General features: G+C 36.7%; 3 protein-coding genes across 10 annotated transcripts; 2 read left to right on the top strand and 1 right to left on the bottom strand.

Moving 5' to 3' along the window:
* Positions 1 to 57,251: 57,251 nt before the first annotated feature.
* Positions 57,252 to 205,806, top strand: PPFIA2 (PTPRF interacting protein alpha 2). 5 transcript variants are annotated; one of them, XM_068999746.1, is made up of 29 exons: positions 57,252 to 57,294; positions 84,396 to 84,497; positions 93,853 to 94,017; positions 103,654 to 103,728; positions 122,363 to 122,479; positions 133,051 to 133,272; positions 137,457 to 137,603; positions 139,394 to 139,528; positions 148,411 to 148,494; positions 148,852 to 148,983; positions 149,910 to 149,972; positions 151,915 to 152,006; positions 154,413 to 154,548; positions 155,027 to 155,247; positions 157,988 to 158,225; positions 160,809 to 160,838; positions 161,729 to 161,859; positions 162,384 to 162,538; positions 166,794 to 166,887; positions 182,831 to 182,912; positions 186,644 to 186,844; positions 188,952 to 189,014; positions 190,388 to 190,417; positions 191,857 to 192,032; positions 192,878 to 192,975; positions 194,730 to 194,905; positions 195,000 to 195,068; positions 196,010 to 196,169; positions 197,716 to 205,806. In XM_068999746.1, the coding sequence occupies exons 3-29, from the start codon at positions 93,907 to 93,909 to the stop codon at positions 197,772 to 197,774; spliced, it is 3,297 nt and encodes a 1,098-aa protein (XP_068855847.1). In that variant the 5' UTR covers positions 57,252 to 57,294; positions 84,396 to 84,497; positions 93,853 to 93,906; the 3' UTR covers positions 197,775 to 205,806. The 5 variants fall into 5 exon arrangements, with proteins under 5 accessions (XP_068855847.1, XP_068855839.1, XP_068855830.1 ...); XM_068999738.1 differs by lacking the exons at positions 57,252 to 57,294; positions 84,396 to 84,497; positions 93,853 to 94,017; positions 103,654 to 103,728; positions 122,363 to 122,479 and adding an exon at positions 125,921 to 126,028 and having other exon boundaries at positions 197,716 to 197,808; positions 201,506 to 205,806; XM_068999729.1 differs by lacking the exons at positions 57,252 to 57,294; positions 84,396 to 84,497; positions 93,853 to 94,017; positions 103,654 to 103,728; positions 122,363 to 122,479 and adding an exon at positions 125,921 to 126,028.
* A 300-nt stretch (positions 205,807 to 206,106) lies between these two features.
* ACSS3 (acyl-CoA synthetase short chain family member 3) lies at positions 206,107 to 277,652 on the bottom strand. Of its 3 annotated transcripts, XM_068999757.1 has the most exons (16): positions 277,222 to 277,651; positions 269,308 to 269,452; positions 264,093 to 264,281; positions 258,464 to 258,598; positions 258,019 to 258,159; positions 255,620 to 255,700; positions 255,441 to 255,536; positions 247,427 to 247,578; positions 241,523 to 241,626; positions 222,966 to 223,061; positions 220,278 to 220,341; positions 213,168 to 213,249; positions 212,056 to 212,178; positions 207,197 to 207,296; positions 206,938 to 207,113; positions 206,107 to 206,664 (listed from the first exon to the last, which is right to left on the bottom strand). In XM_068999757.1, the coding sequence occupies exons 1-16, from the start codon at positions 277,530 to 277,532 to the stop codon at positions 206,599 to 206,601; spliced, it is 2,061 nt and encodes a 686-aa protein (XP_068855858.1). In that variant the 5' UTR covers positions 277,533 to 277,651; the 3' UTR covers positions 206,107 to 206,598. The 3 variants fall into 3 exon arrangements, with proteins under 3 accessions (XP_068855858.1, XP_068855874.1, XP_068855866.1); XM_068999765.1 differs by lacking the exon at positions 206,107 to 206,664 and having other exon boundaries at positions 207,022 to 207,113; positions 212,070 to 212,178; positions 277,222 to 277,652; XM_068999773.1 differs by lacking the exons at positions 258,019 to 258,159; positions 258,464 to 258,598; positions 264,093 to 264,281; positions 269,308 to 269,452; positions 277,222 to 277,651 and adding an exon at positions 257,505 to 257,525.
* A 632-nt stretch (positions 277,653 to 278,284) lies between these two features.
* Positions 278,285 to 286,528, top strand: LOC138101951 (uncharacterized). 2 transcript variants are annotated; one of them, XM_068999697.1, is made up of 2 exons: positions 278,285 to 279,181; positions 284,444 to 286,528. In XM_068999697.1, exon 2 carries the CDS (start codon positions 284,784 to 284,786, stop codon positions 285,684 to 285,686), a length of 903 nt encoding a protein of 300 aa, XP_068855798.1. In that variant the 5' UTR covers positions 278,285 to 279,181; positions 284,444 to 284,783; the 3' UTR covers positions 285,687 to 286,528. The 2 variants fall into 2 exon arrangements, with proteins under 2 accessions (XP_068855798.1, XP_068855806.1); XM_068999705.1 differs by having other exon boundaries at positions 278,285 to 279,325.
* The last annotated feature ends 1,830 nt before the right edge of the window (positions 286,529 to 288,358 follow it).

Here is a 288,358-nt window from a genome sequence, read left to right as displayed (position 1 = left end):
CTATTTTGAGTATTAAACCAAAATGACTTTCTGATTCCATGAGGATCCTACAAGAACATGATGTTACCTGTATTGCAGTGTGGTAGAAAAAAGTCATAGTCGTTACCTTTCCCCACAAGGTTGAAGTTAGTGGAGAATTAGAACAACAGTTACAATGCTATGTCTTCTCTCCAGATCTATACTTCTTAGATAGGTTTTTACTGATTCAATATGTTTGACGTAAATGCAGGAGTGGTGGGGCTATTGGGTTTTTTTGTGGTGGCATTGTTGGTAGGTTTTTAAAGTGCAAATTTCTTCACCTAGGCAGGAAAGCCAAAACAACAGATAAAAGATCAGGAACAATATTTTCAAAAGCATTTTTATAATAAGAGGCAGCCAAGTTATGGTGAACAGTGATCCCAGTAAGAGCTCCCAGTAGAAGGCTACAGCTAAAAGATGTGCAGTCCTAGAGGAGCAAATAGGGAACTAGCAAGTCTAAATACAGCAATAACATTATGATCATGAAAGGCATTATTGCAACTGTTACTAGGGCAGTTAGATTTAAGTGTGAGTGTACTAGCTTAAGATTTAGCACATGCCAGTATGAGAAAATGAACTGAGTCTTCTATATTCCTGGTAGAAACAAGGTTTGAAAGCTATGAAAGTTGAAGCAAGAGAAGTTCAAGCTAATAGGTACAGTTACTGAGTAGTGAAAGTACTTAACTATTGGAGGAATGTATGTGGGATTTTGCACATGAATTCTTCAAATTATGCATTTGGTGAGGAAACTCTGATGTAAATTTCTTTAATCTTTCAGGGCAAACCATTTTAAATGTCCATAAAAGAAACTTTATTCATTGCACTGTGGAGAAACAACACATGTTTGGTAGGCATATTATAAAGAAGAAAGTATCTGCTCATAACAAAAGATTCTGAGATTATCAACAAACTGGTATCTTTCACTTGACCAGTTGAGGGGCCTCTTTGCTAATGCAAACATCTAGATCTTCTGGAAGAGAAATCAAAGAGGGGAGAATACACTGAAATCTAGATCTTAAGAAAATGTTCCAGACAGTAGTTTTGCTTTCATTCTGTAAATGTTATAGAAGCCATATCATGGTAATTATAAGAAATTGTTAGATATGAATAGGATCTAAGAAGATTTTTTTCACTTTGGCTTACAAAATATGATTATTGCAGTATGTACCACTCTGACATACACATTTAAACAGGCAGACATCTCTGCATCTTTCCCAACTCCTTTCATAGTCATTTTACTTTAGAAGCTGCATTATCTCCTATTGCTAAAAGCATTAAGATAAAACAGAATAAAAAAACATAGCCTGGCAACTCACCAGGCTTTTAGAATTTTGACAAGTTCCTTTTGAAAGTACCATTTCTTAAGTGGTTTTTCTGCCTCTTTTAAACCTTGTGAATAAAATAAAAGTGCTTGACAGAATATGCAAAGTTAGTTTTGCAACCACTTCACAATTTTACCCTTTTCTGAAACCCTGGTTTTCAATTTTTGTAAATTGAACACTTATTTTTTGTTGCTAAAAGGTGTCAAGTTCTTAGAATATTACTTTCTTTATCGTCTTAATGTAGTTCAAATTATCTGCGTTTGATGAAAAAGATGTGATGAATGCTTTTTGAATGTGCAGTGCAGTTGTTCACAAGTATTATCACCCTTAAAGAATAACTTCTTTAAAACATTTTGTGTATAACTAATGAACTAAGCTGTAGGTCTGTAGCTTTGCTAAGCACAGTAGGGCTCAGAATAAAATTCCAACCTTATACTTAGCAATGTTAGGTAAACCTTTCTTCAATAGAGATTCAGACTGAAGATGAGAAAAAGAGTTAGAAAAAAATAAGAAAAGAGAAGCTTATAATGTGTATTATATTTAAACTGACTATAGCTCTGTAAACAGACTCACAAACATTTCTTTCTCCCCAAAAGTAACACCAAAAATTAAGAAATGTAAAAAATACTAATTTGGAGAGCAATACACAGCTTCTTTCTTTTTCTAGACAAGACAGTCAAAACGACAAAAAATGCCACCTTTGTGTTATTTAAAGCAAGTTCTATGTGTTAGCACAGCTGTCAGAAACTGAAATGATAAAATTATCATTGTTATCAAGTACAGCTATAAACTGAACATGAGGCATGCTTCAGGTTAGTCAGAAGAGGTCCTCTGTTTTTCACTGTGCATGCTTGCTTGAAATGAAACTGTGTTTTATTGGTTAACTGGGATGCTTAGCATAATCACTTTGCAAGGCTGTGGTGGAGGGAGGTGATTATCACTGAGAACAGATGGGCAGGTCCAAAGCGTTGCCAGAATCTGCACAAGCTCCATGTATTGTAGGTTCTGGCTCTCTTTTCTTTGGCATTTCTAATTTTTATTCATCGTGCATATTACAACGGACTAGCTGAGCTAGAGGTCAGGGAGCAATGACCTTACAGTTTAGCTCACAGATGCAGGAGTGAGGAATTCAAAACGCTGTCACTGTACATCTGAACGGATGGGGCAGACTGAATTTTGTCCAATTGCCTCCCTAAATGTATAAAAGGATTTGTCTCCGAGCTTAGCACTCTGCTCTGCATCTGTAGCTCTCTGTGGATTGTATTGTGTGTGACCAGAAATGATATTCTCGGATATGAACACTGTCTCTGCCTCTCCTAAAGTGCATCCTCCTAATGGGACCCGGTTTTATACTTTTCAGGTAAGTGAACTTTAATGAAGCTGAAAGGATTTTAAATGATAGGTAAACTTTGAGTAAGAGTAGCTAATATGTTAAGAAGCTTATGTATTCATTAGTTTTGTATAGGTAGGAGAAAAAATGTAAGAAATCAATATCATCAGAGTAAGTTTGCTGCCTTAAAAAGATCATCATGTAACTGCCCCTATGCTAACACAAAATTACATTCATTATGATTTTGCTATTGTTTGTGTTTTCCAATAATAGTATAATCTTGTAATTAGATTTATAGTTTCTTACATGGACCCACACTGTCTTTCTGTTTAGCTCAGATAAACACTCTGTTGAAATTACCAGAAATTCCAAACTCATGTTATACAAAATATATTTTAAAAACTTTGTATGTTGTACCTGTCTGGATTTTTTAATATTAATCCTGAATGTAATTTCATGCTATCTGATGCTAATTTGATTCCTGTGAATAGTAATCATACATATGCAATCGATAGAACAGCAGAATCTATTGGTAGGATTATTAAGGGTCTTGATTTTAAGCCAAGTTTTGCCTCATCCAGGTAAATAAACTGGTGCTTAGCTAAAGGTAAGAATGTATTACATGCTCTGTATCTTAATTGCAAGCCAATCTAATTACAACCATCTTTCAGTAGCATTTCATTATAACTGATCTTCAGTACCTTAGCTCTGAAAAACTATGTAATCCTACATTAAGATTTAACAATAATAAAAAATCCCTTACACACACCCTTACCCCAGATGGTCCTTACAGCACTTTGGCCCTGCAGGGCAAATCAAACACTCCACTACTTAAAGTGGCAACAGATTTTTCAGCTCAGCCTCTGATAGAGTTAGGATTTAAATATCCTTCCTGTTCCTAATTGCCTAGCAGGTTTGTCTTTCTCATTACTTCTGCGATTGTAGAGGGATTCTTTAATATGTAATAAACCCTGTGTATACAACCAGAACAAGCAATCTGAAGCAAAGATGATCATAAAAGTTGCTTATAAAATGCGTGGCAAACTTCTGTCACAAAATCCAGGTACAGCATTCTTTTGGTCCAGTAACTGCATTTCATTCTATTCTTCTTTTAAATCCATTGGTTTTAATTATACTGTCTTGCCCTTCTTACAGTGATCTCAAATAATAGTTGAGGGCTGTGCAGAAAGAATGGCATCCTCCTAGCAGTGACGATCTGCTGATCCTGGCAGTGATTCAGAGACATGAGTGCCCCAGGCCTGTTCCTCTACAGCATGACTACTTTTTTCACACACTGACATCTAAATATTCTGTACAGACTCCTGTAACTATGCTCTTAAACACAGTTCCTGATGGCAGGTATTCTTTCTGAGTATGTCAAGTTGAAAAAGTCAGGAAAATTAGGATGCTTGGTTGTGATATCAAACTGAATATCTTATTTTGTGGTAATTTATGAAAGTGCTGGTGATTAAGTATATATATTTTTGACAATATGTATTATTGCTACTGGCCATCTCTGTGATTACAGTAGACATTATCCCACACACAAAAAATTCTCTTTTCAAAATTATTTCTTCCTCAGATTTTTGAATTAATGGGTCACTAAATAAAAGGAACTTAGAACTAAATTTCCTGTTACATCCTGGATACTTTAATGAAAAATGTAGGGTTAAACGACCTTGGAATGTAAAGCTGATAATTCTGGACAGTATGTGTTTGTGTTCTAGAACAGCTTGGTGTTATCAGTGCTAAAAGAATCCCTGAAAAAAAAAAAATCAACCAAAGAGAGCCTGTATTGCCCTGTGCTTTCCTTTTTCAAATTTTCACCCATTTATTTAATTATATATGTGCAACATAAAGTGATGTGAAGCAACTTTCCAGTTCTTGCCTTGGCTTCATTGTTCTTTGTTTCCTAGCTTTTGACCACGTTTGCACTACCTTCTCTTTCCCTCTTGAGTTACTTCAGTCTTTGCTTACAAATGTAATAATTGCTGAGAAGGACTTCATATGATTCTTGTTACTTATTTTGATCTGTTTTAAGGTACTTTCATCATCATCAATAGGTACATTTCCTACCTATTTTATTGTTTCTATGTGTTACATTGAATCTCTTTGAGACAGAGAATCTCTTTTGTTTAAATAGCTTGCAAAGTTTTGAGACGGGTTAATGGTTCTTAATTTGAAATATGTACACTGGTATTTAACCTAAATGTGTGAAAATAATCTTAGCAAAAGCAATGTCTAGCATGTCCAAACCTGAACAACTACAAAAATTGTGAGATGAGGGACTGAATGTGGATTGATGGAGAACAATGAGTGATTAAGCTACTGATTTCATTGAACACTGATGTAATGATTAAATAGTTGATTTAACTGTACATTGATTCAATAACAGAACATATTAATTCTTTCAGCAATGGAAATGGTACTGAAAGAAGCAAAAAGCTTGTGTGCAAGTTGTAAGTTCATTATCAGCATTTCACTGATTTCTGAGGAAATAAGACCAAGTTGGATTCTACTGGGCAAGGAATCAGACTGGCCATACAGGGATGCACCTAGCAGAGCACTTGGGCTAGGGATAATCATAGTTAATGTTTGACAGACCAACTGTCTGAAGATTCTTGATGCTCCAGTGTCTGCCCTTAATTACATCAATATCTGTGACTATCTAGAAGCTATGATATTCCAGTACCATGGTTCTGCTCAGGAAGATTGTCCTGAAACTCTGCAAATGTTAAAAACATTATTTGGTTCAGTGTATTTCCTGAACCAGCTGCTATAATTCAAAGCTTAAGCTTTGGTTCTTAGACTGTACTTCATTACAAGTAATGAAAAGTAATTAAAATAGAAAACTATATGAGAGGAGCTTTTATAAAGAAGTTATATATTGTCTGAAAGGGAGGAGTTATAATGCTGTTATGAGCAAGGTTTAATTTTAAAATAACGAGGGCAATACCAAAATTTAGTGCTTTGTATTTCAATATCTGAGTTTCATCTCCATTTGCTTGTGCAAGCCTTGACAGAATTCTGCAGTAATATAACAGAAAGCACTGATTTTCTTTAGTTTTGCATTCAAGCTTGATAAAAAGATAGTATTTCTGCTTCTTGAGGTGGATAATTTAGTTTCTCAGCAGTACTATAGTGAACATCTTTCATGAACATTGTAAAACAACAAAATTAAAGTAGCAACATTGCCTTGCTCTCTGCTTGGTCATGTATTTTGCTGTATTTAATGGCTATTTGTGTATAATAATGATACAGGTGGAAAATTTTGGCTTAGAAAGGAGATGTGTTTAAATTGATTATTGGTTGTGATACTGGAAACATTAGTTCACTGGAAGAGTATTTTTATTCAGTCTGTTTTTACTGGGGCCTTGAGGGTTGTTCCTTTTTTTATGAAAGCACAAAGGAACTTAATTTTGGAATTTCAGATTTTGTTTCTGGATGTTGTCTAATACTGCTTTGGTCATTTAAAAGAAACTTAAGTTTATGTTGGTCTTTAACAGATGCAGTAAATATTTTTTGTTTTCTTAAATTGGTTGTATACAGTAACACGTGAACATGCACAACTTCTGAACATACAAAGTATCTTCACATTGTACATGATGTTTATTTCAACAGAATTTGAATTGGAAAGGTCTTTTTTCTCTTTCAGTATCTATGAACAGTATTTTAGCTCTTGCAAATTTCAGTTGTTAGCTAAGCACACATCTTAAGCCCAGAGCTAAGCACAGACCTAAACGGAAAGTAAAAGGAGTTGCCAATAGGTTCCAACTTAGGAACTAGGCATGTGCAGTAGAGAGAGAAAAAACATCCTCAAATTGCTGCAGTACATGAGGTGTCATGGATCCAGCTGAATCTTTAGCTTTGAAATCAGCAGTATATAGTAACAGTTTCTGTAAATTTTAACCACAAACTTTTAAAGACTTGGAAGCAATACTAACCCATTTTATAGTCAGATGAGATTTCTGGTTTATAAATGCTCTCCTAGGACAACTAGAGTGTACTCCTTTTTGCTAAGGAGTAGTGAAGTAAGGGCTGGTCTTTTCTAAAAACTTGGGAGATTAAAGCAATTTTTTAAAGTTATCTGATGATCAGAAGTTCCATAAAGAAATAGAATTACCTTCTTACAAAACCTGCAGAAAAATCCTAAAATATTCATGTGACATAAAATTGTAAATATGCTATGAAGTACTGTAAAAGTGCATTGCTGATCAAAGGTGTGCAGCTGGTTTACTGGGAAACTGGGAACATTTCTATACATACATATCTATTAACATTATACTGATTTCTGCTGGCTCATTTCTTAGCAACTAAAAATTACTAAGTGACAGTGAATTAACAGAATGCAAGTAAAAATGTTACTTTTTGGTACCCAATGTGCTTTGAGCTCTGTGGAAAAAGCCCCCCATATTCTATAAGAAATGCTGCATATACTCATTAATTTTCCTATTATTATCTATATTAATAATTTAAATCATCTTTATACCTACCCAGAACTTCTGTTTTATACTGTCTGTTTTAGTAATTCTATTTTCTTTTATGTATCTTATATGAAAATAGTAAATGAAAGAAAAAGCCACTTCTATAAGAGATAATATCTTGTCAGAATTTGTAGTTGTACTTGTTAGCATACAGTTAGTAGGTACGCCATGCCACTCTTGTTTAGTAGGCCATAACTTTTCAACTATTTTGTTACTTCACATATTTCAGTGCAATATCATGTAGTATCAAAGAAAACACCTTTTAAATTTCTTTGCAGAAATTACCCAGTGCTATGAAAAAAATATGTTTATTCCAGGTGATGGAGAGTGGTTAGTAGTCACCTTGTATCTCACTACTCATACCACAACAAAATTCTTGTAAAATTGGATGTGTCTGTTCCTACTCTATGCAGACTTTAACCACACATGTAGAAAATACGCCACATATAACATGCAGAAGAGAGCCAAAAACTTGTGTATACTTTCAGACCTGTGTCACCTCATCCATGGGAGAACTGTGGAATCTGATCTTACCTTGACCTTCAGCTGACTGAGTATGTGGGCAGCTCCTTCCACCAACCCTCTGCCAGGCGTGAGATTTCTCCCATAGTTTTGCCTAAATAAAGATTTTCTGTTCTTATTTATGGCACGAGCACAGTACATTTTTTTCAGAATCATCACGTAAAAGTCCTAAGGGCATCATCTTTGTGAAAGTTGCAAGTCCACAGCCAGTTGGTAACTTGCATCAGTAATGATAGTGAGCATCACTGGAAGGCCAGCTATGACAGGTGTCCACTGAGTAACTGGGTTGGTGTGGAAGAAGTTGTGGTGCAGATCGTGTGGGTTGCTGTGGACTTCAGCAGTTTTGAAAGCTATGTTAGTGAATATAAATAACAGTGGCAGAAAGGCTGACAGTGAAATAGTTTTGAGAGACCTCTGACATGTTAACAGTAGCAGAAAATAGTAATGCTGGACCAGGGCTTTACTGTGTAGCAAAAAAAAATCTTTAAAAAATATGGGCAGTGTCAAAGGCAGGAGACAATAATAAAGTGATTTAAATTGCAAGTACCTCGGAAATATTAATAGCTGTATAAGTGGGTTTTATATAATTTTGGAATTTAGGAATTTCAGAGGAGTGCTGTGAGAAATATGCTTACAGGCTCTTTTATTCAGAAATAAATGACTAATGGCAATAAAGGTTGGTCTCACATTATAAGTTAGTGTTATTTCCTTTTATTTACTTCTATTATTCTGTGATACATATTTTTATTTTTTTATTTGCTGTTTGGTGAGAACAAACTTAGAGCTTTTCTGCTCAAATACTGACATGTTGATGTGATGTTATTCTGACAGTAACCAAAAATATGAATTTCTCAGTACATAACTATAAAATTTCGAAGGAGAAATATTTGAAAATTTTATACATGAAAACATGCTATGCCAAATAAATTTACAATAATTTTAATCTGGTAGAATTATTTTTAGAATGGAGACTGTGAGTGTTTGTTAATTAGTTTAGCTACATTGACAATTAATAGGTTTATTCATTTTACTAAGTTGGTGAGAATGTGGCAGTTGGACTCCAAAAGTGGAACAGAATTATTCAGTCTGACAGGAAAATAAGACCATTGTCGAAGTGTTCATCTAAAACGCATTAAAACTGTGTTACTGTGAAGTATTTAATGTGCCTTGGGTATCTGGAGAAATAATTTTGTTTGCACAAGAAACAGGTTTTTCTTTTTGCATAATTCTGTTGTGCCAGAGAATTTTAATTTGGGCCACCAGAGATCATGAAAGACAATGTTTTAACCACAATCCACACATATGTCACACAGACCACCTCTGAAAAGCTCCTTGTTTTCTGGTTGGCTTCTGATTTTTAGCTGGAATTGGGCTGAGAGCTGCCCCATCTGTGTGGCTGCACCGCCGCATACCTTCTTCCTGCTTAAAAATCAGTAGTGTTGCATGGCTCCATATTTTCCGTATTTTGTTTTTCCAGCTGGTCAATAAAATGGTCTGATAGTTTTTATGAATCTGCTCTGCAGGCAGTGAACTGGGAAGGGTGACTTGACTGAATATTAACTGATAGATTTGATCTATAGGTAACTTTTGCATCCTCCTCTGGGTAGAAACACAGGTTGCTTAAGGAAAAAGTTAGAACCATTATGGTTCTAAGATAAGCCTAATTACCATGAATTTGGTAGTGAAAATCAGGAAAACTAATCCTTCTTGCCAAAAGCCTCCAGTCAAAACTGACTGTATGCACATACATATACACATGCTTTCAAATATAAACCCAAACCAATTAAGAAAGTACTTGAGCACAGAACTGTCTATAGTATTTTTCAGTTGTAGAGACTTAGTAAATTATGTTGCTTACTTAAAAATATGATAATTAGAGTAAGTGAAGAATAAGAATACAGGATCTTTAAATACATACATACAACAAAATAGAAAGATAGAGCTTAAAGTCTTCATGTCTTAAGTAAATATTCATGTAGATTTTGCTTTTGCTTGCTATAAAAACAATTTTTTTCCACATAATACTATTTTTTCATTTGTTGAAACTAAACATTAACCAAACAGAGCAGTCAATGCAACTTTCCTATGTGGAATTCCTATCATGCAGAGTGTGGCCACTTCTACTTTGCAGTGTAATGAGGTAGAGTCAGAAAGTAGCTTTCCTTTTCCTTCCAGAAGCACTGGAGCTAAACCAGAGCTGCTGCTTCTTTTGCAGCTGAGTGGATGCGACCAATAAAAGCAGGGGACCAGTAGGAGGAATAGCAATAGGAGTGCTTTCCTCCTATTCCAGAAATAGGATCATGGTATGGTTTCTGAATCATAGCTAGAAACCATGTTTCTGGCTCAATTTCAGAAGAGCTTTCAGTGTTGGATTATTTTACCATAATTTGCATGGAAAATAAAGAAATGTACTGGTGCTTTCCAGACTAGTAAGGATACTAAGGGTGATTACACATCAGTGTGTGTTGGTTTGATATTGGTTGGTCCAACTGAATACAAGCTGTATAGAGTTTCAGATAATAAGCTTTCTTTATAAGGAAAACCAGAACAATATAGGCATAGCCTGTTCTGAGACAGCACAGACTGTTTTGATATGGATGAATATCCTGAACATCCTGTATAAATTGTGATGATAATCTTTTGGGAATGGTGTGGTTTTTCCCTTGATGAATATTACCAATCTTGCTATGCAGCACTGATGAAACATTCCCATCCCTGCCTGAGAGGAGAATGTAAGTAATTGGCTGATTTCATTGTACATTTCAAATATATTCCTAGTAGTTGTTTCAGATCTAGATCATACTGCCTTCTTCTTCTTGATTTGCTACACATTGGACCAAGTAAGGGACACTACCATCCTAGCACAGTATTAATTTTATTTATATAAAGCACTTTGTCCTCAAGATTCTTTTATACATTGTTTAGAAATTTGTAAGGCAAGAAGATTTGTGGCCTGCCTGATGCTCATAATCTATTCACTATCAACAGCATCAGCTGATGATGTTGAAAAGTGAGTGATCTACCTGAAAATTTCTTCTTTTACTTACATCTGTCTTAAAGCAAGGAAAGAAAGCAGGCGAAGGCAGAAAACACAAAATACTTGGCATGTTGAACTGTCCTATGATCAAAGACAAGCAACAAAGTGCTTAAGTGATTTTAATGGTTTTAAATACTTTGAGATGGGAATAAAGTTTTTGCTGAGGAACTTATGAGGAACTATGCCTGTAGGTATGTCTGTTTTGGGGAAATTACTGTGATAGAAGCATTAAAGTAAATAATTTTACCTTTATTTATAGGTTGTATTTTCATTTTGAATGCAATAGTGTTAGTACATGTCATAAGATTTTTAATCGTAATTTTTTTAGTAGTGATTTTAGTAAATAAATTTTATTTTGCCTTGTCTATTCTCATCTAGTTCAATATTCAGTTGGCAGTTATGCTTAGCAGAATATTTATGGAGGACTATGAGGCTAGGATTGTTTTAAAATGACAGCTGGCATAATTTAGTTGAATTGTGATTCACTCAAAGATGTAAACTAATGAGAAGAATATGGATTCAGTGTTTTCACTGAAAGAATTAGAATTAATGATTCATGGAAACTTAAGTGTTCTGTGATATTTTTACACTAGGAGGAATTTTACAGTTCTGCATGACTAAGAGTGTTTATTCCTATGAAATGTGTTACTCCTACTGATAGGTCTAACAAAGTATGAATTAATTTTTATTTATATTTTTAATTAAGTATTCTGCATAGATGGTGGTGGCACAGTGTGAGGAATGACTTTGTCTACACCATCAACCTCAACAGGACTGGCACTGAGCAAAGCTTTGCGAAGAGTGGTGAGCAGATGTCAGTAGCACTGAAAACGTGTTGAGGGTGAGCTTATATGTAGGGATATGTTGGTGCTGTGAGCCAAACCAAGGAGTAAGGGAAGAAACTTGATCTGGATTCTGGAGTTTATGTCTCCATTAGTATGTAGTGTGGCAGAGTAAAAGTCAATCTGTAGAGCAAAAGAGGAGGATCATGCGTCTGTGTCATTCACAGGGAAGTTGTTTTGGAATAGGTCATCAGGTCCTCAGGCTGTACATCCACAATGGGATGGAAAGCATCAGATTCACTCTCACAGGTCATCTTTCAATTTAATTTTATCCAAGAGGTACCCTGTGCAGGCACTATGAAATCACAATGCAAACCAAAGTGAGTTGAGACAATGGGGAATCTTGCTTCAGATTGCCTGATAGAAAATGAAGCATTAATGTAGACTTGATTTCTCTAATGGCAGGACCTGATAAACAGCATTTCAGAATAAGGGCCAAGATTTGTCAGTCCCAAATCATGTTCTGAGAGAGCATATTTCTCTGAAGGAGCCCAGGAACATAAGCTGCCCTCTGCTGAGCTAACCTTTGTCAATACAACTATATTGATAAAGACTATGTTGACTCTCTAATGTCATACACTCACTTTAGATGAATCTCTTCAATGCATGCTATTTGCAGTGTTTTATTGTTTTCTTAGGACTCTATTATAAAAATAAATATTATGTGGAGAAAACTATTATTAGCATCTCACATTTCTCAGGGAATGAAAAACTATTAATGAATGGTTTTGATAAAAGAAAGAAAACTATTTCTTTTGCATTGTTATGGAAACTGCTTTTCTTTGCCATACTTTTATGTTAGTAGTAGACACAGAAAATTATTTCAGGTTAGTAACTGAACCTCTGTTTCGTGTGGTTGGGAACATGAGTTTCAGATTGGCTCAGTGGACGGCTTTGATGTATCATCTTGAGTGCGATCACACAGCACCAACAGGACGTCCAGGGGATCGGACCCAGCCAGAATAGATTTAGGAGGGCAGGTCCTGCCTGATCAACCTGATCTCCTTTTATGATGAGGTGGCCCACCTGGTGGATGAGGGGAAGGCTGTGGGTGTTGTCTACCTGGACTTCAGGAAAGTCTTAGACACCATCTCCTATAATATACTCCTGGAAAAGCTGGAAGCCCGTGGCTAGGACAAGTGCACCCTTTGCTGGGTTAAGAACTGGCTGGATGGCTGGGCCCAAGGAACGGTGAATGGTGCCACATCCAGTTGGTGGACAGTCCCTGGTGGCCTCTCCCAGGGATCAGCGTTGGGCCTCGTCCTATTTAATGTCTTTATTGATGATCTGCATGAGGGAATTGAGTCTACCATTAGGAAATTCACAGACGATGCCAAGTTGTGTGTGAGTGTCGATCTGCTGCAAGGTAGGAGGGCTCTTCAGGAGGACTTGGACAGGCTGGATCCATGGGCTGAATCCAATGATATGAGGTTCAACAAGACCAAGTGCTGGGTCCTGCACTTGGGCCACAACAACCCCATGCAGCACTACAGGCTGGGGACAGAGTGGCTGGACACCAGCCAGGCAGAAAGGGACGTGGGGGTGCTGACTGACAGCAGCTGACAGCCAGCTGTGCCCATGTGGCCAGGAAGGCAAATTCTGTGGCCAGCAGGACCAGGGAAGTGATTCTTCCCCTGTCCTCAGCACTGGTGAGGTCACACCTTGAGTGCTGTGCCCAGTGCTGGGCTCCTCAGTTTAGGAAGAGCATCGAGATGCTGGAGCATGTCCAGAAAAGGGCAACAAGGCTGGTGGAGGGTCTGGAACACAAGTCCTAAGAGGAGCAGCTGAAGGAGCTGGGGATGTTTAGCCTGGAGAAAAGCCTCAGGGGAGACCCCATCCCTCTCTACAACCACCTGAAAGGAGGCTGTAGCCAGGTGAGGGTTGGTCTCTTCTCCCAGGCAACCAGCAACAGGACAAGAGGACACAGACTTAAGCTGTGCCACGGGAGGTTCAGATTGGACCTGAAGGTTAGGAAGAAGTTCCTCACAGAAAGGGTGAGTGGGCATTGGAATGGGCTGCCCAGGGAAGTGGTGGAGTCACTGTCCCTGGAGGTGTTTATGGGAAGACTGGATGTGGCACTTAGCACCGTGGTCTGGTTGACAAGGTCATAGGTTGGACTTGATGATGTCAAAGGTTTTTTCCAACCTAGTTGATTCTGTGATTCTGTATCTTGCAATGTTTGAAAAAAATAGTGTGGCCTCTGTTGGCCTGAAACCTTGGATAAATTGGCTAGCACTGTAATGAGCAGTGAAGCATAAAGCTAAATATCTGCTAAACTGTGCTCAGCAAAAGAGTGAAATTAGTAACTTACACTAAAAACACATATACAGACATCTGTTGCTTGAAGTAAAGTTGTCAACATTGACCTTTGTGTCTCAAATAAATCACATCAGTACATCTGATGACAGTAGTGTGTATGTTCATCTCCTGAGACTGGGAACATGGTAGAATTCCCTCTTTTGAGCAGCCCACCTCCACTGCAAGTTTGAGGTTCAGGCAAAGTTTCATCCTCTCTTTCACTTTTGGCTTGTGAGGAGATTCATAACAGGTCTCTGAAACCAACTCTCCTTCCATTATTTATGATTTTTTATCACTCAAAGGCAATTTTTAGAGGGAAGCTTAAACCTCTGGAAGTATGAAACCATCAGTAATGTATTTGTGTCAAATTTAATCTCTAATCTTTGTAAAATAACAATCTTTTTTATTCCACAAGTGGAAGATTTCATTCAATTATCTAGTTTTTAGATGTCCTTCCCTCTTCATATAGGCATCTTCTATTCAAATGCAATGTTTATCTGTAAGAATTTTTACATGTGATTGCTAGAAATAGAAAATAAAGGGAAAAGATATATTCCACCAATAGTCTATATTTTGCTGCAATTTGCATCAGATCTTTGCTTTCCTGTATAAAGAGGAAAATCTGATGTACACTACAGCTTTTAACACCAGCTCCTGATCCTGGTTGCATTTGATGTTCAGTGGGCTGTAGTGAGAATTTATCTCTTCAAAAAGCTTTCTGGTGAAAGAGCAGTTTGCACTCTTTCAGTCAATCAGAATTACTAAATTAAATCATCATTACTCCAGTGTGGTCTGTGATTCTGTCTCTAGACTAATTATGATGGGATTTATTAGAGCAATATTATACTTGGTGTATTTTAAGCATTTAAGGAGAAAAGGCAGCTCAGAAGTTTAAAAAAAAATGCTCATGGAAAAATTCACATTCTTATTTGTCACTTTTAAAATAAAAATTAAAAGGATGAGTTAGCTGTCCATTTCTGTTGTAAAATAATTTATTTTACTAACTCAGTAAAGACCCTGACACTGAAAAAGAAAAAAATCCCCTGTCTCTATGACAGACCATTGATTTCCAGGTATTTATTCCTAATCCTTTACTATAAGCATCCATGTATCTTCACAGGACTAAAGTCTGATTGTAAATTTGATATCTGCCTAGTTTATGCTAAAAATTTTCTGTCCAGTTAAAGGAAATCAGTAAAGTTGTTATTCCATCAAGTGTCAGATACTTTTTCAGAGAAGTGGCATTTGCAGGTACGCCTGTAGCTCCATTTGCAGTGTCACTAGGCTTAGTAGCATAGAGAAACATTGCTGCTCTCAAATATTTTCTGCCTTCACTGCAAGAATGGTCTATTTTAATTGTTTGATTGGTTTGGGGTTTTTTTCCATGAAGTGCCATAAAGACGTTGTGACACTTCAACAGAAGTGTTTTGGAACAGTTTCTATGTCAATGGTAAATTAATCCATTTATGCCTTCAAGAGCTCTGAATTTCTTTAAATAATACATGTTTTGTATTTTATGGTAAAGCACATGAAGTAGGTCAGTATTTCCAGCACGTTTGTGAGATGATACTACAAAAGATTGCTTTTTATTTAGAAATATCTTGATAAAGCTTTATCCTGCAAAATTTGAGAAATTCACTTGAGAAATCTTTCTCACAGTACCTATGCAGTCACTTTTTCACTGGATTATTTTTTGCCCTGTAAATACATATAAATCAAGTATATATACATGGATTTGAATATGTGCTTGTGTGCATATGCATGTATTTGACTATGAAAATGTTACAAATTGCAGGGCATCAGAAATCTTTGGAGCACTGAAGAATTTTTAAAAGTAGGAGGGATTTTTTTGTAATTTTGAGGGATTTCAGCAGCCAGAGTTTAAAAATATCTCTGAGAAAGCATGAGCTCTTACATCTATGCAGCTGTCATTAGCTGTCACAGACCACTTAAATATGGTGTTATTATTTAATAACTGACACTATTCATAAAATATTTTGTGTTTCTCCAGACAAATTGGAGGGTATGGCAATTTAGTCTTGCTTTGCATACGTACAATCAGCCAAAGGCTGATTATTTTGTGGCATCTGAGTAAAATAATAAACTCATGAAATTCAAATGTCAGGGTGGAGCTACAGCTGAAGTGCTTGATATGTCACTGAAATAGAGTCCAGGAAGGAGTCCAGCCTTGTGTGCTGGTCTTTTATCACACCTCTAATCCTGTAGGTAGGAATATGATTTATGTGAAATGCTTGCATATTTCAGGATCTGTTTCCCATGCTATCTGACTAGTTGGGAGCTCTATAAATAGAACTTTTTTATTCCTCAGCTTTTCTACTGCTTTTAGAATATCACTGAGTATGGTAATAGAAATCTGATCAGAGAGAGAGCTTACCTTCCTTTCTCCAGAAAATAATGGACTGTCCAGGCAATTCTTTCTCATCATTCTCATTTATTATCTAAGTGAAGCAAACTTCACTTAAAGACTTTTACCTCTTAAAGACCTCTGACCTTAAAGAAGCTGGGGAATGTCAGCATATGGTAGGAGATGATAGGTTTGCTTGCATGTTTCCTCTCTGTGATTCATTCTGAGAATGCCAGATTTCAGAAAACTGCTTTTGAATACTTGATTTCAGTTTCAGGAAAAAAATCTATTAGGTGATCACCCATGAATGAAGAAGGATTACAGAGCTGTAAGGTGAAAAGCCAAGGGTCAGATGCACAAGGAGATACTGTTGAGACTTTTATTTTGGGTCACATCTCTCACTAGAAAAGTAGGAATGCCACTGTATCTAAGTCTAAATCTGCAATTAAGCAACAGATACTAATTTGGATTAGTATGCAATTAAGCACTTGTAACACTTGAAAACCACATTTAGTGCATCTATTTTTCCCCAGAGGTAACCAGAACAAGGGAATGAGGTGCGTTGACCAATAATTAAGACCAAATGTGTTTGCTTCTGGCAAGTCAGCACTTATGAAAGAATTTCTGGTAATTTCCTCTTCACCAAACAAAAATGTAGCAAATCTCCTAGATCTCTGCAACTGGGCAAGGGGCTGGAATTAGCTCTTTCAAAGATCACCAGTCTTGTAAAAGGAAGAATTTAGAGAAATTTGTTTTAATTAAAGAGAGGATTTTACCAACAGGACAATTAGCATTCATTTCTAACTTGAGAAGCTAAAGTGCAGAGTAGTGTGGTTGAAGAATATGCTGGAAGCTTTCCTATGGCAGCTGTAGCATCAGAGATCCAAGTAACAAATTGGATTATGTTTCTCTGACACACAAAAAGGATATGGATATTTTCAAATTTAAGTCCCACTCATTCTGTGTACCAGCTGCTTTATCACCATTTAGTCTGCTGTTATTCCACTTACAGTTCTGATATAGTTACAGTAATTTTATCATCTCATAGAACATGACAAAAAAATATATTCAGATAGCAGCTGAATATACAGTATGGTATGACTGGATCATATAATCTACAGAAGAAATAATAAGAACGTTTTCATTCCATATGTACTCCATATTTGGGAAAACCAGTCATGTTAGCTCTGATTTTCACCTCACATTTGCACAAAACCAGTGTAAGAATGGAGAGTCAAACCCATTATTTTCTTCCACCTAATTTCTTCTAAATAACAGTGTTATATTACTTCCTGACAGGGTTTAATTAACAGCTCTGAAGATTTTACAATAACTAAGATTTGAGGTTCCTCAGAGAATTCAGCAGTGAATTTATCTGGCCAAGAGAAACCTAGCAGGCTTGTTGACGTTATTATTTTATTTACTGTGCATACCTGTATTTGTGTGTGATGTGTGAGAGTTAAAATTATTTTGGTTATACAAATTTTATAAATGGGTGAGCACAGCTAAGACACATTTTTTTGCTAAGTGAAGGCACAATTCTATTTTTTCTCTTTTCAAAAACAACTTTGGATTAAAGATCAAGGGAAATACAGATTTCCTTCATTTTTCAGTGTTTTGGGATCCTCTGAGCACTCATCTTCCCAACATAAGTTTTACCTTCACTTTCAGGGCAATCTTCATCTCACTTGATATTCTTATCTGTACTGTGAAGCTCTGCCAGACTTCTAAACCTACTTTCAGATCCACCAGCCTTTTTTGTGTACAATTAAAGGATATAAACTACAGTAAAAGTACCTTTCCAAAGATTATATGAGCAGCTGACGACGCTTATCTCCAATTTTTTATGGGCTGATTTTTGGTCAAATCAGATTTACTTACAGTAATTATTTAGTTTGTTAGCCAATATTTTTTAGTTATATATAGTAATTATTTAGTTGTATATAAAATTATTTGGTTATATATAGTAATTATTTAGTTATATATAGTAATTTTTATATGAAGGGTTGTGCATATAACCATAGTAAGACTGTAATTTCCAATGAAGAACAGAGGTAGTTTTGGTTTTTATATCCATCTTCCATTAACTAATACATGTAAAAATACTGTTTATTTATAGTTGTAGTAGAATTGCTTTCAAATTTGAATACTGTCTCTATGCTATGTTTATTTTACTTACATTGCTGAAGGAATTTCTGTCTGCTTAATTTTCAAAATAGTTTTGATGTAATCCTATCTGTCAAGAATTGAGAGAGCACAACAAAATTAATTATGTCAAAGTTTACATATCAAGAGCTCAATCTTGACTTAATAAAAAATGGTATTGTATGCTTGAAAAACCCCATGTATTACAATTTCCAGCCCTATAAGTGCTCTATGATCCTTTTTTTTGGATAAAAAGAAGTGCTATATGGGTCAATTTCAAGAAGACATTTTGCAGGAAAACTTCAATTTTTGTACATCTTGTCTAATCTTGACATATTAAAATCAAAGATTTCTGCTTTGTTTAAGGAATTCAGTCAAGTTTGTAAGAACAAAAATTAGACATACTATTTCTGAAATTCAGTGTAATTTTTCACTTTTCTAAAGTGATAAGGGGAGATATATCTGCAGATTTCAAGTAACAATGTTTTGAACAAACAATATTTAAGGAGCAGTTTGGTTATGAAAAATGAACATTACCTCTCTTATTAAAGCCTAATTGTAAAAGTAATTATAGACTTCACCATGCAGTACATCTGAAAGTTAAAATCCATCCTAGTTTTCTCTTTTCTGCAATGCTGTTTGATTCCTTACTGAAGAAGATGCTAAATTCTACAAGTCCAGCCATGGAATAAAATTACAATAACTAATAGTATATATCAGGTCTAACAGATTGAGAGGCAACTTACCTTTTGTCCTCTGTCTCTGAAAAGTATGTTTTTTCCTCCAGTAGAACTAGGAAGAGCAGATAACTGAAGCTTTTTTTCACTATTTCACACCATCTGTGATGGTTATAGTACTGATCTACAGCAACTTACAAGTGCTATGACCTGCACAATGAGGTAATATAGGTATAGATCTACTAGGTTCTTAAAGTCTTTAATGATGTGGTTCAAGACTAGTGGAGTTGGGCAGTTTGTAGCAAACAAATGCAATGGCTTTAGATAAGCAGCTGTCTGGAAAATATTTCCCCAGGTCTGAGAAACAATGACTGCTTTTTCTAAAGATACCAAGTGTGTGCAACTGCAGGATCCAAGGACTTCTAGTAAAGAAGTTAGGAAGTTACTTTCTAGAAAGAGAAGAAGAACTGGTCAGTGTCTGTCACAGAGTAAAATACACTGACCCCAGATTTTCAAAGTCTGAGTTTATACTGGCCTGCTGATACTTTAGATTTGTGGGATGGTTTTTTCTTAGTAATGTTGAACCTTTTCTCAATATCTCAGATATTTCAAAAGTCCTTTTTTGAAGTGAGCTGCTTGGAATAGAATTCTTTGGGATCTCCTCCTTGACTGTCTGATGCAGAAGGTGCCACAGTCGGTTAGCCAAGGATGACTTACAGACGGGCAGAAAATGCAACTCATTGTCAAAAGCTTGTGTGGAATTTATCTTTCCAAATATCAGCTGGTTCCAAACTTCCCTTGCTTAAAGCAAAAGCTCTCTGGAACCCATATAAGACAGTAGGATGTGCAGGGGGGTTTTTTTAGGTCAAAATATAGTCTTTGGCATTTAGGTGGATATTGCAGTAGAATGAGTGAATTTGTTGGTAGACCCACAATTCCAAGAAGCAGTATTTATTGCAGACCCTAGCAGAACAGATGGAACTCCATGCTTCTCAACTTGCTAATTAAACAAAAATTAAAGCTTATTTCATATAAGCTACTGTTTGTCTTTAGTTGTTCAGAGCAGTGATAAGAAGGCATATAATTCTCTTTATATCCCTCTTCTCCTTTCTTGCTTCTGCCTTCTTTAAGAAAAGCTAAAATTTCATGCATAATCTTGAGTTTTTAAGAGATAGAAGGGTAAAATACTTTAAGAAATTTAAGCTTCCTTCACGGCCTGAAAATTGGCATTCTTGGGCTTTGTGGTGTACAGAGGACATTTCAATTTTAAGTTCTGCTGTGGTAGTAATAATGAGAGTTTTACCCCTTACACTGTAAGGTAGCACTGTTGCAAGTATTCAGAATGAACAACTGCTGAGCCAACCTTTTCCATCTCTTAAAGGAAGGATTAATGATAAAGGATGACATGTCTTGTAGTATCACTATCCTTTTTATGAAAATAAATGTTATATTTTGGTGTCACTATCTTTCTGATTTAAAAATATAAGGCATTAAGGTTAACTCTGTCAGTCTTAGAAATGCTGGAATTTGATAGCAGTATTGTATCTAAATTATAAAATGTATGACATGCCTAGGCTAACATTGACCATAGCTACATAGGTCCACAAATATATTTTTCTGTACCTAATTTCTATGATACATTTACTTTAAAAAATATCTCTGTTGTCCTGATATTTGTAGTTGTTGGAAATTAACAATACTAAAGGTATGATATTACAAAACATAATGGTTTTCTAACTTCCCTACAATTATGCAGAATCTTCATTGCCAATATTCTTACAACACTAAACACATACTTAGTCAGAAGTATTAGAATTTATTTACCCTTATTATTTGCCCTTGCTATGGTGCATTCTTTTTGAGTATCAGATTAAATATCTAATATCCATCTTTCTAGATTGAAAAATTGCAACTGACTTTAAGTGGTTCTTGAAGAGCTCCAAAAGATAGGAAGGATAAAAATCTTTCTGTTTATTGCCAAGGAGCAGAGCCACAACAATAAACAGGCATCTATGACCTGTACTTTATTTTCAGTGTTGTTGGGAGCTTACTGGTAATTAAAGCACGCTGGAACTACTGCAAGCAAAAGAGCTAGTTTTCTTTTTCCAGGGGAGGGAGAATAAATGCAGAATAATGTCAGGGAAAAAAGGCAGAAAAAAGTAGTCAGCATGGATCCGTGATTTCGTGACTTAGTTACCTCTTCTGACTTGCAGTTTCACTCTGCCAAAGGGTACCTAGGTCTAGAAAAAGAAATAGAAAATAGCCACAGCTAGTTTTGTATAAAGAACAGTATACACAGCAAGCTGAAGAATTTACAAACCTCTATCATCTTTTCTTAGGAATTAGAAACATCTTCCAGTGATTTCAACTGTCAGTTTTTTCCCTTCTTTGAAACTTGTTTCAAGAACAGACTTGTTCTGTTAGGTTGCTTCTCCTTAGAGGGCCTTTGTGACCCAGGAGTAATGAGAGGGTTTTGTTGTTCTGCATGCCATAAATACAAACCAAAATATTAAACGATAGGCTATGGGTTTCTTTATGTCTACTGAACCCAAAAAAAATAAAGTCCAAGGTCTCAATTTCTTTTCATAATCCTATTAATAACAACATAGGACTACAGAACAAATCCATGAAATTTTTCAGGTTACTGAATATCTCTCTTGCTATTTTTTTCTCCTCAGAGCTTATGTCCACTTTCCTTCAGCCCTCATGAAAAGTATTTTAGATGAATGACCTAGAAAGACCAAATGTTTTTTCCCCTGTCTGCAAATAGCTTGTGCATGTTGTGTTTGCCTCATTTTAGAGTGCGTTCAAAGTATATTTCTTAAACAATAGAGTTAAGAAACTGGTTTTTTCTTTGTAATAAATATACACTTGTAATTGCACACAGAATGTAGCATTAATACATAAATAAAACAGTGTAAAACCTTTTCTCAGTACATGGTTTTTACCTGTGTAAAATGGTTTTACGTTTACCTGTGTAGATGGTTTTACACTGTGTGAGCAGGCAGATTGATTTAAACAGTAAAAAGCTTTCCAACAACTTTTGTGGGAAGTTTGCTAGCACTACTCCAAGCATGTTTTTTCACGTAATTCAGAGCATGCAACAAAACTGCCCAGAACAATCAATAAAGATTTTTATCTCACTTTTGATCACTCTCATGTATTTTAATTTAGTCTTGAAAATTCTAATTCATTGCATATTATCAGACTTGGAATTCAAAAGTAAAAAATCTACCAGAAAAATAAACACTTTGATCTGTGAGAGCACTTTGAATCTTTTTGGAAGAAAACCAACTCACCAGTTCCTCTCTATCTAAGCCTTCTTGCTATGTTAATATCAATAAAGTTTGTGTTGATGGAATAGTATGAAGCTATACAGATCTCCTCTATCTTTCTCTATTCATCTTACCACTTTTTCCCACTACACTCCTTACATGCTGTCCTGAGAACATATATTATTTTGGAAAGGACATTATCTTTAGATTTATCTAATGAACCTTTCTCTGTCCGAGCATGAAAGGGCATGGAAATGCGAGAAGTTTTTAGACTTGGGATATTGTAGCACCTGCTTAACAGGACATTTTATTGCCAGGCACTGATGTTACAGCTAAGTTAGCGTGAAGCAACCATGAGACTGATGAGACAAAGCTAATGGTTTGAAGAAACTGAATTTATTATACATTTGCAGCCTTGCTCTAGGTAGAAAGCATTTTCTTGTATTAGAGTAGAAAAACAGAACCATTTAAAAAAAATCCTACTTTTCAATCACTTTTCCATTTTCTTAATTTAGATCACAATGCAATTTGGCTTGTAGTTATTTTCTAAATTTTACTATACAACCTTTTCCAGAAGAAAGTAATACACATCAGATGCACAGTTGTTCCTCTCTCTCCCATCTTTTTCCCCCTACTCCAGACTCCTCCCCTTTTAGAAGCAGATATCTGCTGTAGACAAACTACTATACTTTTATGCTTCTCTCATGTGCATGAGCTGGTCTGTCTGTGTTCTCAGCAGCTTCTCGGCCCTTCTTCTGCAGTTTTCAATTGTTGGAATAAGGGACATGCAGAAAACAGGGGAGACATTTCAGAAAAATGAGCTGTGCATTGTGCTCCTCTCTTGAATGTGCTGTGGTTGATATGCAAGACCTGCAGGAAGAAAGCTCCATGGTGTAGGAAATAGAGAGCCTCTGGATTTTGCAGAGCTGTGCACAGCATCCCATTGAACTCTGGCTGAGGTGATTTCTGTTCACGCTATCTTGTGTTGTTAGGCCTGAAGAATGTCCTACAAGACAAGATAGCTGTGTTACCTTGGAAACATCCAGCTGCCCATGGATAATCTGCCCAGCACTTTTGCCATTTTTCAGAGCTTTTAGCCACTCTGGACTTTTTATTCCACTTCAGCAGCCTGATTGGAAAATATGAGTTTGTTATGCAAGAGCAGGTCTTGCTGTCTGTCCATAACCTGAATGTTTCTCATTTACTCCTCCTTCCATCTCACTGTTCATCCACAGAAACTGCCATTACTGCAATAGCTTGAAAAAAATATTCTTTCCTGCTTCTTGAGGTTGGCATCAAAGTGGGGCACCATTTTGCTGGGACAAGAATCAGGCACTAATTATTGTTTCAGGTGATTACTTTCAACTTACTGTTGAGATATGGAGTTGTGTGTCTCAACTGTAACACGATAAAGAACACAAAGATTCTGTCTGCTGCTGCTGGTCTCAGTTGTAATATGCACACAAATTATATTGAGGGACATCAGACAGTACATTGTTCTCTATTTTTGAGATAGTGTCAAAGGTATCTGAGGTAAAGGGTTGAACTTCATGTTTCACTTAAACAGACTGGCTTCTTGAGTCAGTTCAACTGAGCCACTGAACTGTGATCCTGAAAAACTGTTACGAATTTCTCATACAGACTCAGGCAATTTACTTGACCTTCCTTTTCCATCATTCTTCGAGGTAAAATGAGGTTAAAATGCTGTTGTCCCCATCCTTTAGTTATCTGATGTGTTTAGATTGAAGATGTGAAGGGAAGGGAGTAGGGCCATTGACTACATGACTTTTTGCACTGCTTTAAATGTCACAATTTTAATTTAGAAATTACTTGCAGTTAGTGTTCCTGAGACATTTTTCCCCTGTGTACTGGTACCAAAGATGGAGTTAGCAGAGCTGCAGCAACTACATGTCCATCAGCCTGAGAAATAGAGGGAGGGAGTTATTGATGAGGGCTGTGCTGCTTCAGAAAGACCTGTAAGAGCAATGATCCCTCTGAAACTGAAGTAGCACTTGGTCAGTTACAACCTAGTGTTTTTATTAATGGACTGCTAGTAAAGTCAGGGATATAAATAATCCAGTGTGATTAGGACTGTCAGAAGGACTCCATCAATTCTTTTAAGTCTATAAAACCATTTCATAAAATGTGGTCCTCATTCTGTTTCGCATTTAAAGCTGATAACATTGTTTTCCTTTTCAAGTTTTATGCAAAACTAATCCTACTTAAAGGCATTTTCCTTGTAGAAAAACTTAGAGAAAAAGGTCTGAAATAAAATTCTCCACCATAGAGCCTTTTCTGGGGACATGAGACAGATTGGCAAAACCCAGCACAGAAAAAGAACTGCAACAGTCTTATTTTTAAAGTGACTTTCCAACTTTGTGGAGAGAGGAGTCATTTTTGTAGATGCCCTTTAGATTGAAGTACACAAGGACTTATCAAAGAGAATGTTTTCATCCTCTGGATGGACTTGAAGATATGTTTCATATTGCTCTGAGTATCAATAGATGCTGGGAAAAGCACACTAGCCTCTAGAGCCTGTGCTTTAGAAATGAAATGAGAGAGACAAATATCTAGGGAACAGTCAATTCTAAGGCATATTTGTGAGGTGATAAAGGCATCAAAATGTAGAGAAGCAGTGAGACATAATGATGTGGGATAATCTGGCATCATGGAGTGATATCTAGTATGTAATACCTAATAGTTATTTAAAAACATATTAACAAAATGGGAGGGAACTTGATTGCAAACAGGTAAAGCCAGATTGAATCCTGTGCATATAAAGAATGTTCCCATTTCCAAAGATATTGCAGCAGAATGCTGATAAAGTTACTGTTTGTCTCCAAAATGTCTTTGCCATGTTTTAGACTATGATTAGTTTCTAAAAAATCTGAAATATATTAATTCAAATACAAAGACTTTTCCTTTGTGTGATTATACTGAGATTATTTTTTTCAGAGATCTACATCCTCTGATTAAAAAATCACGGAATTATAGAATATCTGAAGTTGGAAGGGACTCACTAAGATCATTGAAGTCCAACTCCTGACCCTGCACAGGACACCCCAAGAGTCACACCATGTGCCAGAGAGCATTGTCCCAGTGCCCAACCACCCTCTGGGTGAAAAATCTTTTCCTAATATCTCACCTAAACCTCCCCTGACACAGCTTCATGCCATTCCCTCAGGTCCTCTCACTGGTCACCATAGCTTATTAGCAGTCGCTTATTTTTTAAAAAAAATCTATAGGAAAAGTTTTATTGATCGGATTTTGAAATATGATGAACTATGCTTTCATATAAAACAGAGGTCTCAGAGCATCATGGTCCTGTATATGTATATAGTGAAATAGCTGAGTAGATCAAGGGGTGTCTGGCTTGCACGGCATCTCGTGTATAGTGATCAGACCTTGTAAATTTGTTATAATTAAGGTCTGTGATTCTTTTGAATGGTAGAAGTACATGAATAAATCCAATTGTGTTTCTATCACAAGAATTAGATTCAAAGTCCATTGTAGGCCAAATGGAACTAAATGCAAAGCATGTCTAATACTAAGTGGCTAACAGGAACATAATTGCCATGGATAATGAGAAATAACAAGATTAGAAATTAAAAGTTGCACATTGTAATTCTGATTCTCAATTTACTGTGCATTAATTCAGTTGTGAATCCATGCATGGCAAATACCAGGACTGTGAGTTAAATAGGAATGGATCAACTTTCGTCATATTTTGAGGAAGTGGGAAAATATAGGAATAGCAGGAACATACAAATTTACCCTCTTTCTAATGCTTAGACCAACACAGACCCACACTTTAGTATTGTCTAATTCACAGATATGTCTTTTCTGACAGCTGCAGCTGTGGGAAATCTTTTTATTGCTCTGTAGGATTCTTAGGGAGTGTTATAGAGTGTATTATGAAACTGCTTCTCATACAAAACAAGGACTGGGTGAACAAAAACTGGTTGAAAAACATATTTTATGAAAAACATAAAGTATGTTTTAAGTTGAACAAAATATTTCATTATACAGGTACTTTATTTCACTTCCCAGCATGAAATATGGTCCTATATAAATTAAATACATAGATTTTTTCAGTATGTGAATTAGTATTTTGATATAAAAAGTCAGTTATTTTTGAAGACATCAAGATTTAGTAAAAATATCAGTTAAATCTATCATCTAATGAAAGTAAACTTGTAAATTGTTTTATTTACATGAATTTCTGCCTTTTTTTGTGTTACTGTTAGAATGAAAAAATACTCCCATTAATTCCATTATTTTTCCCATGACATGGTAAAATTATTTTTATTGGCGGTTTTCATGAACCTATGGCTTTAAAAGTTACTTCACTGAAATATTTACATGATAGTATTTGAAAGAGTGACCAATATAGTGGAATACTGACCAATAAAGTGTATAGATACTTACATTAGAAAAATGTTTGTGTATTTTGTATCATACAAGGTAGATTTTAATCACTCAGCTAAACATTTTCATTTTTGCCCATCTCTTTTTTTCACGTCTGCATATCCTCTCTTTGGCTTTAATCTGGTTCAGAAAAAAACACTGTAGCCTGTACATAAGTGCTTGCCATATCTGATAAAAGATGAATCAAGTTGTCTTTCTTAGCTGAAGTCTCTGTGTTTAGCTGCCCACAAGTAGTATAGATCAGCTTTTGGGCCATATCGGTGCCTTTTCAAGAAAGAAAATATCAGAAACTTTAATCTTGCAATCCACTGGACCCATCTTTCCTTTCTGCATGTGGTTCACATCTTTTGTGAACCCATATTAGAACCTCAGTGATGTTTGATTTTTTAATTTTGTTTTATCCTGTTGGTAAGACGGCTATCAGCTGTGTCCAAAAGCTTGCAGGCTTACAGGAGTCTAAGGAGCACCATTCCAGGCATCCAGTGAGTAAGGTTGCTACCCTGAATTAGTGCCACTTTTTATCTTGTTCTGCCTTTTTTTTTTTTTTAATGATATTGTTAGTACTTCAGATCAGGCTGTCTATTCTGATTTATTTCCAGATGTAACATGGCAAGTTTTTCAGACATTTTGGAGGAAGTCATAGTGATTACTACTACCAGAAGCCTTATATGTGGGAAAGCTCTCTGAAATCTGTCTAATACACTCTTCCAACCCACAGTACTCCTTTGACAGTGGAAGCTAAAACAATATAAAAAATAATGTAAAACCTGACTACATGTCTAGAAATCTTTTTGGGTTGGCTTGGGTTTTTTTGTTGTTTTGGGTTTTTTTTTGGTTGTTTTGTTTTGTTTTGTTTGGTGTTTTTTTTTTGTTTTGTTTTGTTTTTTGTTTTTTTTCCCAACCATGTTGTAGCCTCCAGGGCAGGCTGTTTGATGTCCAAAAGCTGCCAAGCTCTTGTGCAGCCACATGAAAAAATACCAACAGACAAAGGTAAAAATTGGCTGGCAGACCAGAAGCTTAGGAAACAAGGTTAAGGAGGTCCAACAAATGAAAGATCTTACAGCCAGTGTGATCCCTGAGGGAATAAATGTTACTTTCCTCATGATTCTGCTATACAAACAGTGCTTTTGATACCAGGATCTGGGTAAACACGCCTTCTGCCTGGTTCTTATTTCATGGGTGTATTCCAGAGAGCTGTGGCCGGCCATTTAAGCCTCGCCCTGTGTTTATGTCAAGCTGCTTTTGTGCACCTAGGCCGGTTTGGCATTTGAGTCCTTAAGTATTCAACTGAAATCTGAGTGAAGCCCTCTGGAGCTGTAATTTATGGGTTTGCTCTGGTATTCTGTCATGGTTCTGTGCATGTTTATTTAGTTGTATGAAATGCAAAACTCTTTGTTTACTTTCTGACAAGGGATTAGTTTCACCTAGAGTAAAAGAATGCTTTGAATGAGCTTCTGCTGCTAACAGTGAGGAGGATCCTAAGCTCCAAGTCCTTAAACCTTTTATGTGGAGAGATCAGTGGGGATTGTTAAGTTGACTAAACTGATGGAAATTACTGTATGAACAACCCTCACACAGCTGAAAAGGTTGGACATATGTTTCAGGCAAATGTACTTTAGCAGAGTAATTGGAAAGCAATGCAGTGTCAAAGAGTTACATAATATGATGAAGAAAATGACAGCAAAATTAATTAGGGGCTTTTGCATAGAACTCTCACAGAATTTAATGTGCTAAATATAATGTAGCTGTTATGTATGATAACCAACATTTTTCCTAATGATTACAGAATGTCTCTGTTTAATTATAAATAATATAAAGATGTTACCCATTAGGTAATTGGATTAAGCTGTAATTAAAAAAACTGCCCCTAAATTATCTAGGTACTTTAACTAAATAACAAGATAATGTTATGTGTTCATATAGTAAAACCAATCTCAGATTGATTTGAGAAAGACTGTTATTATGGTATCCAGACTTACCTCTTTTTGTAATATATTCATATGGAAGTTACTGTGATTACTTCTGTACTATCACAGGGTTTAACTGCCAGTGATAACTTACTCAGACTTTAAGGTGAAATGACCAATGGAAATTCTCAATAATGAAAAAGATTACATTTACATTATTAAAGTTACTTAAAAGCCTGTTAAAATGATAATCTACTCCTGCCCATACACTAATAATTTGCCCAAACTTGCACATTTTTTTTCATCAAAGAATGCAAAATACATACTGTAAAGTTTTTATTGTGTTTTAAGAAGCTGAAATGCGTTTTGCTACACACCATCAGAAATCCCAGAACTACTAGGACAGGCATGTTGGCGTATAGACTTCCACCCGGGGGACCCAAGGCTGCCCTCTATAGCACCTTCTCCTGTAGCACAGCCCTCAAAAAGTGCCCCGTAGAACAGCTGACCAGAACGCCTGGTCATTACCCTGCTGCTGGTTGCACAAACCAGTTGCAGTATTTACAGCTCTTCTTTATTCCTGCAGAACAGGTGTATGTGCTTTTCCTCAAGTGAGGAAGCAGTTGCAAATGTCTGGGGCAATTTCAGTGTTGCAGCGTTCACACAGGGGAGAATGGTTTTCAGGGTTCATAAATCACTTCTGTATGAAAAACAGAAGAAAAAGACAATGGTGCCTAATTTATGAAGCAGTAGGCTCTGCTGTTTGCTGAAATGAATTTCACTTTGTCAGCGCAGCACAATTAGAGATTATTAGGAAAATGATTTTGACTGTGCTTTTTTATGCATCTTGATGTATGTTCAAGATTCACTTTTGTCAGCTGGATATCATCCCAAACAAAGGAAAAAGCATATTCTGCCAGGACTTCAGATGTACACTGCCAATTGGTGCACCTGTGTTCTGGTGTGAGCTTTACAAAGGGTCCAGAAAGCAAATGAGAACCTAATGCAAGGTAATTTTGGAGGGGATTTTTTTTTTTTTTTGGTTGCTTTTTTGAGTTTTATTTTGAGCCTTGTGAGAAAGAAATTGCCTTTTGATGGCAAATGTACCTGTGATATTAAATAAGAGGGCTGTGTTCTACCTCAAAATGAGAAAAACAGGGGGGTTTTTTTGGCATTATTGCTCAAAATAAAAAAGGGAGCGATTGGTGAGACAGGATTGTAAAGAGCATTTTCACTGCTTTTGAGTACTTAAATAATGTATTTTATACACACTTTTGGGGTGTTTTTAGGTCCTGTTGTTTGACTCTAAAAAGTAATTTCTGCTCATACACAAACATATTCCTATGCTTTTAAATAGCTATGTCTTTGCAGAGTATATTGATTTGATCAAATATTATTTCTTAAAGAATCATACTGATGCTTAGCAATAACATAGTTTTGTTTTTTACTTTGTAGAACTTTCAGTGTTACCTAAGAAAAGTTTCAAGTATATTACTCTCACCAAATCTGTCCGCTAGTCTGGAAGCGATATGCCATGTAGAGTCAAAGCTTAAACTCAGGAGCATCTGTAAAATGTCACATGCTTCCTCAGAGAATTAGCAGTATTTCTAATGAAAAGCTGCACTAAAATTTAGGTAATTGACTTCTTCATTTTTCCAGGCAAACAAGGGGTGCACAGTAATGGAGTGGCAAGAGCTGTGTTTACACCTACGCCTACTGCAGAAGCAGTAAGATGACACAAAGTGTATAGCTTGGAGATGCAGAGCCTCTCAGGAGTAACCCTATAATTTTGTAGGCTTAAGAGAACCTTTCCTATAAGCACTTAATCCTGTGTGGTGTTTTCATGCTTTTTCTACGCAGCATCTGGAAGATTATAAACCTTGTAATTATTAGGAGAGTGAAAACTGCCAACTCCCTAAACTCAAAATCATGATTTGTGAGTAATTCTCAAAACTTTCCCAGTGTGAGCATATGACCTAAGTGTTGAAAACAGGCAAAAGAACAGGTAGAAGGTAGGTAGATACATAGATAAGAAAATAAAGAGTGTTTTTATGTACTGAGATGATAGCAACTATCTTGGATCTCTCTGTTTTCCTATATTCGCCTCCAGTCCATTCTAAAAGGCAAAATTATTTCAAAGGATGTTTTACTGTACAAACCTTCTTTCAAGTTAATATTTCTTACAAAGCTAGGTAAATGCCCAATTTGTGTCCCACCAGGTGGACACACAGGATAATAGAAGTTAAAAAGAAACTCTCAATTATGTCTAAAAAAATTTATGTTAAAACAGAAGCAAAATAGAATTTTCTGAAACAAAGGCATAACAGCAAGAACCTTGCAAGACCATAAGCTGAATTTATTTATCATTGAAAGAACAGTTTTACAAAAATATTGTCGGAGTAGGAGTTAATTCTGAGTTCATGAAGGCATAGTCTGACCACTGGTCTGTCAAGTGCATTAGAGCTGAGAAGGGAAATTTTAGAACTCACTATGAATATTTTATGTCTGTGAAAGTTAGGTACTAAGTTTGATTTCTATAAATACTAGGCAGCTTTGAGGATCTCCAGTTCTGGTGGTGGAGGAGTTTGTTTGATTCACTCAATACTTCATGCTGATAGTGTTTCAGTGCAACAGTGGGGAAGGTATTTACACTGCTTATGCCGGGTGTTTAAAGTAGCTTTCCGGATCAGGGAGAGAGGGTCTTCCACAAGATCATACTTATGGTTTCCCTACCCTCAGGCTGTGATTACAGACCCCTGATGTGATACACCATCTGCTGTCCATGGAGTCCTCATGGATCTCTGGTCTCTCCTTCCAGGTTGTGGCTTCAAGGTTCTGTGCATAGCTAGGACTTTTGCTGGATGTTATAAATCACCTCCGTGGCAGCTGGGGGCTTGCTGGGTTTTTTTGTTGGTTGCGCTTTTTTTCCCCGTGAAAATTTCTAGTTTTATTAGGTTGAGTAATCTAACAGAGGAGTCAAGTAGGCTGCAGAGGTCAGCATATGGAAATGGGACCTATCCTTTCCGAACCTGTAAACTCTTGTGTCGGCTTGTTATGTCTCCTGGAAGTGTACTCCAAATCACCCTGGCAGAACTCCCCCCTGCCTGCCCTCTGCTGGGGATGCTGCTGGGGCAGTTTGGCTTCCAATCTCCATGCCTTAGTTAGGCAGGATTACTATTCCCCCCTCTTCCCCCCAAAAAATCAGCAAACAAGTTGCTTTGATTTTCTCTTTGACAGAATTGCGCTCTGACACTCTCTGGAGCTGATGACCTCTTTCTAATCTATGTAAAGTCTTGGACTGCTAAACTTGTGTAATTTATCATGTCATTGCAGCTGCCCTCTGGGATGTTGTACAGGAATTTTGATTATTTTAATCATATCATTTTAATTGGCTTTATGAATGATACTCTTTAAAAGTGAAAAATAATTACAGAGTGCAATTTACATTTAGAAAAAGCACATAGCTCATAATAGTGAATGAATAATACATTTACTTGATCTTAAGCTTCTTCAGTGATGGTGCACTGATACAGACAGTTTCTAATATGTTTTATACTCTTAATTCTTAGAACAGTGGGTTTGGAGGGAGTTGAAATTTGGGTTTTTTTCAAATACCAAGTCTCCCTAGAAAATAAAGATTACAAAGAAGAGTCTCTGAGGCATGTCTGTAAAATAATGAAACTATCTCTTTGCCTAATGCAGACCCTCAGGTCTGCAGTTAATATGATAATATTCTGTTGTTCTTTCCCATATAGGAGTTAATTTATTTGTTCCTATCTGTTTATCAGTATTTTGTAGAATAAGATAAGCTGCTAACACTTTTCTAGTTTGCAACTTTACTTGAATAGATGCATTTTAGTGTCAAGCCAAATTATAAATGCTGTCTCCTATATTAAAAATATAACTGGAAATTGGAAGTTGTAAGGAAAAAAAGTATAAGAAAAGCTTCCTATAATTAAATACTATGCTTTTCTGTTGACATTCCATATGTAGTGAGACCAAAGAAAATCGGTAACTTCTCTTCCCAAATCAAAACACCCTCAAATCGGCATGTGGATATTGTACAGTATAAAGCCTGGAGGCCCTGTATTCTCATATTGAGTATTTAAATAGTAGAATATTGTTCTAATACTTTTTTAGCCTGCTAGGAGTCAGTTACACCTATGTATAGAATCTAATCAATTATTCATAATTATGAATTCATGTTATGCCTAAAGTATTGTAAATATTGGTTATGGTGATACTTCAGGGGCACAGGGAAATGTTAAATTAATCCTAGAAATTTTTTTAAATGAGAAATTAACTAATTTTTTAATGTCAATTTTTCTATTGACTGAATATGTAGAGTTACATGCACTTCTCTTAATTTTGTTTTGGAATAATTGAGTCTACTGTAGTGGTTTTAAGGGAAACTTATAATTGGTGAGCACAAAGTCAGAGTTTATTTTTTTTTTCAGAATAAATCCTGTCCTAAACTATTAATACATGGAGTATTTATGCAGTAACATAATAATCTGCCACTTTTTAAAAAACATATATATTCTTAGGTAAGGAAACAGCCCTACGAGATTGGTACTATTAAATTTTAGGTCAAATTATATTTCAGGAGAAAGCTGAGGGGCTGATCTTTCTCTGCCCATCACTTAATAAAAGTGATCGTTTTGTTGGTTATTTTCTGGATGCCATGAGGGTTTCTCTCAGAGGCGGGGCGTGCTCACTGTACCTGCCCAGCGCATTGGCACAGCTGCACTGAGCTACTGCTACTCAGGGACTACGTGAGACACTGTGCACTTACAGTGCAAGCTGCTCTCCAGCAAGCTTCCTTGCATTTCAAAGTCATAGTATTTCTGACTTAAAAAAGAAGTTTATTTATCTCTGAAAAAACTGACCTGTGCAACTGTAAGGAAAAATGAAAGCTGACTTTTTATATACTAACGCGATTTACCTGATGAAGTGACACGCTTGTATATCCTGCTCTGCAGCAATGCAGTGCTTCCATACTAAGCAACTAGTGTTCAGTTTTCATTACTCTGATTCCATTTTCTCCTTGTATTTGGTATATTTTTAGTTCTTAATCATTAGATACAGCCTCCTTTCACAATAATATCCCCCACTTCTGCCCCTAAGGTTCTTCATATTCTGAACTTGTATTTTTTTTATATGTTGGTAAAATTAACTGATAGGAAGTAGGTGTTGCTGTAGGTTAGCTGTCAAGACAATGGGAGGACAGACATAAATTTATATAATATCTTTTCTCTTGATGCTATTCTGTAGTTAAAGTTAGGCTAAAAATTCTGACATTTCCACTGTTTCAGTGTCTGTAACTTTAATATACTATTGGCCTTTCTATTAATTCCAAATGTTCTAATAAGCAAATAATAGGTAGGAGCAAGTGCATATGAAACTTGTTTATAAAACAGCAAATGAAAGCAAATAAATGTGTTTTTAAATTAATAATTGCCTCAGCTTTATTTTATTTTATTTTATTTTATTTTATTTTATTTTATTTTATTTTATTTTATTTATTTGTGGCTAGAGTGAGAACAAATAAATGGTGTGCACTACTTCTTCATAGAAGGTCTAAGGTAGACTGTAGTCATTATTAACTTCAGGGGACATAGTTTGGCCATCCTGTTCTTTCCATCACCACCTTGTCCAGACCTATAAGAATTAAAAATCAGTCTGATGGCATGTAGGAATGAAATAGAACTTGGCTATTGAGACTAAACTAAACCAGTGTACCTATGAGAACATTAATATGGCCGTTATTACACTTTTCCTGCTAGAGTGGTTTTGTCTATATTTATAGTTTATACCTCCCAAATGGATATATCTGTTTTGAGACAGATGGGAGAGTGGGCACTCTGTGCCAGCTGTAGGGAGATAGACATTGAGCAGTCTCAACTTGGCTCCACTGTTATTTGCACATCTTTCCTTCTCCTAGAAGTTGCCTTTGTTAACACAATATTTATATTTGCTATCTGTGCAATATAGCTGTTTTCCTAAAAATCAGTTTTACACTTTTATTGTGAAGCATTTCTTGTAAAAGACAATTGTTCACATGCATTCACAGCAATAGGTTTTACTAGATATTAAAAATAATATATTGAATGAGGCTAGAAGTTCCATACAGAATTCAGTAATGCCTGTGTACAAAGACATAGCAGGATACAGGATGATCTCTCACAGCTTAATATAACAATTAGAGAATGCCATTCATATGATGCATGAAGTGCTAATTCTTCTAATTATATTTAGATACTGCTGTTAATGTCTTTACATTGTGTGTATGTTCAGCATCAACATGATGTTACTTGAATAACTCATTGCACTATGGCAGTGACTTCTGTACAGACTTTTTTTTGCTTTCAGCTGTGAAGGTGGGAATAGCACCAAGTAGTGTGAGTCTGCCAAAATGTCCCCTCGCAATTCTAAGTAAGAGTGTGAGCATGCTTTAAGTTAAGTACTGTTTCTCCAAGCTACACATCCATCTGCTTGATCAGGTAGCCTTCAAAATGTTCTGCTGAATCCACTATTGTAATATGCTGCATATATTCCACTGCTTCCTCGGGAAGGAAGTAAACTGTGCTTAGGGAAGGGGTATGTGTATGGATTCACAGTGCATACATTAAGTCAGTGATCCATTCTATTCCACTTGCAGTATTTGTTTTACTGCAAGAAAAATTTCTGAGTACTAGCTGTGTCCCTGGACTTACAAAATACTGTAAAAGTGGTAAAATTTCTTCCTTAGCACATTTCTTAAATGAGACATTCCAAAATTTCCTGCCCAAACACATCCTATTTCCTGCACAGCATGTGCTTAAGGCTAAATTTAGGAAATTGGTGTTCAGTATAACTATCAGCTTTGCTACTGTGAATTTGAGTGTCATCTGCTGAAAGTTGCCTCTGCTAAACTCAATGCAGGAATGTGTTTAGGACTTGGGCTGTCAGAATCCCCTGATGAGTACAGGTGCCAACCTTTTTTGTAAGGAAAAAGCTGTTTTAGTTTTAATAATCAGAAAGAGTGCTTTAAAGTGTAACAATGTTTACAGAAAGCAAGAATTGATAACTAAGAGGCCAGGAATTGTTCCATTAATCCAGCTATGTCCTAAATTTCATGGGAAGATCTTTGCCAATGGTATTCCTGTCCTCATCATTGTCAGCAGCAAATTGCAGTTTCAGTCAAAGTATTTCTTTGAAAAGGGAACTGGAGCATGAGTCATCTTCATTTTGAAATGGACTTTAACTGGTCTTGTGGTGCAGTGAAAGTCAAGAACAGATTAAAAAACCTTGTGATTTTTTGGGAGCTTTTTCAAGTATTTCTGAAAACCAGTTTAAATATCGTGTACTGGGGATGGTGCTCTAGTTAATAGGACCTTTCTGTGATGAGGCACTTGCTCTTGAACAAAATTGGTTTCCTTCTTGCCAGAGAAAATCCAATAGCTAGAAGCAGATAAGAAACAGCCTCAGGAGTTCACTTGCTACAATAAAAGGGCAACAGTGATAAGGAAGCCAGCAGCAGATGTGAAAAAAATAATAAAATAACCAAGTGCTGATCTATAGCTCCTAATCATACCTCCATCATATATTGTTACCTATGTAGTTAACAGTCTAGTAACTTTAGAATTCCTCTAACATTCCTAGTGACCTTAGGAATCCTCTGACACTGCAGAAAATTGACCAATTCTTTGGTCTGACTTGAGCTGGCAAGTTTGGGTCAACTTTGCAGACAATGACTGGAAAACCAAATAAATTCTATCCTGCATATTCTTACTGCATATTTAAATGCAACAATTGAACTCAGAGCATCTTGGATGTGTCGAAGAACAGTGTTCTGCCCACTCTGTAATCTATGAGTTTTCACTGTTGTAGGCCAACCTGGGATTGCAGAACAAGGATGTAAGACATGTTCAACCTTCCTCTGATTGTAAGATTACCTTCATCTGTCTGAATAGGAAGGAACAAGTTTCCAGCTTTGCTCCTCCCTGATGTGTATGTGCATGTATTTTGAAGAAACTTCTACATAAATATTGCAGACTTTCTGTGTGTGCCAGCTATGACACTTTTTCACAAAGCCCAACAGCCTGGCTTCCTCTGCTGCACTATCTCTATTACTACAGTAGCTGACTCTCCATGGTAGTAAAAATCTGCAGATAGAATATGAATATGAAGCTTAAAGCTGGATACTAGTGTGGAATAAAACTAATGGAAAAACTAGTACAAATTACATTTTTTCTGTTTCAAGAGCTGATGATGGGTGCTGTGGCAAGGCCAACAAGGGATGGGTAAGTGCTCCAGAGGGAGAATAACACTGTCTGAAATTTGATCTGATGTTCAATACATCAAGTCAGATGTCCTCAGATTCTTCTATTTGGCTCAGTTCAGATGATAAAAATTTGCCAAACCAAAAAGGCAGATAAGAACTATGAGGAAAATTATATAACTTCAGACTTGCAATAGCAAATCAAGCCCTTCCAGCTTCACAATTTATACATAACAGAATTCCATATGCACCAACAGTATGTCCTAATGAATACTCCTGAGATAAAAGCAATTTTTATTAAGACAACAAAAAAATTGATTGCAATCTGCTATTAAATAAAAATTCCTTGCTTAACAGCCTTTTGAACACTATTGGTAGTTATTTTCTTTTTGTTTTCCTCTGTTGGTACTTCTGACTACCAGTATCTTCTAGCTGATAGAGTGGAGTGCATCTAAAACCAATTACTCATTTAAAGAATAACTTATGCTCTTGTTGAAACAAGAGAAAAAGTTGAGCCTGGAAGAAATTCTGCAAACAATGCAAAAATGTGATCAGCTACTTTTGCAGCATTATTTCCTCTGGTTCTTCAAATTATAGTTCTCAAGGGTCTTCCATGTGAAGGTGGGAGCAAGAAAAGTGCAATACAGCTCCTCAAGGGAAAATACTATGGGCCAACTAATGTAGAGGGAATGATGGAGTTCTAGAAATAGACTCAGACTTATAATTACCATCATAAATTTCCAACTATGTTGTCAGGCACCTGATACTGAGAGACCAAGAGATTACACCAAAAGCTTTATATGTTAAAATCACACTGAATATTGCACTGAATGCTTGCACATTTATAATTAGGGAGTATTACTGCATGTTTCAGATGGAGGAAGCTCAAATGAGTACACACCTACTTATGCAGAAAAGTAAAGGCAAATTCTTCATTTAAATCTTGAGGAAATAAAAGGGACAGCTAAAACCAAAATCATCAGTTAAATCTGGCCTCTTGTTCTCACAGTATTACAGTTGCCTCATTTTTTTTAATGTATATAATAATATATGTTTGAAAATACTCGTGAAGCATCTGTTCTCTGTAAAGGAGCTGGGTATAAACAGCACCTTCACACTTCACTGGTCTGTCTCTTGCACACACTGTGAGTCACACACATGCACTTCAGGGACAACTATTTTCTCTCTGTTTTTTTCTCCTCTGTAGAACTCTAATACCAACAGCACAGGTGCAATATATTCTACCCAGCATATCATCCCCATTAGCACTGACTTAATTTTGATTCCAAAATGTTAATTATTCTCAGTGACCAAGACAAATATAAACTCTCCTAATTCAGATTCTGATGTCAACCAGCATGTAGTGGATTTCTCTATGCCTTTAAACTGAAGTATATTTTTCATATTAGAATTACTTTTTCAGTAATTTTTAATAGTAGTCCTAATATCTACTGTAGTACCTCTAGGAACAATTTTTTTGTTACTTTTCTTTGTGGGCTGTTTTTTCAGAAACCAGTGCAGAGAAAAAGCCCCAATCCAGCATTTAATAGATTAGCCTTTTGAGTATCTTTCATCATCTTCTCCTTCTTTGTCAAAATAATTTTTGATAATTTGTTCTTTATGCAGTTTTCATAAGAAATGTGTGATATATATCAAGTTGTAAAGGTTTTTAACTGCTCATATGTATATATTTCTTATAGTTTAATTGATATGAGTAGTTTTGAGTATTTATGGACTTTCCCACAAGGTTTGAATTATTTTTTGTAGCGTTGATACAGTTCCATGTTGTTAGACACCAGGTATTCTAAAGAAATATTTAGAAAGAGAAAAATTGAAGAATTTTCATATTCAAACACAAAAATTCAAAAGCAGTCACCAAACTGAAGATATTTTGTGTTTGCTTTTCAGGATGCATGCTGTTTTACTAGAATACCTGAACTGAATATGCAGCTTGTTTCTCATTTTCATGTTTTGATGCTATCTGCATTAATCCCAAAATAAAAATGGTTAAGAAGTTAAAACACAAAAATAGTTTCCTGGGGAATTGCTGTAACTATATTCCTACTTACTTATTTCTGTGTTTAAATTAAATAGGTAAAAAACTGCATTTATTAGTAGCTTATCCCTTCAAAATCTGATGGAATTGAAAGACTTAAAAGGTTAAAAAAGGAGGGTGTCTGGGAAAGAAATTGTTATTAAATGCAAAATCTAAATCTATGTCATTTTGTTCTAAACATAAGAGGGTTAAGTATGCTGCCAGTAGCAATGTTCAATTAAAAATGGCTTATATGGCATAGTTCTGTTAAGGTCTGTCTCTTTGACTTAATTCCACAATAAAATTGTTCTGTTAAAAATTCTTGCAACAACGTATGGACAAATTTTTGTTAGGCAAGCAGATGCACACAGAATTCTAATATGTACTTAAGGAGATACCCTTTTAAAAATATAAAGACTTAACCTATATTTACAGCTGGGATTTGCATGAGTGTTTATTCAGTGAGGTATTAGTGGCCACTATCATGCTACATATACAAGTTTTTTGAGGGTATATTCAAATAACAACTGAAATCAGTGTGATGAAGATTATGTCAAAAATAGCTTTTGCTTTCAACTTATATACATATATTTATATATTTATATGTGTGTATTTATATATAAAACCCTAAATCAAACACAGGCTGTGAACAAGTACTAAGTGTTCTTTCTGCCTAATTCAGCACACTGCCAGCTGTGAAAAAGCCTTTAGTCTGAAGAATTTTCCCAGTACTACACTAACAAAAAAATCTAAATAAGGAGTGGTGTGGTTTTTAAAAGTGGCCGAGATGCCTAAACATCTGGTAGCTTGAAGTTGTCAAACAGAGTGACATTCTTGAAGCTTGTGAGAAGGGGACACAAAGGTGGTCACAGAACACGTGACATCTGTATGTTGCTTCTCCTTGACTTGAACCTTAAATGTAGCTGTGGCCCTCAGCCAAGTATTTGGTTGTGCTGTACTACACATTGCACACAAAGTGTGTGCAAGCCAAAAGCATAAGCAAGCCAGGTTAGACACTTTATTGTGGGTTGGTTAACACAGAGTCCTTAGGAAAGGCAAGAGGCAGTAAGAACAGCATAAGGGGAAGTGGGCAGGGTGCACTGCCTTCCAGGCCATTGCTAAATGACTTTCCAGGTAGCAAGAGAATATGAGCTGGAAAAAGCACCAGTTCATAAGGGCTACGAATCTAAGTGGGAGACTTCTAAGGTGTTTAAATTGTTCCTGGGCAAAATGATTTGGAGTCTTTGAGGAAAAGGTGGGCTGTTACACGACAGAACAGTAACTGCTGGTGGATTAAAATGAGCAAAAAAAAAAAGATTAAAAGTCTCTAATACAAAAAATGTGAAATGAAACAAAAACATAGCTACCTATCCCTCCTCTATGTGAGGAAAAAAGAAAAATCACCATTTTTATTATTGCTCTCTGTTCCTGTAGATAAATCTGGTGAAGAGAAATTCTGGACATAATATTGTGGCTTTAATTTATAAAATTAAGTAGAATTCAAGCTTTATTTTACATTGTTTATGATTTTTTAGTTTAGATTGAGCTCCTCTGAGCTTTATGTGAGCCCAGAGAAGGTACAGGATATAATGGATATAGTAGAGGCATAAGATATATAACTAAGTGGATATTTTTATTCATGTACTTGAGAAACACTCCTAGAACCACTGCCTGTCACAATGTTTGGTTTTGTTTGGTTGGTTGGCTTTTTTTATTTTATAAAAATCGTTGTGTTTAAAAATTTGTGCTGTGAAGTAAAATGAAACCAACCAGTCTATATTTTCAGGCTTAGCCAAACTGGGCAAAGGCTGCAGTTCAATACATTTTGATTTTCAGTGTTAGAAACTCTTATCTCCAAGCCGAACACCTATAAAAAGGACTCTTCCTCTTTTTGCATGTATCCAAACTCAATATGCAGCCTTGCAGTTGTTTAACTTCTGCAGAAACACAGAAGTGAAGCTCTCTATGATGGGTGGCTGTCCAGCAATAATCAGCCCTGTCCAGAAATGCCGCCTGCTGCTCCGCTTCTGCCTCATGATTTTACTGATCCCTAATCTGCAGGATCCCTCTTAATCCATCCCTGCTGGCTTTAATTTTTAAGGTTTTATTATGAGGTTATACCTCATGTAAAGACCTTGAACTAACTGTAATATTTTCAAAGAATATTTTTATACTTCCATCATTGTGACCTACACATTTGTTCTCTTCTGAAATATTGCACCAGTTGTTAAACATTGGGACTGTTTGGGGCTCTATGCAGTGTATATACTCTTCAATATTGGTGATACTACTGAAAAAGTCTAATTAAGCATGGGATCCCATTGTTCCAGGCAGGGTAGAAATGTAATCCTGGCTACAAAGACTGCACAGTGTAAAAATTTGACACATCAAATTAAGGGAAGGATGGAACAGATGTGGAAACATAGAAAAGAGTACATTACTATGTGAGACATGTAATGTTTATTGTACTTGGAAAAAATGGTTGGAACTTCCAGGTTTTTAGGGAATTGTGCATGTTTCATAATTGAGTTTATCATCAGTGGATGTCTCTTGTCTCTAGAACTATAATTTATACTCTAAAATCTCGCTACTCAGAAGTAATTTAGGAAAGACAAGATCCTGTTAGACAGCAGTGATAGTACTGTGTCATTTGGAAGATAAAGAACAATGAAATGAATGGTTTAAGTATTTAAAACCACGATAAAACGTGAGCAGGTGAAGATACGACACTTCATTCCCATGCAAATAGCACTCTATCTTGCTTTCAAAGTGTAAGTGGATTTTTCATGCAAGTTCTTTCATATAGTGTCAGGAAGTGACATGGAAAAAAGTACACATACAAATTCCTGAAAATCACAAAGGGCTAATTGATTTCTTTTTATTAGTAGTAGCAGTATTAATATTAGTATTTCACTTTTAAGGGAGTGATTTAGTTGTTGTAAACCAGCCCTTTCTCCTAAGTGGAGTTTTAGAATGCTCATGCACCAAGTACAGCTAAGTATCCTTGTGTGTTTGGAAAATTATCAGACCCAAATGTAACATGGTTTGGGTTTTTTTATCATTACCTCATGCTTTGGAGCTTTTGGAGGTCTATAAATGATTGTGTATTAACTCCACAGAAATTATATATTGGTTACAGTTCTTGGGGTGACAGATCTGTATTTTTTCTCTCTTAAAAACAAGTATTTGAGTTGGCAGCAGTACTGATTGTTCTGACAACAAGGTAGTTATCTATTAAATAATCTTGAGCACTAAAAGACTATGAAATCAACCATTTGGAAGGTATTTTTTAACAGCTTTCCTGAAAGCAGCAGCACTGAATATATCTATTCTATAGACATTTAATGGCAATAATGTTCTCAGCAAAAGTGATTCTTTTAATCAGCAAGATATCTTGGATAGTTGACAAAGCTCTATTTTGGAAATTTTGGAGAAAGGTTAAATATTTTTTTTATCTGGGATTACCTTAAAATGATGCCCAACCATTGAAAGATTTTAAGAACATCTCTTATGATTTATATTGCCATAAACCTGGAAATCAGGTTTCAGAATGTATATATAAGTAACCTGGAATCACACTTACCAAGAAGTAAAAATTGCAGTTTGTTTGTCTCTTACATCATTGCAAGTAAGTAAATATCTGAGGCAGGAGCTCTGATAATTCATAAATTCATTCATAATATTCCTGAAGTTAGTATGAGTTTCTTATTTCACTTCTCCAGAACTGATAAACCTGCTTCTTCTGATCTTGAAAGTAAAAAATGAATGAGCTTCAGTCATGTTTTTCCATTATTTTGCACTTCCGTTGACACAACAGACAAATCCAAAGGGAATTCTTCATCCATAAGCAACATGGTTTTGAGAAGTTGCAGTCTTCATCTTCCTCTTTGCCAAAGGTCAAGTGCTCAAATCACATACTTAGAAAAAGTTGGTTTGATTGTCTTACCTGCCTTTTGAATTTAGCACATTTGGAGAGGCTTTCTCATGTGATTTTATTCTGCACAGCATCCAAGGTTTTAGTGTTCATGTTCCATATGACTTAAACTTCAGCAGAGCTGCTTCAGAGTAGTAGATTCTTTTGCTCTTCTTCTGGCAGCTGCCAGCTGTAGGGATTATTTCTTATCTGCATCATTATACACAAACAGAACATTTATTTGCAATGTGGGATGATATTATTATTGAAATGACATGGTTAAAACTAAAACCCTATACATAAAAACATATATTATCCTACATACGTGGGTAAAAACCACCACTGCATTTGATTTCTCACTGGATTAGTTGATAGTATTTTTGCTAATAATCTCAAGGATAATATGAGTTGTAGTGTATTTTCTAATATTATATCTGATATACAGTCCTAAGAAGCAATGCTGGAAATCTGATAAGTCAAATATTAAGAATATAAGAATTTGGTGTGTACTGTGTTCTCAGTGGTGACATCTTTTTTAACAAGCTCTACTTAAGAATCTCTGTCTACACATTTTAAATGCAGGTTTCTGACTTTTTTTAGTTTTGAAGGTTATCATAAGAGTCAATTGAGTCATCCAAGATCTTAGAAACAACTATTATGGGGTATGAACCATTTCATCTTCTCTGTTGGAGCCCCATGAATTTATACAGCTGACTGCAGTCCCAAGGAAGCTAACACTTCAGCAGAGCATGGCACAGAGCACTAAAGAAACTCCTGCTTTGTATCCAAAATCAGGTTAGTCTGTGGTCATTCCTGGTGAGTGCTCCTTCTTCATAGGCATCATACACCATTGGTACAGCTATGCTGCTTTCCCTTCTGGAGTTAGGTAATTCAGGATAAATTCAGGGTCTTCTATAGCACAACACAGCCATTCTCATGGCTGGCATATTTTGTTTGGTTTCTGTGTCTGGTCGGTACAGTCTGGACTGGGCTTCTTTTTACTCTTTTTACTCTTTGCCTGCTTATATATATAAGAGGAATAAGTCATAAAATGTAATTTTTGTTCTGTGTGCGACTCACACACGCACTGAGGGAGCAGGAGGCTGCAGCTGAGCACACCAAAATGTGTTCAGCCTGGAGACAAGAGCAGCACTTGAAGCTTGGGGACTCCTGGCACTGACTGCAGATTCATACCTTTACTAGTACATTCTATTGCCAGGCTACCTCATGATAAAACCAGATCAGAACCAGATCATTTTCCTGTCTAAAGCCTGCTGATGAATACTGCTGTATGTGAGCATGGTATTCTTGTTTTTCTGCTGTGAGAGTTAAAAAAAAATTCATCATTGTGTAAACACTGTGAAAGAAAAATTAGCTATCCCATCTGCTTTCCTCTGACTAACATTTCTTCCATCACATGTTTAACACTAAGCCTCTCTGATGGAATTAAAAATAGATGGCTATAGAGGAGCCCACATCTATTAATTGACAGTCTTTGAAACTTACAACCATAAAATCACTGGAGTAGCAGACCCAACCAGGCATTTATATGAGTGAGATTTTTGTTAAAGGCACCAGTTGCACTCTTTTTATATTTTATTGTTTTGGCAAAATTCTGTTGCAAAGTTCAAATATGAAGATAAATTGCTGAGTCTTACATAAACTGGGAAAGAGGAAAGGGTTGATTTTAATCCTTCAGAAAAGTGAAAAGTGGAAGGTTTCATTTTTCCTGAGTCTCTTACCAGCCCATCACTGCAGTATCTGATCACCCCAGAATCACTGTTATAGTGACAGTGAGTAATTGATCTGTTTGTTTGGCACCATGATACAAAAGTGGAAGAGGAAAACCATTCCATTCTGAGCTTGTCACAGCCTAAAGGATTATCTAGCCTGTGGATGTACAGAGATCACAACTGTGGCTTCTTAAGACATGGCATGGAGGCTTTATCCTTTAAATATTGACTTGTAGTCTTGTAGTGGAAATGCTTTTAGTAATTAAGACAGAAGTAAAAGAGACATGATCTTGCAGGGTCACAGTGGAGGACAGGAGACAGACAGCTTTAATGCTTGAGTGATAACTAAACTTGCACTGTCATGTCATTCACTTTTTTTTTTTTTTTTTTTTTAATAACAATTCAGTAGTTTCTAGCAGGTTTTTAAGTGTATCAAAACTCTTGAACAGCAAACCCAAGCTATGGGCACAGCTCTTTGTTTCTATGGAACTGAAGAAGCTCCATAAGCACATAAACTCTCTTAAACAAATTTGCATGTAAAATGTTTTATTTTCAGTTTTACTGAGATGATGGTTGAAACAGAGTATGTTTGCAAAACAAATTGACATGAAATCATAACTATTATTCCTTAAAATTCCTGTATTATTGTAGAAGCACTGGGGCATTTCTCTCACTATAAACTCTTGAACTACTCAGTATCACATAAGGTTGCAAAATGTATTGAATTTTTTTTCTTATAGATGTTTATCATTAAACTCATCATTGTATTTGAATGAGTAAAACAATAAAGCTCTTAAAATTGCATCAGAAGAGGCAGAATTGTTGACAAAAAGAGTGGGATTCTGAACTAAAAAAAGACAGTTCTTCTGTTAAGTATGATTCCGTGAAAGTCATAGCTAAGACTATCAAAGGAATGCATGTATTGACATAATGATGGATCTTTGTTCCACAACTAATGTCGTGTTAATCTTTAAAACCATTACCCTTCTGACTCATATATTATTAACCATGTCTTTTGCCAGTGTTAATCATGTATTCCTTTGATGCACACAAGTACATAAGCCAAGCCATTGTCTGGAGACAGTTAATACACATATGGTGAAATTCTTCATAGCTTTGCTTTTCCCTATTGTTGAAAAATAATATAGTGTATTCAAAACATGACTTACTCAATTGCAATATTAAGTTGAAATATAAAGTAGTGACTAAATGTCATCGTTTTGGTAACCAACTCTTCCTTAGCTTATTTCCTGTGAATACTGCTGCAATTTTAAGTAATGTTTCAAAATCCAAAAATTGTAGTGTTCCATTTTAATTAATGTCATGAACGCTCACGAACCAAAATGAAAGCAACAAATAAATGGAAAAGAGTCAGGAATTAATCATACTTTGAAGTCGGAAGGAAGGAAGGAAGGAAGGAAGGAAGGAAGGAAGGAAGGAAGGAAGGAAGGAAGGAAGGAAGGAAGGAAGGAAGGAAGGAAGGAAGGAAGGAAGGAAGGAAGGAAGGAGGGAAGGAAGGAAATTTCACAGTGCATTCTAACAAAACACCTCTTCCAAATCCATAAAAACTGTAATGATTAGAGAAATACGCCTTAAAATCAGTGAAGTAACAGCTAACATAAGATAGTTTTTAGTTACAAGACATACTTCATTGCACTGTACCTTTCCTGTTGATACCAGTAAGATTAACTTCAAAAGTCAGCTCTTCAGGCCTATAGAGAACTGTCACCCATGGAGATATTTTCTTACAATTGGAGGCACCTTGCCAGGGAAACACTTTCATTTGCATATGCAAATTTTGGAATGTGACTGTCCCTTTGGCACTTCTGGCTTTCCACTGTTGGGAATGTCATGTTATGGGTTTCCCATTGCATCCATTGCAAACTGAAACTGGAAGAGAATTGTCTCTGATTCCCTTCCTCCTTTCCCCTATCAAGTACATGAGCTGTCTTCACTGCTTGCAAGATACTCCTTTAAGACATTCCTGTGAGTTTGCTTAACCAGGGCAACATTGCACATTGTTAACTGCTGGTATGTGCAAGCTGATGCAACCTAGTTTAGATCACAGTGAAATAAAAATATTGAATTATTTCCAATTGTATGAAGTTGAATTACTTTCTGTTTTCCAGAGGCTAGGAGCTGGCAGTCAATCTGCAATATCTCTTTTGATGAATTTACTGCCACCTGCATATTTGCAATTATAACTGCTTTTGGCAGTATCTTAATACCTACGAGACATATTTCCTTTTGTGCTTTCTGTGGAATTGTGATATTGCAGATTACATTAAAATTAGCCTTTAAATTTCATTTGCAACTGAAATACAGAACATCTTGGTGGAAGGATTTATTATTGAGAGGAACTCGGGGGGTGGTTGAGTGTTTCCAAGCAGGAATAAATTTGCTACAGTTAAAACCTGTAACATATTCCTTACACACTTTAAGGAAAATATTGCAGTCACTGGTCCTTTGGAGAAGGTTTAGACGTTCTCTTGGTATCTGAATGTGTCCTTTTAGTTACCAACGCATTTTTATTTTGAAATGGAAACTCAGTTAAGCTTCCCTCTGTTGGGGATGTGGTGGGTCTCCAGCACAGGAAGGACATTGACCTGTTCGAGTGAGTTCAGAGGAAGCCACCACATGATTAAAGGTGTGCAGCACCTCTCCTATGCTGAAAGGCTAAAAGAATTGGGATTCTTAAGGCTGGAGAAGAGAAGGCTTCAGGGTGACCTAATTGAGGCCTTCCAGTACCTGAAGGGAGCCTACAGGAAGGATGGAGAAAGACTTTGTACAAGAGCTTGTACAGGAAAGCACAAGGGGAAGTGGCTTCCAACTGAAAGACAGTAGGTTAAGACTGGATATTAGGAAGAAATTCTTTACTGTGAGGGTGGTGAGGCACTGGAACAGATTGCACGGAGAATTTGTGGATGCCTCCTTCCTTGAAGTGTTGAAGGCCAGATGGAGTTCTGAGCAACACGGTCCAGTGGAAGGTGTCCTTGCCCATTGAGGGGTGTTGAAATTAGATGATCTTTAAAGTCCCTTCCAACCCAAGCCATTACTTGATTCTATGATCTTCAGCACCAACCAGAAAGTCCACTGTATTTAGCACCTGCTAAAGTTTTCTTTCCCCATGCTTGCCAGTGAGCAGTGACGATGCTACAATGGTGAGGAAACAGCTTTTCAAAGCAAAGTATTGGGTTTTGCCAAGAAAAAATACAATTAAAAAACAAAATACCTTGTCTATGCTTGTCATTCCTTAGGAAGAAAGGCTAGTGGTTTTTTAGCTAAGAGAGATGACAATGGTACATTCAAACCATCTAATTTCAGGAAATCTACTCAGATATTGAGTCACCTTTGAAGGAACCTGTCTTTCTCCCTCAAGGGTCAGGAATCTTGAGCTTTTAACTTCAAGTACTCTGAATTACACTTGAATTAGATAAGGTGTGCAAATCATCCAATTTCATCATTCTTGGTACAGATTCTCTATCATGGTGGGTAGTTACTAATCTGTGCTCTCTCCATTTCTTCTCTGTAGGACTGGTCTTCTAACTGATCAGGGTTCTTTGATCTGCCCTTTCTCAGCTGTTAGAAAACTTGCCCTACTAACAAAGCTAACATCTTCCTTGCATCATGATGGCTGGCTGTATGCTTTATGGGGATTCTTCTGGGACCTACTAGCTCATATCACTCTTCTCCCTTTCTCGCTATATTTTATGAACACTTTCTAGATTATAAAAATAATACTTGAAGGACACATAACATACAGATGTAATCACATGACAGGTTGTTACACTTGCCGACTTTTCCGTGATGATAAGATGTAAAATTTTGATTTTTAAAAAATAAACATTGGAAAGCTGTATTCTTTTATTTTTAAGGCCCCAGATAACATTAAACAATTCTATTTTTCATTAAATTATAAAATGTTATTAGTAGTGTTGTCAGATCCTCATGGTTTAAATCTGGATTTTTTACACTAATGAAAAAAATACCTCTATTTTGAAAACTAGATTCTGTATTTTTTATATATGCATTTGTCTATATCTGCAGTTTGATGTACTCAAAAAGATTGCTTCTCTCTGGATCTGGAGTCTTTCATGTTGTTGTAGAGGTGAGACAGAAAAAAATATAGCCAATATTTATCCAGTGATGCTTTGATGTTAATTCTTTGGCTCTTTGAATAAGTGTTGCCATGGTAGTATTTTACTCCTTTTATTACATTCTTTTCACTGTAGTTAGTGAAGTCTGTGCTCTTGAATTTAATGTTTTAAGCTGTGCTGTTGTCTCAGTTTTATATGGGTATGATAATTATTGTTATACTTGAAAATCGTGTTCTTGGCTAGGTAAAATATCTGTATGCAGAGAAGCAAGGTCGTAGGTGTCAGGAAACCTTTTCTTTCCTGGACCACTCCATGGTCCCTGCTGCAGCATCAGGGACTAGTAGCAGCACAGCAAAGAAGTCTGGGGTCAAGGATGTACTCAACCGTCTTGCTCATTTTCCTCAAGTTGTCTAGTATACACAACTTTAAGCACCTTTGTCATTATTTTCAACAGATTTTCAACATCAATTTCTGTTTATTTTCATTAAAAAGACCTAACTCTTCCAGTATACTCTCTTAGGAAATTTGTTCTGATTTATGCTTCAAGTGGCTGAAGAGAATGTTGCATATGGAGAAAATAAACAAAAAAAAAGAAGTTCCCAAAGCTTATTTTCTTCTTGGAGCATTTTAAATTCAGGCTTTCAGTCAGAGTGGTATTGAGTTTTAAACCAGTGTCAAAAGTGATAGTTTAATAGAGTTTTAAAAAGCTTTTGTGGATAAAAATGCTGGTTTAATACATAAAGACAAAGAGTCTGCTTTCTTCACTTGCAAAGTTTTATGTTTAATTTAAATCAAAATTATTTCAGTTCTTCCTTTTACAACTAGAATTTCATTTCAGTTTTGAATGCACACTTCTTAACAGTGTTTCTCATGAAAAATTTTGTGGAAAGACTGGTTTGTCTACCTCTCGAACTTAGGCAAGTTGTCAAATGTAGAAATCTATATTTGAACTATTTACTGGAGAGGAATAACCAGTTTTATTTGCATTTCATCCCAAGATAGTGTTGAGGAATACATTCAGAGCAGATAGCTCATTGTTCAGGTGCAGTGTGAGCTGCAGGTTGGGTTCTGAGTGCATGGAGCCCAAGGAAAGGAGCTGTGAACTGCCAACCCCTTGCGTCACAAAGGGCCTTGGGGACCTGTGGGCCAAGGGATGGACACTCAGAGACAAGGCAGGAACCCACAACTCCCATACTTTGCCCCACTTGTACTGCAAGGGTATAAAATCAAAGGGGATCCTTTCCTCAGGGTCCTTCTTCAGAGGTACCAGGTCAAAAAGTTATTTTGTTATTTAGTTATTGCACCAAGATTAAATTATTTAAAGGATCCAGACGTGATTTCCCCGTCCTGATGCAAGGCAAAGAGGTGAAATTATATCTAAGGTCTAATGCAAATCATAGTTTTCAATCCCACAGATGCACAGATGCTCAGATTTTCTCAGGAGATGGTAAAAAAAGAGGCTTCTGTTTAGGTTCTTCCTCATTTACAGCTTCTCTATTTTCTGTGTAAGTGCCTCCACCTCTTCTCCACTGATATCCTCCACCTTTGGGCTGTCTTTCCAAGGTGTAGTTTCACTGCCTGCATCTGCCACTGCTCACTTTTCAAATGACATTAATGTGAAGCTGATTTCTGACATCTGTCTGTTGCCCAAAGCGTTATGAACAGCCAAGAAAAAGACCACAATCTTGTTAATTTTTGTTTTCTGCTGCTTGGCAGCATCCTAATCACTCTCAGTTCCTGAAACTGCATGTAAATTGTGTATGTATCACTGTACTGCTGTACATTTGTTTGGTATTTGGGTATCTTTTGGTATCTCAAAAAACTGGGAAGGAGATATTTAAATGCAAAGAAACATACTGCTCCTGAAGTCTGTGAATTAGTCTTCTATACTCACATGAAAAAGCAAATGAAGCAGAACCAGGGAAATGCTTGGAAACAATGGACATATATCCCAGCTTGTTCATAGAAGAAATATTCTCAGAGCTGTACTTGCACAGTGCCGAGCAAAGCTAGTGGCAAACTACAATATAGATTATTTTAAATGATAATTGTTTTAAGTCAGCAGGACTTCATGTGATAGCCCTGACAGGTTCAGGACCTGCAAAGTACTGTACAGTGAGACAGATTGCTTGGAAGCTGACCCAACAGAGTAGTATTAAATCCCCGAGGAATTAGCACTATTTGGGCCTGTCCCACTTGTACCTTCAAGAGCAAGCTGATTTTTTTCAGCAACGTCTTGTCAAGAAGGGTAAACACTTAAAAGAAAAAATCAAACTAAGAGAAGTTCCACCAAATGCTTTGCAGACTGCAGATATCTATGTATCTGTACATGTTTTTCTCTGAGGGGACAGATTATTAAAAAACTGTGTGTAACAGTGTTAGCCATATTTGCTGGGCTTGTAGAATGAGATTATAGTTATGTATGAGGTACCAGTTTCTCCTTTTAATTTGCTCACAGTCCTACAGAATATCTGTGTTCCGGAGTCCTCCACAGCCCAGGTAGAGCAGAATGGCTCTCAGGTGCTGCATTCTGCAGTCACCCAAGGGCGTGTTTCCTTCTCCTCACCTGCTTCCAGGTGATCAGAGGGCAAACTGTCCCTCTGAAAGAAACTGGACATGCCAGCTCATTCCTTCAGGAAAATGAGGGAAATGTGCGTTACTGCAAAATAAGTTATTCACTGTCTTTTTTTTTCCCTTATGTAGAAATCTGAGGAGTGGAACAGGAACAGATTTTGAATAGGTTTCACCTGGTCTTTATGGGGCCATCAAAGTTGTATGCGGCTGTAGAGAATTATTTAGGCATACTTTTGGCTTTGCTGTCTGCTGTAGTCACACAGTAAGAATGAGACTACAGGACACAAAGTTTTCAAATTAGAGCAAGTATGATTCACTGTGTTTTGAATGTGTTTTCAGAATTTCAACTTAGTTTTGTCTTTAACAAAATTCTGATAGTCCCTGTGATCCATGTTCTAGTTTTGAGATTTCTCTCTTTCACAAGATCTGTGAGATTTCTGAGACGTGTATAGGCTCCTCAGGTGTGCTCAAGTTCCATCAAACCCAGATCTGTCAGCAGGTCCATTCTCCAGGGATCATGTGCACAGTTTAGCATCAGTCTTGACACACCTTCCTAAACCATACTTGTCTTTTTGCAGGGCAGCATGTACATGTGTGTGAACTGCTGTATCTTCCTTCCCCACAGCCTGGAGAAGAGAGATTAGTACTGTAGGCTGGGAGCAGGTCTGGTAGCTGGTTTATTATAGGTGCAGGATTTCAGGGAGTGCAGGAAAACACTGTAGGTGTCTTTGGTTGTTGGTTTATTTTTACTTTTATTTCCTTCCTTCCTTCCTTCCTTCCTTCCTTCCTTCCTTCCTTCCTTCCTTCCTTCCTTCCTTCCTTCCTTCCTTCCTTCCTTCCTTCCTTCCTTCCTTCTTCATTTCCATGCCAGTCATCAATAAAATGACTTGGAATTAAACCTGGAATGTAAATATCAGACAGAACAAAAGAGTAGTCAGCATGATTCCCACAGACCTAGTTCGAAAACCAATCACTGTAACATTGTCCAGGATAATCCAGAAAAATGTGTATTGTATTCCATATTTGTGCAATGTTCATATAGCTTCATATTTTTATACAATATTGAATTTCAAAAAGGACACTGAGGTGCTGGAGCATTTTCAAAGAAGGACAACAAAGCTGTCGAAGATTCTGAAGCACAAGTCCAATGGGGGAGCTGCAGTTGTTTAGCTTAGGCAAAAGGAGGCTCAGGGGGTAATTTACTGCTCTCTACCACTATCTGAAGGGAGGTTATAGCCAGGTGGGGGTCCATCTGTTCTGCCATGACTCAAGTGAAAGGGTGAGAGAAAATGGCCTTAAGTTGCCATTCCTGGGGAGGGTCAGATTAGATATTAGAAGAATTTTTTTCGCTGAAAGAGTGGTTAGGCATTGGAATAATTTGCCCAGGAATGTGGTGGAGTCACTGTCTCTGGAAGTGCTCAAGAGATGTCTGGATGTGGCATTTGGGGATATGGTTTAGGGGTGATTGCGGTGGTGATGGATTGATTTTGAAGGTGTCTTTCAACCTTGATGATAGTGTGATACTGTGAAATGAGCATGTCCTTAGTTTTCTGCACTAGTAAGAGAAAAAACCCCAAACTTGTAGTCTGAAAAGACTTTATGTGGAGGAAATTCTGACAATTGGGAAGGAAAGGCAAGGAAATGTTTTTCTTTTTTGAGTAAGAACTATTCAGACAGTTCTTTTTTAGGGTCTTCTTATTAACTAAATTTTTAATGATGGAATACATGCCTGAATTATTTCTGTGCCTTGGTACAGCACAAAGGCATGATCTCGAGGTGTTTTAATGGCTATATGAACTCAAACTCTACTTCTGTGATCACTGTTCTGAATTTTTATTCACTGTAATAAGCATCTCCTATGAGAATAGTGTAATTATTTTATAGTGTAAATGCAAGATTTTATTTTAACTGTGGTGATTTTATTGAAATATTTTTTAAAGGGATTGATCAAAGAATAATTAGAAATTTCAGTTCGTTTGATACAGGTAAACAAATATATTTGAATCTTATTTTCTCTTTAAAATGCTCACTTAATTAGGTATTAGCTTATCTTGTTTTGTCATATAACAATACTGTGGCAAGACTACTATACAGACTTCAAGGTCTATCTTTATACATATTAGGTTTTAAGAGATAGATGTTGCCAATTTTTGCATGTAGATTTCACTATGCAGTGATAGGAAGTTCCCTGTAGTTCAGTGGGAGTGCTCCCATGGACAAAGTGTGTACAGGTCAACATAAGTACCAGAGAGCTAAGTTGATATAGATGGCTTATAGGTGGGTTTCATTATTTCTTTTTTATTTTTTTTTCTGTATCATAAAACATATTTATTTACGTATAGTGTGTGTGCATACATATGTACAAATATTGCTCTGAGGGAGACTATTTTATTCCTGAGAGCAGGATTATCATTATTTTCTAGTAAGTAGGTTCCAGTTGTCAAAAATCTACATTACAGAAGTCAAAAAGAGCTGGGAAAGAGTCTGCCCTGGTTTATTCAATATAGTAACAAATTAAGTTTATTCAGTGAGTATCTTTGAACTTTTCAGCAGCTTTCAATACCACTGATTATAAAACATGACTTTCTTGTGTATTCTCTGTCCCTATTTTGGACATGGCCTTGAAATTAGAGCAGTACTGCTCGTATCATAACTGAGTGCAGGATTTCCTACTTTACAGAGCTTTGACTGGGGACTTGCTAAGAAGGTTTGGATTATAATGATGTTGGTGCTTAGGAAAATATGTTCTGTTTCATGTGACCTGGGTAGCAAGATCACTTGTAAGCCCAGTGTAACTAGCTAGTTAAAAATGCAGTTATTACATATTGTAAGGTTAGGAATATCAGTGTTGGAATTAATGAATTTTCACCTACTTCTCATAGGTTAATTTAGAGAATTAGCTAAAACTCCATTTAATTGTATTGCTTCCATAGAAACTTGAAATTATAGTCTCATATGTCTTTTGTCACTATTTCCATCTGGTTGTGGAAGAAAGGCCAATTTGGTGTATATGTATGCCATTATTTGTGATTATTGTCTCACATGGTCTTGGGAACTCCAGGAGGTGTAGGATGGCTGTGTGTGCACCTAGAGGGTATTTCCTGGGTGATGCATTTTCTGAATATGTTTTCAGATGTGTCACAGCCTCAGACAAGGCTCTTGTATGTGGACACCCAAGAAAAAGATGGAAAGGAGACTGGAAATATTTCTGAGTCCATCAGTAGGATACAGCTTGAGGATCTGTCCCCCTGACTGTGGTTTACAGCAAATAGTAGCTGAAGTGCTCATCCCAAACAAGAACATAGGCATATTCTAGAGATTCATTTCCAGAATTTTGTCTCCCTGTTAACCCTATTTTCTCCTCTGATAAACCTTTTCCAAAGGAGAAAGCCCAAACTGTAATAGAAAGTGTAATTAATATTAGTTCTAATAGGTTGTAGTTACTAAGGTACAAAGTACTAAGTTGATCCTATACTATTAGATGCATTCCTGAATGAAATAAATATTTTATTAACATGCATGAATGGGAATTGCTGCATTACTTACAATGTGTAACTCTTTCATAGATTTTTGTGTCTCAAATGGTTGCCAGTAAAATCTTCATGACAATATGATGCATTTGCCTCAATATACATTGTTTGAAGAAAAACAATTTTAGAATAAATGCACAAATTTTATACTTTTTATTGAATATTTTTCTTTCATTTTTCTTATACTTGACACTTTAGATATTAGAAGTCCAGTTGGATAGGAAATTACTGCAGCTATAAGGAAATAGCCTTACAGCATTGAAGTACCAGGGATCACTCATTCCCAACTATGTTAAGTTTCCCATAGTAGGCCTGAAGAGTCAAAATACTGGACTTTAACCCCATCAGCTGCTAGAATTGAATTCAGCTGAACTCATTTTATACCTTTTGTCACTAGGTCTTTCATCACAGTTTTACAAGGGGAAAGAGGGGGAAAACTGTTTACAAGATAGTTTGAAAAATTATGATAAAGTTACTCAGAGAATATTGCTGTTAGCAGTGATGAATAGCAAGAATAACTTAGTTAACAGAGCTCAGATGCAGCAGTCAAAAGTATACAGTAGATCTACCTTTTTAAACATAAGTGCAAAATTATCAGAAAAAATCAGATATCAGACACATGGAAATTAAAATGTGCAAAAATTTGTGAATTGCTTACACATGAATCCAGATGCATTTGTTTCAGCATTTTTTAGTAGTTGTGTGTACATATATATATATATGTATATATATATACACCAAGATGTAATTTATGAACCATTGAATCATGATGCATGAGACTGAATGGATAAAATTTATAATGTGTGTATTTACTTGTGCTGAAGTATTGTTTATTTAAAACAGTGCCATGCTGACATAATATGTACTTAAAAAGTTCTGGAGCAACAGTGGTGGTATAGATACATCTGAACATGATACATGAATTGAACATGAAGTTGCTTTGCATGGAAATTAACTTTTAAAAAGTAGCTGCTCTGTATGAAGTGAAATATCCTTTAAGTAAAAAGAATAGCATTGTAAAAATGTTTTCAAATATTTAAGGCTGTAAATATAAAGAAGTGAAATCTGACAGAAACAAGTTAAGAACTTGTCAGCATACAGGGAGAGTTTTGTTTAAAATTCAAGATTTTTTTTTATTACTGCATAATTCTGCTTTAAGAGACTGAAAGTTTAAAATTATTTCAAGTATTTAAAAACTGTTATAAATCAAAATGTGAAGATCATTGGAAAGATGTGACTTGTAGATAGATGGACATAGACACATGCCTGTGGCTGTTGTTAAATATATTGATAATGTGTACATTTTTTTTACTGCAAAAGTAAGCTGTAATATACAGTCAGGTTTGACTTCCTCAAATTATAATAGTAAATTTGTAATAAAACACATCTTGCAATATGTTATGTTTTCCATATATTATGATCTACTATTAAAAATACTTGAATCCAAAAATAGTGTATTTTTGTCTAAATACTAGGTTTACTCTATTGAGTTGGTAAACAGTCAAAGAAATAAAGCTGAGGTCAATATTTACTTTGAGAAATGATAAAGCTCAACTATAATTAGCATGGACATTGTATGTATTGTTACATATGCTCTCAGCAGTGGAAAGAAATTGTTTCAAGGTTTAGTCTAGAACTGTTGGGTTTTTTACATCTAGAACTTTTTGAAATTTTCTGCTGATAATTTCTTCTGAAGTAAATTTTGAAGTCTGAATAAATACAGTCTGGTCAGATTGCCTACTAGTCAAGGTCTGTCTAAAAAAAAATGTTATATGTTGGGCTCTGCAGAAATAAATTAGAAAGTAATAAAAAGGAGGAAAAATAGCATTCTATGCTAAAATACATTCTTCAGAAGCTGAAGGGACTTCCAGATTTTTTAAATGCACATAGCTTCTTTCCTACTATTTTTCTATTCCTATGATTGTTTGAAGCAAGAAGGAAGTCTGAAACAGCATGAAAAAATTATCAATTTACTAGGTAAATTGTACCTAATAATTTAATAGGTTTATTTAGTTTGATTTCTTTCCATAAGATGTTTTAATATGGGGGAGAACATCCTACTTTATTCAAACCTCATAAGCAGGTAAACATCTTGCTTTTTGTAGAGACTTCAGGTAAAAGGCAGCCATGGAGCTGTGATTATTTCTCCATAGTTATCAGACTGTTTGACAGTGCTTCAGAGACCACTTCTGTGAACACAGTGCAGAACACCGAAGTGATTTACTATTGGGTTGTTCTCAGTACCTCATGAGCCAGGAGATGTAACAATACCTTCAATTTCTTTATGTGAATTTCAGTTGAGCCGCATTAGTGTTCTCTAGATAAGCTTGTTTGAATGATAGCATTCATCTGTTAGTATGGTGTATTTTAAATATACTGTAGTACTGTACAAAATTCTGTTCCATTCAGCAGAATCTCTGTTGCCCCCTTTTGCAGATGACGGTTGCTGCTGGTACGAGCATTGAGAATAACATTCAAAGGACCATATCCTGCCCTAATGTATGTTCAAAATATCTTGGTTTTTTGCATAATTTAAATGTGAAGCCTCCTTATGTGAATTTGATATTTTGTTGCCCACAGAAGCTTGTGCATCTCGAGGTTACTTCACATTATATATTCCAGGGTCAATGAATATTGTACTACAAGTGAGGTTTCAGCCTATCAAAATTCCCAAATTGCTGTAATTTCTTTCTACACGGGTTGATGGTGCAGCTAAATAAAGATGATGATAATATATTCATAGTTCCTTCTGCATTTACCTTGCTTCCCATCCAGCTCAATGCTCCTGTCAGTTGAAATCAGTAGAACAGCAATAGACAAAATGAGGATAGCAATGAGAGGCTATATTTATTCTACTTAACCTTGTTCTAAATTGCATTTTGATACGAAGATGTGTAATAATAAATGTGGAAGGAAGGTAATTTCATTTTTCCTTCTTAGGCAAATGTATACCATGACTTAAAATAGAAGGAGGAAGAGTTATTATTGCTTATGAAAGGTAGAACAAGTGATATATCTGGTTAAGAAAAGAAGCAAATTATTCACTTGTAGTATAATAGGTCATTTGTCTTTTTAGACCAAAATTATTCAGATAATGGAAAGTTGTTGGGCCAAACTTGAACTCTTACACATTAATGAGGAAACATTAATGAAAATTGGGATGTACTCTCGAGAAAAGACTGGGCCTCTGCATTTTATAGAAGCTATTTTTTATCGTGTAATGTGTTTTATAATTTATTTTTCAGTTAAAGGTTATCATACTTATAGGGGAGCTGGCAGACAGAATTCTGAATCAACATTTCCAACTCCTTGGGTTCTTTGAAGATATAGCAAATATTCAAAGAACAAGCACAATCTAATTAAAGTAACTAATATCTAAAAGAGAAAATACTGTGATTTAATATTGGTAAGAAGTGAATTTGTCCTCCCTGTCTGGGAAAATAATCTAAAGCCAGTCCTTTTTTCTGGAAAGTTTGTGCTCTTAAGGGAACACAGAGAAATTCTTTACATTGCATTCTTAGAAAATACTGCATCTGACCATCTCAATCATTGTGGATTTCTGCATACATTCCTGGAATAGATCAATATTATAAATTCTTGGCTATGATTTGTACTGTTTGATTCTATTTTCAGACTTGCTTCTATGCAAAGGAAAAACACTTCCTCAATACAAAGTGTATGATTAATCTCCAATCTCTTCTGGATTTTCAACATGACTTTTAACTTCTCCAGTGAAATTTTAGTATTCCAGTCTGCAAATAGTACCATTTGTAATGGAAGCTAGTAATATGAAAGATAACAATATGGCAGAAATTATAAACATGGAAAAATGCACTATTTCCAATTTAGTTATGCAAGTCCATGGTATTACTTCAAAATCGTTTGTGATCTTTTAGTTTTCTTTGAGAAACCTGGTCTAATGGAAAGTGCCCCTGCCCATGGCAGGAGGTTGGAACTAGATGATCTTTAAGGTCCTTTCCAACTCAAAACGTTATATTATTCTATGATTTTTGAATTTATAACTAATAATGACAAAAATTTCTGTTAAATCCTGTTCAGAGATAGAATATAATCCCTATCAACATCTACATGTCATCCAAATGCACTTGAACAAGAGCAAAAAGCGGAAGTCTGCACTCAGCCTTTCACCCAGAATCTTGCAGGGAGGACAGGAAGCCAGTTCTACTTTATAAGTACAAAATTAAGCAAATAATTTATTTTTTTCTGCTCAATGCCAACACACAATTACCTGTGTGAACCATCATGTTAATGGTGGGCATTAAGGCTGTCAAATCTGCAGCTGAAACTGTTTGAATGCATGGTAAATTTTCATTTATTGGGCTACATTACTCTGAAATGTTTCTTGTAATTACTGTGAATTGCACAACTTTGTATTTCTCCCTATTGTAAAAGGGATAACTACAGGGGATGGCCTCAAAGCCATAAAATTTTACAGTCAGTTTATATTGCACTGGTTCAACATTTTAAATACATGGTGTTAGTAATAAGTTGTAATTAATCATAAACCTCAGTTATTTAGTCAAAAAGGCATAATACATTTGGTTTGGCTTTTCTGGCTCTTAATCTCAGACTGAAAATATATTTCTAGAACTACTCACCTACAAGCAGTGTTTGAAATGCTAAAACCATAAAGAAAACATAGAATAGATTGTTCATGAGACATACATGCTAAAATATTTTAAAAGCCTTTCTTAAGCCTGAGTAACATCTCTTAATGAGATTAATAACAAATGTAAGCAGGTTTTTAGATGTAAAGTTTGTATAGTATGTCATTTTGCTTGATGGAAACACACTACAAGGCTTGCAATAAAGCTGAAACTCAGGAAGAAATTGCTATATATTCAAAATTGAGAATTAAGCATTACGGTGATTTTCACTGTACAACTTTGTGAAGAGGTTGCCACATATGAAAAGTTCTAATTTGTATGCTGTTGCCCTGTGAAGTTTACACTTTCATAATTATGGGCTTCAATTTACCTTTATTCCACATAAACTTTCTGTTTTCTACTTCTCATTATTATCAAGTGTTCACACAGCAGAAGCTGAGGGAAGAAATGGATAATATATACAAATAATAAGAACGCTTTGCAGATTATTTTTCTCTGTATTGTTTAGTAGGATATTAACTGCTAGGTTTGCTGTCTTTCATGCAAGATATCCCAAATCATGATTCTATTTATGTATGTATGTATGTATGTATGTATCTATCTATCTATCTATCTATCTATCTATCTATCTATCTGTGTTTTTGAATAGATCAGTCTTTAAACAACCACTCCAATTGCTGTATACTTTGTAAACACCATTGCTTGATAAGAATATCTGTAGATGTAAGCTTAAATGGCTGGATGAACATTACTGATGGATGTAGAGTCACTTAGACAGGACAGTCTATCATGCTGCTATATCTCAGTGCCATTACATGATGACAGGAAGCAGTGCAAAGACAAAGACAGGGCACTTTGTATACAGATCCAGTTGTGGCTGCATGACCTTGAGCTTCTGCAAAATTGCAGCATTAATGCTTCTTTTCTTTACTGCTCTTTAAGGTCCACAGTGAAAATGTAAACAGCATAATACAAAAGAAAATGGTGACAGATATTAGACATGCTGGCTTTCTTCATTCAAAACAGAACTTGGATTTGTGTTCTTTTAAAACAAAATTGAGCTATATAGTAAATGAAAACATACTTCACTGCATATAACTGAAAAGAAAACTACTTAATTTTAATCAAGTGCAAACACAATGTATTTGTTATTGAACCATCAGCTGTAACAATCCTCTTTTGTGGAAAAGCCACATTTTTTTGTCTAAAGGGATACATACCTTCAGGAATTCTTTGAGCTAGTCAGAAGTTTCAAAGTAAGTAGTCTGCAATTGCAGGTCATTTTAATTCCAGCATATGTGATTCAGACTGTTTTCTTTGGGTAGAAGCTTTTATTAATTATGAAGCTTAATGTGCTTAAATTTTTAACATCAATTTTTTATTATTATTTTATGGCTTTAGACAAGATATAGAGCACATCTATAGACATTTTCTAAAGGAGCTCTGGAGGAAAACAGCAATTTGTTTATATTTTGTCAGATTCGGCAGTTATGCAGCATCTTATAAAATTGCTGGTTTTCATTCATCAGCAATCTTAGTTCTTTACACTATTTCAAAAGATGTTTTGAGAGGGTTATGGTAAGGAGGGGGCAGAGGGTGAAAGCTTTGGTAATATACAGATGCCTTAAAATATCAGCATATTTATTTTTCTCCTATATGAAAATAAAACTGTACTTCTAAGGTTTTTTTAATCGGAGATTAAATCCTGCTTTTTTTCATAAGTTTGTTCATGCGAATAAGATGAGCATGTCTTTTCCTTAAATTGAAGCCAAATGCTTTTATTCTGAAGCAGAGATAATTTATTTCTGTGTTGGGACCATTTCTGCGATCAAGAGGAAAAAATACTCCAGAAGTGCTACAGATAGGAAGAAAAAGTCAGAAGCCAAAACATAATTACAGGCCTCTAACCTTTCTCAGGTTGTTATGAAAGCACCGTTAGCTTTCAGCTCATTTTCAAGCTTTATAGAAATGAGGGATTTACCAAACAGTGACCTACCACTCGAAGCTACAAAACCATTTTATGTTATCACCTCACACTTTGAAGCCTCAGACCCTCTTGACATGTAGATGTCTTGCTTATGTCTGTGGAAGGAAAAAAATTGCAGGGAGGTTTCTTTTCTCAAGCTTTTCACAAACTCTGTGGTTTAAAGTCTTCAGGGGTTACTTCAGTCACAAACAAACTTGCAAAAAGAAAAGTGATGTCGATTTGTTCTCAGTGCCAATGACTCTGCAGTTCTGTATTGATCTTTGGCCCTCATCTCTCACTTCCTGCCCCAGGGCCAGCAAATCTCACTGTGCAGCCCAACATTTCTGCCTCTGCTTCAGATCTGTGACAGGCAATGACCTGGCAGACCTGCTGCCAAGCCAGCTGTGCCAAGTGAGTTAAATCATGAGGTGGAATGAGATAGCAGCAATGCTTTGCAACTGGGGAGATGTATCACTGGCACATGTATGCCTTGGCAACAGTGATGTCCTGGTCCTTGAGTATGTGGCAGCACACTCCTGGTAATGCTGTTACATGCATGCCACCACGGTCCTGGCATAGCTTTGCAAGCACTCCAACACTTTCCCATGGCGTTTGGACTGACACAGGCCCAATGCATTGATTTGAGAGGATGAAAATTGCAAAATGGAAATCAGGAATTTGGAATTGTAGCAGCATTTGCAAGGAATTGCAAGAAGAAATTCTCAGATGATATCTCAGTTAATCCGCACCTTTTTAATTTTATTTTTTCATCTTGTGCTTTCTTGTAGAATTCGCCACTGGTTTTCTCTTTTTTGTTTGTTTGTTTTGTTTCCCTCCCTACTTCTGACACACATCTTATGTAGAGAGCCATAGCTACCTTCAGCCACAGAAGCAAGATCTAGATATGGAAAGAACTATGCTTTGGGGAGAAGAGCAGGTTTTCATTGTTTTGATAACACTTTTTCCTTTGGATTATTACTGAGAAAAATCCTATCCCTATCACCAGAAAACAGGTGGGACAAAATCTTTTCAGGCAGAGATTTAATATAAAGGAAACAATTTTCTAGATAACAATGATGCTTCTAGATACTTTCCTTTACTACTCTCCTCTAATTTGCTTTTGTCTCACAAAAGAGGGATACAGAAGAGCTATCAGCTGTTAATGGCTGGGAAATAATTCATTTGGCAAAAGGCAGTTGGCCAACTCCTTTGAAAGAATAAAAGAGCACCATCCATCCCAGGGCATGTGAAAAATAAATCAGCTCAGATTCAGATTATTTCTGTGTTTAGAAATATGCAATGTTTATGGTGTACAGCTTTTGCTTAGTGAAGCTGGGAACCTTTCTTGCTGCTGTGATGATGTTGCTGGAACCAAGGGGAGGCAGGGAGGAAGCTCTCCTAGGGGAAAAGTTCCTGGACTAGAATAAAGTAACAATTAAATTGAAAAGCCATGGACTGGAAGGGGGAAAATAATTATGAGTCATTAAGCATGGAGTCTGGAAGCAGGTGGGGGATCAGAGACACCAGTGGGAACAGGGGCTGGTGGCTGTGGGGATGAACACGATCTGAGATGGAGGAGAAGTAAGAGTGGAGAAGGATGTTTCAATGGCATGGTTCTCCAAACTGAAAAGGCAGATCTTTTTATGGAAATGTGGAGTTTCATAGGAAAGATGTCTCAGGAAGGCTTAAAGTTGGAGAGAGGTACCCCCTCATAAGGTATCTTGAGTTCCAGCAGACGAAACTATGTATGGTGGTATAACAGGTGGCACTTGTGATGTGGTCTGGGAATTTCTACTTCTAGTTCACTGTTCAGCCCAGATTTGATGCTGTATCAGACCTATCTAACATGTTAATGAGAAATGATTCATTCCACTTTGGGAATTTATAGAGGATGTATTACCAAATATACTTGTGAGCTCCTTAGACTTATGAATTAGTTCCAAGTCAGTGAAATAATCCGTGGCACCAAGCTATATATTGCACTTAATTAAATATTTGAAGAGAAAGGCCCGAACTGCTAGTTCAACCACTCAACTTGGTAAGAACTCAGCTTCTAGACAACAGTAATCCTGGTACTGGCACTTAAATAACACTCTTACATTCTTCTAATATAGCCGTTTTACTGTAATTATGTGTGGATGTCAATGTATTACATTTTGAGTAGTGAGATGGAAATTTTGTTGTAATTGTTTCCCTAGCCAATAGTTCTGGTTTATTAAATTGCTAATAGTTGTCTTCTAGAGGGAGAAACAAACATGCCCTGAGAAAGAAAAGGAATTATTTCAAAGGTCAGCATTACTTAAGCACTTGTTTCATGCTTACAGCAGACTGGAGTTAGAAGTAATTGGAAAACCTACTGATATTGCAAGTGACATCAGAGGAAAAAGCTTGCACCAGAGGTTGTGTCCTGACTCTCCTTGGTGCCTCAAGGAAGTGACTGGCTTGAAAATACACTAATGCCTGATGCAATAATTATGGAATGCAATACAAAGACAAGGATTAAGCTTGATTTTAGTTTCACTAAGGAAATGCCTGGGAAAAAATCTGTACCGTGAGAACTCTACAGACAGTATGTGTAAAATACAACATATTTATTTTCCTTGAGAATTACTGACAGCCTATTAAAAGAAATTAAGAGAAACTCTCCTTCCAATGGTACATTTATATTCTCATGCTGCTACAATGTGAAGTAGTTTATGTTTGCAAAAAACAGAAATGGGAACATGATCCTTTTGTAGAGTTCGAATTTCACCCGACCTTTGAATTGCACCATTGTTATTTCATTCATATGTAGTAACCCTAGTAAAGGTTACCTAAGTAGTGATACCATGAATTTTGCAACTTTCTTCTTTTTCTGGTTAAATTATAGATGCTTTTTAATCAAGGTAAAGAAAGCAAGCCCTAGAAGAAAAAAAACAAAACAAAACAAAAATTTAGGAAAGTTTATCATCCATCAGTTATTTTTGTCTGATCGTTCTTCTATCTAATTATTGTATTTATTATGTAAAATATTTTTTTGATCTAGATATCTCCGTTCATCACATTACACAAATTTAGGCACCAAACAATATCAAATTATTAGCATAAACTAGCTTCTTATTCCATTACTCCCTGTCTTGTATTTTATATAGGAAAAGGCATAATTGCACAGTAAAGCATAATTATAGGGTAAGAGAGAAGTGTGAAGAGGCAGATTATTTGAAATAAGATAAACATTTAATAGTGAAACAGAAAGAACAAAAAGAAACATGTCTTGGGACAAGTGAGCAGAAAAAAACCTAATAAAGATACTTCTAGCAAGGCATCCTGTGATCTGCTAAACTTTCTCTCTCTTAAATATATACTTTTCTGTATGAATAGATTATTCCCGAGACAAATAATGCATAAATTTTACTACCATGACTTCTTCATTTTGATGCATATTCAGCTACTTCTTGCCTGTATTATTTTGGAAATATTGAAAATTCAAATGGAAAATTCAAATGGAAAAATAATCCTTTTCAGATCTTAGTTTTCAAAACTTCTCAGGATTAGTCTGTCTCTGTCTAAATTTCTGGTTTCAAGTAGTATTAATATAATTCTGAAAACTGGATAGTAAGAAATCTTAAGAAATTTTGCATGAAGTAATTAGTGTCTCCATTTGAAAAATATCTTTGAAGAAATAACCTTATTTCATTTCTTCTGTCCTATCCATGGCCACATCCTCCAGGGGAAGATCAAAAACAGTTTTTTAATTTTTCCATGGTTTGTGGATTCAGCCAGTACTGCACTTGAGGAATAGATAGATCGTTTTTGAAGAATTGAATTAGTTAAGATACTTCAAAGCATGGATGCCAACTTAGATTTAGATGCAGAGCATGTGCTGGGAGGCTGGTTTCCTCTCATGAGTCCTTGATATTTCTTGTCATGACATCATTCTGTGCCTCCCCTTGAAGGGCATGATCCCTGCTAGGGAGAGAGGGAAGGGAAGCAAGAATGTGCCAAGATTATAAGCATACAAGCAGAACTGTTTCCATTTCGCAAAATTATCAAAGAAATAAAAATAGCTTGTGCGCATTGCCAAAAAGTCTTACTGGATTTCAGAAGTGAGAGAAGTAGCTCTAAAATGGTCTAATTTCTCCGGTGAATTATATAAGTACTTTAGTATATTTGATTTCAGTATATTTTGCTCATTTTCATCGGATGAAAATTTAGCCCTGAGTCTCTTTGACCTGCAATTTTGATAAAGCAAAATAATTAGAAAATTAATTTAATGTTATTAGTTTAAGCTTATACTTAATTCCTAATTCCTCTTGCAGTCATGTAAAAGGAGTTTTACATTTCCATTTAGTTTCAGAAGAATTTTGACCTATTTTTCTAGAAGATATCATTACTGAAGGTTTGTTAGGAACTATAACCTTTGAAACAGTTTTCTTTTTAAAATATCATCCTCAAATTTCATAATGCATTTTGATTGTTCCATAAACAATGCCTTTGATATTTCTCATAAAGCAGATCAAGACAGATACAGAAGCAGCTACTTCTTCAACTCAATTTATTTTAAAATATTAGGTAAACATCAATATTTGTCTTGGAAAGGAATCAATTTTTATTGATAACTGTATTTGAGAAGATGCAATTTTTCAGTATGTATTTTTTGCTATTAGATCCAGTTAATCAATATGTGAATTACCTTCCTGGCTGTTTAAAAGAACAAGAATTTGTCATAAATTACATGGACTGTAGCTGGAAAGTCTGTCACACGTCTGTGCAGCAACGTGGTAATCTTTTCTCATTTTTCTTTTCTCACACATTTACGTCTGTTTTAACTCAGAACACAAATCCAAATGTAATTGATAAAAGCAGATGAAGGGTGAAATTAAGAGGTCAGAATCTGTTTAGTATTTCTGAATTGAGATTTATGATGTGATCTCTTTGGGCCAGTCTGCCAGTCTGGTCTCCTGACCTCCTGGCCTAAAGTAGAGTAACACCTCTATTAATTTTCCTGTTCTTACATCCCTTTGAGGACAAGACCAAGCTGTTACAGTGGTAGACTTTGAAGATCTCATTTAACTACAACTCCAGGACCAGCTGTCTGAGTGACATACACATAAGGGCAGTTCCATTATTCAATAGATTTAGTTACTTCTGCAAAGAAAATATGCCTTACAGGGTAAGGAGACAGGTTTTCAGGAACTATTTGTGGCATAATTCCTTTTTAGTAACTGTAGATGTGTGAACTGTATTTATACCTTGTAGCTAGTCCAGAATACTCCAAAGGTATCTCAGAGGGCATGTCATTCTCTGCTCTTTGTGGTCACTCCTTGAAATATTCTAATCCCACATGACAAAAATTGTGATATTTTTGTGGTTATTAATTTATTAGCATATCTGAAGAACAGAAAAGGTTTATACAGAGTTCTATGGAAAATTAAATTTTTATGGAGAACTGGCCTCTAGCAAACTGTACTTTCATTCTTCACTCTAGAGAGGAAACTAAAGGTGGGATCTTCTTTAGACTATCCCTTTCACAGCCTCATGTTACCATGCACTCTCCAGCTGTAAGCAGAGCGGATGAAGTTGTTCTGATTGTGTGAATGAACTTATTTGGCCTGAGCAGAAGCATTTGCCCAGGATCAGGACAAGGAAGGCAAGCTAAGGGGCAATGCTATGGCAAAAACTTGGGATTTCCTAGCACAGTCAGGGAGCCAGGGACTGGAAGACACTGGAGGACATCTTAAGTCAAATATCAACCAGATGTTACAACAGCCATCTGCAGAATTGTTTTTTATTCTGCCAATCGTATGGACAGCTCCTGCTGCAACTTGGGAATTACAGGCTGTTACCTACTGTTTGCGTATTTTAGTTTTATTCCCATTGGTTTCAGTTCCTGTTCATATCTCTGCCATTATTTTGTTCTCTTGCTTTCCTGCTTGCAGTTCAATGCACTTTTCAAAGCTGCTTCATTTTGCTGGAAAGAGGACCTTACTGTTTCCCAGAAAATGGAGGAATGCATTTCCTGTGATTATACTCACAATGTTATTTTGACATAAAGACAGGCATGGCCCATGTTGCTGGTCCAAAACTCTGTAAAGGAGTTGGTAGCAATCAAAGCACTGAAGGAGAGCACTCACAGAATACAGACCCAGGAAACTCTAGATTTTACTGTATGAAAGTGTATCATTCAGCTCTCCACAGGGATTGCTGTTTGTTTGTCAACCCAGGTGGCTGTGATGTCTGTCTTTTCCCATTCCAGTTGATTTATCAGGAAAACAGATTATGCATTATGTAGCTGAGGCCAATTATCTGTCGTGTTGTCATGTTGTCTCTGACTTGTCCCTCTCAATTTACTGCTTCTTTTTTTATACTTAATTTGTAACTTCCTTTGGAAAGAAAACATATATTTTTGCGCTTTCACAAAGTAGGATGAAATATTAGGCCTTGAGTTACGGTTACTAGTGCAAATTTATAAAAATTATTTAATATATAATAAATTTTTTCTTTACATGAAGAAAGCATAAGCACATAGCATAAGGACTGAAGGGAAAGTTTTATTATTTTCACTTGTATCAGCCAAAGACAATGCTCACTACATTTGACCTGAATGAGAAAGTATTTCCAAGTATTGTACTGCTGATGGCAAAACTTTCCAAAGCTCCGTAGGTATGGGATGACATATTTGGGTTTATTAATATTTTAAAACTACATGAAACTTTCTGTGTCAAGTTTTGATAGTTTAGGTTTTTTTCCCTTCAAAATAAGTTTACTAGTGGACTTCTAAGCCTGACTGACTTTTGAAACAGACATCTGAAGTCAGACACCAAAGTCAGGAGAGAGGAATCCCAGCTATATAAATTGTTAATTTATCCTGGATGAGGAATCTCCTTGTATTTAGGTATCATGATGCAGATTACTTACTGGAATTAAAGTTCCTAAAATTGTAAGCCTTCTTGGTATCTACTTTAGCAAAATTTACTGCAAGGGGCTGACTTTTTGACATGGTTAGCCTTGCCACATAACAGGTCTGTTGGAAAGTATGATGATGCACATTTCTCATGTGTGTCTCAATGTGAATTTTTTTCTTGATTGAAAATAGTGCAGTAGGTGCTAGAGGTGTGGCCACCCCGGCCTTTTGAGCTATGGGCAATCATTTATGACACTTCTGCTACCATAGAAGCATATTTCAACTTAACAGAAATTGAGCTCATGGAAAAAAGCTATTGAACCATTCATATGTTGTTACTCCTAAGAGATTTGCCAATGCAGTTGAGACTTCTGGGAACATTTTTCAGTCCCTCAGAGCAGTAGTTTTATTCACATACTTTGAAACCCTGACTGCATCCACAATGTGATCCCATTGTCTGTACTTTTAATAGAGCCCCAGCGTAAACTAACATTTTCCACACCACGTCTACATATTATCATAAGTGAAGAAACCAGAGAGCTGTTGAATTTCTACTGCTGTTTTCAGAATATCCGAATCAGGTTCTTTTAGATAGAGCATATGAGGAAGGTTAAATGTTTAGTACCAAATTTACTTTTCTGACGATATTTTACATTATCTGGGATTTTAATTTAGAAAAGTGACAGAGCAATATTCTGAAACCACAATGCAAGTACAATATAGTGATCACACTGTACAGGGAAATCACATAATGAACATAATTCCCTTACCATTCTCTGTATGCAAACTGTCATCACACTGGACATTCCTGGTTGCTGGAAGAGAATGCATAGGTTGAGGAAAGCATAAACCTGTTGGTCTCTTCAAAATCACTTTTGCTATTTGTTCAGTATCTATAATTGTTGGGTTGAGCCATGTATACAGCTGCCCCATGCTGATCCGTCTGGCTCAGGAAGTTAAGGCTTTCTGTTATTTTAGGGAAGTCCATTTACATGACCAGTTGACCCTCAACTGACACAGCCATTTATGTACAATAAAGGCCACCCACTGGTCCCCTTGGTGTTGAGGTAAATTCAGCTTCCTATATGATAGCTGTGGCTACTTCAAGAATTCTTTTTTAAGCTTCATGGCTTTTTCATCCTTGTCTGTTATTTCATGGTAGAAGTTCATTGATCGATCACACAGATTCGGCAATATTGCAAATTACAGAAAATATTCTTGAAAGAACAAAAACGACATGTTAAGCAATTTCTAAATGCATTTCTCCCTTTCTCCTTAACAAGTGCAGTTAGCCACATTCAGATTATAAAGATGAAGCTTCTAAAATTCACGGCTTTGGTCAAGTCTTCTGGAATACAGAAGTCCTAAATGAAAATTTCATCAACCAATAAAAAAAATTATAATACTGCACAGAGCAAAGGTGAAGAAGGCATCAGTCATATGAATAATTCCATCAATAACCTCATTAGTTCTCTGATAAACAAAACAAAGATTTGTTTTTAAATGTTTTATAAGGATATCCATGAAATACTATCGAGTTATTACAGACGGGGTCTTCAGGGAATAATTTAAAAGAAATTAAACTTCTAATTTATATTCAAAAATTAAGATACGTGTAAGTTCTTAGGCATAATATTATCTGAAGATCTAGTGAAGACTGCGTGCACATATGTTCATACAGTTTTACATAAGCTATGCAATAACAGACAATTTTTTTTTTAAATTTCCACATGATTTGTAGAAAAAATTAAAATCAAGTTGAATAGCTCCCTAAGGCAAAAGAGAAGATAAAACTTTGAAACTCAGCATGATCAGAGGGCAAGGATGTTTTCATGTATTTCTATTTCAGCAGTTATGGGCTTGCTTGTCTGTGTATATAAAGTGCAAAGATGGGTAGCTTTTTTATCCTCTATTTTTGCAAAATTTCCTCATTCGGTTCTCATGCCTTATTTTTCTTCCATCTGAGAAAGTGTTTTGATATGATTACAATGCTTGGGGGTTTGGTTTGTTTGAAGTTCAGGGGCATTTTTTTTACTTTTTTTTCCATAAAGGTCTAAAAGGGGGTAATGAACACTGAAATGCTGTCACTGAATTTCAATTATTTTAGCCTTTTTTTTTTTTTTTTTTTCTGCTGAATGCAACTGAAAAATAACCCCAAAATTTAAGAATTTAAATACATAAATACACATTGCTTTCTTAGGACATAAGGCATAGATATTTCACTTTAAATAAAAATTACTTACTCATAGCATTGGTAATAAAATTTTAAATAATAAAGACTGGAAATGGAAATTTTAGGCAAGACACAGCTTTACAGAATAGTGAAAACCCATTGATTCAAAAAAGATGAGCAGGATGAGGTGCTACAAGGTGTTATCTTCAGTTCTGTGAACTGATTTTCTTGCATGCCAGTAGTGCTAAAATAGATAATTACCTACATAAATATCTTTAGGACTTTTAGTAATATGATGGTTATATGCTAAATATAGTGCAGGCAGCAAGCCTTTTGGTGCACCAACTCAGATTTCCAGTTCATCAAGCAGAGACACTACAGGGTGCTCTGCCAAAGTTTATTGAAGCATTCATTGCCTCTCCAAACTGGTTTAGCACCCAGTGAGGGATTTTTCCTGCCGGATTACCCACAGACTGTTTATAGACAAACTGTGAGGTAGCTGTGGTACATTTGAGAGAGCTGAAGCTGGGCTGAGCTGTAGGTGCATGGCTACAACCAAGACAGAGCTTTATGGGCAGCTAGGATGTAGGTGTCGGGTGGTAACAATATTCTCTGCAGAAGACCCTCTCACTACTTTGTTTCTTATTCCTGGGATTCTTTAATTTCTCCTTGTCACAGCCTTTGTCAAACAATATAAATTTACAAGTACTAAGCTAGCTGTCTGCCTGAAACAGATATATCCCACATATTTTTTGTGATGCCTGTGTACTAAATACATTCTAGACAATTATCTTTTTGTGCAGACATGGATTTTAAGGCTTCAGACTGAGAGGATTGTGTCTCTAAATCAAAGTTTGTGCAGTTCAGCATGATTGCTGTAATTAGCAGTTTTCTTCACTACACTTAACTAAGTCCCACTGCTTTTGTTACAAGTGGAAAAGGGCATGCATTCCCTAGAGAATGGAGAACTAAGGAGGTCTTTTCTGCAGGATTTATGTGACTGTTATAGTCTGAGTCTGGCTTTTTATGGGGTGTAAACATATCTGGTGAGAGTATTTAAGTCTGTATGTGTGCATTTCCAATTGTGTATGAATTTCACTAAAATACTGCCTTAGAAAGATAACTTTTATTTTCTCTCCCCTTCATGTGACTCCATCATATCTTGTGGTGGTAGCTTTAATCCTAGCTTTCCTGGACAGAAGAGCTCGAAGTTATCACGTACACTCTGTCCTGAACATTGTCATGTCTGTTTATTTAGTTATCAGTAGACACAGTGTCGTAAAAGGGGACAGATGTAACATTGAATTGGTAGTAATGTAGTAGGATAATGAACTTCAAACAGAAACAGGAGCTCTGCAGCACCTCAAAGGCAACTAGAGTTGTTTGAAGTGTAACTTGTGTCTGAAACGCTGGACCTGGGTTGGCAAATATGATTCAGTTTTCAAAGTGGCAGTCAGTCACACTTCAAATAAGCCCAACTGTTTCTGATGTGTCTGAACATTAGGTAGCAAACCTTCCTCTGACACAGCCCTGTAGTAAATATCTTAAATAGAACTTTAAAAAATAAATAAATCTCTGTGTTTGTCAATTTCTGATTTCTGCTTTTTCTGGAGAAACATGGATAGTGTTCAGTGGAGTAATCTGAATTACCTGAAAAACGAACAAAACTTACCTGTAGTTCATATATTGTGTAGTGTTTATGTGAGGTGATCATACACCTATGTGGATAGGTCTGGCAAAACATGCAACAAAACTCATGGATGTGCATGCATTCGTCATCAGAACAGATAACTCACCCCTTCTTAGAAGTCATGGACTAGGTCCCAATTTTGAGGTACTGTTCTTCTGGAAGTCAAGCTGTTCTCCTGCACTGCACAGCCACTGTCAGTGCCTGAAGGACTAAATAAAAAATGTGGACAAAGATCCATGAATTTCCCAGGCTCTGAGCAGAATCTGCCTCTGGACCACCTACCTGTCCAGTGGGCAGCTAAAGAATGTATTGCTAATGAGGCTGTATTTTGATGTAAATGTAGTACTTATTGAACACAATCACTGGAGTTCTACAGAGCCCTTGATTAGCAGCATTTTTTCTTATGTGTTGAACCACTGCTTTGTTTATGATCTGGTTATTAAGAGATACCTCTGCTCAAATTAAAGTGCAAACAAGATCATGTGCCAAAGTCAATAGTATGGATTTTATTTAACAGTAAATGTGAGTGACAGAGATAGACAGAAATAGGAGGGGGAGAGGGGAGAGCAGAGAGAGAAAGAGATTTCAAAAACCTCAAAGTGTTTTATATCAACTACCCTGTAGTCTTAAAAAAAAAAAAAAAAAATAGATGCCAGTGTCTGAATGCTAACGTAATTTTAAGATGTTTTACTATTTCTTTATTTTCAATAAAGGCACAGAGGTTAATAAGTTCTTTGTTAATAAAATCTGTGCAATTTCTAATACAGAATACACCCTTCCTTAATTTGGTTTTCTTGGCATCTGTAACTACATTGTATATTTTTCCTCAGGACAAAGTCTATGTCAGTAATTACCAATTCATCATATTTCTTCTGATAAAGAACATCTGTGACTAATTAGCTTGTTTTCACCGCTGAAATTTTTAAATTTCATTGCAATAGTATAGACAAAATGAAAGATTGATGTTAAAAACTTCAGTATCTGAAACAAGGTTCAGTATATATCCCAAGCAAAATTGGGATTCCTTCATGAGGTACACATTTGTACTTTGCAAATATTAGCTAACTCTTAGTTGGACTAACTGGAAAGAGAGCAAGTCAACATATGAAGAAAAAGTCCCATGTTTTCAGTTATCAAACAGAAAGCAAATTCGTGAAATCCATGGCTTAAATTATCTGCAGCACACACATCAAGAAAGCTCTGTGTATGCAGTATCATCACAATTTACACTCTAGTCATCTAAGTTAAAGGATCTGCAATTCACACAGTGAAGCCATATATATAGATTCCTTGTCATGGACTTAAAAAATGGAAATATCTTCCAAATGTCACTTATCCCACCTTTTTCCATTAAAACAATACCATAAGCCCCCACAGGCACTTGCCTCAGTTGTCAGTGAAAGTGTGTCACCACAATTCCTGCACAGCCAGGCTTGTTGCTTAATTATTCTTACAGAGGGTTTTCCTAACACTGCTCTGAACTGCTTTGGCAGCAGTTTAACCTTGCTGTGACTCAGGACACCTGTCTTGTTGCCTTCCCCAAGAGCCAAACCCCCATACAGCTGCAGCTGAACACTAGCACCTAAAAGAATGAGATAATTATGACCAATTTATATTTTATATTTTCAACAAATTTTTGGAGGGGCAAGGGGGACGGCAAGATTATTGCCACCAGGGTTACCAATTATGAAGTGATTCCTGATTTAGGGATTAGTTTTATTTAGCAGTTTTATTTACTTGTTACAGTGAAGCTTTAGTTCTGCTGGGACAGGCCAGACCATAAGCAGCCATCTACAGTGCAGAAGAGGTCACTTTCCCAATTGTCTTTATAGAAACCCTATAGAGAAAAACAAAAAAGCATTTCAAAGGTGCAGTTCCTTTCAACCCAAAAGATACAAATGGAGCCATGATGGATCAATCACATCCTAAAAGTACATTTTTTCACTTTTGCTGCTCTTGGGTGACCAGCTTGGATATAGAAAATCTAATATTTGCATCCTCAATGATCCATTAGAATTATTCTTGCCAGGAAAAGATCAAATATAGTTTATGGAAAGAGATCAGTTGGTGGATAAAGTCAATTAGTAGACTAGATTCTGTACAAATCTTCCTCTGAAAAAAAAGAAAAAGAAAAACTCCAACTTTTTAACTTGATGATTTTTTGGTTAGAATCTAAAATGATTAATATTTTGAAGTTTGGAAGTTATTAAAAATAGTAGAATTAAGCATGTTTGCATCTTTTTCATCCTTCTCTTTTTCTGTAGGTTTATACTGAGTAAATTAATGAAAAAAATTGGAAACTGGAAAAGAGCAAAAATCTGGAAAAAAAGAAAAATTTAAAATACTAAATTATTTGATGTTAGTTATTTGGTATAAATTGTGAAAGGGTAAAAAATATTGTTATACTGTGGAAGGAAGGTTGGTTTCTGAATCAGAACAGGGGACTTGTTGACCTATTAATAATAACTGAATGTGTGATCATGGATAAAATTTACCCAGAGACAATGCTGAGAAAGCAGAGAAGGAGACAAGTGTCAGGACAGTTACACAAAATGAGGGAGAAGAAAAGGTCATGCTGTATTTTGTCAGGTTTGCCTGGGAGAAAACAAGTTGTTCTGTGGAGAAGCAAGGAAAGTAAAGAGTTTGGAAAGTGAGTCAGGGATGCTAAAATTCAGCTAGACTAGGAAACTGGAATTGGTACCAAAATAAGCTGCACATTCCTTATCCAACATTATAATGGAAGACCTATTCTGTTTACTGGTAAGTATGTGTTGCTTCTTATAGCCACCCTTCATATATCCTCTCTGTCAGGATTTATTTTAGGTTATTTCTTAGGGCCATGTACTGACCTCAATCTGCCTTATAATGAGGGCTGTATGTGTGCATTGATGTGCTGAAGCCATTGTACAGTCTGTAAAGCACTTCAATAATTTGCATATTGTCCAGGCTTATTCTTTTTATAACTTTGTGTTTATTTTAAATTTGTGAGGAAAAAAAAAAAAAAGAAGTAGGATGGTAAGCATGAATTCAGACTGTGCTGACTGTGGGAGGTTGTAGTCTTGTACTTCAATGCAGGAATTTATTCTGTGCTATGCTACTGCTCTGTGACCATATCCCATCTTTAGTAATATTAATAATTAAATATCTGGGAAAATATATAACTGATTAAGTGGAATAAAATCAATCCCATTTTCCATAAAATTATTTTTTAAATTAGTCATAATCTGTCATTTTAGACCGTATTTTACTCTTTTTACTTCTCAATAGATGAAAAATTTTCTAAGTGGAGGAGTAAATTGTTGTCAGTTTTTATGCAGTACAATATTTGATCAATCAAGGCATATTGGTACAAATATCTTTTATGTTAAAAGATGTCACTTGATTATATGCTGTAGTCTGCAACATAGCTGTATGTGCAATTTATTTATGTACTTTAAGAAAAAGTGAACATGAATATCTATAAAACAAAGGCATTAATTTTTAAACAGACAAAAAGTGGATGGTATAATTCCCCTTATTATGTAGCTGACTCACTTCCATACTACAGTAGTATGATTTAAGGAAAAAAATCCCTACAGTCGCAACTAACAACACTTTCATCCCACTTCTGGAAACTGTGCTGCCATAGTATTGCACATGAGTAATACTTCTACAAAAAACAGTCCAGTGTGTGTAGTAAAACATTCTGAATACACATTGTAAGCCAGCCTGCAGTTTCATCCTATACTGTATATAATATTATGAGCTTTTTTAAACTCCCACACCTGAACTACAAATTCAGCTTTATTGTGTTTACAGATGTTTGTATGAGTGATGTTTTGTCCCATCCCTTTTCAGTACTAGTCTGACAGATGTTTAATTTTCTTGTAGACCCACCCTCTGTGCCTCAGTGTTCCCATCAGTCAGGAGCAAAGCACTAAAGACACAACTAGGGTTATTTGAGAGTATCAGAGTGTGTTACTGTCATTCACTGTGATATCTGTTCCAAACCAAACCAATCTAGTTTACATGATCTGCAAGACAAGAGACCTTTAAATTTTCAATCTGCCTTTTTTATGGGGAAAGAAAAAAGACTTTAAGTTCATTCTTGTTCATAAATATGGGAGAATGACTCATTTGGTATAATTGGATTGGCTACATTATAATAAAAATATTAAAAAGTATTAAAGAGCTACATTTTAGAATTATTAAAATTTCTGCCTTTTTTAAGGGAAGGAGGCTATCAAGTCCTTTGAAGCCTCAAGCTTTATAGCCTGATACTAAGGATTACAAATAAATAACATTGAATTTTTTCATCTACTATCTTGTGCTTGAGATCATTTTTTTAAGCTTTTGTCAACTCACATCTCTTATCATAATCTGAAGAGTCTCACAGAACACAAGAGATTCTAGATTAAAAAAGAAGAAAAATGTTATTAATTCTATTATGCCTTTTTCCCCCCCTTTTTCTTCTGTTTTATTGCTACTGTAAGTGTTTTAACTGACCGATACCTGCTGGCTGGACATTATTCTTCAGAAAGCATAAATTTTAGTGATAAGTACACAATAGATAATACAGAACACCAAATTCAAATTATTTAAATAGAGGACATGGGAAATATTAATAAGTCAGCAGATTGCACACTTTATTCAGCAGTTTTCCATTAAGAATAATTTAACTGTGAAAAAGCCAACTGGGCACGTTTTAGCTGGTGGTCATGTACAATTTAAACTTTTACATGACAATTTTCAAGCTAATTTGGGAAATAATGGAAAAGAGATTAATGTTTGGCTGTTTGGTACTCATTAGGGAGTTATACATGGATTGTTGCTTCTGGTTATATTGCCAAAATCAAATGAATTATCGTCCTATTATTATTGCCCTAGATTCAGGTGAAAACTACCATGGCATATTTGTGCCATAACTTCTGTCTGTAGTGTCAGATTTCTCCCTGAAGTAATCCTGTGTGAGAAAATCATTGCCAGAAACTGAGCCATTGCCATAATGCTCATGTTGCTGTGGTGATCCTCTTTGACTTCGAAAATCTGGGGGAATTAATCTTTACATGGCAAATGTGTACTAGCAAAATCAGGCAGATTACATCACGAGTCCTGACAGTGGTTGTTCTTTGTTATCTTTGAATTTATCTAGACTGGCTGTCGCATCAACTAGCATGTAAACAGGTGCATTTAAAGCTTCTTTTTGACTGAATTTTGAAATATAATTTTGAATATTGTGGTACTCTTGTTCTAAAAAATCATGAAAATAACATGATATAGCTAGTGAATTTAGGTGATATTTCTATAAAATTCAGTTTACAGAGATCACAAAGCTACACCAAAATATTTCTATGTATATCCATTCAATATGTTTGAATTATCTTAATCAGATGTATGAATTCTATCTAGAATAATCCTCAGTCTATTATTATTTTGGGTTCTTTTCTAGAAGCAAGTTTTGGGGGCTTTTTTTTGTGTGAATTTTTAATTTTTTTCAGATACTGAAATGGTAATTGAGTGTTTTTCTATTTGCTCAAAAAAGCAGTTATATCTCTCTTACTCTGGGACCCCAGTCATCATAGTAAATTACTCATTCATAGTATCAGGCCATGCACAGAGAGACTTGAGATGATTTCTTCTACCCAGAAGGGGATGGCTGGATAAGTAAATATTTGTAAGGCTTAGTTCAAAATCTGATATAGATTCAACTGATTATTTAAGGGAGGAAATCTTGATGGAAAGCCATATAATAGTTCTCCATTTGTCTGATTTTTGTGTTCAGTGAATGTATTGGAAATATCAATTCTTATAGATATTTCCATGGGCTCTGAGCCTCTGAAATGTTTTTCTTTTCTTCTAAGGAGCATTGACTGTGTGCTTCTGTGTGGGTAGATGTTTACACATTTCAAAATTTCAGTCCCTGCCCACATTTCTGAAAAAAAAAAAATTTAAAATGGGGTCTCAAGTCCACTGTGCTACTGAATGACATGGTTTTAGCTGGAGATGAAACACCACAGAGCCATTCGCTCAACCTCCCCTCTGTTATCTCCTCTTCTGGTGGAATGGGGAGGGGAATTGAAGTAAAATTTGTTTGCTGAGATAAAAACAGTTTAATAAGGGAAAATAAAGTAAAATAGAATAATAATGGTGAATAATAAGAATGGGAAAAAAACAAGTGATGCACAATGCAGTCGCTCACCACATGCTGACCAATACCAGAACCCCCCCTTCCTGAACCCAGATCAGCTGCTCTTCCAGCAACTCCCCCCAGTTTACATACTGGGCATGACATTCTGTGGTGTCCCTTTGGTCATTTCAGGTCACCCGTCCCAGCTATGCTCCTCCCCAGTTTCTTTTGTGTGCCTCCTCACTGACAGAGCATGAGAAAAGATAAAAAATTGGTCCTTGGCTTAGGATAAACACAACTTAGCCAAAAACCAAAACATCAGTGTGTTATCAACACCATTCTCATTCCAAATCCAAAACACAGCACTGTAACAGCTACTGGGAAGAAATTAACTCTACCCTAGCTGAAACCAGGACACTCAGTTCTCTCTCTTACATAACAGAAATCTTGTCATTATCTTAGAATCACTGAACAGTGAAGGTTGGAAAAGACCTCTAAAATCATTGAGGCCAATCGTTAACCCAGCACTGCCACATCCACCACTAAATCATGTCCCTAAGTGCCACATCCACACATTTTTCCAATGCTTCCAGCGATGGTGATTCCACCACTTCCCTGCTTAGCCTGTTTCCTAATATCCAGTCTATTCCTCCCCTGGTGCAACTCTTCGTCTTGCTTTGTCAGTTAATGGAACTCTCACATTGTGATGCTCAATCCCACTTCCCACATTCTAGATGTCTTGCAGACCACTAGGCAACCCAAACCAGTGTTGGTAAATCCTTGATAGTTTGAAACACAATTGATGTCTCTGTCAGAACCACTGGAAGAGCCACTCTCTTTAAAGAAGAATTATTCCCTATCTGTGCAAGTGTGGTGCGAGTCAAAGTAACATTCAGTTCATATTAGAGCCACAGTAGTTCGACATGATGTGGCCAACCCACATCAGACGTTTCTTTGTATAATATACTACTGGTGGCCAATTTTTTTGAATGGGTGTTAAAAAATAAATTCCAGTGCCTAAAAAATGTGGAAAACAGAGACTAGATCAATTTTGCTTGAATTACTTTGTGGAGAAGTACAGAAAACACTGTATAAAAACAACATCATAGTGCAAACTGATATTTTTAAGAGAGTAATTCAGAGACTATTCTACAATTTTGAAAGTTTTGCTTTTATGTATGAAGAGATCAAAATTTTAGTCCTGAGATCCAAAAAGATTTCCATTTTTTTACCCAGGTCCTGTTATAATACATTATTTCAGGGTACATGTCAAACCTAAAACCTGTGTACAAATGAATTCTTATTTTGAGCAGTAATGTAACAATGAATGTTTTAGATGACTGACGCCAAACCCATGTGTTTAAATCATAGAATCATGGAATCACAGAATGACCTGAATTGGAAGGGACCTTAAAGATCATTTAGTTCTGACCCCCCTATCATGGGCAGGACACCGCTCACTAGACCAGGTTGCTCTAAGCCCCATCCAGCCTGGCCATGAACACTACCAGGGATGGGGAAAATCTGGCATTCTACTTAGTTTAGAATCAAGGAGTATTTATTATGACTTCTCTGTAGAAGGAAAATAAATAGTGAATTCCATTCAGAGTTTTTTTGTATTTTGACCTGTTAATAAGAGTCAGCAAGAATGAAGTCTGTGTTCTGAAAAAATTGCTAAAATAAATCCTTGGTCATTTAAAAGGCATGGAGAATTTCCAAGAAAATTTCCAATAAAGGAATAACAAGAAAAGAAAGAAGATACCTTTTATTTTTTCTGACCACACACAAATGAATCGGATGAAAACATAACAAATAAAAGGTTAAAACTCTGAGTGAATTGTGGTAGATAGTGATTTCCTGTGTTAAATTTATTACATCTAAATTTGTAGGAAAGCGACTTGGTTGACGTAGCTTGTGTTGAATGTAAAATAGAAATTATAAGCCTCTACCTTTTTTTTTTTCCATTCAGAGATTAGTCCACGCACTCATTCCTGAAATGAAATTGTGGTTTAATGATGGAAAATCCAGAGGAGGAGATTTTAAGCTGAATCTCCTCAGTGTCTCCAAAACTGAATTTTACGTGTTTTTCATTTGTTTTTATTATTGCTATTATAAAATTTCTACTTTATTTCAGTATTTTTTGGGGGGATGACGAGAGACTGCATTCATTTCAGCTCAATTTAGACTGGATCGTATTCTGAACAGATGAGCATCAGAGATATGAGATCTCGATTTCTGTGGCATACCCTCAACTTGGAGACTAGTTATCTATGTTTTATGCATATTTGGTCATAAAACATTAATCTTGCCAGGCCTTTCCTGGGAACAAAAAACAATGAAAGCAGGATTTCTTGAGCCAGCCCCTAGAGGCGGAAATTTAATGGTAAGAGAGCTGTAGTATGCCTCCCCTGCCCAGTCCTGCTGCCAGCACATCTGTCAGCGCTGCCAGCCTTCGTCTCCCAATGGCATCCCATTCTCTCAGGCACCCTCCAGCCTCTGCTCCAGCTGTATTTCAGCTGCTTCACTGGGAAGGTCCTTGAATTTTTTTATTGGGAACTCTTAGTGGTCCTTTTAGTGGCTACAAATTTCTGTTGAATTGCTTTTCAAGGCTTAATTTCATAGGCCAAGTAGTAAGACAAAAAGAGAAGCAGCAGTTAAGATAGGCTCTGAGATAATGTTTATTCAGTTTATTCAAACAATGCTCTTTCTCAGGTTGTTTATCTTGAAAAAAATTGCAAACATCTTGACGTCGTGGTATAGTATAAAACCAGTGTAATCAGCTGAATAATTTTCATAGAGTTCTAATTCACTTCAGTTCTTAATTAGCTTTACTGCCACATAACTTCTACATGAGTTTTAAAACTGCAGTTGTGCCTGTCAACTCCTATTAGTTATGCAACAGATACTACCTTCAGGGCTCCCAAAGTATGACCGACTGTCGTGGTCACTGACCATGCAAGATTTCTGCTGCAAACAGCAATTCCAAATGACAGTATTCCCTTGATCCCTGTATATACATATGAGGCAATTGCATGAGCAGAGGTCATTATTATCACATTATTTATTACATAACTGGGTGTTATGTTAAGACAAAAATATGCTTTGCTTAGTGTAGAACCTGTGGGAAAAAAAATGTTTCCTAGAGCACTGGTCACAGGGATATCTTGGATGAATTGGTTATTTTTAAAATAAGTTTTACATTTAGTTTTGGAAGTATTATTTGGAAGTTGTGAGCTGTTATTCTAGTTATTAATTTATCAAAACAGATGTGACAGAAATAATAATTTGTAAAGCTCTAGGGAAAACTCCATTTACTTTGAGACTTTCCCTGTAAAAGGCTCATTATATAAACACAAGGAATAAGGCCCTCTTTCTGCCATCATTCAATTTGGAGAACTCCAAGCTCTTGATGAATGAGCAGTCTCTAGTACTTCAGATGAAGTTGGCCACTTGAGCTACAGACACATGAAGAGGTGACTGCTTGTTGTAAATGCTTGCACTGCAGGTATGTCAAAAGCACAGAGAAATTTCAGAGAGCAGCAGCAACTGAATAATTAATAGGCTTGAAAGGACAATGTTGGCCACTCAAGTAACAAGGTGTAAAACACTGGACACAGGTAGCCCAGCTAAGTTAAATGCTAATAGATATTATGAATATAAGCTGAAAGTATTTGGAGGCTGAAAAAACATTACATTAGACATGGGACTCTCTGGGAGCAGAAATTTGAGTAATGATTTGCTTAAAAGTAAGGGAAAACAAGCTGATGACCAGACAAAATTACCCTAAGAATAAATTGTGCTGCTCAACAAGTTAGTAGGAGCTTCATTACTTTGTTATGTGAGATTATATTGTCCAAGGCATTAGGGACTGTACTGGTAGTAGTCTTGCCTTGGCACAGCAAAGATGTGCAATTTGATAAATGTATCTTTTTCTGTTTCCAAGGAAAGGAGAAAATGCATGTCACCAGACTGGTTTGCCTTACTGTAGTTCAGAACTTGAATTGTAAGTCACCAGATGACATTTTTTATCCTTTCCACCACCTGTCACCCATCCGGATGCCCAAGCATATGCCAAAATGTCTATTTTAATTCCCATTGAAACAATACAAAGAAATGAGAAAACAAACAGCAACAACATATTCCATAGATTACACTGAAAGTTTATTCTGTGAGACTCTGAAAGTATTACAGATACTAATCCATGTGTATGTACATTAGTAACAAGGGCTCCACCCTGAAGGGATATAGAGAAATATGTGTTTATGTGTGGTTTTGTGCTTCAAAATCCATATTCAATGTGAGTTGAGACCATTAGCTTTCTATTAACAATGATTTTTCATTCAGTATGTAATATGACATAACCTTAAGGACAGGAGATTTTAAAAAAATATCTGAACAGAATAACACTGCTGAACTGGCGTTTCTGCATCCTAGCTTAAGACCTACAGGCAGAAGTTTTAATGATACTTTTGAAAAGCAAGGGAGTAGTGTTATGATATAAATCTCATTTTCAAAGCTAAGGTAAGGGTTTTAACGTCAAAATATACTGTGTAGTCTTAAATGTACCTGAGCACTAGGATGTAAAAAGCCAAGACTGATTAGGAGGTATGACACAAAACATCATGATATGGTTCATGTGATCAATAGCCAGTGTCTAAATCTGTTGTGGATATCAGAACAATGCTTTCTTTCTTTCTTACCATGCAATTTGAATGGAGGTTTACTGTGCCTCCAGTTCCAGCTGCAGAAAAATGAAAAAAAATGCACTCTTAGTTACATGTTGTCAGAATATCACTTGAAATTTATTTTAATAATGTTTAATATATAATAACATATACTGTTAACTATTTAAAAACTTGACTAAAACAGAATAAGACAAGGAATACCCACCAAACTTCTGTTGAACAGTTATTTAGTTCAGATAAAAGCTGCATTCTGCAGCTTGAGGAGAAGCAGAAAACCAAGCCCTTTTGACATCATTGCTAGCTTTTGTCTTAAATAAATAGATTTAGCGCCAGCTTCATCCTTCTGACTGATAAGCTAAACCACCTGGATATGTTTCTCTATTGGGCTGCTTTCTCTTGGAGCGCAGTTTAACTGCCTGATGGGCTGGTGGGCTCTTAAGCCCTGACTGTTTTGGTCAAACTGAAATTAACCTAGTATTTTAAAATATGTATACATCTTTGTTAACATCAGTGCTGTTCAAGACATTTTTTTTTCTCAATACATGATCACAAATTTAAAGGTTTTTCATCCTTTACCTTACTGTTCTTGTGAGACATGTAGAATCTTTTTTCTGTAAAGGATAGACTTAACCACTACAATTTAGTATATCTTATGCCTGTCAAAAGTAAACACATATGAAGTGAAGCCTTTTCCTTATTGAAATTAATGACAACTCTATGACTGCCCTTTGTATAGACAAAAATTTATGTGTATTGTTGAAGAGTTACAGCAATGGTAAAGTCAAGACATTGTAATAGAAATTTTGACAACTAAAAGATGTTTTTCAGAATACCTATTAGTTGCATGCATAAAACTTAATATCAGGAGCAGCTTAAAATCCAGTTTCATTTTATGTTGTTAATTCATAGGAAACTCATTCCAACTACAAAATATTGTTCTGAGTCATCACAGCCTTTCACTACAACGACCAAATACATTTTAATAGTTAAGTTCAATATCGAGTATTTTTTTCACAACTCATGTATTACTTATGTTAATCTGATATTAGATAGATTTTAACTTTTTTCTCACATGCTATATTGCAAAGGCTGCCTTACAGAGTGGCAAGAACGCTCCTAAGTGGGTATGTTGAGTTGGACCTCCTTATGTGTGAAATGTGGTGTCTCTGTTGCTATGAAATTGGCCAGTTCTGTTCTTCTTCTGGTGTGGTTCTGATAGCTTATGTATGGGAGATGTTGCCATCATTTTGACTCTTCTTTTTTTCTAACCTTAAATCGGTAGTCACTTTTTATTAGCTATGTCTACACTTGAAATTATTTTGGTAGATGCTGAAGCTTACATATGCTATTTTAGTTTGTGTTGATGATTTCTAAATATTATTTAAATCCACAAACTCTAGAATGCATATGGATTTGATTGTCCTAGTGCTTACATCTTGAGTAACTTCATATATAATTTTATTCTACAGGAATTTGCTGCATTGACAAAAGAATTAAATGCATGCAGGGAACAGCTGCTTGAAAAAGAGGAAGAGATTTCAGAACTAAAAGCTGAAAGAAACAACACAAGAGTAAGTATACAGCAGACATTTTCTAGATATCATGTATGTGTAAACTTACATATAAATCTAGATCTTCATTTGTATGAATAAGAAGACAAAAAAATCCAGCATTTTCATGAGTGAAGGAGGTTCTAAGTAGCAGGATGTATCTACTATGCTACAGTCCTGGAGGAAATTAGTGTATTAGCCAGATATATTACAAACAATTACAGTTACAGGAGATTTAGTATGTAACATGGTAAGGTCATTCAGTTTAAATGTCTTCTAAAGCAAGGGACTCATGCAGCCTTCCAAGCCTGAGTAGCCTGCACATATCTGCATCTCCTATCAAGGCAAAAGGCAGGGTTACAATAGACCCAGTTTTGCCTTGTACCTTGGATTTGATCTGAATAAGGATGAGATGAAGCGTGCTGCACATACCACAGGCAGTCTGTTATTTAGTCTACATGCAGCCATGTGACCCTTGAAGTAAATGTCATTTGCCATACAGCTGAAGGGGGACAAGATTCAGTCCTGAAATTTATCATGTCCTGCTTCAATCAGAAGATATTATTCTGTCTGGGAACAAGAATATATGTGACAGCACCTTCTGAAAATTCTCAAATGATGTACAGAATCATTTTCAGAATAAAATAATTTGCACATAAAAGTGTCTGGGCAAAGGCAGAATTGATCAAGAAACACAAGAGGGTAGCAGAGGAGACTTTATGGTGTTGTGGTAAGGTGGGAGAAAAGAGATAGTGTAGTCTCAGATCAGGCAGGAGTCAGGGTGGTAATGAACATACAAAATAGATCTCAGAGGTTGAACACCAAGGATGATTTCTCCTATCCATATTTCATTCTTCTGTGAACTGTGTAACTTTTCCTGTTTCCCTCCTCTGCTCAGATAACATCTCTTTGTCAGATAACTTACATTCTGAAGGGAATCTAACAATATATATGACAGAAGACCTGAGAAAGGGCCTTTCTCCCTGCTTTCTTCTTTCCATCTATAGCACCAGGGTGCCATAGAGTTCAGAAATTCAAGGGAGGACAGATGAAACAGATGCCTACAAAGAGGCAAAGCTGACCCATCTACCTCTATGCTTTCCTGGATGTTCAGGAAATGATCACATTTAGCACAAAATTCTTAGAAGTGATGGGTTTGGAAAACCTTACAGGAGGTACAGGTGAGACCTACTTTTTCTCCCATTAATTGATTCATTAATTAATTACAAGAAACATGTAGGAATTGCACTGCATTTTCCAGGTTTAGCAAATCATTTCAGCTGAAGAAAAGACTTTCTATAGCTACTTAAATTATCATTAACTTCTACATGTGTATTACTTTAGTATTTAATTAAAAAACCAAGTCCACTGAACACCATCTTTAGTGTATTAAAACTGCAGTGCATCAATACCTAGTGTGGGCCTGATATAAGCAGTGCAGACAAGCAAAATTTCTAAGACAGCCTAGTAGCCAAAGATAGTCACTCGCCAAAGAACTGTGAGAGAGAAGGAAGATGACTCAACTGTAAGTCATCTCCTAAGTCAGACTAATCTCTGTCATAGGCAGTTTCTTTACAGAGCAAGAAGCTTAAAGATCATGGATTCTTATGTTTCTTGTGCTACAGAAAACAGAAATCGATAAGAGGTTTTCCAGGAGACCTAATATCAACAAATGGGAGTTATAGTGTGATAATCCTTGCAAGTCCTTGCAGTTAAAATTAGTAAATGCTAAAAGTGTGTTTTCAAAATGAAGATGAAGTTAGGTATTGGAGTTCAAAATGTTTAGGCTATGAAAAAATATATGGAATGCAGGAGATGGTACAGCAAACAAGGGTAAGATACAGTCCAAGTATTAATGGAGAAGGAGAGAGAAAAATTCAGAGACATGCCTTACCCAGACCCCTAGCATTTTCATTAATAAGTTATCACCCCCTCATGTCATATTTGTGTTCTTGCCAGGCTTTAAGCTACCATATACTACAATATGTCCCAGAGCTGGCTGTATATTCATACTGCCTTCTATAGGGACTCTCCTTTGATAGGGGAAGATGAGTATTTTGGATGCAAAACTGTTGTTTTCAACATACAGTGTTGATTATGTGCTAGTGATGAGATTTCTAGCAGCATTCATTGTGAAGGCATTGCCTATAAAGAGGCCCTTTTGCAAACTGAGATTTATGGTGTTATTAATGCAAAACAGCATTAATATTTTGTAAGAGAAAAAATTGCTCCAAAATTTTTCTGTTAATTTAGAAGAAGGATTCTAATAAAATAATATTTGGAGGACCACTGATACACTTTCACAGTGAGAAAATTAAATGTCTTTTCTCACATATAAAGTTAGTCCAAATAATGCATCTTTTGTCCATCCCTCCAATGCTCACACTTGAGCCAGCCCTAGAAGGCTAGCTCTAGCCCTTGGCTACATTAATGAGGCTCACCTGAGCCCCGAGGACACACTCATGCATAACCACCCATAGTGGTGGAACTGCTCACAGACACCACTATGTCCTAAGTAAGACTTCCTACTGCTTTTAAATGAAAAGGCTAAGTTCTGAATTACAACATCTGAATTTTTTAATCCATTGTCTTTTCGTTCCCTGGGGTAACAGCAAAAAAGATATTGTTTGATTTGTTTTGCTTCAAACTGAATATCAGCAGAAAGGCATGAAAGCGGCAATTCTGTCAGGTCCTGAGTACACACCAGCCTTCCAGGTTCCCTTTGCATTTCAATTATGCCTAACTGGCAGTATTTACTTTACTCTAGACCCACAGCTATGTTTTTCTTTATTACCTGGCAACAGCCTCAGAGAATTTTTGCTAATCACGTAAATAAACAAACAAAACACAAAACTGATTTCCCATCCTGATTTCCCGCTCTGCGCCAAGCTAGACCCTGATGGTAACATGCATTAGAGAGAGACCATGATGGAATTACATTTTTTGGGACACATACACTTCAGATCTCAGCCAAAATGACAGAAATTAAACCTTACCCCAATATTTAATCAAATCCCTACTCAATCCTTCTAGCAGCATTCTTAAGCATTTGCTGTTGAATCTGTATTTTTACTCCATATGATAATTAACTTTTTCTGACGTATTACAGTAGAAATATATCCAAGTTATGAACGTAGCTGGCAACTTAATCTATCAGTACACGACACTCTGCTGTTTTGATAGAAAGTGTGGGAGCACTGATTGTGAGGCATTGCTGACAGGAAGACAGACAGGTTCTCTCTGGAAGACCATTGTATGGGACCTTTAAAACATACAAAAATATTTTAATAAAAACTCTTACAGTTATTTCTCTGGATATTCTCTACATAGAATGATCACCTATAGCATGTGGAAAGATAGCATCTTTTGCAAAGCTGGAAGAGTCAGTGTGATCTAGCATATTATTTAATGGAAATTATAAAATAACACTACCTTGGCTGTTTAAATTAAAATGGAAAGATTTTTTTTGTCTCAGTCTGTATTCCTTAGAAGTGGAAAAACTCCATAGGTTTAACTTATTAGATCAGGATATTATTATGAGAAAATTTGGGGGTTGGTTTGGTAGGTGAAAAAATGTTACAATACTGATATGGATTAATCTGATTGTGGATTTTTCCCTACAACAACAAAAAAGGACCAGACCCATACATATGCTTTTTGAATATAGAATAATTTTTTTTTACTTAAATTAATCTGAAATATTCTAGTTCTAACAGTTTAGAAACAAAAAAATTAAACCTGTGTTCACAAATGAAACAGCAGTACCAGTGTCATCAACTCTATTTTGCTTCATGCCTTAGGAGATAAAGCACTTATTAAAGTGAACAAGGATGACTTGTATCTAATTTTATTCATATCTTTCTGTCTCAATTCCTTATGGAATGGTTTATGAAACATCTTCAATTATCCACTGCAGTCTCATAATACCTATAGATCAGAACTTAACCCTATATTCTATGATTTAAATTCTCTTCTACTCTGTTGGGAAACTCTGAGAATATATTTTAAAGCAAGGTTTTACCTACTTTAGCTCATTTTCTCATAGGGCCTTTTAATTAAATCCACTTAATAGGTGCTGAAAATGAATCAGGTACTCTATTTTTTTTTTAAACATGAGGAGTTCTTACAGTCAAAAAATGCTATACACATGAAAATAAATATATCTGTCTCCTAAAGTTCTGCAAATGGAAAAACATTATTTCGCTAATATAAATCACAGTATATATCATTGCCTCAATATTATTAACTATCTTGTAGATTCATGTGTCTCTTCTTTCAAGAAAAAGAGCTCCTGTCAGTAAGTAGTGTGACAACAGATAGTAAATGTAATATATAGTTATTTAATACCTGCGTTTTCAGGTAATCTGTGTAGTCTAATAGTTATTATATTTGTATTCATTATTCTTATAAAACCCCTTTTCTTCCTATTACTTTGTATCATTATCCTGATCATTACATTTTCTTTCATACCTTGGTTTCCCATATGGGGGATTTCATTAAGGTTTTAGGCTGCTTGCGTTTTGGTTTCTGTACAGAAGGACAGACATGGACATACTGCAGCAGTTGGGCTCTAACTTTGTTTTTCCAGAGAAAGATTTTCACTGTTAATTTACCAGTGTAGCTGTTGGAGGTCACATCAGCTGACCACAGGTGAAAAGTGGTTTCCATCACTGTGGAACAACGACGAAGAAAATCACTGATTTTGTAACTGATTTTAGAGATAGTCCTCAACCCCATGTCTGCTTATTTTACTTGTCTTCTCTGCTCACACCAGAGATGAAGATTCACTGAACAATGTGAGTTCTAAATACAGACTGAAAGAAAATTCAGTTTTTCCTGTGTTGGTGACAAATTCTAAGCTGGACCTCAAAAGAGAATTGTCTTTTTAGTGGGTTACCCCATTCCTCCAAGGAATACCTTAAGGCTGTCTCATTTTACTAAAAGCCTTTTATGTTTTTTTCCCTGTATTCATTATTCATTGATCTCCTTTTCTCTCCATCACCATCTGCTGATTCTTTAATTTCTCCATTTGTTATCCTGCTGTGAACTTTCTTTACAAACAAGTTTTTTGAAAATAATGTAAGTTAAGATAAAATATTTTATACTGATTAAAATCGAGGTCCTGTAGTAGCAAACTCTATTGAGTCACACTAATTTCAACTTATTGAGCCATCATTCCTAAAAATGAATGTTTTAACTTCTTTAATTTTCTATATGTAAATCAGTGTCCATGTAGTCACGATGGTGTAGTATAATGGAGTAGGTGATAACCTACACTGATGTAGTTTATACCATTAAATCTAACCATGCGTTTCCATTTCAAAGAAATCCATCTCTTCCACTAGTGCTTTGTAAGTGATTTGTGAAATACAGGAAGCTGGGTATATTCTAAATATTTTCTCTCTTCTTTTTCATTTAGTTATAATTAGCACTTTAAAGATGCTACATTCATTCAAAAAATATGCACCAGAGCACTTTTCAGTCTTTAAATTATTATTTTTATACTTTTTTTATGCTTATAAAAAGTCCAGAGCTCCAGAAACAATCTTATTTACATAAGATACAATCATCAGCACGGCATCTTGAGCATCCTAAAATTTGCCCAGCATAAAACTCCCTTGTCAGATCATTTCATCATTCATTGTCAAGCTTATGCTTTCCAGTAGGAAAAGCATAGCAATGATGCGTGGGTGATTCTGTCCTACCTGCTGCTGTTGATCTTCATCTTCTTTTCTCTGCAAGATGCCTGTCCCTCTGAGTACTTGACAACTGTAACAGCTTGACACAGTGTGAGGGAGCAGAAAATGCTCAGCAGCCCATGATCACTATTAATGCCAGAGTTTAATTGCAGCTTACTGAAATTCCCTAAACCTGTTTCTAACAAATTTTTGTAGTTTAAATGAAGTACCAGCATTGTTGCAATGTTATTTCATCATAAAATCTTGTGATGTTCTCACAACCATTTGCAATATTAATTCTTGAACTACATATGGGGAGGAAAGTCCTCAGCATGCCCACAAGTTATTGTGATTTCCTTCAGATGTTAAACATTTGTTGGAAACATCATCATCTTCAATGTCAATTTTTTATGTTTATATTCCCTTCCCCTGTCATTGTAGCCTTGAGACACTTCATAATTCTGTCAGTGTTGTTGACATTTGCTCTTCCCAGAGAAGCAGGGAAGATCTATTATCCCTTTTTAAAATATAATTTTAATTGGGGAAAAGTTGAATAAAACAGCAGCTATTGTTACATATCCAACATAGAGCAACAAAAATGGTGAAAGGTCTGAAGCACAAGTCTTACAAGGAGCAGCTGAGGGAGCTGAATCCTCACAGAATTTGTGAAGAAATAGAGATGATTTTTGTTGAAAAGCAAAAATAAGAAATTCTTACAAACCAGAAACCTATGTTAACATGCCTTCTTGAGCATTCCGAGAGCTGATGGCAAGGAAAATTCCAGTGTTCAGAGGTATTTTCCAGAAGAATGAGTGACTGCTAGCAGCTTGAGTCAAAAAGAACAGAAAGAAAATGTATGAAATGTCCACAAGCAGTGGTTTAGTTCTCCATGGGTCTTTTGACACTTAGCTGTGATATCTGTATACAGTAAAATAGGCAACACAGCACTTGGCGCTTGATTTATTGAGTAACTATGAAATGTATGCAGACATTGGCATATGTTTTTTTCTCCTCTGAAATGGTAGTTCTAAGCTAAAAGCAAACTTAGCTTTTGTGTATATTAGATGGGTCATTGTCCTTGGTTTAGTATTATACATGTTTCTAACATGGCAGTAACATAACCTAAAGTTTAATATGTTATCTGCAGCTCTGCAAAAAGCTTGAGTGCTGTACTGTTCCTCCACAATCACCCCATTAGAAATTCTGAGTGCCCACCATTCTGCTCTCTTATACTTGAAAACCTTGTTTAACTTAGTTGTGTCTCTTCATGACTCTTCAGTCCCCATTCTGCCTTTGCTCTAGCAAGTTTCTTGTCTTTCTTCTGTCCGTGCTGACTTCTGATTCCCTTTTGGGATCATCCGTCTGCACCAGTTCAAAATGAGGGTCTGGATGCATGTTAAGGGCTTTTTGTGTGTTCCTTATTTATCGCTCTGCTGTAGGTTATGTGTAATTCCTTCTCTCATGAATATTCTTCCATGTGACCATCACTTTTCTTCTCTCCTAAACCAGATTTTCCCATTTGCTCTTCCAACTAAGACTTGCATACAGGATCTCAGAAGTCCCTGGTCATCACAGCATTTGTCTGGGAGAGAAGTCATTCAGAGCAAATATGAGAAATTTGCTCAGAGTCAGGCTGAAAAAACGTTTGCCAAGGTTTTGTTATTCTGGACTGCTTTAGTGGCTATCAGTTTGAGCATTAGACAACTACAGACCTTTGGAAGGAATAGCCATATTAAAAGTCAACTGTGGATCAATGTTTTCCCTTTTATCCCAATTTCTTCAGAAATCTGTAGCTTTTTGGCTGGATTTAGACTGATCCAGATGCAGCTATGATGCATTGAAAAGTTTCTGCATAAAGAGAGCAGATCAGGATGAGCCAGGCTCTAATAGAATCATCCAGGACATGGGAATGACTGTGGGAAAATCTAAGTGCACAGTATGGATTAGAGTCAGATTCTGGCTACCCCGGGGCTATGAAGTGGGGCAGAGTCAGGCTGCACAGAGAAGGAAATGTCCTCACAGACTCTTTGAAGAGACAGGGCAGAGAGTAGGTTGCAGTTAGAAATCAGCTATTGACTTGCTTTCCTCCAGCTCTCTCCCAGATAAACTAGATGGCCTAGAAAAACCATGAAGATACACAAATTTAGACCAAAACACAGCAATTCGGTTCTATTCATCATAGCAATTAACTATTTATTTAAGAGCTACTATGAACAGAAATACTCTGTAAATATTTGGAAAATATTCCGTTCTCATTTACTTTGCAAACTTCCCACAGCCCCATACTGAATGCTTGATGGCTCTATATCATTAAGAGGTCTCTTCAGACTTTTGTGCTACTTTGGACTGCCTCAAATAATTAAAAATCCACCTATATCTGCTGTCAGCCCTCCAGGGATGAGAAATCTTCTTGTTCATTTTCTTTTTGTAAATACAGGCCACCACTTGGATTCAGAAATTATAGGGAGACCCTCCTTTCTTGAATTGCAGGGAGTAGTTACAAATCTCATTGTACTAACATTGTTCACATGTGCATTTACTACTTTTTGTGAAGAATATAGTTATTGTAACATAGTAACCAGGTGCAAACCTAAACATGAGAACCATGTTTGATGCAAAAATGACACCGAACAATAATCATTCCTGACTTAATATAATATCAACATACTATGTCTCTAATGCAATTGCCCTCTGCTTTTGCTCTTCTATGTCTATTAATTCATGTAAGAATAAAAACCATTATGTGACTGAGAATATTTGTGGATATTTACAAATAGTAGCTATATTAAGAACCACATCAAAAGAGAAATAATAAGCAATTATCTAAGTAACTTTCAGATTTCCAGTTCAATGACTTAGATATAATTGTTTGTTGTAATTACAATGCATTTAACATGCATTCTGATTCATGAATTTAGCTACCCTGATTTAACCTTACAGCTAACCAAGTCTCTTTAATGTTCAGCTTCTAAGAACAGCAGGGTAGCCCTATGAATGTATAGACAAATGGGGAATTGTCTATAAAACATCAACATACCATTTTAATTTTTCCTTTAACCTCAGAGTAATAATGAAAACTAATTATATTATGTTTTTAGAGTATGTTATTTATAGTCTCTTTTACAGATATTTATGGACTTCTCTGATTTCCATTGTGTTTGTAATACAAGAGACAATGAACATTTCAAAGCATGTGCTCTGACAGTTCTAATGAGTAGTCTTATAAATCTAGTAAAATGTACTGTTCACTTTTACATATTTTGTTGAGTTAGTTTCAAGAGAAATTGAAAATATGTTAAAGTTAGGCTGAATTAATTGTAAACTTATTTAATATTTTTGCATGATTCTTTAGACTGTCTTTGGTGGTTACTTGGTTGTCAATGCTCATCAACTACCATCACAAATAATACTGTAAATATGTGATTAATTTAGTTAAATTTAGTGATTCTATGCTTAGTGATCTGTTGTTCTTGCTTTTCATAGCAGAGTTTTAAGTGAAATCATGAGTAGATTTTCTACTTTTTCACTTACTCCATCTGATTTAGAAACATGAAATAATATTGCTAATACTTCCAGCAATCTCTCCTACAATGAGGTTGCCAAGAAAATTGCTGTTTGGTATCATCCACTTTGTAGTTAGAATTTCTGTGGCATTTAGGTGCACAGAAATTAATAACTTTTTATTTCAAATCCAATAGCTGTTACTGGAGCATTTGGAGTGCCTTGTCTCGAGACACGAAAGGTCCCTGAGGATGACAGTGGTGAAACGGCAAGCACAGTCTCCCTCAGGAGTTTCCAGTGAAGTTGAGGTCCTCAAAGCTCTGAAATCTCTGTTTGAGCACCACAAGGCTTTGGATGAAAAGGTACAGTATGAGAGAAAAGCTTACTAAATACACTCTTTAACTTGCTTAATTGTGCTTTATGATGCAGCAGAACAACAGCATTGTTTGTTTACTCCTTGAAATAAATCCTGCACTTAGAGCATTTACAGGTATCCAGAGAAATCTGTAAGAATGTCTGGCCAATAGCTGTAGTGCACTTGAGGTCACTTCAGCTATCCTTTGTAGACAATAGAAGTGACTTTTCAAAATAAGCAAATCTCACCCCTACCAGACATGCTTCTCCTATTTAGCACTAAATAAAGATGACCCTGTGGAATTTATTGGGTGTAAAATGTGCTTCTAAGTTATGGCCATGAAAATGTAGGTATATCTCAAATTTTGAAAACACACAGAGAGGCAGAATGAGATGTTCCTGACTACATAAGGGAACTTGGCTCTTAGATATTTTTAGGAGGAAAATCTCCTAAATTTCAAAGATCTTTTTTAGCCTTTGCTACATGAGGACAGTGTTCCCTTTACAAGTAACGTAACCTAAGTATTACGTTCTTCATTATCAGAGGTAATGAGGGGCCTGCAGAATCAAGATAAAAACCACTGATAACTGCATCGTCATGCTAATTAAGAGGGTCTTTCCACTGCATTCCTCATGTATCCTGTGCTGGAAAGACTATTTCGTGTGAAACAAGCTTTGTACAACTATCAATTATCACCTTGAGTATTGCATACATGAATTCAGAATCTAGTTCATGTCTAGAAACAATATGCTCAGAAGGTGATGTGTCTGAATTAGTAAGTGCCTCAAAACTACATATGCAGGGAGCATGTGAGAAACGGCTCATGAGCAAAGAACCTCGTTCCTTATGGGGTCTGTTTTGGCTGATTTGCTCATTGCTGCTGCTGAGTTGCTTCTCTGTTTGAGATGGTTAGGTAAGCAGGGATGACATTGTGCAGCACAGCATCTGAAACCATTGACTGCACAGATGAGCTGCATTGTATAGAACCAGTTTAATGGTCTCACAGTAATAAATTCACCTTTTTTAAACTCAGAAATATGCTCAGAATGTTGAATATGTTTAAGGAACTGATTTAACTGGAGATATACAGTAATATATATATCATTGGTAATGGAGGGATGAGACACTGTGGGTTATGAGTCATGCTGGGTTAGCTATCAGGTTCAAAGTTAAATAAATTTAAGGAACTTAGACTAAATCAAAAATTGTTATGTGCTTAAGTATATCTTTTGGGTTATATGGTCTACTCAGATATCATGAAAGCATCTTTAAAGAAAATCTAGAAAAGGAAATATAATGACTTATAGCCACTGTAATAAGCTTTTGGATGTCATTAAGACTTTAAAAATCCTGTATTATTAAAAGGATCTTTTGAGGATTGATGGGGTTTATGGTCTGAGCTTTGATCTTTCATCCAGCTTTAAACATCGATAAACTAGGGTAGGGAACTCTCCAGCTTTTATACTTTTTGACATTGTGTTGGAAAAGTATGAGAAATAATAAGAACTAAACCTGAAATAGATTCTGATTATTCAACAGCTGTGTACCTCTTACATATCTTCCTTTTTGATCGTTTAGTGTTTTGGTACTACGCAATTTGTTTTACATCCCATTTTGAAAAACATTGTACAGAATTAGATTGAAGCTACCTGTAATATTTTGGCTTATATTATAGAAAACTTTTATTTACATTGTTGAAAATCTATTTTTACATTATTTTGAATGTAACTGGTAAAATCAGTATTCAGCACATTAAAAAATTTTGGAATGATACAGGTAGACATTTTATGCATCTAATTGATGCCTGTCCCAGTGGTAATGACAATTATCACTGTAGAAAAGTCAATCATCTGCAATCATGTTAACAGAAGATGTGCTCCATTATAAAACAAGTTAAAAAATTGATTGGTCAAAATTACTTTTTCCTACATGCTGTTTACCTATGTGTGGAACCTTTTTTATTTTGATGCAATGAATCATACTTTTACTATAAAACATTCTGAGATGAGTCAATAAAACAGTTTAATAAATTATTTTAAAATTATTTGTTATAAATCCAGCACATATTATTTTCAAGTACAGATCCTATATAAAAATACCTGGTTTTGTTACAGTGTCTCTGGAAGGATTGGATCAAAGACATTGCATATATTGCCCAGATACTTGATAATATAATGCTTTCACAAATTGTCAGCAGTATGGTGATTTTTATTTAAAAATAATGAAAGTAAAAAAGGCTGCATGCGCCCAAATGTGCTAAAAAATTTTTATGGCATGTGAGTCATATATTCTGCATGGTGACAGAAAAATTATGTAAGTTAGATTTGTTTCAGACCCTTCAGAAATAAGATATCAATCCACCTATAAAAATGCATTGAAGATTTTCAGGGATTAGTAGAACAATGTGGGTTGGACCTCCTCAGAGACATCTGGCCCAACCTCCTGCTCAAAGCATGGCCAACTGTTTCAGGTTGTTTAGGGTCCTGTCCCATTACTTCTGAATATTTCTAGGCAGAAAACATATTTCAGTGTTTCACCACCCTCACTGTAATTTTTTCCCATAATAGCTATCTGGAGTTTCTGTTGTTGAGTGTTGTACCTGTTCCCTCTTGTCCTGCCACTCTGCATCTGCAAGAAGAAGCTGGCTTTATTTCTTGCACAGCTTCTGGTTAGCTGGTTGTAGACAGCAATGAGATCTCCCACAAACCTTTCCTTCTTCATTTTGACCAGACCCAGCTCTCTCAGCCTGTCTCATATGCTATGACCAGCCCATGGCCAACTTTGTGGGCCTTCATTGAAATCTGCCAATATCTTTCTTCTACCAGGAAGCCTGAAACCAAATGCAGCCTCAAAAGTCTGGAGGAAAATAATAATTTCCTCCAACCCATTGGCCAAACTGTGTGCTGGCCTTTTTCACCATTATGTCTCTTCTGCGAAACTGCTTTCTCTTCCCAAAGCCTGCCTCATTCCCTAGGGTTATGCCTTTTGTGGCAATGGGATGCCACACGGACTTTGTGTCATTGATCACAAACCTCTGAACCTTGCAGTCCAGTCAATTTTCTATGCACCATGGAATCCATTTCACCAACTCTTATCTCTCAATTTTCTCTAGGGATAAATGGGAGATCTTGCAGAAAACCTCAGTAAGGCAAAGTAAAACACATTCACTGTTCTCTCCTTATCCATGGAGCCAGTCCTCTCATCATGCAAGGCAGTAAGGTTGGCCAGATATCATTTGGTTTTGACAAAGCCACACTGGCTCTCCCCAGTCACCATCTTGTCCTTTTATGTGCCCAAAAATGGGAAGATTTGCTCTATAACCTTACCTGCATTGGCCAGCTTGTACTTTCCTGGATCTTCCCAGAATAACTCCTCTATTTCATGATGATGGACACAACATTTTTGAGTTTTCCACTCATGAGGAATCTCCCTGACTTTCACTACTTTCAAAGTTGAAAAAGGCCTTAACTATTATGAACTGATCAAGTCTCTTGGCGTCCTTGCATGGCGTCAATCTACTGTCTTTGACTTATGTATGTCTTGTCTTCCTCTATTGTGGGTAATGCTTCACTCACACAGACTCTGCTGCTGTGCTCAGGGAAGCCTGCAGGCAGAACCTCACAGTAAAACTGAGGCAAAAAAACACAATATATGATACACTGATGTCACAGCAAAAGAAATCAGAAAATGCACACAAAGCTGAAGTAGGTTAATGGATAAAGAGTAACAAAAACTGTCAAAAGTGCACTGGAAATGTATCATGATTCTTTGCAAATGAATAATGAAAACTTTAATTTTTTTCTTCACAAAAAAATTTTGACACTGAAACTATTAATGTAGCTGTTACATTCTTGGAAAAGCATAACAAAATATTTTCATAAAAAGTTTTGCCCTTTAAACTGACAAAAATATGAAGAAAATCTTAAAATTCTTCCTAAATGCAAATTTTCTTTCATGTTTTCACTTCCTACACTAAAACATCCTGAAGGGTAACAAGCTCTGCCACAAAACTTGACTGATCATGAAAGGATTGCTACATGCACAGTACAAAAACTACAAAACCATCCTCATTACTATAACAAAATGCAATGAAACCTACTAACAGATTGGAAAGTGAGAAATAAAATATATCCATTTCTAGGCAGGCCTCCTTAAGTATGGAAAGAATCTGGAATGATGCCTTAACCTTTTTCAAAGCCTATTGGCTTTCTATATATTACGTGAAATCTGGGCTTTGCCTTTACCTTTTGTCCAAAAGATAGATCACCACAGAGAAATCACAGCTGTGATTGCATTATTCTGAGAAAACATGGCTATCATTGCAGTTATTTCAGTGTCTGACAGCTCCTTCAGCATCCCTCTCATTATCCCCATGCCCCAACCCTGGAGAATGAAAGCTTGTCATGACCTTCCTGTGTGAGAGACAGTCCTGTTTGGCTGAACCCAGTAGGTACCTCCTAGTAAGTAGGAAGTAGCAAGAATATGCTTTTAGTCTTACCCCATTATCTGTATGAGATCTTAGCAGCGCCAAACAAAAGTCTTTAGAGACTATTTTTGCAGTTTTTGTGTATTTTGGGAGAATTTTCGCTTTAGGGCATGAGGATAATCATAGACTGAATTTAGTTTAGAAATATTTACCATTTTATGTGTCCCTCAGAGAAATTTCATTGTGTCTTCTTGGGTAAGCTGTGTCACAGCAAATGAAATTGATACCACACTAACCGTATTTATTATTATTATTATTATTATTATTATTATTATTATTATTATTTAGAAATGTAATTTGACAGAAACTATACATATTTTAAAAAAAATTTTGTATATCTAATTATTCTAACATTTTCAGAAATACAATAAAAAAGCACATGGGCAGTTCTGCTAGCAATTTTACATTTTCAGCATGTCAGAAGTTAAATTCAGCAGCTGTTATACCTAAGTATAAGGTTAGGTTATATCTCACAAACAACAAGCATTGTTAAAAAAATGTGAAGTTTTAAACACTAGAACTCAGGAGTGATTGGGACTAGGACCAATGTGAAATTCTGACTTAACATTTCTTATAGCCTTTGCTATTGCACAAGTCAGTTGAAATTCGCAGCAGTATTTGTAAAGTGGAAACCTCCCTTCAGTTATTCACCCTGTCCTTCTTAATGCTACAGTACTCAAATACTTCTCTTACCACTGCTAAGTAGCTGATATCTTTCTTTGTTGTGTTTTTTTTAATGCAATGAAAAGTTGTGGAACTAATGTAAGACAGCACTATGAAATATTTTGTGATACTATATATGAATATACATGGAATTGTTTATAAAAGAGCAAGTGATAACAATATTTCCTAGAAATCATTACAGCTGAATAAAAAACAGAACCTCATGTTAACTTCATGGTTAGAATAGACATTTAGTATACAGTAGGTCAGGAAGTACATCGTCCCTATGTGCAATTCAGGAAGAACAAAAGATAGAAAAATTATTACCTTACTTGTGCCATTCTATAATTATAGTTAACTTCTAATATCTGTCCAAACATGTTTGTTGTTCTGCAGACGTTTTTTCTATTTTGGGTTCAACATTTAAAATGTGCATTTGGAAAGAAAAAACTGAAGCAACTTCTCCAAACCCAGTTTTTTGGTCAGTGTTATGAGAAAAATATCCAGTTGATCTTCCCAGTGGAAAGCAGCTACCTGATGTTACTGTCTTAGCTAAGAATCAAAACCCCACTGGTTCTCTTAAGATTAATTAATGGCAGAAAAGTATACTTAATATTCTTGCAAATAAAATTAGCCTGTTCATGTCAGCATTGTCACTATCTTTTTGTTTATGAAAAGGTAACAAGGAGAACTTTTATTCAATAGACTGCTCATGGAAAAAAGTGATAAAATTCTAGTGTGCAAGTGTTTTTTTTAAAAGCTCTTTATGGGCTGTAGATCTGAAGAGAATGAAGAAAAAATTTGACAGCAAGCAAAAAAGTGGGAAGCTGTTGCTAGGAGACAGAGAAAGATGGGTGATATTTTGCACTGACAGCAGTGCTATCATGACATTGACTATGTTACATTTAAAGATAATGTGGTTGAATTTAAAAGCCAGAAGAATACCCAGTCATCTGGGCATATGTTGGATACACCCTCTAACATGGAGAGAGCAACCCTTTTCTGCTGTGTCTGTGACACTACAATCATAAAATCACAAAACAGTTTTGACTGAAAGAAATAATGAAAAATCACCTAGTTTGAACTCTCTGCCGTGTTAGGGACACCATTCACTGGACCATGTTGCTCTAGGCCCCATCCAAACTGGCCTTGAACACTTCCAGGGATGGGGCATTCATAGCTTATCTGGGCAACATCTTCCAGTATCTCACCACCTTCACAGTAAATAATTTCTTCCCAATATCTAATCTAAATCTGTCCTCTTTCAGTTTGAATCCATTGCACCTTGTTCTGTCACTACCTGCCCTTGTAAAAAGTCCCTCTTCAGCTTTCATTTAAGCCCTTTTAGAAACTGGAAGTTCTCCCCAGAGCCTTCTATTCTCCAGGTATTTGTCCTTTAAAAATGCTTATGATAGCATTTCTGTTAGGTCAGTTGACATCTGATTAGTCTTACTTGGTGAAACCTTTTTTTAGTAAAGCTCTATCATGTGCCCAAGAAAATAGAAATACACTGAAGAATCATATGAAATTTAAGCAGTGTAACTTCTGAAGTGATACACATGATCTCACTAATTCTTATGAACTATAGTTACTCACTTGCTGTCACTTCCAGAAAATAGAAAACAGTATAATATACTAATCACGAATTTGTATTCATAATATTAAAAAAAAAAAAAATTGTCGGATAAAAATAGTTGGCATTTATTCCAGTTCCTTTTCTTTAACAAGATAGTGATCTAGAATTATACTCTTTCCCACATCTTTCAGAATGAGGATGGTTCTATTTGGGACTGTTTTGCTCTAAACATAAATTTGAAGAGGGAATCCAATAAAAAATCCTTTGCAATACATTTGTGTATGACTGCGAAAGAAATGTAAAATGAGAAATAAAGTTACTGCTTCTGGATTGTAAAGCAGAGCAGATTTCTCCTTCTGATTGGCGTGCTGATGTAATTATTTTTTTTCTAATAGAATCAAAGATTTCTCTCAATTTTAATAGCTGTTATTTATGTTTGAAAATGAAGAATTAGTTGCAACATTTCCAATGTCACAGTGGCAAACGTGAATTAGAATTTGTTGTTCATTGGTCAGATGAAAGGAAAAAATATATTTTCTGTGCCAAGGCAGAGTTGGTTTCAGTTCCTTTAACAACTGTCAGATTCAGAGAACAAATAAGAGCCATCAGACTGCAATTTTGGTTAAGTCATTATTAAAAAAGGCAGTGTATTAACTGTGTACGTGGAAGGGAGGTGAGGTAAGGTAAGGCAAGGCAGGACAAAGGAAACAGTTTCCAACTGTTGCTCGGTGTTACACTGGTACTGTTCAGTGTTGTCACTGACAATAGGCCAAGAATGAAAATAAATGTATTTGAATATAACAGCTTGATAGTCAGAATAGAAGCATTAATTCTCTACCTAGTTTTGCTGAAGTGCCATATAAAAATTGTGTCTCTGGAGCTGTCTGTTGTTTACAGGGAGTGTTGTTTTCAAGCTCTAAAATGGCTGTATAAAACCCACTAGGATTCAGTTCTACAGTGCCAGAGTGTGTAAAGTTTAAGGATAATTCTTCCGGTTCCAGCTTCTCGTAGAGCTGTGACATCCTCAGTAATGTGGCCTAGTTGGTTTGCAAATTCTAACACCCTTCAAAGTGAATGTCAGTGTTAGACATATTATAACGTATTTTTTAAAATACATGCTCCTTTATAAAACACTTGGGCTTGAATACAGAGATGTTTCAGAAAAAATTTCAAGTTGCCAACTCATTGTATTTCATTTTGACTGTTTACAACTGCCTGGTTGTGAATTTTCTCTCAATCATCCTGTCCCAAAGCAGTGCTTACAGCCAAAGAGATTGAAGCCAGAAACATGATTGTAATTTTTCCGTGTTTTTTTTTATCTAATCTGATATTTTCCTTAAGAAGTTGCTCTCTACCAGCTCCCACAGTGATTAGAGAGGTTGAAATTGGGCTTCTCTACACCCCTCACTGGTTGTTTTTAATAAAGTATGTAAAAAGGAACAAAAGCCTCAAAGTACTGCATAAGAACTATATTTGCATTTGTTAGAAAGGCTGAATAGTTTTATTTTTAAGTGTTCATTTCCTGAATATGTATTTCATCTTTAAATTTAGTCACTTTTAAAGTCAAGTGAATATGCTATGTTATAGTTTTGCTAAATAATTTTCATCTACTAAAATCTAATCCATTCTTGGGATATAGTGAATCTGTTTGCAAAATCTCACTTCTATCAGTAGTAAAGGAAAATGAAGTATGTAAGGAAATGTATTATTTATTAGACTAAGAGCTGTCACCAGAAAAAATACTAAAGTGTTAAGACACATAAAACCGTCCTAGGGATCTCCTGTATTTATCAAGGATGTGAAAACAATGAAAACATGTTCTGTTGCTTTGTGCATGAAAGACTGATTTTGTTTTGCTTTGTTTTCCAGCTACATCCCTTGGTCTAATAGATTATGCTACCTTACCCTACAAACATTACTAATAGCCTTAAACATCCATGGATCAGCAGCTGGAGCAGCATTGCTGTGGTGTAGCTGGATCATGAAAAGAAGTACACCTTAAGTGTTGATTGATTAGCCAGGTTATAAAGTTGTTTCTTGTGAGGCACCTAGTGAAGTTATGTAGCTTCAGAGGGTCCCTGAACAGTCAGGAGAGAGAGTCACACACAGCACTGGAGGTCACTTCAGGTCTGATTTGCCTTTGATTGTACTGGGAGACTGTAACTGCATTGCCAGCTTAGGTTACATGAGCTACATGAGCTGACAATGAGGCAGAGCACTCAAATCAGCTATGAATATGTCTTCAGACATATTTAGTATTAAGTTAGTATTAACTATTAATGATCAATATTTAGCGAAAATTAAAATACTAGTAATAATAATAATTGAGATCATAATAATCCTTAGAACAGAAGAGGTTATTGATGAAAATGGTGCAAACACAGAGGAACTTTCCACTTACGAGAGTGTACATTGTTTATGACTTTTTGCAAAATTGAAACAAATGCATGATGATATAAAAATCTCTAGTATATACGCCTGAAGGCAATGCTGAAAGTTATTTTTCAATGAATTTATTACGTTCAGTTACTATAAACAGTTTAGTTATCTTCCACGGAGTGAACTTAAAACATCTGCAAATGTTTTTTTCCTTATCCTTTGTAAAAGATGTTTCTGAAAGTCTTATTTTTATGCCAAATGTGGTCTTAAAATATTTTCATTTGCTGTGTATTCTATAAAATTACAGGCAGACTGTGGAACAGCAGTGTGGCATTTTAAGTTTGACACCTCTTTTAATGGGTTAAGTTTTCCTGTAGTTAGGTCTAAATGTTTACTACACAGTATGTCTCATGAAAGGGTTCGACACACATGCCTGCAAATGGAGTGGCAGGGCATACAGTAGAGCATATGGCAGATTATATAATCTTTAAAGACTAATAGAAATTACGTTACTGCACATATTTTGATTTTTCTTCTAGGTAAGGGAACGACTGAGGGTTTCTTTAGAAAGAGTCTCTGCACTGGAAGAAGAACTAGCTGCTGCTAACCAGGAGGTAACATGAAACAATTTCTCCCCTTTTGAGGTTAAATTTCTCTAATACTCTGTCCCATGTGTTCCCTGTCACTTTCCTCAAAACTGTCAGAAAAAAACCCCAATAAAACAAACGAACAAACAAAACAAAACAAAGCCAAAGAAAAATTACATTCTGAGTAAGCTTCTCAGTGAGGTTTGTTTAAGGTGGTTGTAAAATTAATACAACCTTCTGTTTAGTTCTTTATTCCCTTCTTCTCTTCCCTTGTGAGCAAGCTAAAATCCAAGAGCTAGTGACAGATTCCCACATTTCTTATTGGACTTGCAAAAGGAGTGAACCAACAAATATGTCAGATACTATAAACAATTCAATAACCTGAATTTCCATTTTACTATAAATAAAACACACACACACGTATATATACTCATTATATAAATGTTAACATTGATGAAGGAAGGATTATGGATAACTGTGAAATGTAGGTTTGTCTCTTCCCTTATAACTGCAGTGTATCATGGTGTACTGTGGTGCCATGTAACTATTGTGAACTTGGACAGGAAATTTTTTCCTGTTTGCAGACTGTTCTCTTTTGTTTGAAAGGGTGAACAGCAAAACATGTTGTTGTATTGAATAAACAGCTGTACACTACACACATATAGAAAGGAATTCTGCACCCTGGAAAGGTGATTTTGAGGCCACAAACTTTAAAAAATGAAGTCTTCTGATCACTTTACCATTCCTATCATGTTCTGAATCCACCTGACATGTGCTTTTAACACCATTAAAAATAAACCAGATAAGCAAGTTGGATTAAAACTATTTTGGGTTATGGCCATTTTCTGGTGTCATTTTATTCAGGCTTAAAACAGAAATTGAAAGAAGCCACAGACAATCTCAAATGCTACCAAATGATTCTTGAAAAGTAGAATACCCATAATTCAGATTAATGTGTGACAATGTAAAGTAAAATGTAAAAAATACTCCCAAAGTATTTTTTTACTAATTTAAACTGGAAAAGGTGCTTTCTTAAAGTTATTTCTTAAAAACAGGATCTTCAATTGATATTAGTACTTCACTTTTTATAAGTATGATAAACTATAAACCTATTAATGTGATATTTTGATTCATCCCTTTGCTCTCTGAAGTAAGTGCACTTCATCTGTTCAAAAATAAGAGTCTTCTTTCAGAAGGATCCAGAAAAGTTGTGTTCAAATTATATAGTTACACCATGCTGCATAATCTGTTATTCGCTCTAGTGTTTGTTAAATAGCAAGCAGTCCTTTTGGTCAGTCAAACCAATGAGACTCATCACACTCCTCCAGTCCCTCCTGCCCATGATCCAATTAAATCTAAGTTTACTTCACTGGGCATAGGATCAGGTCTTTAGAGCATTGCCTTGCTATTTGGAATTTTAAAAATTTAGTGAAACTTTTTTTGACAGTAAGGAATAAAAGCATGCACAATGAAGTTAAATTGAAATAGGACTTCCATACCTTTTCTTGCCCCAAATCATTAGAAATATTATACCAAGTTTGTGTCTACGTGACATTAAAGACATATAGAAGGACACTGAATCAATGAAGCATAACATAACCAATAACACAATCTAAATATTGTTCCAGTTTCCTTTGAGGGACTTTTGAAGCTGAAATTCATTTAAATAATAATGAAAAAAGAATGAAATTGGAAGAGATGTGGAAGAGAACAAGTGGATTATTTTCAAACAGTTATGCATTTGAGCAAGAGTTCAGATAATTTTCACACAATTAGTTATTTGAGTAAGACAAAATTAATTAGAACACTGCAGTATTTAAGTCTAGTTTTATGCTAAATTCCACAGTGAATACACAGGCAATAAAGCACTTTAAAAAATTATTGCATTATATATGAAAATAAATGGGCTAAGTTTCTAGGGGAATTGAATAGATGGTTTTCAGTAATTTCTGTATTCCTGTCTCAGTGTCTGTTCTCCCAGGAGAATTAATATTTTCTTTCATATCCATTTTCTCATACTTATTCTTAGAGTGTACTATATTAAGGACTATATATAAACATAAACTGATAACAGTAAATTGGTTTCCCGATTTTACAAATTATGTTTAGGTATATGACAAGTATCAGATAAAAAGCAGTATAAATGTATGTGTTAAGATGTTATCTCTCCCTGAAAGCTTGTGGCTGTGGCTCCAACACAACACAGCAACAGTGAGAAACTGCAGAAATTTATTGGAAATAAAAATTTAAAAAATAAAAAAAATCGGGAGAGAACTGTAGCTTTCCACCATTAGGTGGTAACTAAGCTTTCATTTAACAGGCTTTGTGGCATATTACAGACATAACAAAGGGAGTGAAATCATCTGTAAATGGCAGAGCTGATTTCAGCTCTAGGTGCTAACACAATCTTAAAAAAGCACTTAATATTAGACAGGCAATAGAAACACACCTTGGCTCTAAACTCCAGAGCAATTCAGATGGACATTTGGACCTGTTGGAGGAACTCAGCTTGTGTAGCTAATGTTTACATGTAGTTACACAAGGGTAATAGAGAAGGGTTTTCATCTTCTGGGCTTATATTTTATTAAAGAGTGGATTAAAAATTCTTTAAATATATGTTTTCCTGGGGAAAAGGTTATTTGACTATATTTTATTTTGCTGCAGCTGATTAGTGACTGTGGAAGGGGCCATTGTACATAGCAGCAAACTGAATTGCTGTTAGTGAGTTTTTGTGCAGACAAGGGCAAGGTAACTGTCTACAGTAATAAAATTGCATGTTCATCCTGCATTTTTTTTTTTTTTCATTTCTGCTTACACTCAAGGCCATTACTAGTTCACAACTGGTAGATATCCTGTTCATTATGTCTGTTGTAGGTAAGATGAATAGAAGATACTGTTAACAATTTTTTGAGAAATTTACCTCCTGTTTTTAATTAAAATTACTGTAAAACATAGCTACATTTTCTTACCCCGTAGGTGCTTTTAAAATTATGCTGGTTCTCATCTTCTTTGACGTAACCCATGGTCTCTCCAAGTCATTTTATTGCTGAGGGTTATAATTCGCAGTTAGCAATTAGACAAGCTGCAAGTGGGACATCCAATAACAAAGCTCAGTGATATAATAGTGTTCTTCAAGGGAAATGTGATGCTTTTCAGTGAGTGTATGAATATTTTCAAAGCTGAACAACAATCTGCTAACTAACTTCCTTTTTACATACTAATTTGAGATGAGTCCCCTTGGCAAGAGAAGTGGGATGTGGGTTTATCTTCAGTTTTGTGATTCATGATCTTAATGGGAGTTAACTTTAATGTTGAAAATACTGACAAGATAACGACTTTTGTTCCACAGCTTTAGAAATACTCTTATTACCATTACAAATGTGAATCTTCATTAAAAGTATGCTAAACTACACACATGCAAACAACACGCTGAGGTTAGTCATTAATGCCATGTATTCCCAGAAACCCAAGTGCTAGCAGCTTTCACAGTTCAAGAACATATAGATTATAGACCATTACCCTTTTAGTGACACTTTTAAATCCATTTCTGCAGCAATGTGCAGCGTTAAATGACAACTATTGCAATTTCCATTAACAGATTTCCCTGTTTCCCAGAGCCTTCAACAAATAGTTCCAAAAAACAAAAAAACCTTTAAAGTTTTTTCCAAGGTTTTTTTGTAAAATCATGCTTTATACATAGTTAATACTATAATGGAATTATTATTTTTTTAATGGCTGTGTTTAATTTGCACATAAATTTTCTTCTGTTAATTTTAAACAATCATTGATCCCTTGCAACATCCTTTTGTGTTAATAAGAATCATATGATAAGTGGCATTCCAAAACCCTATTTTCTTTCTGATTAATACACTGGTTTTTCCATCTTTCCTCATCTTTCCACAGCAGAAACTGTGGCATGAAAAATACAGCTTTACTTACATTTATTACCACAAAGATACTCTTTAGGAACCTGGTAAACATTGGGACTGTAGAATATTAAATTAGAGAAACAACTGGTTTGACTATATATATCACTGTACTGTATGCTTTTCCTCAGCATTTGTTCCAATTGCCAATGCTGTTTCCAAATGCCTATAATCTCTGACACATAGATTATATTTTAAAACACTCAAGCTTCTTTTTAAAGCCTTTTTGTTACAATTGTTTCTGCAGAGGTTTAGTTGACTTTGAGGCTAAATTTAACTCCTGGAGCTCTCAGAGATCTTGCAGGAGTTTTCGATCACAGCTCACTGTTTCATGTAACTCATTACGTTCTCCTGTTTAGGCAGTGGGTTTCTTCCTGACAGTGGGTTAGTTTATTCATTACAGTGCCCTAATGTTAATTTTATGGCATTTATGAAAGCACTCATCACTGAAGGGAGAGGGTGGTTTGCAATTTCTGATTCCTTATGTTCCATACCAGAGACAGCAGAAAATGTATCCACTTATTCGGCAAAGAACTTCCAAATACCATGTTAATTGCCAAACTTCTGCTATACAGGGCAAGTCAAGAAAACAGAAAAAAATGCAGTAAAACTTGTTACAGATAAGGACAGTTTTGACTCTGACCATGAGGGATGCTGCAGACATGACTGTGGTATCATAACTGCTAATGAAATATTCTGTAGTATTTAATATACATATATGTATTTCAAAGTGAAATCTTAGCTAAATGTGGCATGTCATTTTTACCCATGGTTGCATGTGAAAACATATTTGTATGCTTAGCTTCTTCATTTCCAGTTAGGTTAAAGCATTTTTTTTGCAGGGGTTTCTTGTTGGCCTTAGGCTTGCTGTGTAAATACAGTTCAAAGTTATTTTTGAAGTAGAAGTTTTGTAAAAAGACTGGTTTGCTGGGAGAAATAGCATGTGCATTTCTTGAACATATAATTTACACAAAATTTCATCAATCCAGAATTCAGAAATTATGGATATCCAAACTTTGGATGAAACTGGGTTGAATTCAGGGGCTTTTTTTTTCTGAAGGCCAGGCAAATGACTTATATCTATTTCTGGTGACTTGAGACATGACATACATTTTTTTGCAAAGAATCTGAAACACCCTTCCTCTATAGTATCTCCTTTCACCATATTTTCTCAGAATCATGCCACTGCAAGTTACTGCTTTCTGAACTCTCCCCTACATGTTAATTTTTTTAAATGTCTTTTTAAGCTATAGATTTGCAGAGGTCTGACTCTAAAGAAATATTCTTTGTGGTCTGAACTTTAATTTTAAATGTCTGCGTAAATGTAGCAAAATATATCTTTTCTGCAAAGTTGCACATAATTAAAAAAATCTTGATTTCAAATGTAATTTTATATGCTATACATAATTGCTTTTTATTCTGCCTTTAACCTCAGCCATCTAGTTAAATGTTACCTCTGCAGAAAGTTATTGTTGCCCTTAAGTTTTAAACATGGCAGTAATGCAAAATGATGGGGTTTTTTGATGGTTATTTCTTATACTACAGGCTTTACAACATTTATTTATTTCTCTGCACATTGGAATTGGTATGTGCAGAACGGCAACTGAAGAGGTTGAAAATACAGCAGCACTATATCCTTCATTGCCTAATTTTTTTACAATGTGAAAAAGAACTAAGCACGAGAAATAGTCAGTTAAGTTGCCATAACTATTTCATTTTGTTCTCAATTAACTCTTATCTGAGTTCTCAGAGGAAAAAAAACCCACTAAAATCCTTTGTGGATATTCAGGGCAGCAGGACTGATTTTGCATTTCCCATCTCTTTTTTTCACTAATTTCATGTTTCACTAAAATACAGAGCAGAATAGCTCTAAAATTCAACACATTTTCCAGATAGCAACTGAAGAACAATAATTTCTATTGATGTATTTGAGGTGAACATGACTACTGCATTTGCAAGAGTGGTTTCTTAGTACAACTTCCATGATCTTCTACCACAGAGAAAAATATTCATACTTTGGCTACTAAAAAAACATATATTTTCTACCGTGAAAGCAGACAATGATTTTGCAGATAACAGTAGTTTTGTACAAAAATCATGGTGACTTAAGCCTATTTATGTGTTTACCACAGTGTAGTGTGTGCAATGCAGAAATATCTATTAAATATGTTCACCAGCTTTGGTCTTCTTCACTGAAATATTTTTGCAGAGCAGAAATGTGTTGCTGCCTAAATGTCTTAAGAGTGTTTTCAAAAGACATCCTGAAATGCTGTGTTCTTTTTCCCCTCCATTTAGCATGTAGTCACCTGTCATAAATCCTAAAATACTGATGTCATGTTCTCATTTTGCACTGTCATTTTGTCTAAGTTGAATGCTTCCCATGTGTTCTTTAGAAGACACCAGTTTGTAAGACAGGATTCATGGTCTGTGCTCACGGGTTCATGGAGCACTTAAGGAAAAATGTAGCTGAAGAATGAAGATTTTTATTCCTTAACAAAGCCAGTGTGATTAATAGTTTTAATAAAATGTTTGATATTGAATAGTTGCTAGCTTGTATATAGTTTTTCTATGTATTTTTTATATTCTTTTGAATATTATGTCATAAATACAATTGTTATTTCTGGTTATATTTTCTAACTATTCTAAGATCCCAAGTATGAATGGATTCAGCTGCTTCAGAGTTTTACTGCTGTTAGGGAAGGATTCAGACTCTTGAACTGAGATGAAAAATTCTGGCTGCTAAGTATCTCCACTGCAATTTTGATTTTTTTCTCAGAACCTTGTGTCATGGCTAATTAGTTCTTCTTCTTTTTATTTACTTGTTAAATTTTTATGGCATTTGTTATATAAGGATTTGTGACTAGAGTAAATCCCAGTGTCACAGATTTATCATTGAAGAGTAGAGTCTTGTTCTGCTCAATTTATTCATAAAATAACCTGAGATTGTTTGCAGTCTCTCCATTTTTTGCTATGACACATGGCTGTGTACCAATAAGAACATGCAAAAATTAGTCTTAAACTTCTGTAAGCTGTTATTTGCATTAAAAGAAAAAAAAAATAATTTTACTAAAATAATGCTTAAGGGAGCATGACAAAAGGCAAAAAGCAATGTCAAACTGACTTGCTACTTTCACATTCTTTACTCTTCTCCCAAAACCTGCTGTGCAGCTATGATGCAATTGTTTAAATATACATTAAAAGAGCAGTGAGATCAATATTTGAAATATTTTTTTGCAAATCTCTTCAAATCTACTTCATTTTTATGTCTGACAGAAATATTTGATTTAATGAAAACTTAGTCCCCAAGGATTAGAAACTTGGGTGATTTAATGCCTTGTTTTACTGAATAAATGATGACTGGAGATTAAAAATTCCCAATTTCCTTTAGACCTTGAAGCACAAACTTTCCATAAAATTAGCATCTTCATCAAAATGAGTATAAACCTAATCCAGTATATTCTTTCACTTGTGTGTGTCTGTGTTTTAAAAGCATTTATTTTATAGGTTGCTCATTGTGAAAACAAATTAGGTGCTACTGCTGTAATGTAAAAATAAGAAATAGAGCCACAAATTGTATTACAAATACTTATACTATTCTTCTCTTCAAATGTTATATTCTCATTTTTTTAATACCTGTGGCCTAAGTCTTCAGACTTTTGCCTTTGGGGAGATTGTATTTTCCTATGCATTAACAATTGTGCATGAACCTTAACTGCAATTTAGATTGCTGCAGGAATATAAATATATAGTCATTTATTTAGTAGTAATATATTCCGTCTTCACTTCCATATTGAAGTGCTTCTATTGCACATTTTTGCTACGATTATTACTGCACTACAATGCTCCCAACAGACCTCCGGTAAAGGACCAGGATGCCATTTTGTGGGAAAAAAATACTGTAACATGGTTCCTGCTCTATAGCACTTAAGAGTATAAATTTGTCTCATGGTGCCCACTGCTCATACAGATGTTGAATGGACAGCATTACTGTAAAGCCCAGGTAGCACAGTGACCTGTGCAATAGATGTGGTGAGCAACAATTACTCTTTTTGCTACCATAGGAGCTCTGTAAATGTCTCACAGGGCTCAGGCTCATCCGATACTCTTTGAATATTCTTGCTCCTAAAAGCATAGAGATTAATTCAGCTGGGGTGAGTGGTTAGTTGTTTCTACAGCAGAAAATGTAGGATGCAATCCAATAGAGTTAATGGGTTCATAAGTATTGATAAATAGACTTGGCTAAATGGCATAGCTTGATTTTTAACAGCTGATGGCTGTAGTGGCATCTATTCAGGTGCACAGTCTGTCACACAGTTGTTGTTCTGGGACCCTGCACAGTTCCTGGTATGTTGTATGAATCCTATCACGCTCGCTGTATTGTAACTCCATGCGTGGGAGTTAAATACTGGGTACATGTGCCCTCTCCCCAGCTCCAAGCCTGGTTTCTTAGTGGAACAGAGGTTGGGTCTGCAGGCAGGAAGGAAGTGGCAGTGCTCCCCATGAGGTCCTGCAGCTAAATAACTGTAGGACACAGTATTCATCATGAAATAACACTACTGCTCTGCAGTAAATCAGCATGTATGGGTAGTTTTCTGGATCTCATGAGGTTGAGTTATTTGAGTTATTTTGGGGGTCTGTACAGTGTTTTATATTAATCAGTAAAGAGGGATCACAGAGCATGCCTGGCATTTCTGCACAGCAGCAAACAAATATATTAATATATGACAGAGCTCTGTGAAGCTGAAGAAGCTGCCTCAGAGACAGAAGATAAACAGATCTTCTGGTATCTCCTTTATTCCAGAGAATTACAGAATAGGAAAGCTCTGTGTTTCCAGCACAGATTTTATGGATTTCTAATTTACCACACATTTGCACCCAAAGTAGAAAAAAGGGAGAAAGAGGAAATAGCAGCCAAGGAAATACAAGCTGAGAAAACACAGGGATCACATGAGCCAGATGTGTGATTGAGCATTTTTCACAGTTTGCCAACACACCTGAAAACTCCAGGAGATTAATGCAATTGGAAGGTTACTTGTATATTGTTAGTTTAGGGATTGTTCATAGTCAGCATGAGATTAGACACCTGGATAATTCCAGTTTGGATTTAATGCCATCTATTTGGCAATCTGCTTAGGGAGCTTAACAAATCAATGGAATTCAGCTCTCACCGGACCTGATTTCAGAAGGTCTCGTTAGCAAATGCCTTACTTTAAACACACTGACTTGCTAAAGTAAAAAACATAGCATGTAGGTAAAGGTGTGCTTAGCTGACATGCATTGGGGAGCTCACTATGACTTGTATAAAGTATATCCATGAAGATTTTTATATCTAATATTTAATTTGCTCACAGTATTCACAGAGTGCCTTTCATGAGACATCAGAAAGAATATATAATTTCTCTTTGATCTGTTATTTTGGGAATCATAAACTTTGAGATGGATGCCATTTTATCCTGCACTGGAGGTATGAATTCAGGTCCCAGAGCATAGCTGCTTATCTTTCTGTCTTTGTCAGCTTTGGGGTAATTTGTCATTTGACATTTGTCAAATGAGATGTTCAAGCGGATGAAGATAGTTTCATGGCAAGAATTAGGCTTGCAATAAAGGATTGCAAGACAAAATGACTCTTTACCATTAATTATCTTTTTGCAGATCCATCTTGATGATTACCCTTTTTTTTAATCAGCTGGAATAATATATTGTTTTAACATTTCCTCAATGTTCTTCTTTGGAATGATTATTCAATTTTCTCCTTATATGTTAAATATTAAATGATTTGTTAAAATCATCTACTAACTCTCAAACCAGATTTTAAATAGTATAACAAGATCATAGTATCTTTTATGCTTATTACTCTCCATAATAATTTTTTAAAGTATGAATAGACCTTGCATGCTGAATTTGAATAAAATATTTAAATCTATTACATGAGTGAATCAATAAAATCAACTTTAAGCTTCACTATGTTTATATTTATTAATCAATATTCCCATTAACATATGAACCAGAAAATGTGTCATTTGTGTTTTCAGATTGGATCATCTCAACCCTACAGTGCACATGCAGCTCTAAGAGTATTCTGCAAATTCGTAATTTGGTTAAATAGCAAGATGTTTTGCATATTTTTTCTTTTAATTTAGTGCAAACAACTACTCATCATCTATGCCTGTAATAGAAATAAATATAGGAGTAATTTTACTTAGAATTCAAAAATGTGAAAGATATTGTGGGTTGGGTTAGGAAATGTCAACATCAGTAAATAATAAATAATCTTCATTGATACTAATGGACACCATCAGTGTATAGGTGAAATTATTATAAAAGGAGCTGTAGAGGACTTGACTTGGTTCAATCTATGGAAAATGAGCCTGCGTGCTTAACTTGGCACCTGGAGAGTGTGGTTTGAACACCTTTAATGTTGTAGAATATGTGGTTACGTACAAATAGAAGGAGAAAAAAAAAACCATATGTATAATTCCACTACATTAGAAAAAAATGTCATATTAGATTCCACTCTGCAATAATCCTAGGATAAAGGCATTATTTTAGAAGTTCCATGTACAAGGAATGTCCTTTGTAATTAAAAAAATTGAGAAAATTTGTATCAGTGGAGCTCATATCTTCGATCTTCACTGGAGAAACCTGGGGAAAAAATTACTACCAGTAAGAATGTCATTGAAAAGTATTGAGATCTTGACTAAAATTAAATGAGTACCTTTGGCTTAATACTTGAAATACAGACTGTAATTCACTCTACTGAGCTTCAATTTCAACCGAGTGGGAATGAAATTTGAGATTTTTTCCACTTGTACATACAGATCATAGCTTTGATAGTATTTATTGTATTTCTAGGATAAGGTTCATTTCCTTTCTGAATATTTCTCATATCCTATCTATCTGTTGTATATTTTCATGTTTTCTACAGTCAGAAGCAGAGATGGTGATTTTAATACAGATACACTGTATAGGAAAATGTGATAAAACTGAATATACATGCAGAATAGTGGTTTTCATAACAGACGTATCCAGTCAAAATAAATCTAAGCAATCTCAAATCTCTAGGTGACAATATGCAGACAAAGAATACAAAATTTCATTTGGGGAAGACTGTTTTTACTCATAGGGACATATATTGATAAAACCAAAAGAGGAAAACATATTTGCAGTGCAAATAGCTAAGCACTCTTTTTCAAACTGAGCAGGATTTTTCAAACTGAATTATATTTGTTAAACAGGGGTACTTTTCAAGTAAATGCTTTATGTACTAAGAGCAACTGCATAAAGCCCTAGAGGCACAAATATTTGTGTATATATTATCATATATATTAATTATAGACATGCACACTATGTATACATGTTCAATAACTCATATATTGTTGAAAAGAATGAACATTATAATGTTTCTGCCAAATCCACCCTCAGCTCTGACAAGCTGGAAATCAGACCCTACCAATGAACTCTGGAGATTTTGAATACTGGTCTTTGTTAGAATAATAATGAAAGAACAGTAGTTTCACTACTGTTTTGTTGAGCTTGGTAAGCAAAAAAAAAAAGCAAGAGAAATTAGTCAGCAGGCATCAAATACACACTATAATGCAACCATGTAATTGATGTTTGTTATTATTTTCCTATTGTGCTACTCTCTGTAAAAGTTCTCTCCCTGTGTTGTATTTCATACAAATTTTGTGACAAATTAAAAATAGTACATTTTTGTTTACTTAGATAAGGGCTTCTGAAGAAAATGTACTGAAATGCACCTGGTAATCTCTGAAAAATCTTGACAGATTTTTCATAATAGCACCTGCACCATTGCTTTCAATTCTTCTGTTTCCTAAGTGCTGCTATAGAAACAAATGGTGCATGCTCTAGAGTACATGTAGTAGCACAAGACAGGTATTTACACAGTAACAATTTGCAATGAAGCAAAGACTAATAAACCCTACTGCATTATTACCAGCCTAAAATGTATTATTACTTTTAAAGTACAGAAATGACTGCTGCCCCAGACATTTAGAGTTCAGATGGAGTCAGGGCTGATGGTGCAGACAGGTGCAGGAGGCTCTGCAGTCAGTCAGTCCCCCTGCTGCAGCCAGCTGAGTGCCACAGCTGTACGGTGCCCCTGGACCACAGCGCCCTTGTCACCAACACAAGTGACCTCCACAGGCGTGTCAGTAAAACACTGATAGCTAGGACCTTGTCAATAGTTATCACAAGCACAGGCTGTCAACAGTAAAGGACCATGGGGTTAGTATTTTCACGTTTTCCATTTAAAATTAGGAATCTGCCACAGGTTCAGAGCATTTCCAGTCGTTTTTTGCATGTTGTCATTCATTATGTGTGCTTCCACAACATGAAAGTGGAGTCTGGATGTGCTGTCCACCATACAAGCAGGATTGCAGTGAGCAGTGCCAACACCAAGATTGTAGAAATAGAATAATCAAGAGAGAAGCTGCAGAAGCAAGAGGTGTTAGCTTTCTTTGAGAGAATTTGAAGCATAGGAGGTAAAGACTTACTTAAACCATAAAAGACGTGTAACTGAGGGCTGGAGCCCAGCATACTAGCTGCTCACAAACATACAAGATTTGTTTTCATTACTCTCTGATTTTCTGCTACTGTGTGATCTCCAAGGCTCCCTCACGAGGATGATTTCACTTTAATTAGTATTTCTATGTAACAATGAAAGCTAAACAGCAATATTAATTAAAGGTCAGCAATCTCAAAAAGGGGGAATTCATTATGTAAATATGTTGAAAATATATATTACCCATAATTTCTGCAGTTTTTTATTTGAATAAAGTAGTATTTTTCTTGACGTGTCAGGACAGGTTTTAAAGGACTCAATTGTGTAAAGTTTCTAGAAAGGTCACCACTAAATAGCAATAAAATACACCAAAGTTCCAAGCTAATAGAAAATAAACCTAGCTGAGGTTGTCAGTCAGACACAAACATTTAGGTTACAAGTGAAATTGGTAATAAAAAAGCCTCACTTGAAAATTTGACTGATTCTTTTTTGGTTTACATCATTGAATGGGAGAGAAGACAAAGTGCTAATTTTAAAAAAAATAAAAAATGTTTTTTTCTTCCCCCAAAGTGCAGTGTTAGGACTGATGGTTTCATTGCCTGCCTACCAAAGTTTTTTTTTTTCAGTCAAAAAAGACTTTTTCCTTTATTTCCTTTATTATTTTTTCCCTTGAACTATGGCTAATCTTGATTACTATGCTGTATGTTCCATATATATTTTAATTCCTAGGTATTCTGAAAGTAAAGCCCAAAGTCTGTATTTGCCCTTTCAAATGCACCTGGTTGTAAAACTCAGAACCTCCATTGCTGAATGGGAAAACTAAAGCATTTCAAAACTAAAGTCATTTTTATGGAGATGCATTTTTATTATTTCAAAAGACTTTATATGGATCTATGAGTTTTGTTCATGAAATCAGAATGTGCTATTTATGATAGCCTGAAGAGCATCTTGTGGTCTCTCTCTCTCAAATGCTACGTATATAGCCAGTCATCAGTCCTGTGCAGTTCATTTGACTATGATACTGAACCATACTGAGATTTATTTCTGTGTTGGAAGATGATGTAAACAAATTCAGTGGTTTAAGGTAGGATAACTTTATGAAAAACAGCTTTTCAAAAGCTTAAAATAATTTCATTGCTTTTATAGAATCACAGAATCATAGAAAGGTTTCAGTTGGAAGGGACCTTAAAGATCATCTAGTTCCAACTCTCCTGCCACAGGCAGGAATGCCTTCTACTACACGAGGTCTCTCAGAGGCTCATCCAACCTGCCCTTGAATGCCTCCAGGGATGGAGAGTCCACAATCTCAATCTCAACCTGTTCATAAAGTGATGAGGCACTGGAACCTTATAAGAAGTAAAGAATTTCTTCCTGAGATCTAAGCTAAGCCTGCCCTCCTTCAGTTTAAGGGCATCCTGCTTTGTCCTGTCACTATATAGAGAAGTATATTAAGTATTCCTAGTACAGTTAATTGCCTGAAGACTGAAACTGTAATGAGATAAAACATGGCCACTCAAACAAGTTTCAGCAGCAGAGGTACCTGGTCATTTAGGATTTTTTATATTTAGAAATGGATTCTGATCTCACACCTCTCAAATAATTTTAAATTAATTAATTTGCAATATACCCAAAGTAAACATGTAGAGTAGTGCTTTCCCTGCTTCATTTTGTGTCTAATGAGAGACTTTGTGCTGTAAATAAATGCACTTCAGGTATAGTTTGTGGGTTCCAGTATGTTTTCATTTTGTCTAACAAGCCTAGTTCCTATTTTGCCAGGTTTTGTGTCCTGGTTTTTCCTTTCCTTTTTAGTTATCCTTCACAGTTTTGTAGTTTTTCAACTACATGTGAATCTTTTATTTCTTTCATTTTTATATTTTAGTGTCCTACTAAGGTTAGTAATCAGACTGTTTCCCTTGTTAAATAGAAGGAACTTATGCTGTTGCTCACTGATTTATAATCTCACGTTATCTTTATTAATTATCAAAATTGTCTTATTACATTGTCCTTTTCCAAGGACATGGCTGATGGGTGTGGCTCTATCAGGTACTTCTCCAGATCAGTACAGCATTTATCTTCTGTTCTATGGTGTATTTTATATTTGAAATCAATATTCCCTTAACACCTGGATTCAGACTATTAGATTCGGCCATTTATGGAAATGGAGACCAGCTCAAATTTTGAGCCTGAATTGCTGAATCCTAGCTTCATTAAAAAGTATGTGATTCAACAGTATCTGTAGATAACAGACACAAATTCTGCTAAGATTTTAGAGAGAATTTATGTGGGTAGTAGAGTGGAGGTATTTACCAAAACTTTAAATTCAAAAAGCTGGGCTTTAGGAATGTTGAAATTATTTTATAGTTGAGACAGAAAGGCAGAAGTTGTGTAAGGTTATGTTCAGAATCATCATGACAGAGTAGGGCTTTAGAAATTGTCCCATTTGTTTCTAAGTACTTTTGACATCTGGAAGACAGAATCTAAATAATTGGAAATTCTTTAAAATTTTGATGTCCCTTGTCAGTCATAAAACTAACAGGCAAAAGTGAGAAGAATGTTGAGGATCAGTATGCCGGTGAGAAGAGAAGAAGCTGAAGGAATATTTCTTCAGACTAGAGGGTATTTTCATGGACTTAAGCTACAAAAGTTAGAAAGGTCCAACTAGAAAAGTAATACTCTACATTTTATTCTTAAACTGACAACAATCACTTCACTTTTCTGAATCAAAAAAAAAAAAAAAAGAATGTATCAGTTCTGCTGAATGCGCTTGGCAGAGAAAGCAGAGAGCCACATTTAGGCTTTCTTTAGACTCAACTATGGAGAGACTCAAAATTTTACTTGTTTAGAGTCACATTGAAAAGCATTACTGTGGTCCAGATCAAGTGTGCTAAATAGGAAAATAATGTCTGTGATTTTAGAAATGGAATATAATAATTTGAGGTCCACAAGCAGAAGCTGATAAAGACAAAAATATGGGATATATGTGATATATTTGTTCATATTTTAGAAGGTATAATTTTGACTTCAGTGTTTGGGTTAACTGTCCAGCTTTGGGTATACAACAGTCCTAAATAGAATGATGATATTTATCCACATTTATTTTCTATTAATCTGTCTTGGAGCAGGGGGGAGGGGTAGAATTTTGATTTGTTTTCAGCCACTATGATGCCATCCTCAAGAATATTACCTTTTGCTTTCCAAAACAAAGAACATAGAATGGAAATCATCAGGAATTAATGTTAGAGGTTAGATAATATGTAGGTACTTAGAAAGCTGTTTGTGGGCATGTTTTGTAGTAGATATTTTAAGCTGGATATAATAAACATAAAAATATTAATAGAACAGATAGGCATTTCACAAAAATAATATTACAAAATTTTATCTGCTTTGAACGATCATTTCCTTACCTAGATCTCTGCTATTATTGATGTCTCCTGTTGTAAGATCATTAGAATTTAAGAAATTTTGGAGTCTACCTAGGAAAACTTTAGAGTAATCTGTGTCTTCACCCAGGTCATCAACCCTTCTTCCATGTTTTGGAAACCTTTTTTAAAAGTTACACAAATAGTTCAGTGATTAAATTAACACTTAAATTTGCAAATAATTTGCACATTATTGAAAGTTAAATCAGAAATAAGTAAGTAATAAAAAGGGATTATGATAGCTATTAAAAACTTTTGCTTCAACAAAATGAAAAGCAAAAATTTATGTTTATTTGTAAGACACTGGAGAATTTCCATTCTTCCTTAGGAGCACTAATTCTGCTTTAATATATTCATTGAATCAAGAATAGAATAAGAATGAGAACAATTTAGCTGTGTGGTTCTTCACAGTTTAGATCTGTTATCTGATGACTATCCGAGAGCTGAAACTTCTACGATGTGCCAGACTTCAAACTGTTTTCTGTTCCTGTATAGATTTGCTCTGCATTCATTACAGTAATAAAATCATTGAAACTGTAATGTTTAACAATGATGGATTTTTGGCAATGTGATTGTTCCCAAACATTAAAAAATCAAGAAAATGCCTCCAAATAATGATACACAATATTCCATTCTTTTATTTGCTTGTCATCTAAAAGGAACAATTGATTTTTTTTCTTTATATTTATTTACTTGCTTGGAAAGTGGGGGTTCTATGGTACCTAAAAACCCCTAGAGTCTAAGAAAACTTAAACTCTTTTGAATACGTGCTGAAATGACAGCATTTGGCACTAGTGTTTAAAGAGTATTCTTATTAAGCTAAAGGGCTGTTAAGGATGTGTTTTAGATACAGGTGATAATTCAAAATGAAGGCATAGTGATGTCTGCTTTTTAATGGATCAACAAAAGATTATCATATGGAAAATCCAGATCTATTGTTGCCTGTCAATTAATATATCCTATGATTTTACATTTTTTTTACATTAAGTGTAATTGCTCTATATCAATCAGGATTTTATAATATGTGTGTTGTAGTATCTCAATCTACCTGAAAGTCACTTTAAGCGCTAATTGATGGCTAATTTCATTTGGTGGAAGCCATAATTTCACTAGTTTTGATTTGAGAAATATTTAAACCATAAAGAAAAAGAAGTGAGTGAAGCTATTCAGAAAACAGGCCACGAATATTAAATTACTGATTAATGTGCACAAAGTAAGACTATGCTAATGAGGTTACACCAGTCCTTCTTCTGTTATTTGAGACAGATGTAATTCTCTTATTTAGGCAAAATGTTTTAAAGTTCAGTGTATTTGTACAACCCCTAAAGACACAGATTGCATCAGACAGTTTTAGTTCCTGTACTTGTAGTTTCCTATAATTGCTTGGATGAAATGCTGCCTTCAAGTCTTGGTCTTGGCAGTGAAATCAGTGGGAGTATATGACTTCTACAAGGGCTATAACTTGGAATTTTAGTGAGCAGTGAATTAGCCTGCTCATCAGAATCTCATATTACAGCAATTTTCAACATTTATATTAAGGAAGAGCTGTTTAAAGTGGTGTGTCTCTTACATCTCAAATCTTGGTCAGAGTGATTCAAATGGTTAATGATTTAAATATAATTTTAAAAAAACATATTGGAAAAAAGTTTCAAATTAAAATTAAATTATTCACATCAAAGTAAGTTTATCTTTATGTCAATTAGAACTAAATTAAACTATATTTAATTTAATTAAATATCCCACAAAATCTTGGCTGTAGCACATGTATGCCAGGTAGTACTACCTTATATTCTCCCTCCTACCCTGCGCTTTTGTATTCTAGGACAGGACAGTCTTTTAGGGTGTTTCTGACTCAGGACCTGTGCAGACAAAATACAGTGACAGAAGCCTTTAAACTTACACCAGCTTTCCAAAAACAGCATCTATACATCCTACCGGTGTTCTGCTGTGTTTAATACATAATGTTATTCATCAGGTAAATCATTTACTGTATGTGCTCATGAAAGCAGAACAATACAGAGATATCTAACTGTGCAATTTAATGAAATAAATTGTTCATATTAGCCAGATCTTCCAGCTTATCATAGTATACAATGTAAAAAAATTAGGACCTAAATCTTTCTATCCTGTGTATTGCCTGAGAGTAAGCCACAAAGTCAGAGAGAAAGCAGTAGCTATTTTCCAGTAGCTGCATGGGATTTTTAGTGGCATTACCAATACATAATCAATATTTTAAATACAATAAAACCTACTTGTATGTGTGCTAAAATGGTTAATGAATAGTAGAGCATGTTAATGTACATGCTTTTCTTAACGAAAACCACGTGAAAAGTATGTTGCTGTTACTAACAGGTGGGAGGCTGACAGAAAACCAGCACTTTGTTTTACATCACTTGGGTTTGATTCATAGCTTCGTGGTACTGTTTTCCTATAGCACAAGTTTGGCATTCATTGAATTCTATATAGAAAAGTAAGTCTTGTTCTCACAAAAAAATCAATGGCTAAGTGCTGTTTCATCTTTCAGGCTAAAAAAAACTGTCCTACCACAAAATTAGGATAGAAGACAAGCCAGTGTTGACTATTGTGTCATTTATGGATTCCTTTGTATCCTTAATTGCCTTTAGACATCATTAATATGTTTGGGTTTTAAACCTCTCTGCATATAATGACCAAATTTTGCAAATACTACAAAGGCCAACATAGGATTGAATTGTTAATAGATTTTAAAAATCACCTGCTCAGTATTTTTCTGGTTGTTTTATATACATTTACCACTTATTTTCTTTCTTTTGCAGATTGTAGCTTTGCGTGAACAAAATGCGCACATTCAAAGGAAAATGGCAGCTGGGGAAGGGTCGGCTGAATCAGAGCATATTGAAGGAATGGAGCCAGGGCAAAAGGTTCATGAAAAGGTATAAAATGTTTGTTGTCATTTAATCTAACAATCAATGTGGTAAATAATCATGCTTTAGATTTTAGTAACGTGAATATTTTATGGGATGTCTGCCTACTGAAACCCATATGAAAAAATTAGTTTGTTTAAATGTAGAACAAATGCAAATGGACAAAATTGAGTTAGACCCATAGCTTATAACAAATTTTCTTGGAATTTTTGCATAATGCTACAATTTTGAGTACTATATGCTGCTGAGTGATCCTTTGTAGGTTGCATACAGAAGAGCAAGGTGTAGTGGCACGTGTGTGTGGAAGGCTGTATGTGCAAACATTCCTGCAAAAATAGACCCTAAGGGGATGACAGAGACCTAAAAACTAGAAAAAGTAATTTTTCTCTGTGCTGCCTGTGGCTGTTCTTCAAATTCATGTCCATGCTCATATAGAGAGAAGCTGCTTGCGTAGCACTCCTTCAGTCAGAAATAGGTGTATAGACTTCAGGCCAAGTATTTGCTGCTTAATGCTGAAAGATGACAAAATGTAGAGACTGATTTAGAAAAAAAGGTTTTTTCCTAAGCCTTAGATTTCCGTATTGACAAAAACCAAGCTGAGCATCTTCCTCTTTTGCTTCAGAATTGTTAAATTAAAATGATAGCATAACATAACATTTGGCAGACAGCTGAAATGAGTAGAGCTGCTGCTTGGAATTGTGCATTTTTGTGTAATGCTGTATGATGAACAGCGGCATAAATCTTACTTAGAAAACATAGCTGTCATCATTACTTATTTTATAGGCAATCCAATTTCCAATGGTGCACTTGCAGTGCAAGCATTAATTTTACACATTTTGCAGTTTGTGTGTATTTTCCTTTGAGTAATCTATGTGTTTGAGAAACACACAGTAAACAAGCACTGTTCAGCTACATTCCCCTTTTTGAAAGATCTTACTCAGAGACACATCTGTGGAATTTTGATAAACAGTGTACACCCCACTCGCTTGTGCTTTTAAATACAAACACACTGTTTAGCTGAAAATCTCTGATTTTCCACTTTCTTTCCAAGCTGTATCTTCTGATTTGAGCCACTGGGTTCACTGCTTGTAAGCAGAACTAAGTGGAAATAAGACTATCCATCCTTTAAGAAAACTTCATGTTTAGACACTAATGAGAGGAATGAAATCCAACATATTATTATCAATTTTTAATTGAATTTTTTTACAGCATTATGTCCACAAAACTCCTATGCTTCCTAATAAGTACACTTTGGGTTTGTCATGTTAGCTGAAATAAAGGTTTGTGCTTGCTAGTTTTTGAAATGCATACTGGATATGGCATTAAGAGGAAGCTGTATTGACACCAGATCAACCAGTGAACTCTAATTCACATCCTCTGCACTAGCTGCTCTCTACCTTTCTACATTTACCTTAGTGGCCATCATCAATCCCTTATTATTTAGGCAAGAGAAACTTAAAAGCTTGCAAATATAGAAACTTGCAAAGAGGCCAACTTGCACAAAAAGAGCTTTAAAGGACCTTGAAAAATTGTTTCAAAGAACACCTGACAAAGATCACTTGCTGTGAAAATTAAGATGCAACCATTTAAGTTATCAGATAGTCTCCTACTTAGATCTGTGACCACGTGCTGCCACTCAGATCTTTCACTTAATCTCTAAGGACAATAGCCTGATTTCCCCACAAGCAAAAGCCAGGAAAGAGAGAACTCCCAGCGAACAATGTGGCCATTGTGAAGTCTATTGAGAAGCAACTTGGGATGCAGCAACAGTGGAAGTGAACAGCCAGAAATAAGATACTGTGAATAAGTAGTTTATTTTCAAATAAACTCATTATTTCCTACTGATATTTATTTCAGCTTCCATAAGAACCATGAAAGTTGAATTATTCAGTAAAACAGTATTTTCAGAAATGATCATATGCAAATTAGGGAGTATTGAAATTGTTTTGGAAAAGAGAGGATCTTATGATGTTTGTACACCTTTAATGCCCACCATTACAGTTGTAATTATATTTTGCTTATTTCTCTTTCATAATGGAGAATATTCCTAAATTCTGTGCCACGTATTTTAATTCAAATATATAAAAAATCATTGCAATAATTCTTCTGAAGTTAATGGAATTTTATCAGAGACTAATTAGCCTGAGGAATGACTATTTTATCCTCAAAGATGCCATGGATGTATCAAAAGTGTCCTGCTTGACAAATCCAGTTCAGCATGGATTTCTATTACACTGAAGGTACATAAGCTAACTATTTGAGTGCAGTGTAAATCTGGGTGTTTCTCCTTGGAAGCACACTGGTCCTACCCATAGTAATCGTAGTTTTACCAACAGAAATTGGTAATTCCCTTCAGAACAATACCAGAATCAAATGGAAACAGATACCTATACCAGGAGAGGTAAAAGAGCCTGATACTTCTGGTGCAATGAAGACCAGGTGTTACATTTTATGAGGAACTCGGAGCCATATATAATTACTTTTTGCAAGAACCAAACAGTTGGGTCTATTTTGCTTTATAATATACCTCAGACTGTCACATTAAGCTTATTTAAGAATCACGTTATCTCTTCTTATTCATAGCACTAACATATTACAATAATTAAATAAAACTTTCAAAATTAAATCAGTAGGTTATGAATACAAAAATCTGTGAAAATACTGACAACAATTGTAGACATTGTATCATGTGGGAGTAAAAGGTGTTTTGCCAAGGCAAATATAGTGGGCTAAAATGTTCAGAGTGCAAATCAAATACTATTAATAAAAGTAGCAAGTGTCTTTCAGAGCAATCATCAGAATCTGTTCTGGTTTTTGGACTTGATTATTTTTGGATTTTCTGATGTATGTTTTTGTACGATTAATAGAACACTGTGGAAAACTTCCAGTTTCAGTTTTTACTGAAAAAAGTTTATATCACATGCACTCTTTTGTTTTGAATGAATAAATTTAAAAAATCTTTCATTTCAACTGGTTGCTTAGTGAAATGGCAGAGAAAGGAGTGAAGGAAGGACATATGGAGCCCTCATCAGAAGCATCATTTAAAACTAGGACTTAGTAATGAAAGAACACCAACTGTCAAAGGGGTTTCTGGAACTTAGAGAAAAGTTTGCTGTAAGGACACTTTGTTTACCTGTTTTCTGAGTGTAGTCAGAATGCAAGATGTATAAAATGTAGTGGGAGTGATGTATAAAATGTAGTGGGAGATGTGAATCATGCCCCAAAGCATGTACATTCTAAATTAGAGAAATAATACACTTCAGACACAAAATAGATTTGATAAGCAGATGATGGGTTTGCTTACAAGCAGTGCAGATATCTTTCTGGTTTTCTAATCATCTCTTTCCAAACTGATATTGATAAAGCTAATTAAAGAATCATGTGCTGAGGGGGACTTAATGAAGACTAATGGCTTGATGCACCTGGCAAGGTGAGGAGTATTGAGTGAAAGGAATCATGGATATAAGCTGCAGTTGTCTTAGAAGCCTTCATGAGTCTAAGGAGTAAGTCTAGGAGCGTATGCAGTGTTCTTTCAGAAAGAGTCCAGGCAAATATTTTGTAAGTACTGTTCTGCTTAATAGTTTAGTATGTCTGCATGACTATGAATACTTAGTGCTCACCACTATAGCATAAAGAGCTGCATTACTTATGCATGGCTTAAATGATAAGTCAACAGACTTCTCAAATCTTTGTCAAGAAATCAGTTCTTTGCTTGTTTCATATAAATTAATTTGCCTTCCAATCATATAAGTTTCTTTTCCTTTTTACCTAGTAGAAACCCCTATATTCTACTACATATTAAGCCAGTTAAAACACAGCTTTAAAGGGGAAATTTTGCAGGGGAATTTCACATTTCAAGTACTCTGATAACTGACAGCGTTGGCTGACAGACCTTTGCTGGATGATTTACTGCAAGGAGTTGCCAGGACATAATTTCTAATGGTGGAATGGGGAGGCTACTAAGAAAAACGTGCTAGTCAGGGCAAATGAGGACAGAGGTTGTGTGTATAGTTTGGTTTGAACAGCTAGATAGCCTTTATAATAAAGGAGCAGCAACTGATTGCTCTCTCCTGTGTGAGAGCTCAGGAAGTCATCTGATAGTGTAAAAGAGAAACAGGCAGGCATTTTGGAAGAGACCGGCAACATGAAAAAAAATTCCCACCCATCAAGTGAATACCCTCCCTCCCTCATTTTGCAAAAGGACTAAAGTGGGACAGATGATCACAGGCATCAGAAGATGAATAAGAGCTGAAAGCTGATCAGGAAACAGACATTCTAGATCTTCAAATTAGTAATAAAACTAGGAATCTTTTGATGGCTCAGTAGAAAGTGCAAGAGAGTGAGGATGTTTAGAGAGAAAAGTGCCAGAGAAGGTGGCTGTTTTTACATCAGTAGTGGGGTAGGGGGGAAAAAAAATTCCAGTTGAGAGGAATATTGTATTTGATAACTGGTTAGAGGTTGGAGACAGTTCAGAGTAACTGAAGAGGAGACCTCTAATGATCAGGAGATTACTGCCTGACACAGACCAAAATGTGTGAAACAACCTAGAGAAGTAGAATAATTTTCAAACACAGAGGCAGTCAAACACTTAGCAATTACTGTGACAGCTTAGGTGCAATGCTAGTGGTTTTGGCATAGCTTTACACACTGGTTTGTGTACTGGTTATGTGGATGATGATCAGGCTGCATTTGCTTGTTTAATTGTCCTTTGGGATTGGTCTATCACATAGCAATGTAACTCTGTTAGTACCAGTTTCTTTTTAATGTTTTGTATGAGGCATTTGAATGGAATGGGGTAAAAGAATGCTACACTGTAGCAAAAAGCATCCTCTGGTAACTTATTTATTCTAACATCTCAAACAGCATCAGTAAGTATTACTCTTCGCAGCATTGATTTTCACTCTTGCTCTCCTAAAAGTGACCTGTATAGTTTAGCTTCCTTTGGTGGTTATTTTACTTACTTTTTGATATTTCCATGCTATAGAATTCAGACAAGTTTATTTGACCTGTGAAGTAAACTGTATTTCTGTCTCTTCTCTGACAATGGGGCCTTCACGATCAGATTTTCTAAGTTGAAAGGAACATCTCCACCATTATAGAGCTAAAAATAAATCTTTTTTTTTTTTTTTTTTTTTTTTTTCCCTTGGGATTTGGGACCAATTTTTCCAAATTTCTATGTGAGGACCATGGTGCAATGGGGATTTATGGTGCAGTGAACTTGCCAGTGCTCCTTTAAAAAAGAATTTAGAGAGTGTCTTAGTAAAGACTAGACATAGGGCACACAATTTTAGGGTTTAAATAAACAAAACCAAAACCAAAAAGAGAATATACATACACACAAAAGCCCCACCCACACAACCCACGTGCTTATACCATAAAAATACTTGTCTGTTCTAGGAATTCTAAAAGACCAGACTTTTAGATGATTTTCAGTTATTCAAAGGTACCTTATGGTTAGACAGAGCTTAATTTAGTTCTCTGATGTGCAAATGCTTATGCTTATGGGCATCCTGTGAATCAGCTGTGCTCGTACTACCAAAACTAAGAGGCACAAATTAGGAGCTCTGTCAGGTTAATGGGTCCTGTCTCTGCTGCAGGTTTTTCAGAGATAACCCCATGAGATATTATTGGTTTCCTTCTCACCACTCTCTGAGGTTAAATTCTAGCACAAAATACATAATTAATTACTGGTGGATAGTATTTAAAGCAAATATTTTGTGTCAAATTTTACACAAGTGGAGGAAAAAATATCATGTGGAGGTGCTTTTTACTGTTCTTGGGATTTGCTTTTAAAAAATTAGGTTTTCATGTGTATTTTACCATGTATGTAGTTGAATGTAAGTTCTTTCTACAAAATAAAATGGTAAAGAACTTTACTATATAACCTGGTACAATTTTACCATTCCTTTTGCTAACTTCTGTAGACTGGTGTCCCTACTTTTTTTTTTATTTTATCTTACTTTATGTGTAGCTCCAATCAGTTTGCCTCCAGTGTTATTTATTGCTAGGGTTTAATTGAAAGGGCAGTATGAATTAGATTAACAGAGACTCCAATATTCTGGATTAGCCTTATTTTACAATTTCTCATAGTGTTCCTTTACCATTATTCTTGGTTTTTACTAGTAAACTAGTCTGCAGCTGGTTTTCCTTTTATTATCTCATGGTGGAAAGAAGCAGCAATATAGGGGGAGTGGAATTTCTGGTTATTTGTAATGCTCCAGTCTGCTGTCCTTCTCCCTGCTGACACTCCTATACAAGCAGCAGATTGCCTTACTGGAGTGTTTTTTGGATCTTGAAAGGAAGAAAACCAGATTCTTGGAGTTATTTTCCTTTTCACACTGTTCAGTGGTAGGGAACATTTGCTTTCCTCCTCCATTTCCATAGACCTTAAGAAATTAAAACTTTACCTCTCCCCTTTCCACCCCAAACTTTTCTTGTTTCATCCCTATTGTCCCCTCATTCCTGTCTCTGCAGTGTCACCTGTTAGAGTTAGTACCATCACTGTCATCAGATTTATTTGATGATTATTCCATCCTTTCTGTTTCTCTTCCTATCTTGTTTCACTATATTTGGGTGAGACTAAAGGCTTTCTTTATGAAGGAAGGGTATCTCTAAAACCCTTGGTAACAACCGCTTTATTTATGTTATATCAGTTATTTATCTGGTGTGGTGATATGGTGATATAAGAGAAACAACAAAGCAAAAAAAACCCTCAGCTTACAAAAACCCACAACAGGCATCCTCTTGCTGTTGCTCTTTCCCTCATTTTTCCCAGGAGAGGAGGAATGTAAGTGCTGCATTGCTGGGTAGAGATGTCATTGCTCATGTACCTTTGTTTCCTCTGACCTAGCTCAAGACAAGATGTCTTAAGGTTCTGTTGGGCCTTTCAGTCTGATGCCAGCCAGATTTCTCATGTGGCTGAGAAACCTGTAGAAAGGGGCAGGATTAGAGGCCAGAGGCCCTTACAGTGTGTGTAGCAGGCGAGCACACACTGCAGCTGTGTGTACCTGCCATGTTTGTAGAAAGCAAAAACAATGAGGGGGAAAATATTTGATGGTGCTGCTGCCTCTGCAGCACTGAAGTCTAACTAAGTAAATGTGATTAGAAACAGATGGACTATCTGCATTGGGTAAACTAGTTAGCAAAAAAACCCTCAAAGCACTGAAGCATGTGAGCTATCTGCCACATTTCTTTTTTTGAGCAAAAAAATAGCCATTGGTAGTAGATTCTTTTGTGTGAGCTAATTGAGCTTAAGGAGTGTGTCCATATATGGTTTCTTCATGACCCCTTTTGATAGACAGCATCATAAAATTTGTTGAAGACTTCATCTGGATGATTAACTTCTAAGACAGGTCTAAGGACCAGGTACATTTTTTGTTTTCTCTGCTAGATCATTTTGACCAGGTCAAACGTTTTCTTTAACATTCCCTTTTAAATACTTCCTAATTGTTTTGGATTACTTTCAGTACTTTCTTTTCCACCACCACAACTAATTTGACACTATTTCTTCCATTTTTGGGGGATTTGGGGTAGTATAGGGCTGCGATACTTAAGAACATCTACTTTGAAAGCTTTTTTTTGAGCATGCTCTTCTGAAAAGGTTTCCTTTAGTTCTTCAGGTAATAATTAGCAGAGATCTATTAAATTTCATTGTTTTAAACATTCAACTAATTGTTTATTTACAAAGAATTGTAATTAATATAGAGCAACAACATTGTAATTGATATATTAATTGCAATGGATTGCAATTAATATACAGCATCAGCAACAAGAAGTTCCTTGAATACCAGGAAAAAAAAAAATTCAGCAAGACAAAATAAATTCAGCCAGAGAAAGAACAAGAAAAGAATCAAACAAACAATTACAAATCAGGGGACATGGACATTATTCACAAACCCAGTAATAGAGAAGATGCTGCAGTTCTGTCACTCCAGCTTATTCCATAGGAAATTTCTCTGGAGCATGGGAGGTTCCTGCTCCTATCACTAAATCAGAAAATTAATTCAAATCATCATCTACAGAATGTCTTTTGCTTCTACTGACATTGCATATTTTCACATTCTTGTTCAAGCTATTTTTGTGTGGGAGAGAGGGGAAATTATTACCATAACTGTTGATAAAAGCCCTCCTTAAAACCTGAGGAATGTTATATCAGTTAATCCTTGAATTAATTCTTAATAACTTTCTACCTGTTGTCTTTTGAAGTGATTGCTGTATATGATGTACTCATATAATAATATATCATAATAGCAAGGCATAAAAGTGATAAAATATCAGTTGAAATCACTTGGTAAACTTTTAAAGTATGCTTCAAAATTCTAAAAATACCAGATTTTAAACTGAGTGTTTAAAATTTTATTTGTGTCTTTACAGAAAGCTTTTTTTTATCTTGATCTTACTCAGGAAAATTAAAATGTTGACATTTTTAGCAAGTTGGGAATTTTAAATACCAACTAGCTCTATGTATGATTACAAGAAAAATGTGAAGTAAAGGTGAACAATGATTAGAATTAAAGCACTTTGTAAAAAGAGTTCATCAAAGAATTATGAGTGTGATCATGTGCATAGATCAAAATACATGCATGCATAATTGTCAGTCACAGCAGTGGTTTAGTGGTGAGAGACAAGTTCTAACTGCAGTATCACTTTCCTTTCCAGAATTCTCAGATACTAAGTAAATTAGTAGAAAAAGATTGGTTTTCAGGTTTAATTTATATGTAGTTTAGTTATTAATGTCTTAAGGAAAAAAGCTTCATTAATGAAAAGAGAATACTTCTCTTGCAGTGGGCATACTCTTAGATATCACAGGTTGCCATTTCATAATTACCAGGGTTTATGTCACATAAGGTACATGAACACATGCTATTTATTGCATTTGAGATTTAGTATTTGGCTTATTATAACCTTGCAGCATTCCTGGACTGCTCTTCAGAGAGCTGCAGGGCAAATTCCATGCAAGTTAAAATTTCCCAATCTGTGAAAGCTGCTAAAATTGCTGTATGAGATTAAAACAGTAAAACAGATTATAATTTTCATAGATAAAAACTTTATCTTAAATTTTCAAAATGGAAGAAAATATGATGGTTTGGCTGTCTTATCCTGTTTGAGTATTTGAGTACTATTTTGTTTTTGACTGTTGCATATTAATAGCATTTTGATTCAAGCAGACAAATTGAACACTTTCCAAACATCAAACTGAGAGTAAATAAGTTTTTAATTTGCTATGGTCATCTTACCATGGTGTCCTGAAAGTAGATGAATGATGGTTCAGCAGCTAACATGAGATACCTAAAATATAATTAGCTAGTGTAAGGAATACAGCTTTGGAATTGAGTTATTTGATGTAATGAATTTTTAGAGTAATTTTATTCAGTGATCAACAGCAGGGCAGGTAGTCTTAATCTGGCTCATTTTACAGCTGATTGAGAAAAGAATGTTGTTAAAGCCATTAAATGATGTTTTTAGAGGCGTTAGAAGATTTCTTTAAAAATATACTTTGACAATAATAATACAAAGTGTTAATGAAAGAAATGCTGGTTTCCCCTCAGATCTTGCTAGGAATTTTTCATATATACATTGTTATATACATTATCACCTGAAGGACAATAAGCATCTCTTAGGGCCAATATTTCTCTATGATGTTTAAAATTATAGTTACAGAAAAATACTTTGTTCCTGTGCTCCATAATATAAATCTAATCAATAAAATTGTACCTAATCAAGAAAGCTAATGACAGGCTGGGCACTTTGGTTTTATTTTTTCATGTTGCAGGTCAAATCAAATATTTCTGGTTTTGTTTGTTGTTTTTGCCTATTTTTTTTGGAATGAGAGAATTAAATTTATATGAAACCATAGGCTTAGCCTATGCTGGAAAAGGTTAATATGAATATCTGTTGTAATGAGGCAATACCAGCAAGTCCTGCTGGTGAATGCACTTCTATCCTGCAATCTTTTATTTGCAATATAAATCATATTGCTGAGATCATATCCCAAATGCACTGCGTGTAATGGAATCTTGATTTTTTTTTTCTTTATAACTGTATTCATACCAAGGCTTTCAGCAGTACATAAATTACTTCATCAGAACTTGTTTTTAATGCAAATCTAACCAGTGTGTTGTCCAGAGTGAAAGCACTTTCTGGTACAGTGAGTTTGTGATTTATTAATGTTGTTTCCTGTCTGCAGCATGGTGTATTTTGCAAATGACATTAACTTTGTTTCATTTAAAATGCTGTGTAAATTTAGTTAAGATCAATGAAATGAATTTGGTGATTTTTCAGAAGTATGTTGCAATCTGGACTCAAATAGTCATAATGCCAAACTAAACCTTTTTTATGTATAGTATTCTGCTCTTAATGCCATTGTTTACATCTCTCTGTGATGCTACATTCTGGAATCCATTGATATAAATTAATCTTTTGCTATTTTTCTTATAACTATACCTGTCTTATGTACCATGAAAATGGTTTTTTCCTTTCTAGTTGCTTTGGTAATTTTTAAAATAATCTTTGCTTTAGAAATTCTTTAGCTAGAGCCCACATTAAAAGATAATTAATCAATGTCACTTCTCCATTAACAGCGCCTATCAAATGGCTCAATAGACTCAAATGATGAAGCCAGTCAAGTTGTTGAACTTCAGGAGCTACTGGAAAAGCAAAACTATGAAATGGCACAAATGAAGGAGCGTTTGGCTGCACTGTCTTCCCGGGTGGGAGAGGTAGAGCAGGAAGCAGAGACCACAAGAAAGGAGCTCATTAAAACAGAGGAAATGAACAATAAATATCAGAGAGACATTAGAGAGGTAAGGAATTCACCACACTCACCTTGTATTTCTTTATTGTTTTTTCTATGATATCTGCTACAAACTGATAGAGGCCAATGTATATGGGCAGCAAAAGTTGAGCACCGATGAAAGCCCTTAAACATAGGAGACAGAAAATTTAAATTAAGAAACAGTACTAGAAATTTATTTCTTTCTCTCAATAAATGAAAGTATAATTTAATTTTCCATCTCTTTCCTCCTCTTAAATTTGTGGTGTTTCTCAGTGTTCTCCGACATATCGTCTCTTAGGCAGATGTTCTCAGTATGTGTGGATTGTTGGCTTCTAGAATCTATTTTAGTATGTGTTAGTTACCTTTCTGTTACACTGCTTCCTACAATATAGTTATTTCATATGCATTTATGTATGCGTGTGTGTGTATATGCATTTATATGCATATATTTAACCTATTATTTCTAGTTTTCTGGAAGAGATGTTCCTTCACAGTTTCTGATGCTTGGCATAGGCTCAAAGTCTCTTCACAATACTTTTTAAGTACTTAAAATACTTTTAAGTATTTTATCATTTTTATCTAGTTACAAAGACTAGTTTTCACTGATCCAGGGAACTACAGGCCTGTCAGACTGACCTCGGTGCCCAGGAAGGTCATGGAGCAGATCATCCTGAGTGCCATCACACTGCATGTGCAGGACAACCAGGGGCTCAGGCTCAACCAGCACAGGAGTATGAAAGGCAGGTCCTGCTTGGCCAACCTGATCTCCTTCTGTGACAAATTAACCTGTGCAGTGGATGAAGGAAAGGCTGTGGATGTTACCTACATGAACTTAAGTAAAGCCTTTGACACCATCTCCCACTACATTCCTCTGGAGAAACTGGCTGCTCATGACTTGGACAGGTGCACTCTTCACTGGGTGAAAAACTGGCAGGATGGCCAGGCCCAGCATGGGGTGGTGAATAGTGACATATCCAGCTGGTGACAATAGTGACATATCACTAGTGGTGTTCTGCAGGGCTCATTACTGCGGCCAGTCCTGTTCAATATCTTTATTGATGATCCAGATGAGGGAATCAAAGGCACTCTCAGTAAGTTTACAGATGACACCAAGTTAGGCAGGAGTGTCGATCTGCTGGAGCGCAGTAAGGCTCTGCAGAGGGACTGGAGAGGTTGGATTGATGGGCCAAGGCCAATTGCATGAGGTTCAAGAAGGTGAAGTGCCAGGTTCTGCGCTTGGGTCACAACAACCCCGTGCAGTGCTACAGGCTTGGGGAAGAGTGGCTGGAAAGTGACCCAAAGGAAAAGGACCTGGGGGGTGCTGGTGAACAGCGGCTGAACATGAGCCAGCGTGTGCCCAGGTGGCCAAGAAGGCCAAGGGCATCTGCAGTAGTGTGGCCAGCAGGACCAGGGAAGTGATTGTCCCCCTGTACTTGATGCTGGTAAGGCCACACCTCAAGTTCTGGGCCCCTCACTACAAGAAAGATGTTGAGGTGCAGGAGCATGTCCAGAGAGAGGCAACAAAGCTGGTCAAGGGTCTGGAGCACGAGTCTGATGAGGAGCTGCTGAGGGAGCTGGGGTTGTTTAGTCTGGAGGAAAGGAGGCTCAGGAGAGACCTTATTTCTCTCTGCACCTACCTGAAAGGAGGTTGTAGCAAGGTGAGTGATCTGTTCTCCCAAGTAAGAAGTGACAAGACAGGAGGAAGTGGCTTCAAGTTGTGGCAGGGATGTTTCATTTGGATATAAGGAAAAATTTCTCCACTGAAAGGGTGGTCAAGCATAGGATCAGGTTGCCAAGGGAAGCGTTAGAGTTGCCATCCCTGGAAGTGTTCGTGAAATATGTTAATATGGCATTTGAGGACATGGTGATGCTACATTTATTGTGTGACTTGATGTTCTTAGAGGAGTTTTCCAACATGAACAATTCTATGATGCTATGATGTGTTTCTCCTTCTCCACTACTGGTACATTAAGTCACAAGGGGATTCTAATATCTCCACTGTATTTAACTTTTGGCAAATATTGCTGAATCTCAGACACTTGATTGCCACTTGCTGTTTATCTTTTGAATACCACATTACACTGGCTGTGGGCTTAATTGCTTTCATTTCATTTCTTCCTAAGAAAAGCTGCCACTAATACGTTTGCATTTAGAATTACCAAATGCCAGTGCAAAATCTGCTGCAAAACATATTTGTAAAAGTGGAAGTACCTTTGATTATTTCATACTGCCACAAAAGATTGTCATCCCAGTGCAGAAAATTAAACACATGCAAGAAGAAAGGGGTAGTTTGGTATAGTATAACTTGTACAAATTATTGAAGTTTTTTCTTGTGTAATTTAACAAATTACATATGTAATAACTATATTTATGCTGTTGGTTTTTCCAGCAATACTCAAAAAGATCAGCTGGATGTGGTCCACTTCAGGAGTAGCTATTCAGATTCATTTGTATGATCACTATTGTAGGAACCCAGAGTGCCGAGAATATTTCTCTGCCTGTTTTTAAGGGTTCTTACCCCCTGAACAACACTGTTTTGGCTTCAAACCTTGGAAAAAATTACCAACAGTCAGACAAGAACTAGAAAATACAGTGGTGTGAATTAGGTGATAGACTACTATGTAAGATTGTCACAGGGTGAAAAATTTAGAGGTTTTGGGCTTCTCTTTGTAGTACATAGATAAGAGTAAAAAATATCAAAATGGAGGATTGTTGTTGTTCTCTAAACCTTCTTCTCCTTCTTCTACTACTCCATATTCTGCAGTTAAAGTAGTTTGGAATGATTGGATAGAAAATTCTGGAGTTCCTGCCTGTGTTACTGAATAATTGGTAGGAAAGTGAAAATAATGTACGTTTTTAGTAACTATTGCTTAAATTATCTTTAAAAGGCCATGTAAATCTTGATAATTAGACTTCTCTCCTGCTTTCTGTGCTCTATGCTGTACCTGGGTCACACTAGTGGTTCTGTTCCTCTGATAAGACTTAATAAACAACTATCTGGAAACACTGAAACTCAAGGAAAAGTCTTAGTTCGTCTTTTGAAACTCCTTGCAAGGACTTTTAGAAAATTCTCTCCTATCAGGAGGGATTTGATTTATGGCACAGTTCAGTGTCAACTATGTCTTGAAAAATACTCTCACTTACTTCAACACTGCTTTCATAATGTAATAAAGCAAAATCAGTAAGGCATACCTACTATATAAAGCAAAATCAGTAAGGCATGCCAATATTTTCATTGTGAAAGGTTATGTGGCAACATGTAACTCTTCTCAAGAGCCAGACACAACTTTAAAACTAATAAAATTTTATAATTTCATTAAAATTTATTGAAGAAAAAGAAAAAAATATAATAGAGAGAGTAATGAATAACCTAGCTAAATTATAGCAATTGATTTCAGTGAGACCAGCTTTTAAAACATAAGAAAACCTCAAGATCTTAGAGAAGCATATATGTGTAGCATACCCATATGTAATGGTTATGGTTATGTATCCAACATTATGGTCACTTGTTTTCCTGAAATTTCAGGACATGTCACGGGATGCCTGCTACATGTTCTTCAGAAGAAATTTTTAGCAGAACCCAGGAATAAGTATAGGAATGTGCATGTATTTTTTTTTCCCATGTCACTGTAGTTATGTTTCTACTATTATGTAACTGTATCAATTTTTATAAATTTTGATCAAGCTGTTGTTTAAAAAAAAAGCAAGTAAATGTGAGCTTTGTTTGCTATGATTTTTGCATTGAAAAATATAGAAACTAGAAACATATACAAAAGGTGAAGTTTGTTTCTGTTTGCTGTATTCAACTGCTGCTACTGCACCAGGGGAGGTTCAGGTTGGACATGAGGAAGTTCTTAATGGAAAGGGTAACTGCCCATTGGAATGGGCAGCCCAGGGAAGTGGCGGAGTCACCATGCCTGGATGTGTTTAAGAAAAGACTGGGTGTATGATCAGTGCCATGGTTTAATTGACAAGGTGGAATTGTGTCATAGGTTGGACCTGATGATCTCAAAGGTCTTTTCCAACCTGGTTGATTCTGTCATTCTGTATCACAGCTACAAGAAATCCCAAAGAATTCTCTTTAAAACTGAAGATTTACTTCTGAGCATACCTTACACTCCTGTCTACTATTAGCATGAAAATTAAACCGTTATAAAATTATGTAGTATTTTAATTGTGCGATTCCTGGTGGGGGTTTTTGTGTCACATTAGGCAATGGCACAAAAGGAAGATATGGAAGAAAGAATAACTACGCTGGAGAAGCGCTACCTCAGTGCTCAGAGAGAATCCACCTCCATACACGACATGAACGATAAGCTGGAAAATGAACTGGCAAACAAGGAAGCCATCCTGCGTCAGGTGCTGTACCTGCCTTAGTCAGTTGTTTTCTCCATACACAATGAAAATTAATGTCTATTTACTATAAGAGGTTTCCATTAGGTGAAGCTGTTCAGTTTCAATCAACAGATTCAGTTAATCTAAAAAGTCCTAAATTGTTCAGCACCTTTAAATGTTGTATCAGATACTACAGCTGTGAACAAAAATTTCAATGTGTACGTTCAATGTTGGAAAATAACTGTGTTTTCTGATAGTCTTGCATAAGTGCACACAGTCTTATTCCCTAAGTAGTGGAATATATTTGCTTCTTATGTAACAATTTTGGAATTTTATTTTCTAAAAAATAGTCTGAGCTAAAAAAATTCCTTTCTTCAGGAGAGAAAAATTTGTATGTAATATATTCTAATGATTTTAAAGATTAGTAGAGTGCAAATAAAATTTTAAAAAGATAAATGAACTGTGAATATATTTTAAGAAAGCTTATAACATGACTATGCAGCTTTCTCTCATGGTACTTTGTTTCCATGGTGATTCCAAATCTGGAATGTAAACCGAACATAAAACACTGCTTTGTACTTTGAGGAATATAATATAAACTGAAAGCAAACATGAAATGAATATAATTCATAATGTATAATTCAAACCCAGCCTCAGTATCAGACTTCCTTTTTGCCTAGCATGTTTTTAAACAATTTGAAGTGTTATTTGGGAAATTAGCATGTGTGATGTGACGTGATAATCTCTGCTTCTATAATTGTATGAAGATATATTTGCACACACATGCATGCATCCCTCTGTGTGTGTGTGTGTATATATGTATTTGACTACCTCTTCAGGGAAATTAAACCATCAGAACTCAAACTCTCTAGCTTTTGCCAGCTTCCTTAGACTATTTTAAGAGGTGTCTTCAATTGTCAGAGAAAAAAACCACTCAATGATGGGAAAGGAAGGTACTTGTATCAGAGTTCTTATTATTGCCAATGTAAATCATGCTGTGCTGCAGACTTCTTCCTACTCAGGGCAGGAATCAAAACAACTAGGTTCAGAGTATATACAGTCAGGCCTAAAGTTGATTTGCAGCATTGAGATGGTAAAAGCCTATGTTTTCATGCTTTATTAAAGATTAAAAAAGAATCTACAATCACATGCCATTTTCATTTTGTCTTGTATTACCTGGATTGAACAAGACAGCAGTAACCATTAAAAGATCTTAATTGTGTGGTGCATCTCAGTAGGCCAGAAAATGCTGCAGTTATAAAAAGTCCTCTTATTTCTCTTTAATAGTTATCACAGATTAATCAATTTCACCTCTGTAAAATGAGATTTAATTGTAATGAATGAAATGTCAGTTTTAACTTGTCATAATATGTGATTGGATTCATTCATAAAATTTTTTGGCAATTTACTCATGGAATTCCATCCTTTCAGAATTGTACTTCTTTCCCATTTTAGCTCATATGTAAACTTTTCTGTAAGATGGACCATTTCCATTTAGAAAATTCTTGTTTAACTGGTACGAGTACTATTATTTTGCTCAGATAAATACCACATCCCTCCGTGGAGCTTTTTCATCTTAATTAGTGCCATTTTACAACTTTTAGTCACCTTCCTTGATCCTTGAGCCTCAAATCAGTAGTAAGATGGGCAGCCTACATTGTTCCATGCAATACCTCTCTGATAAACTCTCCCACACTGAGGGGTGACTTGCCTGTTAGTTTAGCTATCATTTCACTGATACTTTAGAAAGGGAAGGAAAATTCCTAATGTTGATTTTTATTTTTTATTCTTGTTTATCTATCTTTGGCCTTCAGTTGGAAGACAAAAACAGACAGCTGCAAGAGCGTCTCGAGCTGGCTGAGCAGAAGCTGCAGCAGACGATGAGGAAAGCTGAAACCTTACCTGAAGTGGAGGCTGAACTGGCTCAGAGAATTGCAGCTTTGACTAAGGTACTGAGAAATAGGCTCACTTCAGAAGCCCCATTGTTTAACACTGATTTGCAACCTGATTCCTCACCTCAAGGACAAAACAAAGGTAGCATCCAGCCGATTTGGAAGAAGAAAATGTTTCCAGATAAGTATGGGCACAGGACTGGTTTAAGTGCCATGTTTGTAATTCTTAGTATTTTGGTGACAGGAAAAGTAGCTATCTGTAAGTTAGCCTAGGCCATATTTACAAAGGAGTAATGTATTTCCAATACATTTGAGCATTACTTGCTCTAGGAGGACTTACTTTACTGTATAAGAGTTTCTAATTTAAGGGTAGGCAGTGAGGGAAGTCCCTTTCCTACAGGTACTTAGTTCTTCTGGATGTTTTCATATAACACGTATAGAAACAACATCTAGTTTTATTGCAATAAGTGCTATAAATCAAATCCTGGTGGCAGGTGGGATCATTTGTGCAACACAAATGAAGACAACTTGCAGTACATGCTACAAGGTTTGCTGTGAATGATTCTTTGTATCATATATATGCAAAGAAAAATGTGAAACCTTGAGCAGATTTCAAACTGTTTTTTTCTGATAAATTTATTATGTGGCTGCTATCTTGCAGAGAAATAAGAAGAAAAAGATAAATTTTCCATAGCGTGTTTTTTATATTTGGCCTCTAATGCTTTCAGGTGTGCATGTAGTTAATAGTACAGCTCAAGTTTTACCAGCTTCATAAAGACATATAATGAGGTTTATTCTTCATCTCTTAAAATCAGACAAAGGAAAATGCATTTAAGAGGCTGTATTATATTTAATTCTGATTTATCTAAATTTTCCTTTTTCTATTGCCAAGGAATGTTTCTAACTATTTATGTGCTGAGCTATTTTTAAATTTGATGGACTTTTTCAGTTTTTATGATTTTCCATTTTTAGTGAAGCCTTAAATGCTGAGCAGCACATTAATAAAGTCTGATTTTTTAAGTAATTTAGTCAAGTAGAAACAGAGAAAGGAAGGTTTGGGGGGGGGGATGCGTGTGGGGTTTTCTTTAATTAAGGCAAGATTATTATTCAGTAATCAAGGGTTTGTGCTGTCACTTTAGGTTTGTATGAATGGGTGCAAATCTAAAAGAAAGACTGAAAACTGGGGGAGGTGGTGGGGGGAAGAAGGTAAGAAGAATCAGCAAGAAGAGCTACATGAAATACCAAATAAATTTCATTGGATTTTAATAAAAACTCAGGTGCACATAACAGCAATCCCTTGGCATTTTAACTTTTTTTTTCCCAATTGTTTCTGATTCAGCATATAATCATATATTCTAATGCCCTCAGTAGCTTAAAAATACTGTTTTCTATTTTAAGAGGATTTTTCCTGAATAAGTTCTCCAGCAATTAGCCACCAGTAAGTATTTGGCAGTCTCAAGCATGCCTTTTTTTGCAACTGCATTTTTCCTTGAACATATATTAATGACAAACATTGTAAGAAGAAATCCCATTTCAACCATGCAGAACACTCAGGGACTTCCATGAGATACCGTTGTTATTGTGACCATAAAGCTGCAATATACATCTCCGTTTGTCTTCTTACATTATTTCATGGGATGTGGTTAGAGAGCTGTGAACAGAGCTGATGCTCCGCCCCATTTCACTTGGATATATTTGATCAAAGTTTTTGCCAAGTGGGAAACTCTGAGAAGTATGTGAGGTTATAATGCTGGTTCTGTTCATTTCTCAGTGATTACATGAAAAACTGAAGACCTACATTTCAGTTAAAATTGCGCTGCCTTGGAATACGTGACATGAAGAAGAATGTCATAGTTTGGCCAATAGGTTAAATAAGCCTGTGGCTTATGTATCTTGTATATAATGTCTTTGCAAACTGTAGTGCTTATTAAAGTGCTGGTTTGACAGCTCTGAAGTTTAAAGTCCATTACTTTTCATGGATCAGATAAATGTGGCTCTGAACCAAGGACAACACAGTAATCATTGCAGCTTACTTAAGTAGTTTTAAGTTAGCTAGTTGGTGTGGTCAGCTCTTCACTGACAGCTGCAAGACCTACCTAAGGGGCTGAATAATGTTTTAATTTTGCCTTGGTTGGACTTTATGCCAACATACATGCTGTCTGTAGGACTCAAATTATCTGGCTGCAGAATCCCCGGAGTCTGCCTGACTGAGCTATGTGATCACTGCAGTGTCTATGTATATTAAGTAAAAGATGAGCCTGCAAATCAGCTACTACTGTGCTAAAAAAAAGTCGAAACTGATTTGCCTTCCTTTAGTACTATCTCAATGAAAGTGGCTTCTCTGAGATTAATGGGGTTACAATCGTATGGAAGAGGTGAGTTAAGCCTAACATGCTTTATATGTGTTTTAAAGGAAACTAATATGGGTTATGTGCTTCACTATGGGTAAAATATAAGACTGATTGTGGAGATAAAGACATATGGAGATAAACCAGAACAAATATGTTCTGGATTTGGCTGTGATTATTTCCCTACCACCACCACCTCCATAGATTTAAAAGATGCATGTTGCAGTTCTGCATTCAATTTTTTATATTCTTGCTCATAATAAATCTGGGTTGGGATTCTGCAAAAGATTATAGATTGTGATCCTTCTATGGTGTCAGTTTTTTAAATTAGTTGGTTTTCCTTTTTTATGTATATAAGCTAGTGATATGTCTTTCTGCTACTTTTCCATGCCCAAATTAGTTCATAAGGAGTGAACTTCCAAAAATTTGGACTATGCAGTGATCTTGGATAAGTACCTGTACATTTACCTGAATCATTTGAACTTTGGCTTTGTTTTCACTGTGTTCTGCCCATTGGGTGAACAACTGGAGGGTTAGTCAGCCTGTGGCAGACTAACCTGGAACAGCATGATCCCATATTCTGTGCTGTCCTGCCTGGCCATCACACTGGTATCTGTCTGGTCATGACAAGTAGCACAGCTCTCAGCATGTATCCCAAGATTCAGATTCCCATGACTCATTGAGCCACCTTCTACTCACTCTCACAGTATTGATCTGTTTGCCTGCCCTGGAGAAGAGGCAGTTCCTAGTAGAAAGAACCTCCCTCCTGTATTAACCTTTCTTTGTCCCACAAAATGTTTATTTTCCTCAGAAGGGACAGACATTGGAGCATCCAGAATCTTCAGATGGTTAGTCTGTCAAACACAGGTTCTCCTTGCATGTGTTCAAGGAGGGGTCTAGTAGAGCCAGCCAGCATCCACCTACTTCCATTCACTCACTCCTGCTAGTAGTCCTTCACCCCTGGGTGCTTGTGCAGCAGAGGTACCAAGTCACTTCTCTGATCACAAGACAGCAGTGAGCATTTCACTCCATCCTTCCTGTATGCAGGTCACCAGAAATACCAGCCATGCTTTCCAGCTGCATAAGAGAAGCACTGAGATGGAGAAGAGGAAGCCATATCATAATAAACTACATTTAGCGTAGTAACACCTTCAGTTAATTTTAAAGGTGATAAAAAATGACTTGAGAGTTGGAGGAAAGTGGGACATAATGCTTGTTTTGTGCCAGTGTGGGGATGTGGTTTGCTTTAAGCAGGGAAGAATTTGCAAAACAAGTAAAAGGAGAATATCTGCCATGAAAAGAATGCAAAGAGAAGGAAGTTCCCCTGCGAGGAGCGGATGTGGTTCATACAGAAAGCTCTCTGAGAACAAGAGAGAGAGACAAGATGTTGTGTTATGTGGAGAAGGAAGTTGATAAATTCTCTTACAGGCTAATAAAAATATAAATCTTCGAAGGGGAGGGAAGCCAAAGAAAATTTCACACTTACAACACATTCCTGTCTTCTCAAAACACCCCTCTTATTATGCTTCCTTTTTTCTTGGGAGATTTGCCCCGATAGGAGGAAGAAATGAAAGAAGCAAATTTGACAAAGCTAAATTGAAGGAGTTGCATACTAAACTTAGGAGGTACAGAAGGTAGTGGGAAAATGAAGGAGGGGAAAGAATGCGTGACTATCTAGTGACTGAAATGTTGGGGTTTAGAAAAAGGGGAAACCTAGGCCAATTCATTTTTTCACATTGGTAAGATGTTAGATGTGAGTATGTGAGCAAGTAACTGATAACTTTGTGAGCTGTTGCAGCTCTGTCACCATGACCACCTATTTTCACCTTCAACTTCATAGCTCAGTTCAATAATGCATTCTTTCTTTGTGAATAACTCCCTTATTCCAAGGATAGACTAAAGAATGTGTACCATAAGTTGCCAGTAGAAAATCTGGATAGTGCAGGTATTCAAAAGTCAAAGTCTCAAAGCTGGGGAAATTGCTTTTACCACTAGAAAAGTTCAGATTTGTTCCTGCAGCTCAGCACAAGGAAAAAAACTCTGCCACCTATATTATACAAGTGATTTATGCATCTGAAATTGGATTCTTTTCAGCTAAGATACAAAGACCTAGAAAATGTGCAGTGCCATCAGTAACAGATGATGTGTAAGCAACACCTTTTTTTGTGGGTGCATTAGCAGCCGGAGCACCAGCAGAATTTTAACAGGGTTAGAGGTCACACAAGCTGCTTTGGTATTCCCTCAATGCAGAGTTTTCCTGCCTGTTGCTACCTTGTGCTGGCTACTCCATGGCATGCAGAGTGCAAAGTGAACATTTAGACTCATGCTGGTTTCTCATAGGGGTCAGACATCATTAGTTTTTGTCCATATATTTTTAATACAGTTTAAGATGCATGATTTCCTGAATCTATTTATAACTGAATGTTCTGGATAAATGCTTTAAATGCTAGTTGCTGAATAGCACACAAGGTGTCCTATTACTCCTCCTGTACTGAGTAGGAGCAAACAGGCATGCAAGTCTTATATTGAAGAAAGAATGTAGGGTCTGCCAAGCAAGTAGCTCTACTTTACAGTTTTTACCTCAGTTAACTCTTAGTAAAACAATTTGGAAGAAATCCAGCTTTTCTTTAAGAACCTCAGAGTCTACAGTTGTCTGTTCTGTCTCATGTGTGCCAAAATTCTGCTACAGAAACATGACAAGCACTGGTGTCTCAACCTCTGCCTTGTGCATCAAACTACAAGGCTGAGATGGAGACATTCATTATTTTTATGGGAGGTTGCCAGTTCTCTCAAAGACCTTATTCCAGTGATAATCTCTGGGTCTGACTAAGATGCATGAACAACAAAAAAGTGTAACTGCCACAGGTATACCAATCCTAAGAACATGGCCTTGGGAAGTCCTTAAGGTAGGACTTGAAAAGCTCTTAGCTAACAGCTGACTTGCTACAGGTTTTTTTTGTTTGGAGGGGTCTCTTTGAGACCTAGGTTGGGGGCCTTCCTCAATGTAAAGGGCAATGGAAGATGTTGAAACCCTCATTTTGGGAGTGTGTTCTAGCTGGGGCCACTGGTTACTGGAGCTCTTTGTCCGCAGGTGGGCTTCTGCAAGTCAGAGAAGATAGAAGTACATACATGTGTTTCTGTCTGCCCTTTTGATCCCCATCCCTGCTGCAGGGGGCTGCTCCTGCAGTTGGCACGTAATAACCAGTGGTTAAAAATCCCTAAGCAGCATTAGAGCCTAGAGTAGGTACTAAGTCTGTGCACCTGTGCTTGCTCTCTCCCAGACAAGCCCTTGAGCCTAACTATTGATTATCTTGGCTATAAAATAATTTGGTCCTTTTAGAGTAATACAGAATAACACTTTCAGAACAAATAATACATAAAGGAAATATAAAATATTCTAACACATTTGCAGTGTTTAGAATAATGACATTTGTTTTGATTCTAAGGCATATTGAATTTTAATTAAGTTTCAAGTTTCTCTGTTCTACCAAAGAGATGTAAAGGTAGATGTTTCCTTTTGTGATGAAATGGAAAGTACAGGTACTCTGAGACACATTCAGGAAGACTTTTTTATCTAGGATTTACATATGAAAATTTTAGTATTCTAATGAAATAACTGAAAACTATAACGTAATATTTACATATAGCTTAAAAATGTACCTCGCTGAATTATTAAAGCAGCAAGAAGTTATGAAGTAACGTGTACCTATAAGAATCTTAAGAGAACATCATGTTCTTTAAAGAGTATTTATATAAGAATTCAGATAACATACATAATTCTGACAATAATTTCATTCCTTCTCTTCTCCCCAACAATTGTTAGACCTAATACCACAATTATTTTCTGCATTGAAAAGATCTGCTAGAGGGATAAGGTGCTATGGCATGGTTTGGACTGAAAAATTTACATTTTTGTTTGAAAAAAAAAAAGGTAAATTATACAGCTAACTAAACAGACTGTCTTTTCAAGGACAGGTTATGACTGACAGCACCACATTTCAGAGGACTTGAATGAGATCCTTTTGAACCTAGAGGTTTTGCTTTGGTTATCTTCATATTTTTGCATTAAGCTTCAATTAAGTGTATGGAAGCAGGGAAGTTTAAGTAACTTGCTTTTAAGTCTCACAGTCAGCTAATGAAGCTTCTAAGGATTTTAATTTTGTAGGAAGGTGCCCCCTGTGGGTACTATATCTCCCTCTACAAAAATGGCTTCAAAAGAGGTAGAATTACTTAAATCTTCTCAGAGCTTTGATGATTTCAAGTCATCTCATGACCCTTGGAAATGCATTAAGAGAAGGCCTTGAACCAGTAGGTTCAGCCAGGACTCAAAAAGGGGAAAATTCTATATTCTACAGAGCAGGATAAAACTTGGTCACTCTGTGGAATGGTGTCTGTTGTGCAGTCACAGGGACTTAACTTTTTCAACCCTATTTTCTAATTACCCAGTTGGGAGAGGAAGCCATGCATTAGCACTTGTATGCTGGAACCAACTGATACATAAAACTGAGAGATAAGTTTAAAAACATCATAGAAGTGTTGTTGCTGGTCGAAGTTGTACTAAATAGACAAAAGAGTTTCAGCTAATAAATAAGTTCAAGTACATCACAATATGCCTGCTTCATGATCAGAAACAAGAACTGCACTTATTATATGAGTATAATTACAAAGACTTTCTCTTAAATTTTGCAAGAATCTGAGTTTTATGAATGTACTATGGAAAGAATACCACTGGTCTTCAAAATTAAGCAGTATTCTCATATTTATACAAAACAGAATTTTTTTATGTGAATGTCTTCATATCAAAAGCTGCAGTTTATATTTATAAATGACTAGATCACAGGATTGCTTTCTGTATGATCTTTTGGTCCTGATAATGCTACTGAGTTTAAGTTATGGGTAATTTTAAGTTATTATGAACATCTGTCATTACTTTGATATCTATTCCTAATTAATCTGATAAATCATTAGTAGATAAGCATATGAAAAATAGTCTCTAAAAATACAGCTGTAAAATTAGTATTTCTTGTGTATAGTAAAGTTTGCTCATCTGGAGTTCAGATGTCTTTTTGAGAGAGAGTAAATCTGACAGAGTGAAATAGCATTTGACAAGCGCGAGCTCACAACTCAGTCATCAGTAGCACTCTCCATACGCCTTATGCACATTCCTGTTTCCATAGCAACAAAACCAATATAGCCTTTCCATTTTTTAAAGGGCTTTTAAAATTTTTGAATAATAACATAGACTTGTTTGATATGACAATAGCATGAATATTCATGTTTTGCCTCAAATGACCTAATTAAGGTCAACTTCTGTCAGAAATAGTAGTGTCTTTGGTTGGATTACCATTTCTATACTCAGTAATAACTTTCCATTATTATTAATGAATTTTTATTTATAGGTTCTTCTTTTATCTGATGACCTTGATCTTACAAAGAGGTCCACCAGGGTGGATCTTTTCAAAGGGATGAAAATTATATTGTTTATTTGAATGAAAGGCCTTATGTAGTGTATTCTAAAATGGCATATGAAAGCTTGAGCCTTGTCTCTTTTGACATTCTATCTCTTTTCTAGAAATTAGGGAATGTACCATGGCACTGCATAGTGGTGTAACTGACCGAATCCATTACTTAGTATTTATGCATTGTAATCATTCCTAGAAAATGGTAGAAGACTTATACAGGAATTTCTGATGTTGGCTTCTGAGAGTCTGGTTCTGGTGTTCAGTTTACAAGTTAAAAAAAAAAAAAAAAAAAAAAAAGAGAGAAACAACATTAGATTAGACAGTATCGCTTTGAATCCACTCTGTAGTAATGTGTCATCAGCCAGCCATCACTAACCTTGAACTTCCATGTGTAGGTTGATAGCTTCTTTAGCATTCCATTATTTTCAGTTTCTCCACATCAACTGCATCTTATTCACCAAGTATCAGTGTAGTTTATTCCATGTAAAAATCTGTCAGTTAAAAGAATTAAACTTTCAGTCACACTTTTCTTTTAAGCATTCTGTGCTGTGTTCTGTTCAGTGTCAGTGTCTTTAGTTCTGATTTTTCAATTTTGTCCCTCTCCTTTTCCTTGACTTGTTAGTCTGATCCAACCTCTTCTACCTCATCTGATGATTATCAATATGTTATGGAAGCTAAACTACAAGAAATGATCTCCATACGTAGGAAGGTAGTCCTACTGGACTTTACTTTCTATTGCTAAATAGAATCCATCTGATTTGTTTTCATTTTCTTTAACTTTTTTTTTTTTTTAATTGATAATCAACCATCGTGCAGTTCAGTGCTTCAGGAGCTTACAATTTTACGATGGCAGGTTTGTGTTCAAACCATGCACAGTCTGCATGTTACATTTGGCTGATTTCATTGCTCATAAATAACTCCAATGTTTTGCTGATGCTTGGATGTAACAGGCCTTTGTAGCTGACACATTTCAAGCAATGCTGTTCAGCTGCCTGTTTAAATAAAGTTTATTTTTGGAAAACTAAGTTTGCAGTTAGTAGTAGCTTGCTTTATGTTTTGTTTAAACTTTACTGAGAAAAAAACTTCTAAAGCCACCTAAATTATAGAAAGGCTTTCTATTTTTTTACAGGCAGAAGAAAGGCATGGAAACATTGAGGAACGTATGAGACACTTAGAAGCTCAACTTGAAGAGAAGAATCAGGAACTTCAAAGAGTATGTGTATTGCAAACAGCTTTTGTGAACTTTCCGTTTGCCAGTACAGTGCTACATTATGTACTCCAGCACCCAAACCTACCTAACTGTAAATGTTTTATTTGTAGCAGTGATGGCAGCATTTTCCTTCTTTACTTCACCATCTTAATATACTAGTTTACATCTAGTTGCAGAGTTGAAAACATTCTGCTGTTACAAAAATGGATGTACATTAATCAGTAACTGTAATTATATTTCCTACGGAATTCTTTTAGATTGTTACAGTTACCTTTTTTAAAAAAAAATTTTTTAATGATACAAGTCTGTACTAGTTAATTTTGGACGCTACCAATCTGTCTCTTCTATTCTACATTAAAGGCAAGGCAAAGAGAAAAAATGAATGAGGAGCACAACAAAAGATTATCGGACACTGTAGACAGACTTTTGACAGAATCCAATGAGCGTCTGCAACTACACTTAAAAGAGAGAATGGCAGCACTTGAAGAAAAGGTACAGTACAAACAGAAGTAAAAAGTTTAACTTAATAAAGATTTCCCTGTATGTTCTACTTCTATCAGGATGGAGATATCGTGCTGATTTTGTATTACCACAAATGTGGTCCAGCTTACACATTCGACTCTTAATTCAAGAGTGGGCTCAAGTGTCTTTCCAGAAGAGCTGTGAATATGCTGAATATTTTTAGTCATGGATTTATCAGCCAAGAGCCTGCTGAAGAGCTTGTAAAGGACCATTGTGTAATGGGGTGCATGAGGCAGTGAGGAAAAGTGGATGAGAACTGAGGAATTACCGGTTTTAGATGTGCTGTCATTTCTGTGCTTTAACCTGCTGATTTCACCTCACTTCTCTGGGAAGAATAAAATTCTGTCACCACAGGAGAAGGAGCATCTAGCCTTGGAGAGAGAATGTCATTTACAGGTTTTCCATGACATGAGACAATGTGGGCCTGCAAAATTTAAAGCCACTGACCTTTGTATTTTCCCTCCTTAATCCCTCCCTCTTTTACTTATTCACCTTTGTCTGATCTGAGGGGAATCTTTCAGTGTATTTCAGAAGGGTATTTCAGGACTTCTCAGATGATGTATTTCTGGTTTATATCATTGAAACAAAATGTGGAATGGAGCGAGAAATAGCCTTGCCAAAAGAAGAAATTGGGAGAATTGGTTGTGTAAGAATGAGGCAGTTGCTTAGTTGAACCAAGATGCAAAGTTTTTGCTGATCTAGAAAACACATGGTCCTACATGTTTGAATTCTTGCCAGCATTTAAAATTTCATATATAATCCAACTGAAGCATTAAAGAATTTTAAGTCCAACATATATGAACTTTGTAAAATTGCACATGTATATAGTGATATCTGATCTATTAACATATGTCTAATTTCTTTTCTGATTTTTTTTTTCTTCTTTTTATTTCTAGAATGTTTTGATTCAAGAATCTGAAAGTTTCAGGAAAAATCTGGAAGAGTCCTTACATGACAAGGTACTGTAAAATACTGTGATTTTATCTGTTTTTATCAAAAGACGTATAATTATTATTTGGAAATATGCTTATGGTATATTAATTCTCCAGCTATCATGAAAAATCTTCCTGACACAAATGAGAATTTCTTTAATCACCCAGATGCCATAAATAGCCTTAGAAGGTCTCTGACAGTTGTTCTGAGCTAAGTTCATGGTTGATATCCTAGCCTCAGGAATTAAATACCAAAATTCATATTGATTTCATTGGCTCTGGAGTTTTTCTTCTATCAGTTTTAATTCTGAAAAAGTCTTGTTTAACAGAGATGTATGCGTAACTGGTTGCACTTTCATAGTGAAGAATGTAATTTTTTTATTTGATGCAATTCTTCTTAACAGGTGCAGTGGCATTATGCTAAATATAGCTGAAAGTGACCTTTCTTCATTTCTTGCAAATTAACTCCTAATGCTGTTTAGTGAATCAGTCAAATTGATTATAAATATTGCTTCCAATCCCAGATACCAGGATTTTGGTTTGAAGTTATTCCTGCCTTGAGCACAGTAGGATACACAAATGTATTTGCATTCAGATTCACAGGTTTTTACAATGTATTAAATCCATTTGAAAGCAATTGTATAGAATTTTAAAAATACATCTCCTTTCTATGATAATATAAATATATCATATGGCATCCAAAGTCAAGACCTTTGAGAAAAATAACAGAAGAGGTATCTGTTCAGAAATTTTTTATTTTCATCTACATTTAGATAACCTGTAGAAAGGCAGCAAGATTCAAGTACCCAAAAGGACAACCTGCTCCAGTGCCTCACCACTGTCATCGTAAAGAATTTCTGCCTGATATCTAAAACCTATCCTCTTTCAGTTTAAAGCCATTATCCTTTGTCCTGCCACTGCAGGTTCTGACAACGGATCTTCTTAGTGTCCCACTTTTGAAGGGATTACTTGTTTCATTTTGATGAAGAAACTGATGAAGCCATTTTAAATAGATGGACATAACACCAGATACCAATAATCGCTAAGTAACTGGCAAGTGTTACAAACAGAGTATCAGTCATCTCAGTAATTCTGTTCAGTCAAGAAATATTTTAAAAGTATTATAATGCTATTTCAGTAATTATATAATTCAGTAATAATATAATTCAGTAATAATACTCACTGAAACTGATACTACTTAAGCTCAGATCCTTATCCTTCCTAGTATTTTGTAATACTGAACATTTTAAACTCTAAGAATAGCAGTGTTACATCTTCATCCCATATTCGTTCTTAGTTTGTTTTAAAATTCTTTGATTTCACTTTACTAGTAGATAACAATTATATGTAGAATTTGGGAATAGTGCTGTTTTCTCTAGTGGTAGCTGTAAATAATAGTGGTTTTTTAGTTAGTTCCAAAAATCCAGTTTTTGTGGCAAACTGTCATTTTTTACCAGCAGCCCATCATACTAGAGTTCCATCAAATCAACAAGAGCAAGACATTTAGCTGCAGTTCAAGTCATCTAAAATGCAGTTCTCTCTAAGGCTATGTCTCTGTCAGTAAATATAAAGGCCAATATGCCATCTCATAGTATCTAAAAAAATGTAGGTTGGAAAAGATGATCTTGGAGATCATTGAGTCCAACTGTTAATCTTGCTCTCCAAAGGGCAAATGGTGTGTCACAGGATGAACTGTGCCTGGCTTTATAGGAGGAAAAATATAAGTTTCAAGGACAAACTTGTCCTGCCAACACTTCCAGGCAGTAAAACAGCAGAGTGGTATACCACCTCCTCTTGATGTGTACATCTCATTAACAGTAATGAGAGTTAAATGAACTTCCTTTTCTTATTATAGTCAGTGTTACGTTCAGTGTATCTTTCCTTACTTGTTTAACTTTATGAGAACAATATCTCATAAAGTAAATGCATTTTGTATCACAAGCAAGTATATCTTACTCTTTATTTCCAGGAAAGACTTGCCGAAGAAATTGAGAAACTGAGGTCTGAACTGGATCAAATGAAACTGAGGACTGGTTCTTTAATCGAGCCCACCTTGTCAAGGTAATATTTTGTGACAAAAGTTTTATCGCTTTAAGTTGAAATAGAACATAAATGTAAGTGGCAAGAATTTACAGCAGGGATGTGTTCAAACCACACATAAATGTAATCGTGTATGTCTTTAAAAATGTAAAATCTGTGCAGTTATTATTACTGTTGCATTTCACTTCTTTCATCAGTAAACAGGGCCTTATATCAGTGACTATGCACCAAAATATTACAGAGATTAAAGAAAGTCTTTCAAATTATGAAATGTTTTGAAAATTGTACCCAAATATACAACTTTTTTCCCAGACTTTAAAAATAAATTTGAAATTATCTTCTTTAATACTGAAACTGACTGCCATATTTATGATTATATTTATTCTACAAATAATATCTTTTCTTTTTCTTTATTAGTAAGGCATAACTCAGCTGTACTTAGTGTGTAGCAAAAGACCACAGAACTTCAGCTAAATGTGAAGACATTATTCAGAGAGATCTGAAAACATCATAACCAGACTTTAAATATTGTGCCTCTTTTGATGGAAAATCAATTATGGGAAGAATAGTGAGACAAATGCCATAAAAATAACCACTAACAGCTGAAAAGAATTTATCATTCTAGAAAGTCCTTCTTGCTTAAAAGTGTCCCTTGAGATTAAATTATTGCTCTATTGATAATTGTGTGCCATGTGCTGTTTTCATAACAAGCAACATGTTAATTTTTAAAACCTGCCAGCATACCTTCCAGACAGAGCTCATGGACCAAGACTAAATTGGGAGCACTGTATTTATCTAAAGTTACCCTTGTTCAATAGGTTTTTTTCTTCCATCAGCTATTGCCTGCCCACTGATGTCCTCATACATCTTGCTCAGTACCTGGACATGGTTTCTCCCTCAACCTTTTATTATTTCTTGGAATAATATTTTTCTACATGTAGAGAAGTGTAAGCCCATGAAATTCAGAATGTGATGCTTGTAACTTTTTGAATTTTTGCTCCCTTGGCAATGTGACTACAGGCACACAACATTTTTTTTTTTTTTAAGTGCTTGCAGGGACACAGACTACTGAACTGCTGGAACAAGCAGCAGCTTTGGTTTTGGAGCAGCTGTTCTTCAGGAACTGCAGCTTTTCTTGCAGGGTAGATGAGTATCATTAGCTTGTGCTCTGTAAACAGGAGCTGATTAGTCCTTGTCAAAGGGCTGTTTGAACCTGATAAGCTATCTAAATATCTTGGGAATTCAGCAGGTTCCACTAAACAATATACTTTCCCTTCTGTAACATCACCTCATGAAGCTCCCAGCTCTCTCAGGCACAGCAAGCTCTAAGCATTAAATACTTCCTATTCTCAGCCTATATTCAATTCTGCATTGGCTGCAGTTTGTGCTTTCTGGAAGATAATGAAGCTGGTCAGCAGATGAATATCTACAGCTAGAGACTGGAACCTGGACTATTTCTTTTTTCCTGCCAACTTGCTTCACAACTGCCAAATATTATTGATTATCAGAACAAAGTTCTATTGAGACAATTACTGTGCACGAAGATAAAAACAGTCACTGACCTATGGGGATTTTTTGTTACATTTCTTTTTTGACTGTGATCATGCTATTCATATATTGTTATGTGGAAATTGCTGTTAATGTGTGTTAAGAAACAGAAGCTGTTGAGGTCTCTGCTTCTGTGGTTGAATTTTCAAATGGTGCATGGAGCCTTTGCTCTTCTGACTTGGTTCCACAGCCCATGGTTAGGATGCTTTTATTGCACCATGCAGTGTACTTTTGGTGCTGCTGTTTGACTAAGGACAGAGAGGTCAGGGGCCACTGTTTGTAAACCAGAAAAGATGTGCTGGAGTTATCCTGTATATGCCTCACTGCAATATCCCAGGACTTACCAGGTCTATAGGAAAAGTTGGGGGTTAAATCTCTGAAAAGTGTCATCAAATAAAGATTAGTAATACCTAACCAATGTTAAATATCACAGGTCAGTTCACTAATATTTTCATAATGTAGAGCACAGACTTACAGCAGGAAAGAATTATTGATATGCTCACTCATGAACATGTAACATGCTTAGAGTAATCTCAGGCATATTTCTGAATATACAGGGTAGTACATTCAGCTGCCAGTTCTAATTATCCTGAAATGTGCTTTTTCTTTTTAAAGTTTTGGATGATAAGTATTTCTATGTACAGCTTTCATTTTAAAAAATAAGAGGTTTTATTGTTTGGTTTCTCCCTTAATTTTCTCACACAAGGATTTCACTTTTTCACTGTTAAATTATGTTTTGTGATGTGGTTTTCTCATTTATTATGTGATAGCTAAAAATTTGTTTAAAAAAAGAAATCAGTGTTTCTAGACTGAAAGTCATTGGATTGTTGTTGTTATTCCTATTACTCTCTCAGTCCACTTATGTAATTCTGTTTATAGACCTCACCTGGATACATCAACAGAGCTGAGGTACTCAGTGGGCTCACTGGTGGATAGCCAGTCTGACTATCGATCAACTAAAGTGATAAGGCGACCTAGAAGAGGCCGGATGGGAGTACGCAGAGATGAACCAAAGGTTAACCCCCAACTTCTTCTGATATATTCCCTGAAAAGAGAATGCATTTGAGGCTGTTAAGCTTACAGTTTGTGGGGTTTTCTTCCAGGAAAAAAAACCAGCAGCAGAAAAAGCAACCCACCGAACAAGAAAACCCAACCCAGAGAGCAGGGTTTCTTCTATATCTGCTCAGAGTACTGTTGTACTAAAATGAAGGCAGAAAATGTTGAAGTTCAGACATCAAAGTTCAAACATACTTGATTATTTGTCTTTCCAGAGTGTCTTTTTCTATAAATTTTCCTGATAGTAATTTTATACCTAATTTACAGTTATGTGAAAATATTTTATGCTATTTACAGTAATATTGTGAGCATTAATGGAGTGCTAATAATTGAATAAGTATTTTGAAATGTTAGTTGCTTTCCTTTCCCATTTTTCCTGAAGTTTGGCTTTTCAGTTTTCCCTGACATAAGCAATACATGTCCTAATTCCTGCTCAGGTAAAATCACTTGGTGATCACGAGTGGAATAGGACGCAGCAGATCGGTGTTCTGAGCAGTCATCCATTTGAGAGCGACACTGAGATGTCTGACATCGACGATGATGATAGAGAAACACTTTTCAGCTCCATGGACCTGCTGTCACCAAGTGGCCATTCTGATGCCCAGACTCTGGCCATGATGCTTCAGGAGCAGCTAGATGCAATCAATAAAGAAATTAGGTAGGTAGCCTGAACTAGCTGGGATTCACTTATGATTACAGCTTCAAGCTTCCTTTAGTGCTTGAGTTCAGGTACAACTTATGACAGTTAGGAAACAACTTGTTCATTTAGAGGACTGATGGTGTGTCTGCTTTCCAGAGGAGGGTATTGATTATGTGCAGGTAACAACTGAGTCTTTCTTTCCTAATCATAGAAATTTCTTTCAAAAAACGTTTCAAGTGAAGAACTGTTGGCCATTTGCAGAGAAGTTAGAGGAGGCTAATACATGGAAGATTTCACAGATTGCTGTTCACAGTCCTCTTTTCAAGGTCTTTTTCACTGTTATGCATGACTCCACTTATTCAGTAACAACCTCCTATGAGAAATATTTTGTTTCAGTGCTCTTCATGCTTTCTTCTGGTAATTATCCCTATGTTAAATCTAATGTAAGCCATGTTTTGTAAGACATAGTTTTGATTTTCTCTGTAGACACAGAATATGATTTTTCATGCTCCAAGTTGGATTATATGTTTGGAAATAGGTAATTAATAGATGGTATCTTAATAATATCTGTGCAAATTTAATGGAGTGGTAGAGAATCAAATGACGTGTTTAAGTGATTTTTATAAATGAAACCATATTTTAAGCTTGAAGCATTCTGACACATTTTTCAGGAAGGGCAACTTTAAAAAGAGCTTGCTGTATGAAAAACATCCTCTCATTAGTGACTGTTTTTCTAGAAGGAGATGAAGGAAATGTTAGTAACTGTGTTAGGGACTTTCTGGTAATTCTACAAACAGAAATACTGTGGTTAGAAATATAATCAAAGCAAGACAGACTGATTTGGCAAAAGATAATCATTCTCTGATCAAGGTAACTTTAAAGGAAGAACTCTATTGGAATATATTGAATTTGAGTAACTTTTCAGGGAAAAATTTTTGTTATAAATCTAGAGCTTTGCATTTTTTGCTGTCCCAGAATGTGTTCTTTCAGATAGGATTACACTCCTGTTTTCTCAAACCTTTTCCCACACTTGTCAAGATACAGTCAAAGAAATATTCTGGTGTTGGGAAGGTAAATCTCCTTAAAACAGTGTACATAAAAGAGAGAACCTTATCCATATTTTCTGTTGTTATAAAGAAGTCAGCACTGTGGTCAGTTCAGGAAGCTATAGATGCAACATTTATATTTGTTTTTAAACAATACTAGTCTTTTTTCAGTTTAACAAAAATACAGTAAAGGGTTTTCACAAGGAACTGTACGTGTAGATGACATAGTGGGATATTATTTGTGCCACAGTGATCAGATCACTGTTTTACTTTACCCACGATCTTGACTCAGAAGTTGGGTAGAGTTTTACCTCAAAAGGGAAGCAAGGATGCACTTTTTATACAGCCATTTTTACTGCAAATCTACTGAGAGTAGTTTATTTCCTCAACTGCTAATCTTATACTGAAGTATAGGCTTTAACTGTAATAGCAACTATTATAAAAGGACCAGGTATGTAATTTTGTATTTTTTTAATATGGTTCAGCAAAAATCATTCTACAAGGATAGTCTTATAAACTGTACTGCATTTCATGTTTTCTTGGTTTGTTTTGGGTTTTTTCACTGACAAACACTATAAGGGTTTATCAAATTTTTTAAGGTATCAAAGAGATTAAAAATGTATTTTTCCTTAGATTTGTTTTATTATACAAGATAATTCAGGATAAAGATTACTAAAATGAAAAAAAAAAAGGTTTTTATAATTCCCTTTCAAAATATTATTGGCCTTTAAGTTTCTGCCCTGCATTATTTTAAAAAGAATTGTAGGTGTTTTATACAAATTCTGAAATGGATGTTAGGGAAGAAGATTTATCACAGCACAGGAATTTTTAGATTTTTATTTTCAATGTATTTTGGTTTTATTTATTGTACTTGCTTCATTTCACTCAGAAAAGTCTGGTTCACAGTTTCAGCCTCCCCAAACTTTTTATTCTCTCATTTAACATTGATCCCTCATAATTTTTCCTTCTCTTTGCAAAAAAAGACTACTCCTAACATGGGTTTATGGGCAAAAGACTTATAAACAAATATTTTATTTTAAAGACATTTTTCCATTCTAGGTGCAATCACAATTAAAAAACAAAGCTAAAGAACCCAATGGAAGCATACTGTTGAGATGATAGATGTTTAAGAAGCTTATATTGGTTGCTAAGAAGAAAGCTATTTTAACGAAATTCACTTAAAAACACAGTGCTTTAGAAGCAGCTATCATTTTTTCATCAAACTGTAGGGGTAAAACAGACAATTTGTTTTGCATGTTCTCTTTTTTTATTAATATGGATTATTTTAGCAATTCCCTTCTTAAAGGTCCAATTTCGTTTGACCCTTAACTTTGTGATTTAGCAAAAGATAATCAGATGAAGCCAGCCTAAGCTTGGAATTAGTTATCCATGGTAAATTGGATTGTAAACCCCCCTGCCCTATTCTGGCTCCTTTGCATAGGAACCAATATTCCTGAAATGTCATACACCAAGTCTTACTGCTGGACGCATTCTTCAAACAGTCTTCGTGAATGGAGGAATTGAGAAAAATAATTTGGTTGCTCTGGTGATTAGGAAAATAATGTTGGAAAGGGTATTTTTTAATTATCTATGATATTCATCTTTGTTTTCTCTTACTTTCAAATCTCATTTAAAAGGAAATGGTTTTTAGTTTTTCTGTGGGGATATGAAGAGACAAATACAACAAGAGCATTCTTCTTTTATTGAATAAGGTTAATCCAAGAAGAGAAGGAGTCGACAGAATTGCGTGCTGAAGAGATAGAGAACAGAGTGGCCAGTGTGAGTCTGGAAGGCTTAAATCTAGCCAGAGTCCACCAAGGTACCTCCATTACTGGCTCCGTGACAGCATCATCACTTGCAAGCTCATCTCCTCCCAGCGGACACTCAACTCCCAAACTCACCCCTCGCAGTCCAGCCAGGGAGATGGACAGAATGGGGGTTATGACGCTGGTAAGACACCTTGTGATGACAGTATTCGATGTGATATTTCTTGTATCAAGTACTTAATCTTTTCACTGTATAGCTGGCTCATCTCTCTAATTCTGCATTCACATCTTCATCATCCATACAGATAGCAAATTCTCTAGAATATGGACATTAAGTGTCTTTGGCCTTTGTTATAGTGGTTTTGAGCATTGCGTGGTTCACCAGGGACACAGTGATAGGATTACCAAGGGCCTTCAGCACACAGGCCATGGAATTAATAAGAAACAGAATTTATCACTGGAATTACTTATATATAAAAAATGTTTACTAATGGAAAATTCTTAAGTGATACAGTTATTACACAATAGTCTGTGGACCTATTTCTGAATTTAAACTTCCAGGAAATGTCTAGAAGGTATTAAGACATTCCACTACTTATTATATGTGATCGTTTGGATATACTTTTATATTTGGTATACTCTTTTATACTTGCAGCATTTTTGTCCATTCTTCATGACCATATATCATGCACTTGAAATAAGTTCTTTGGTTTCCAGTAATTCATTTAACTGATATATTTCAACATTACAAGCAGCTCACACATAGACATCAAGCCACCATGAAATTACCATGCAAAGCATTTCTAACATTGCTGTGCCTTTGAGGACACATTCAAAAATGTCTGGTTCGATTTGGAAAAGGATTTACAAGGAATTTAATTTTGATCCTAGACAAAAAGAAACAGTACATCTGTCAAATATCTGAAGATGGTTTGTGTCAAAATATTTAAGAAGTACGACTCTGATACTGATCTGTGTAGAGATGCAGGGTTCAGTGTTAGCTACAAACCAGTTTGGAGCTAGGGTGAATTAATCCCTTTAAGTACTAGGAGAGAATCAAAGCAGCCCACTCTGCTGATCTCATACAGGGAATAGAATAGACTAAAGGTAAGCCCATTTTTTATTTGCTTTTTCTCTGATAATCATGGTGTCACCAATGTCCCCTTGTGGTCCATTCCTGGGAAGCAGCAGCAGCACTGATTCCTTGTGGAGCCGCTCCTAACAGAAAAGATGGCTAAGAGCAGCTTGGAATGAAGCGTGGCTGTTAATTCATCTCAGCTGGGAGTAGGGACTTTTGTTGATAGCCATCTAGCCAAGTACTCCCTTTTCCTGGGAAATGACAGCTACTCATAGCCACCTCTACTCCTCCTGGTTTAGTATGGTGTTTGCTGCCTTCTTGGGATCTGAGGACAGCAGAGAGAGGAGGTCCAGGCAGGCAGTCATGACTTATTCTTTGCTGCCCCCAGTTCCCACTGCTGAACAGCAGAAACAAAAATACTGGTTGTACAGGTCACTGTGGAGGAGGTAAGTGTGCAGGCTGCTGTGCTGCCACCTACTTCACCAAAGCAGCACCTTCCCAAATACACAGTCTTTCCCCAGCCGTTTGAACTAAGCAGTCTGGCTGCAGGTAAATAGCAATGGTTAAACTGCCCCGTCAGCAGACAGCAGACACCTGCACTGCCTGGTTGCCTGCATTTCAAAACTGTAGCTTTTTAGGTCAGTAGGTTCATCAGATTCAAACACAAAATGACAGCATAGCCTCTGCAGTTCAGGTTGCCATGGTCTCACTGGCATCCAGCTCTAACTGTGCTAAAACTCAGATGGATTTGTCTGTCTGACTTGCAGTTGAACTCTTACCATAAGCAATAGAAGCATCCCCCCACAATGTGCTCAGCAGCACAGCCCACAGCTTTCCTCTCCTTCTTCCACCATTTCAGGAGGCTTCTGCCCTGCACTGTTTCAGCAGAAGTTCAGTGTTGAATATCACTTCCTTGCTGGTTGGGAACAGACACAAGTCTGTTCAACATCCTCTAAGTGAAACTTTGAGTTGGGAAGAGTTTTGTACAAGCCTGGTCTCTAGAGCTCAAATTGCAAAATGACCCTGTATTGGCTGGCTGGAGAAGCAGTACTGCAGGAATTCCCACAGCCCAGGTCCTTGCAGTAAATAAGTTCTGCAGAGTATCTTCAGCTTTCCTTAAATGAATGAGACATCTACCAAAAATAAAAATGTAAAGGGGGTTGAACAAGACCCATTCTAGCAGTCTTCTACTGCCAAGTAATACTGCAGAAGATCAGTGAATATGTATTCATTTCCTGAAAATGCCAGTCACTTTTTCGGGCATGGTATTTGGTGATGATATTTTGGTGTTTTACTTGGCGGGACACCAATACATTTGTAATACTCGATAAAACTTGGGAAAAAAAAAACTATTGGGGGCAACGTAAGTACTTATATGAAAACTCAAAAATAGAAACTGCTACCATAGGCTTGAAATGTCCAATTCTTAGCTAAGTTTATGGAATTGAAGGAGAGCATAACTTTAGGAAAAAAAAACCCAAACTACTTTACCAGAATGACATATTTTTCGGGGGTAATCTTACATTATTACATCAAGTGTATAATTAGTGTATAATATGGAAAGTATTAAATTAATCTTTGCTTCCCACTTCATGAATGTGAGAACAAATGTGAGGCATTTTTTTATGCTTCAATAATATTTATTAATCATTATTTTTTTGTCGTTGCTGCTTTTGTTACCAATCTAAGCCAAGCGACCTAAGGAAGCATCGGAGAAAGGTATGATACTGGGGCTTTTCTAAAATTTGGGAGACCACATTTATCATATTCCTCTGCTATTTAGATAACTGCGTCCCTTGCCAGCAACTGCATTCCCTCCTCTCCTTTTCATTCAATGCTTGAACATAACCATTTTAATCCTACCTGGAAAGGCTTCAAGGGGTCACAGCTAAGCCACAGAATCAAGGCCCACGAGTGATATCTTGGAGTAGTAGCCTCGACAGCACAAACTTAAAGGAATACTTATTTTTAAAAAGTATGGACACAAAAGAATTACCTTCAAATGTATTTTGGCCATTCTTCCTGCTGGAGAAACTACAGACAGATTCCTTGAAATCTTCTGGAGCAATATAAAGTTGTTTACAGAACTGGCACTGATTACGAGGTTACATGACAGATAATGGTATTTAAGATCAATCCTTATATGCTCTGACAAAATTCCTCTTTGTCTATGCCTATTGTCAAGCATACTGACTATTCTGGTAACACGCTGTGAAGAGAGTGGTCATGTTTATTTACTTACCATCTCTCTTACATCCCTGAGAAACTTACTTAACCTGAATAATCCTGTCTGAATAATGCAAGAAACCTACTTACACCTAAGATTGCCTTCATGTTTCAACCTTCACTGTACCAACCTTTTCAGCATAAAGCGAATGAGCTTCTTCTACAAGCATAATCTCATTTCTTTCAAATATGTGCTTTAAGCTGCCATATTTGGGCAATTGTTTTTCCCAATAGCATATTTCAAAAAAAAGAACTCTTACAATTGGCTCAACAAACTGCACTTGAAACCTTACATGCTTCAGTCCACTTGACAATATCATGCAGCATATGTTGAAACATTCTTGAAAAGCTAATATGCTCTCATCAGAGTCTGTCTCCCCCAGATTGCAGTAGTTGAAGAAGATGGGCGTGAAGATAAAGCCACAATCAAATGTGAAACTTCTCCTCCTCCAACACCCAGAGCTATCAGGATGACTCATACCCTTCCTTCTTCATACCACAATGATGCCAGAAGGTAAGATGTTTGTAACATGAATTGGTACCTCACAGTTTACCACATGTTATTGTTTTCAAATCATGTTGTTTAACTATTCCAAAATGACCTGATTTCTTCCCTGTTTCCCATGTCATTAGAGGAGAACCTTACCCATTGTCTGTTGCATGACCCTGGAAATATTTATCAGTGCTAAAGTACATGCTGGGTATTTCTGTTTTGAGGTACAGTTTTGATGACTACTGGAAGTAGCAATGCTACAAATCCTAGAAATAAAATCAGAATGCTGACTACTGTATTTTTCATAAATTGGTCTTAGCAAAGGAAAAATATTTATTTTCAGCCTTGCCTGACAGAGAAAATGTGATCTTGTGTTGTTTTATATGTTGCCAAATAATTTAAAGATGTGATTGTTTCACTTTTTGGGAGATCATTACTAAATTATAATCAATTAATTTTTTTACAGAGCTGCTCAGAAGAAAATAAAAAATTACCTAAAAATCTTGACATGTTATCTATTCTATTTCTTTATTATCATTTTGCAGTAGTTTGCCTGCTTCATTGGAGCCAGAAAGCATTGGTCTTGGCAGTGTCAGCAGCAGTCAGGACTCCCTGCACAAAGCTCCCAAGAAGAAGGGAATCAAGTCTTCAATAGGACGATTGTTTGGTAAAAAAGAGAAGGCTCGACTTGGACAGCTCAGTAAGGAATTAGTGGTAACAAGCTAAGGTCACCATTTCACTGCCATTTTTCCATTTTTAATTTTGCTTTTTTTTTCAGTTTCCAATTTGCTTTCTTCTGTTTTCTCTGACACAACTTTCCCATTAAATTTCATTGTTATCAGCAATTACATTTGTCAAGACTTTTCCATGACTAGTGCAAATGAAAGGAGAGTTCTGGCACAAATTACTGGGGTCATCTTCTTCACTCAACCTGGTGCTTCAATAGTCTGTTGAACTAGGGTAGAAATGGTAGCACTTTTTGCTCGAATAAACACATAAAGAGAAGGTGAGAAGTTAGTAAGAAATAAATGGCTATAAGAGGTGTACCTGTGTGAGACAGAAGATCCTTCCAAGTAAGAGTAGCTGCTTTTCAGATTTCAGTGTGTCAGTACATGTCCTCTAGTTCCTATTGCTGAATGTCCTCAGGATAACTTTCTTTTTACAGTTATGCTGCTCACAGTAGTGCTTAGTTTTCTTCCTGATTCTTCTGCCCTTTTCCCTTGCCAAGACTATTTCATTCTATTTCATTCATGGCAGAAATTTTCCTCTGCCTATTTCTATAGGATATGTCTATGTGGACACATGCCAACACAAGTATCAAATTGGAACAAATGTCCCAATAAAATTGAAATACTGGCTCTTGCATAGTCATGCAGATGTCAGATAGTACAAGTTTGTGAGGCACTAAATCTTACTGCCATGGTGACCATGTAACACTTGTAAAAGGATTTTAAGACCTTGCAGTAATTGTAAATGCTTAAGCAGCAAGCATAAGCCTGAAATTAAAACCCTACATTTATATTACAATGTGTCTTAATCACAGCTAACAAACCTGTTGCTAAAATAGGTAAAAAATGTAGTACTAAGGTCAAAGCATCAGAGTAAAATTGAAAAACTGAGTATTCTTTATTTATACTCCAAACTTCTCCTCTCTGCCTATGAAAACCATGTATTCTTGAAAAAAAAACCAACCTAATTTCTAGTTGCAATCTGAATTCCCTTTTTTTTTTACTCATTATGGAAAGAAAAAATCTGACTTTTTCAATCTTTTAAATGAGAATCTATAAATGAGTCTTTCAAATACCTTCTGCATTGATGGATTATTTTATTACTTTAGACTGCATCTCAAGTTAGACTTTATTAATTCACATTTACATTCCACATAACCCTTTTTATCAATACTGGTGGTTTATGCATATTAATCTACAGTTTCTCAGAAAGTCAGGAACATAGAGGACAAAGATGTAATAAATGTGTTGGTCTTCCCTGCAGTTCTTTGGAATGTGGAACGAAAATGAAATAACAGCTTTAAAGGCTATCTCAGGAGCAATGTAATCTGACAATAGATTAATTTCTTAATACTCACCATGATTAATAATACATACCTAAAATTTGATAAAGTCCATTTGTAATTCCCCATACTAGGTCATGAAATATTAGTGATTTGCAATTATATGGATTTTTTTGGGAGTTCCATCCTTTAACTCAACAGCAAAGATTTCAGTATAATGTGCATTTTAACTAAGCAAACTAGGTTTACTGGCATGTATAAAATGAACAGTAAGACTGTTACCTAATCAAAAAAGTAGGAGCAAAATATTTTTCAGAAATTAAAAAGACATTGAGTTTTTCTCATCTTAATTTTTAACATATCAAAAGAAAGGCATTCATTGAGTGGCCATTTCCATTCAATGGTGGCATCATAGAATATGATTGCAGGGGACAATGAAATTTAAAAAACAACAGTCATGGTAGTACTTGACTCAGTTTCACAACAAGAATATTATCTGTGCAGCTATATAATTAGGAGTTCTATTTGTGGTAAGATACTACGTCACAGAAATTTATATAGCAAGTCCTATCGCTACGGCACTGCATAATATTTGTAAGGTTTCATAACCTAAATTTATATAGCAAAATCAATAAAAGAATGTAATTTATTTCCTTGCTTAAACACTCTAATTTAAAATAGACATATCCTTCTTATATTTTTTAATGTGGAAAATACATCTTCTTCAAAAGCTCATTTTATATACTCTTATTTAAGAAACAATACTGAAACTGAGTTGTATCACTAAGTTCAACAGAGACGTGCTATTACCCAGAATATTTCCTTGCTCTGTGTTCCTTGCAAAACTCTGAAATTATTAGTATTCAACCCCTAACCCTGACAGAATTTTGTTGTTTTATTATTTGATAATTTTGCCATCTCTGCTAAACCATTAGCATTACTGTTCAAAGCCAAATTCATGCCTTAGGAGATCTTTCTTAGAATCAATATTCAAGATTTCTAGATTCTTCAAGTTTTCTTTAAGTTTTTGGAGAAGGAAAAAGGAATGCTACAGGCAGCACGAGTACTCTTTCTTTCCTTCTTTTCTTTCTTCCTTCTTTTCCAGTCTTCTCTCACTTGACAAACACCACATTAGGCACTTACGTGTTCTTCTCCTGTTACATTTTAAATATTCTAGACCCTAAACCAAACAATGAATTTCAGGCATTTTTAAATTTGCCCAAGCAAGCTGATTTGCTTGGCATATGGAAAGGTCAGCTTGTTAGGTAACATTTATTGTGGCCACATCCAGTACAAGGTACCCTCAGTTATTCAAAGCCCAGATGTACTTGAAGAATGGAGAAATGCCTTATGCCCAAACTACTCTCCAACTTCTAATAACCCCTCATTGCACTGCACTCATACCATCTCTATCCAACATACTGAGAGCTGCCCTCTCCAGGAAGGTGTGATGTATTGATTGCTTGCTGAATGAAAAATGTAATCCAGAGGCAGCAAGAAGCATTTAATAAGATTTTGTAAGACTTGGACAGGCAGATGAAGTATAGAAAAGTGTATGTTCATGTTTTCTTCATTTGTGAGATGCATTTGCATCATTCGCATTGTGAGATTTGCAGAAGTAGTGTCCTCTTTTAATAAAGAAAAATCTGTCTAGACAAACAGGAGTGTTAAAACAGCACCTGTTTAAAAAAAACAGCTTAAACCCAAGCTTTTCTAATTTTATATCATAGACATGATGCAGTAGGTTTTGTTCTCACTTGATTGAGGCGCATGTAAATCTGACTTGTAAAAGGCTGTAAAGCTATTTCACTACATAACATTTATGCATTAATTTTTTATTAAAATCAACAAATCAGAACAGAAATATTTTAATTTATTTTGTGCTTTTTAATTATGCCAGTGTCCACTCCACAATTGTTCACTATCCATTAGCTCTGAAATAAGAAATTGCCATTTTTGAACAGAGTCAAGCATCAACATTTTACCATACTGTTGTCTTCTTTCTTGTGCCAGTTACACACCTTCTGAGCTGGAGCACAGGAGGAAGGCAACCTTCAAAGGAGTGATGCAGTGCCTCTGTCTGTACACATACATGTGGGAATGAGAGGACAGTGTGAAGCCCGAGCCAGGAGACTGTACTGTGCTCCATGAGCAGGTCCCCTCTTTTTGAATCAGGGCAGCAATAAGAAAAGTCAGGCCATTTTCCACTTCTGCACTAGGAAACTCATGTCAGTGGCCATATGGATCATACCAGTCATGTCCTTAGCTTGTAATACAATTTTACTTTTGTCCATGTGTCCTTGCTTACTGCAAGCTTCCTTTGTCACTCCCTGTAAGTTATTCAAGTTCCCTTGACTCTGACAGGATTTAGGTGCCTATGAAACACCTCCAGGGAGATGCAGAAGGCTTTTTTTATTTCTCTGACAGATTCTTTGTGTCACCTCTGGGAGTTTGTAGGGATAATGACATCTAAGACTCTCTATGAAAGCAAAATGAAGACTTTAGCACTACTACATTAGGTGATGCTGTATTATGGCGACAGTAGAGAGACAGTTCTAGAGAATGCACTTTCATTTGTACATTTCTCAACTAAGATTAAAAAATGGTGAGAGCATTGCTTACTTAGCACCACGAGACTGAGCCTTAGGAGCCAAAGAAAAATAGGCAAAGGAGATCAGGGTGCTCTTGTCATATACTTCTGCTAAACATAAGGAGGAGACAACATTTTTTTATTCCTCTACTACTCTTTCCTATGTAGTAAATGCTTGTCAGAATTTTCTTCTGCAGGTGATAGATTTTCTCCACAAACACCAGATGTTACAGCTAAAGGAAGCAAACATAGATGATGATGGTGGGTGGGAGGGGGATTGAAGGGTTGAGGAGGGGAACAACAGAGAGAGATAAGGGAAAATATGGTGGGGGTTTGATTTGTTTTATTTTCCAGGAGGTTACATGGAAACAGAGGCAGCAGCTCAGGAATCTCTGGGATTAGGCAAACTTGGAACACAAGCAGAAAAGGACAGAAGACTAAAGAAAAAGTGAGTACCATTTTTATGTGACTTTTTGGCTGAAACTTGATTCAAATATCAGGATTTTTATTGTTTTACTCAAAGTGTAATGAGAAGTAAGACCATCTAATATGGAATTTTAGCAGTGATGTTTCTTTCTAGTGTAAAAGTTTTTAAAGCTGCAAATAAAATATAGAGAAAGATATTCAGAGTCTGTCAATTGTACAATATTATTTCATTTGTGAAAGAACACAGGTTTATGAGAGAGACATTTTTCTATTTCGCATTGTCATTAATCCTGTGCTTTTTGCCTTCGGTACAATTATTAAAAAATAGACATGTATTTAATGACTACCTATGTAGATTTTGTTTTTCAAAAGGGTTTCAAACGCTTTTTTGTATTATCTAGTGAACAGAATGTTATTTCTATTTCTAGATGTCACAGGTTCCCCATAAACCCTAGCAGCTTCACTTTCTTTTTGCCTGTCAGCAAATGCAGGCAAAAAGCAACCTAGCTTTTTGTTTGCATCAATTATATGATTATTTAATGCTGTCTTTCATGCACCTCCTTGTAAAAACAATACATTGACTCACAGCAGCTGCCAGGAGCTATGAAGAACTAATAAAATAAGGCTACAAACACAAAAGAAACTTCTTGGCAGCGTTGCATTTCCAGTGTAATTAGAGCGTGTCAGAGAAAAAGATGGTACTTAAAAATGACTTTGCAAATTCATTCGGTAAACAAATAGGTTTATTTTTCATCCATAACCATTAACTTTACCGCTATTATTTGGATACTGAAAGCCTCATTTTTTAAAATTTTCTGGGTTTTCAGGTTTGTTTCAGTCTTTTAATATTCCTTTGCAGAATTTCAAGAGAATTTGCAATTCTAATCCAAAGAATCTAGGGAAAATGTTTGAGCTTCTCTTTAGATTTTTATGTTGAATATTTTTAATACTTTCTTATCAAGCGCTTGATGAAATACGACTTTAAATGTACACATCCATGTAATGTCCAAATGCAAGCATTCTGTTTAAATCAGCCTCAATTTAGCAATTAAAGATAGAGAAATAGTCATTGTGCTAGCTGAAAGAGAAGAAAATTCAATTAAGAAACTCGCAATAGCATTCAAAGGGATGTTACAGTCAATGAGTCTTGTCCCTATATTTCTTATCTATACATTTCTATCACTAATCAGTAATTTTAGAAATATATAGATGTAGATTATGTTACCATGCTCATTTTACTAAATCTAGAAAGCATCTTTGAGGCCATCATTATCGTTCATAGAGAATATAATTTAATTCTCAGCAGCATTTTTTTTTGAAGTCCCAATGTTCCTTCCAGTTCTGAGGGCTGAATGTACCACAATATTCAAATCACTTTGAAGAGACTAATGTGTTCATTTTGTACACTTTCTTATGTGTTAGTTCTTTAAACTGGGTAGAATAACATAAGACTTGACACACACAACTGAAAACATGACATGACTATTTCATATACAGATTGCCTGCAAAGTTTTGGGTCTGTACATAATGGGTCTGCAGGTAATCTGTTATTAAAGTTCTGTCCAATCTCACAATCAGAACTTTCCCATGCTTTCTGCTTTTCAAGTCTTTCCTTTTTTTCTCCTGTGTCTGTCTGTCCTTGGTTCTTTATGAATTAGATGTAATCAAAATGTTCTCTGCTGGAAGGAATATTTCCTTTGTGACTATGATTATTCTGTTAATCTGAATTGTGTATTATTTATCGTAAGTGTATGTTCTACAACTATGTCATGAATAAATTAAATTTTTTCCCCTGTTCCTTTTAGGGTTACCTGTCTTCATAGTTTCTCACTTAAGAATCCTCAGAACTGCATTTGAGATTCCCCTTAATGTACTATCAGAGAAAGGTTAACATGCATTACTAGTTTATGATATATGCTAGATATGTTATATCATTTTAGAGGAACCATAATATAGGAAAAAAATATAACATATTGTGTTAGAGATATACATGAGATTCTACTGAATTATGGGAGTCATTAGGGTGCTAGACTATCAACAGATTGTAAGAGAATTTAACACCTGCTTGTAAGAAATGCAGTCACAGAATCCCAGAATGGGTCAGGTGGGAACAGACCACAGTGGGTCATCTGGTCCAACCTCCCTGCTCAAGCAGGGTCACTCTAGAGCACATGGCACAGGACTGTGTCCAGATGATTCTTGAATATCAGTAAGATATTTACATGTCTTACCTTAGAAAATACTAGATTGAGACAGTCCAGAAAGTAACTTAAGTGAATAGTTTGTTGCAGTAGGTCACATTCCTTTGTACCAATACTTAACAATGCCTAATTCCCTCTGGAAGTAGCCTTGCCATACATACAGTAGGTGCAAGGTTACTGAGCTGTGTAGTGCAAATGAGGATACTGTACTGTGCAACATTAATGGTGGTGGGGATGTGTGTGAGGTCTTTAAAAGACATAATAAGAGAAGGCTGAGAATCATTTCCTAGCTCATGATGTAGCAGTAAGATTTATAGCAGTATGATTAAAGTCTAAATGGTTGATTCCTTTTTTACTGCTAAACAAAATGACTCTCAAACCTTGCAGAGACCATGAGCACAGTTGCTGGAACACAGAGCATTTCTAACTAACTTGGATTAGGATGAAAAAGCCCAAGAGAACCAAACCCACCAACATGATAGGAAAAGGGTAGGCTGAAGCTGGGAAGTACTACTTTGTGTTACATTTCAGGTCTGAGAGAGCTTTACTTATGCTGGCTTTGTCAATTCCTTTAAAAAAATAAAAACCAAAGCAGACAAAACAAAAAAATCTATTAAAAAAACCCAAAAACCTGCAATAAAACAAACCAACAATACAAAAAACCTTGAAACAGTGATGCCAGAGCCAATTCTCTTTTCTATAAAACAGGTATAATACCACATACTGAAATTATGTTTCTCTTTGACACATGCAAGTTAGATGAAATGGCTTTAAGCCCTATTAACAGCTCAGCAAACATCTCAATTCAGTGGTGGTTCTGGTGCAAGAAAGCAAGGATTCTCCCCTTGATGTGAAACAGAGGTCAGATTCATCACTGTAATCAACATATTAGTACTGTGATAGTAGTCATGATCTCCACCAGACTCTGCTATTAGCTTTGGTTTATTTTGGATAGAAGTCATTATAAAAGGACAATTTCCTGTTAAAATTATATCCATGGTATCTATTAACTGAGAAATAATTAAAATGTTAAATTTCTGATTTTGCATTTTTGAATGCATTTAATTTCATCAGTAATTTCACAAGGATAACCCTACCCCAGGGATGAAGATGCATGGCATTTCAAATTGCCAGGTGCTGCAGCAGTAGGTTCTAATGGTCCATTAGGTGTCCTGGGCTCCCTCAAGCAAGCATTGCACTGACGCTGGCCCCCACGGAGTTAGGAACACACTGGAGTGTGTTACAGTGTTTTAGCCCAATTTCTTTGCATGGAGTCAGGTACTGAATAATACATTTCACTCTGAAAAGTTTAATGAGTATGGTAATTCTGGAGACCAATTCTCTTTCTGGTGATTATAGTGCCATTAACCTAAATTTCAAGGTTTCCCTGCTTCTTGTTTAGAAGATGCTATTTAGATGTAAAATTTCTTTCAGTTTCGGTTGACTACTTAGACATCATTAAAATGTAATTAACAGTTTGTCTCAGTGATATGCTAGACATTTATAAACCTCCAACAAGAGTCTCTATTCATCCAAAATTCAGTCATTACAGTAGGTTTATTAGGAGTAAGTCTTACTCCTAAGGCATCAAAGAAAAATTAAGGAAGCTGTGAAGAATTTTTAAATTATACCCAACATCTCTTATTAGCTGAGAAGATGAATTTAAGTTGCCTGGCTCATCCATAGATGTTTGCTCTCAGACATTAAATAAATGACAGTTCTACTTAATATTGAAACTTTTTATGTCTTACTATTTGTAAATTGAGCATGCAGTCCTAGGAAACAAAAGATCAAAGAAAGGGGTATTTAAAGTATTTCAGGTGTTATTCATTGTTTAGTGAAATAAAATGATGTTGGGGTGTGACAAAGAATAATACACTTAATTTTTATTATTTAAACTAGACTTTATATTTCACTTCACTTGTTCTATATAAAAGATGGTGATATTTTGTATATAGGTTCTTCTGCCTTTTGCTTGAACTTTCAGAGCCTGTTTGCCTAAGGAGTAAACTCTTCAAGAAAATTCAGGGCTTAGGACTAGAAGTGTTAATGGCACAGATACTGTCACTGTTACATTCATTTGCATCCCCCCATGACTTAAATAGTTTGCACTCCTCTAAACCACGCCTTTTAAATAAGATAAACTCTCCAGAAGGCACCCATCACCAAATGAAGAATGGAGTTTTCTCTTAGTATATTTTTTTCTAGTGATTAACAAGTCTCCCTTTGGAAAATGGTTACCTAATTTCCAGTTCTGAATTTTGTAGTTGACTCCAGCTGCCAATTCTCTGTGATTGTGTATAGTCTATCTCAGATGTTCATGACTTCATCCTTCATGGGTGTTGTGCAAATGGTGCACAAAGACTTGGCCTTGGCGTTCACACAGGGTTGTCATGATAGCCCAAGCCAGGACCCAGCACAGGAAGTTCGTGTCTGTCCAGTTTCTATTGCAACTTGTAAAGGTTCCTGAAAGGTTCATGTAGAGTCTTAGTGTCCTCTGAAACAGCAGAAGTTGATCAGTGTGTGTCCCACAAGACAATTCATACCTCAAAAAATGAGTAGATGGCACGGTGCCTAAAATAAAATAAACTTTAAAAATGCATATCTCCACTGACCTCATCTCAGGTAACAAATGAAGGCACTTTAGAGAAGCTGTATAAATGTTTTACTGTCTTCTTCACTAAAATTCCATACAATGCACCCTTTATGAAAATATTCTAAAACAATGAACACAGCCAAACTTGAAATATTATCAACAAATAGAGTTGTGTTTGCTTCCCTTTTCGCTATAACTATCCAAGTGAACATCAGTGATTTTCTCCTTACTCACCGTTTTGCTCAGGAGTGATGTCAAATTGCTCTTACCCAAAAGCCTCTCTGGTGGCAAATACAGCTCTAAAGAGTTTGGCTTTGTACAGTGTACTATAGCTCTGAGGGCCAGGAACACTTCTTAAATGTAATGTTTGATTTGATCTGAAACAACATGCAAACTAGCAGCAAATAAGTGTCTCTCTGAAGAAATACAAGGTATATATATAGCATGTGTTGTATGAAAGTGTGTAATAATTGGTCATAGTCACTGACATTTCACAGGATGTGTTTATTTTATCCCGTGTAAAGCACCACCATAAGGCAAGGTTTGAGAGACATTTCAGTGCAATGTAGTCCTAGATTGCCACTCACAGGTGGATTTGACCTTGTGCTTGCTGCTGGTACAGTGGGAGATTGGCTTATGGCCATCCCTTCTGCAGCAATCCCAAATGCAAATTATTTTATAATTGTATATTTTGTATATCTTATTGCAGAAATTCCTGAGAAAGAATGCACGTGCAAGCCAGCTATTCTGGATCATGCAGTCCAGAAGCTGATAGATCCCCCACTTCATTAATATGAGTCAAGAGCAGAGCTTTAGCCTCTTTAGCCTCACTTTTTTCTTTAGTTTTGTTTGATTTGACTCTGGACAAGAATCTATTAATTCCATATTTACAAAACAAGCTTAAGATGTGATGTTTATACTTTCTAAGGAAAATTAAAGTAAACCTTCTTTTCCCAAGAATCTGTTTTTGGAGGCATTTACTCCACAACTACAGCTTTTTTTTGCCAGATACAGCTTTCTGCCTTCAAGTGCATCGCAGAAGAGCCTTGATGTGCCAGGACATGTACATGTGCTTACATACATGAATAAACACTTGTAAAATCAAGACCTAAGTAATTCTCATATGTAAAATTACGGTGTAGAAAAGGTATTCTTAGTATTCATAGCCTTATAATTAACTTTGCAGAATTGCAATGCTGTTAAGTCTTAGCTGACTGCTGTGATGTGCATGTTAAACAGCAGGAATGTCCATATGCACAGGAGAGCATGTTGGATTGACTCTTCTTTCTTTCTATTTAGGGGAAAAAAGAGAATGGTAAATGTTGATAAGTTCATTTGATAAACAGACTTTCATATTTTTTATGTGCAAATCCAAGTTTTAGATTTCTGTCAACAGGCAACTTGAAAAAATCTCCAGGTAGACTATTTTGTGGAATAAGAGTCTGAGACAGTGTCATTATCATGTAGTTGCTTTTGAATCCACATGATGCCCCTTTAATTAGGTTAATTAATTAGGTTTCATGTGTGCAACTGCAATTAGAATTTGATGTAGTACATTTGTGACTACGAATAATTTCTGTCCTCTGCAGTATGCAAATAGCTGTTTCTAATGATTTTCTTAATTGCACACATTTTAAAAAAATGAATCCAATTGAATTAATTAGGGTGTTTTTCTGTGCCATCCACCTAATGTTCCTATATACTTAATGCTTAATAAACACCATTGTATCCTAAACACATGCTATTTATTTTTTTGCTGTAGATCTTAGGAATACATCTTTCTTGCCCCCAACCTTTTATTTTCTGAATCTTCAGGAAAATTCAAGTTTTGCGTTTAATTTCATTCCTTCCTGCCTCATCTATGAAAAACGCCCTGATGTTGTTAGTAGCTTTTAGACTGATCTTTAGTTTTTCTTCCCTTTTTAGCAAAAGGGAAGCAGCTGTTATTTTCTATTTTCTCCTTCTGGTGAAGGAAGGAGAGGTGTTCATTGTTCTGATATGCACTTTAGGATTGTCTTCTGTGTGCAGCGTGGTTTTCTCTTGGCTGGATCTATGTGTTGTCTTTGAAACATACATAAAGATGTATTTTCTTTTTAAACTTAATTCCTTTAGCAAATATTTTAACTGGAACACTTACTTTCAAATCGTTAGTCAGTGAAAGCTTTTGCAATATTAAAAACATGTTTTGCTCTTACATTGATACTTGGAGTCTTTTAAGCATTACAAATGTAAAGATAAATGGGTATTTATTTTGCAGAGGATTGTTAAACCTTAATTAGATTATTCTGATGATGGAAAATGATACAATATATTCTATATCTAACTCATATTTTTAAAATATTTTATTTTTAAAAAATAATATTTTTATCCTTTGCCAAGTTTTTAAAATTCTTTTCCTCATAAAATGTAAGAGTATTTTTATTGGAAAATTCCAAGTTTTTAATAAAACAAAAAGCCCCAAGGCTCTAGTCCCTATCTTATCTACATGCATAAGCCTATCCATTGCAATTTGGAACTTCTGGGTAAATATAAGCTTATACCCTGATGCATGCAGCTGTTTCTCGAAACAACTCTCTCCAGCAGAGGTAAATATCCTATCGGATTAACTGTAGAATTAGGATTTAAAAGAAGAATGGGTAAAACACAGCAGAGTAAAAAAATTATACAAAACTTTTATGTTAATATATGTCTAAGGAAAAGGTAATGACGTGGTCGTACGGCAAAAAAACCCCAAAACTATAAAAATATCCTAAAGAATTAAAGGTCCATTTTTCCCTGCTGTATTTTATTGTTCTTCAACAAGCTGCTCAGGAAGTGACAGAATGTCCCTTGCTCCTCTGCTCCTATCATGGCCTTCAAGTCCCGTAAATTATCCCTGAGTGACTGCAAACTTTCAGGTCATTAAAACTGCAAGAGAATTACTTGCATTCCAGTCAATCTCCTTGTTTCTCTCTAGGCATACTCAAAGGTGTACTCAGTGGAAAATGTAACAAATAGCAGTTCTGGTTCAATTTACTCCAGAAGGCTCAAAATTAAAAGCTTTTTAAGCAAAGGTGATCACATCAGTCTTTACAATTAGCTCAGAAAATGAGCATGAATCATGAATGCATATTCAATTCTTGCACTACTTCCATCAGATTTGGTAATTTTATAATAGTTCTCTAGTACTTTACTTATATTACATACTTTTGTTGTCTTTCCCTTCCTTAATCTTCCTGTCTTAAACTTTCTGTGTATAAATTTGTCATTTGTTTCCATCTCCTTTTCTCTATTGCACTTTCTCTCCTCTCTCTCAGCTGTTCTGCTGATCTTGCACACATGAAAACAAAATTTAAGTCCTCAAAAACAGTGCCCTTCTGAACTGACTGAAATGTCTGCAACCTCTTCTTAGTTAATCAGAGCAAAGGCTTTTCACCTCACATTTTCTACCAAGCCTTTGTAGATCTGTAAATCATTTGTTAATAGAAATGTAATATTTTGAATTGTCTGGGTTTCATTCAGGCCTATAATTTTCTTTTTTATGATGGCAATTAATGGATGGTGTAGAAAGTTTATTAGCAGCAATGACATCCTACTTTCTCCTCCATATACTGTACCCATTATATTGGCAATAATAGGTTACCTAGAGGGTAAATCATTCATACCAATGTTGCTACTGATCTAGTGTTAGTATGAATGCTGAAATTAAAATACTGCCAGGCATAAATACAGCCATTGAAAATGTTACTCACCTATGTACATGAAATCTGCATTTTAAAAACAAGCAAACAAAAACCAAAACAAATTTTACAAGCAAGTCTAGGTCATTTATGATTACTATGAGATACTTTGCTAAAATATTATTAAAGTGCACATGGAAAAGTAAACCTTGGTTTGTAGTCCACTCAATTTTACTGTGTATCTGTGGGTAATTTGGTTAAATCCACAGGTTTAGGGTTTTCAAGATTTTTGAGGTTACACAATAAATCCTTAAGAAATTATTCAAATCTAAGCAAAAAGCTTTGATTTGAAAGCCTACTCCACATTTGCTATTGATCTTTGGCATGAATATGTATTGTAGATGGAAGATGTGCTGTGCTGAGTGGTACCTAATAAATAGCCAACATGAGTTTAATGAAAATCTCATTTTGACAATTTCATCTGTTCTTCACAAGAGTACTTAAGTTTTTTAAATTATTGAAAGACCAATTACAAAGGTTTCTGTAGTTATAATGGTGATATTATTTTATCTATCATACTATTTTTTTTTTATGGACTACTATATGTTCATTAACATTTATGTGCTTTTTTTTTCCATTCATCTCTCTTCATCTCATGAAAAGCATATCTGGGTAAGTTAAAATGCCATGGCTGCTGAACATATTAATCTTCAGCACCATGTTTATTTTCTGTGTTTTATTCCTACTTTTTTGTTTTTCCGTGAATCTTATGTAACAAATCCATGCAGAAAACTGAAACTGAATCCATGCAAAAAAAATGAAAGCTTTCAAAGTATTCAGAACAATGGTAAACCTTGAAAGCGTACACAAATTCAGGTCAGGACTTCCTCCTGAAGTGCTTAACAGAATGAATTAACTACTTGAAGATAATTTCTATCTCTTTTTTAAAAAGTAAACACATTTTGGGAGGTCTAAAGTCCAGAATCACAAAGAAATTTGAGAGTTGAAGTCAGGGGAAAAATTTTGAGTTTAACAAATGATGTTAAGGCATAAATTCTGTTTAATTAAATCACAGAAGACTCACAAAGCACACAGTTTATTATTTTTATTCCATTTGAGCCCTTATACTGTTTCAAAGCAAACATATATGCAAAAATGTTTTATTTGTGCATATAATTTTACTATTTTCTTTTTCACCAGTTCATTTTCTTGTTTGTTTTGGTTTTTGTAATTGTTAACCCAATATCAAGTTTAAAATCTTCATATCTTTGATCTATTGTAGAAATGCTATTTCTTCTTGAATAAGAATTTGCAGACTTAAGGAGGAAATTTCAGGAGGTGAAATGGTACAAAACTTAGAGAACAAGGGTTACCACATTAATTTAGAATATGTGATTATGAAATGGCTTTATAAAAATAGATCTGGTAACATATGATCAGCCTGGGAACACTGAGTGTCTCTAATGTAGTACAATGCACACAAGATTCCAAGACTATGTATTATGCAAGTCTGCTTATTTCACAGCTACTTTATTTGGTTTTTAATCCTAGTCCTCTCAAGCTGTATTTGTCAGGGTCTGTCTTAAGCATTCCTGAATGTGCTTCACTTAGCTTAAGAAATAGCTTCAGAAAAAAAGAATACTGCCCTTCAGTTTGCATACAGCTTAAATGTACACCTAACATAGAGTATTCACAGTACTGTTATTCTGTGTTATCTGGGATACTGTGGAATTTATACTTCCTTATTTTATAGATTTAAAAACCTTCTGTCTATTAGTTGCATCTTGATTTCTGTATTTCAGTCACTTTTTTCTGAAAACTCCTCAAAGTTGAATACAAATATTTTGTGAAACATTGGAAACTGTATTTTGTTCATTGTTTCCAGTATGACCTGATATTGGGTATCAAAAAGGAGAATGAGGATTTCAAATCATTTAAAATCCAGATCACTTAAGAGTCAAAGTTCAAACAGGATCTGGCATAGTTTTTAATTAGTGCAGCCTTTAAGTCAGTTGGATCCTTTCAGATTAAATAAAATCTGCATTGTGTGGCAATATAAAGTCTTGAGTCTCTCCCCAACCTCCCACTCCACTTCCTACTTTAAATCCATTTATAGTCTTGCAAAAAATACATATATAAAATGTAATTTGCTATTTTATTATATATTATTAACTTATACAAATTCAACTCTTATTTTTTCATACAGTATCCTGAGTTACAGGATTCTAGCATGTTTTAATATTTAGCAAATAACAATAGAAAGGATAAAATCCAAATCCAGCTTAATTCATTAGAAATCCTGTCTCCTGATTTTTTCAGTCTTTGAATGTATGTTGGATTTCAAGCGGCAGATGTGTTTAATCTTACCTTGAAATCATAGGATTACTCAGATTAATAGATCATAATTGATCTATCTTTTCTGTCTGGTTCTCTTCTAGAAACCTATCATGTGCAGTACTTTGTTCTAAATGAAACATTTTAATATTGGTGATAATAATAATCATAATAATGTCAGTTAATAATCAGAGGACCTGCTAGGTAACAACTTCAATCTGTTTTCTATTTGAGAAAATGTCTGTGACTAAAGGCCATTTCACAGTCTAAATTACCCGTTAGCCAAATTTTTAAATCAATTCTGCCTGTGTTTTACAAACATGATCTGGCTCTTGACTTCACTGTGCCTCCTTTTTAATTTATCTCACCTTTATGATTATGTTTCAACTAAAAGACGTATGTATGTGCAGTATAATATTTCTGAGGTCTTTTCACGTGGATCCTTATTAGATATCAGAGTAAATCCTATTACTTGCAGAAATGTGAAGATCTGTGTTGAAATATTGTTTACGTTTCATCAAGACAATGTCTGGACATCGTGTATTGCACAGAGTGTTTGCATTATGTGTGTTAGAAATCCTAAGCTGTCATTGCTTGTTTGCTTCATGGGGGGCAGCCTTATCTTCCTGAAGAAAATTGAATGACACACTTTAAGTCAGGATATCGTTAACTTCCTACACAAATTCTATTTAATGATTATTAATGTTTTTAATGAAGTTCGTTGGGTTTTATGCAATGAATTGATGACGGCTGCTGATACAGAGCTAGAATTTCCCTGGTGCAGGAGAAGAATACATATCAGGTAGATTGGCACGATAGTAACATAGTCTCACTCATCATTTCTGCCTTCCTATTGCTTCCATGTACTCCTGGCCAAAGGATTATTGAAGCTTTCTTAAGTCCCCACGTTGTGAGACAGTTGTGCTCTCAGGTTTTTAGGTTGATCTGGGCAGTTAGTGGTACCTGGCTCTTAGATGAGTGGTGCTGAGGCAAATGGCCCAGAGTTACCAGTGTCTTTAGGAAGTCATTTTGGGGAGGATTAAACATCAGAAGTCAGTGCTAGGGAGGAAGCCCTGCTTCTCCAACACACAACTCCGCAACACAACTTGACATTATGTGATTTTTCTTTACTGTCTTTGATAAAAATGTGAAAACAGCCCACTTTATGAGGCACTCCCTAAAACACACAAATCAAAGGATTTATCAGATTTTGGATGGATGTTAAAGAGTTGATGTTCATGAAATTTCCAGACTTTACAAAACCAGGCTCTGGGTAATGATATATTTTAAATAGCATATTCCAGTTACTCCTGTAATATCTCCAGGAAGAGGATTTTGTTCTTTAGCAGTAATAATGTTATCTTTAAAAATATGGCTTTAATTTGGAATTCATTCCAGTGGTAGTAAGTGGTTTAAAGCCCTATCTGCAAAATAATGGCATTTCTAGTAATGCCTAATTAATGTCAATTTTTCCTTATCAGCTTGTTTTCATACATTGCCAAAAACCTAAGCAAGCATGGAAATAATTGCCTTTTAATTCCCTTCCTCCAGGCCAATGCAACATGGACACATTGTAATATGTCATACTCTTCTAAGAAAGTCTGAGGAGGGGAAAATCCCCCCTTTCCCTGAAAAGCACCTTCTAAATTAGACAGGCTGTTTAATGCTTTTCATGATCCCCAAACCCTGTATTTGTAATGAAGGGAAGAGGGAGTGATAAGCTCTAGGGTATTTGTCTCTTCTTCCTCCTGTGATCAATTGCATTTTTTTACAAGGATAATTGAACTGCAGTTACCAATATTTTGCTTTGGGGTTCTTCTGCTTTCAGGAAGCCCCAGTGACAATCCCATAAGGACAACTTTAGACAACATTCTGTCCATTCTAAAATATTGTTTTATGTTCCAAAACAGGCAGGTCACTGGATTCATTTTTCAGGTGATTTGCACAATTGATCAAAACAGTGCATATTATTTCCTACATGGTACTTTTAACTTGATGAAAGAGTGGAAGTTTTTTTCCTGTAGTGCTAGTACATATTACAAAAAAAACCAAAACACACCATTAGAGTTTTCACTGACTGCCAACTAAAGAATATCTCTCTTAGTCAAGAAATAGAAATTCTGGGTTTAATTTGGCTTGTAAATTGAAGGTTCAGGTTTTACAGATCTCTTAGTTTGTATTAAGAAGTAGTCAAAGACTAATATTCCAAAAGTAAATTATAATTTCAATAAACTTTAATATTGCAGTGCTGTTTATAAGAATCATCTGAGGAAGGAATTATAAATTTTGAAGCATTAAATTCTTTTTAAGGGAACAAAATATCATAAAAGTCCTTTTACTATTTTTCTGCATCAGTGAGTGAGGCACATCCCTTCTGATGGCTATATTTCATGTGCATGTCTAACTACAGGATTTTTAACTTTATGCTAAAAATATTTTCAGCTCAGAGCAATTTCCTTCTACATGCAAAGACCATTTGGATTATGTTTATCAAACTGTAGGCTTTGGCTACAGCGCGTATGTATATACACACATATATGGCATCTCATTTCTGTCTTGGCCCATTTCTTTCAGCCTAAATCGATAACCACAGCTCTGTTTTCCTTTAACTCTGTGAGCCAGATTGCCTCTGAAGTAACAGAAGTGCTTTCCCACTCTGGGAGAATGTATTGGTTTGAGAATCACTGGAATACTACTAAGCCTCCACACTTGGGCTGGTACAAATTTTGCAGTCACAGAAGACTCCCTAGAAATATGTGCTTTGTAATTCCAGTGTGAAGGAACTAAGTTTTTCATGGAAGTGAGACCTTAAAGTGCCAATGGCTCCTCAGCAGGCATCTCAGTTCTTGAGGCCATGCAGAGGTTTAACACCAAATCAAAGAGGCCAAGACTTCCTTCCCATCTCCTTGTAGTCCAGGTGCTGCTGCTCTTCTGCTTGGAGAGCACAAGCAAGGAAGGCCAGGGACCCTCAAAGCCATTATCTCCTTTTCTCCATAGCATGTTAGCCAGCCCTGCTCTTTCAGCTGGGATAATTGAAGAGAATAGCCCAGAAAAGGAAATTCTGGGATCATGTTCCTCCAGGGGTGGTGTCTCCATGAGACTCCTAGCTGCAGAAGGGGCTGCTCCCTGGGCTTGGGCTGGCTGCAGGGAAGGAACACATTGTACAGGGTTTTGTGCAGTCCATGCTCTGCCGTGGGGCACCAAAAGTGGCCAGGTGAGGCAGGGGCATTCCTGAAAGCATGTCTCTCCCTAAGGGTGGCCATGCCAGCTCTCAGAGCCAGTAGCCTCAGGAGTCCTGCAGCCCCGTTGTAGCATCTGAGGGAGGTACAGCATCACTGTAGCACCCGCAGAACCAACCCTGAGGGAAGGCTGCAACCCAAACACCTCATCCACAGGTAGCTGGGATGGGGCCAAGTCTGGACCTGCCTTAATTCTGCTCTCCTAAGCAGGCAGATGAATACCTTTCATAGGCATTCACTACTTGGCTCCCTGGGAATATGGGGTTCCTGCGTCCCTATCGGCTGCTGAAGGTAACATGGTGTTTGTGTACCCAGAGAGCAACTTCTTGTTTTACTGGGGGTTATGCTTTCACAGAAATCAGGGATAGCTCTACAGTGGCTTGGGATATCTGAGTGACAAAGGAAAGGTATGCTGCAAAGGCTGTGTGGGAGGAGAAGCTACATCAACTTCAGTAATGCTGTCAAGTATTTGTAATGTTACGTATTATTACAGCATAAACACAGAAAATAAAGCAGCTTTCTTTCTATAAATATTCAGAGCCAGGGATTTAAACCTGTATGCAAAATCTCTTATTTGAGTTCCATATTCTGCTAAAGCCAAATTCTCTCAGTGTGGCCCCTTGGCAATGCAAAAATCCCTAAAGGACTACTCCTTACAAGTAAGATCACTCAATCTGCTGTGATTTTGTAGAACATGTATTCGAAAGGCTGCTAAGGCAGTGAAGAATTGTCAAGGGATAACTGAACCACAAAGGCTATAGTAATAAAGGAAGACAGAACAAAATTGAAGCCATAATTCCAAGATTTTCTTGTTATTTGGGAAAGTAAGCAAATTTTAATACTACATTAGCATAGTCCTTCTCTAATTTTTTTTACTACAGCTTGTTGCTGGGAGCATTCTTTTGTGTTTTGCTCATTAGGAGGCAGCTGAAAACATGTTGTTAAATACCAGAAAAAAAAGATATTTGAAGGACTGCTTTTTCTATGCCATCACCACAGTGGAAATGTCTGGTGAAATAGCTGAATGTTTTTAATATAGAGCATTTTCATGATAGTCTAGCTGACTGGTTTATATGTAACTATACCAAATATTTAACACCGCCATGTTAAAAGTATAAATTAAGCTTTGAGAATGGTGTTTTACATATACACCACCTGTAGTCCAGAAAAAACTGTTGATACAGATCTGGACTGTTATTCAATCAACTCAATAGAGATATGTATATGTATATGTATATGTATATGTATATGTATATGTATATGTATAAAACTGAGAAATCACATCGATTCTATAATTATAAAAATATATACATCAGTAAACCATGTAGAATTCTTTTATATATAATCAGTAATTAAAAAGATGCAAACATGGAACTACTAAAGATGCAATCAACTCTTAAATAGCCACAGATGGCATATTTAAGGTACAGAATAGCTGTACTCCACAGGCCCTAGCATTGTGCATAGCTGGTACAGCTGTCTTAGTGTTTCAAACACAGACACCTCTCAGATCCATCTGCATTATATCCATGCTTAGTTCATGTCTAGAAGTTGCCAGTTCTGGGCCTTTCTGAGTTATTAGCAGAGTTAGTCTCAGGGGTAGTACCTCAGTTTTCTCTTTACCAGTGTCTGTTTTGATACCCCTTTATTATAGGGTATACAGATTTTTTTATTGCTTTGGCTAAAGAAGAGACAGAAACCTCACCTTTTGTATGTTAGATGTTTAAAAGGATGTCAGAAAAAAATGAAGAATTTGGAATAGATTGAGAGTACATTCAACGGGAGAAAGAGCTGTATTGTTAACTGGTGTGTTCTGTGCTTTTTCTATGCCTGTCATTGTGCTTCACTGTTATTACCCTTCACAAAAAGGCAGAGTTGCATCTTTTTGTCCCAACAGATACCTCCATGTATTTACCATTTCTTGATCCATTTTTAGACATGAGCTTCTGGAAGAGGCTCGGAGAAAAGGTTTGCCTTTTGCGCAGTGGGATGGACCAACGGTGGTTGCCTGGCTGGAGGTAAGTGTTGGACATAACTTGGAAAAGTGAGTCACATTTGTAGACTGCTTATGTGTGCTTATCCTTAAAAATCTTAAAAGAGACTGTTACAGCCTCTTCCCCTCTCTGTGTGCACTGTGCTGTCAGCACTACATAGATTTTGACACTGGATGGTGTAAATTAGAGACTAGAGCTAAAACAAGACAGAGTTACAAAGTGGGATGAGGACCAGAAATTTGATTGAATCTCAAATTTTTGAAATTTTTGCATTTCTCAGTCTCTAAATGTCTAGGAACTCCACAGACAGTTTATGTAGAATGATGTGTTAATTTAAAATAAATTTAAGGAATTTGTAACTTTCTGTATTTTAAAAACATATTGGGGAAAAAAAGTGTTCCTCTCACCCTTTTCACCTGCAGTGTAAGAGTTCCAGGTTGAAATCTCTCTGATTTGACAGGCAGTGCATTCATATCTGAAATCCAGTGTGATTGGATTTCACAGGCAGAGAGAGCTGTCCTTTATTTGGAGGACCTAAATGAATGAGTTTTGGAAATCAAGAAGAAAAAACATTCAGCAGAGCTGTCATCAATTATGACAAAAATATCAGTGAATATTTTAGGTGAAGGAACTACTCAAAAAATACACAAATGCTGAGGGGAGAAGAAGGCAGAGAAAGTAAGAATGTTCTTATACAAATACACTTTTACTTGGCAAGGCTCTAACACTTCAGTGCAGATACAAGCTCTTTGTTGGCTCAAAGAACAAGTGTCTATTCCTTACTATACCAAGCATTGCTACCTATTCACAACTTTCCTCCTTCCTGCTGTAGCTATAACTCACTGATCATCAGTTAAGACTTTGTAAAGTTTTTCCCTTCAATAGGAAAAAAAGATCCCTCTCCAAAGCTTTGGCAGATATGTGCTAGTGAATAAATGAAAGATGAGAAATGAAAGCAGCTAATGTTTACAAAATTTCTGCTTCACATTGGAGTTGCTGAAGGTACCTAATGAAAAAGACAAAATGAAAACTGCAGAAAGTCAGTATAAGCATTTGCATATGACCTTGGAAAACGGGATTATATCTTCCTTCCCAAAAAATCTCTGTTAATATGGAACAATCCCTAATTTGGCCACTACTTGACTTTTTCATATGACTTTAGGAGGTCTGTAACCAGATTTATACCAGTCATAAATATTAATTATTACAGTAAATGATTTGCTGAAAACATGAACATACAAAAGTCTGTAATTTCTGATACCAATACCCTCCTCTTTCAGGGTGATCCACAATTTCAAGCAGTTTTTGACAAGTTAAGCCCTAATTCCTTTCCCCTTGATTCTTTTCTGAAAAATAGGGTATGTTTCCCACTGTCTGAGAGGGGCGGTAAAGAGAAATCAGGGTCTATGAAGTTCTTGGGGAATATGATGGCAGGAGCACAGGAGAGCTCACGAGGAAGTTAGTGTTGCAGTAGTAAATGCAGATTGAATACTGATGATAAAAATATATGAGGATAGGAGTAGTGTGCTTATTCAGTGAGCATCAGTGCATTCAGTCAGCAGATGGACACCGTGTGCATTTCATACTCTCCTGAAGAAAAATATAACATATGCATTCATCTTCAGCTAAAGAATAAAATAATACTAAAGGAGACAAACGCTGAAATTTAAGACGTATATTGTGAAATTTTCAAACTTTTCAGGGCTTTTCAGCCTTAGCACTTATTCTTATTGTTTGTATGTAGCACAGACACAGTTGAGAAATATTTTTAAGAATTTTTTTTTTTCCTAATTAATTATGGAAAAGCATATCCATCTTGATATCTGAGTTCTCTCTCTGGAATGATTACTGTGTTCCCTTTTTAGAGACTGTTTATCTAACATCATTTTCTTCTAGACAGCTATTTATTGAAGAATTTACTTATTTTGTTAAATAAATTATTTGCCTAATAAGCAGCAACCATTTATTTCTACTCACAGTGTTTGCACTTTTCTGTTTTTCAAGTGTATGTGTGAAAAAAATTAATGTCAAAATAAATGAGGTGATGAAACCCATTTTAAAGCTATGCATAGTTTTCTCATGTCCCTTTGTTTAAGTGCAGCTGGGTGTTATCGGCATAATTTTTGGTTTGGTTTTTTTTTTCTTTCATGAAACTTTGTATTTTGTAATAGTTTGTTGGAATTAGATCATGTTTTTAAGATTTAGACTAGCATTGGATAGAGGGTAGTGGCTAATCCCATCAGTGGGAAGGATGTCTTCAAACACTATGCAGTCATTTCTCAACCTTTGTGATACTTCAGGACTCAAAGTCTGACTGAGCCTTTTGCAACCTGACAGTCAAGTCTGTTTTCTGTTGACATAAAAGTGACCTAACAACTGTCTTTTATGGAAATATTTCCCAGATAATGTATACACTTCTTAATAACCACACAGGTCTTCCCCCTACTGTGTCAAATGAAATGAAAATCCTTGCAATTCATCATTGCTTTCCAGATTTGTTGGTGAATTTCCTCATTTCCTTGACCTTGTGTCCTGTTTTAGTAAGCCTGTATTAAGAAAGAAAACCCAACAATGGAATCAGCTAATTCTGGTGGCCTATTTGAGATGCACCTAGCTAGGTCTTTGTTTTCCATTGTGCTATCCCTAAAATCTCAGTGATTATGGCATTCAGTGCTTATGTTCTTCTCACAGGCTTTCCTAAGTATAGTGTACTTCATACCATGATCAGAAACCTCACATAAATGTATCCCTGATATGAATTTACCTCCTTAGGGAAAAGAAGAGCTGTAGACACTGTAGTCATATAAATGAGGCAGCATAAAATGAGAAAGCTGAGAAAAACAAAAATAATTCACACTCAGTAAGTCCTCTTACAAGGGAAGACTAAGTGGTGAAGCAAGGCTGGCCTGGGCTAGTAAGACTAACATAAGGAGAGGAAAAGCATGTAAGTACATATCTTCGAAATCCATAGGTGATGGAGCTGTGCTGCACCTTCTAACCAGTATTCCTAGCTGGGATGTGACACCATACCAGCCTGTTCCCAAATTTATTCTGAAGTCTGTCCCTGATAGGTTGGTTGTTTGAGCTGGGCTTGGTTAACTTCTACTAAGAAAATAAAAGCTGAGAAATGCAAGATTGTGTCCCTTGAGTGCACCGTGTTAAAAACAGAGAAAGCCGTTCCAGTAAAAAAGTGAAGAAATTACTTCATTCCTCCCAGAAGATTTTCTGTACATAAGATTATCAGATGGGCAGTAACACTGACTTGTGCCAGTACTTGCTCATTAAAAACCTGGGAAAGGAGTAGCCCAGGGGATGGAGGCACACAGCTCTAAAAAAAATTCAAAGCATGCCTTTCTTTAAAGTTCTGATTACAGTAAAAGCAAAAAGAATTCACATGAAATCAGGGCAATTTCAAAGGTTCTGAAACAATGTTGTTTTATTAAAGACTATGATGTTCATATTCCTTTGTGTGTGTTACCATGCTTATTCAGACTGATAGGTGTCCTGACAGTTATTTAATATTGGTCATTAATTAATTGTTTATTAGTGGTCATGACACCGAGTCTGACAGAGTTTAAGAAGCTTTTGGACAATGCTCTTGGCACATGATGTGATCCTTGAGGCTGCTCTGTGCAGAGCCAAGAGCTGGACTCGATGATGCCAATGAGTTCCTTCCAACTCAGGGTATTCTATGACTGTAATTTCATTCAAGAAATGGAGCAGTGCTTTGGATGAAATGTCCTTTCTCTTCACAGCTCTGGCTAGGGATGCCAGCCTGGTACGTCGCCGCCTGCCGTGCCAACGTGAAGAGTGGAGCTATCATGTCTGCTTTGTCTGATACTGAGATTCAAAGAGAAATTGGAATCAGCAATCCTCTTCATCGCCTAAAACTCCGATTAGCAATCCAGGAGATGGTATCACTGACAAGTCCATCAGCACCTCCAACATCCAGAACAGTGAGTCCTGTTCAGCTAACTTTTTCTTCCCGACTTCACCCTACAGGAGTCTGCAAAAAAACTTTTGTAGTAACAGAGTGGCTCTGTGATAGCACATACTTCACAATCAGTGGGGACTGTCTAATAGAGACTCAGAACTACCTGTTCATCACTTGCTTGATTGTTGATTGCTGATGTTTTTCTTTCATCAGATATTCGTATTTTTAAGCCATTGTTTGGATTATCCTTGATGTTATCTAAATCAGTATTGAGCATCTTATTTGTAATTTTGCCTGTATTTTTGCCTTTCTCTTCCTTCAAATCATCTGTACCAGCCTAATCAGATTGTTTTTCTCTTTTTGTTTGTTTGTTCTCTTTCTTTATTTCTTTTGTTGGGATGGAGGGGAGGTAGGTGTTGGGAGAGGTTATGTAGGAACACAGCTCTTTTGAGTATTTTCCCATTCCCGGTTTTTGCACCCTTTCAAATGTTATCTAATATGAGTAAGCTTTAGGTTCTTCATGCTCTTAAGAGAAGCAGTGATTGGAGGTGTGAGGGGAGCATCTGGAAGGCTGCAGTGGAGCCTGTGCATTCAGTGAGGAAGGAAGAAAAAGTGGCGGCAGACAGGAGGGAAGCAAGTAAAGACACACAGCCACACAAGTCTAAAAGGAAAAGGGGAATATATCAAAAAGAGCAAGGAAATAGATCAGATCAGGGGAGAGTAAGAATTAATATGCTATAGATAAAAAGCAGGAAAAATAGGCCAAAAAAACTGATGAGGACAAAAAGAAACAAGATCACAAAAGGGGAGTTTTTAACACTGCGATATGCTGACAGTAATGGCTATGAAAGAAGCAATGGAGACTAACAGAAAAGAGGCTGGATCAGATGGAAAACATGGCATAGAAGTGAAGGACAAAGACTACTACTCAAGTAGTAGTTTATATTACACTACTTCTGTAGTGTAGTTCAGATTTCTAATAGCAAGTTGATAATAATGATAATGTTAATTATAATATTTATATTCTGTAATATATCATCTTCATTAAATTTATGGAGAATCTTTTTAGATTCAGAATTAGAATTAGATTTCAGATACTTTGGAGAGGTACCTGATCCACTGACCTACATAAGCAACTGGGCAACAGCACTAATATTGCTATTGATTGCCATTTTATCTTCATGTTGCTAATATTCTTTAAATATTGTAGTTCACCATCTGATACTTTCTTCCCTGAGAACAGTTTTGTGTGTCATTACCATGGTAATATTATGAATTGTAATGGATTTTAACAAAGTAAAGCAGTAAAGACTTGATACGATGTTTGAATTACTACACAAAATTGAATTTTATTTTAAAAGCATAACAGGATATTTCAAAGCATAAAAGCATTTACACTTATGAAGTGAGAGAATATAGCTAAAAACACTGGGATTACTTTTGCCTTGTTTTCTTAATTCTGCCTGAGTAACTGTCAGTGCACAAAGCTGCCCTGCCCCGGTATGTGCATTTCTGAGTCCCCAGTCTTTCTGCTTCTCCTCTTTCTCAGGAAAGGAGTTAATTTATCTCAGGTCTCCAGCAAACATAGCATACATCCATATCCCCTCCCTGACTCTCCTCATTGTGCTAGTAATAATTTGATGAAAAACAAAAGGATGAGGACAAAGTTTTACAAGGGAATGCTCTTGGCATTTTTGATTTACAGAAACATGGTGCAAGTATTCATTATTTAGATTATAATATGAGCATGTGATTTGTGCAGAATATTTAGGCTGGAAAATCTTTGGGAGCTGAGGCTTACCTCTGCACAGAGCTGTGAGCTAAAGGTTGCATTTGCCAGTTGTTTATGAAATGCAGCTTTAATTATTATTCTTTCCTTTGTGGCAGTGCTCTGCCGGATTTCATCCATCAGTTCTAGTTGTAATACTCCATCACATCTGTTCAGAAGCCGCAAATGAAAGATACAAACCAAGTTGTCTAAAGTTGTCTCTAGCTGCAGCTCGGTAGAGGCAAGAACGTGGTTGTGCTGATGGTGATGCGCTGTTAACTTACAGTGGTGCTGCCTTTCTTCTTTACCACTGCTTACCTAATGTGGACCCCACCTGCCTTCCTGCGGGCCTTGTCCGTAGCCCTCAGGCAATGTTTGGGTGACCCATGAAGAAATGGAAAATCTTGCTGCTCCAGCTAAAACGGTTAGTCATTCCACTTCCACTTAAAATGGTTTCAGTGCTCAAAAGAGAATAGGCCTGTTCCTGCTTCAACACAGATGCCGTATCTTCTGTAGGAGGCTTCCCAAAGCATGCCATTAGCAAGTTGCAGGGAGTAATGAAATTGAATTTAAAGAACAGTTACATTATCTTTCAGCAAAAGAATTTATAACCTGTATTGCCATCACAAAAATTGTGTGACCCTAAAACCAGTATTGGACTTTCAGCATATGTAATAGTCTTAGTGCCACTGTGAAACCTCATTTAATGAAATGAAATTGTCATGGTTACAGGTACAACATTTCTCCTGTAATCTACTCCCTCTTCTTCTAAACAGTGTTTTGTATCTGCTGATATAGAAAGAAATAAGAAAAGGCTTGAGAATGATGCATTCGACAACTTCATTATGCTGAGTCTTTCATGTCCGTGCTTGGGTATCCATGATCTTTGATTTCAGGTGCATGGAGAGTGTCATTTATTTATTGATTTTTGTCAAACCTCTCCCTAAACACTAAAGTAAGCCTTTTTTTTTTTTTTTCAATATGCAACATATGTTACTTAGGTTTTGGTTTTTAACATTACATCATAACAACTCCATAAAGGTGCTTATAAAACATGATACAATGTTCCAGTGAGATCTCTGAAAAAAATTATCTTTGGTTTGGCAAACTTTATAGTCAGCCCAATCCATAAATGATGGGAGAAGTACTGGAGCTAAATTTTGATGCATAATAAAGTTTATGCTTGCTATAGCATTTAAGTTTTCTCATCAGCAGTAAGGAAACCAATTCTCATCAATATTTTTTCTTTTTAAACTGAGCACATTTCCAGTTTTATTATTGTTGGTAAAGACAAATGCAAATATAACAGCACTGAACTTACCATAAGTAAAGTTGATCCCGTTTAACTGGCCAGCCAGAAAAATATAATTTTGCCATAAAAAATGTTATGTAAAAAGCTCCTTTACAATACATTCTTAAGAAGACAGCTTTTCATTGTGAATGTTTCAAAATCAAACTAGAAACAAAAAACCACATCAGTAATGCCCAGATTTTTACATAAATGTGTTTTAATTGTGAAACTGTGAAGAGTGTTTAAGTAATGCTGTAATGGTATAATTTCACCAAGATATAATGATTTTCTACCTTGAAAATTCAGCTACATTTTATAGATTTGGTCTTGTAATTTTTCAGGTAGTTTAGTCCAGGACGTTGGTACTGGCCAGAGTTATTTTATTCGTGCACTTTATGTGTATATTTTCATTTTCATGAATGTGCATATGAAAATCACATATTTTTATAACTAATTTTTATTGTCTTTTTACCTGCTTTACTAATTGCTTCCTGCTGATAATACAGAAAGAGTCTGAAGAAGGCAGCTGGGCTCAGGTATGATCTTTCACATGACTTTTTTAAACTGAAGGTTAACAATAATGTAATTGAGTGTGTCAATATGTGTAGTGGAATATAATATTCTGACAGTATCTCAGTGATTGAATGATGATTTATGTATTTTAGAGTTTTTTTTCAAAGAATATATTCTCTGGACAGTTTTTTTAGGTAAAGCAGAATGAAGTACATATGCTGTGAATATTTTTCAAAAAAGAAATTCCTACATTCCAGAGACTTATTCTATTTCCCATTTAATACTAGTAAAAGTATTTTCCTCATTTTTCAGAATAGGAAAATTAAATATGCCATGAATTTGAGAGCTAACTTTTCTACGATTACACTGAATGGTTTTTTTAGAACAATTGTATAAATCACACCCAAGTATCAGTCTACAAATAGTATTATATAATTTAGTTAGAACTGTCAATTAGCTACATTTTAATTTTTTTTTCTCTCTAATATATGCACACTCTTACATGATCTTGCTATCTTTACTGATGACATTCCTTTTCTCTTCAAAACCTCACAAGAATGAGACATAAGGAGAGTATATTTTCCCTCACAGATAATATATCCATCCGGTTTACACTGTGTTATTCATTTGTTTATAATGACATTAAAAACAAAACCAAAGAGATAGTTAGTCTTGAAAATGATCCTGAGCACGATCCTGTTTGGGAAGCATAAATCTTGCAACTTATCAGTTCTCTGTTCTGTTAAGTTTTGTAGTACAAAATAATTAACAACAATGAGATGTAAAAATCTATTTTGCATCTTAATAGGGCAACTCATATAAAAATAGCTCAATATGCACAGTTTTTTCTTATACTCCCTTCCTCACCCTAGTGAAATTTTAGCTGAACAATGAAGCCTGAGTACTAGCTTCAATTAATTTCTTGAGCTCTACATATGCACTTAGGTTTAAGCTGTTCACAGCTGAAAATATCTCATTAAAACGTAAGCTTGAGTGCCAAACAACTGAAATTAACTTTTAGTCTCTAAAGGACTACAGGTGTGTAGCCATGAAGTGTCATTAGATCCTATTTAGGAAATTCTTCTCCCCACTAAACAGTAACATAAGCCTCAGTGGATTCCTTGGAGCCATGTTTGCATTACCAGTTCACAGTTCAGGATTTGCCTGACATAAATATTCTGGAAGGTCAATTGAAAGCAAGTACTATTATAAAAGACACACATTTTGATTGTGTGACAAGTTTGCTTGCATTTAAAACTCAAAATTGAAAAACATTCCTTCAAACTTACATAAGAAAAGATACAAAAGGCAAAACAAATATCTCACAGTGGCTCCCTCTTCCAACGTTAAAGCAAAACCAGATTTTTTTTTTTTTTCCAGACATATTTTGTTTTCAGTCTGTGGTGCAGTCTTGAACAAACTCAAGAATTTATTCCCCCTCTCCGTTTTCTTCTCTCTGTAGACCCTGGCTTATGGTGATATGAACCATGAATGGATAGGTAACGAATGGCTCCCCAGCCTGGGTTTACCTCAGTACCGAAGTTATTTTATGGAATGCCTGGTAGATGCGAGGATGTTAGACCACCTGACAAAGAAAGATCTGCGTGTGCACCTAAAAATGGTGGATAGTTTTCATCGGTATGTTGGCATAAAGACTACACCCATAAAAACGCTTCTGTGTCTTGTCTAGTGCTCAGTGCTGCACAGGATAAAAACACTTGCTGTTGTTTTGGTGTGGAAAAACACAGAAAAGCGAGGGCTGACTGTCAGAAATCTGAATAGAGAGATTCCTTTAGTAATAGCAACCACATTGCAATTACATCTCTCAAAACCAAGATACTGGTACAGATAAATTTTGTAATGAGCAGGGAACCATTAAGATATCAATAGACTCTTGACAATACAGAAACAGTAATAATTTAAATGGTGTGAAGTATCAGAAAGAGTTAGACTAAGCTTTGAAGCCTTGAGATCTTATAATAATGAAAAGCTATTGTGTGTAGCACATAAAAGCTGTTAACAGTACAAGCAATTTGACAGTTGTTGGGTCACCTAGGGATATAGCTAGGAAGATAAATTGAAAGTATGGAAATAAAGGCATTTAGACTTTAGGGAGCATGAGGTTTATGTGACAAGAAGTGGATTTCTTTTTAATATACTGTCTGATTTGTCACTTTTTTAAAGCCTGATTTGACAAAACGTTTCACAGCTCACAAGGGCTGACCTTTTCTGAATACTCTTTTAATGCTTTGAGTTTCTTATGTTAAAACAGTTATTCAAACATACTCATTTTGGTTTTTTCCATTTCATTCCTGAAGTCTGTGGAGTTTTTTTACTGGTTTTGCTCTCCCCTCTGTTCTCAAGCTTTCTTACATGGGCACCATGAAACACCTCATGCGAAGTGCAGGAAATACATCCTACATATGTTCCTATCTTCAAAATTATCTTTATTAACTCTGTAAATGTTTCTCTTTAAATAACAGAACAAGCTTGCAATATGGAATCATGTGTTTAAAGAGGTTGAATTATGATAGAAAAGAACTGGAAAAGAGAAGAGAAATGAGTCAGCATGAAATAAAAGGTGATAGTTCCTGGGAATGAATACTGGGAATGTTTCTTCTTTTGAAGCTTGATGCTGTTAACCCATTGTCATGCCATTTTAGCAAAGCATTTAAGCATGTGCTTTAAGCAAAACTAACATAAGTCCATCGTTCTTCAGAACACGTCCTATCTCCTTAAATTAGGCACAGTTAAGTACTTTGCTAAATTGGGGCTGCAATTCTGAGGTGGTTTGATATATACATTTTGCTAAATCAGATTTTGGGTATGGATCTTATCGGACCCTCATTCAGGCTCAGAAGCAGAAGGCCAAACAGTCTGCAGCTCAGTGATATGTGCTGGGGGCAACACTAAAAAATGGGAGCACTCAGGACCCTAACACTATGCTCCAGCTTGTGAAAACCTTCACCTTTGGTTTCTTACATCAGAATGTATCATAGAAAATGCTGCTTGGAGGGGTGACCACTGAGGCAGTTGATTGGTAAATAAGAATAACTCCTGACGAAACTGGCCTTATTAGAAGATTTCACAGCTGATTCTAAAGATTTTTTTTCTGTGTAGACCTCTCTAGAGCAGTTGCAGGCTTACTACATGGTTCTTTTTATATATAACAATTAAGGTGGCTGGGTTTTTTCAACTATCAGAAATGAATCCTTTGATTCCTTTGAGCTTTTCCAGCTCTAGTGACTACAGCAGTTAGCACTTCTCAAGGACAGTGCTGATTAGGAGAGCTAAAAAAAAAGATGAAGGGCTACAGTGACAGTGTGCATTTGCTCAAGGCATGCACTAATGCAAAGACTTTGCCTTGGATATGCAGGCATCAGTGCCAGTCAGCCCAAGTGGGTCTAGCTGGAGACTGACATATGGGAAATGAGTATTGGTCTCAAATTCTGGTCTGGCTTTAGTGCTGGATCCTGCTAGGACAAGGGTAATAATCCATAGCCTCCTTCACCTTGTCATGCATTGGTCAGTTATTCATGGTCCCAGGTAGGATTTGGTCTCTGCCTGCCACTGTGTTTCAGCTGATCCTGACACCAAAGAGTGGGATGCCCTCAGCCAGGCGATGGAGAAATTCTGCTCCCAGAACAGCCACACTAGCTGGACTTGTAAGGGTTCAGGAAAAAGCATCCTCACTTAGTAGCAGAAAACTCAGTACTCTCCCACTCACAACAAAAAAGATCAGCATAAGTTGGTTTTGTTTTGTTTTTTAATCTTACAGGCAGGGCAGGATACCTTCGTACAATAGTGAAATCTTCAAAAATGGTTTACTAGCTCATTTTGTTGCCTCAGCTTTGTAAACCTTAACAACTCTACCAGCTTTCTGCACTAAAAATAGTTTGTCTCTAAAATTGTGAACTAATCCTTTATATGACAGGTGCTGATGCAGCTCTCAAGACATTTAATACAAAACTCCCAAGTGAAGCCTTGAGGAATGGATATTTTTCCTGGGGCATTGCCCTGTAATATCTTGCCTACAAACTGAAAAGGGTATATACTAGATGTGGGAGGAATTGCATTGTGGAGATACCCTCTGCAAGCACTTTTCCCCTTTGGAAACATTATTTAGAATAAACATTTTACTTGAAGATAGTTAAAACCACATAGAGTTTTGGAATAGGAGGTACTAAAGCTTTATGAATAGTTTGCTGGCATTCCTCATGTAAGAAATCAAGCAGTAAGACATCCACAGTTCATGCACAGCTCTACACACATGCACCTGTACAATTTGGAAGTTGACAGGTATCAGGAGACTGACCTGGTGTTACGTCCTTACAGATGTGCTGGTATGGAGCAACGATCGAGTCATACGCTGGATCCAAGCCATTGGCCTCCGAGAATATGCAAATAATATTCTAGAAAGTGGTGTACATGGTTCACTTATAGCACTGGATGAAAACTTTGACTACAGCAGTTTAGCTTTATTATTACAGATTCCAACACAAAACACACAGGCAAGTTTGCTTATACTACTTCTGGTTAATCTATACCCATTATTACCTTTTATGCATCTTCAACAATTTTAATTGTTTACTTTGGTATCTCTAGGCACGGCAGATCCTTGAGAGAGAATACAACAACCTTTTAGCACTAGGAACTGAAAGACGACTTGAGGAAGTAATTAATTTTATTTTCAGTATTTATAAAATATCAGAATAAAACACTAAAATTAAATCAAATGCATGAAGACATATTAATTTTCACAATGTTAAAAACAGTCAGTTACAGCTTTAAAAAAAATGTAATGCCCATCACGGTTTTTAAAGTAACCTCATTTTGGCTACATATTTGGTCATCTTGGATGCTAAATTTGACACTGCACTCTTACCTTAAGATGAACATTTTCCAGAGGGAAACATGAAGAATGGAGGGGAAGTTTTGCTGGCCAGAGCAGGTGGTAGGGGATGTGTGTGGGTGGGATGCCTGTGCAGTCTATTCTCTAGGACACTTACACCTTTTTTAAAAATAACAAAGTAGATTTTTGGTTTGATCTTTATTGCTTTTTTTTTCTTCAAATTTCTTCAAAGTTAATCAATATTAATAGAGTGTGATCTGGGGCAGTTATCTGGGAAGAGGAATCTCAAATTCAACTATGGAAATTATTTATCTTAACATAAGAGTCCAGTGCAAAAGTGTTCAAGTCTTGGACTTCTGCACAGGAGGAAACTTTTAAGGACTTGCTGAAAATATCAGATGCCTATGAATTCTGTGCATGCACATGAGTGTTTAATCCTTTTTTAATAATTTATGTAAGCCTCCTAATGCAGTAACAAACCACTTTCTGTCACTGTATAAGAAAGTTCTACTTTAGCTGATACTAAACCCCTTGACTATATCGAGCTAAAGATTTAAGAAGAGTTTTGCACCCCAGCATTTAATATTTCTAAAGCTTTTACTTTCACAAGCATGTCTCAAACACATTACAGTGACTGGATGCAGTGCAACAGAGCAGGGCAGTTGTTGTGGAATACATTTGGCAGTGGCAGAGATAGCACACAGCAGGATAATTAATCAAAATGTTTCATTTTGCTTTATCAAATACAACTCTGTGTTGACAGAGCGATGACAAGAACTTTAGGCGCGGCCCCTCCTGGCGCCGGCAGTTCCCGCCACGCGAGGTTCATGGCATCAGCATGATGCCGGGCGCATCGGAAACGCTGCCGGCCGGCTTCCGGCTCACCACCACATCAGGGCAGTCGCGGAAGATGGCGAGCGACGGTATGCACTCATTTCTGCACTTCCTCTTGGAAAGCACCAGGCCCGTCCTAGCATGCCAGATTGACTCGATGCATGTCAGCCTCACACCACAACAACTGTGTTCATTTAACTAGGATGAATGGAGTCTGGGAGAGTTGAATTAGGGAATGGAAAAGCATTGACTTGGCATATTATTGTTTTTTCAGGTTTGCTTCAGACTGACAGTGTTTTATCTAAAATACAAAAAAAAGGCCATCTCACTATCCTGCATCTGTAAAGGCAACATTCGGAAAGACAGGAATTAATTTACTAACTTTCAACTACGACAATATAATACCTAAGCAAATTTTCATCCTATCAGGCTCTCTAGCAGGTGGAGTGTGTTTTAGAGAAGGAAATTAGAAAGGGCTATCACCTTTATTTTCCTATCTAACTTTTAATCTAAACAGCTTAGCCTTGACCGTCAAATAATTGAAGTTGCTAACAGTTACCACCAGATGGGTAGTTAGCAAATACTGAAATTCAGGCACTAATTGAATTGCTATATATCAGTCTTAATTTTCTCTGGAAATCTTTTGCTTTCCAAAAGATGCGCTAACTCAGAAACGAGTGGAAAACTAACAAGCAAATCATAATTAAAAAGTAAGTAAAATTTTAAAATTATTGTAAGAGAGCAGACAGAGGGGACAAATCCCATCACAGCTATTCCTTCAGGGATATGGAAGATAAAGCCAAGTATACCTGCCTGAAGTTCTGAGAAGTATTAGTACACAGATTGCCCCATTTAAAATTGCCATTTATTTCGTCATTACAGGATTTAGGTCCATGAATAGACTTATCTCAAAGTAATTTAATACACTGCTTGTAAAGATTACATCCTGTAACTTGATAATGAATTTGGTATGACAGTATTGCCACCTAAATTCCATTAAAGTTTCTCACCTTTAAAAGCAACACTTTACAGTTGCAGTTACAGATGGAATACTTTACTGATTGCATCACTGAATTCCATTGACTCCTAGCTCCCATGGCATTTCCATAGCCCAAGTTACTGTAGCATATAAGAACCTTATTAACATTCATGTATTTCATCTTCCAGTCATGGTATGATGAAGAAAATGATATTCCCATTTTACAGATGTGGAACTAAGGCACAAGGGAGATTTAGTGATTTACTTGAGGTCTTTTAGATCATTCCTGAGTTGAGTATACTGAACACAGTAGACTTAAAGGGAAGCAATTCTGAAGACCTGTATCTTCATCCAGGATTTGACTTCCTATTTGCAATAAGAATGCAATAGTATTTGGTAAGAGCATTAGGACTTAACAACAAAATAAAGACAAAATTGAGTTTTAAACTGTATTTCCTTTAGGCAGATTCCAACAGTACATCAGATGTGAAGAAATGCTGAATTTTGAACTAGACCATGCCCATGTTATGTCAGAGAAAGCCACAGAGCAATTTTTCAGCCACCCTTCCAGTGGTAAAGAGACTGATACATTTTATTGATGATTCTAAAGAGGTTCTGGTTTGTTTCCTTTTTTTTTCTCCCTTCCCAATTTGCAGTTGCTTCATCACGACTGCAGAGGTTAGACAGCTCAACAGTTCGCACATACTCATGCTGACAAGGCCTAGCAAAGAAGCCAGCACTGAATTGTTGTGAGTATTCTGTAGGGGCCATCATGAAAGCTCTTTGTACACTACCCCCCACATTATCCAAGCAAAAACCAGCAGGGAGCAGAGAACAGAATTAAAGATTCACTAGGGTGGTCATTTGGTCAAGACAACAGTCTTAAGCTCAGTCCAGAGGATGCTACCAACAATAAAATTTTGGGGAAATGGCAGAAGGTACAGGGAATGAACTTACTTTATGAGAACTTGAAAGAGTTGTACTAGGAGCTGGAGTGGGGGACAATGCTAGTAAAGCAGAAGAGATTTACTTCTATTTACTTCTATAATACTTCTAATTAAAGCTATGACTCAATTTAGAACATCAGGTAGCTGCATAAAGTTAGAACAAGACTTACACCTACAGAAAATCTTGAAAAATTTATCTATTACAGAGATTCCTGCATTTCTCAAATCAGTCAGAATTGAAAAAGAAAGGATAATCTGAGCCAGATGCAACTTTGGATCAAATTTAGTATTGGAATTCATGTCAAATTTTTCACCATGTATCTTCTGAGTGTGGCTATGAATATCACAGTCACTGTTCCAGAGTTCTGTGGAAATACAGTTTTCTATTTTATCCCAACTTTTGCAAAAAATATGCACATGATGGTACTTACATCAGTATGGCACCATTTTATGCTAGTATTTTCTCAGTAAAAGTTTCCATTTAGTTACTTGGGGAATTGTAAGGCAGCTAAAAATAATACTTGAATATCACCAAAACCTCACCAGGCATCAAACATGCTTCAATAGCTTTTACATATGGTAGGCAAGACATGCAAGGATCTGCAAGAAAGTTTGGGGGTTTTTTGTTTTTTTTTTTTTGATTCCCAAGACTGGGACAGACTTGGGGCCATCAAGGTCTTACTAACTCTGTGTAGGTTCAAAAAGTGCTTAGGAATAGCAAACGTTAACAGTGGGAAAAATAGACTGCTCAATATCCTACTGATGACATGAGCCTCACTTCACAGATCTTCAAAAGACTGCAAGAGTATAAAATCTTAATCTTAGTAAAAAAGGGAACTTTTTGTGCCCCCCACCAAAAAAATAAGTTGTGGTTGTGGTTATTTGTTAGTTTTGGTTTGGTATGGTTTTTCTGAAAAAGCAAAGTTTAGCAGCTGGTTCTACAAAGATGATCATGAAGCACATAAACTATAGAAATCTTTTTATGTGTATGCATGTATAGATTCAAGCATGGTGTTGTATTAGTAAAGTCAATGACAGGACTCTCACAGGGTTCAGTGGTGGCAGAAACTGAAGGCAGAGATGTGAACCTTTTCTCCTATGTGCTTCAGAATTGCAATGTTGGAAGCAATAAAGCATGATCAAGAAGTTCAAACACCAATCTGTCTCTTAGGCAAACAGTAATGGACCAGGTACTTGAGGTGAGGCTTGAAGAGTGCAACAAAGGCAGAAATGGAAAACTGATAAGCTAACAAAAATTAATTTAAGATGATCCAAGCTGTTTATTCCCACTATATTAAAAATCATTTAAAAAGTCACAAAGTACAAATAAAAGTAAAGCAGCAGACTTTTCTAGCACTATGTCTGTATGGGAGCTGTGTATTTTGGGCAAAAAGATGTGTATATGAAGTTATACAAGCGATACAAGTTAACTTCAATTACAATTGGAGTATTAGTAGTGTTTCAAGTATCAGTGATACGTATCACATCAGTACTTGCTGCTTGTCCACTATTCTGCCAATTACATCCTAATCTTAAATGCTTGAGAGGTCTACAAGACTATCAAATCTGCATCTACATTGTAAAAGCTAATATATGAGGTTAACTGCCATTAATGTACTACTATTTCTCTTTCCACTTACCATATACTCCTTTTAGAGGAGGAACAAGATGGTGTGAACTGGAACTTTAGTATATGCACTTTCTGTAAAGGGCAATTTCGAAATGCCATGCAGGTTAGAAACCAAAAAGCAAGTTAAAATAATTTTGGATTCCAGTACATTATATCAAAAATCAAAACAACACCCCACCCCTCCCCCCCCAAAAAAAAGCCATGCAGGGAAAATATTTCCTTCACTGTTACCTCACACTTGAAAATTTAAACAAATTTCCTGCAACTCAAGAAAGACTGCATAAACAGAAACTGCTCATAGAGGGGGTATCAGATTTAAGGGCAACAGAGGAGTTTTCCTAATTTTGTTATCACATTTCCTGAGTAACAGGAACTCCTTCTTCACGGAAGGAGCTGATTGATACTTGGACAAAAGGGAGGATTATTTATTACAACATGCTGCCTGAAATTTTCCAGATCCAGCTTAGACTGAGACCCTGGCTTTTGTAGCACCTTGCCAAGACGACATCAGCAGCTGTGTTACTCTGGTGAAGTAGCTGTATGCACAGAACCAGGAACTAAGCAGCAGAGGGGAGGCATAGCTGGACAAGCTACCACACAATGCAAGATAAGAGAGTTTTTAATACAGTAAAGGCAAACGTCTACAAAAAGCAGGCCAAAAAGAAAGCTGGAAATGGATTCCATGTGGAACAAATGCAGATGGCATGTGATCACAGCAGGCTGCAGATTCTTGCATTCTGCTGCTCTTATAGAGACATTCTCTTACAGAGATTGTCAAAGCCTTGTATTTCAAAATAGTTTGTGCCAACAATATCAGTTTGGTACAACCTTCCAGTGTCTTTATAGTGTTTCTTCACAGCAGCTGTGTCCCATTCATATGCTTTCAAATTGCATTTCAGGTGATTTTTTTAACATTTGTTGAGACCACCATGAGCTGTCAGAAACCATGAGCAGACATTCTCATAACAGTTATATGAGCATACTCTGCACAGGCCTGTTTTAGTGCACTCAGTATCAGAAGCTTAAGAATAGTTAAGGCTGCTGGTGCTGGCCATTTAATGTTGCAAAGAAATTTACTATAGAGCACACAGGACCCATCAAACTTTCTGCTGTGGTGGCTACATGTGGTGGCCCAGCTGAGCAGCTGCAATGCCCTTCCACAGCCAGTGGATTTGGGACTCACACTATCCAAGCTTTCCCAGCACTTTTAACTTTTAAAACATTTGTCATTGCCAAGTCAGAACGGTCAGTCAGGACAGATTTCTTGCCACAAGCTGGAGCAATAGAACACATTAACATTTATTCTAATGAAATACTAAAGGAGATTTGGCAAAATCAATTGTGTATGGTTCCAAAGAGGATTTGTAAATACAACTGGACAAGCAGCGTTCCAAAAAGATGTGAATGATAATCTGGAAGCAGCTGGTCCATAGCAAAGAAACCATCAGGGTGAAAAAGGTAAATGCTGTCAAGCTGCAGTGAATTAGGAAGAAGAACCACAAAGTACATCAGCAAGGTCTGTACACTGAAAATATGCGTTTATCCTTGTGCCAAACAGGCAAAGGGCTCCAGATTCAGGAAACTAACCCAGTGATGAACCAAAACAGCAGGAAAACAACTGTAAAATGAACATAAGCAGCAGTCTGTTTTGACTGAGGACAACTAGTAAAAGATTAAAATGCATTATTAGTAAGTTTATGTTGCAGATCTAAAATTAAAGAAATGCATGCCTCCCACAGATACTCAAAACCCATGTTTTAGTAACTTAGTTACTAAACTACTTAGTGCTATATTTTCTATTGTCATTGCACTTTAGACTGAATTAGAATCCTAGAATCTTGCTGATTAATGTTTATTCTTTTCTCTTAGATGTCATCTCTTTCTTCTACTTGACCTGAAGTGCACTACCACTACTTAGGAAAAGAGCATTAAAACTCTCTGCAAGAACAGGGTAATAGGGAAGAGAACACGTAAGGTTTATCATACAAACAGATATGATGTTCCTTTCATGTACCGGTTAGTTTAAAACAAGAATTAAAAAAACCTAAATTACTAAAAAAAAATATGAAGAAGAAAAACAAAACAACGTCCCCCTTTTCTCTCAGCATCTCTGTCATCAAAAATTTGACAGTAGTGCACATCCAAAGCTTTTATCAAATGAAGCCACTCATCTTTACATTGTTACATCTGTTTTATTGTAAAATACTAGACATTTATGTATTTACTGTGTATGTATTTCTTTTCAAATGTGTAAGTCTTATGTAAATGGATATAAATATGATTTTTTAAAAATAAAATCTATGGTACATGGGGTCTCAGTGCAAACATTTGACAATACAGTGTCAATAATACTGTTTGTATCTTTCCATTCCACCATTTTTACCGTTTTTTGGATTGTAACAGTCAAATGAATATGTTTAGCAGAGTTAGAAGCTTCAACATGTTCCTACTGAGAAAAATCTGTCAATATTTAAAGCTGAACACCTGCCTCTGATGATGTATAATAGAATGACATAACCTGGAACTGAAGCCAAAACAGACCTCTAAGGACAAAATGGAAATGTCACATACCTACAGAGAAGCACCACGATGGCTCATCTCTTAAAAACAAACAAATAAACCCAGAAGAACTGTTTATTTAAAAAAAAAAAAAAAAAAGGCAATTTAATAAAACATAATTTATACAAAAAAGCCAAAAACTCTCTTCTATGTTACCTGTGGACCAAGAAGAATCTTGCTTTACCAAGAGCCACCTTTTCGTTCCAGGATCTTCAAACACCAGCCAGCATTGGAAAAGCAAATCTAAGATTTGCATAGAATCAGATTCTTGTTTCCAGATGTATTCAGAAAAGAAAAAGAAAGAAAAGAGAAGCCAACCCCCACCATTTCTTCATTCTAACAGGGCATTAGGCAGGCTCCTGTCTAACGTTATGCTTTTAGCCAAGATGGCCTTGCTGAGACTTCACAGAAGTCAGTTTTATCAGAGGAAATAACTGAAAGACAGAGTGGTTAATATATAGTGTATAAAAGTTTAGAAGAGCAACTATTACCTGCTGTGGCTTTATTTGGTGGTGTTATTGTTGTTTATTCTTTGTTTAAATGGGAAGTTTCAAAGTAAGACCGACTTAATAGTCATTTACCTATTTGCTATTTTTCTGCTGCTTTATCTTAGCACAAGACCTGTCTTTTAGTTATTTCTTTTAGCAGTTTGATCTGCAATGTTTGCACGTACATAAACATTTGTCTATTTTTATTTGGCAAAGTTTGGTCAATCAGATGGTGAAAGATTTTTCTCCCCCAATGTCAATAAAAAAAAGAATTCAGTGCTATTTGCGTTCATAAGTCTATTAAGTTTAGTAGATAGTAGCATTGTTTGGAAACCAGATGCTTCTCAGAGCTAAGCATAAGCACATTTTGGCACTAAACAGGGACGAGTTACAATGGATTTACTGGTGAGAATCTGCCACGAGAGGGAGCACAGATCTTGCTGATGGGTGCAAAGTGCTGGCAGGGTCGTAGCACACAACTGTATAAAGTCAGGGCTCTTGTATGCACAGTTTCTCAGACTTGACCAACATTCTTCCCCTCCCTCAGCCTCCTTTAGATTATTTTAGTGCAGAATGTCACAAAATAAAGCAATGCAAACACCACTGTCAGTGGCTGCAGTATCCTGTGAATACACGTTCCCTCATAAACACCAGCTCTTGTTTTAAAGAATTCCTTTTGCAGCCCACACTAAAACTTAGGGGGCAAAGGGGAATAAAGTGTGTTGGGGAAAAGAATGAGCCTGATATTATGACCAATCGAAGTTATCCTGCCCCAGGAATACAGCACCCCCAAATTGTATATTTCACAGTGGAAGAAAACATACCAGAAGAATTTAAAATAGTATTATTGTGACTTCAGTTTTGATTTAAGGATAACATATCAGGTCTCCTAATTCATCCCTCATACAAGCTGAAGCTCTGTCTTCTATGGCTAGAGACTGATTATGCTAAATGTTGCCTACTTGCCTCCCCTTTCAGTACACTGACAATAACTACTACATCTGCCCCTTCCAGCCAAGATTCAATAACTCACTGACCATTCCAATCTACCCACTTGCTGCTTCTCTCTAAAAACAAAATTAAGAAAATTACTGCTGTCCTACCACTTGTTAAATGGGCTTGTTCTTCTCAATGGTATACCCAGGTTGCTGGGCAGCAGGAGAGCCATGTACAAGGGTAACTACTCCCTTTCTTGAGCTCAGCTCAAAGCTAAAGACAAAGCATTCTGCAATTGCAGTTCCTCAGCAAAAGGCTCCTCTGGAAAACAGAATTAATGGCCATGAAACAATAATTTACCCACACTGTACTGCTGCAATAAGGTGCCTTTCTTTGTCTGGGTTTTCTTAATGGTGATGCATGAGACATTTGGCATTTCTAGAATCCTCTGCATTACTAGCATGGTAGTATAGTGAGCACACCTGAACACTCTGTCCTTCTCTTTTAAAATACAAGTCTTGATCTAAAATGACTCCTAGCAAAATAGAAAGAAAAAAAAAACACCCACAAGATTTTTTGTTAAAAAGAGAACACTTAAAAAAAACCTGGCTTCCTCAAAAACCAGAAGTTATTACAAATATTTTTGTTATGGAGACACCTTAAAAATGTTACCTATTGAAGCTCTTCATAAACAGTTCAGAGGAAAGATAATTGTTTCTTGCTAACATAAAAAAAAGAAAGCAGATAGACCTTCAGAAAGGTAAGTGCATACCTAAATATCTATCACGAATGCTGTTGGGGGTTTTGTGGGTTTTCACCTCCTTAAAAGAAGAGACCCAAACTAGAAAGCAGTTTACTTTTCCTTACAAATGGAGAAACTGGTGTAGGAGCATGAGCTATCATTGGGAAAATTATGCAAGATCTAGGAAACTAATTCTCTTCACCTAGATCTACTGCAGGATCCTTACTAGAGAGTTTTTGCTCTCACTAATTAGTTCCTCTCCCCTACTTTTGCAATTACATGATGACTGCAGCCAACATAACGATAGCAAACATACAGAACAATGTCTCACCTTTAATTGTTATAGTAATGGCCACACACCCTGTGAATGTGCCACAGTTTCTCTGTGGTAAGGCCCTTGCAGTGTCTCACTGATTTAAAAAAAAACCACACCACTGACAACTCCCAAGAATTCCCTCCTGCTCTGTAACTGTTCAGCACAGGTTGCTACATTGTAGCATTGTGAAATGAAAATTCTCTGCAAGCCAGTCCATTATTTGGCATGGGCCTCCTATTAAAGCCTTTGTACTTGAATAATCCATCCAGAAGAAAATAATACCTTACACTAACTGCCACGTCTCTAAGAAGTACTTCAAGAAAGTAATAAGGACATCTCTGAAGAGTAAAATTATTCTCACTTTTAAATCACCAACCTATATACTTAGCATATCTACCATAAAGCATCATTAGCCTTTACTCAGTCTTTGCATGTTTTATTCCCTGTTCAGATTGTGATTTTCAACTAAAGCAAATAGCTGAGAGGGAGGGCGGTACCTTACACAATGATTTGGCAAGAAACAAGCACAGTGCAGGCTCAAACTGGGCTGTTTTAGCACAACTGTATGACCTGGTTCAAGGTGACTGGCCCAGCTGTCTGCAGTCCCTAGTGAAAAACACATGGACATTTTATTTAGTTCTTATGTAACTGGTAGAGCTCACCAACACCACATAAGCATCACAGGCACAAGGCACCACGAGGGTATGGCTCATATTAAGTGGCACCTATCACCTTTTAGCTCCTACATCAATCTGTTAGTTTATTTCATCACTTTACAGGGATATATCATACTTACCTCTACCTCCCACACAGTATTTCTGGACTCTTTTGAGGACCTCTCTTATGCAACACCATCATCTGATTTGTCTGTTACTTACTGTTTCTTCCCCTGGTAAGCACTTCTGAGTTTGAGTAACTTCTCTACTTTTAAACTTTACTGGGAGCATTTATTTTTAAAAGGACTTTTACATATATTGTTCAATTAAATACCTGAAGTTTGAGAAGTAGTGGTATGTAGAAAGTGTATCCTCCATCCTCTGGCTTGTTGAGAACCCTGTAACAAGTCTGAAATGGCCTATAAAGTCCAGAATGGGCTGCTTAGTATCCATATTTGCTAAATTTCTTGGTTCTATGTATCTCAGCCTAAAATATTTAATTATGGCAGCAAAAGCACTTTCCAGTTGTCCTTATCATAAGGGATACAAACCACAAAAAAAAATTACCAGGAAATGCAAAGGGTAAATGCCTGTCTTTATTTAACATACATGGGTTTTTCTGAATATTACTGTGGACAAATCAAGATTTTCAGAGATTTGAAAGCCAGAAATTATTTATCATTTTAAAATGACTCTTCAGAAAGTTATTGAGTAAAAAAATTACAGGAATCTAATTTATAGCAGGAAAAAACAGAAACTGGAATCAAGAGAACTAATCTTGAAATTTTTAATTTTAGAAAAATCTGAAAGACAAAAGCTTATAATTTACAAGAACGATTTATGTCTGCAACAATTTTCACAATTGAATTCCTAGTTTTTGCTGTCCTCTGTTCATAACTTACCTTTTGTAAGCTGCTTTAGCTAAACTCAAGCTACTGGTCACATTATAAAATAACAGACTGAAATGTAAGTTTACATGACACCATATAAGATGGATAATCCAGTGACTCCTTCTCTTTAAGACTACAGAAATGTATGAATTCTATTTGCAATTCTTAGTTACCAGCATATATTTACAGCATGCAGAGACTTTAATATGTGTCAGTGGCTGCAGCAAGATAGTAAAGAACACAGTAATGTTACTGCCGTAAAAATATTTAGTCCCAAATCATCACTTGTTTTTAAAATGTGGTATTCTTAACAAAAAAAAAAGCTTCTTTGTATACTTGAATAACTGAAATGCTTGTTATTATGTATTGCCCCATTTAATTTTTCTTTAGCAGTTCTTCAATGTGTTTAAACACACTAGCATCTTCAATGGTTGGTGTTATCTGAAAAGGAAGAATACAGAAGCATGTGATAGTAGATAAGAATTCCATTCAGAGATTCTTGTAAATTTCTACTTCAAAAGCAATCAAGAAAAAGGTATCTGTAAAGCTCTGCAACAAGAAAATCTTTTGGATAATCTACAATAGAAATAAAACATAAAATACTACCTGAAGTTACGGACCAGTTGCAGAACAGTCAAGAGAATCAAAACCACCATGTTGTGCCTTTGGATGTGCATTGTGCCTAATTCATTGAAGCAAACATCTCCAACTTACCTTGTATGGCTTTCCACTGACAAGTGCAGAAAGAGCAGAACGTGGAATCTTGCCAGAGCGTGTTTTAGGTAGCTGTGTCACAAACATCCCCTTCTGGAAAGCTGCTACTGGACCAATGTTGGTCCGAACTCGCTCAACAATCTCTTTCAGAATCTTACCCTCTTGTGTCTTAATACCTAGTGAAGAAGGTAAAATCCTTTATCTTTTCTGAGACTTTTGCAAGTGTTAGTGATACTGGTTATCAGTGAGCTTTCAGTACCTTGTCTCAGTACACACAGTGCAAATGGAACATGTCCTTTTAAAGGATCCTCCTGGCCCACAACAGCGCAGTCTGCAACAGCAGGATGGAAAAGAATACACTGGGGGATAGAAAAGAAAACTAAACTGAACTAATAACAGATAACATTTCAGTGAAAAAAATGGCATAGTCAGAAACATAAAACATGGGCTTTTTCTTACATTTTGACAGCAAGAGGACGGTACACCTCAGGATTCCAATTACACGTGTTGAAGATGTACATGTGTATATACTTCCATATATACTCACGTGTGTTTTTCAAACTAACAGAAGAAATAAAAACTTTGGCAGCACAAAATAGAAATACTGAACAAACCACAGGTAATTTCCTTACAGCTTTGTGAGAGTATCACGTCTTTGGTTTTGTTAGTGAGATCTTTGCTGGAACAAATAACATTTGTCTAACATTATGAGTAACACGGGACTTAAATGCATGGAGTAAGGACCAAAACCACAGAAGCACTCCTACTTATATAAAGAATTATGAAGTTGTATTGGTTCATTCTCTCTGACTCTTATTTTATTGTTCTTTGCTGCTGTAAAAGCATAGTTTCAACCAAGGCCAAATACATGCCAAGCTTCAGGTTGCAGCCAGCCTAGCTCAGCTCACTCTCTTGGAAACATTAGGTCTCAGCTTCCTGACACAAAAAAGGGAATTAAACCAGAGGCTCCCTCCTTCCTACAACATGTTTACGTAACATCACATTAATAAAATATCTCAAACTCTTTTTTAGGTAAAAAACAGTAAGAGATGCTCTTTTCCTTCCAATTAGCCAGCTGAGATACTCACATCCTGGAAAACAGTCACCAAGATGTCTCAGTACATACCAAGATGTATTGTCACCAAATCTGGGACAAAGCTGGCCTTAAGATGCCAGCAGTTGTGAATCCTCTTCCAAAGCAACTGGCTCTTTCCAGTGCACCTTGGGGCATTTTGCTGTCAACAGAGCTTTCAGCACTTTTCAGTCCTCTGGACTCAACCACAAAGAGGACCTAACCCAACCCTGACACAGAAGCCACATAATGTGATTGTGCTTTTTAATTTATCTGTGCATACAAGGGCTATGTGCTTGCTAATAACTGAACTTCACGCACTGTTGACAAAATCAAAGGCAATGGGATGACTTAGATTTAGGAATAAAGTCACTTTTTGGTTGTTTTTTTTAAGTAGGAATACCACATTTGCATTGGCTACTCATACAATGGTGTGAAAATGAGAAAGACAGAAAAAGCACAGAGAAGACAGGAAAAAAAAACTTTAAAGAATAGAAAGCTAAATCCCTGTTGTTCCAATTAACAAAAGAGAGGCTCTTGTATGACCTGTCTATGAAACTGATGGGAGAAGGAACAATTCAACGGGTCTATGACAACCCACGTTCAAAACAGATTTCATCATCCTTAGGCTTTATAGTCAACACAGGAAGGAGAAATTGGCTCCATGCGTCATGGTCAGTACAACACACACTGTCAGGAGCCAGACAGCAATGGAAGCTGACAGCTGTGCAGATCTTCTAGCCTTGGTTCAGTAGAAACTGTGGGACAGATAAAACTCAAGGCAAGAAATAGGAAGCAAAGACGGAATGAAGAGGACACTACAACCTGACCGCTTTGGCGTAAAGACGATGCGGACGAGGTCACCGCTGGCACAAGGGGGTGTCTGCAAGGACTTGATAGTGTTGCTATGGGAATGGGGGCAAAGGAAGTCTAAGTAGAGGAATTTGTCCCAAACTTAGAGAACTAAAAATGCTGGTGATTTCTGTAATAAACTGGCTTTACTTGCTGCTTTACTAGCATCCAGCAGAGTCTGTGTCCTTTGTCTCAATACACCAAGTAGTTTTTAGCAAAATAAATCTGCTCAATGTGTTTCTAGCACACTTTGTCAGAAGCTACACTCATTTCACAAACTATGATCCTAGAAATGTCCCATGCCAGAAAAAAGGCAAATGGAAAACACTGACCTAACAGTAGGTGCATGCTCTATCAAAGCACTGAAGCATGACCATTTATGCACAGCTTTTGAAACTGGATTATTTTTCACAGGAATTAAATAGGATGTGCACAAGCTAATTATAGAAGAGTGCACTGGGTTTATCCCAGAATTAGAATGGCAGAAGAGCGTGCTACAAAAAGCTGAATGTACACAAATGCATTTGAATTCAGGTGCAGTCCAAAAGTCATTGTGTACACACTGACAAATCATACAGGAATGAATCTTATGCAAATCCAAATCCCTACAGTGTTTCAATGCATCATATACATTTAAGGCACTTTGGTCACTTCTAGGCCAGAGCCTCAGTAATGCCTTCCATTTCATGCTATCAATATCCATTTTTCCTGCTCTCACTTCTTGAACATGGCCAGAGAAACCTGATAGACATATACAACCAAAAAAAACCCAAAACACGAATGGAAAAGATAATGAATTATGGAAAAGTAGACTATTAAGTCTACAACCACAGTAAGTTCTGTTTTCCACAGGAACACAGGAAAAAGATCAACAATAATCTGACATTACCATCAAATATTATAATTACCTACCAGGTATCAACAGGACTCCTAAGGTGGAGACTTAAGTGTTGCCAGAATGTTTTGTTGTAGCTTGTTTTTGTCATTCCAGTCTGTCACTTATTCGTAAGTCTTATGGTTAGCTGGAATAGTGCAGTTACTGTAGTGTTTTTCTTCAGTCTACCCAAAGTTCTATCAACATGCCTTTGACTTTTCAAATGCTAACTTCAAATGACTGAAATCAGTAAATACTAATTTGAAAATTATCAAACTTTGTAAAACAACTGAAAAGAAGAACAGAAACAGCACTAGACATTTAAAAATTGTTTAAAAGTAATAAAAAACTTGAGGAAGTGAAATGGTTTTCCTGGTATGATCACTGAGCACAAGGATGGATGGCAAATATGGCAGCAGACAGAAACATCATGATCAGGGCAAAGAGATTCCCCAGTTTCAAGTCTGTTGCCTCAGATAGTCAAGATTTGATTAAGGTTGCTTTTTTTTCCAGGAAGGGGCAAGAAGGGACAGATTTACAGATCAAAGAGAGGGATGGATCAACACAAGATGAGGTTCCCAAAGTGGCCACCATTCACTGATTGGCCAGGTAAACTGTAACATCTACTGCATTGCAGTAAACACGGAGCTCCAATAGTATTAACAAATATGTTAGACAAAGGAACTAATTGTTTGGAACATAACAGAACTGGAACACTTAGTCAAAGCACTAAGGAAAAACTTGTTAAGCTTGTCATGCAGCTATAGTGTAAATGTAGATAACATACTTGCTCAACAAGGTGACTGTCAATTACATGGTGATTCAATGGACCTCTAATTCTGTATTTACTCATCTTACTGAGGAGCTAATTGTGGTCTTCTTAACACCTTCCCATTTAACTAGCAATTTGCTGTGCATGCATTAACACCACTTTCATTTTTAGCTTTGTTCAAAAGGTGAATAGAAAAGGTTCTAGAAAGTCACAGTGATGAAACATTATTTGTTTCTAGGGGAAAGTCCTAACTAGCAGGGAGAAAAACGGAGACACAGAGCTCAGTACGATGGATCCAAAGGTAATACAGCAGAGGAGGTGATTCAATTCAACATTTGCTACAGTAGCTTCAGACTCAGGCTGAAGCAAAGAAAATGCCCAGCTCAGCCCATGAGTAGTAGAGCAGTAAGGGGTGGGGATGAGATTCCATCTGTGCTTTAGTAAGGCAACACAAAAAACTACTTCTAAGGAAAAGAGGTTTAAGCAGACTGAAAGCACCTTTATATCTCCATAGACCCAAGCAGCTGTTTCAGCTCCCCGGCTGACCGATCCTTGATGGATTAATGTTTATGCGAATTTGTTCACTTCTGTGTAATCAGATTTTCTTCTATTCTCTTCTAAGTTTTCTAGCCTCCAAAAATAAAATAGGCACTAGACTAACAGACATTATAAACCAAAAAATGATTCACAGATGAGTTTCTGATTCAGTGAACAGTTAAATTCAGAGCTCTTAAAAGCGTATTTTTCTCTTGTACATGCACAGCACACCTTTTCCTATACTCCCTGAATAAGCAATTGATATGTCATCAGGGAAATTTGTAACTGGCAATCAATCACAGTGACTCCAGAAAGGTGAGTGAACAATCATATGAAATTCAGACACTATCATGAACTTCACTATTTTCAACTTTTTTTGAGTTGCATGGGTATTACGTTAATGACTTTCAATTTAACAGCAGGGCTTTTTTACAGAAATTTTCATTGTTCATTTAGCACTTCTCATACAATAAGAGACAAAACAGCTGTCAAAAAAACATGGAGTCTTCCAATCAAGAAAAAGCACTGAACTGTGAACCTCTGAAAAAAAAAATCAGCCAACACTGAGCACTGTATTTTAGGAAAAAAGTTTCTACTCCTAAGTAACTTCAGTAGCTGGTGAAACTACCTGTCACGCTGACACTACACTATCTTAATGTATTCCCAAATAAATATGTTATCAGAGCTAAAAGGTATGCTCCCCATACTGCCACACTGCCCTTTAGCTCCACCTTCAAATACCAAATTATGCCTGCCTTATCAGTCCCATGGTACAAACTGCTTATTATTGACTAAATTTGTTATGTTTCTGGAAAGCATCTTAATAGGAAGAACCTGAAACAGGAAATGTTTTGGTTAAAAGCACCAATGGCAATGCAAACAAAACAAGCAGAAAGAAAATGAGAGATCTTTCTGTGTGAGATTTTGAGATGTGATGAACTGTGGAATTTTCAGTCGCAGCTTGCTTTATTCATCTTTCACTCTTCTATTTTGTTGTCAGGCAATGCTAACCTCTTCAATCGCACCTGCTGAAATTCTGTGTCCAGCAACATTGATCACATCATCAGCTCGAGACAGGACATATAGATAGCCATCTTCATCCATATAACCAGCATCCATAGTATCATAATATCCCTAAATACAACACAATGCAAAATAAATTCAGAAAGAGTACTAGGAATATTCCTTAATTTACCAAGAAGCACAGCCTCCCATCCCCCCCCAAAAAAATTAAACCTGTTTCAAATTATATATGCTTTTGGTGCTTAAAAGATTAAATTCTGCAATATTTTTCACCATTTTTATGTCATATTATCCTGTGCAGCTCCCTTTCCAGAAAGGTTTTGTTGTCTTTGTTAATACAGAGCAGAAGACAATAGATAAACCCTGACTTTTTTCCAACTCTGCTTACTTTGATCCTTGACAGCTTGGAGAATAATGTTGCCCAGATCTACACAAGGAGAATGGAATTGCTACAATATAATGACAGCTGTCAAATTGCTCCTGAAGATACTCCTGTTTGCTGTATCCAAACATACATTGTCATCATGATTGAATTGCACACAGAAAATAATTTGCCTGACCAATTCACTCATTTACTTTCATTGAGCCAAATCTTCCATTTTGTACATTTGTATAGGGCCAATCTATCTATTTCTACAAGGAAAGAAGGAAGCCAATCCTTGGATAGTTCATCTGACAAGGAAACATAACTAATGTAGCAAAAAGCCTCCAGTGTATTTAGGTGCACAGTGGGCAAGTGTGAATTTTGGACTGATACCAAGCTAGCATGGCTGCATGCCAACAGAAGGAGCGTATTTGAAGCTGTGCTAGTATAAGGTTGCGGTTTATATCTTAGATTAAATGACAAAAAGTGACTTTTTGGCTCAGAAGCTTAAGGTTTACTTCTTCTGTTTCAAATCTTAAAAAAACCAACAGCATACAAAAAAATTATAGATGAAAAAGGGTTTACCTTGAAATGGTTTTAATTATATATACATATATCAGTTATCTCCAATTAAATTATGACAACTTATGATAAAACTGTTTCCCAGGTTAAATCTATCATCATTCAGTTCTGAAGCATTACCAGAAGTTTATATAATTGATTTCATAATTCTTACTGGAAATTTTTGGAAATACAACTTCTTGAAAGTTTCTTGATTTTCCCAAAGACCTGAGAATGCTCCAGGAGGCAAAGGCAACCTTAAATTGAAAAGAGCAGAGGGAAGTAGCAAGAAAAACAGATATAACAAATACAACTCATGCTCTCCATTCACACTTTGTTTTCAGATAAATAATCATTGTCTACACAATCAGAAAACAGTTCAGCTTAATAATATGCTGGTAAGAGATAAAAAAGGCTATATATTATTGTCATCAAATGTATATAGCTCTGCACTGTATCCAGACCTTATCTTTTATATAATACAAGCACCTCAGTAAAATAATACTCAGTCTATTAAACACTTTATACTGTAAGCATCTGTCAGTAATTTGTGCATACACACCATGGTACAGACAACTGCATTATTATAGGTCTCTCTTTCTCTAACACCCATACACACTCACACCTGCACAGAAAGACAAATTATCAGACAAAGATCTTCAGTTTTTGTAAAAAGATAAAACTCAAAGGACTTCGTGAGAATCGTGAGAATGTGAATAAAAATGCTTTTCTATTTAAACTGTGCATAATATTACTGGAAATACTGGATAAGATCTTTGAAAATATATTGATACAACTCACTAATATAACTTTCTAAAATAGTTGTACTTAAAGCTGCAAGATTCTGGATTGCTTTATTAGTTGAGTTTTGAATGTATACTAAACACCCCTTCTTCAGTCAATGACATAGGCATGAGAAAATATGGGACACTTCACACAGACATCTGTCAGAAGAAGAGAAGCTGCAGAAGCCTCAGCTAACAGAGTGTGTGTTTCTTTCTTCAAAGCTCTGACAGAGTCAAACACAGATTTCTTTAACTGCCTAAGAGATATATATTCAGGCATATCAACACAAGTTTTAGGAAGTTACCCCTAATAACAAAGAGAGAATGATCATGTAAACAAACATATTTATTTAGATAAAATCATAAATGCGCCATATAGATTTTACTAGCTTATGCCTGCATTGCTAACTAGCAAATATTTAGCCAGAGGTATTTTATTTCCTACTGATAGTATCCCTGTCACACCAGAAGGCAACATCCCTAGCAGTGGAACAGTTCTCTGTAGCACAGCAATTCTCGTGTCATTACAAGTCTCCTATGACGGTCAGTAACAAGAACAGGTGCCACCGGCTCTGTGACATGTACATTTCTAACATTACTTTTACAAAAAGAATACTTACCTATAGATAGATAGATAAATAAACACACTTTAAAAAAATCCTAACTACAGTAAAAACAGTACAAACTACACTGAAAAGGCCATATCATCCAGTAATGATTTTAATTCCTGATTTTTTACAATCCAAGTTTTTTCAGCTTAATTCTGAGCTAGCATAATAGAATATACTACTATAAATATTACTGCTTTTTCTCTGAAGGTTCTGGCTCAAAACATCCCAGAAATGATGTTCCTTGAAAGTACAGTTAAGGTATGGCCAGAAATGCCAAGACACTTCCCAAGTAGTCACCCAGGGTTCAGGAGGGCAGGTTGGCTTCTGCCCATCTGGAAGAAAATCACTGCCCTATTTTAAGCCTTTCAAGCTTAGTAAAATCTCTGTGATATAAAAACATGACCCATGGAGTGTTTGCCTTGGAAAGAAAGATTAGAAAACAATATATTGATCCTAGTGTTTGTGTATGCATTGAGTTTAAAAGAAAAAAATCTCTTGTTTAGATTCAAGAAAAGCCACCAGAGAATGGCAGTTACTGTTGCTGTTGCCTGGTTGCTAATAGCATAGCAATTCATAACAGCCTCAAGTCATTGCAAATTTTTCACCTTAAATTTATTTAGCAGACTGAAACATCTTTGTGATGGGAGAGAAAGAACAATTCCTATTGATAAAGTCCTTAATTTCCCCACAGCTCTATTCAGTACTTTGCAGTTAGTCACTGAATAGAAAGAAACAGTTTTATTGCTGAAATTAGAAAAGCATTTTCCTTTCTGTCATTGTTTAGAAATCTAAACAGAGAAGTGTGGAACATATCACCAAAAATACAATCCTCACTTTCACTATTTGGTTTTCTTGTCCTTGTTCAGATTTTTTTTTTTTTTTCAGATGGGGAGACCAGGGGTGTCTCATGTTCTAGTTTGGTGGGAGTTTTTTGCTTGTTTGTTTCTTTTAGGAAAATTGTATTGACAAATACATCCACACAGCATATTTCGTGAACCTGTGGAAAGCAAACTGCTTAACTAGTGGCTATCACAGGTATCTCTACAGCACATATCATAGCACAATACAGACAACATCTGAAAATGTGCTTCCATGGCTTTCTGTGAAAGACTATTACAGTTAGGACCCCATTCACTAAGCAAAACTGAATGCCCTCTTCCATGTTAGTCTTTCAGGCACAGTAATTCCAGAGCAATGGGCACATGTGATTCTTTGATAAAAGCACAGTTCTTGGCATCATGACTAAGTAGAATTTCTAGGTTCTGTGCAAATGCAAATTAATAAAGGTAGAACTCATCTTGCCAGAATATAATTATGCATATTGAAATTTTGTCAGGATATCAGAATTAAAATGTCCAGAGCCAAATATACCTCCAAACCACTGCTGTCAGTGGGAATGCTGCCATAAATTCCAAAGGGAGCAGAACTGGATCATAATTACATGCAAGGAGCCAGAAGAGATAAAATGAGACAGTCTGAAAATAACAGCAATCTGAAAACAAACATCTCTTGCTTTTCTCAACCACTCCATTAAAAAAAGAAACTGAACACTTTGAGACATTTGATTTGGGTCTTTTTGCCCTAGAAAATGTAACACACACCCACAATAACTCAGTATTTAAAAAATGCTGCCTCTTTGTCCAAAAACTGAGTTGATACTCAAGAACTTTAGGAGCTATTTTTACTAAGAGGATATATTGACCAAAAATGCCGGGTATGCATAAGTAAGTATGATTTCTCCACAGATGGTCCTACTTTCTTTTCACAAGGGACAGGATCACAGAAGAGCAAGACAGGAGGAGGTAGGTTCCTTCATCATCATTTTCACAATGTACAAAGAAGTTGCTTTGCTTGGTTTCCCTTTGGGACTTATTTACTGTATTTCTCTAGCTGTCTTTTAACTTTCTCTCTCACCGGCACAATAACAGCAGTACAAACTATGCTATTTTCCATTTACTCCAGTGAAATTAAGATTAAATTTGTTGAAGTACAAGAATACAGACCCAGGCCTATTTGTCATTTAAAGATTGAATACATTTAAAACAGCATCAGAAAAACCAGGCAAACTGTGTAAATTAACGATTTAAATCACATGGGTTCATTTAACAAAGATTCATTCTGGTTACATTTTACAAAGATAACCAGGTAATTTCATTATAAATTGGAGAGACTAAGATGAATCAGCTTGACAGCACCACAAAAAAACTGAAGTACTTTAACAGTAAGTGTTTTCTGGTAGAGAATTTTAAATTACAATCATTATTTGTTTTTATAAGTATTGTTTCACAGTTCATTTATTTTTCATACAATGGTGGTTATTTTTCACAGAACAGTCCACCTTTACCTTAGCCCAAGAAATCTGACTCCTACATATCACATCCTTTCAGAATGCCACTCATCAAAATAGTGTAAGATTCCTTGTTAATGGAACCAAGCAATTATAGACAGAGAATTCAAAAGAGAATTTGCACAGAAAAGCAGATGTCTGAAATGAAGGTAAAAAACGACTAGAGACGTTACCTTGCTGGAATTCAGAAAATATATCCTTTTATTTTATGGTAGACAATGATACTCAGAGGCTGTTCATTACAGCCAGTAAAAGCAAATATAAGCCACTTTTAAATGAGTTTGGGCTTCTGAATGGAACAAAATCATCTTGACTGGCAGCTATAATTACTACTCAAGAGTTTATGTAGTGCTGTGCATAAACATCACTCATAAAAATTTTTGATTGCAAGTTTGAAAGGCATCTGGAAGCTTTTTCAGACTCTAAGAAGAAAAACACAAGAAAAAGTGTAGAGAATAGTAGAGGATCTTGAACGTTCATCAGTCTGTATGAAATATTACTTCTGTTAGCTGAAAGGGGTCATAAAAGTAGTTGATCTCACTTGGATTTTGCTTTAGTGGGAAAAGAGAAAAAGCCATCAAAAACTAGTGAAAGTGCTTGGAAAAATTTCAAAGTAAGGAAAGTTTAAATGGTATTTACATGTACTCAGCCAGAATTGCTCTCCCATTGGAAGACCTACTTACTGTTTTATGTGGAAAGGGAAATGACAAAGCTGATAAACATGTAGAAGGAAGATAAATTTTTTGCACACATTCTTTATTTAAACTGACCTTCCATATAACACAGGCTGAAAAATGCCATCTACTAAATCCTGCCTCAATCCCACAACTTCTGGTTAAAATAGAAATCTAGGTTAGATTAGACTTAAAAATGTCAAACTAAACCACCATATCCCAAGAATTTATTCCAATGTCTTAATACTTTCACTGCTAAAACAGTGTTTTATTTTTCATCTGAATGTATCTAGCTTCAGCTTCCAATTTCCTTATGCTAGATTAAACAGCCATCTCTCAGAGATGTCTTTGTCCTTTGTTTTTGTTTATTGAGTATTTCTTGGCCTTGAAAAAGTTACTGTTTTACTAATCTTGGATGAATTATACACCACAAGTTTTCATACCACTTGGATTCCAGCACTCAGGTCACTCTCATTCATATGTCACAAGAAAACTAGGCCCAAATATGAGTCTGCTGAGTCAGGGGAGACCATGTGAGCACTTAAACCTACACCTCTGTGTCCTGGTGACTTAGCCAAAGATGCTGAGAATGAGGCAGGGTATAGACTTCATCCTGAAAGCACATACATGCATTACACAGTACAATAACTTTAGTCTCCACAACGGCCCAGGCAGGATTTAGTAGATGGCATCTTTCAGTGGTCTAGTTACATTAGATCAGTAGTAGAGCTGAGTAAAAGGCCTCCCCACCTCAGCAACTCCACCTCCCATGCAAGCACTGCGCCAGCCCACCCACAGTTAGCACTGCCTGTCTGCAGCTGCAGCGCCTGCAGCTCCTGTCTCTCACCCCCAGCTTGTGTGCCTCAGCCAACTCTGCAGTCCTCAGCTAACTGCACTAACAATTCATCCAAATTGCTACATCCATCCCAATGCTTCAGCTTTTGACAGATTTTCAGTTCACTCAAGGTTAATGCTAATCTTTGTATTTCCTTTCATTCATCTAAGCAAGAAGTGAAGACTCTGAGCTACCAGAGCTCTCTAAAATCTACCACAGAAGAAATGGATGAATACATTTCCTTTGGGACTTGTATTTGCTGGCAGTTAGAAAGTGTTCAGAGCTGAAGTTATTTTTTGCAACTGAAAAAAGAGGTAGCTACAGCTACCACATTCATCACAAAGCAGGTGTCTCTCTCTGAGGAAACAAAACTGTTTGAAGAAAATGCCATTTGCCTAAAAGCTGTTGGGGAAGATGAAACAGGAAAGCCTTATAAATATGATTGCCTAACAAAAGATTTTGGGAATATGAAAACTGTAAGCGACATCGAAATGAAGGCCATCTTTGAGATATAGAGTCTTAGTTACTGAACAACTAGAAAACAATGGTATAGCCGGCTGAAGGTAATCCCCTCTTGATTGAACAATACCCTCTGCTTGCAGACAGGTCCAAGGGTCAGAGCAGACCCTACTAGCTCAGCAGAAGGGGTCCAAGGAGTAGTTTTTAGAAGTTAAAATGTAACACTCTATGGTAATGTAAGAACTCTTATAGGCTGTATGTAAATGCTATAGGATTTGTACCTTGTATTAGATTGGCTAGTGAGAATTAGAATATTCACTACAGAAGATGATTTATTGTATTGTAACAAGGACCTCGCTCTCCTAGTAACTCTTCTTAATTCAGCTCTCCTCTTAGTAACGCTCTTGCTCTTAGCTCCTAGTAACTCTCTTAGTAACTCTCTTAGTAACTCTCTTGCTCTTTACTCTCTTAGCTCTTAGCCTCTTGCTCTTGATTCATCTCTCTCTCTCCTACACCTTGGGCCTGCTTGGAGCTGCAGCTGGCAGCTCTAAGCAGTGCCCCTGTACCCACGCCCTTTGCAATAAACTGCATGCTCCAAAGACCTGCTTATAGAGATCTCTCGTCTCCATCCGTCCATCTCCAGCCAGGCCTGACTGAACCCTCACCCTCATCACGATCAGTTTCTACAAAAGCCTGTAAAACATCCAGAATACAGAGCTGGCGTGGGCTGTAAAGAGCAGTAGCCTATAGAATGTTACAGGAGTAAGGAAAGGCTCTGGCAACAGTGAGAAGCCAACAGGCAACATACATATAACTGATGTTCACAGAGTGATCTAAAAAGAGGCCTCTTTATCTAAGGAAATGTACTGAGAAAGGTGTACTTTCAAAAAGAATATTAAAGTTTATGGAACTCATCTGACAGGACTCTGGAAAATGGTACTAAAATCGCCTATTTGATGCAAACAGGGTTTTTTGATAAATTTTTTTTTCTGGAGTCCTTTCCTGCATGTATTTTGTCCAAGTACTGCTACAAATGAACACTCTTTCATGCAAAGCACACACAGAGATATCTTGCTTTTTTTTACAGAGAGCAAAAAATACATGTTCTCCCCCAAAGAATGTGCATTAATTGGGATTAGGAGACAGTGAAAGAAGAGGCAGCATCACACCTGTAAGCCAAAGCATGTCAATTTGTACTGCTGTACTATTTCACTAAATTGAAAGACAAAATAGTGAAGGGAATGCTTCAGTATCTTGCTTGTACAACACAAGAGGAAGGCATCATCCTGTGCCAACACTCTGGTAATTCACAAAATGGTAAACTTTGCTGTAGTCTAAGAAAAAAACCTAAGCAATCCACACTCACTCACTCACTCACTCACACAATTTCATCTGAAATTTTTCAACATTAATGGACATAAAACATTCTGGCAGTTTGGTATCAGTATCAGAGACAGACATGCTTTTCAATCCTCATTACTTCAATTATTCTGCTTTTTATATAAACTTCAGCCAAAAGACAATCAACCCATGTAAGAAGTTTCTTTTAACAGTAAGATATTTATTTTTCTTACTTTACCACAATATTTCCCAAAGTCTTTGCCTTCACTGGTTTCTTATTTTCATCCAGAATCATGACTGGAAAAAAAATAATATAAGAAAGAAAGTTTAGTAGTGCATTTTTAGGTGGAGGAAAGTGTCTTTCTTTATGGATATCAACTTACGTCTCACTTCAGAATGGCAATACACCAAGCAACAAAAGGAGTTAAGTAATTTGGGAGTGCCAAACTGGATAATCTCATGACTTTATTAACATTCAGCCTTCGGTACAAAAAGTCTTAAATAATACTCATGCTTTGGAGGCAGAAATAGCACAAAGTCCCAAAAGGGAAAAACACAGAACTAAAAAGTAAAAGAAACCTTCATACTGCATGAAGCCTTTTCCCTGGATGACACTGGTCCACCACCTTCAGTGAAAGCATCATATCCTGATACTGAGATTTCTGAGGAAATCATCTGAAATAGCCTCTTTTGTGCAGTTATCTGGGAAATGAAGCTACTACAACCATCCATTCCATCTCAAGGTGTGGGTATAAGAAAGGAATGACAGGTACCAGCTTGGCCTATGAAAATGAAATTACCTAAGGTGAAGCAATTGAACCATAGAAAAACAGGGAGGGAAGATTTTGACAGACTGGGCTGATAAGGATTACATGCTTTTTGAAGCCTGCCCAAGCAAAGAAAGCAATGTTCAGCTGAATCTGAGTAATAATCTGAATTACAAATAATCTTACATTCTGTATTACAACGTTCCAGAGGAAAGGGGGAATAATGGATGACAGACTTCCGACTAAAACTCTGCTAAGACTCATACAAGTAATATCATATCTGATCTCTTCAAAGAATGTCAACATCTGTAAATTACTACTTCAGGCTGAAGCTACTCCTTCAAAGATGATGGTAATTTTAAAGTAATCGAAGAGCCTGCTGAAAGCAATGGCTCAGCACACAGACACAAGCAGGTACCAAGGCGAGTTTTACAAAGACCTGTCTGTGTAGCTGTCCATGTTTTCTCTCCTACTTTTATGATACTAAAGTAAAATCTAATCAGTTTACTGTAACTGTTCCATCAAGGTACCAATCCCAGTAATTAGTCTTCTCCTTGCAAGCAGCGTATTTCAATATAGGAAAATTTGGGGAAGTGAGATATTATGCTGCTCACTCCTGAATTACTGAAGAACTGACTCATTTCTTCAAAATGTGGGACCTGCTCCAGTCTGAAAATGCACTGAAATTATCTGCAAAGGTTCAAGTAGATCAAGGGGAAAGCCCAGTATAATCTCTGATTTAAGGCAACAGACCTAGAAATTAATATAGTATCCTGACTCACTTTTAAATGCAATTTGTGCCACTGCACTTTGATATCATACCTCATATTTCCTTTGTTCTTAAAAATCAACAACATATTTGTCTCTTTTTAGCAATATGTAATAGGAAATAATTTGTATGTGTTTAAAAAAAAGTAGATCTTTCTATTCATATTGCAGCATGTCTTTACTAACCATTAAGAGCTGCATGTATAAACTAAAACAACAGTATCTATCTTCTAACTGGCATAAGGATCTCCTCTAATAAATACAGTAACAGAAGGAAAACAACATCAAACAGAAGTGGATGACAGCAAGACAGTGGCCACTATAGTGTAATTTTAAAAAATCACTAGTTTATGAATAGCTGCATTACAGGATATATTTGGCCAAAGACTGAAAGAGGTAAAGTTATTCTATAAATCTTTAGTGAATTTCAGTGCTCATTTTTTGTTTCCTTTATAAGGTATACTAAAGACATTTCCATCATTCTCTTTGAAGAAGTTCTTTACTTACACTAGTCCTAATGTTCCAAAATATTCATCAGAAATTTTTATACTCTTGCTACTCATATTTCTTCCTAGTCCTGACTATCACCTAATAACATGTGTGATGCAATTACATCCATTCTTTCCTACTTATTAGAACTCTAAAGAAACTTCATGGCATTGTTTTAATGTTGTTTTTAAGCTACTGCTCATCTTCATGTCATAACTGTAAATGCCGAAACCAAGAGCTGCTAAAAATGTTCAGTGCTTGGTTTTTTTTTAATGTTCACTACCACTTACAAGTATTTAAAGAAAATAACAGCTTAGATCTTTCTGAGCAACGATGTGAGAACTTTTTCTGAAAACCACTTGATCTTTAATGTAATTATTTTTCAGACTTCAAGTAATTCTTGAAAACTGCGTTAAAATCAGGGTTCCCAGGTTTCAAAATACTTTTGCACTCTTCATTCTGTGGCTGCGGCCCTACATGCATCTTCCACACAATGAGTGTTGTCGTGTTGTCAATAAGCTTTTCATGTTGGTCCATAGCCTACTGTTTCTCCTGACTGGAAATAAAAATGCTCCACAGGTACTGATAGTTTGCTTAACATCTCTCTCAAATTGTGTAAAAGTGCAGAAGTGCATGCAGAAGTGTAGACAAGTAATGTGTCAAAGTATGTGCTAGCATTTTCATATAATAAAGGCAGAAGTAGTTGATCAATTTTCTTGAAGATAACTGAATTTTTTTATTCACGATCACATTCCACAATACACAAAAAACAGGAAGGAGGAAAATAAGTTAATAAGACTGTAATTTTATTTTGCTACATGACACGACAATTAAGGAGCACTTACTCAGAAATATAAGCAATGACCTTTTCTAGTAACATTTTTAGCATAGTCTTACCATTATATCCTGGCACTGGTTTTCCTGCCTGTCCGGGTGGAGGTGTTGTAGAGTTTCCCAAACCAATGCAGGAAGCAGTAATTGCAGAACCAGATTCTATTAAGAGAACACACATATTGTCAGTTAAGGTTGGATTTAGTTCCATTCAGTATTTATTAGTTCTAAGTTTTCTGATGCTTAGCACATCAAACTAAAAAAAATAGAATTCCTAGACAATGGAAGATTTAGAATTCACAGAATCATAGAATATGCTGAGTTGGAAGGGACCCACAGATATCATCGAAGTCCAACTCCTGGCCCTGCACAGGACACCCCAAGAATCACACCATGTGACTGAGAGCATTGTTCAAACACTTCTTGAACTCTGTCAGGCTTGGTGCTGTGACTGCTACCCCTGTGGAACCTGTTCCAGTACCCAACCACCCTCTGGGTGAAGAACCTTCTCTTCATCCCCAACCTAAACCTCCCTTGGCTCGGCTTCATGCCATTCCTTTGAATCCTGTCACTGATCATGAGAGAGAAGAGATTGGTACCTGCTCCTCCACTTCCCCCTGTGAGGAAGTTGAAGACCACAATGAGGTCTCACCTCAGTCTCCTCCAGGCTGAACAGACCAAGTGACCTCAGCTGCTCCTCATACAGCTTTCCCTTCACCATCTTTGTAGCCCGTTTTTGGGACACTTTCAAAAGAAAGATAGCTTTATCTTTCTTCTATTGGGGCACCCAAAACTGCCCCCAGAACTTGAGGTGAGGCTGTCCCAGTGCAGAGCAGAGCAGGACAATCCCCTCCCTTGCTCAGCTGGGGATGCTGGGCCTGATGCCCCCCAGACAGGGTTGGCCCTCCTGGCTGCCAGGGCACTGCTGGCTCATGTTCAACTTGCCATCGACCAGGACTCCCAGGTCCCTTTCCATGGGGCTCCTCTCCAGCCTCTTATTCCCCAGTCTGTACATCCAGGATTGCCCCATCCAGGTGCAGAATCCAGCACTTGTCTTTGTTTAATTTTCTTGTCTCATTTCTACTTACTCTGAAAACCTCTCTATATTCATTCCAAGTGGCCTGATCCTGCTTCAATCTCCTGTGTACTTCCTGGTCACACTTGAGTTATGACAGGAGTTCTTTATTCATCCACACAGGTCTCTTCCCCCTTTGCCTGATTTCTTGCTCATCAGGATGCATCATTCTTGAGCCTGAAGGAAGTGACGCTTGAATATCAATCAGCTCTCTTGGAACCCTCTTCATTGCAGGATCTTTTCCCACAGGATTCTTCCAAGAAGATCCGTAGAGGCTAAAGTTAGCTCTCCTGAAGTCCATGATTACTGTCTTGCTGCCCTGTTTCCTCCTTGCTCACTACTGAATTCCACAATGGTCACTGCAGCCAAGGCTGCCCTCAGCCTCCATATCTTCAACAAGGCATTCCCTGTTTGTTTGTGTAAGGCTGAGGAGCACACCACTCCTCATGGGATCCTCCACTGTGTCAGAAAGTTGTCATCAATGCTTTCCAGTAATGCTGACACCTTCCTAATTATCCCCACAGTTAGGCAGCTAGAAATCCTTCCCTCCTCACCTTCCTCTCTTTCTTAAGATACTTAATTTCACATAACACTTTTATGCTACCAGAGCTGTTATTATAGAAGAATAAAAACTGTCAAGTCATATAACAGAGTTTAAGACCGAAAAAAAGCCCAGTTGCTCTTCACTCCTCCCCTTTTAAGGAAACAATCTGCAGAAATTACTTGGAAATGCTGCTGTATCTGAGCCACAGAAAACAAAGTTTATGTGGTTTTAGATACTAGCAGGAACACAGGATGAGACTTTACTTTAAAAACACAAGTCTCAGGTCATTCAGCCTGGAATTCATAGTCCATTCCACCCTCAACTGCCAGCCAACAAAGCAGGTTTGTCTCCAGCTCTGTATGTATATCTGATCAGTATGTTCAAACCTATTTTCAGTATGCTCGCATTAGGAAATTAAGAGGAATTTTTGCTGTGAATTTTTTCAACCTCCATAGCATTCATCTGCCACTTCAGAGATTATATGACTATTCAAGTGCTTAAAGAAGCAACAACAAGAACAAAAACAATCTTACAGACTCTTGTAGTGTTTTTACAGTACGTGTTAGTAAGTAGCTGCAAGTCTAGCATTAGCAGCACAGCTAAGCTAGGGCCTAAATACAGCCATGGGACACAGAATTAAAAAATATCAACTCTCCATGCTAATAAAGACCAGCTAAAAAGTTTGCTTTGTTGTTTCCTAATCTTTCTCTGTTCCTTCTTCTACATAATGCAAATTCCCTGCACAGTCATGGGGGAATCTTTTCTTCTAACACACAGAACACCCAAGCTACAGTCACAGTGGTGACACAATATCAAAATGATCTACCATACCCCATCCGTGGTCACCCTGAGAAGTTGCAGAAAAACACAATGTATTCAACAGTTTTGGAGCTTCATTTTCTGTACAGTATTTATACTGAAGAATTTTCCTCTGTTAATTGGAACAGAAAGAACAGTGAATTGGGAATGACAGTAAAAGAGACAGTTTCTTTTTTGACCTGTGTTAGGAGAAGAAGCGGTAGCACCTTGTACATGTTGCTTTACATATTGCACAGCGAGAACTACAAAACATCTTGCAACAGATGGGGCAAGAACAATATTCTTCTATCACCAAAACATAGGGATTAGGTTTGCTACTGAGAGACAGGGAACAGCACCCCTGTTAGCCTGATGTACCAGTAACATAGGTGTGGACTGGGAATTGACAAACGTTTCTCATCAAGAGTCTAAATCCAAAGACCCTAAGTTGAGAGGAAGAGTTTCTAAAAATTAGTTTGGGTTCGCTTGACTCTACTGCTAATGAAATCAACAGAAACTTGAAAAGAAACTTCATCTTACCAACTTGTCTGTATTTGTACCTGCTTTTTTGGACAACAGTGACTAAGCCTGAATGAAATTCCATTTATTCTGAAGAATCACAAGTTCTGAAATTTTGTGAAAAGGTCTTTCCGATTGTTGCTCTTTCTTCTATTGTCTTTTCAATTATCAATGGATATATCATTTTCATATTTACTAAGTGCTGTAATCTCTAAGCCATACATTCAGTTCCCATAGGCCAGTAAGACTTTTTATATATATGAAAAAAAATAGGGGATTTTTGGTACTTGGATCAGATATTAATTCAGAGAGGGAATCCCAAAAGCATCTGATCTTTGTGTTAGGTTAAGCATTCCTGAATGCTAAAGATTCCCTTACAATGTAGGATCACAAAGGAGTACTGTCAAAGGACAACATGAAGCTTTGTGCTGCACATTTCTTGGGAAATCAACATGTATCTTTCAAACAGGACACTGAACAGAAATATCAATTTCCCAAACCTACTAGGAAATAACAGCCTCCTTCTAGGACAGCATTTTTTATCACCGAGAAAATAGTCTGAGTTGAAAGGGGAATTCAATTCAGAATCCTCCTGAAAAGAAATCATCACTGTTCAGAAGAACACAGGATTTTAAGTACAAAAGAGATATTTTCCTTAACAATTATGTGTAATACAAGTACTGTGTGGTCCTTGATTATAGATTTCCAATAAATAAAAGTTGCTTATGAATCTTTGGTTTCAATTAAGGCTGGTTTCTTTACAATTCAAGTCAGGATCTAGGTGCAGGTTACAAGATTCAGGTCTGAAAAGCTGAAACAGTAACAGTCTGAATAAGGATAACACTTGTCAAGAATTCATTGTATTCCACCTATCTCTCAAATCAGGTTTCTGCATAGAGGAACAGACATCCCTTACCTGACACTCGTTTGTTTATACTTGCTGATTCTCTGAAATTATTGCACAGCACCTAGATGGATTTCCAATGCCGAAGACTTTAGGAACTTCCATATTTTTAATAAGGAACAGAACAGTAGGTCTGTCTTACAGTCTCTTTTGCAAACATTTGGGCATTAACTGTCCACTCACTATGCTACCAAGTTAGCTCACCCTCCAGCTGTGGAAGGCTTTTCAGGGACAACCAGATCATAAAACCAATTTCCTTTCTGCATAACACCTTACAATGTGACAATGAAACAGCTATTTAAAAGAGCAGTGTTTTATACTGGAAAAACAATGGTTCACAACTAGTCTGGTAAATGTATTCAACATCTGCTCTGAGTTATAATGAAAATATGGTGTACCTCTGAGAATAATGAAAAGCACTTCACTGAGACAGAGAAGACAGAGTTACTGAGAGATGGCCCTAAAATCAAGGCTGTTCAACTGTCCCAAGTCCCTCCTTATGCTTCTTCCTTTCAGGGTAAGGGCTAAAGTAAAGAAATAGTCCTCAGTAATCACAGATGTGACCTTCTTTGTTTTGTCCCACTCTACCAGTAAGCGAGTGATAATATTAAAAAGCTATTTCAATATTATTGAAATATCCAGTATGAACTGGACAGCTAGTGAGTAATCCGATACACGCACTTTACTGCATTTGCACCTTGGAAAACAATTCTTATGCCACAGAAGGTGCTGCTGATCCAGATGGGAAAAGTGCACTCACCTATGAGTAGCTACGGGGGTCTGTAAGTGTATGTCTGACTTTATTCATCAGAAGGCTTCCACCTACCCATGTGCCTGACTTGCAGAAGCTGTGCTTTGCCAAATTATGCAAAGCAACAGCTAGTAACTTGAGCTCAAAACTGTCTTGCTCATTCACAGTCAAGTTTGAAATAACTCAGGACTTTTAAGATGAAAATCTACCACTTACTTAGCCTCTGCCACTTACATTCCTGATACATTATAATTTCTATACCGTGTCTCATGTTCCTCAACATAACAGACTGCCATGCTGCTGAAATATTGGCTTTTTTGGTAGGAAATACTTAGGCAAAACACACTGCATTTTGACATTAATATTTGAGCTTTGGCTGTGCTAAATGGGTAATATAAAGCTGCCTGCTTTGAATTTCTTAGGATGCAATGGAGAAACACCAAAAGCATACAAAAGGAGAAGGAAAGAAGAAAAAGGAGCAACTGTCATACAATAACATATTAATGAATGCAATCAATATAATACACAAAATTCTCACTGTGGCTGTGCTGTTTTGAGCCATTTTTCCAGCAAGGCTGTCACTTTTGTTGTGGGGAATTAAAGGAATTACTACAGCAGAAGACTGCACTGATAAAATGGAAAGGAGGATCTGTGAAGGAGGAAATCTTAGGCAGAAACTCATTGTAAATCCATGCACATTGCAAGAGTGTACTTCTGAAGAGACTCCTTCCATATGCTCCCTCCACACAGTGGTCATTTTAATTATGCGAGAAAGGGTGAATGAAGAACTCAATATACAGTAAAATGCTTTCTAGTATGGCAACAACTACTGGGCATCCTGGAACAGAAAACCACAGTACCAGATGAATTACAAGACTCAAAGCCTTCATCACAGTATACCATACTGCTTCCTTAAAACAAAACCAAATCTAACATATCACCGAAATAGTATGCACTGGCAGTGTCCTGAAGATTCAGGGGCCAGATCATCAAGTATTCATACAGACCTCGTTTCCTTCATCCTTCAGCAAGCTTCTAAGTCTCTAAATGAGTAGCAGTAAGTAGCCTCACTCACAGCTTGGATTTTGCACTGTTAACCCTGACAAATTGTGTTTAGATAGTCATACTGCTGGTTGGTAGCCCAAGCACCAGTTCAGTCTTATGCTTACTGACGTTGGAAGAAAATTTCAGATAATTGCTTTAGCCTCTGTACAGTACAGCTCAACCATGCCTTCAGCAAGGCCTCAGAAGTATCCATTGCCTAATTTTGCCAAGCTGCTTTCTTCACTGCTTCCTTCACTGCTTCCCTGGAAGATATCTACGCCAGGATGGTGCATGACACGTTATATTATTAATGTGTAAAAAGACCAAGCACACACAGCTAATGCTGGCTATTTAAGTACAAACAATCTGATGCTAATTATCCATCAACACTAAAACAAGGAGGTGACTCCTGGCCACTATTATCCCAGGGCACTAAAGGGCACAGATAAGGACAGTTTGGATACTGTCCTTATACAATGTCCCAATAAAATGTGATGTGTGATGCTGCCACAAAAATCCACAGCACTGCTGCACATACATTGTTGGTATATATTGCTATGCCATGATTTTTACCACATTCTAAGAGTAAAGGCTAGTGAAAATTCCTTTCAGAGCTATGATAATTATATTCTGAATGTCCCCATCCATTTTTTTTAAAGTGACTAGGGAAACTTGAAATACCATTAATTAAACACACTCTTCAGTACAGATATAGCTGTACAATATGACCTGTATGCTGCACAAAAATTTGCCTTTTTTTCTGGTTAGGACTATTTGCTGTTCAGTATTTGTACTTGAAGCTCTCCTCATTCTCTACATTCTTTATTGTACAATAGCAGCAAGAGTGCTCAATAAACAACAGGGCCATACAGCACACAGCACAGAAAGAGGTTACTGAAAAACAGTACAGACAACAGTAAAACAGACAATGATGTGACAGCCATATTCATTTTCATTACCCATTATATAAAGAAGGATGATTTTGTAATTAACATGCACAACTAGACACTGTACAGTTGACTTGAGCTAATTTATTGTGTATCAGTGAAGATAACTGTAAAAATAAATGTGGTCTCATTATCCTTCCACACCTTGGCTGTATATTCCCATCTTCCTTTTTCCCCACATTTATGCAAGGAGTTGGATTGAAGTAATTTTTTTTTTTTAAGTATTACTAGACTTTCAGCCAGAACAGTTTTATTTTTAGCCTAAATCAGTGCTCTGATGTGCTTGTCATGCAGCCACACACATGGTAGGACTGGCCTAAGAGCAGGGGTACAAAGGCAGTGCCAGAGATGAGGGCTGCTCCACTCCCTCTTTCACTGGCGATTTGCTCTTACAGAAGCTTAGATCATTCACAGATCACACACCCACTTAGCCTCCACAACCTCCAAGCTATTTATTTCAGTATGTTTCATTTAAAACAGGAATAGTATCCCAAGTATTTCCTCCTGCCCAATCAATTTGTCCATTTAGTCTAATTCATGGCTTAAGGTATCACTTTGCATTTTAAATGCCAAATAGAACACAGGTACATATTTGAGTGCTTTCATAAGGCAGGCCATTTATCTCAAACAGAGCTTTAGTGACAAACAGCATTCTGAAAGCTCATCTATGTAGTTACTCTATTGGTTTAACTTTGTATTAGATCCTAACCTGCAACGGTATCAAAGAATGACTCCCACCTCAGCTGGGACACTATTTTTAAAGTTTAAAAGGAAATACTGCATTACATTCAGTGTGGCATGAATTAAAGCATATGCATATTTAAATAACTGGGCAAGCCTTCCCATGTTCTTATGCACATACACCACTGAGAAGGACAGCTTCAAGCTTGCTTGCACAATCTAGGAATTGTGATGTTACTATTAACCTGACTGAGGAGCCATACTAATATGTGTCCACCAACAGCTGTATACAGCTATCCAGGAGGATGTTTCCCTCATTTCTTGCAAATGTACGGATGTATGAGGTAAAAAAAGATAACAAAATAAGCTAAAGGTATTTGAAGACATGAAGTCCATTTCTCAAAACAGAAATCCATTTTGTTTATAAAGTAATGTATTTTCTGGAAGTGCCTGGATTTTCATGCTTATTCTTAGAACTGAAGGTCGGAAGAGAAACCAGGAGTTCTTCCAGTATTTTCTAAATGCTTTAAAGCACTTGTAGTCATAATGCATCTATTATCATGAATACATATTACACTTGTGAAGGCCAAATACTTCTCATATAACAGTTCTATTCAATTCACTTATTTGAAAACAAAATCAACTCCCAAATCCATTAAAATTCATCCAAGGCTCACTTTCACAAGTATCCAACCACAGAATGTACTTACAAACTGTGGGGTTTGGTATTACATATATACAATTATATATAGATATTTGAAGATTTCAAAGCACATTCAAATGAAATCTCCAGAATAAATGTACAAAATGTAACTGCAAGGAAGGTCCAACTAGTTTAGTTAAAGGTTTGCAGGCCATGACAAATATTAAAACCAAAGCAGAAAATAACTGGTTATCACTAACTGGCAAGCCAGTAATAAAGCACCAGAATTTCATGCATTTGTTTTGTAAGTACACCACGGTCCTTTGCCTCCAAATGGTCTATTATAATGTACATCTTATAAGTTGCCTATAGCAAAACATCCAAGATTAGAGAATAGAAAGCTTTTTGGTTGTATTTGGAAGATGTCAGATGACATGTTGAAAGATGCATTAAGTCAGGCAATGCATCGAATTTTATTTTCAGACAAAGTAAAATTCAAATTATTTTCATCCTACTGTGACATCACAACTGATACATGATGAAATACTAAGAGATAAATGGAGAAAAGTAATTATACAGCTCAGTGCTAATTGTTTACTGTTTAATTGCTTTGAGGACTCTTAATACATTGTATGCACAGTAATACTGCCAACATGGAAAAGACAGGTAGAATTACTGCTGTGCAATTCAAGTATCTTTATCAGGGTCTAGCATCTTAGAAGCAGTCGCTTTCTACCCTCACCGAGCAGCCCTCAATTCTGCAAAGGTTCTTCCCTTCCATGCACTAGATCCATGAAGATTACTGTTAGCTTTACTGTTCTAAAATCATCTTCTTTACACTAACGAGGACTTCATTCTTTGAGCAACATAAAAAAGCGGTTGCCATGTGACAAGAAAGACATCAACAACCTGTAACATCTTCACGCTCATACAAACTGGAGGTGCTGTCACAGCTCATCTCCTTCAGAGAGATGAGACTGCACTATTCTATTTTAACATATCCATTCCTAAATATGTCCCCTCATCTTCATTTGCCTATTCAGTGCACACTAAGTATTGCTCATGGTTCAACTCCATAAGTTAAGACTGCTTTATAGTTCTTTTATTTTCAATCATATAAACCATACCAATGAGATGTTAAGGAGGAAAACATTTATACTTCATCCATATTAATGTATGTCCCTGACTGCATGTGGAAAGACAATCAGAAAATATTAAGATTAATAAGCACTGAGAAAATGAAGTCAAATGGGAACAGAAAAGCTTAATACACACTTTCTATCAGTGCTAAATTAGAAAATATCAGCACAAATCAGGCAGACTAGCAGTGGCACAGCTGATAATGAATTTAACAACACAGAGAAGGAGCTGACCAGTGGGGAAAAAAGAGTATAGCCATGAGGAAGAGAGAACCTTCACAGAAATGTGAAGTACAGAGATGCAAGCTTTTTTTTTTCAGAAGGACCTAATGCATTTACTGACTTAACCATGATCAAATTGCAATAATTTCCATAAATTAATATAAAAATACATCCTTTTTTTTTTTTTTCTTCCAAGCCCCAACCCTCCTGGCCCAGCATCGAGGGCCAGGACAACTGAAAATGCATAGGACAACTGAAAGCCATGTAAAATGCACATCTGAAACAACCCTCAAATGAAAAAAATTTCTGGAGAAAACAGACTTTATGAAATGTGGAAGACAGTGAACAGCACTGAATGCCACAATAAACCTGTGAAACTGTAATGATTCATTCAAACCAAAAACACCCCAGAGAGTATGTATATAATCCAGACATACCTTCTTTCATGTCCAAGAATGTCCTAATGACATTGAAGGAATAATGAGCTACTGTTACTAATGATACACAGTCCACATGTGATTACTAAAAAGCAAACAACGGCTGAAACAATCAATAATTTTCATACCCTTGAAGGACAGAATGCAAGCCTCCACATGGAGACATGACAAATTTCATGCATGCCTGTTAAAAATTCAGTTATCCAGTAAATAATGCTCAGGGGATTCAGTAAATCAGGGCTGTAGAGCAGCAGAAGTTTCTGCTGAGTAATTTCCACTTCTGTAGAACTGTTTGCAGGTTATCAGCTTTCACTAAAAAAATATGATCCTAGTCTTGACAGGATGTACATGTCTTTAAAAAGCATGAACTGCATCTACACTGAGGTACCTGATAACCTAAAGAAATCGCGTGGACTTTGGAAGAAATTTGTTTCATCTCTTTCATTTCAACTCCAGATTCCTGGTCCCTGTAACTCCAGAACTGAATTTCAGCACTCTGGAAAAAAAGTCAGGAATTGACTCTTTGTTGCAAATTAAACAGCCATGCTTGCTTTAGTTTACTCTTCCTGCTGCCCTTGGGTCTGAAAATTTCATGATTTTAAACAAAATCACTGGATCTGCAGTTTTGAATGGGACAAAGAGGAAGCTGACTGAAGAACAAAACGTGGAATCCAACTGATAAAAGGGAGATGGAGGTCTAGCCTGACAAGGTAATCCACCTGAAGAACAGTTCTTCAGTGTAAACCTGGAAAGATTAGCTAACAGAATTCAGTTGCAAAATCCATCTTTCCAGATACTCATAAGAAGGAGATTCTGCACAATGTTGCCAAGGCAACACAATGGAAACTGAAGTCTGGGGAGCACGTCATGCTGCTTGGAGATCACATTAATAAACTCTTCCCCATACATGATTGCTCCAGAGTACTCCATTGAAACATATTCTGCTGAGTATAATTACCCATGATTTATACTTTTTACACTGAATTCAATGATATGGTTGTATTGTTTATACAGTCCTCATGAAAGATCTGTATAACCATTATTAAACCACTAGGTTTAACTACTTAATAACAGTATGTCCTAATAAAAATATTACCAATATATTATTTGTATGTTTTTTGAGGTAAGGGACAGATAAAGAACAATTTAAAAAGTGATGAAGTACATTATTAATTATATTATAGAACTTGGAGAATTCCTACCAGAAAATTTTATCACACTGTCTCAGAATATCCAATACAATGTACACATATTATAACCTTCTTTTCCAGCAGCCATAATCTGTCAAGCACTATTTGATTTTTGTCCTAAAGCCTGCTGCAGACACCTATTCCTTACTGGATAATGCAGCCTATTTCCATGAAAAGAGAAAACGTACACAATCCTTTCATAGTTTGCCTGCTGGTGAGCTGATACTCAGGAAATAGTAGATTACTCCAATTTGAACCTACTACACTTGTACACTCTGTAACTTTGCTTTCCATAGGACACAACAAAAAAAAGTTCTATGGAAACGTGTCTCAACTGAGATTTTATGCAAGTCAAATTTTACCACTGAATTTTCAGCTTCAGTTCTTTCATCTGAATTTTCCTGTACATACTCAGACTGTCTCAAAATGTTTTTATTTAAAAATATCAAGAGAAAAAAACTCTTTATATCCTATACTTTTTAAAAATAAATGGAAATCTGACTTACCATTTTTTCAAAATGTCAAAAGTGATGTGGCAGAGTTTCATTTTTTAGCTAGCATGAAAGAAGCTGAAGATGTTTAACACAAACTTTCAGAGCCTTCTGCTTTCCCCAGCTCATCACAACCCCCTGGTTGTTTCTCTTTTTTTTTTTCTAGAACTCAAAGCTAGCTCCAAAAATCAAGGTAAGCCAAAATCACATTCCTTTGTGTATTGAGGCCCCTCCCTCATAATGAGGGATGTGACACAGCAGGTACAAACCAAGCACTGTTTAGGCTACTTCAAATAGGCTCCTTGCAATTTAATTACCTGGAATACTGAAACAGAGCAACTATATCATTGCCTTAAAACACAACTACACAGAGAGACAGAAAACAGGGTCCAAAATGTGCATTCCTGTTCCCAATCAGAAAAAAAAAATCCCAAAACATACATAAATAAGATCAGAAAAATTATCTCTCAGAAAAAAAAAAAAAATCTGTTTCTGAAACTGAATGTAAGGCTTCCTGGATAGCTTGTGACAAGATACTTGTCTTTTTCTACTTAATGTCTGTAAGACTGGAATAACTGTACTGATTTCACAGGGGTGTTAAAAGTATTAACTGCTTGTGTTTGCACAACTACTTTGAAGATGAAAAATTGCTATTTAAGTGCTAGGTGTCAATTTGTATAAATAAGCAAAAACTAAACACCTGCACAAACCCGAACAAAATTCTCCTCTCCAGGTACAGCTGAACACAGAATCAGAAAATAAGGTTCTTTCATCCACTGTCATATCTCCAAAGAAAACAGCAAGTACATTCAAGTCCTTACTGCCTCAAATCCTCCTTGCCACTCATTGATCCTGTGACTTATATTTCACAGTTTTTAAAATGTGCTTATTATACTTGTAACACAAACATTAACATTTAAAATCAGTGTTATTGATAAAGCTGTACTGACACAAATCAGTTTTAAGCAATAAGCTTTTCCAGGTGTAGCTGCTGTGAAGTCCCCTAATGAAAACTTTCTTCTGTTTCAAAGTACTGTTTCAACTCACAGTGATTTCAAATACTCCATAAATCTTTCAAGAGCAAATGAAGGAAATCCATGTTTCTTTGTCCATACTAATTTATTTCTAGTTAAATATATGGCAAAGGAGCCAAGAACTTTGAAGACATCTTAGTAAACCTGAAGAAGTGGTTAACATTCCTGTTATAATACTTTTGTCAGCCTTCTGTTTCTCTTAACTCATACTCATTTCCATCTCCAAACAATGACTCAGTCACTCATCTCTACAAAACCCATCTTTTCCTTCGCTTTCTCAGTCATTAGCAAAGGAATAGAAATTACCCCGTAATACAAGAAACACTATTTACCCAGATACTTTTCCTCCTCCTCCATCTTCTGCTATAGCCTCAGCTGAAAGAGCCAGCAACTAAGACATAACTGCCTAAGTAAGATTTACAGTATTCAGGCAAAATTAAGATGCCAGCATTTCTCATAGTTTTGCAATGCTCTTGTTTTGGAAGAATGCAGTTAAATATCAGCTTAGGGAATAGTACCAGTTTGTCAGACTAGCAAAGGTCAAAAGCATTTTCATATGTAGAAGTAAGTCAGAAACTTTCAAACTGAGGTATAACAAACAAGAGATTAATTAAATGGCAAATTAAATGGCAAAAAAAAGGTAACTCATTTTGTTATTAAAAAGATGCATTTTAAAAACTTACTAGTTCTATGTAACATAGCTAATTGCTTCAACTTCCTCCTCACAGAAGTGATCAGGGTGTTTTATTCTGTGTTTTTAGTATGCCACTTCTTTATTTTGGAGATAGTTTGGAAAATTGTTATTTCTGAATCTGTAGGTCCTCTGTTCTGTCATCAGTCACTAACCTTGCATACTTCTAATGAAGTAAACAGCCAGTTATCTACTCTGTAAAATATTTCACATTCAGTACATACACCTTTATCTCATGTACTGAAACCCAATACTGTTTGGTTGAAATGGCTTTTCCAGCACAGAAATCCACTTTCAAGATTTCGACAAGTGAGAGACAGGGATGAATGTGACAGAACTGCTTGTTTTTTCAAAGTTAATGGGATACATTTTGTATTCTGCTAAAGAAGAGGTGCGTGAACAGCAGACAGGAAGGCTGCTTTCACCTGCAGCCATGGCTTCCAGGACCTAGGAGTCCTGGTGGATGATGAGCTGACCATGAGCCCGCAGTGCCCTTGTGGCCAGGAGGACCAAGTGGCACCCAAGGGTGCGTAGGGAAGAATGTGACCAGCAGGTTGAGGGAGGTGATCCTCCCCCTCTGCTCAGGCCTAGCAAGGCCACATCTGGAATATTGTGTTCAATTCTCCACAGTTCAAGAAAGACAAGGAACTGCTGGAAAGTACCAAGTCCTACCAGGAAACCTGCTCCAGCAGGGGTTCCTCTCTCCATGGGTCCCTGCCAGGAGCCTGATCCAGCATGGGCCTCCCAAAGGGTCAAAATTTCCTCTTAGGCATCCACTTGCTATGGCGTGGGTCTCCTTCATTGGCTACACATGGATCTCTGCATCCCCATGGACCTTCGTGGGCTGCAGGGGGCCGCTGCTTCACCATGGCCTTCACCACAGGCTGTAAAAGAATCTCAACTCTGGCACCTGCCTTGACCAGCAGCACATCCATCTTTGGAGCTGCCAGGGATTGGCTAAGCCACACATGAAGGAAGCTTCTAGCAGCTTCTCACAGAAGGCACCCCTGTAGGCCTTCTTGGCCATGCAAACCCACTACACCCACCTGGACATGCCTTGGCAGGGGGGTTGGGCTAGATGATCTCTAGAGGTCCCTTCCAAACCTAATTATTCTGTGATTCCTCTCCACAGGAGAGAATTCTGTCAACTGCCAGGGAGAGGGAAATTTTTTATATGCAGAGAGGCTGAGAGAGATAATACTATTCAGTCTGGAGAAGGCTCAGAGGAAAAGTTATTAATGTGTGTAAATACTGGATGCCTCCCATCCAGTATTTACACACATTGAAGAAGTGTTAGCCAGACTTCTCAGTGGTGTCCACTGACAGAACAAGAGGTAATAGGCACAAACTAAGACCAGGATATTCCATCCGAGCCCAAAAACATAAGTGTTTATTGTGAGGGCAGTCAAACACCGGTACAGGCTGGCCAGAGAATCCCTATCCATGGAGATACTCAAAACTGGACGGGATCCTGGGCAACACTCTCTCTGACCCTGCTTGAGAAGGGGGACTGAACTAAATGAGCTCAGGAGGTCCTCATCAACATAATGACCCTGTGATTCTTACTTCCTTATCCCTTGAAATTCAGTTCTTTGATAGGAACTGACTTAGTAAATCTTTCCTTTAAGACTAAAGGCCTCGCTTTCATTCAACAGCTCACATTTTCACAGAAATCACCTGGGTCTTCATTCTAATCAAATTATTAAATGCTCTCAAGCAATGTATTTGAAATGGCCTTAGTTCATTAAGTCACGGTACAATTTAATTTAAGAGCCCATAATGAATATACAAATCAAGAAACACACTGTACTCTGAGCTGAGCTCTTGGTCTTCTTTGAAAAATCTCTCAGAATCTTACCTCTACACAGTGTAAGCTCCATTACACCCATATGCTTGTTTAAGAGTTCTCATTAATTCTTATACACTTGATATATGTCTGAAAGAACACTGTAACATGAAACTTTTGCACTAAACATATGCAAAATCAATGGCAATTTTATATATAATAGATATTTGTATATCTGTACAGACACAGAGATAAAAAAACGTGCAAAATCACATACAGTAATATTGCTTATTGACAGTTCAGCAATTCATCAAAGACATTATTTGATCTTTTAACCTTTTTCAGTTAATTGCTCATTCTGCATCATTCAGGCCTATTCTTGCCTACAGACATTCAGATCATAGAGAACCGTCGGAGTCCCTTCCCCCCTGCCATGTGGTCCTGGGAGAGGGGCCCTGAGGGGGAAGCACAAGGTTTCCCTGGCCCCTGGTCAACCTCATTCCCGATTGGTTGTTTTGTGTTTCCCTGCGCGGGCAAGGACCCTCGGGTCCCATGATTGCTTCAGTTCCTCGGCAGAGCCCTGGCCATGCAGCTGGAGAAATAAACATCTCTGAAAATATCTGTCAAGAATCAGTCCATATATATTTCTTTTCCACGGGCCTCGTTGTCTGATACACGTGTTGCAGTATCCCCACTGTAACAAATGGTGGGGAATTGCGAGCAGAACGATCCCCAATCCCTAAGGACAGTGACTGATTTGTGAGTAAACTCTGGATTTCTCTTCTTGGTTTTGTTTTGCTATTCCATATCTAAACTATGGAGGAACCGTGGAAAGACTCTTGGCTCTCAGAGCCGCATATGGACATTTATCTTAAACTTGAAAAGATTCTTGAAAAACAATTTGTAAATTTTAGCTTAATTCAAGCTCAAAAGGAACTGAAACATTTCCTTTCACGGTTGTTTAAGAACTTTTTCTATGTTACTTGGGATTTGATTCTTACCAAAGACTTTTGGAATACCGTTTGGACACAGTTAATTTCTGAGTCAAAATATAAGCCGATGGAAGAATATTTTCAGGAATATTATTTAATTACCAAGACTGTTGAACAATGTCAGCTCTGTCCTTGTGAAGTTAAAACTGCTTCAGGGACTGTGCAACCGTGGCCATGTGGACCGAGCGCTCTGCGAGCAGCAGCGAGGCAGTTCCCGCATGCGGGTGGAGCGACGCGAGCTGCAGTGTCGGCAGCAGAGTGAGGTGTGTCAGGAGCCCGCCTGGCCCCGCGCAGCACGTGGTGGAGCGAGCCCCATGAGAGGGGCAGCGCGCAGGCAGCGGCCAGTGGCTCTGGCGGTGGAGCAGAGCCGCGCCTAGCCGAGACGTGCGCTGGAGCAGGGCGTGGGGGGGTCGTCGCTCAGGGGCCCGGCGGAGACGTGGGCGTGGCGCCAGGCATCGGCAGCGCAGCTGAGAGCAGAGGTGGTGGCACGCGGGGAGCTGAGCGGTGCAGCCCCGAATGTGACCCCAGGAAGAGCGCGCAGGTACGAGTGGCCCTGGTAGCACTGACAATCCTGGCAATTCCAACACAGGAGCAAGCGAAAGTGAAAGAGAAAACAAAAACACAGCGAGACAGAAAACAGCAACCACTCAGAAAAAGGAAAAAAGCATCGTAGCCAAGGTTTTAGGAATAGTAAAATGGTATAATGTTAAACAAAATTATGGTTTTATAACATGGTGTGACAACCAGGAAGACGTATTTGTTCATAGAACTGCTATTAAAAAGAATAACCCTGAAAAATACATCCCAAGCTAGGGAGATGGAGAGGTGGTGGAATTCAAAATTGTGCAAGGTAGAAAAGGGTTACAAGCATCGCAGGTCACTGGGCCTGATGGTGTTTCTGTAAAAGGCAGTATATATGCTAAAAATCGTAGTCATGTTAGACAATATCTCCACTATAAGCCCCCCCTACAGTCTCCCTTTCCTAATCCCACCTTTCCCTTTTACCCTATATCCTATTACCCCCAGCATATTCCCAATCTGTTTTTTCACCCATGGTTTCCCTCACAAAACCATGCCTTTGCCAATTGTTTCCCCAAAAATCCCTTTCCAATGCCAAGTGGGGGATGAAGAAGGGGAGGGAAGAAATTAACTATTGTTGTTTAGTGTTCCAACAGGTACAAATAGAAGAAACCCTCTCCAGCCTCAGTTTCCCCATAAAGCATGCTCAGAGAGTCCTGTCCCCCTTCTGTCAGCCTTAAGATGTTCCAGAGAATCTGTTTGGACATTTAGAGACTCAGGAGGGTGGCTTGTTTTGTTTTGAAACTGTTCTTGTTATGTTTATCCAGTTGTTTATGTTAAGTTTTAAATCTCTTTTTGTTAAAAATAAACAGGTGAAATGTCGGAGTCCCTTCCCCCCTGCCATGGAGCCCTGGGAGAGGGGCCCTGAGGGGAGGCACGGGGTTTCCCTGCCCCTGGTCAGCCTCGTTCCCCATTGGTTGTTTTGTGTTTCCCTGCGTGGGGCAAGGACCCTCGGGTCCCGTGACTGGGGCAGTTCCTTGGCAGAGCCCCGGCCATGCAGCTGGAGAAATAAACATCTCTGAAATATCTATCAAGAATCGGTCCATAGATATTTCTTTTCCACGGGTCTTGTTTTCTGATACATCGCGTTACAGAATCCCCACTGTAACAGAGAACTGAACAAAATAGAGGTCTCTTGCCTTGTATTAGTCAATCAAAAGATTAAATCCAGATTAGATAAAAAGTAACACTACTACCTTCCAGAACTTTTTCAGTATTTATCTAAGATTGTGTTTTGGGTATTTTTAATAAAAATAATGCATTTTAAGCCTCCTTAACTGATTTAGGTACATAATATATAGATGAACTAAAGTTTCCCATTTTTATTCTAATCTTATATAGCTTCTATTTGATCTATCATGGGAGAACCTCAGAAAGTTTTTCTTCATAGAGAAAGAGATGACACATCACAAATCAATGATCCACAGAAAACACAAGAGGTATTTCTTGGAAGGGAGCAAAAAAGGGAAGGAAGGAGGGAGCTTTTGTAATACATTTCCATTGTCTAAACAGCAATAACGTGTATAAGAAGCAAAATCCAAATTTAATCTTCTAATAGTGAAATTTCAAGATGTATGAATCCACAGTTACAAGGAGATACATTTGATCAAGTCTTAATCCAGGATTCGACTAGGATTTTTGCAAAGTTACCCACAGATTGGTACTCTGATTCCTTCATTGTAGTGAAATAAATGGGAAACACTCTAAAATAATCACTAGAAGTTGGATGACATCCATACAGAACAGTATTAAAGACCAAGGAGTCTACTCTATGCAGCAGAATGTTTGTTTTTAATTACACAAATTATATATGCAAAAAGCTTAGGTTTAAGCCTTAAATAGCAAACATTCTGTCACACAACAGTCACAGGTGCAAACAACATAAAAACACACCTGGAAAAATACTCGTGCAAACTATTTTTTTAAACATAGATACCAGAAAACACCTTTTTTTCTATAGAATTTTTACAAATGTCTTGTTCTAAAAATACCCTGAAGTCACTTTTCAGACTACTTCCGATAAACATTCCTCCTGCTTGAATTTTTTTTTACATTTATTTAAATGTTTATGGAAACAGAACAGTTTTACCTTCAGACTCAGGAAACAAGTCTGAAAATCTCTCCTCACTGAATTTTACAAAGGGTATTAAACTTACCAGTTTGCCACCAGTGGTCCAAGACAGGTACCTTGAAGACTCTTTTTGACCATTCTAGAGTGTCCACATCACAGTGCTCACCAGCTACAAACATCGTTCTGAACCTTTAAATAAAAATAAATAAAGTCTGTATCTTGATCTGGATGTGGAAAGGAAAACAAGATAGTAAAGACAATAAATGTGTCTGGCCACTGTCCCAGATCAAGGGAAAAGACAAAGAAAGACTCTTACTTTTTGTAACAATTAGAATATTTGCAGTATTAATTTAAGCTACTTAATAGTTCATCATCTAAAAGAAATTTTATTTGCTGAATGCAAAGACCTTGGGAGACCAGAGGCTAGCAACTGTCAGTTGAAGTAAAAAATAATTAAATGCTCTGTACACAGTAACTAGGTAGATCCTCTTTAGCATTGCAGTACAATCTCCCACAGCCAGATGCATTGCATTGACATTTTGTTTCACTTCAAGTCTTTTGTCACTCCATTTTGAATGAAGACAACTGCTGAACACAGAACTTCATTCTTGTCCTTCAAAAGTGGACACAAACTGCACTGACTTTGTAAAACCTGGAGACTTGTGGCCACAAAAGGAGAGTATTCTTAGATATGGTAGGCATGACACAAATTTCACTTCAGGGGGATGTCACTTAGAAAGAAGACTACAAGTTTCATCATTCAATGAAAATTAAATCCACAAACCAAATTAGGAAGTGGAAAAATCAGATCAAGTAACCCAAGGGAGTCAGAAATGAGAAAGTAAAATGCACAGATCAGCATGTCTGACTGCAGAGTTTGGAATACCTCAAGAGGAAACCTACATATCGACCTTTCATATAGAGACCACAGACATGCTGTAGCAAGGCTGCCCAAGCCAAAGAGCATACTTCGACTATTCACAATCCATTCCTCTCCAGAGTACAGACACATGCTGACAGCATAAAAGGCAGCCTCTCACAGGGTAAGGACTAGTGACCTACTTGCTGTGTAGATGCAAGGCAGGAGAATGTAGAGAGTAATGCAACATCTGGAGAGACCATAAGTAAAACATGGGATGAAATATCATGTGCATAACAAGCCACATGCCCTAAAATAGAAGAATTTTTTATAGTGATGCTTGGCCTAGACATAAAAAATTGTATGAATTTATTGTCTTTTAGATCCATTTACAGATCCATAGTTAGAGGAAAAAAACCTTCCATAAGAAAAAGATTGGGAATTAATCACCAACCTAGGCAACGCTGCGCGAGCTAGATATAACAACCTGAGAATGTTCTTATCCGTGAAGTAGCAGCAACAATCACAGAAGTAGCCATAACAATACTTTGATATAGGAAAGTCAATTTACTGCACATCTAGTTGCAAACTTAAGAAAGTCAGAAAATCTTGAAAAATATTACAATGTTGAACTTGAACACGTAGATGAAAGAATTCAACCTCCTTAATTTCAGAACAGTGTTTCAGCCAAGCCTCCTTTCTGACACTCCAAGAGGGCTTGGAGTCGTTTTCTTCTCGGAAGAGAAGGCAAGGGGTCAAATGTGTAAGCAGTTTTCACATCAAATAAGCTTAGTTTTCTGTACTCATAAATATTCAACATTATTTTGGTAAACTGCTTTCTGAGCACACTGGAAGATGCTGATTGCAATGAGTGTGACCCCAATGAATATCTTGCACTTGAATGTTTTTAATTGTAAAGCACAAGCCATTGCTGACAATTACAGTTAATAGCTAACTAGAAGTTACAGCACAGATTGAAGTTTATGATAGAAGAAAAAAAATATTATGCAAGTATTAAACACAAATACGTATTTGATGAGACTTTTTTAAGACTCGTTCACATGCAGGGCACTCGTGGTAAGCATGACTCAATTATATACAAAACTCTGTCCTTAGGCATGCAAAATCAATATTGCAGCTATGATTTAAAAATTAAATTAATGAATTCACTAATTTCACATACCACTGAAAAATTCTGTTTTAAATGTTTTAAAATAGGGCTATTAAAGCACCAAGAACATATAAGACTTAGGGAAAAGTTAAGATATCTTGTTGTCCCTGAGCAAAAAGCAAAATTCCTGGTTTTTGAATTGCCACCTATAATAATCAGATTTAATAGTCTGCAGGCTCAGGATTAACTTTACATTGTGAGAAGACAAATTAGCTCTTTGGCAAACTTACAGCACAAAACCCTCAAGAAGAGTATCAGAACAAAGTGCCACAACTCTAAGCATAAGAACTATGGAATTATTTTCTCCTCTCAAACAGTACAGCAAAACAAAGGATGGCAATGGCTATGAAATGTCTCATTGAACAATTCGTTAACAGCCCACTTAATACTTCAAAGCATGTCAGTGCACCTGTTATTACAATCACCTATCCCTGCAATGCAGTTAATGGGGAAGAAAGGTCTTAAAGCCTCTCTGTTAAATTAATGTCCTCAGCTGTTCTGAAAACCTACATTCCTAACATGAAATTCAGCACAATCAAGCTTTTAGGCCCTATACAGGAATCCAGCAGAATGGACCTCAAGTGTCACCTTATATATAGGGGACAGATCAATGTTCCTAATGGTCCCGAAGCAATATAAATTGTTCCATGTAGCACATACATTTTGGTGTCACTCCAAGCACAAAAGAAACCACATCTCCAAACTATTTTCCAAAAGCTTAAATGTTCATATGGCTAATAATCTGAGCTTCACTTTTCCAAATTAAAAGATTGTGAAAGATTTTTTTTTTAATTCTGGAACACACACGCTAGTTTGGGGATTTTTTTCTGACAAACTCTATCTGCATCATATTAAATATTCTTTTTTTCCTAAAAAATATAGTAATGAAGGCTCATTTGCACCTCTTAACATTAACCAGAAATAAAAAACTCTCACTAATTTTTAATGCACCTGGAGACTACATACCTACATACATTTTTACTATTTATTTCTTTAAACATGTAAAATTAATGTATGTAGTAATGTAAGCATTATGTACTTCAATTGTAGTAAGTTCTGGGTCTTAATCACATATCCTCTTAGCAGCATGTGTGAAACATCAATTCTATGAGAAAACACTTCCTTCTAACAGTTTTGAATTTGCTACTTTAATTCCACATCCTCTTGTTCCTGTGTTATGAGACAGATAAAGGAAGCTTCTTATCTACTTTATATTCATTATTTTGCACAGTTTTAATGCAGTCTCATATTTCTTTCTAATGCAAGTGCATCATTAGCTGGTATCAGATGAACAACCTAGAATCTCTAAATGCTCTTGATATAAAACTGTACAGCAGTCTCAACTGACTAAAAGTCGAGCAAGCAAAGTAGACTATGAGACGCAAATGGCAAATTATTACTTGTATGTTAATCTAAACTGCTGAGTAGTTGCCCCATTTCATGCAAAACCATCACTTGTCAATTGTTTGGAAATTAGAACAATCCAGCTCAGAAAAATCATGTCAATTATAGGACAAAGTGTGATTACAAATATGGGAAGAGTTAATAGCTTGATATTCTGGAGTTACCTTCTGAAGTGGAGAATGGATTCAAAGAGCTGAACAGAATATGCTTAGGTAGACAAAGCTCATGGAATTTGGATGTTACTTGTTTTTCAAACACAACAGGCAGCAATGGTCAGCAGCACTGGATGTTATCAAAAGCTATGTCTTTAGATCTCTAAAAACATGTGTTTGAACAGTGATTTTGACCTACAGTATTAAAACTAAACATCTGTTTTACTGTTAAGCATGAGCTGTGTTTAAGACATAGGTGACATTTTGTGTCAAAAGCAAACAAATTTCAATATTTGATTCCAATAGCCACAAGGAATTTAAAGCATACACACTAGAACCTTTGGAAACCTCATATATAATTTTGTGCAACATCAGTTCTTTACAGAAATTTATTTAACTTACGCCATTTTAAAAGAACACAAGTTTGTTTACAACTCAATTTACTCATGTAAATCAAATACTCCCTTTATGTATGGAAGCTGGCATTGCCTACCACATCTTCTCTTTATGAGTAACTGTCTTTTTTAACATGGTTTTTTTTAAGTGACATTGACATTTACCATTTATTTAACAGGACTTTTCCGGAAATAAAATGTGCCATGGTGGAAACCTGTTTCAGGACTGCATTCCTGGATGCAGAGTCTCTAAAGTAAGGATCCATTTTAGCACAAATCCATTTAGCATGTAGCACAAAGACATTTCAGTGATTCTTCACCATGTAACAGAGAAGAAAGCATGATAGATCAAGTAAATGAACTGAAAGTAAGACTGCTTTCAAATTGGATCAGGCAGAATTCACTTGACCTTGAATAGAAAAGTCCATCCAAGTAACACCCAAACCCAAGTATTTTCCTAGAATGGCAATTTTAATCACCTGATAGACTTTGTTAACAACTGTACCTACTAGATATTAAATGCTGCATTAGAGGGTTTAGTAGAGACATCACATCCCATTGAACGACACAGTCCAAAGCTGAGTGAATTACAAGACAAATAAAGCTGCAGACAAGTGGAGAAGCTCATTTGATATGACTGAATAGGAATGATGAAATACCTCTTTACATCTGTGGCAACTGACACTGTAAGGAAACTCTTATCTGGAATTCTCATTTGGCCAGAGAATGTGACAACTTACAAAGCAGGTTAGCAGACTTTCCATTAAATGAATACTCTAAAGACAAAGTAACCTAAGAAATACCTAAGAAATACCAAGGAACAGTAATTAAATTTTCTAGCATCTGAATCACTTTCTTGTCAATAAGCACCATAGGACAACAGTGCATTAGTGTCTCAAATGAGCTTGTTCCTTATTTCAAGAAGGAGTAAAGATTGATGATAGCAGTCAAAACAGATGGAAGAAAGTAATGATAAACTTGTAATGAATACCTCAGGAATAAATCCGGCTTACTAATAATAAACTTTCCTAAGCAATTAAGAATGTGGAGGACTAATGAAGCTACACTGCTTTGCATCTTCCCCTTCTCTTTGAACAAGAGTGATAATAGATGTTCTTGGGACTGAATACTGCCTATACAGCCTGACACAGTCCTTGTTTAATGCTGAGCAATTATTCAACTTCAAGATTAGATGTGATCCAAACCCATGTATTTTTCATTTTTAGAATGTTTACCATAAGATATAGAAACTTGGTCTGTAGAAGTATTAAACACTCAGAGATCCAAGTTACTGTGAGAAGCATTTTATTAATCTAATGCTAATAGCACATTTTAACCATATAATGCTATGAACTCTGAAACAGTGGTAGTTCAGTGGCTCAGACAAGATATTTAAAACTAACAGAAGACTTTGACCTTAATCTCTCCGCGCCTCAGCTTCCCATCTGCAAAATACAGATAATACCACTCTCTCATCTCACAGGGGATTTGTGAGGATGAACTAAGTCAACACTTTGAAGCATGCTGATAGTATAGTGATAAACACCTTAAAACCAGTACAAGATAGCAAATAGCTCTTTGGATACGTAATCATAAACAATAACAAAGTTTTGGGGGAGCAACCACAACACTGACTAGCTGTTGACTGAAGAAACACTGAAGATTCTGTGCACTCAACAAAATGAGAGGTCATAAGGGAAAACAGTATGGGATGACATAATCCAAGACTGTATTACAGAGTATAAGCACAGGAGAGTAAAGTAAAAGATGGGAGAGTAATCATAGCTCAGTAAAAGCTCTTAACATTAGAGTCACAGACTTTTTAACAGCTTTCATCTCCTCCAAACTATTAATATAAATTTACAAGCAAATATGTGTACACCTAAATTTTCAATAATAGATTAAAACAGCACGCTACAGAGACGGGCAAAACCGCAGATATTCAGTTATTCTTAGTTCATGCAGCCTGTTTCTGGAAAAAACTGCTTCCAGTGTATCCTTACTTCACCTTTTTAGAGAGTACTGCTTTCCCAAGGCTGCCTCAGGGTCCTGCTGACGGATTGCTCTAATTGCAGTTGGTGAAGTAAAAAAGGCAGCTACTTCATGCTCTGCTAGCACGCGGAAATAGGCACCAGCATCTGGCGTTCCCACAGGCTTCCCCTATGGAGAGAATAATTTAAAATGTCACAGGATAAAAATACCTCATAATTCCTTGACAGTTCAAGGCTTGAACATATAACAGTAGTGGTAGCACAGCAACAGAAGTAATTTCACGTAAGACTTCAAAACAGGCTTTGTTAAAAATAATAATACCATGAGTGTATTCACTTGTAGAAATAAAATCACAAGCTTTGGGAACCATTCCTTATACGAACACAGCACATACTAGTTGCTACTTAGAAAATTAAGACAAACGGATATGCAAATGAAAAGACAGGCACAAAGATACATTATTGCATTGGCAGCAGAGGGAGTCCTGTCTATACCCACCCTGAGAAGCAGTCTGGAAAACACCCACACTCCCTCTGAACAAGGAGCCTCTGGACACAGTGGCACTGCAGCTATATTCCCATGCACAGGCAGCTTTTTCTTACCTAGAAATTTTTCTCAGTTCTGGAAAAATTCCCACTTAGCTGCTTACAACTGGCTTTTTCAAACATTCATGCTACCCCACGTGAAGCCTGGAGAGATCCTGAAGGGCCCATATTCTGTTTTAGTGTGCTACCAGACTGTAGTCTGGTTTGGGGTTGGGTTTTTCTTGAGCTAAGGGGCATAGTCAAGAGAATTGTAAACACAAGTAATCATTTATGACAAATTGTTCAATGGTAAGCAATCCTAATAAAAAAATAATCAAGAATACTTTTCTGTGGTGTTGAAAATATGAAAAGCAGTCAGCACAGAATCATCTAGTCACAATCTTACTGTATGTGTAATTACCACAGTACATGAACTGCTCCATACATAACCTGAAATCAAAAGGTGATGTTAATGCAGAACGAGTTTTAGCTCTACAGGTATCACCATAACCTTTTCACTAGAAGGCCGCACTTAGAAGATGAACTCTGACAGAACACACAAGTCGAGAGATGCACACTTTTCCTACTTCATCCAGCTGGGCCTGAACAGTGACAAGAGCACCAATGAACTATTAATCAGATTCAAAGTACGCAGGACAGCCAAAGCTGGATACATACTAGCGTTTTGCAGCCCTGTTACTGCTGCTGGCGAGATGTGTTCTTGAAAAGAGGATCACCATAAAGATTTTAAAAAACAAGACAAAATAGAACGCACAATTGAAAAGCCTTTTTTGTTAAAAGGATGAAGCAGGCAGTGAGAAACAAATGGAGAGAAAATAAATGAAAAAAACCAGTTCCCAGCCCAAGCAGCAGAGAGTAGTATAATCAACACTGAAACTCCTCTTTTTGCAATTAGCCTATCTTTAAGAACCAAAAAGAAATGCAAAATGATGCTTGCTGAAAAAGTGAGTTACATCCTTTTTCCTGTCAGATAACACAGAGTGCCCAAAGAAAAATCTTTTGCCAGACTGTCTTGAAGCATCACCCTAGCAGACTTCTTCATCACAACTTTCGTATGTTCATCAGTATTTGTTCATGAACCTGTTTGTTCAAGTCGACATCCTCTCCCTGTAATGTTCACTATACCTGCAGATCTGTAGGCACCTGGTTAAGAGTTCAAGCCTACAGCCCTAATGCTAAAACAAATAGCCTCAGACTCTGAAACATGCCAAATTGCCACAAGCTTTGCAGTAATTATGTAACTGAGTACGTGTCAATCATCTTGGAACCAAAACACCTAGCTGTGGAGCCAGCTGACATTGGTTAGTCTGCCAGTAATAAAGTAGGCTGTTACTTTTAACCAAAAGTAAATATCCAGAGCCTATAAGGCTGTGTCTGGGCCTGAGCACACCCACTCCCTCCCAGGTCCCACTTCACACCTGATCTCTGCCTGAACTGGGGCACGGACACACCTGTGCCTCAAACTTCCAGCAAGCCTGAGCCTATCTTCCACACAAACTGTTAAACCTTCAGGAGTGCATGGGTAAGCATGCAGGACTCTGACGGGCAGATATTTATGTCACAGGTAAGCTAAGGAAGTTTTGGGTAGGAGTTACAGTCTCAGATATAGGAGAAAACCAAATAAAACACAAACACTAGAAAGAAGAGAAAATTCACCTGACAGTTGAATAAGACATTCATTTAGGGAAAAAAACATCTGGCACAGCTATAAAATATTCTTACTGATTCTGCAGAAAAACTTCCAAAGTGTCTTGGAAGCTGTTTGGAGTTTAGCAAATGCATTTAAAAAAAAAAAAAATTGACATAATGTGTGAGACTGAAATGGTTAATGGCTCAAACATTTTTTAAGATCACTGAAGGACTATGCCCACTGTAGCAAAATGTGCAAAGAAGCAACTGCTCATCTGCAACCACCAAAGTCCATCCCTCCAAATATGCTTCCTGATGGGAATTTGGACTGTGAGTTAAGCCACCTGACAGGGAACTTGAGATAAGATAAAGGTGGCACTACTGTCCAATTATCTCAGATCTATGGAGAAGTAAACAGGGCTGGGAAAGAAGAATGTATCCAAGAGGGAGGCGGTGAGTTTTTGGTGGTGTGATGGCAAAACCTCTGGTCCACAAAAGACAGGAGTGAACATCCACCACTATGGGACAATCACGTGAGAGGCAGCGATCAGGTCTTAGAAGGGGTCATAAACCATCAAAGACCCCCAAAAGTCCCCAGACTCATTCCTTAGGCCTTCTACCAGAGGACTGCATGTGATTCAAAGTCTTGCAACAGATCCAGATTCTGCTGCATAAGACAGTGTAAAAGTCCCTCACAGGGCAGGTGCTTGGGCATTCCCGTGTACACCTTAACATATATTAATACCCATTGAAGTCTATGTTTCGTTGGATCCCCACCACAGAGAAGACCAGAAGAAGAAGACCAACAGGACACCACTGGATCCACAGAGGTGGTGACTAACTTTCCACTTAAACTGTCTCCCTTTCTTTGCCCCCTCCTCTTCTCTTTCTTATCTTTCTCTCTCTACCTCCCATTTACTGATAAATAAAATCCGTACTGTTGACTTTGGCATATGGTCTTGTCTGCATCTTAATTAATCTCTCTAATAATAAGATTGTAACACATAAGCAAACCATATCTGAGACAGTGCAAATTAATTTCAGAGCCCAAAACCTACAAATAGAATTGCCAGAGTAGTCATGTATTATACAACAATTTTAAGAAGTACTACAATATTCTGTGAGAGGCTTATTACCACATGCAATTTTAATTTTTAGAGGTTAGCAATATAAACAGCACACCCCAGGGTAATTGGATTCAGAATATGCTGACAGACTGAGTCTGACAGACTGAGACAGAATACGCTTAATCAATGGGGACTATGAAAAAATGAGATGCTTCCACTGGATTTCTGCATGGATCAGTTTGAGACCTGTTGCTATTCAGTATTTGCATCAATACTGGAGATGAAAAATTATTCTTAAAAGTTACCAGCAATAATATCTATGGTTGACAGGAAATGAGAGCACAGTAAACACGAACAGGGCAGCTGGAGAGTGATCTGTCTCACCTAATTTAAAAGAGAAAAGAAAGAACAGACTTCTTGTATCAGCCAGAATGATTCCCACAGAAAAGACTTTCTTTTAATAACCTACCAAGAGACTCTGAGACAGACAAACAGACAGGAACATCCTTCTGGAAGCACTTAGATTTAGCATGCAATTTCTGAGATGCTGAACAGCTGAGCAGATATCCTGAGGCAAAATGTGCTGATGATTTATGATTTCATACATGATTATCAAAAAAGATTCACAGACAGCAAGAATTATCAAGGGGATAGGAAAGTTCTTGTACAGAGAAAGTGAGAAACCACCAGGATAGATTACTTGAGGAAAGAGACACAGAGGAAGAGCTATAATAAAATGTCCAACAATGCAGGAGCAACAGTGCATCAATTCCCTTTCTGTCTGACCCCTAACAACAAGGGGTTCTTCAATTAATACTAAATCCAAAATTATGAGGAAATTCTCTCTATATAGGAAATATTGTGTGTGGTACTCATTGCCACTAAAACCTGCTAATGCCAAAGCACACCCAAAATCCTGATGTATCAGGATTCAAAATAATATGGTTACAGTGTCACTCATCTTTCTGATGGTGACCCTGTTGCTAAAGCTCCACTGAAGACTTAAGATGACATGTCCTCCTGCACTCATCCACAACCAGTATGGGTGATGGCAGAATGATTACAAAACTGCCAGACTTCAGAGACAGTGTTTGCTTCATAAGCTGATGATACTGGCTTACAGAAACAGCAAGAAAGGCTGGATGTCTTCAAGAACCATGCCAAAGGAGAGTAACTTCAAACCTGTTGCTCTTACGTACCCTGCAAATTTGCTGCAACTACAGGACTCCAGAGAGCCTTGTGAGAGACTCCAGGCACTCACAGATGTCTTGCTACAGCTGTGTGTGGGACAGCAGCTCCTTCTCTGACCTAGACCACTCAAATGAAGTCTGTAATGCCTGGTTCTTGACAAGTGTGGGTATCCTCTTCCTTACCCTTGCTCCAGTTCGAAGTGGCAGACACTGGAACTACAATGCTGCCTTTTTCCTGACATCACAGGACCACAAGTAGTAACTAAACTTTATACTGCCCTGTTGCTTACAGCTTGAAACCCTATTAGCAAGAGCAACCCAGAGTGAGCTGTGAGACTTCAGGTAGCTTATTTGTTCATGAAGTTTGTCATGTCTTGGAGAAAAACAACACAGGACGGATTGTTGAAAACAAACAAGCCAAAACAAAAAATAGACTTGCTTTTGTATTCAAAAGAATTCATCACCATTTCGCATTTCTGACAACAGTGTAACAGCAATAGAAAAGTGAAAGCACAGTTCCCATAGTTACTGTTAAAATGACAAGTTGCCACCTAAGTAATTTAAAAATAAACAAAGTAGTGAGGGTATGAAGTCAGCACAGTTTACTTTCAATAGTGGTCATCCACAGGCAAAAGGAACGTGGTGTTCTTTCTCCCCCCATGGCTAAACAGCACACTGATACTCCCTAACCCAGAATACATTTTATTTTCCAAAACCAACAGTTTAAACTCAGAGGTACCTTTACAATTACAATAATCATGTTGATCCCCATGCATTCACACAGAGATAAAACATCACTGTAAGATGACTAGGCAACAGAAAATGCTGAAGGACTCCTTACTTCACTTTCTATTCCTTCTTGGCTTACTCTACACCTGCTAGAATGAAAACCTCTTCACTGCAGTGATTATCTTCTGACAATTCATGCAACAATTTTAATGTGGCCTAGCACATCATCAGTGTTCAAAAGCAGTCACTATAAAACTTTCAAAGTCTTTTTATTATCTGCAAGCACTTGCCAATTTTCTTACACTGCTTTCCTCTTCTGCTTAACTATTGTAGCGGTGCTGAGTTAATCCCCTTAGAATGAAGAATCTAATTAACATCTATTAGGTGCTTAAACATTAATTAGACTATAGTAATTTAATACTCAAGCTAATACAGTATTTGAGTCTGTAAATGTGCATTTCTGCTACTGGGTGAAGTTTTTGCTCTTTCTTATTCAGAAGATCCCAGCCTTAAAATTCTAGGAATTTAGTGGGATATCACTGGGGTTTTTCCAGACAAACTAGAAAATGGAATTCTTTTGCAATAGAATAAAACTTTAAAAGGATTAAAAACTATTTCTTTCTATATTTTTTATTATTTTGTTTCTATTTTTTCTAGTGAAAGTAATTTATATCTTTGTTATAGGTGGGGCATCCATGAATACACTTGTGTGAGGACTTTTTCTGCTCCTTCACTGCAGTCATCAACCCACTGTGCACTGAGGCGTGCACAGAGTGGAATGGGAGGAATACCACTGGACATCAGTATCTTGCAATCTGGAAAATGTTATGCAATTATTAAAAAAGAACTGATCCCCAATACTTCTCTCTGTCCTCAGTTTTTCCCTCTTTCACACTTGTGTGCTTCACACATTCCCTTAAGTAATTCCATCCAAAAACATGGCTAATTCAATTATACCAGAATCCAGCCTGCTATGTCCTTCCCTTTATGACCTTTCCCGAGTGTGACTTGGGGTAGAGAAAGAGAAAATATATTGCCAACAACCACTACCTTGTGCACTGCATTTCAAAGAAATAATATCACTCTAAATGGTATTTGTTGCTCAAGGAGTTGACCGCAGGGCAGGGACAAGATCCAACACATGGTTAGAGGTAGCAGTACCACTACACCACTGGGTAGCTCCCTAATACACTACATTTGAGACAGTGACTGGGCTTTTGTGCAGAAGCTGAGGAGAGCTGTTATCAAGGTATGCCACATCCATGGATTCTGCAGTTGCCAGGAACAGGCCTGGTACACAGGCAGAGCTGGGATGGGGCAGGTAGTCTCTGATGGAGCTTCTTGATCGACAAAACTTCCCTCACAGCCCCTGGAAAACTGTTTCCCAAGGCAGAGCAGCTCTCACAGGCAATCCAGAGACTCATGCTGCCTTTCCACAGCTGTGCAATGAGTGCCCTAATTCCACCAGAAACCTCCTAAACACAGTCCCTCACTCAATACATGTACGGGAAAGGAGTATGCACACCTGCGTGGGCATCTAGACCTGCTGAGGCAGAGAGGGGATGTTCCTGCATGTTGTCTCACAGGGTTCTCTCACAGGAGTTGCAAGCACATTTCATAGAAATACAGAATCATAGCATGGCCTGGGTTGGAAGGGGCCTTAAATTTCATCTAGTTCTAGCCTTCCTGCTGTGGGCAGGGACAACTTTCACTAGACCAGGTTGCTCAGAGCTCCATCCAACCCAGCCTTAAACACTTCCACAAATGGGGCATCCACATATAGATAAATATAGTATTACAGCACAGTTTTTCCTGGACTTATCTCACAGATTGTGGGTCCTGGAACTACGGGTGTTGAGGTCCTCACGATCAGTGGGCTTGGTGGAGTGTTCTCCCCTCCCCTGAAGATCTATTTATGATGTCTGTGGTATGGGCACACACACCATGCCATATCTGAAGAATGGTTTTGCCATCTCATCAAGAACATGGTGGTCTTCTAATTGAAATTAATGCAGTTCTGCTTGTCAACCCTCTCACATGTTGCAGCAGGCTTGACTCTATTAACAGGGTGGTGTGACAGTGCTAAACAAGCTTTTGGGCCTTTCAGCGCTTGCTGTCAAGGTCCAGGTTGCCCCTTGCTCAGTATTCTGGAACACCAATGCAGTGGTTCTTACTATTGGAAAATACAGCAGTAGGAAAGAGAAATAATTTAAAATAATTTCTCCTCCTGCCTCATGATTAGAGAGAAAATCAACAATAAATTCTGAAAAAATAACGTAATGCAGCATGATTACTTTTTTGAGCAGCAAAGTCAGGATGCCGCAGGCCACTAACTGGACTAGTCTCCTCGCCATCCCGCTAGGTTTCATCCCCTGAAGGAAAGGACTAAGCCCCAAATATCATCTGAGTCTTGGGTTCAGTTTCCTTGAGTGGTAGAGAGGAAAGAAGGCTCCTTAGAAGTTCTGGTTCCAACTATACAGTTCTCAGTTGCATCCAACTCAGATCCAGGAAGTATTTTTCATCACAAGACATGCAAAACACAACACCCTCTCCTAATTCCAAAATAAAGGTAAGTCTAATCAATAACACAGGTACACTCCACCATCTGCTATTTCTAGTTCTGTTGTTCCAGAGTTCCTTATGCCACTGACCATCACCCTTCACACAAATGTAGACAAGCTTGAAGAACGGTGAAGTAGGTTTTCCTTAAAAATTACTGTAATAGGTAGGAGAGTATAAACACTGAAGATACACGCACGATTTAAACATCTGTGGCATGAAGAATAGACAGGCATAAACAGGATCATCTAGATCATCAGTTGGAAGAGATGGTGCCATTTCCAAGGGGGGTTTTTTAGACTAAATCATACCTCATATAAAACTGTAGTATTACCATGAAGGAGAGGTCCATAGCAAATGTAGGAATGGCCAACGACCCAGCCTAAATCAGAAGCTGCCCACCACACCTAAAATTAAATATAAACAAAATTACAGTTAGGAGTTATAAGAGGCATTCAAAAATGCTTACATGACATTTCAATAGAATTACCTCACCAGGTTTGAGGCCATATACAGCTGACATGGTCCAGTTTAGCATAACCGTATAGCCACCTGTTGGTCTCACAACACCCTAAATGAGAAAATTTGAGTATTAAGTACTTAAGATTTGAAGGATACAATTATATTGCTGTCTTCAATCAAATGTTAAGGTTTTAGCAGCAATAGAATTAAAGTTGTCTAACTCCAATACTTCTCACTTAAGAAAAGGATCTATTCCAATAAGAACATACTAACACTTCCACTAAATAAGTAATTTTGGAAAACAACAAAACAAACATACAATGAAACAAACATTCAGAAGATAACTAACAAAGCTAAAATTCTCTCACGAAAGTTGGATATAAAAATATTTAGTCAATATATGTTCACAAAAAATAAGATATTAAGTATTTACCTCACTTACACTGTACCATCCAAATGCTAGGCCTATTTTTAATTCATTGCCTACTCTCTCTGTATCATCTCTGGAAAAGAGAAGCACCTGCAAAGTAGACAATCCCTAAAACAACTGGGGTGGATTACTCCGTGAAATGTATCTGTCTTTCTGCCCCGACTCTTTTTAAAGATGCCAGAAAATTTGCTTAAACCTATGTATCTTTTTGAAAGTTTACTATCTAGTCTGAAGTGCACATATGAATGCTAAATGAACACCATCCCAGTCTTCAGCTAAAAGAGGGATTTAAAAATTAGAATGAGAGATTATCAATAGCATCATGCACCTTGGTAAACCAAAAACCAGCTCTAGAACATTATTAGCAAGAAAATTTTGGAAATATTTTGCAGTATTAGTATGGTCAATATACATTTCATCACCTTTTAGTACACTATTACCAAAGAAAGAATTAAGTAAACTATGTCCTGGTGTCCTAAACTAAAATTCAGATTAAATCCACTGGACCAAACAAATATGCACTGCACAGACATTACAATGCAGCTGTCTGTGCCACGCATGGCACATTCTCTGATGTACTTAATAGAATGAAATAGACACTTTCAAGTCTTACCCAAGAAATGAGGGACCACAGAGATAAATTAACTCATTAAAATGGAGATTGCTAAGGCAGAGAATGGTTTATGAACACTTCACCAATTCTAGGCAGCAGATTGCCTTTGGTCCACTCAGCTTCTAACTTCACCTTTGCTCTGAGATCAACAAAAGTTTTTTATGAAGGTCATAACCAAGTAGTTTTACTTGCATGACCATTTAAATTAAGTTCCTTAAATGAATAAAAAAGTTATTCACTGAGAGTTATTTATTGTAGCTTACTGCTAGTTGAAAATCTCTCTCATAAGGGTGATTGATTAAAGGTATCTGTATTTTTCTCTGCAGAGACAACACAGTGAAGTAAACTTCTGAGAACTACTACCTCTGAGATATTCTATTGATACTCAGTCAAGGAAAATACCTATTGTAACAAAGGATCTCATCTTGGGCTTTTTGACAATATAACATACATATCCAAATTTAGGATATATATGTTGCTTTCAAAGGCCCACACTGAAGGTAAAAACAGAAGACATTTTTCTCAGAAAAACTGATGTTTGTTTTCCCTTACATCCTAAGAGATTCTGAACTTCACAGGCAACACCATTACATAATTTTTTAGTAGTTAAACTGCTCTCTTCAGGTTGTGTGATACTGTCTGAATCAGTGGTGGTAAGACTCTCGCCAGAAAATTGTATTCAGCTTGTCTTCCACACTGTAAAAGAGCATTGCAAGTACCAAGCAAACACTCAGAGAGTTCACTGTTAAAATTAAATCCTTTAAAAACAGATCGTTAAGACTAATTTACATTCCAAAGCAAACATTTTCAAAGAATACCCTTTGTTAATTTTCACTTAATCTAAACTTCTGTTTTCAGGGTATTACGTACTCAGAATTGCGCAGTAACACAAGCCTTCAGAACATGCATTATTCCAGTTAATCTGTAATGTCACTCACCATGTCTTATCTACAAGAAAATTAGCTAATATGTAAATAATGAACAAGATTAGTAAGCAATAAATGCTATCACACAAGTGATGTATTAACTGATCTTGTCATTAAGTGACTATACTACGCTTACCTAAGAAAGTTAAAACACAGAAGATAGTACTGAATAAAAGACATTCTGCTTTCCTCAAAAGTTTATTTTGTACAAACATTTGAAGCAAATGCATCTTATCTTTATATTACTACTATTTAAATAAGCAAACATGATTTATTCCTAGACACTGTCTCTACAATAGTGAAATGTGAATAAATGAGATTAAACCATTTCTAGCAATGCTTATCATTTTATAGCACTGTGCTCTGGCAAACATGTTCAACCTTTTCAATTAAATATTTTTTCAAGGGGAACTGCAAATAGTTGGTTGCATGCACTTAGATGACTGATAGTCCTCTACCTTGGGCAAACCTGTTGTACCAGATGTGTACAGAATATAAAGTGGATGGTCTGAGGGAACTGAGACACATTCTGAACACTGTGCTTTTGCAAGCTCTTCTTCCCAGTCAAGATCACGACCTTTGGTAAGAGGAACATGACCCTGCCCATTGAAAAATAAGAAAATTGTCAAAAGAAAACCAGATGGAATAAGTGGAATTCAGTCAAAAAACATGTACTATTCAAATTTTTTATATAGTACTATTCAATTTTCTGTACATTCATACTGCATTAGTTCTATTTAGTATTTAAATCTTATTAATATAATATATACAATATAATTTTAAAATTAAAAAACAAACTACAATAAATACAGTAAAATTTTACTTGCAAAAATGTAAAGGCACATGCATTACACAAACATCTATCTGAAAGTTAACATAAAGGCACTACAACTGTGCACCCACCAAATTAGGTCGGCGGTAAATGAGAACTTTATCAGGTTTACTCTGTACCCTTGCCAGTGCTCCTTCTAGGAGAGATACGTATTCCACTCTCCTTTTCGGTTCTACTCCAAAACTTGCTGTTACAATAAGTTTGGGCTAAAAAAAGAAGTTAGATAGTTAATATGTACATTTGCAATACATTTTAGATATGTAACCTAATAACATCTTCCATTAAATTCAATAAATAAAATTTATCTTTACATAATTAGAAACAGGGGTTTAGATCCGTTTTCTACAGTAAATCAAAACTGTGTGATTTCACTGTCCATGCACTTGCTTTTTGTTCGGAAGAACATTAATAACTTCTGACACTTCACTATTTTCAAACAAATTTGAGTAAGAAATCAACAGTATTAACTTCTTATCAGTTGCACAAATATTAGTGAACACAGTGAGAAAAACTCCTGTCCATCTTAGCTCCTGCAGTAAGGAAGAGTGGTGCAGTGATGTCCACAGTTAGCTGTACTGTTTTGCCTTCTTCCTAATGCTTTCAATTTCATATTTCAATACTAGCTGTAGAACTTTGCTGGCTTTTTCACACCCTGCAATAAATGTCACAGGAGGGAAAATAGGAGAAGGAGGGAAAAGAAGGCAAAAAAGAGACGGCAGGAAACTAGAAATACATGAAGAGAATAAGCCACAGTCATAAGGCACATGAAGGGAGTAAGGCTAGAGTCTTTCAAGAGATGGTTGAAGGATTGAGGGTGCAAAACAACTAAAATCAGATTTGTATAGTTCTGGGGCTTTTTAGACTAATTTATATTTCCAAATGTGGACTTCACATCTTTGTCATTAAATTAACCACAGGTTTTGATATAAGACTTCCTAAGTCAAGAAATCTGCATACAAGCTATTTCAACTTAGGTCTGAAGATCAGTATTTTTACTTTTAGTTCTTCAGGGGAGAAAATGTAGCACAAAAGAAAGTATGTGTTAGAACATATTTCACTTGGAAAAGAATGAGTCATCAATCTCCTTTGTTTTGAAGTTTTAGAAGTTTATTTATCATATGCCCCTCAGTTTGATCAAGCTAGTTTACTAATTGTAGCATTAGCATAAATCTTATTAAGTAGGCATAAACCACAATGCCACAGTTAAAGCTGCATTAAATTCAGCAGATTAAATTGTTTTCTTGGGCAATAATAAAATGTTTCCTGTCCAAATCTGTCATTCAGGAAAAATCCCTAATTGGTGTGTATTCAAAATAAAGATTCCAAATGAGCTTTAAAATGTCGGCATTCATCCCTTTTCTTTTTTGGAATGCACTGATTTAATAAAAGATGATACAATACAAAGCAGTTAAACTGAAAATTTATCGGGAGGCCACCCTGAAGTTAGTCTAACTTTTAACTTCTAACTGAAGTTAGACTTGTAATAAATACAAGACATACAGCTCTATTCAAGTGTTAAGATGAAAGACTCTTGTCACTACTAGTTTTAAAGTAATTTGTATATGATGCCACCTGTGCTCATCGACTGCTTTGTATGCAGTAAGGACACCTAAAAACAACCAATACTAAATTAGCTAAGGTGATGTACTACCCAAGTGAAGAAGCATCACGGATCACTCTGTGCAAATCAAAGGCCCACTACGGGTTTTAACTGCTCTTTTCTACTCTTTTACCTCTCTGCCTAATGACATTATCTCCCCTGCACCTCTCCTCCCCTACTGCTTTCATACATCCATTTCCCACCTCTTCTGTGGTTCCGTGTAGTCCTGCATGTTAAGATTAGATGGAAATATAACTCATTTGAAGAAAAAAACATGGAGAGTTCAAGGGTCTGCTGGAGAAGAAATGACAGAAATAGCGAGCTATTGAAAAAAACAAGATTATGAAGTAGAAATGAGATAAAGCAAGGCCCAATAGTACAAGACCAACACTTTTATTCTGTTGTAAAGACTCCTCCTACAAATTTTTCTATAGTCTCTAATACTCCTTGAGTGATGCAGCTGACACTCCTGAAGGAGAGGATGCCATCCAGAAGGATATGGACGAGTGACACTTTACCATGCCATAAATTGTGTCTCTCCTGATGGGAGAGAATTTGCTGAAAGTCCTTGCAAGGAGTTTGAGAGCTAAAGTGAGGCGTCTTCTTTAGTTTCAATGCTTCCAGATAGTTGTTTATTAAGTCTTATCAGAGGAACTGAGCCACTAGCATGACCCAGGTACAGCATAGAAGGAGGAAAAGTAGGAGTGAGACCAATTATCAAGATTTACACAGCCTTTTAAAGATAATTTAACCAATAGTTACTAAAAACGTACATTATTTTCACTTTCCTACCAATTATTCAGTAACACAGGCAGGAACTCCAGAATTTTCTATCAAATCAATCCAAACTACTTTTACTGCAGAATATGGAGTAGTAGAAGAAGGAGAAGAAGGTTTAGAGAACAACAACAATCCTCCATTTTGATATTTTTTACTCTTATCTATGTACTACAAAGAGAAGCCCAAAACCTCTAAAATTTTTCACCCTGTGACAATCTTACATAGTAGTCTACAACCTAATTCACACCACTGTATTTTCTAGTTCTTGTCTGACTGTTGGTAATTTTTTCCAAGGTTTGAAGCCAAAACAGTGTTGTTCAGGGGGTAAGAACCCTTAAAAACAGGCAGAGAAATATTCTCGGCACTCTGGGTTCCTACAGACAAGCTCAAGGAATAGGCCCATGACAACCTAATGAGGTTCAACAGGGCCAAGTGCAAGGTCCTGCACCTGTACCAGGCCAACCCCCCCAAAAATCAGTGCATTCTGGGGAATTGAGAGTAGTCCTGCCAAGAAGGACTTGGGGATACTGGTGGATGAAAAGCTGGACATGAGCAATGCCTGCTGCAATAGGACAAAGAGGTAATGGTTTTAAACTAAAAGAGGGTAGATTTAAACTAGATATAAGGAAGAAATTTTTTGCAATGAGGGTGGTGAAATACTGGCACAGGTTTCCCAGAGAGGTGATACATGCTCCACCCCTGGGAACATTCAAGGTCAGGTTTGACAGGGCTCTGAGCAACCTGATCTAACTGAAGATGCCCTGCTCATTGCAGGGAAGTTGTGGACTAGATGACCTTTAAAGGTCCCTACCAACTGTTCTATGATTCTATAAACCTACCTATTGTTTTGATATTACAAATTATGTATTCCCAGACTCAGGTGAAGGGAAAAATGACAAAAAATCCTGTTCTCATGCTCTGGATCACTTCATCACAATTCACTGCAGAATGCCTGTAACTGCCAACACCTGACACAAGTAGAAATTACCAGCTGCAGGACTTTGCAGCATTCCCAGACCTATTTAAAATTCAAGATAAATTAAGGTAAACTGGCCAAGTGTACCTTTTCAGTCACTAGAAAGTGCTTCTTATTTCTTTCACTCAGACTTTCCAACAGAATGTGAAGTTTGATCTTTCTTCCACAAGAGCATCTTAAGCCAGCTTTCCACTGCACATCTTTAACGCTTTCTAATTTTATCTATATCAGGTCTTGTACTGCAGCATCTAAACCAATTCACATAAAAGCCTAATAAAAAGGTTAGGTTATTGTACAACTGCTTTATTTATTCAGTATTTTTACTATCATAGGTGCTTACACGTAACCTCAGGAGCATGCAATTCACTTATCATGAAAGCTTTACCATGTTGAAAATTGGGGCACATTTTGAAATTTAGATTGAGGATGTGCCTCTCCTCTTTAATCACATTTTCATTATACATCAGATGGACCAAAAATCATCCATACCACTTTGACCTGTCTTTTAAAGAATCCAAAAGGCAATGTAAATTAGGATTTAATCCATGGCCTGCAGCTAATAATTCTATAGCTAAATCTTCAAAAGAGCTGCTATGTGACCTTGGGTAGAAAAGTTAAACTTCCTCTCTTTTCATTTTAATGCATGAAGCAAGGATTATGATTATTGTGCTCTCTCCCTTTTTTCCCTGAGGAAAAACCATTGGGATTAATTAGTTAATAATTGGAAAACACTCTAAAAGTAAACATGCTAGATGATTTGTATTGTAGAAACCTCCGTTTTTAAAGCTTAAATTTTTTTCTTTTGTATTATTTTTCCCTAATTACAGCTTGTTAAAAAAATGGGGAAGTGAGAAGACAAGGAAAACTAGAGAGCTGCAGTTAGCCTTTTTTCATCATTCCAACAAACCATTCTGGCCATTTTATTAACATCTTTGTTAAAGCATCAAGGAGAGGAAGGGGAATGCATTCAACTTTCTATTTACAGATATTTATAAAACTGAAGCTTCAGTCATCTGAAAAGCACTTCTGTACACAGAAATCTAAGTGAAAGTTCCACAAATCCTTGAGACTTGGACCCTATACAAAATCCTGTTTTGATTTATATGTCTAAGCAACACGATTCAGTGGTAAGACGGCTACCAGAGAGAATCTGAATGATTCAGGTGCCTGATCAAGGTGCCAAAGACTTTACCTTGCTCACTAGTAGAAAACAAGAATAGGCCATTCCATTGTTAGCTGGTTTGGAACTGATGCATACACAAGCTCCTAATACGCCGATATAAGGTACTAAGATCAGTCAAGTACTATTTTCATTTTCAATAACACAGGCTTCATAATGCTTTATAAACAAGCTCAACTTGTGCCAAACACAAGCCTTTAAAGCATTCACCTCTAATAATTATGAAATCTGCACAGTCACTTATTTAAGGCAACTGTTTCCACAACTGTCGTGCTTCATGCAGAAATTAAATTAAGTAAAATTACAGCTTGTCCTAGTTCTAGCCAGGACAGGGTTGATTTTTGTAATAGCCTGTAGGAGCATGGCCAGGACCCAGAGGCCATTCTATCCCACCTCAGCCCATACACAGGGTGGGAAGGGGATAGGTCCTCTCCAGAGGGTGTGGGTGGGGTAGTGCTGGTTCCGCATGATGAGCACTCACGGGTCAATCACTCACCTCTCTTGTACACTCTGAGTATTGTTGCTGTTACTGTTCATTTATTTCATTGCTTTTTCTAGCATATTGTTCTTACCTCAACCTGATCTTTACCTTTTAAGTCTCCAATTCTCCTCTCCATCCCACCACAGGGAGGAGGAGGGAAAAGGGGGATCGAGCAAGCAACACGTGGTTTGGAGGGTTTCTATGAGAACAATAGATTGGGGAATACCATTCCTAAATCACAACATAGCTGAAAAAATGTACTCCCTAATATGTCTAAACATCAGATTAAACCAATGAAATCATTTAGGGTTGGCAGCATTTTCCTCATACACTTGGTGAAAATGCTGAACCAAAAGCCAAGATTAAGGTGATGCTTTGTAGAGAAAGATTGACAAACATGAGAAGAAAGTACACTCTATACAGACAACAGTTTGTTAAACTCTTGCTTTTCTAGAAGGGGTCAAAATTCCTCACTCAGTGTCTGCTATACAAGTATCAACCTTAGCACAGATGTAGTACTTCGTTCATATTGCAACAATAGGTATTATAAACAAATTGAGATGGCATGCCACACAAAGAGAAATGTTATCCTGTCTAGAAAAAAAACAAAACAATAGGTTTTTGACATTGACTGATACGAATAACTAATGCAATGGTGTTTGTTGCTCCAAACAGGTTATTACCTTTGCATGATCAATGCGAACTGAAAGCTCTTTAGATGCAAATCCACCAAAAATCAGGCTATGGATGGCTCCTATTCTTGCACAAGCCAGCATACAATACACTGTCTGTGGAATCATGGGCATGTAGATGACCACACGATCTCCTTTCTTCACACCATGTTTGATCATGACATCAGCTAACTTGGAGACCTGTACTGACAAAACATTCATATTTAAAGTTTCTCCAGATCTTCTGTTGCCCCATAAAAAAACAACTTTCACACAGTCAACAGATGCATGACATTTAAAGAGACAAGCCAGTATGATAAAGAAAGCTGATGTAATGCAATAGAGGTTCAACAAATTTAAGCCATTTTCCTTTTTGCAAAAACACTAACATATTTTTCTTTTGTAAAATAAAAATGGAAGGAGTCTAACTATTGTAGTCAGTACAGCCAAAAAAAATCAATAGCAATGTTTAGAAAATTTTCTAACCACTCATTCTTTTAATCAGGTAACTGTTGATATTTCTCAATTTTAGCTCTTAAGAATAAATGTGAACAGGGCATTTCATAACACAAGTTCTGTCCTAACTAACTAACTTTGAAACACAAATCAAAGTATAGTAGTATTTTCTTTACTACAGTGTCATGAACTTCTCAGAATCTGAGACAAGAGACCTTACACCCTGAACCAAAGATAAATACAAATTCAGAGAAATATCTAGATTTAGAAATTCATTTTTGCTCTCATTTTCAGATTTTCATTTTTGCTATGCAGAAACCTGAAGACAGACTATGTACAGCAGCAAAAGACTGGAACTCAAGAAATGCAACAGACTGATCAGCAGCAATGCCTCTGTAACACCATGAGAAAATATTTATTACTTTGACAGTACACAATATTCTGTCACAAAAGTAGCATTGAATACTTCATTAGTATGCCAGGATGGACAATTTACCACATAGTAAGTTGGGTTACAGTGAGCATGGGAGCCTGTGACAAGCACTGTGCAGTTGTCCCAATCTGCTTGTTGTGGCACGGAAACGTGGCACCTTCTGAAAGAAACGCTTTCGTTTATATTATTTTAAAATTTGAGTTTTCTCCTTTTAAAGAGTAACTACATTCAGTCCTAGAATCCTGATACATATACTGAAGAAGACATCAACTGCTTTGTATGCAGTAAGGACATCTAAAAACAACCGATACTAAATTAGCTAAGGTGATGTACTACCCAAGTGAAAAAGCATCACGGATCACTGCACAAACCAAAAGCCTGCTCTTTTCTATTGTTTTACCTCTCTGTCTAATGACATTATTTCCTGCACCTCTGCTCCTATATTGCTTTTATATATCCATTTCCCACCTCACTGTTTCTCTCTTCAGTGGAAATATATGTTCAGAATTTTAGTAACCCGAGACAGTAACATCCAGAAGCTCCAGAAGCATCTGCTCTTCTTTGCATTAAATTCACAGCTCATCCACAATCAAACAGCACATTTCTACACTTCTCCCTGAGGATTTAAGAAAATGGAAACACAGAAGCCCCAGGCAGGCACTCTTGCATCAGCAGATACTGCATAAGTTCAATTTTCTGTAAGCATTGCATAAATACCTGCTGTTATTTTCAGCCACAAGAAAGAACGTGTTTGTATGGCAAAGGCTTACAAACCACATCAAGCTGAAAACTCACACAGACTAAAGTATCTATATGGTTTGTATGGAACAGAGCTCTTATCTTAAATATTACTGATTTTCAAGAGAAAATATCTTTAATGCTAGACTTATTAATACCTATCAATATAATATAAAACTGATATATACTATCAAAACTCAACAAAAACCAAAGCCTGGACACGTAAAAAGCTAGAATTTATTGCCATACCACCAGCATTTACAGCAATTTCTAGGTATAATTGGAGAAAGTAATTATAAATAAAGGTAACAACTCTACTTCCAAAGGTAAATTACTTTTCTATATTTCCAAGTGTAAAAACATTAAAATCTGCAAACACAGAGCTAACATTACCTCCTCTCAAAGGCACAATAAAGCTAATAGTTATCTTCCCTGCTTGTGACTCTCATGCAGAGGGTTGACAAAAAGGCCAGAGGCAATGAAAATAATATTTAATAAGTGACTTTTATAGTCACTGTAAGTGTGGATAGTGGGCAATAAATAGTTAAACACAGTGGACAAGTATTATTATTATTCATTATCATTATTTCATAAATAATTAAATAATTATTAAAAAGGCAGTGGTTGCTTGCTAAAGGAAAACGACATTATTTAATGACCATAATTAGTAATTTTGTAATAGAAGACTTCAATTGCCTGTAAACAAGCTATATAACTGGTTCCTGGGTGTAGGAGGGAGACAGTGAAGAGATCTGCATGTACTTAAGTAATTTCTACTTAAGTCTATCATAGCTAAATTGCATTTAAAGCAGAGCAGGTGTACAGCATACTGTAGACAGGAACTACATGTCACCTGTGCAAACCCAGTCGATACTACACTTCCCCTACACACCCTAAAGAGTGTAATGTCACTGAAGACAACAATCCAGTACAATACATGGGTATCTATGATTTTCCTTGTGCCCTTTCACTCATCCTTCTGACAACCAGGGAACATTTGGACTATATAATAAAACACTATCTCTATCTGCAACTATTTGGAAGACGGAGGAACATTGTAAAGCAGTTTTACATTGCTCTTCAGATTGATGTTGTAGCCCTGAAACATCCAACCACAATCACTCTTAAAAAAAAAGAGAGGGGGGTAAAGTGAGTACCGACATTTCATTAAAGAGTTAAAAATCATGAAATCTTCCACTTTGTTACAACGCGTTGTCATTTATGATTTACATTAAGACAGTGCAGTGTACTTTATCACTCAAAAACTAACATGCTATTTCTCCATTTTTCTTCAAGTTTAAGACTGCTCACTCACTATAATTTATTTGACACTTCAGTTATAAAATCACTTGAGACCAAGTGATATAATAAGCAACTCAAGTAGGCTTTCAGCTTTGAAGATCAGAGCATAAATTACACTTCTATCAAACGCATGGACCCCATGAGCATGGTTTACTTTTACCCAGCAACCAAACAAGTACTACAGCTGTATTAGCAGCTAAGGCTTCTAAGTAATTCCGTTCTGAAGTAAATTCCAGTTACTAAAAACAGTTTTGGTCCATACCAAAAGAATTCCTCTGAAAAGATACGAAACCAGAAATCCCATTCAAAACGCTCAAAAGAGGAATTCCAAACCTTCCTGGGTTGAACAGTGACTGGGATGCATAAGCACAGAATCCTTCAATGCAAGCTAAACCCTCCTAGACCTACAAGATCCATGAAAAAAATACAACAGCCTATGTCCCTCCCATTTTCAGCAGATCTCTTTGTTACTTTTGTTATCAGGAGTCCAGTAGCTAGCAGATTAACTAAATTAAACTTACTGTACAAGAGTGGACCAGAAAGCTCCAACAGACAAGCTATTAATCTCAAATATTGCCTTTCACATTTATTTGCTTTTGATTAAGAACAAACTGTAGAGAATTCAGATATAGTATTTAGATAGGACTCGGCCTCCAGCAAGATTATAATGAACTTCTGAGTGAGTACTGCTACATACCTCAGAAAACTTAAACCAGTTCTTCCATTTGATTTGGCAATGCTCTTTAAGAAGAAATGTAGATGAAAGGATGTGTATGTCAACTAGCAAAATTTTCTCACTTTGCACAAATCTGCCATGTCCTAAGACAATTAATACACTTATAGAGACATAAACTTAGGAGACTTAATATAAAATCAAGCTTAAAAAGCAGAAAAAAGGGCCATTTTCCAGATCTTTTCAGAGGAAATTTCTAACAAGCAAGTTCACTTAAGATAATTTACATTAAAATGTTGTATTACTGCATTAAAATAAAACTAGTATTATACGTAATGTATATATACATTGATTTAATATATACACATATTTACATATATATTGTGTATATATCATAAGCATTGAAGGAAAATGACACAAAAATTGTATATATAAAACTTCCATTTTACTTATTATATATAATTATAAATAAAATTAGATAAGGAGCTGGATCCTTTCAAAGTCTTCTGACTTCTTAAAAGACCAAAGCTAGTTGTTCCAGCTCCAGTTGTTTTTTGAACTTGGTAAATAAACAGAAAACTGGTAAGGAGTAAATGTTTTCTATATTTTCCTTAACAAGTAGAATGCATAACAGGTTTATCATTTCTTTGTAGCTGTATGACTTCTCTTTTCTTGCAACAGTGGAATAAACCCCTCACAAACTGAATTACTGTATTCTGAACCTCATTTCACATTTTAAACCATAGGTTCACATTACTTCAGACACTACATGCATATCTTAAGTACAGTGAGCGTGTTGCATTCAAAGTAATCTATCTTGCACATTGAAACGCATTAAGGAAGAATCCAAGTCTGACTGCAACATTTCTTTGTACTCAAGTTCAACTGCTACATGTAACTGGAAGAAAGAAGCCAGCTAAAAAAGGGTAGCAGCATGAGGGCAAACCTCCAGCTGACAGCCGTGCGAGCCAAGAACCTTTCAGTGGGGCAGGCTGCAAACACCCATGGTGGCAATAGCCCATGGTGAGGCACGGAGTAAATCTGAGTGGGCTGATGCACAACCAGATATTCACAACCTCAGCAGGGGCAAGCTGCCTCAGCCAACAGGGAAGTCGAAACCCACAGACCTTCCAAACAGAAAAGCCACCGGCACTCCCATGACCAGCCTGCATAGGAGCAGGTGACACAACTTTCTTTAAAGTTCCCCCAGTTAAATTTTATTTGGGCTTACACTCAATTATGTGCAGCAATAGCCAAGGTACACATTTCATTTCTATGGAACTCTATTTTTGCTCATCACAGCCACTGTCAAGAGACTTGACTAATGCTATGCTTAATCTTTTAAATAAGATCTGTTAGGGGAAAAGAAAATGAAATCAAATACAGACAAGTTAAAAATTTAACCAAAAAAAATATTAAACTGTAAAATTAAAAGCGGAAATAGAGGAAGTTCAAAACCTACTGGATGCAGTATAATTTGGCAGATGTAGTAAAGCTAATAAATCAATACTGAGCACAGCAAAATAAGTAAATTTGTGAGGTAGACAATTTCTACCTCTCTGGTATCTACCTACTGTGCAATATTTACTGCCCCTTCTTATTAACAAGATTATTCTGAAACATACCTGTTCCAGAAGTTCCTTATATGTTACTTTCTCTTTGGTATTTGTTACAGGACTGTCATAAATAATGGCAATTTGGTCTCCTTGTCCATGCTCAACATGACGATCTACAGCATTGTAACAGATATTCAGCTCTCCACCTACAAACCTAAAAAAGAAGTTTTAAGTATGTAATAGCCAGCCTTCCAAACCAAGACAACTTTTTCTTTGTTTGTTTGTTTTGGTTTTTTTTTTAGCATTTTGTGTTTTTCTTTTAAGGAATGAGAGCATTCAATTAAAACATAGCTCTTAAAACATTATACTCAGTTCAGGAAGTCATTTTTTATTCTGTAACCTCATGATTGACTCAACAAGCTAAATACAACTATTGGTGAAAATAGAGAAAAAGTACTGTATCTTATTTGACTTAGCTAACAATCTGCCAAACTTGGTCTTGGTTTAACTTAATTTGGATTAATCACTCTGATTTTTATATCTATGGTATCACAGAAAAAGCATAAATTCACATAAAATAATTCGACATTACAAAAATATGTTATTATCCTAACTTTGTACAGTGCACACATATCCTTTTAGAGGAGAACAGGTGCAGGACTCAAAATAGTCTTATTCATCTCTTGGCAATAACAGCTAAGCATACAAACATCTATAGCTAAATGAAAGTGACCTAAACAGTTGTAAGATCATAGGATTATAATGCATTTGACAACACTGCTTTACATCAGTGACTCAAAATTTTCTGTGAAGTGATATGAGTCACAGCCTCTTCAATAGCTAGACATTTACAGAAAATTCTTATCTTCCAATTAAAGAAAAGCATTTCACAAACTTAGGTTTCACTTTTATTGTCAGTTTACACAGAAAAAGAAAATAATCAGCATAATCCTCGAAGTACAAAAAGACAGAAGGTACCAGATACAAAGACAATTCTACTTACTGGAAGATGACATAGTACCTAAAGGTTAAAGTTCACACCAAATGATGCCCTTTTTGTTTGTTTTTCTAGCTGCACATACCCCTCTGCAGCAAAAATAGCAATACACAGAAAACACACAATTGAGAGTTTCCAAAAGGTTCTATGGGGACAACTGTACAGTGAAAACATATTGTTATAATGCAACTAGAAATAACAGATGGCCTAAAGTAACTCATTACTAGTTAAAACAAATATTTCCTTCTTCACTTTTCCCCTTTAGTAGAAGACTGCTCTAAATCAGGATATTTTACATATTACTCTTATATCCATACATACAGATGCCATGGGACAGTTTTTATTGTCCAAAAATGGCAATTATGAAATTAAAACCAGTTAGGATATTTAGGATGCAGCCATCTTACTGCAACTCCTTTACAATGCCATTAATAGGAAGAAAGTGGGAGACCATGAAATTCACAAACCATTCTCTACTACAAAACCCTTCCCCTAAAAGGAAAACCACATGAACAATAAAGGACCTGGAATTGTTTCACGTAATACAGAGAAACTCTGTATTACTGTCATAAAAGTTGTGTAAGGCTCAGATTTTTATATCAAATCACTGTAGGATGATATAAGCAAGGGAACACAATAACTGGGCTATGCATATTCACTTAAAAATGGTCAAAATATGAGCAGGCACGAGAGCTTTGGTTCTTCTAAAGACACATGGCAACATCAACATGGATTTTTAGCAATCACTTACAAACAAGTGTGTGAAAGAGATATAACTGTGCTTTAGTCAAAAACCAAGACTATCTGGAAGGTGTGATGAGAGCTTTGCTACCCTGTTCAGAAGGAAAAGAAGGTTCAGACAGGATCGAAAAAGTGAAGATGCACCTACCATAACCACATGAATTTGGCTTTCCTACTGTCACCCAAGGACATGCTCTGTGCATTCTGGTGGACAAATAAAAGCTCTGTGGCTTTGAAGAGCTGCCCTGTGCTGCAGCAAGTTTCTGTTCCAGCAATTCTCATACAGATGAGCACCTGTGAGGAACTTTGATTTGTATGGTTTGAGCTGAAAAGAAAAAGCAGCCTGAAACCAGGACCCTTGCTATAAGGACATCAATGAGATGCTTCAAACAGTGGTCTAGAATCAAACAGAAAATATTCCAATAGACTGCAGAAAGATCAGAAGTGGATCCGCAGGATGTTTGCAAGAACTGCCAGAAAGTCTTGCCATAATAAGCAGGACTGTAAAATGATAATCTGTTGCTAACCAGATAATTATCTCAACACATACTACCAACTGAATCCAAGTCTGAAGAACCTTACTGTATGCTGTGTTCCTAATGCTGACAATTTAATAACATAAAACAAATGGAGCAGAGAAAGAGTCAAACAGAGTACACAGTAACAACTCTAACACATCAAAGAAACTACATTCAGTTCACTAGCAGTCTCTTTGAGATGATTGTCTACTGTCCACTGGTGCTATGGTGGAAAAAAATGACAGGGTTCCTCCAGTCAAAAAATCACAGAACTTTTACCTGGCTATAGTATCAAAACAGTTTGCACCACAGCAACATTTTAAACCAGTATTCTGACAATACCTACCTATCCTTCTAACGCCTTTTTTTCCATACATCCATGAAAGCAGCAGCCTTTGATAATCCACATTACATCAGATAACTTAGGCCGAATAAGGCATCTTCTTAATAATTTGAGTCTGATTACCTACCCCCTTGAACCTCTCTGCTTACAGAAGTCACTTAGGACACATGGGCTCTTTGTGACTGGGGTTCAACACCTTTCATCTCACCCCAGCCCTGAGGTCTCTCAGAGTTTGTTGTTTCATAACCAGGAATCTTAAGCACTTGCCTCTTAAATCATACTTTAAAATTACTACTTTATATTAACATTTAAGAAGTAGAAATAGAAGAGGGCCGATCCTCATGTTTTACCCTCAGCAAGTCAGTTAAGACTCCCACACAAGACTCCCAATACATACAGCTTAACATCTACCATATATGGCCTGGAAATATTTTTTATTGCATTTGGTATTATTTTGGATGTGACAACAGCCTCCTTCATAGCAATGAAATAAGTACAGCACTGAAGAAGGCAACACATAATTATGCCTTAATTCACTTCACTCAAATATTCAAAAGTTATCCCTTAATTTCAAACACTATCTGCGATCCTAAGAATCAAAACAGTTGTACTCAGAGACAATTTTTAGTCTACATGTAATGGCGAAGGAAGGAAGGACGGGAGGAAGGACGGGAGGAAGGACGGGAGGAAGGATGGAAGTGCTCTGAATAAAGATGGCATATATGCAAAAGGAAAAACTGCATTAATATTATTTTGCACCACTTTTTTTTAAAAAAAGCATATTGATAAAATTCTTTCATGCCATGCAGGGTACATATACTTCTCCAAGCTAGGTTCCCTGGGATCAAGTAGATTTTATTTTTTAAAATTTTTTAGATGAAATGAGAACAGAAGCTGAATAAAATGTTAGACAATATTAGATAATTTGAGTTATTATTATGTAAATTGATCCTGTCACAGTTTTAGAAGTGTAAGCAATATTTGGATAGCAATCTGAGCAACATGTCTAAAATTCAAAGGGGATTATATATTGCACTTATGTCTTAGCAGCAGAGAAAAAACATATGTTGCAAAATTGCTCTCTGCCTGCACATGTTAGGGAAAACTGTTTCCACACTCCTAAATAAATACTTGTTTTAACCCTTTTAACTGGGATTGCACAAGATTCCAAAATAATCTGTTCAAGTGTTTCACTAACTTCAGCATTAAAAAGACTTTTCTCTCTAACATCTAGTGACTATGTTTCCCATGTTGCAATTTAAGACTCCCAGTTTTGACCTGTTCAAAGCCAACTCGAGGAAGTTTTTCCTTCAACTTCTTTGCCAAATTCTGTGTGTTTTAAAATCCAGGTCTCCCTTTCAGCTTTTACACCAAAAAATTTCAAACAATTCCATCATCCTTTTCTTGACCAATCATGTTTCTCATCTCTTATCATTTTTCATGTAGGCAAAACCAGATGTTTTGCGCTGTATGAGCCACTGATGCAATTTAGAACAGTATCTGGGCTTACTGATTCAAAAAAACAAGTCAGGGGATGGTGACACTGATCACTTACTTTCTGGAAATCATTTTGCATTCCACTGACATAATTCTGGTATTTCCAATGGCAGAGAGTGAAGAAAACACACTGGAGCATGTTGCATGTTTCTTTCATGCTCTTACAGCATTTAGAGAGGAAGAATTGCCTTATGCCTACATTTTAAATACAGTAACAGCCTCCTTCAACTTCTTCAGTTGAAATAAATTACATTAGAAAATACATGAAAAGCATCTGTTTCTGTAAGTCTCAGGTTTTGCAACCAAATGCAAAGATACTGAAAAAAACCCTGTATTTTCAATTGACCTAATAAAATGTCTCCAAAAGAGGAAACAAACTCTGACTCAAGAAGCACATACATGAACTTCTTAATACTATTTTTCAGGTCTCCATAAACAGCTTCCAAGGTAAACCTCTGACCCAGAACTTCATCTTTACCCTGTTAAGCCAGCAAGCCATGGTTTTGCTTGGAAGCCTGGCCTCTTTCTCAGTTGAGTTCCTTTGTCTGTTTTCTCTTCAGCCTGTCCTATGAAAGACCCTCATCCATGTTCTCTCTCTCTTATATTCAAAGTACTTGCCCACCTGTCACCCTGCTGAGCACACTGACTGCTGGTAACCATTTGGGACTTCAGAGGCATTAAAGTACAACGGTCTATCACATACAGCCTATTATCACTTAAAGTGAACTTAAAAAAAGAAATAAAACTGCATGTTGCACAATAAGACATCTGTTTACACAAATCTGAATTGCCTAAAGTTTTATTATCCCCAGAGCAACAGGTATCTGGCAAGCAAGCAATTACAGCCTGATGTTGAGTCTTCAGACTTGCATCTTTGTATAATGCCATATCACAGACTGGCTTGAGGGTGGAAGGGAACTCTGGAGGGCACCTGCTCAGGCAGGTCTGTGGCATCCCACTCTTAAGGGGAGGGCAAAACCTAAGGATTCATAAATGCTTATGGTCAAAAAGAATGACATTATTAGTAAATTCCACACACTTTGTACGGAAATTGGTATAAGTTAGTCCCTGATACCCTAGTATAAGCACATGGCAGTGGGTTTTGGATAAAGGTTGGGTGAAAGGTAAAAGAGAGAGATGAAATAAAGAGGGGGAGAGAGAAAGAAAACAAGAAAGAAAATAAGATCACCAGTCCTGGCTCCAGTGTTGATCCAGCTGATGGGCTGTCACCCGACCTGAGGCACACAAGCACCTGGGCTTTGTGGGGGTACCATTTCATAGATAAGTTTTTTGCTTTCTATGCAAATTAGTTACCATGCACAGTCCGTTCTTCCAGACCTTTCTGAAAATGGGTAAGAGGGCTTTGGCAGTCTTTGGTGGTCCTGATCCCCCCCCCCACAGTCCATGCCCACTTCTCAACCTTCCTCCTGCCCTGCACCAGGTTGTGCTTATCTCCAGGAGCTAGAACAAGGACACTTGTCCCAGAAAAGTGCCGCCCTACCTTTGTATGGCCCCATTCTCCAGCCACATCCTGTTCTTTCTCACAGTGTTGTTATTACCAACAATCCTTGGTTGGCTTCACAGCTATCTGGCTATGGGTGTTTGAGACACACACATTACCACCCTTATCTTCTAGGCTTCTACAAGGTCAGCCTGGAGTCAGTAAACCACGACCATGTACAGATGGCATTTTAATATCTCCAAGGATGGAGATCCCACAACCAGCTCTGTGCCAGTGCTCAGTCACCCTCACATTTAAAAAGTGTTTCTGGACACTTAAAGGGAAAATCTTGTGCTTCAATTTGTGCCCATTGCCTCTGGTCCTGTCACTGGACACCACTAAAAAGTCTGGCTCTGTCTTCCGTACAACCTCCCTTTAATTATTTGCCCACATAAAAAAAAGATAATTTCAGTTTCTGCATCCACAGAGGACGAAAGATGCAAGTTAAAAAGTGAAGCTAGAAAAGAGTTTGGAAGACAAGTTTGACTTCAGACCATGAAACATCCATTTTTCCCTCTCAAAAGGCCAAATAACTTCCACCTGAGAATTCACAATGCTTTACAAACACCTAACTATGACACTTTGAGGAAGCAAGCTTATCCTGCTCAGCAAATCATACCACACTTGTGTGACAGAATCTGATAGCAAAACTGTGTTTATTTGCATGTATAATATTCTCGTTCCTTAGTTCTTCAAAAGTAACCATTTTACCGATTTCATTAGGTTTGGGAATGCCACAGTCAATGAGCTTTACTGGTCTTTAATCACAGGATCACAAAACCAATTAGGTTGGAAAAGACCTTAAGATCATCAAGTCCAACCATTAAACCCAGCACTGCCAAGTCCACCACTACATGTTGTCCCTAACTGCCACATCTACACATCTTTTAAATAACTCCAGGGATGGCAATTCCTTCACTTCCCAGGGCAGCCTGTTCTAATGTTTAACAACCTTTTCAGTGAGGAAGTTTTTCCTGATATGCAATATTCCTAATATCCAATATTTCTAATATCTAAACCTCCTCTGGTGCAACTTGAGGCCATTCCCTCTTAAGGTCCTATCACTTGTTACTTGGGAGAAGAGGCCAACCCCCACCTGGCTACAACCTCCTTTTAGGTAGTTACAGAGAGCAATAAGGTCTCCCCTGAGCATCCTTTTCTCCAGGCTAAATAACAACCCCAGCTCCCTCAGTTGCTCCTCATAGGACTTGTTCTCTAGTCTCTTGTCTAGACCCTAATTATGTGGGTAATCCTACCTGGACTTTCTGAAAAGTGCCATGACCTCGAGATCAAAGCCTCAAGGACCCTATCTAACCATTTTAGAACTTCTGACTGTTATACAGCCCACCATGGCTGGGTGTTGCTTATAATTTAGCTTAAGACATATAAATTTTCACTACTAGACGTGTCAAGCAATGATATCAGACACCAGTAAGAAACCAAGCTCCACTCCACTGGTTCTGTATCTCTTAATTTGTACAGATTTGAAAATAATTAGTATTTTAAATTATATATTAGAATTATTAGCATTTTAATCAAAAACAAACCAGAAAAATACAAAAAGGGCAGAGAACATTGATGTACCAAAGAAAGATGACCCCTATCCTACAGTGTCTTTTATACTCTGCATCAGCTTTTCTTGAGAAAATATCAAAAAGCATGATGTAAGCTTGCTGAAAAAGAGGCAAAATGGTAAATACAGAATTTTAACAGTAAACTACCTTTGAGAAAGTATTGAAAATACTATCTAGCAATTTATAATAAGGATATCATATTCTGTCTTAGGGTAGCTCACCATTCACTGATGAAGATATATATCACAATGCCAATGCCTTTGCCAAACATTTCCTTAACGACAACATCTAAACTATGACCTACTTAGACAGTATCTGAGGTTAACCAATCCCGAAAGCCACAGTTTTTATACACCTGTGTTTCCATACACCTGCCTCCCCTGGCACCTGAAGCCGGGTTTCGATGTTCACGGCAACTTGTTGCCAATTCAGACCCAAAAGGGGTTGGACAGGGGAGCATCAGGAGCATTCATCTACATCATCGAGCCGCACATAGACTCACACACGCACATGTCACGCTTGCCAGAGCGCACGCTAACGCGCCCTCGCCCATGCTGCTTAACTTAGTGATTATGTTTAACAAAGTGTAATCATTTAACTCCTTCAAGCTCCGCAGTCGTCTCCTCCATCAGCGATGGTACACCGGCAATCCCAGAAAGACGCTGGGATAGTTCTGTGGTGAGCACATGACCCCAAGCCCAGCACACCGGCAGCCCGCTGTGCAGGCAGCCCTCCCTCCCCGCCACAGCCGAGCTGTGCCGCCCCGGCCGTGCCCGGCCTCCGAACCGCACCGGGGGCACTCGGGTACTCACCATGAGGCGCTCCCCAGGCTGCCCCTCTCCAGGGTCCGGACCCAGGGCTTGTACCACTGGATCTGCTCGGCGACTTCTCCCCAGACCTTCTCGGGCTCCGCCAGGCAGGACCGAAAAACTTCCTCGTACTTACCCAGCGCCCGGGAAGAAGCGGCGCGGCCGGCGAGCGGCGGGCGGGGGGCAGCGGCGGCCCGGGCCGGGAGCGGGCCCTCCGCGCAGGGTCGGCTCGGCCGCCGCCAGGCACCGCCGCCCCGACCTGCGGCCGCCCCACTAAATTTTGGCAGCGCCGCTAGCCTGCCCAGGAAACCCATTTTCTGCGGCCTTCAAGGGAGAGCGGCCGCACGGGCTTCGCTAAGGCTCCAAAACACCCTCGGCCAACACAGGACGGAACGGCAGCGGCTCCCTAAGGCCGGCGGGACACAGCGGGACTGCCCTGGCGCGGGCGGGCCGAACTGCCCCGCCCCGGCCCTGCCCCCGGGTGCCACCGCCCCTCGGAGCTCCCGGGAAGCGACTGGAGCAGGGCGGTGAGGGTCGCGCCGAGCGGGCCGGGTGGCGGCCGGCGCCGGGGTTTCGGGACCCGTCAGCGCTTGGTGCGACCGAAGACGGGGGAGAGACTGACCTGTGACTTACAGGTCTGCGTGACACGTAGCCAGAGTACTCCTCAAGTATTTATTTTGAAAGACATTCTTGCTTTGAGAAACTTCCCAGTGATAAAATGAGGCATACTGTTTGTGCCAGAGGATAAAGTTCATTCTGCTTTCCAGAAGATCTCTGTCATCTGTAGTGGATCTTCTGTTTTGCTCATTATGGTGTATACTTAGAAATCCTCCCTGAGTTTCAGTGGTAATATTTCAGAGTATTATAATGCACAAGTTAGCTAAGACGTACACCCGCTTCAAATGTTATTTTATCGCTTACGAAATTATTTTAGTGCTTTAATAGGTATATCCATCACAGGTTTTTCAGTATATTCTTCCTGAAATCACATTATAAAAATGCCATATGGCAAAGAGGCACTCTATAATGTGTTTTATATTAGCAATCAATTTAGGCACCTGATTCCTGATTGTTGTGTTGAATTAGTGCAATAAGAACATAGCAATTTACCACATTACAGGTAAAGGAGTAAGGGAATGAGAAGAAATAGACTGTTTAGCCACTACAGTAGGTTTCATACATGAAATGAGTGTATTATTCTGGCTCAAAATACATGTGGGGTGGAGTTCAAGTTCATCACAAGTTTTAGGTCATGTTCAGAAACCCTAGTCATCTTTCAGCATAAAGAATGGTTCCTGCTTTTGTTTCTGAGGCCTATTGTGGGAGACAGAGGAGTAGAAACTCCTGCAATTAAAGGAGGCTTTGATTTACAACCCTGGAAGAGACTAGGTCTGGCTTAATTGACAGAGATTTGTGGACTTTAAGCAACAGGATTACAAACTTGTGTTCCTATCATTATAAGTAAAATTGTACACTGGGTGTTTTGGTGAAGGGTTTTAAAATATAATAGTGTGATTTTATATAGTTTAAGTTAAGAATTTAGATGGTATAAGAGAGACGTCTGTGTGTACGTGACATGAGAAGTTATTGGTCAAAACATAAGCTGCATTGCAGTGAGAAGTGCCACAGGTGATAGGTCATTAATCTAAAACAAAGTGTAGTTTTAAGTATCTATTGGATTAGGAAGTTATAAATTACGATGTAACCCTAAATCTTGTGACTAGTCGCCATTACTCGGAGGTGTTGTAAAAGCTCACGCCTCGACTGATGCGTTTGTTATTTTAAACAATAAATTCGTGTAGTTGCACAGTCCCATCCCTGAAAAGTTATTTTCCTCCGACACGTGAAGCGCGAGAAACGGACGGGGGGTGACCCGGCAAGGGCCCCGACAAGTGGTGCCCCGTGTGCGGCGAATTTACGGCGCAGAGGTCGGAGTAGGATGAAGAGGATTCCCTCAGTCAACGTGAGTTATCCGTACCCTGAAAGGAAGGGTGATCCGGCGAGAGCTTAAGCTGAAAGGAAGCTTGACGGAGAGTCGCAGGTCGATTTCTCCCCAGCACGCCGGTAGGAAATCTGTCTTCAACGATTGAGTGAAGGCAGGGGCCGGGTAGGTAGAGAGATGGGTGAAAATATTTCAAAAGAACAGAGGGATGTTTATAATAAGTTAGATGCCTTGCTGAAGTTGCATTCTGAGCCTCTTCCCAGCAAAGAAGTGAAAGATTTATTGCTTTGGGTTTTCCGTAATTGCCCTGATGTTGACTTTGAACTTCTTCTTACTAAATCAGTTTGGGATGATATTGCGACTAGACTTTACGATCTCGCTTCAAAACGCGATAAGACGGCAGCTATGTTAATCCCTGCTTGCCGGGTGGTGATAGAATTGTTGAACAGCTCGGTGATTAATGGCGGCTCCGAAATTTTAACTGCGCCACGGGCTCCCTCGCAGTCGCCCCCTCCGGCCGCTTGTAATATTGCACCCGAAGGGGGGGGTGGTGGAGAGAAGAGGGGGGAGCCCTCGAAAGTGATGTATGGTGCCGGAGGGCGGGAGGCCCCGGAAATGACATCTCCGGAAATGACATCTTCGGAAGTGATGAAAGCAAAGATGGATGCCCCCATGACAACTCGGAGGGTTGCCGGTAGCACAGCAGATGTGCAAACTCAGGATGAGTGTTTACCATCGGTGAATGAATCTAATTTAAGCCTGCAAGATATGAATAGGCTCTCCTCTGCCGATAAGCAGAGAGAAATAAATCTAAGGGAAAAGCCTGTTTTAACAAATTGGGATGTTATACATCGGGAGGTATCTAAAGAGGATGATCTTGTCCCAGCTCGTAAATCACTGTTAGCATTGCCGGTGAGGTATGGGAGAGGAGGAGCAAACCCGAGATGGGAAGCCCTGGCACATGACGACATTAAGGATTTAAGGAGAGCTATAAAGGAGAGTGGTTTGGGATCTCCCTACTTTAAGCAGCTATTAAAAGCAACTTTAGATCATGTGGACTTAACACCTTTTGACTGTAAGAACATTGCCTCCATGCTTTTGACTGACTCGCAGTATTTGTTGTGGGATTTAAAGTGGCGTAGACTTCTTGGAAAACTGATAGAGAATTATGCAGGAGGTCCTAATGCAGCTTTGACACTTGCACAACTGGCAGGAGATCCACCTCATGACAGGCCAGAAGATCAAGCAGATCTGGCAAGGGCAGTCCTTGCTGACCTCAAAGAAGCAGCTAAAAGGGCACTTTTGCAAATCGAGCCTGTGGGTTCTCCACAAGGTGCCTATACACAAATCAAGCAGGGTCCGACCGAGACCTTTTCTTCCTTCATTGATCGGCTGACCCAGGCTTTGGAGAGACAGTGTGAGGATGATGTTGCTCGTCCGATTTTATTACGAAATCTTGCTTATGTTAATGCTAATGAAGAGTGTCAGTGAACTATTAGAGCTTTACCAGGGGTACAACCAAGTATTTCAGATATGCTTGAAGCATGTAGTAAAGTTGGTAATGCACAGCATACAGCTGTTATTCAAACTGATTCATTAGGAGAAAAACTGGAAAGAGCTATTACCAGTCAAGCTGAGATGATGGATAAGAGGCTTTCTGCTCAAGCTGAGATGTTGGATAAAAGACTTGTAACAGCACTTAATGCTCTTGCTGTAAGCAATTCTCGAGCAATGCCACGAGCTAATATAGATGAAAGAGTGTGCTTTCGATGTGGTGAGCCTGGACATTTAATGAAAAATTGTCCAGGGCTTGGAGAGATTTCAACAAAACCATTACGTTGTCCGAGATGTAGAAAGGGAAGACATTATGCTAACAGATGTCACTCTAGATATGTAGATGGGAATCTCTTGCCGGGAAACGAATTTTTGAGCGCGATGCCTCGCCGCGTGACGAAACAAATAGCAGCAGTTCATTACCCAGAGCTTCAATCCTATGGAAACCAAAGTCGCACACAGTTAGCAGAATGGTCAAACATCTCCCGAGCGACTCAAACCTCTTGCCCCCTGGAGCATTCTGTACCTTGTCAGCCTCCAAATTGATATGTTTTATGAATAGTTCCCACTACCTGATACCCACAGGAGTTACTGGGACATCTGAAGAAAAGCAGGACTTTTTAATTATGGGAAAAGATGCGTGTCGTATTATAGGTCTCGTGGTTTATCCAACAATTGTTTCAGCAAACTATCATGAAGAGCTTACAATTTTGGCTCAAGCATTACAACCTCCTTTAGTTGTTCCTGCAGGAACGCAATTAGCCACTGCTGTTGCAGTGCCTACTACAGCTGTACGCAGAGCGATAGAGATGGAAGGGCGGCCACCTATAACAGAAAATTCAAACTTAGGACCAGAGATTTTCTGGACAGAGCATATTGGACGTGACAGGCCTTTACTGACTTGCAGTTTAATGCATAACAATAAAACAATCATGGTTCAAGGCCTACTAGATACAGGAGCAGATGTTACTATTATTTCTCACTTGTTTTGGCCAAAAGACTGGAAGTTGGTAACTCCCCTGGATACCCTCACAGGAATAGGGGGCGCCACTTTATGCTTACAAAGTGAATCTGCGATTACAGTCAGAGGACCTGAAGGAAAAACAGCAATTGTTCGTCCTTTTATTGTGAAAAAGCCTATTACAGTCTGGGGAAGAGATTTGTTATCTCAGTGGGGAGTCAAGTTGGAAGTGGATTTTTAGTAGGGGCCATGCAGGCACTCACCACCCCTAAGCTTTCATGGAAAACCGATGAAGCCATCTGGGTTAATCAATGGCCCCTAGAAGAGGAAAAATTGAGTGCCCTTAAGAAATTAGTGCAGGAACAATTGCAAGAAGGACATATCATAGAAACAACTAGTCCTTGGAATTCACCAGTGTTTGTTATACACAAGAAGACCTCTAATACCTGGAGACTGCTTCAAGACCTTAGAAGGATCAACGAAGTAATAGAAGATATGGGACCCCTCCAACCTGGACTTCCTTCGCTCTCTATGATTCCCCGAGACTGGCCTTTAGTTATCATTGATTTAAAGGACTGTTTTTTCAATATTCCACTTCATCCAGAAGATGCCCCGCGTTTCGCATTCTCCGTTCCAAGTATTAATCGACAAGAACCATTGATGAGGTACCACTGGGTTGTGCTTCCTCAAGGGATGAAAAATTCACCTACTATATGTCAATGGTTTGTGGCAAAAGCCTTGTCTCCAGCTAGGCGAAAACACCCTAAAGCGAAGATTCTACATTACATGGATGATCTGTTAATTTCAGCACCCACACGGAAGGAGATGGAGGAAGCTCGTGACAGCGTTGTAACAGAGATTAAAAGGGCTGGACTTGAGATTTCTACGTCAAAAATACAAGAAACTCCACCGTGGAAATATTTGGGATGGAAAATGACAGAACAGTCAATTAGGCCACAGAAAATACAGCTTCGAATTAAAGTTCATACTTTACAAGATTTGCAGCAGCTTTTGGGAGAGATAAATTGGATTAGAGTTACTTTAGGGATTACTAATGATGAACTTGCTCCAGTTTTTGATTTGTTAAAGGGAGATTGTGACATTACTTCCCCAAGAACCCTCACACCTGAAGCTCTAAAGGCACTTGACAGAGTAACAGAGGCTTTACAGAAAAGACAAGCACATCGTTGTGTAGATTCACAACCATTTTTCCTTGCAGTACTGGGGGAAAAAATGCAATTGTATGGTCTTATATTTCAATGGGATGCTTCTGCCAAAAATCCCTTATTGATAATAGAATGGGTTTTTTTGCCTTATAGATCTCCAAAAACAATCTTCACAACGATGGAAATGTTAGCTCAGATTATAATCAGAGGCAGGTCAAGGTTGTTAACTATGGCAGGCAAGGAGTTTGCGATAATTTATTTGCCTCTGAAGAAACGATATTTTGATTGGGCATTACTAAACTCAGAAGAACTTCAGATTGCATTATTGAATTATCCAGGTACTTGTTCTATTCATTTCCCTAGTCATAAACTATTTCAGGCAAAATTAAGCTTTAGAGAAAGACCACTGTTAAGTGAAGTGCCTTTGGATGCTGTGACAATTTTTAGTGATGGGCCAGGGAAGACCCATCGCTCGGTCGTTACGTGGCAAGACTCAGAAACTAAAACATGGAAACAGAATATTCAAATAGTAGAAGGTTCAACCCAGGTAGTAGAACTTGCCGCAGTAGTTAGGGCATTTCAGCTTTTCCCAGAGCCTTTTAATTTGATTACAGATTCTGCTTATGTTGCTAATATAGTTAAGAGAATAGAAGGATCAGTTCTGAAGGATGTTAGCAATGATGCTCTGTATCGTCATCTTAACTGTCTTTATACCCTTGTGCAAAATAAAACTAATCAATATTTTGTCTCCCATATTAGAGCTCATTCTTCACTCCCAGGATTCCTGGCGGAGGGCAACTCCAGGGCTGATAAGTTAACAGTTGCTATAGTGAACACCTTGCCAAATACTTTTGAACAAGCAAAGTTGAGTCATGCCTTTTTTCATCAGAATGCACAAGCTCTTATGAGAATGTTTCATCTTTCCAGAGACCAGGCTGGAGCAATTGTAAATACCTGCCCAGATTGCCAACTGGTGCAGCCTCCTGTCTCCATGGGAGCAGTAAATCCTTGAGGGCTACAGAGTTTGCAATTGTGGCAAACGGATATCACTAAATATCCGTCCTTTGGAAAATATAAAAATATCCATCTATCAGTGGATACATTTTCCAATGCAGTTTTTGCTTCTGTACACACAGGAGAGACAGCAAATCGTGTGTCAGCATTTTTTGCAAGCTTTCGCTTCCTTGGGGGTGCCTCAAGAAATAAAAACAGACAATGGTCCTGCTTATACAGCTCAGAAAGTAGCCACATTTTTGATGAATTGGGGTGTTCGCCATACTTTCGGCATTCCTTATTCGCCCACGAGTCAGGCAATTGTAGAAAGGACACATCATTCCTTGAAACGTATTTTAGATCAGCAAAAGGGAGATCTAGCACAAGCAACACCACAGATGCGATTAAGTAAAGCTTTGTATGTTTATAACTTTTTGAATAGTTCTTCTACAGAGCCTGATCCTCCAATATTTAGGCATTTCTCTAATAGCACACATGCAAAGTTAAGAGAAAATCCTTTGGTTCTGATTAGAAATCCAGAAACAGGACAAATAGAAGGTCCGTTCCCATTAATAACCTGGGGCAAAGGGTTTGCTTGTGTTTCTACAGGTACAGGACCTAGGTGGCTTCCTGCGAAGAATGTGAAACCATATTGCGCAGAAAGAAGCTGACAACTCTACGAGTACAGAAGAGAGTACGCAGACGTGAACTTCGCAGAGACTACAGCCCATACCTGCAATCTTTTGTTTTATTGTTAAAGCTGTAAATTTTAGGTTTTAGATTGATGTAAGCGTGTATAAGCAAATGTGTTGTAAAGATCTTTTGGCAAATAATCCTCATCATTAAATAAAGTGAAAGTAAAATTGGGAAATACAAAAATATTCTTACAAATTAGTTTAGAGATTGAGATTTGAGAAGGAGTCTTTTGCCAAGAGAACTTTCAAGAAACATGAAATCTAATCAAATGTTAAGTTTGTTTTTTGCTTTGTTTGTCTTGTTTACTTTCGGTGGAGTAGCTTTGCCGGTCGATCAACCTAAGACCAATGTTTGGGTGACTTTAGCTAATGCTTCAGGATTGGATACTCTATGTCTGTCTACCACAACTCCAGAAAATCCATTTTCAACTTGTCTAGTCAATGTTCCAATAGAGAATTGGCCAATCCCAGAGAAAATTGACAGGGCCTTACGAGGTATCTTTGCAGGATCAGAAGTTTGGGAACACTATACTCCAGTAAATACATGGGAATGGTGGACTCCCTATCTTCCTAAAATCTCTGATGAACCTGAAGAATTGGAAATCCTTGGTTCTGTAAAAGTGAAATTCTGTGTTGAGTTCTATTCTACAAACATGAATCAATCACTGATGAAAGATGTTTCTCCATATCACCCTGTGTATAAGAACCACTCCTTTTGGTGTAATAATACTTTTGTAGTTTCATCTGCACCTAGCTCTATTCCTCTGCAATTACCAAGAGGAATGTTTTTTGTATGTGGAGACAGAGCATGGCCAGCTATCCCTTCAAACATTAAGGGTGGTCCGTGTACTTTGGGAGAGCTTACATTATTTACTCCTAATATGAAGACAATTGCCAATGTGCGACACAGACAAAAAAGATCTACTCCGCATCAATGTGGACCAGAGTGCAAAGATGATTTTACCCCATGGGGCTATGGAAAAAGGCTTGTAACATCTCTTCTTATGCCACCAGTTGCCTCAGTAGTTGCGTTAAAGCAGTTGGATCGGTTGGGATGTTGGCTGAGTAAACAATCTAACGCTACATCCCTTGCATTAAGTGGCCTTTTTGACATTAGCAGATGTCAAAAATGTGAGGCATGCCACTTTGCAAAATAGAGCAGCCATTGATTTTCTTTTACTAGCCCATGGACATGGATGCAAAGACTTTGAGAGGATGTGCTGTATGAATCTGTCTGACCACTCAGAGTCTATTTACAAGAGCATACAACAACTTAAAGAGGGTGTGTCGAAAATAAGAATCGATGATGGAACGTGGTTGGATAATTTGTTTAGTGGATGGGGTTTAGCATCGTGGGTAAAAAAGTGTCTTACAACAGGCCTATATATTTTGACAGTTATAGTAATAGTTCTCATAATGGTGCCATGTCTGTTTCAATGTGTACAGCGAATGATTGATAAATCCATCAAAGGAATTTTTTTGGTGCAGAAAGGAGGGGGAGATGTGGGAGACAGAGGAGTAGAAACTCCTGCAATTAAAGGAGGCTTTGATTTACAACCCTGGAAGAGACTAGGTCTGGCTTAATTGACAGAGATTTGTGGACTTTAAGCAACAGGATTACAAACTTGTGTTCCTATCATTATAAGTAAAATTGAACACTGGGTGTTTTGGTGAAGGGTTTTAAAATATAATAGTGTGATTTTATATAGTTTAAGTTAAGAATTTAGATGGTATAAGAGAGACGTCTGTGTGTACGTGACATGAGAAGTTATTGGTCAAAACATAAGCTGCATTGCAGTGAGAAGTGCCACAGGTGATAGGTCATTAATCTAAAACAAAGTGTAGTTTTAAGTATCTATTGGATTAGGAAGTTATAAATTACGATGTAACCCTAAATCTTGTGACTAGTTGCCATTACTCGGAGGTGTTGTAAAAGCTCACGCCTCGACTGATGCGTTTGTTATTTTAAACAATAAATTCGTGTAGTTGCACAGTCCCATCCCTGAAAAGTTATTTTCCTCCGACACGTGAAGCGCGAGAAACGGACAAGAGGTGACCCGGCAAGGGCCCCGACAATTACCTCACAGAGTTCCCCCTGGCTTGCAGAGGCTATTGCATTGCCCAGTGCTCTGTGAACTACCCATCCTGTGCTGCACTGCAGTTTGCCTCACTCTCCTCCCTGTCTGTGACACAATAACACAGCCCTAAGTAGCATAAAAAGTACTTGTTCTCAAATGTAATAATTTTATTCTTTTGTCCACGCTTTCATCACTTTGACAGGACTTTTGCTGTCAACAGAGTTTGATAGCCAAAATTTTAAAATAAATAAGGAAAAATAGGGAGAAGCTTGCAGATACTGTAAACACTGTTGACACTGACAGCCCTGAAATCAGATATCGCTGCTGAATGCTCGGTAGTGCATGCATTGTACAAATATGCCTGAAGAACACAACTTCCCAGTCAGGTCACACATAGTTATCTTAGCATTTAAAAAATATCCCCAGAATTATATTTTTTATTTCCTGTCTTTATAATGGATAGGCAATTTTTGACTTAAAGAACAATTCTGATTGAAAATTAATATGGAATAACGATTAATATTTTTTGTGTTCCTGGTCAGAAATCATCACACACAGCCTTAGACTGGTGTTCACAATCCCACTGTGTGGCTGAGTCCAGTGCAGTGACTGTCTACCAGAGGTGTGCAACTGGTGGACTTAACAAGAGGTATCAGTGCCTCAGCCCAGTTTGTGAATCCCACTTCCCCAAATCAGACTGTTTGAGGTACATTATGTCCACTTCCAAGGAGCAACCCTTCATAATAATTGCCTTACAAGCTACCTTGTTTGGATCACGAACACTGGGATCGATGCCCATCTAGTTAGGAAAAGACCTGTAGCAATTGCATGCAGCCAGCCTCTGGGTGATGTTAGCAATCTGTTTCTGAGCTGGAACATCTCCCTTTTCCCTAAAGGGGAGAAAACTGTGGAGGCTAGGCGAGCTAAAATATTTAAGCATATGTAACAGGCTAGTTATAGGCACTAACACTGAAGTGTCCTGAGCTTTAAACACCTAAGGTGTTGTGTCTGGTGATGCATAGTATTTCTTGTGGTGTTGAAGACCAATGCTAACCATTTTTCCACTCTGTCCATAGTGTGTTTAATGTGAAGGTATAAGTATTAAGCAAAGGAATTCTTACTGCAACAGTAAATGCTCTGGTATTCATTTTGAATATATGTCCTACTAGAAATGCTATGCTAGAGGTGTAGCGGGGTACAAGTGAACTTAATCAGAACAAGAAGTGCATTGAATTCTTATTTTAGCTAACATCCTACTGATGGAATATCTCCTGAAGGAATGTGTCTAATGAGTATCTGTGGAACATACTTCATTAATTAAACTCATCACACCTTATACAGATAGCTAAGAAGGTAAAGAAGAGATTGCCAATTCTCCCAGCAGCACGCTATTAATTTAAGCTTCACTTACAAATACCATTATAGCAGATTTCTGAACTGATAAGTTTTCCCTCTAAGGACTTTATTTCTTTTTGGAAAAATGTGATGTTCCTGAAATTCACACTCAACAAAGAATTCTGAAGCAATGTCAAGTGATGTGTGTAGCAATTACCCTTGTAGCTGTAGACGTTCTTGAAAGATATATGTATGTTTCTAGGCATATATCTAGCAAAGAACAAACTACGAAACATGGCTTGGTACTTCTGCAATTGCAAAAAAATCTTATCTGAAGCCTTTATTTGTTCAAAAAAGCTTTTTTCCCTGCAACTGCATCCTTTAGTGTAAGCTGTGTGTGTTTGAAGACACATGTC

The sequence above is a fragment of the Aphelocoma coerulescens genome, chromosome 1A (genome assembly GCF_041296385.1).
Source record: "Aphelocoma coerulescens isolate FSJ_1873_10779 chromosome 1A, UR_Acoe_1.0, whole genome shotgun sequence".
Taxonomy (NCBI): Eukaryota; Metazoa; Chordata; class Aves; order Passeriformes; family Corvidae; genus Aphelocoma; species Aphelocoma coerulescens.
This window is presented reverse-complemented; position numbering and strand designations above follow the sequence as displayed.

Excerpts from the sequence above, each read along its gene's own strand:
- LOC138101951 (XM_068999697.1), top strand. The coding sequence starts at position 284,784 with ATGAAATCTAATCAAATGTTAAGTTTGTTTTTTGCTTTGTTTGTCTTG.
- PPFIA2 (XM_068999746.1), top strand. The coding sequence starts at position 93,907 with ATGACAGTGGTGAAACGGCAAGCACAGTCTCCCTCAGGAGTTTCCAGT. Across the intron at positions 161,860-162,383 it reads TACCACAATGATGCCAGAAG|TAGTTTGCCTGCTTCATTGG; the intron begins GTAAGATGTTTG and ends ATCATTTTGCAG. Across the intron at positions 192,033-192,877 it reads ATGGTGGATAGTTTTCATCG|AACAAGCTTGCAATATGGAA; the intron begins GTATGTTGGCAT and ends TTTAAATAACAG.
- ACSS3 (XM_068999757.1), bottom strand. The coding sequence starts at position 277,532 with ATGGGTTTCCTGGGCAGGCTAGCGGCGCTGCCAAAATTTAGTGGGGCG. Across the intron at positions 213,250-220,277 it reads TTGGGAAATATTGTGGTAAA|GTTGCCTTTGCCTCCTGGAG; the intron begins GTAAGAAAAATA and ends TTTCAATTTAAG. Across the intron at positions 206,665-206,937 it reads TCAGTGGAAAGCCATACAAG|ATAACACCAACCATTGAAGA; the intron begins GTAAGTTGGAGA and ends CTTCCTTTTCAG.